The sequence below is a fragment of the Trichosurus vulpecula genome, chromosome 9 (assembly GCF_011100635.1).
Source record: "Trichosurus vulpecula isolate mTriVul1 chromosome 9, mTriVul1.pri, whole genome shotgun sequence".
Classification (NCBI taxonomy): Eukaryota; Metazoa; Chordata; class Mammalia; order Diprotodontia; family Phalangeridae; genus Trichosurus; species Trichosurus vulpecula.
In genome coordinates, this window is record NC_050581.1 from 130,958,699 (window position 1) to 131,207,342 (window position 248,644).

The 248,644-nt window shown below is 38.0% G+C and overlaps 1 protein-coding gene and 1 pseudogene across 1 annotated transcript; one reads left to right on the plus strand and one right to left on the minus strand.

Moving 5' to 3' along the window:
• The first annotated feature begins 16,493 nt into the window (after nucleotides 1-16,493).
• Nucleotides 16,494-215,131, plus strand: VWC2 (von Willebrand factor C domain containing 2). The gene is made up of 3 exons (XM_036739168.1): nucleotides 16,494-17,207; nucleotides 60,774-60,903; nucleotides 214,932-215,131. Exons 1-3 carry the CDS (start codon nucleotides 16,494-16,496, stop codon nucleotides 215,081-215,083), a joined length of 996 nt encoding a protein of 331 aa, XP_036595063.1. The 3' UTR covers nucleotides 215,084-215,131.
• On the minus strand, nucleotides 121,580-122,472 carry LOC118831731 (annotated as a pseudogene).
• Nucleotides 215,132-248,644: the final 33,513 nt, after the last annotated feature.

The following is a 248,644-nucleotide window of genomic DNA, read 5'->3' on the forward strand; positions in this document are numbered from 1 at the left end:
ACTGATGAGATCATGGATCCATCAAAGTTTATTCTTATTTAAGCTTTCAGATCATAAGTAGAAAATAGTCATGTTCACCTTTTCATTAGCTACATTGAGCTATTACTATTTTAAAGATTTGTAATATCAATGGCATTTTGATAATCAATATTGTATTATATCTATTAGTAGTGTTCTAGATAGCCTTTTATTGAGCCATGCCTTATGTAATTGATACATCCAACTTCATATTTCAAAGTAGCCTCAATAGCCATGTAACTTAATCCCCTTTATAACACACTCAACAACTAGCTTTCCAGCCTCTCTGTAGAGCTATCCAGATAGGGAACTATCTACCTCCCAAGGCAACCCATTCCACTTATGAGTAGGTTCAATTCTTAGGAAGTTTTTCCTGAAATCATACTTAAATTTCTCTCTTTGAAATTTTTAGTCTTTGCTCCATATTTTGTCCTCTGGGCACAAGCAGAAGAACTATAATCATTCTTCCATATGATACGCTTTACTTGATGAAAGCTATCATTCACCACCCAACCTCACCCCCTGAGCATTTTCTAGGTAAACATTCACTGAATAATCATATGGCAAAGAATCAAAGATGCTTTATAATCCTGGTTACTTTTCTTTTGAATGTTCTTGAAATTACCAATATCCTTCATATATTGGGTTGCACAAACCTAAATATGGTCTAATCAGGGCTGAGCTCAGTGGGATTATGACCTGCTTATTCCTGAAATCTATGTGTCTCAAGATCACATTGAATTTTTGGTCTTCTACATCATAATAGTAAACGCATATTAAAAATTAGACCCCACTAAACGCCCAGATCAGAGTAGTTTTCTTCAAAACATATAACAACAGTTTATAATCTCTTAGCTGGCCTTTGTGAGTTCTGTGATAAGTTTTACTATAACAGAATGGCCACTTCTTCCAGGGCAAAAAATTTCTGATCAGTAACATTAGAAGCAACACATTTTTCTCTACATTAGCAAGAGCAGAAAGACAACATAGCTAAGTGCTCTATCAGTCGGAAAAATTTTTTGGCATATCTGACTAGTTTGAAAGTTTATTCTTTTCAGTTTTATAACCTTGGTATAACATTAACAACTTTCTAAAGATGCATTTACATTCATTTCATTTGCAGAATATCTACTTGTTCTGGGTTCAAGGAGTTAATTTCAGATGCTAGAGAAGTGTTGGGTTTCACATGCTTTCTAATGGATGGTTACATGACAAATATTACCACTACAAGACTAAAAAGTAAAAGCTGAGCCCAATATTCACTAACATACAGTGGCTGTGTGTCCTGCAGTAAGTCACTTAACCTTTCAGTTGCCCAAGCAACTATCTAAGTCATAGCCTTAGAACTCTTAGATCCTCTTAAATTATAAGAAAAAAATACTGATTGTCTTTGGTAGAAAGAAGTTCCGCCCCCCCCCCCAGGATTTCCCTATGCCAATGAAATCACAGGTCTAGATGTTCATAAAGGATGGAAGGGCAGCAAGTCTCAAATCATACTGCCAAGAATTCCATGCTCTTGTGGAACACCCTGCTGAAGATGAACAACTGATAAAGATCATTGCTGCCAAAGAGCACTGTTGCTGAAAATTTACTGCTGTTAAAATTCACTGCTGTATTTTTTCCCTAGATGTGGGACCAGATGAAATATGAAGACTTATCACAGGCCTGGGAGGAAACATCAGAGGCAGTTTCATAGCAGAACATTTCTTCATCACCTAGAGACCCAGCCAGCTTCCAAAAAACTCTACTTGCTGCTTGTAAGTTATGTTTTGGGTTCTGCTCTCCCTTTCTTAGCCATCTGGTGGTAATTCACTCCTGTCATCATCCACTTGGAGAGCCTTTGCTGCTTAACTGTGGTGAATGAGCAGGGAGAAACTGATCACCTCTCCACCTACCAAAATTAATTCCTTGAACTCAGAACAAGTAGGTGTTTTCTGCAAATGAAATTAGCATAAGATTATCTTCAGAAAGTTGTTAATGTTATCTCAAGTATACTCAATTGAAAAGACAAGAAAACTTTCAAGCAAGTCAAATATGCCAAGTAACTGCCCAACTGACAACCTCACCAAAAACATCATTTAAGTTGACTCTGATTAGTCCTATTGCTAGAAGTAGGTCAGAGCTAAGGCATAGCCATGGGGCGCTGTAGAGAATCGAAGAGTTACTGTTCCCTGGACTTGTTCCTTTTCTGTAAGTAAAAGAAAAGATATGTTTCTAAAAATGTCCATAGGACAACTATTTTGAGTGTTTCCTTTCCATAAAATAGTGGACTTGTTAATCACCTAGAAATACATCCTATTGTCTTGTCATGTTCTCTTTAGAAAGTACAGAAGAAATATTGCTGAATATGAAACATATTTCTTATATCTCAATCGTTTGTCCAGATGGGATGCAATGCACAAAGCTTCACTGCTACTACATTAATCACCATGATATGGCCCTTTTTTTCTACAAGGAATGGCAACGATGTCAGAGCAAAATCCATCATTTAAGGGCATTTCCTCATAAATCGGAATAAATATAGAGATTGCATTCTGCAGACAAATGTTTTGGCTAAAGTGCAAACTTGAGTTGTCATTTTGCTGAAACACTTCAATAGCAAGAGAATGCAAAGATGCCCTTATTACTTTTATTGCTGCTGCTGATGTGAGCAAAACAGTTGCTTCTCCTGCACTGGAGCTTATTTCCTCATCTTTCCATATTCAATTTCTTACACAGATCATTTGTTTTCACATCTCTTCTTTTGGTCTCATTCTTTCTTCATAGTGTATGATTTGATTGCAAGCATATATGTCCACGGGGCAAAAAGCATTTGACAATCTTTTGGTTGGAGTGGGTTATGTGTTAGGCTGAGAATGAGAACAAGCGAGGTTGGTTGCCTATGGAGTTGTCTATGTTACTCATCCTGGAGTGGCAAGTGAGATATAAAAAGGTAAGCTATAAAGTTGATCCCATTCATATGTAGACAATCACAGCTACCTAACCTGAGAACTGGGCAGGGAAATGGGCATGGAGGAATGTCCTCTATAGGAATAGCAGTGGTAATGATGAAGGAACATTGACTGTAGGCACGTATAACCCAACAAATAACCCAATGAAGCTGCTTTGTGATATTTACGGAAGCATGATTTTGGTATTCTTTCTATTCAAATATTATAGAATTTATAATTGGAAGGGATTTCAAAACTAGTGATCTTTCCTCCTATGGCATATTATCTATGAGTCTCACCCCAGAAAAATTTAAGCAGGTTAAGTTCACTATTGGTGTCCTCCTAGATTCCTTTTCCAAAACATGTTCTTACCTCTAGGTTTCAAACACATTGTCTTCATCCTACTATTAGCTCTTTCTCTAGGCCTTCCTTACTCTGATGCCTCCCTTTATTTTCAAAGGATGCAAAATTGACTCTCCTTCTCTCCACCTGGCCATCAAAATTCCCATTCCCTCCAGCCAGCTGTTACTTGTTCTTTCTGGCTAGGTGTAAGGAGGAAAGAAACCTATTTGAGTTCATTCATAATCCCTCCCAGGATTTTAATTTCAAAAGAAAAGCCTTGTTAATCCAAATGCCTTTCAATTTGGTAGAATTTCAAACAGCAAGAGGGAAATATTAGAGGAAGGTGGCTTGCAGCAATTTGTCCAGAGAAGTGGAAAAGACCCATATATGCCAGCTGCCTAAAGCACTCAGTAATGGGTTTTTCATCTCTGCATGGAGAGGTGGTGCTACAACTCCTTTTTGCCAAAGAAGCCAGTTTGAACTTGGAGAACAGGACCCAGCCAGAAGGCCAAAGTGCTCATGATGGGTTGGGTAGGGTCATTTGCAGGTGGTGTTGACTGCAATCCAAGACTATGCCAACTACTGAAGGGACAGAGGTACTAAAAGTAACCAGAATTGTTTGGAAATTGCTAAGTTGTAGATTTATTAATAACCCATTATAAGACAGGTCACAATCATGGAGAGTAAACAAGGCCATGGTCCATAGACCAGGTCAAAAATCAAGCAAGCAGCAGAAGTGGGAAGGTACTACCTTAGTTCATCTGAAGTGCTGAGCTCACATCACCGGTGGTGACAGTGTTGTGACTAAGCGCTTTAATCAGTACAACGGGAAATTGTACTGATGACATGATTCCTCAATTGTGGATGCTTCACACTCCCCAGGTTCCCCAGAACCATTGTAAAGTTTAGGTACCATCTGCACACCAGACTACAGCAGCCAAGGAAAGGGCAAGCAATGACAACTAAAGTCAGAGACATGCGAGAAAAGGCCACGAACCAGGTGCATGAAAGAAAATCTTCCCCATTTTTATGGGTAAAAACTCACTTTGCTAAAAACAAAACAAAAAAATCAAAACACTTGCATAGTGACAGCAAAAAAAGAACCTGAAATCAATCAGCAAGCAGCTAGTTGGGTCAGCTACCCCACTATCCTGCCACTCTTTCGACCAGGATACCTTAGCTTTCTTTCATTCCAGAAATTCAAACACAGGGAAGGAGCAGAATATGGATGAGGAAAAATTCAGCAGAGAAGATAGAAGTTGAGGTAATGTACAGGGAATGACCATGATCTCAGCAAGGTAGGAGGTTTTGCTATTTGCTGAGACTAAAAATGAGGGAATGGGGATTTGGGGAGAGGAGGAAAAGTTTGGAACAGCTGGTGTGGAAAATATGATAGAAACTCAACTGGAAACCAACAAATGCATTATTGAGCAGCATTGAGGGCACAGGTGAGCTTAGGCAGCATAATTTGTAAGGCAACTAATCAGGTGGTAATGGAACTTTTTCTATAGCAATTCCTGGCCACCATTGGGACTACTTAGGACTAGGATTGGTGAATCAAGTATAATGGAGGGTCAAGAGGGTAAGTATTGCCTGGGGTACAAGAAAGAGCATAGTTGAAATGCCCAGGAAGAAAAATTAGTGAAAACAGAAAGGACATGAGTAACAAGAAAAATAGGGAGGAGCCAAGGGATTGAAAGTCAGAATTAGGGTGGAGAACAGCTGTTAGAGGAAAAACAAAGTTGTATAGGTAGAAGAACATAGGAGATTTTGCTTGGAGAGGAAAAGTTCAGATCGTGGATGTTGAGCAATTCACAGTATTGTCAAGGTCCAAAGTGTGACTAGGCTGGTGGGCCTTGAAGGAGAGTAGAGATAAGAGTCATTGGAATTGACTTAGTAAAGGAATTATGAGCCTATAACATCTTTGATGTTGTCATTGAAGTCCCCAAGGCAGAAGCAGGTACTGAAGACATTAAAGAAAATTGAGAAGTCACCTGAAAGTGGGTATATAACAGGATAGAGTATAAACAAATGACTTGTCCAACTTAAGAGAAGCAGCCATCAGTACAGCTCAGGTTTGCAAAGCCCATTCCTTTCCACAACCTTGTGAGAATTAGCTCTTTTGCAGATGAACTAAGAAACTAAGGCTTTTAACATTTTAAGTGGCTTGCCCTTTGCCCCATCACCAAGGCATCTAGGCAGTACAGTAGATAGAGGCCTGGGAGTGGAGTCTGGAATATCCAAGTTCAAATCTGGCTTCCCACACTTACTAGGTAGGTGACAATGGCCAAGACATTAAACCTTTGTCTGCCTTAGTTTCTTTATCTGTAAAATAGGGATAATAATAGTACCTATTTACCAGGCTTATTGCGAGGATCAAATGAGATAATATTTGTACAGCATTTAGCTCAGTCACTGGCACATAGTAAGTACTTAAGAAATGTTTGTTTCCTTCCTTCCCATCATACTCTGGGGTCAAGTCTTATTCCTCTTTGTATTTATCCTATGTGGTCTAGTTCAAGGCAGCTTGGTTTAGTGGAAAGACCAGAAGATTTGGATTTTTATGTGATTTTCTGTCTATACAAGCCTGGAGGTAGAGTTTGAGGTAGGATTCCAACCCATACCTTCTGACATCAAGTCCACCACTCAATCCCACCTCACCGTGATGCTCCCTTTGAGGGCTGATGGTGCAATAGTGATTTTTACATAATAATAGAAAGACAAGAATGGATCACTTCCCACTATTTGCCACCTGTGTCTGGAGGAATGGGAGGAGCATTCTTTTTTGGAAAGGGTAGCATCCATTGGAATCCAGGTCTCAAGGCAAGGAGGTAGGAAGGGTGGCAGGCTTTAGGAAAGGGGGGATTTCATTTATTTGTTTTTTTAATAATAATGTCTTTGGTCAATACAATAGTTTACAAAGCACTTGCATATATCAATTTCCCAATCCTGATCAAAAGGCAGATCAGGTACGGTTATTTCCACCTTACTGAGTTGCCCAAAGTTAGATGGCTATCAGATGTCAGGGATTTGAAATGAGAGTTTCCTACTTGGAACCATTCCAGCATCCTTTTTCATTTAAGCACACTGACCTACTAGAAGGGACCAATAGAGAGGCGGGTAAGCTGAAGTAAGTTTAAAGATGGGAGTAAGACATATCTGGATAGAGTATGGGATGAAGTAACAAAGAGGAGAAAACACTAATTGTGGATTGTTGTCATCTGTCCTTCATTCTTGAAGAGTACCATGACATCAGGGAGGTGACGCCATGACATGCAAGTGAATTCTATTTAAGTGAGGGAGGGTATGCAAAGTCACCAGCCTCACTTTCTCCTCTGGAGCCATCTGGGTCCAGTGGCCAGACACGAATCAAGACATCTGGAGGCAGCTCCCAATTGTGAATAACAATAATGATGAAGAAAGCAGGAAGGTAGCAGCTAGGTGGTGCAGTAGACAGAATACTAGACTCAAAGTTAGGAAGACCTGAGTTTAAAACTCTACTGAGATACTTACTGGCTGTGTGATATTGGGCAAGTCATTTGATGTCTATCTGCCTCAGTTTTCACATCTATAAAAGGGGGATAACAGTAACACCTACCTCTCAGGTTTATCGTGAAGATAAAATGATATATTCATAAAATGCTTTGCAAACTTTAAAGCACTATAAAAATGCTACCTATTATTATCTCCAAAAATATTTTAAAACAATTTTAATAATTTCTCTCCCCAAAGTTATCATTCAGTCTCCCAGCTAGGAAACTGAGAGCTGGACTGGAGTTGTATGCTATTGATAGTGGGGGAATAGGATGAGGAGAAAGAATTGTACTGAGTAATCTAAATTATATCACTGGAGTCATAGGTAGAACCACCAGTACTAAGGGCCCAACTGAACTGTTGTTTAGATGGTGTGGGCAGGGGTAGACAGATGATCCAGGTGTTCTTACTGCTTACAGCAGTTTGGGAATGGCAGAGAGTTCACTGACAGAATGGGCAGCAGAAAAACTTGTCACATTGCCATCTGCTATTAGTTTCCCATCATACTATAGATCAGAGCTACAGTCTTCACCGTTAGCATCAAAGCTGAGTGTGGCTTCTAGACAATTATTTATAGATTCGCTGTCATGTGGGCACTTGTCACCTTATATCAGCACAGCTGGTTCAAGGTGCTCTTGGGACTCCTGGAAGGACAAGTCTCCAGGGGCCTAGGCATACATACCTTCAGGTGCCTTTCAAGGCTTATCAGCATCTTGGAAGCTGATAGCAGGGACCAAATTGTTTTCCTCTTTTGTTCCACTCTGAATGAGGTAGTGCAAAAAACAAAAACACATCAGCGTTGAGACAGAGGACCTGAGTTCAAATTTCATTTCTACTACTTCTTACCTACTTGATCTTGGCATGTAACTTCTCCAAAACTTCAGTGTCCTCATATAAATTTATGGCATTGGTTGCAATGATTTTTCTAAGCTCTCTTCTAGTTCTAGATCCTATAAGTCGCTTCCTTTTCTATAGGCCTCAGTTTCCTAATCTGAAAAAGAATATTTTGCACAACTCAACTTCTCCTTTGATCTGGCAATGGAAATGTGCTCATTGATACTATTAAATAAATATTTACCAGAGGGATAACTGTAAGAGATAAGACAATTGCCCCCCAAGTCTACATTGCACAAATGTGTGATCATGTTTCCTTCTTCTTCTTCCCCCTTTGCCTTACTATACACTTTACTCAGTATGTTTGCTTAATGTGTGTGCTCCATATGATTTTAATAAATCTCTGCTGGGGATATCTGTTAGCTTTCCAATTCTTCTGCCTGCATCCATTTGAATTCATGTGATCGTAGATGTAGAGCTTCATGGGACTTCAGAGGTCATTGAGTCCAACCTCCTAATTTATAGACGAAGAAACCAAGGCCCAGGGAAATTAAATGACTTGCCCAACATCACAAAGGTAGAAACCATTGGGGGTGAGATTTGAACCTGGGTTTAGTGAAAGTTCCTCATTTTACAAATGGGGGAACTGAGGCTCAGCAAAGTTTAGAGACACCCAAATTCATGTAGATAGTAAGTAACAAAGCCAGAATTTGAACTCAAGTCTTCTAACTTTAGAGACCTTCCACTGTACCAGCCTGCCTCCTGTAACATAAGAGCTTAATGAAGACTTTGGATGACAGTGACCAAGGAATATCTTCTGTATTAGTCATCCAAAACTTTAAGCACAAGTTCCCACAGGCAAAGAAAAAAAGCATAAAGTAATTAGAACACAAACTAGACCCAGAATTTCCAATCTCAGACTTTCAACATTATGAGATAGGGGCCCAGGGGGAATTCAAAAGTTCTCCTAAAATACTGAAATCAAAATTCTCTTTAATTTCAAAAATATATATGACAAATTCTCTTTGAAAGCTTGTATTATAAAGCAGACTAAGATTGCTAAGCTAAGATAGGTCATCACTGTGCTTAAGTATAGCAAGCAGTTAGCCCAATCATTTGCATGGGAAAGGGCAACTGGATAAAGAATGTTTATTGCCCATATTATGCCATATATTTGGATGGACAATTTATAAAACTTGCCTGTCACTATGTATATCTGGGGCAGACAGTACAAATGTTACTGTTTGTCCTTTATTCTGGAAGAGGACCATGACATCAGGGAGGTGATACAAGTGAATTAGATTTAATTGAGGGAGGGTTGTGCAAAGTCACCAGCTGCACTTTCCCTTCTGGAGCTATCTGGCTCCAGTGGCCAGATAAGGATCAGGACAACTAGAGATGGCTCAAGATGCAGGGGGGACCTGGGCTAAGGTCTTTAACAGGTCTAGGTTTGATTGAGGCAGGGCCAATTCAGTGATTAAGGTTTATTTTAAAAAAATGAGGGAAAGAATGGCCTCATTAAAAAAAATCGATCTGGGAGGGGAAGCCCCTCAAGTTTTCTGGCCAAAACAGAAACAACTGTTATTTACATTCATTCTGAGCTAATTAGGGCCCAAAGAGTGACCAAGTCTGGGATCAGAGTGATTTGGGGTTAAGGCTGGTCTTTAAGAGAAAAAAAAACAAACAGAAAAAAAGTTTCAGAGATTTAAGTTTACATTCCCTTTGGGCAGAGCACCAGCAGGCAAGGGTGTGATGAAGAGAGAGGAAAGGAAAGAAAGAAGGGAAAGAAAAAGAAAGAAAGGAAGGAAGGACAGAAAAAGAAAGAAAGAAAGAAAGGAAGGAAGGAAGGAAGGAAGGAAGGAAGGAAGGAAGGAAGGAAGGAAGGAAGGAAGAAAGAAAGGAAGGAAGGAAGGAAGGAAGGAAGAAATAAAGAAGGAAAGTCTTGTTTCTTAACTGGAAGTTTGGTCCCTAGAGGATAGCTCCTTCTCTACTCACAGAGACTGCTGTTTGTCCTTTTTTCTAGAAGAGGACCATGACATCAGGGAGATGATGCCATGACATACAAATGAATTGGATTTAAGTGAGGGGGCAGCTGTGCAAAGTCACCAGCCTCACTTTCTCCTCCAGAACCATCTGGGTCTAGTGGCCAGATAAGGATCAGCACAACTTGGAGATGGCCCAGGATGCAGTGGGGGACCTTGGCCTTTTTAATAGGATTGATCAAGATGTGGGAGGTAAGCTGTATTGCTTTCAGGAAACTGTAAAGCTCCTTCAATAACATCAAACTTTCCCTAGAAACAAGGGACCATTTTTAAAAATATCATTCTACCAGTGTTACTACATGGCGATGGCACATAGAATATGACAGTCCCTGAAGAACTGAAAATGACAGTCTCACAGAGAGCAGTAGAGAAGCATGTAGGGAATGTGAGCAGATACTAACCAACATAAAATCCATGAAGAACTCTGAAGAAAGGTGCAAAGGATGTCATGAGATGTATGACAGGAAGAGAAGATGAGCTGGTCAAGTGGTGAGGTTGAGGGATAGCAGAACGGTAGCCAGTCTTCCACTGGTATCCTCATAAAGTCAAGAGAAATTTAAGAAGGCCTCTGGCACTCTGGGAGGACCCCAAAGGGTGAATTCATGAATAAGAGTTGAACAGCTTGGGCAGCCATGGGCAGGTTTTAATCTTCGTTGTTGGATGAAATATCCAAACAGATTGCGTCACAGATCCTTTTGAGAATCTGAATAGTAGTCAGTCACATAGTGACCAGAATGGTTCCTAGAAGTCTCACTGGCTCACAACGTCTTTCACCAGCTTTGCAAACCTTAAAGTGCCATAGAAATGCTAGCTATTATCATTAGGCATTTTCTTTTGCATTCATCCATTCATCCACCAAAGAGACATTTAAGTATCTACTATGTGCAGAGCACTAGATAGGGAGATACAAACCTTAGCCTCTGCCTTCATGGAGCTTAGAGTCTAGAAGAGAGATCAAACTCAGACCCACATTATCATCATCATTACCATCATCATCACCATCATCATCATTATTATTATTATTAATATTATTATTATTATTACACACTGTTTAGGTTCAAGAACATTGGCTATTATGGACTTTCAAATTTATCTTTATTCAAAAGTGATCAAATTCTTTCTAATCTGAGGACAGGTCCATGAAAAAAAAAGGGAAATTAGATATGAGTTGGGGGAGGGTCTAATTTTGGAACATAAAGAACTTCCTGGGAGGCCCAGGGTAAAGGAATCACAGAATTACTTTTAATAACCAGGAACTGTCAAAGAGATATTGGATTCCAGGTAGAAGTATCTTTGTGTTGGGTTCTAGGCATGGAGTGGGGTCCAATGGGATGGGGATAGAGAGTAAGTAGGATAAATATGATGCTGAAACATTCCCTGGATTCCAGGAATTTTCATTTCCTTACTTAAAGATCTCAACTCTTTGAGGCAAATAAGCTTTCTCTTGTTTCTTCCTTCCTGTATGCCCAGGATCTAGGTTAAGGCCTTGTTCATAGTAGGTAGGCACTTAATAAATAAATGCTTATCAAATTGAATGAGTAGAAAAGATGGAAAGACCTAGTCAGGAAAGGGGAGTCAAAGACCACCTAAGGGAGACTGCTATTGATTTGCAATTTTGCCTAGAGCTGTCCCTGGGCCTAACCTTCTACCTGAATTTCAATGAATGAATTTATGCTTCAGGTAACAATCTGGCTAACAGATTTTTTTATACAAAGAAATCATGTAGCAATAAACTATATTGTGGAATTTGTAATATAGATGTGCTATATACTACTAGCATGCTTAGAAGAAAGCTTAGTTGTCATAAGAAGAAAGAAAATAATAAATAAGGTGTCACAATGACAAAGATATTGGAAATGACTTCCTATTCAATCCCACTAAAGAAGGCAAAAATCACGTATTTTTCCTAAATTTCTCAGATAATTGTGGCTGCATTAGTGTAGTGTTTATTTCCTGAGGCAGAAATATTTCTGAGATTTTTCCCTGGAGTTTTTCTTATTCTTTTCCTCCCCAATGTCTTCTTTTTCCTTTCATGCCACCTCCAGTTGAATATCCCTCAGAATAAAGCATGCAGTTGAACATTTGGTAGCATAATTAGTTCCTTATCTTTTTAATTCCTCACTTGCCAGCTATGATACTGACCCATATACATGACTATCCACTGTGACCACTGGGTGGATACAGCTAAGTATTATTTATTGTATTATTATGAGATACAATCAATAAAGGGACATCATTTCCATTCCCCTAATTAGAAAATTTACAAATTTTTTCTACTGAAAATATAGCCATAATGATAACTTAAGTGAGTTAGTATGCATAAAGTGGTTTGTAATGCTGAAGTGCTCATCATGATAGGGAGGCATTGTGGGGCAATGGAAAAAGCAGAAGACCAGAATGTGAAGGCCCAGGCTGAGCCATGAGTAGGATGCTTAGGAGCTGTCCAACCAAGAGTTAGCTTTTTCTTGTTTTCCTCATTAGTAAAATAGAGATGGCAAAACTTTTACCATTTACCTTTCAGAGGTACTGTGATGAGAACATTTTATAAAAACCTATAGAAAAGTTAGTTTTTACTACATAGTTCTTTTTTGTTTTGTAGCATGCTTTTCTCACAGCAATTCTGTGAAATAGGTTGGAGGATTCTTCTATCTCCATTTCACCAATGAGGGAAACTGCAGCTCACAAAGGTGAATTGACTTGTCCAGGATCACACAGCGTGGAAGCAGCCAGGTCAGGAGTTGAACTGAGTTACTAAGGCTCATGGCCTCAAAATCTCTTTATAGCCCTTTGCCCCTTATATTTTACATACGATGTTTTGTGTTTATATCATATGAATACTAAGGTGAGCAGAAGTTTTCTGTAATCAAAACCAACTACCCTCCTGTAACTAAGCTCAACAAGTGTGGTTATTAACCACCTACCATGCTAGGCACAGAGAATGCAAAGGAACACAATGAAATAATCCCTGCTCTCGGGGAATTTATATTCTACTGAAACAAAGGAAAAGCTAACATTTATATAATACTCCAGTATTTGAAAAGCATATTACAAATATAAACTCATTTGATAGAATAGCATATTTTTCCTGTTTTACAGATGAGAAAACTGAGAGTTACAAAGCTTATGCGATTTGCTCATGGTCATACAACTGCTAGGTTGATTCAAACCCAGGGCTTTTCTGGTTGCCACAGCACCCTTGTCCTCAACCCTCCTCTTCCTCCACCCCTCCCACCCTCACCCACCCATACCCACTGGGCAGTGTACTCCAGTGACTCAGCAAAGGCAGCAAAGCAGAAAGTAGTGCTGAAAAGGAGACTTGAAGATCCTGTAAATAGGAGTTCATAATATTCTACCCTATCATGAAGAAATCAAAAGGCTGAGACCTGAACACATTTCTCAGGGAACTTCTTTTAGTCTGCAAGAATTTCTCACTCTATTCATCTTAATGGAATTCACCTGTATAAAATGGTGTGGATGGCATGAGGAAGCCACAGCAATAAGGGAAAACTAGCCCTGCTTGTAATAATTTAATTTTTATGTGTGTATGTGCTAAATTGTTTATGCATGGTTGCTTCTTTCTAAGTTATGGAAGGCATGTGGCAATCTGATTGAATGTACAACAGGTTCCAAAAACATCTCCCAAACACATTAATGTCAGCAAACAAACTACCCTGCCTACCAAAGTTAACAACAATAAATTACTCTATTACAAGGAATGCTGTGCACAGCTTCCCACAATACAATGTCAGTGCATATAATTTGCTTTCTATGAAGTTCTAGACTTCTCCTGTGGCTCTATAGGAAAGGAGGGCTTGGGGTTGGGGGGAGGGGAAAAGTGCATGTATAGAAATAAAAATTTAGCCTCCAAACCTATCCCCCACAAGCTTATCTAAGAAATTCATAGGAACTTACAGATGGATGTAATTTTGTCTGTCTTTACCAGCTAAACTGTGATGGGAGTGTTAGTGGAAAGGGAAAAGAAGGGGGAAATGAAAAAGAAAACATGAGACAAAATTAAGAGGAAAGAAAGAGTAGAGGAAAAGTGATTGACAAAAGGAGACAAAATACAAGCCCCGGCAGGGATGGGGGCCTGGGGTGGGAGGGAGGGCTGAGGAGCAAGAAGAGAAATGGACGAACAGATAGATGGAGCAACAGGAGAGATGAGACAGGTGAGTTAAAGAGACAGGATAAAAGTAGGAAAGGCAGAGGTTAAAATGAAAACAGAAAATGAGGGTTGGTGAAGGGCAGGCAGAAAGGAGTCATACACGTACATACCGAGAAGGGGTGATGAACGACCAAAGGAGAATGGAAAGAACTCGTGAGGGAAGACAGAACAGGGATAAGGAGAACAGCTGGAGCGCGCGCATGTGAGGGGGAAGTAGCGACCAGTGTGGTGCAGCCAGATGTGTGGCTGCAGCCCCAGCTCCTGGGGAGAGAGGAGCGCTGGTTGCAGAAGGACTTCAGCTCCCCCTCTGGCCTCTCACTCTGATTTGGCAAGCCCGGCTGGTAGCGTTTGCTCGCCGAGTGGCTGGACTTAGCATCTCAGAGCCCCAGGTTCTGAAGCCATCCCAGAACCTGCCCGCATCCTGCACCAGGAAGAGCCTCCTAGGGGAGGGAGACAAGACCACCGCCCAGAGGGAGGGGCGCCTACCGCCCCACCAGACAAGAATGGGGCAGACTGAGAAGGACCCCTTGTTTTGCGTTTAGCGTTGAAGACTCCGGGGACTCTTTCTATTTGGGGGGGGGGGGTGTCTACTACGAGTTTTGGCCAGGATGAAAAGCAAATAGAAAGGGAAAGGGAAAAGCCTCCAGAGATAATGCTTTAGCCCAACGGATGCTCCAAGGGCTGAGGGGTGGATGTGCTCCCAGTGTGTTTGCTCTGCAGGTCCCTGGGGCGGCTGGTCCCCTCTCTGGCCGGAGTATGGGAGCCGAAGCTCGGTGGAAGCTGCTGCGACTTCATCCCAGGAGCCAGCGGCGATAAAGAGATCTAGCCAGAGCTCGGAGCCCATGTATGTACGCATGTAAGAATGCATGTATGTATGTGTATATGCATGCAAGTATATCCTCCCTTGGCGGGAGGACAGGGGGTGGATACAAGCACAGGGAAAATTTCTCTGAGTTACCATTACATTGCACTCGCTGCCTTGGCAATGCGTCCACAGCCCTCCCCCCGCAGCCTGTGAGGAAACTTTGTAAATAAGGGTGGCTTCTCCCCGGATAGACAAGCTTGTGGGGTGGAAAGGGCAGGGATATCATGGTGTGCCTGGAAAGTGAAGGGTGAGCCAGAGCTGCCTGGCACATCTCAGGGCAGGCGCTCTGAGCTGAATGGGTTAACCAGGTGGGCACTGGTTTCTTTCCCATATCCCTTGCCAAAGAGCCCCATTTCGTCTCACTGTCCATCAAAAGTCAAAAACTTTTACAAGCCCAGTATGAAGTGTGGGGAAGACCACAGTTGTATCGTTGTCTTTGCTCTCCCTTCTCCCCTTACTTTTATTTTGTTTGTATGCCCTCCTCCCCCTTTCCTCAGAAAGGTGGGTCTAGCGATGCCTCATTAGGTGTTTTCTCTCACCACCACCACCCCCCCCATCACCTAACCTTATCTTGCAAGAGATAGTAGAAAATGATTTGATTGCCATCATCTCCCTCCAAGCTGATGAGCCTACAGAGCCAGGTATAAAGGAAGGGAAGGGTTCAGCTACAGAGGTGGGTCCTTTTAGTATTCTTGGCCTGGGCTTTTCTGACACATGAAATAGAGGTCCAGGGACTTCTTCCCAGGGTGCTGCACATTATGGAGGCCTAGTGAGTTCACTCCTCACCCATTCCACCCCACCCATTCCACCCCACCCCCAAATCCCACAACTACAACCTGCAACCTTGTTTATTTATTATTAAGTTATTGTATTTATCAAATTACTGGAAGAGGTTCTGCTTTACGTCAGCCCCTAATATAAGATTTGATTTCTCTGATTTACTCCATACCTAAGTGTCTGTGGCTTTAAATCAACAACTACTGCACAGTACTCTAAAACAGATCATTTTTGTTGTGGAGGACTGACAAGTGACGGTGGTACTACTGATTTGTCTTTAATGTCCATCTCACTAGCAACCTCAAATTACTTTTGGTCAGCTTTAGAAATTCACTTGGGAAAGGGTTAGGGACCTGGATTACCTTTGCAACCATACATTTTACAAGTAAAAGAAGACTCTTCTTGGATTGCAAGAGAGATTAATGGAATCTATCCTACACACAGGCCAAAAAGGAGAGAGAGGGAGAGAGGGAGAGAGGAAGAGAGGGAGAGGGGGGGAGGGAGAAGGAGGGGGGAAAGAAAAGGAGAGGGAGAGGGAGATGGAGAGAGAGAGAGAGAGAGAGAGAGAGAGAGAGAGAGAGAGAGAGAGAGAGAGAGAGAGAGAGAGAGAAGGGGAGAGAAACATCTATTGGCTGTTTACTCTGGACTTTGTTAGGATTTAAAGAGCCACACTTGATTGCAGGAACATTTATTTTGAAAAGCATTACAAGATGGGCTGTACATTCTGCAATAAGCCAGTGTCTCCTTTACTTATTTATTTTTTGTCCATGATTGTCCTAATATTTAAAGTAATTAACTATATAGGCAACAGCTTGGCCTTAAAGAGCCTCTGCCAACCTTTGAATGCAGAGTGAAACATCGCAGGCTGAAGTGTTTCTAATTGTTTTCTTCCCAGGGACTGTGGATTTACATAGTGATTCCCTTTGATGTTGAATGCAGAAGCTCTCCCTCCCTCCCCCCCATTCCCCTTTGGGATGCAGTAGGTGATGCCCAGTTCTACTGCAATGGCAATTGGAGCCCTCTCAAGTTCCCTCCTGGTAACATGCTGTCTAATGGTTGCCCTCTGTAGCCCGACCATACCTCTGGAAAAACTGGCCAAGACTCAGGACAAACAGGAGATTAAAACCAATCAAGAGAAGAGAGACCACGCAGCCCGGGACACTCAGAGCCAGACAGGCCCAGGGAAAATGAATGAAATCACTAGGAATGGGCGGGAGGAGGGCAGCTCCAGGGATGGGAAGAGCAAAGGAAGCCGGAATTATTCCAACAAGGAGTCTTGGAGCAAACAGAAACAGTTTTGGAATAGCCAAGGGATGAGCAGTAAGTCTGGGAATTTGCAAGCCCAAGAACCAGGGGATAGTGTTCAGGAAGAAGCCCTGGCTGCAGAAGATGCATCTCTCCCTGAAGCCCTGGCTACCCCTGAACCCCCTGAGGAGTATGCCTATCCAGACTACAGAGGGAAGGGCTGTGTGGATGAGAGTGGCTTTGTTTATGCTATCGGAGAGAAGTTTACTCCTGGCCCTTCAGCCTGCCCTTGCCTTTGCACTGAGGAGGGACCGCTGTGCATTCAGCCTGAGTGCCCAAGACTCCACCCTCGCTGCATCCATGTAGATACCAGCCAGTGTTGTCCTCAGTGCAAAGAGAGGAAGAACTATTGTGAGTTCCGGGGAAAGACGTACCAAACTCTAGAAGAGTTCATGGTAAGAATTAAAAATCAGTCGCACTCTTGCTGAATGATTTTTTGAATTCTTGGATAGATTTTAAAAACCTCACCCCCTCCCCCTTTTAATACAAGATGCTCTTAACCTAGTGTCTGAGTATGGTAGAAACTATTGACAAGATTTTAAAAAAAAACATTTTATAGCTATTGCCATCTTTTAAAATTATCTGTTTAATATGTATTAATTCCTTTGCTAGGAAATGTCTTAATCATAATTGGCGTTGAATTGTAAGACATAAACATTTGGGTAGAGTTACTATTAGAATTTCTACCTTAATCTACTGCTTTTCATTTAAAATTATTGCTGTTTAAATGCATTACCCCTTTCTAACATAAGGTAATTTACAGTGCTATTTGGGACACTTTCTTCAGCTAATAGCTAATTATGGGACAAAATCCACAAAAATAAAATCTATCCCCCATTGTGGGTTTAGGCTAGAAAAGCAGCATTTACAGGATGATAATTATGGCTCAAATATATACAGATCTTTAGGGTTTGCAAAGTACTTTACATATGGAATCTCATTTGATCCTCCAAACAACTCTGTAAGGTTAGTGCTTTTCATTATCCCTAATTTGCCAATAAGGAGACTGAGACTTAAAGGGGTTAAGTGACTTGCCCATGGTAACTTAGCTAGTAACTATCTGAGGCAGCATTTGAACCCGGATCTTTCTGATTCCACCACCAGGACATTGCCCAATCAGCCAGGCTGCCCCAGAGATTAAAAAGAAATAAAACAAACAAAATTGATTGGCTTCTAGTTAGAGAGCTGGTGTCAATAACCATTTGCCAGAGTGATTTGAGTGATTCAGAATAATTATTTTTAGATGGGCTTAAAAAAAAGACAAGGATACTTGAAAGATATTTTTTGCCTAATTTGATATATTATGTTATTATCTATATTGAAGATAAGCAGGAGGTGTGTTATGTAGTCTGAACTGCTGCCTGGGAAATTGGATTGTGCTAAATTATGTGCACATTTAGTTCTTGGGGAAAATCGACAAGTCCTCTGTACTGACTACCCGGTTGACCGGTATGTGGATGAGTATTACTCTTTATTTCCCATGGCCTGGATAATGCACATTAGCAGGTAACCTACTTTTCTACTTTCTTAGCACCAGTGGCAATGGAGGAAACAAAATTCTAGGAACCTAAAGGTAGGCACAGGCAATAACACTGACTCGACCTGGCTTAATGGCTGGTGCTTATTGTAGAATGGCTCTGCTGGTGGGGGATAGAGTGCTCCTGGAGAGTCAGCAGCACCACAGACCAGCCAGAACAAGACCTTAGTGAAAGATTCTGGTTATGCACGTCACAGATGCACAGGGTAGCTAGATACTACAAAAACCCTTGGCTATGATACTTAGAAGAAAAAATAGACTACCTAGAACATAAGTGTTTGGGAATACCTAGGTTGTACAATGGACAGAGCTTTGGACCTGGGATCAAGAAGAACTGAGTTCAAATCCGACCTCAGATACTTACCAGCTTTGTGATCTAGTACAAGTCACTTAACCCTGTTTGCCTCAGTTTCCTCATCTGTAAAATGAGCTGGAGAAGGAAATGTTAAACCACTCTAGTATCTTTACCAAGAAAACCCCAAATGGGGTCACAAAGAATCAGATGACTGAAATGCCTGACCAACTTAAGTGTGCCTACTACAGGCATCTATGTGGGCATATTATACAAAAGATCTTGATCCTTAGGTTTGCCCAAGAAATGTTGCATTACTGGGCCAAATAGTATTTTTAATAAGCAGAAATACCTTCGTCTCTCTAATCTTTGTGAAAGTTCATAAATAGTTATGGTGAAAAAAGGTATTTGATAAAAAAATATTTGTAAAGCCCTTAGCACAATGATTGGCTCATAGTAATGGTTGAAGGCTGGGTGGCCAAGTGGATAGAGTGTCCTGCCCGGAAGCAGGAAGACCTGAGTTCAAATGTGACCTCAGACACTTACTAGCTGTGTGGCCCCTAGGCAAGTCATTTAACCCTGTTTACCTCAGTTTCCTCATCTGTAAAATGAGGTAGAGAAGAAATGGCAAACCACTCTAGTATCTTTGCCAAGAAACCCCTAAATGGGGTCACGAAGAGTCAGACACAATTGAAAAAGACTAAATAACAACAACATACAAATGTTAGTGATAATAAAGCTGAGCACATTACATTATTTCGTTTGATCCTCCACAAAGTGCAGGAAGTAGGTGCTATTATTATCCCCATTTTACAGATGGGGATATTGAGGCAGGGGTTAAGTGATGTACCCAAGGTCCTATAGCTATTAAGCATCTGAGGCTGAATTTGAATTCAGGTCTTCTTGAGTCCAGGCCCATTGCACAATGCACTTAAAATTATTTCAGGAGTATTAATAATAATTGGCAATGTTGAGATAGTGCTTTAAAGCTTGCAAAGGGATGCATTGCATGTCATTGGAGCTTTGCAACGGCCCTATGAGGTGGACGTTGCTGGTAGTGTCCTCATTTTACAGATGAAGAAACCGAGGTTCAGTGAGGTCACACAGCTAATGTCAGAAGCAGGATTTGAAGACTCCAAGACCATCACTCTATGTAATGTCACATTTTTATAGTCATTTTTATCTACCATTCTCTATAATAATTCCATAAATTAAGGCAGTTACCTTATCTGAAGAAATGGCTGAGTAACAAAGCTGTTAGGTACTCTGTCTAAGTAAATAACAACAGAAAGTGGAAAGATGAATGGCTAGCTTGGTGTTGCTAATCCATTGTTGAGCTCAAGGAACCATGATTAAGGCCTTTGGCATATATATTATTGAATGAAAGGGTACAACTTTCAAATTTATTTTCTTTGTCTGAAAATTGGTGGAACATACTTTTTTTCCCAACCACTAACTGTAAAGGAATGCGTACATATCCTTACATATATATATATATATATATATATATATATATATATATATACACACATGTATACATATAAATATATAGAAAGAACATCTCTGTACTCTCCCCTCCCAGACTATATACATGCGTGTTTATTTACATTTATATGTGTGTGGAAAGAACATCTCTATACTCTCTACTCCCAGACTGTATACATGTATATACATATGTGTATATGTTTATTTACATTTATATATGTGTAGGGAGGGAGAGAAGGAGAGGGAGAGGGGGAGAGGGAGAGAGGGGGAGGGAGAAAGAGGATGAGGGAGAGGGGGAGAGAGAGAGAGAGAGAGAGAGAGAGAGAGAGAGAGAGAGAGAGAGAGAGAGAATATCAAAGTGGGAGACAGGTTAAAGAGCTTGCGAGTGGCAGTGGGAACAGAAATTTAGATAACAGGTAAATATATTGTAAAGGCAATGGAAGACACAAGCAAGAAGAAAGTTAAAGGTGGCAGTATGGTTCTGTATATGAGGGAATGCCAATGACAAAATGATGGCTATCAGAAGGAAAAGCAAGTTTGGGGAAAGGAGAACAAATTCATTTTTGGATGTGTTTTGTGTAAGAAGGTAGTGGAACATTCTGGTAGATTTCTCAGTAAGCAATTAGAAATGTAGGTTTGCAACGGAAAGAAACAGGATCATAGATTTATAGTGAGGAAGGAGCTTAGCTCTCATAAAGCCCAAACCCTGCCCATTTTAGAGATGAGGAAACTGAGAACCAGAAAGGTTAAATGACTTGTCCAGGGTCACATAGGTAGTAAGTATCGGAAGGAGGATTTGAACCCAAGGTCTTCCGGACCCCTAATCCATCATTCTGTCCACTAAACCAGGCTGCCTACTACATGAATATTATACTTCTCTTTGGATTCTAGTATTACAATCCATTTCTACTGTCAACAACCTCAGATTTATATATCACTCTTTTGAATTTACACATTTTTCTTTATACCTTCCATAGGATGAGACTTGTATTATTGTACAGAATTATATATTATATATGTGTTTGCATATATACATGTCTGTATGTATATAAATACCTTGAATACCACGTGTGTTTATGTGTATACGTGCATACATGCATGGTATTTAAGGTACCTGGTTTTTAAAGCTTTCCAGAATATGGCCCCCATCTATTTTTGTGACCTAATCTTACATTGTACCCTTTCACACACTTTATGTTTAACCAAACTCTATTACTGATTCTTCCCTATATTTGATTATCCATTTCTACCCTCCAGGCATTTGCTTGAAATGGACTCCCTTTTCATCTTTGCTTCTCAGAATCCTTCTTTTCCTTCAAGGCTCATTTCACATGAGCACAGCTTAGCTCACCTCCCTATGAAACCTTCCCTGTTATCTCCAGTTTTTAGTGCTTACTCTCTCCTCAAATTACTTTCTGTTTACTTCTCTTCGTATCTTTGGTATCCCCTCATGAAATGTGATTTCCTCAATGTCAGGGTCTGTTGCAGTTTAGTCTTTATAGTGCCAGCTCTCTAGGGATAGAGCCTGCATCTGTGATTTCAGTAGGTTGGAGAACCCCAAGTGAGGAAATTCCTTCTACTAATGCCGGTCAACAGCTGATCTGAAACTTACAGTCTTACAGAGTTGCCTCTAAGGTTAATTGATGTTTCCAGGCTCATGCAACCAGTATGTGTCAGAAGCAGGACTTAAACCCTGGTCCTTCTGACTTTAAAGGTTTTTTTCTATCCACTCTGCTCACATCACTTCTCACAACATGGTAGCTAGTATCAAAATATTCATTTAGTTAAATTGAAATATTTCAGATTGCCTTCATGCTAATATTCCTTGTGTACAGTTTTCATTTCAGAACCCTTTAAGAGGTTGGAACTGCCTAGCAAATAAAACCCAAATTTTTAATTTGGCATTCAAGGCCCAACCTACCTTTCAAGTCTAATTTCAATCTAATTGCCTTCATATATTCAACTCCAGTCAAAGTGAGTACTTGCTACTATTCATATACATCCATGCTTTTTTGTTTCTCTGCCTTTGCTTGTGCTATTCTCTCTGTCTGAAATAGCCTTCCCCCACTCTACTCTTCATTTTAACCTATTGGTCAAGATTCAGTTCAAATGCTACCTTTTCCATGAAGCTTTCCTTGATTCCACTGATTGGCAATTGTTCTTCCCTTAAATTTTCTTTGGTTTGTACCTTGGCATTTATCATAATCCCTTTTGCAGTTTGGTTTTCTGTATCTGCATTGCCTCCAACACAGTTACCATCCAACTTCTACTATAAACCCTCTGAGGCAAAGATTATTATCTTACTCATCATGGTATCTACCCAGGATGAGCATTTAGTATGCTGTCCCGTGCATAGTAGGTATTCAACTGAAGTCAGGGAGGCATTAAACAATATTTTCTGACTCTACAGGGAATACATGATGACTTAAGATATACTCAAATCTGTTGAATGAGAGCCTTTGAATGGGAATTTCATATGAAAATTCCTTGGGCCTCTGGAAATAAAGATACCACATGTAAATGAAAGCATACATATATTAGAACTTTGCTAAGAATCCTCTTTGCTATGGAATTTAGAAAGCAGTTCTACCTTGGACCATATCCAAATGGAGTCTGCTATTTAAAAATTAAAAGAAGTTCATTAAAAGATGATTCTTTATTATATAGAACCTAGTTACACTATTTTAGTAAGAGTTCACAATGCTTTAATGAATGGGAGGAATTTTTTTTAATTTATTTTTATTTTTAGTTTACAACACTCAGTTCCACAAGTTTTTGAGTTCCAAATTTTCTCCCTCTCCCTCTCCTCCCCTCCCCCCCAAAATCATGTAATCCAATATATGTTCTACATATACCTTCACATTAAACTTATTTTCACAATAGTCAAGATGTAAAGAACAATTATAACCAATGGAATGAGCCATGACAAAGAAGCAACAAAACCAAAAAAGAAAAAAAGAGAGAGCAAATAGTTTGCCTCAATCTGCATTCAGACTCTATTGTTCTTTCTCTGGACGTGGATAGCTTTTTTCATCATGAGTCTTTTGAAGCTGTCTTAGAACCTTGCATCGCTGAGAGGAGGAAGTTCTTAAGACATGGGTTGAACAATATAATCTCTAACTTCTCTTCCAACTCTTTGATTCTGTAAGCCATATTTTTAAATGAGTGGCTTGTAACTCCAAAAGGTTGAGTCTTTAAGGGTTAAATTTAAACCATGCACTTTGGTGCAGAATCAAAACCATTTCTCAGGTTATATAAGTAAGCAGTGAGCTGCAAATAAGGTAACCTTTCATATATTTTGTGGGTTAATAAAAATATGCTCTCTTAATAATATGCCAAACCCTGCCATTTTCAGTGCATTTTCATTGATGCATCAATCACAGTGAATCAATCATCTTGAATTTTGGAATGATGACATCAAGTTGTTTGGGTCTTCTACCATGGCTGAAGGTCATTGGATCAGCTTGGAGATTTGTACAAACAACCGAAAATAAAAATAACAGCTGAAATTTATGGTAATACACTTTAATGTTTAGAACCTTGAAAAGTAGGGTTCTTACTTCATTGCTTTTAAGAGCTGAGATGTGTTGGGAAAGGTGACTTTTCCATGAATGCAGTAGGAGCCTCTTCTTTGTCATAGAAGACTGTCTTTGTGAATAACTATACCCAAAAAGTCTTTCACCCTATGACTGGTACACTAATGAGGCTTTTGAAATTTAGCTAAGCTAGTGTTTCAACAGTAAACATACAGTCTACCACCAGCCCACACTTAAGCCAAAAGGATAGCTAGGGTCTCCCAGAGCTTACACATAAAGGTGGGACAGATCAAGGTAACATTCACATCACGATTAGACATCAAAGACTTATGTGATGGGTATTATAAACACCACGTATATTATTGTCCTCGTTTTATACTTGAGTAAACCATAGTAAGGCTGATGATTCTTTATATTTCCACCCTGCTTTGAGCCCAGGCTTTTGCTACTCAGCAGTTATCCAGGAATGAGAAAATGTCCTGGCTGTAATATTTGGAAGCTTAAAGTTTGGTCTTACTTAAGCCAAATACTTTGCATAGACTCCACATGCTCAGTGAACCTAAGGCCTATGATTCTTGCAGCTAAGCATAACTCATCTAATTGTAGGCTGCTAAGCCAGGTGCTGGTCTTTTATTGATCCAGGGATGTTGAGGAGCAGGCAAGTATGTTTAAAGGAATTATAGTAATACCCTGTGGTGGAGGTTCATCTCTTCTCAGCTCCTTGAGAGGGAAGTTACCCATTTCCACCTCCAGAAAGTAAGCTTCATGGAAGGGGTAATGAAAGGTGTGAGAGAAGAAAAGAACTCAATACGAAGGAGTGAGAATGGCAATATATTCAAATATGATAAAAATTATAACACTATAAGGGACACACACTACTGTAAATGTAATATTTATACTAATAGGACTGTATTTTAGGTCTGGTATAGCACCCTCTCTGGGAACCATCTCCAACCACCACTACCACTAAGTTAGGACCTCAAGAGGTAGCTGACTACCACCCTTCTTAAAATTCTAGGAGTAACCCTAAAGGTATAAAGGTTTCTAATGCTCTTGCTCAGGAGCCCACACTAATGTTCTTCTGATAATTTAAACAGATAACATCACCCCAATATCAATTAACCTAATTACATTAATTAGCATTTATAGAAGGCTATTTACTAAGAGGTTATAGCAAGGACTAAACTATAACATTCCCCCAAATGGGGAGGTACACTCTCCTGCATTCAGTCTCTGGAAAATGTATACACAAACTTAAGATGGCTTCTATAAAATATTCTCCTCTCAACCCAAGGGGTGGTAATTTATTTTTCTCCTTTGTGGATGTCATACCAAATACAATGCTGGATGTGACAATGCCTAAAGATGAGTTACTCCTGTATTCAGCTGGATTTGCTCTTTTGATGGACTGAATCAAGCAGGTTACTCCTTAGGGCTGAAACATGGTCTCCTCACCAAGTTTGGCTACTGTACTAGAGCTTTGGGTTTCCTGCTGTCAGTAGGATCACAATTGTTTTTTTCAAAGGTTACCTGAGCTTTCCTATCTCAGGATATCACGCACCTAATATTGAGAAAGGAAAAACACAGGAATAAAAGCACCATGGGAGATTAAGAAAAGGTAGCCCAAGTTGCTGCTCCTTCCCCCAACTAAAGGGTTACAGCAGTTCTTTCTTCTTGAAAGCCATAAGGGAAGAAAATGAGCATTGCTCAAAGCTTATGTATGTACACTTAATTCTAGCTTTAAAAGCTTTTTTATCATCCCTGGTTTCCTTTAGATCCCAATGAAGATCCCACCTTCTATTGGATATCTTTCCTAACCCCTCTTAACTCCAGTGCTTACCTTTGTTAATTATCTCCTCTTTATCATGTGTGTGTGTGTGTGTGTGTGTGTGTGTGTGTGTGTGTGTATAGCTTGCTTTGCATATAGTTTGTTTTCATGTTGTCTTCACTATTAAACTGTAAGCCCTTGAGGGCAGGAACTGTCTTTTGCCTCCTTTTGTATGCCTAGCACTTAGCAGCACCTGGCACATAGTGGACACTTAATAAATGTTTATCGATTGATTGATTGATTTATAATCACCAAGCAGTAAGCTGACAAGAAGCAGTCAAAGGATATCTGAACCTATTCTGAAATGGGAAGAAAGGCCCCTTTATTATGTATTCCCTAGAAGCAGACTAGTCAGGTCTCCACATGGGTTGGAACCAGCAAGGGCATATTATTCATGTTCTAGCACCTGGCCATTATTGGCCAATCTCTCATTACAGCTATATAATCTATATTCATTGTTCATGTCATTAGCACAGATAATTAAGAGAGGATTGTAAATGATCCTTTTTCGTTTAACCAGACTTATAAGGTCATCAGTGTTGGGAGCTCCTGGTGAGGAATTTTTCTTTACAAATGTGGATTTTTACCTTTGCTGCAATTTACAGTGTTAAAGATTTGTCTGAGGCACTGAGAAGTCATGTGATTTGCCCAGGATTACTCAGCCAGTATGTGCCAAAGGCAGGAGTTGAATCCAGATCATACTGACTTTCAGGCCCCCTCTCTCTCCAGTACACCAAACTGCCCCTTTTATTTAGTTATGCCTTTTTAATTCCTTAATCTTTAAAAATTATTCTTCAGAGTTGTTGAATTTAAAAGCAAATCTGGCCCTTGGCAACTATGTCTTGTCTATACAGACTATACCACATTATGATCCAAATTCATTATAGAGGGATGTTTATCAGCATTTCTAAATGAAAATCTGCTCTTATAATTTGCTTAGTTAAATCTATCCCTCAGCTATCTATTATCTGGTTTGTATTAATCCTTTATAAACTCTCTCATCTCCTCAGATTTTATTAATGAAGAAATCCTTATGAGAACATTGGAATAAATGTTCTGTGCAATTAGAAATAAAATGATAGACTTTTAGAGCTGGAAGGGGCTTTAGAGACAATTTAATCCAACCCCCTTATGGCTCAAATAAAGAAACTATGATCCAGAGAAGTGAAGGAATTTGCCCGAGGTCACACAGCTAGTCGAAGGCTGAATAGATATTAATCCTCTTCCTGCCCAGGCCAGTGCTCTTTTAACTACAAGATGTTATAATTATAATAATAAGAAAATACTTAGAAACAAGAATGTATGATTTATTCATGCATCCCTACCTAATGGTGTTCATATTTTCCTGGCTGACATAACTTGACTGAAAACAACCAAATAACTGAAAAAGAATTAAGGGATGAAGATCTAAGGGACGCTGGAATGCCTGGGTCCTGGATAAAAGTGTTGTTTGGTGGCTTTCTCATTGATACTTTTTGTTTTGAAGCTAATAAAATGGCAACTTTAGAAAACAATGTCAAGGCTTGCAAGTTACCTTGGTGGAGAGAGATTTGTGCTTGCCCTAGGGTGGGGCAGCCCTGCTTAGTTGGCTGCTTGCTTGCATACGTCTGCGCTGCATTTGATTTACTAGTCTGACCAAATTTGCACCATAACATTTTAGTCTTTCAGGAAATTCCTCCTGTTATGTAATGTGTTGACTTTTAAAATACTATCACTGCATACAAATGAGGTCAGTCCTGTATGTGGCAGAGTATGTGCCCAGAAACTTGAGGTCATGTCAGGAAAACATGTTGTGAGCCACAACCTAGCGGTGATCAGTGTGTGTTTACTACACCTTTGGCTCAGATGATCCGAAGCATTAAATTTGCGTGTCCTTCAAAATATGATTGCATTGAGCTCAATAGCAATGAGAGTGGATATGGTTGGCAGTAAGAGGTGAAATTCACTGGAGCTCTGCTTAGGTGTGTGGGATAAGATTAGATCTAAAACTGGGAGCCAGCTCAAAGGGCACCTAGTACAACACTCTTCTTTTAGAAATAAGGAAACTGAAGCCTGGGGAGGTTAAGTGGCTTTCCCAACATCACACAGGTAATCACTGAGGGGTTGGAGATTTGAACGCGGGTCATCTCAGTTTAGAGTCAATGTCCTTCCACTTCAGCACTCTGCCTCTGCTAAAAAATGGGGGACTTAGTTGTCAGGGTATGGAATCCTATGCCCTGCTAGTTGAGAAGGGCAAGTTCCCAAGTTGGCATGCATGGAGGATCCTGGAATTATGATTACCCAAGGGTGGGAAGGGTTGGTCTAGTGTATTAGTTCCCAAGGTGTCTTATAGACACAGCTTGGAATAATCCTAAGTATGGAAGAGCTTTCTCTCATCTCCCCCTCCCATAGTAACCACATGCTGGTTGCTGTTTTTGTTTGTTTGTTTTCCCCAATGGATTGTCTATTTCAAGTGTATAACCAATAGGTCTATGACACACAGGGGTACATGCCTTTGAGAAGAAAGGACAATTTCTAGGGCAGGTGTTTGAGGAGAAGAGAGGATCCATCCCTAATACAGGTGTTCTGAACCCAGGATGAAGTTTTTAATCACTCTTCTATGTGTTACATAGAGTGCCCATTCTTTAGTTTGCATTCCTGACCCTCTGACTTGAAACGCTTCCTTTTCCTTATCGGCACCATTTAGGTCTGGCCAAGGTTGAGTTCCAGCCAGCTGGATTTCTTTCTTCGTTCTATTTCTGTCAGTCGCTGGGGTACAGCCAGGACACAGCTTACACTTTCTCAGAGTCTGAGGGAAGGGATGATGTCAGCCACACACTGATAGCTCTGTGACTTCACTTTATAGCCTCAGGTTCTCTTAAAATCATAGGATTTTAAAAAGAGAGATTTTTGCATACATCCATTTGGGGAATTGCTTTGAGCCTTTACTATAGTTAGGGTGAGTTGTAAGTGTAAGAATGAAATCTGTCTTGCCACTCTCCTGAAGCTTTCTCTTCAGTCTTCTCCCAATCATCATGTCCTGCCCATGTCTGGCTTCTTAGTTGGCCAAGGCTCCTGTCTGTGGTGTGCCTGCCCTTCCCCACTGCCAAGCACCACCCCTACGCTCCAGGTCTTTTTCCTGTTGCTCTTTTCACTTCTAACTAAAACACATATATCTCTGGTCAAGTTTATGTAAATGGACATTCTGCTTTTTAAAGGGAGAGATAGCTGATCTGATGAACTAATGCCTGTTAAATATTTAAGTATTGCCTCTAAAACTTGCAGATTGTATAATCATGGACAAGTCCCTTAACGTCTCTCTGCCTCAGTTTCCTCACCTTTAAAATGGAGATAACAATACCTACTATGAGGAGAAAACAAAATAATGCACTATAAAATGTTTTATAATCCTTAGAGTTCTATATAAGTGTCAGCTGATATAAGATGTTTCCATTTGAAAGGAGCCTTCTGGGCATTAACAGAAAGAACCTACTAAGACTAGAGTTTGAAAATTAGAAGGGACCTTAGAAATTGAAAACTTTTATTTTATATATAAGGAAAATGAATCACAGAGAGGTCACATGACTTTTCTAAAATCCCATGACCAGAAAGTAACAGCATCAGGCTATGAACCCAGGTCTTCTGACTTCAGATCCAAGACTCTTCTTCTATTTGTGGGAATTTAATGCACGTTGGCAGTAGATGTAGATTTGTTAGCATTCAGGAGTCTGAGACCCTTCTAATCATCCCAACTGGCATAGTCCTGCCTCTACAAGTTCCATCCAGGTCCCATGATTAGGTTAGCAATATTTTGTCTTGGAGAATGTCAAGGGTAGATGGATAAAAATCCACAACAGATTCAGTGTGTGTGGTACCTTTGTCCATAAGACTGTGCAGATCATGCAGAGAGCCATTATAGCCTAGGGGCATAAGCTGTGTTCGAATTTCTTCTACAATTACTCAGACTTGCACTGACAAGATGCTTCACCTCTTTGCTCCATCAAAGTAAACAGTAGGATCCTGCCTCTGAATTGAAGGGAAGAATAGTGAATAGGATATAACAGTCCAGTCTTCAAGGTCCAGGGACAGCTTCATCTCTTATATTTGTGGAGAAATATACACATACTCTTATGTTTGTTTGAGCTCTGCATTTTATTTTTTTAACCCAAGTTTGAGGCTCAATTCAAGTGAACACTGGCTGTCCTTGGTCCTGAAGAATTCAGTGGCAATGTAGAACATAGAATTGTCTAATTGGAACTTCAGCCTCTTGGAACCACAAGTTTCCTTCAAAGAGAAATTCAGTTACCACTGGCTGCAAGTGCTGGGATTGCCTTTCCCCCCAGATATTAGCACTCTCTTCCTCTTGAAATTGTTTTGTATTATTGCGGACAAATTTCATATTACTGTTCAGTTGTTGCAATCATGTCCAATTTTTTGTGACTCCATTTGGGGTTTCCTTGGCAAATATACTGGCCTGGTTTGCCATTTCCTTCTCCAACTCATCTTACAGATGAAGAAATTGAGGCAAATAGGGTTAAGTGACTTGCCCAGGGTCACACAGCTAATAAGTGGCTGAGGTCAGATTTGAACTCTTGAGGATGAGTCTTTCTGACTCCAGGCCTAGCACATTCTATCTACTAAGCCACCTAGTTGCCCTCAAAAAAAAAAACAAACTTCATACTCATATGCAGGTGGAATCTCTTCATTAAAATATAAGATCCTCAATGGTAGGGACTAATTTGCTTTTGTCTTTGTATCCCCAGCACCTTGCATAGGGCTTTAAGTGTAAGTGAATAATTATACAAGGGAGGAAATTGAAGCTGAGAGAGGGTGACTTGACTAAAGTCACATTTTTCTCTCCTCCCACACACTTTTTCCACTTTAAAATTATTATTAATATTTCTTTTTAAAGCTTGCATTTATGTCTAAATGTTGAAAGCATTGCAAACTTTGAATCAGAAGATGTGAATCCAAATGTTGTTTCTGTCACTACCTATCTGATGTTGGGCAAATCATTTAACGAGTCTGAACCTGAGTTTCCTCATCTGTAACATAAGATAGTTGGATGGTCTTTAAAATCCTTTCCAGCTCTGAATCTACGATCCTTCCATTTTCTCTATCCACTGATTCAACTCTTGTAACAAAGAATAAAGAAAAAAAAAGTATTTCAGCAAAATTAGCCAACACATCTCTTGATTTTGAAAGAAATATAATGTTTTATAGTCATAGACTTTTATACTCGTACACTTCACCTTTGAAAAGAAGAGTGGAGGTGTATTTTCTTCTCTCCTCTTTAGATTCAGCCTATATCATAATAACTCAGCATTTGGTTTCTTTTTTTTATCATCCTTTACATTTCTGTAAATGTAAATGACATACAGCCATTGTGTATATTATTTTCCTGTTTCTCCTTAAATTACTCTGTACCAGTTTATATATCTTCTCTTGTTTCTCTGAATTCCTTATACTCATTGTTTCTTATGTCATAGCAATATTCTTATATTCATTTAGCATGATTTGTTGTCATTTCTTGATCTATAGGCATCTACTTTTTTCCAGTTCTTTGCAACCAAGTTCAGACAAACTTCTACATAGTGACAGACATGGGTCAAGAGCCTAGGTGTCTTGACTGTTGGTCCAGGGTGTTCATTCAAGTCCTCTATACTACTTCACGTGTCTTAAATTCTGTCAGAAAAATTATTAAGAGTTTGTGAACAGACCCAGGAATTCACAAGAGTGCTAGCTGCCAATGATGATTTGCCCATAGGCATGGTTCAGCATTTTGACTACTTGGCACCTAACCCACTCTGAAGGAAGCTTTCATACAACACAAGTCTCTGTGGCTAAATTATGACTTTATATCTAGCATTCCAGTTTTTGCCAGCTGTTTTGAAGTTTTCTAGTTTTCTAGTCTCCAAGTGAATTAAATAAAACATTACTTGTGTGTATGTATGCATGTGTGTGTACACATACACACACACACACACACACACACACACACACATGTCCTTGTCCCAGGCCCCTGAGTAGAACTAAGGATGCAAGATCATGAAGTGGGTGTAGTTTGTCTTTTAACACCTCCAACATCCACTTTCTGATTTCCTCTCACCTTTCTGTTCCCCTCACCTGCTCCTTCCCTCTCCTCAGTAGTATGTGTTCTTTTCTCTCATCCCCTGTCAAAATGTGGTCTTAAAAAAGATCTGGGCTGACCCATTTTGTGGTTTAGGGTGAATTTAAATTAATGTTTTAAATCTCCCAGGGGTGTTTATATTTAAGGCTTATCTCTGAGTGTAGAATGAAAAGCTTCTACTCTGTTAAAAGCATTTCAAGCATCAGTGGGCAGGTAGTACAGGTAAATTCTGGTCAGATAATCCAGAATCCAACCCAGCGATCTTGTCTATTCTGCATCCAGGTAAAGGGACTCTGGGTCCTAGAAGACACTGAATTCAATTTGCTCCTCTGTTAGTGTTTCTTCAGTTGTCTTTACTTCTGAAAGAACAGGTGGATGTGTTCTGATCCTGTCAGTCATTTCTCTGAAGTACAGAAAGGCCTCCACAGTAAATGGATGTTTGTGTGAGCATGTCAAGTCATTTTGCTGTTGCTGAACACTCCCAAGGGCTTGACTGCTTCAGCCCAGAAGATGATAGCCCCCCTGGCTTTTACCTGATCTGTTCAGACTCTTCATTCCTCCTGAGCAGTTCATCACTTGTCAATATTGTCAGCAATTTTCTCTTTAAAATTGACTCTACAAGCGAGGACAATTTTTTTTCTTTTAAAATGACGACATGAGTTACACGTGAAGCGGTGGGAGAAGGCAGGGCAGGTTTTGAAGGCCCAGATGACTAAATGGCTGGCTAGTTTTAAATCGTAGGCTTATTTTAAGTAATGTGCTTTATAAAACCCAAAGTGTTATATGTTTTGTTTTGTTGTGTTGTTATGTAAGCCATGTGCTTTTTGTTTGTTTTTAGCTTTTAGAAAAAGCTGTTTTGACCTTTAAGAAAAAAAAGAGTTGTATTGTTGATGTATGGCAAATAGTTGCTTTTAATTTGTTTTCCTTAAAAGGAATCACTGTGTTTCTAAGCTCTCAGATTGTCTTCATGCAGGCAAATAGCCTATGAGGCAGAAAGACTTCTAGTGGTGAAACTGAAGAAATCCTTTTGGGTCAGTGGATGCTCTTCATCGCCACCAAGTGGTCAAAGTGAAAATAGATCTAGGTGACAGGAAATATAATTTATGCATCGTTTATAATTGTTATTATCATTCATAATCTCCTGCAATTCTATAACATAAAGTAATGTCTATGCACTTGCCCCTTTTTTCCTTGCTTCCTTATATTCCTTCAATCCTCTTGGACACTCTTATCTTGGGGTCAAACTAATGTAAAAATGTTTTTCTGGGCACAGTCGATTTTTTTTTAATATCCTGCCTGTGTGTGCAGAGCCTTATATACAAACACTGCTGTCTTATCTCTCCTTTGAGCCTGATGCTGCCTTTTCCCCAGAGGCAAGGAGGATTAAGGTGCTGGGACTCATACAAAAGCCTTCTGACTGGTCCATTTGCCTCCAGTTAACTCCATCAGAGGATTTAACAATCAGGGCTAATAGTTTGAATCTTGGTTCTTCCACTTACTACCTGTGTGACCACGGACAAATTACTTAACCTTGCCGAATCTCAGTTCCTCAGACATGAAAATTAGAGATTTCAGACTAGATAAGCCCAAAGATCTCTTCCAACTCCGAATCTATAGTTGTATAGTCTTATGATCTTGGACAGACCCAAGATCACTATCAGCAAATTTTAAAACATACTACTAACCTTTTTAAAAAATAATAGATTAGTGACATTCTCAAGAATGAAGGCTATAATGACAAAACAGCAACAATAACACTATCAAAGCCAACCTAAATAATACCATCAAAGCCCAGCTAGCGTCTATGTCAGGAACTGGGTCAGGAGGGAGCAAATGCGAAGTTGAAGGAATGCCAACCAGAGTATGGTGGGGACTCTATAAATGTGTAAAAGGAATTCAATGCTATAGGGGGTGTGAAGGCCTATCAGGGATCCTGGAATGCTGGCGAACCAAGTTCTGATAATACCACCGGTCAGATTAGCACAGTAACCCATGTGATAAAATTGTGCCTGTGAAGCAAAGAAACAGATAGGATGGCAAAGGTCTACAGGCTGGCCCTACAAAGTCACCATTATTGTCACTTTGACAAGGAGGACAATAGAATGAGTGGTGCCCCTTCGTGTTCTGGTACCAAAGGAGGGCAGGGTATATCAGAACAAATCAGAAATACCACTGTAGCATACAGTGACTTAGGGTTCATTCTCCCTACTCCAAATCAACTGGCAGGTCAGGTCCTAAAAGCAAGGATGCTTCTCATCCCTCAAGTTTATGGGGGTAACCTTAGGGAATTATGAAGTCTTTCTATTATTCTAAAGCTTCCATCTGCTATGTTTCCTCCAAAATCATTTCCAGTTAACATTTCCCAATATCATCTAACCAGTGATATTGCCTCTGTATCAATGGACCAGTTTCCACATGCCCCCCCAATATCAAGTGCCTGTGAATTTCTGCCAAATAGCAATAAACTAATTAACATCTATTAGCTTTTGTAAAGAGATATTTACTGCAAAGATATAGCTAGAACCAAAGTACAAAAACATCTCCCCAAACTTCAGGGGATGTCCCCAAAACTGTTTTTTCCCTGCCCCTTACACCTTGATGCCTGGGAAGAATAGACACAAAGTTAAAGTGAAGATGTAGATGGTGGATGTTTGCTTTCAGGACACAATGCCTTTGCTGCTGGTTTGATTCATTGTTGATCTTGGTTACACAGATTATTCCTTGAGGTTGTCCTCACTGGGCTCTGCTGCTGCTACTACCAGCAGACCCTTCGATGGATCCCAATTGCTCAACTGCTGATGACTCTTCTAATTTTTGGATGCTTACAAGGCGATAACTGAGTCCATTCCATCTCGAATATCCATTCCCCAGTCAAGAAAAAATAAACACAACAAGAACAAAAGAAACAGCAGGGCTACATGTTCACAGACAGGCGAAAAGTTCCTGATGCCCTTTCCCTACCTCTTAGAGACCCAGAGCATTTTTTTTTATTTGAAAGCTGTAAGGGGAAAAGAGCTTTTATTATTATAAATAATAAATAATAGAGTATAAATATAATATAATGTAAAATATATTATATAAAATAAAAATATTAAAAATATAAAAATACAAATAAATAAATTACATTATTACAAGAGACATAAACATGTCTTTTAAATGCATATTCACTTCTGGGTCAGCAGCCTATTAAATGGATTTTCATCACAGCACAGTAAGGCAACAGAAAACACAGAATACTTGCATGTGCTTTGAATCAGGGACAAGACCCCTCTAATACATGGAATTACAAATACACAGAATCAGAATTTCTAAGTGGCTACTTGGATATGCAGCAGGCTGAGAAAGAACACTGATCATGACCCAAAGACTGTGCCTTCATTGGGAAACTAGGTGACACAGTGGATAGAAAATTGAGTCTAAAATCAAGCAGACCTAAATTGAAATCCTCACTCACATACTTACTAGCCATGAGACCTTGGACAAGTCACTTACTCTCTGCCTGCCTCAGTTTCACGAACTGTAAAATGGGGGTAACAGTAGTATCTACTTCTCAAGGTTCTGAGAATAAAATGAGATAATATTTTTAGAGTGCTTTGCAGGCATTAAAATGGTGGTTGTTATTATTTTTTTTACCAATACCCTATCTCTTGGAAATGGCTTTGTTGCCAATGGCACAGACCACTGAAAAAAGCCTGAAAACCATGAGTGATCATGAAATGGACTGAAGCTAGTAGTGCATTTATTGTGCACCAATACTAAAGCAGAGGAAAATTAGAAACATCCTATAGAATCCATTGTGGCCAAATGCTGTGTTTTGTTTGTTTTTTTGTTTTGTTTTGCCAATGTTATCCTCAGTTCCAAATTATACTACAATGTACTGCAGGGCAGTTATAAGAAATAAATTAATTCCTAGGCCCAGATTATATAAAATAAGAGTAAAAACTGAGGCATTATTAAAATCTAAAGAGACATGAAAAGCTGAATTACTTGAAGGTATTACAAATTCATACTTTATACAATCTCCATAAGTGCTGCCTAATAATGAATGTAAGGCAAAAATAATGGTGATGTTTCTAGCAAGTGTGGAAAGGAGATGGGCATACTTAGAATGGAATTTTAGAAATCCCTTTTTGAGTTTGATAGGATAAATCAGGCTAAGAAACTAACTATACCAAACCAAAGTAATTCAAAAAAGCTCATTTCAGGTTTTACAACCATTATGAATTGCATGTGTTCTCCCACAATATTTGTTTTAAAATTATATAAAAGCATTTCAGGACACAACAGTGGTTGTTGTAGCTATTGCTATGGTAAGAACCAAAGGAGGAAAGTTGAAGCTATGTAAGAATAGTCTTAGAGACAAGAATCAAATACTAACATGGCAGAAATTACTTGAGAAAACTATAAACTTTTGGAAAGACCCTGGAAGATTACTTCAACATCTAACTGATTCACATAGTAGAACCAATTAATCCACAAGTATTTCTTAAGCAATAACTATGTGACAGGCAGTGTGCCAAGCATTAGGGATATAAAATAAAAACAAAACCAGTTTGTGTCCTCAAGAAATTTGCATTCTAATGAAAGCCCAAATACTATATTCTTTCTTAAAAGCAACAACAACAACAGAAAGAAACAGATGGAATGTGAGTATGTGTGAAGCATAACAGATAAACAAAGAATACATATCAGAAATTCTTCATGCCCTTAATCAACAATAGAAAGTAAAAATAAAAAGAGAAAGGGAACATAAGAAGAAACAAAGCAAAGAACTAAGCAAGCAAAGCAAAGGACAAAATAAATAATTGATGCAAAATCAATCGAAAATTATACTATAGCATATGCAAGCTTGAAAAGCAAAGAACTTATAGAGAAGATAGAGATAGACAGAAGAGGACAGAGATAGAGACAGAGACAAAGAGATTGAGACAGAGATTGAAACAAAAAGCTTGTGCACATTAAATCAATGAATGACAGGATGGTTATTGCAAGGGAGGGGACTGAAACTAGCTATTCTGTAAAACTGGAAAGCATTGGGTCCAGATAAGATCCACAGTCATTGTCTCAGACATGCCATTACATTCAGTAGTGCATGAACTACTAGCAAAGTGCCAGCTTTTGCTTAAACCTGTCTTTCTTAATAAAGCATCACATATTTATTTTTAAATATTTCTGTTCAGAACTTAACTATCATCAACAAATAATTCATTAATCCAAGAACAAGACCAAAGATTGTATAAAAATGTGAATTTCTATTAATGTATGATTTAGTAGTATTTTAATACTACTAATAAGTTTGATCCTAATGAGGGAAAGGATCCATATAGACATGAATATTTAAATATTCATTAAATTCATAAAAATTCATTAAATATTAAATATTTAAAACACTACTTTTTCCTAGCAAAGAACTAGAAATAAAATAGGTGTCTGCCAATTGGGTGAACAAATTGTTATATGTGACTGAATACAATGTAATATTATGTACGTATACATATATACATTCACATATATGGATACACATAAATACACATATATAAGCATATATACATTTGTAAGACATTTATATAAATATTTTTGCACTATATGTGCATGTGTCTACACACACACACACATACACGCACACACAGTGTACCAAATGATGGAAACACAAATGACGCTTCAAATTTAGGTCCATTGAAACTTATGTGTTCCCTAAAAATCTATTAATATAAAAAACCCATAAAATATTGACCAAGGAATGAAAAGTGTTTTTCAAAATGTCCCAGGGAGTTAAAGAACAAATAATTAATGATTTAACGATTAATAAACATACTACTCCCAAAACACCATCACATTTGTACTGATAATATAACTAGCAATTGTGTAGTGCTTTAAGGTTTTGAATGTGCTTTACACATATTATCTCATTTGCCCCTCACAACAATCCTGAAAAGTTGGTACTGTTATGATTCTTATTTTATAGATGAGGAAATTGAGAGGTTAAGTGGCTTACCCAGGGTCACGCAGCTGTAAAGTATCTGAGGCTGGATTTTAACTCAGACCTTTCTAATTCTTAATCCAGCACTTTATGTACTATTCCACCTAGCTACCTCTTAACTGAGTATCCCAAACCTTTTGACTAAATTCCACATTCATGAATTCACTGTGTTTTGCAAATACTCAAAAAAGATGGAAACATAGAAAGAATGCTAGAGGATCTGATGTCCACATGGCAATTTCTCCCTTTGAAATATTCTACCAAAACAACAGTGTTGAGAGCAATTATTATAAAATGGAGCATCTTCCAGGGAGACAATTTAAGACCTCTTTGATTAGACCTAGCATCAAATCCATTATCACAATTCCTGAAGAGGACTGACTATTGATTTCAAGTCAAAGAGGGATTCATACCCAAACATCTTGGTAATCACCTGATATGCATGGATAACATCAAGCGATGTCAGCCCACTGGAAACCACATTAAACAGCTCCTTCTTCTTGTAGAATCTAACTCCAAAGAGATTAAAATGTCATTTGAACTCAATAAGTGTAAAATTCTTAATGTGCCCCAAGGAAGAATAGATTCTTGAATCTTTGAGCTTTATTCTAGAGCTCAAATTAAATCGATAGGTGAAAGCTGTACTGGTCCTCTCTGAGCAAGTTACCCTGAGCATAAGTAAGGCTGTCAAGGAGAAATCTGAGGCTGAGTATGCTAAGAATCCCAAAGTCAAAGCTTAATGGGACAGCCAGATTTAGAGAAATTTATACCTATATGATAGGAGTTTTCACATATACCTTTTCCACAGTAAAATGAAGGACAGTGGTCTCTAGAAAGTGTCCAAACAAAATCCTACTTCCTTGAGAACTGAACAAATAAACTGCAAAGGAACTGGCATAATATCATAGATAAAATTCTTGCCCCTACAGACATAATATTGACTATAAAAATGACAACTTTTGAGGGGTTAAGGAAACCCAGGATTCGTCCTGAAGCATCGATAGAAAGCTCAACATTCCCCCCTTTAAAAGGAAGAACAGTGACAGGTGTTCTCAGACACATGATGAACAAGATAAAACTATACAGAATAATTTTGGAACAAACAGACTTAACTTCACAGAACAATAGCAAAGATGTGAGGATTGGCCTATTGCTAGGCTCTAGCTGACAGAAGTGACACCATGTTTATCCATTGATTGACTCACCTCTATATCAGAAAGTTTCTATGTATCCAACAACTGACTTGGTCAACTACATTTAGGATTAGGAATGCAAGGTTAACACACTATCAGTTTAGCAAACTTCATCTAATCCAGGTATAAAGTTAGCAAACATTTCTAATCCCCAGTTTTAGTTTAGAATTTCATTAACTGGTTGACCAGATCTAAAGCAACCTTCATGATAAACTCTTAATTTTCCTATGATGATACTACATGGTAGACATATGCATTTCTTATTATAACTCTTGCATCTCTTAGGACATCACTTCATTTGACTCATCACTATTTATTGAGTGAATACTCACTTAGCACTCTTCTAGGCATTGTAGGGGACCCAAATATGTAAGAGATACTCCAAGCCCTTTAGAAACTTGAAGGTTAAGGATTTATTTTACACGAAACAAAACATATATGAGAGTTTGAAGGGTAGAACAGGAAATTAGTGTTATAAGAGTTAAAAAGAGAGAGAGATCATTTTGGCCTAGCGTGGCAGATGGAAGGCTACATGGAGAACAACGGACTCAATCTGGGCTGATGAAAATAAGTAGGTTTGGAGAGTTGGAGAGGAATGGTGAATGTAGTCTCAGTTTCAATATTTGATGCATATTTTTAGGTTAAATCGATAGAAATCCTTGTGAAATGGGAAACTGTTGGGTTTAATGTGGGTGTGGATTCTGGAAGACTACTCTAATGGAGTACAAGCTCTAACAGGTCCCATGAACATAAAAAGATGTTGAATATTGGCCTAGTAACACAGTAAACATGGTCTACATGGTTTACTCTCCACTTAAGAGTAGAGAGAGGTTCATTATCAGAAGGTAAACTTTCAGCAAAGATTTGTTAGTCACAATGACTCATTTATGGGGCAGAACTGTCACTATGATAAATTGATTGATGCTTCTCTCTAGGCCACTGAAATTTAGAGGGTTCTGATAGCACTTACTCTCCTCTAGCAGCTAGAAACACCTGAGTTTACCACCTAATTAGCAAAAATAATTGATTACAATGGGAAGGTCCCAGATGAGATGTTTCTCTTTAGCAATCCTGCCACAGGTGAGCTTTTTATGAACTGTCGTTATCCTCTTTTCCTCTCTACTTAGGGGCAGTTTCCTCAGTGATAGCTGTGTGGGATCCCAGACTCCTCAATAAATCACTAAGCATTTATTAAGTGCCTACTATGTGCTAGGCAATTATCTCACAGAAGAATGTCCTGGAGTCTCTCCCACCTTCATCTCAAACTGAATTTGTCTTAAACAGTACAAGTATTAAATGGGGCAGGTTTCAGATGGCTTACCCTGAGTGAGTTTTGTGAAACTTGCCCCAGACACAGAAATTGCTTATGTCTCAGAATACAGGTAAGAGACCTTGAAAAAGAAAGAGATAGTAGAAAGTCACAATGAGTTAGAAGTGTAGTTAGAAAATTTTGTACCAGATTTTATAGATATACACATTTCTCTACTATGTATAAATCAAACACATCCATGAAAGTAACATGTCTAATATGATCTTTCACTATAGTAAGTAGTATAAAAGGAAGTATTCCAATTATGTGGGGAAAGAGTATAAGATTTTCTTAATCCCTGATTTTCCCTTTTTCCAACTAGGGAGCCCTTGGCCCTAGAATAGCTCCCCAGATGCCAATTACCTGTAAATGGGTTATTATGCGATTTTCATGGCATCCACTTAGCATAGTTTGCTTGGAAAAGCTCCTTAGTAGTATAATGATGCCTTCTCTACCAAAAAGAGAGAGAGAGTTCATAGTGAGAAGAACAAGCGAGATGCTCCGACAATTCTATTCACTGCCCAAGTAACCTTTGCAATGCACTATTGTGATCATGTTTCTCCTGTACTCAGAAACATGCATTGGCTCTCTAAACATTACTGTGTCGAGAAAGTTTAAACACTTGGTCCTAGCATTCACACAGTTCTCTGTAAATCTGGTTCTATCTTACCTGTCTAAATTTCACTCTTAACCACTCCCATTCAAGGACTTGAATCATTTAGATTATTCTCTTTACCTTGTTCCATTTCTGCCCTCTCCTCCTGTGTTCATTTGATCTTCAATGCTGGCAATGGACTCCCCCATTACTGTGTGTTAAGGGCCTACCCTTCCTTCAAGGCACAACTCACACGCCACCCCCTCTATCAATAGTTCCTCAATCCCCTAAACCACCACCACCACCACCACCGCCACCATCATCATCATCATTACCATCATCATCATCATCATTTTCAACATTTATTTAGCTAAGTTTGTAAAACACTTTATAAAATATGTCATTTTATCCTCACAATAACCCTGGGAAAGTAGGTACTATTATTACCCAGATGAGAGAACTAAGGCCCAGAGAGCTTAAAAGGCTTGCTCAGGATCACATGGAATCTGAGGCCAAATTTGAACTCAGGTCTTCCTGATTTCAAGTCTAGGCTCTATCCACCGCACCACCTAGCTGCCTCAAATATAATTAAAATTGTCTCTCTTCAGTTTCTCATAGCGCTGGCTCTCCTTTGTTTCTATCACATTCCACCACCTGTCATTTTTCTTTGTATTCCTCCAATAGACTGTAAGTTCCTTGAGAGCATGAACTATGCCATGTTTCAGATTCATATTCCTATTAGCTGGATGCTGAATAATCATTAGTTACATACATTGTAAAAAATAATAACAATATATCCTTCCACTTATGTCTTACTTTTTAAAAAAAATCTCACCTAATCCTCTGAAGTCAGAGCTGAGTGATCATAGTTTTCAAATGGAAAGCCGGGATTCTCCTAAGTCTGTCAAAGGGTCACCCATTTGCAAAGCTTTGTTCAAAGTACAATTTCTTTTCTTGAAGTCAGGACTGCTTCAGAAAATCCTGTGCATGTGTGGTAATTATCAGTAATATCAACCAATTTTACAGCTCAGCAAAATAAGCTGAAATGATGCTGGGCCATAGCTCCACTGGGCAGGGCAGAGTGGGTACAGTAACCTGAGTTTTGGCACTATGCCTGTGTTTTATTGAGGTGAAAGGGGCAAGAAGTGAGAGAAAAAGAATTTTACTCCCCACTTCAAAAGGCCGGGTAAGGAAGCCAAGGGCATCACTTTTCAGCTTGATTGTTACATTAGCCTTGGTAAGAGAAGCTGGGATCAAAATCCTGGCCTTTTTGATTTACCCACAATCCTCATTCTGGTTATCAAAGTCCAAAAAGAGTTGGCTTTATGCATAAGGTATTTGAGTTCATCAGGAGCTTTTCCTCCCTGCCTATTCCCTCTGCCAGACTCCTCCCCCTACTTCTTCTTCTTTTTTAAAGCAATAGGTCCTTTCTTTTTTTAGTTGGGGAAATTTAAGGGAAAAAATAAAACTGGAGACACCCAGGGAATTCATAGAGGAAGGCCAAGGTAGCAACAGAAGGCCACTTTGGAAGCATCTACCTCCTCATGTGGTGCCATTCACCAACCCCCAAACCTGGGACTGACCTGTCCAAGCAGGCTAAGAGAGGGCAGGGAACATACAACCAAATATGTGGTCAGGCAGGATATTTGCCCTCAGGATATGTCAGGGGGACACATCGACAGTTATGTTGCAAATGATTTCTCCCCAGGACTTATTGAATCGTACTTCCATTTCTCATGACTTAAAGATATTCTGGGAGCTTATTTGTCATGACCCATTTTGCAGAGATACTCTTTGCAAATTGACAAAGCATACCTGCCCAAGTGTGGAAATAATTTATGGGAATGGCAATTAGGTTACACAAATTCTCTGACCCGTATATACTATAGATGTTTCTTGCTCCCTTAAAAAATATATAATATATATGTACATATACATACACATATATATGTTTGAGGGTTTTTTAATTCTTAATTTCTTAAATTTTTAACTTTTAATCCTAATAATGAGTATATTGTCTGATCACTGGTCTTTGTTTTTAAGAGGCAACATATTGTAGTGGAAAGAGACCTTGGTTTGAGATCAGGTAGAAGGTCTGGCTTTGAGTCTTGGCTTTGCTTTTGAGTAGCCATGTGAACTTGGGCAAGACTCTCACTTCACCTTGGTAAGCTTTTATCTATAAATGTCATATTAATATCCCAACTATCAACCTCACAGGGCTATTGGTATGAAAATACTTTTCAAATTTTAAAGTGCTATAGAAATGTCAGCTGTTATCATTAACAATTGTTAATGAGCAAGTCTTTATTTACAGCTTAATACATGTTAGGCACTATGTTGAGTAATACAGAGATAAACTTAAAAGAAAAGCAAAAACAGGACCTGCCCCCAATAAGCTTATATTCCAACATATACCTAGGTAGATATATACAAGATATGCAGAAAGAAAAAGAAAGAGAGGAAGAGGGAGAGAGAGGGAGAGAGAGATAACCTTACAAGAGTTAGCAGTAGCCACTTGGGTAACCAGGAAAGATCTTTTGAGGAAGACGACACTGATTTTGAAAGAAGTCATAGATTCTAATAAAAAAAAAAGGATGTGGGAATGAAGAGCATTCCAGGCATGAGAGCCATCCAGCACAAAGTCATAGAGGTAGGACATGGACCACCATGTGGGAGGAACAGCAGGTAGGCTGGTCTGCCTGGATCATAGAGTGAATGGAAGGAAATAAAATGTCAGAAGCCTGGGAAGGAGCCAGGTTGTGTGAAACATTTCAAATGCCAAACAGTATTTCTATAAAGATAACAGGGAGCCTCTGGAGTTTAATGATTGAGGGGATGTGGGGTAGGTTATATGACCAAGCCTATGCTTTAGGAAAATTGCCTTGAGAGCTGTGTGGAAGTGAAATTAGATTGGGGTTGTTGTTTGTCCTTTGTTCTCAAAGAGGACCATGAGAGGTAGCTAAGTGACCCAGTGAATAGAGCACCAGTCCTGGTGTCAGGAGGACCTCAGTTCAAATCCAGCCTCAGACATTTCACAGTTACTAGCTATGTGACCCTGGGCAAGTCACTTACCCCCAATTGCCTTGCCTTCCTCCATCCAAAAAAAAAAAAAGAGGACCATGACACCGGGGAGGTGATGCCATGACTTGCAAGTGAGTTGGATTTAAGTGAGGGAGGGCTATACAAAGTCACCAGCCTCACTTTCTCCTTCAGAGCCATCTGGGTCCAGTAGCAATATATCCACCAGGACGACTGGAGATGATCCCCAATTAGATTGGGGAGAGACCTGAGGGAGGGAGAACAATTAGGAGGCTATTCAGGACAGAGGCCATAAGAACTTGAACTAGGGTTGGGAACATGTGAATGGAGATAAGGGGATATAGAGGAGAGATACTGTAAAATTAGAAATGACAAGACTTGGCAACTGATAGACTATGTGGGATGAGTGAGAGTGAGGAGATAAAATATATTAAGGTTTTGAACCTGAGTGTGTGGAAGAATGGGGGTGCCCTTGACAGTGATAGGAAAGGTTGGACCATGCAATCCTTATTTACATAAAACCATATTATATTCCCTGTGGAGAAACGGTAGACAGGTATATGTGAAGGAGAGAGTGTGGGGGAGTGGGGAGGGAAGGAGATAGTGAGTGGCTAGGAAAGGTAAGGGGCTCCTTTCTCACCAAGATTCAAATAGAAAAGCACAAGTTAAAACTGAAAGAAGACTTAGAGAACTTCCAGACAAACCCTCTCATTTCGCAGATGAGGAAGTAGTGGCCAAATAGGGGATTTGACTTGCCCAAGGTCATATAGCAAGTTAGTAAGCAAAGCCAACTTTTAAGCCATAGCCCAGGCCCTATGACTAAGATTTCTCTCACTTCAATCAATCAGCAAACATTTATTAAGTACCTACTATGTGCCAGGCACTGCACTAAGCGCTTGCCTCACATCTTTTCTCCCCACTTCTGAAGTCTCTTCAGGGCTTTGTTTATAACTGCAGTCTTTAAACTGTACTGGCTTTATAACTGGACGGACAATTTGGAAGGTCTGCCAAAGAAGCATTCAGAATGGTAGCTCGCAAAGGGTAATCTCAGGGACTTGAGAGTGAAGGTTTCTTCTTCTTCTAGAATCCATAATTGGATCACTATGACTACCCCTTCCACCGATGCCATTTGTAATCCCTCCAATTCTTAGTAGGCAGCCTTCAAAAATTGCTATAAGTGTAAATAAAGGCACCAGGTAGCCCAGGGACTAGAACCGTAGACTTGGGGTCAGGAAGAATCGAGTTCAAATTCGGCCTTTCACTAGCTATGTGACTCCAGGCAAGTCAAGGGCAAGCTTAAACTCTCTGTCCTTCAATATCATCTGTAAAATGGGGATAATGAGAGCAGTTACCTCCTAGGGTTGTGAAGAGGATAAAATGAGCTAATATTTGTAAAGTGCTTTACAAACCTCAAAGCACCATAGAAATTCTTACTGTTGTTAATAATATTAAATACTTTAATCTTTTCCAGGCTGGCTGAACCAGACAGGGCTTGTGTTGCCCTGATAAAGCTTTAGAGAACCCAAGCTCCCCTTCTAATCAGAGAGAATGCCTTGAATGGAAGACAGGTGCTTCTATATTTCATCAGAAGTAATCCCTAACTGGCTTTAGCTGCTGGTAACTAGAGATTTGTATTGAGAAAGGGAAGGTATTTTTTTTCTTCTTTTATTCTTCCTCCTTTGAAAGAATGGAATATTAGTCCTTTTGATTAGGAAAAAAAAGGCAGGCATGTGGGCTCATGCTGTCGGCATGGAGATGCAGTCATGTCCCTGCATTGTCTCCTTTGGGACATGGGGGATTTAGACAAAATGACAGGTTATCCCAGCTGATGAGCAGGCTGTCCTCCCTAAAGGGATAAAGGCAGCCTAGGTGGATATTCAGTCTCTTCAGTGCATTCACACATGCCACCCATCCCTCAGGCCTGGAAAACACTCCACTCCCTCCTCCTCTCCACTTCCCAAAATGCTTTTCTTCCTTCGAGACTCAGCTCGGGGACCATCTCCTCCATGAAGCCCTCCCTGATCCCCTCAGTTGCTAGTCTTCTCTTCTTCCTCAAATGACCCTATATTGTACGTATTTGTGTACATAGGATGTCTGCCAAACAGAAAGTCAGCTCTGAAAGCTTCTTAAAGCACCGAATCTGACTTTGTCAACATCTCCCAATCCATCTCCCACCAAACTATGAAGCTGGGTGGTACAGTGGATAGAGGGGGCTTGGCCCCTAAGTTCAGTTCTGGCCTCAGACCTTACCAGTGCGACTTGTAACTACATCGCTTAATCTGTCTGCCTCACTCTCCTCGTCTGTAAAACGAAACCCTGCTCAATAAACTTCACTCTCTCCTTATCACCTCCAGGATCAAACATTAAACCCTCTGTTTGGCTTTTAAAATCCTTCATAACATGGCTCTTTCCTCACTTTCTTGTCTTCTCACACTTCACTCCGTTCTGCATGTTTTATGATCCAGAAACATTGGCTTTGTTGTTCCTCGTACCTGAAACTTCATCTCCTGATGCCTGGCCCTCCCCCTGAACTTCCCTCATTTCCTCAGGGCTCCCTCCTCATCTCTGCCTTATGGCTTCCCTGGCTCCCTGCAAGACTTAGCTGGGATCCTACCTACTGGAAGAGGCCTTTCCTTGGCTTTCATGCCCATTCTCCCTTACTCCTCACCAGTGACTTCCCTCTGAGATTGCCTCCCAGTTACACTAGTTGTCTCCCCCATCAGCATGTGAGCTGCTTGAGGGGAGGAGCCATGGTTTTATCTTGTTTTGTATCCCCTGAATGTAGTGACTGACACAGTGCCTCATAAAGGCTTGTCAATAATGATGATGTCTTGTTTTTGTATTTGTACCCCGTGCACCAAAGCACAGCGCATAAATATAGTTTCTTGAATTAAACTGCATTGAATCAAGTAAGCTGCCAGGCAATCAGTCCCTTCTCTATACTGCTACCATCTTCTGAAGGCCCCGTCAGATACATGAGAAGCAACTTACCTAATTAGGAGCCTCGTTTTATTGAAGAGTTAATTAAAATTTTTGCAAGTTGAATCTACATCCACAAGCACCCTATGTAGGGATAAGACAGGTCATTTTTTAAGTCTAAAAAAAGGACCACTTAAAAATTGTTTTCAAGCAGTTAACATGGAACATTTTAATACAGTTGAACCAGAAACCTAAAGAAGTTATTTGCTTTCAGGCAAGGCCCTTCTATTTTTTCCATACATGTAAAATTTGGAGGAAGAATTTTCTTTTTTTGTGTTTTACCTGTTGGCAAAAGCAGAGTGTGTGATTTTCTCTCCTGAGGGTAGGGATAGTGTGCTTATTTGCAGATAGATAGCCTATTTGCAAATAGCCTCCCCTAAAACTGGTGATATATACTGGTTTGGTTTCCAATGATGATCTTGCCAATATTTTCCCCCTGGGCCAATGTTGCTTAGATTTTAAAATGGCCCCATACCCTATATTTCTTATGGTAGCTAAGAAGTATGCTCAAGCCCTAAAATTCCTGTAGGTTGATGATATGTATTTAAAATGTGTATCACATGAAGAAATGTACCTCTCTTTTTTCTTTTGGAGAAGTGGTGGGGGACATAGATAGAGTGCACTGCAAATGCTATTAGACTCTGTCGATGCATTGGTTAGGTTAGCTGGATTACTCTCCTTCCCTCTTCTTTCTTTTTCATTTTTTGTTTATTATGAAGAATGGTTCACTGGGGGGAAGGGACGGATATTCAAAAAAGAAAGTCATGTGAAAATAAAAGCTATCAGTAAAAAGTGTATAAAATATAGATCCCAAATTCTGAGGGCTTGAAGGGACCTCAAATAGCATTGAGTTCAATCTGTACCTTACTAAGAACCTCTAATAATGCCATTGTCAGCTAGCCTCTGCATAAAGACCTGGGGGTGGGAAGGGCTGATAGATAGTCTATATTCCATTTTTGAATAGGTCTAATTTTCAGTAAGTTTTTTCTTACATTAAGCATAAATCCTTCTCTGAAATTTCCACCTATGGATTTTGGTTTTTCTTTCTGGGACTAAGGAAAACAAATATTTTTAAGCAATTTTTTGATTTGAGTTCCAAATTGTATCTTCCCTCCCTCCTGCTCTATGACAGTAAACAATGTGGTATAGATTACAAATGTGCAATCATGCAAAACATTTCCATATTATTTTGTGCAAGAAGACAAGGAAGGAAGGAAGAAGGGAAGGAAGGAAGAAAGGAAGGAAGGAAGCAAGGAAGGAAGGAAGGAAGGAAGAAAGGAAGAGAAGGAAGGAAGGAAGGAAGGAAGGAAGGAAGGAAGGAAGGAAGGAAGGAAGGAAGGAAGGAAGGAAGAAAGGAGAAAGAAAAGAAGATGCTTAAGTCTGTGTTCAGACAATATCAGTTCTTTCTCTGGAGGCAGTTAGCATTTTTCATCATGAATCTTTTGGGGCTGTCTTTTATCATTGTATTGCTGAGAATAGCTAAATCATTCACAAGTCTTCATCTTACTGTGTACAGTGTTCTTCTGGTTCTGCTCACTTCACTTTGTATCAGTTCATGTAAGTGTTTCCAGGTTTTTCTGAAATCATCCTGCTTGTCATTTCTTGTAGCCCAACAATATTCCATTACAATCACCTACCACAACTTGTTCAGCTATTCCCCTATTGATGGGCATCCCTTCGATTTCCAATTTTTAGATACCACAAAATAAGAGAGGCTATAAATATTTTTGTACAAATAGGTGCTTTCCGCTTTTTAAAAAAAAAATTCTCTTTGGGATATAGACCTAGCGGTAGTTTTGCTGGATCAAAATGGTATGCATAGTTTTATAGTCCTTTGGGTATAGTTCCAAATTGCTCTCTAGAAAAGATGGATCGGTTCACAACTCTACCAACAGTGCATTAGTGTCCTAGTTTTCCCACATCCCCTCCAACATTTGTCATTTTTCTTTTCTGTCATATTAGCCAATCAGATAGGTATGAGGTGATACCTCAAAGTTGTTTTAATTTGCATTTCTCTAATCAATAGTGATTTTGAGCATTTTTTATACTAGAAATAGCTTTGATTTCTTTGTCTGAAAACTACCTGTTCATGTCCTTTGACTATTTATCAATTGGGGAATGACTTGTATTCTTATAAAAATGATTCAATTTTCTATATATTTGAAAAACAAGGCCTTTATTAGAGATACTTGCTACAAAAATTTTTTTCACATCTTTCTGCTTTCCATCTTATTTTAGTTGCATTTGATTTTGTTTGTGCAAAACCTTTTAAATTTTATATAATCAAAACCATCCATTTTAACTTTCATAATGCTCTCTATATCTTGGTTCATCCTAAATATTTTCCTTATCCATAGATCTGACAGGTAAACTATTTCACGCTCTTATAATTTGCTTATAGTATGACTCTTCATGTGCAGTTTATGCCATATTAAGAAAAACTATTTGAATACTCTTCTGGAATGGAATTCCAGAATTCTGAAGTGGAAAAGAATACTACTTTAAAAGGAAGTCAGCATCACTAAGAACCAGCAGGACTTCAGCAATAGGTCATACTTTACTAACTTTATTTCCTTTTTTATAGGCTTACTGGACAAGTAGATCAGGGAAATAGCTGAAATTTTGTTTACCTTTTTCAAAGTTTTGTTAATATCTTTTATTTTATACATTATAGTAATTTTCTGATGTACAATTTGCTCCATGCTCTAGCATACAGGCCTCTCATAACAAAGAAAAATAATTAACGATAGATAATGAATGTAGCAACCACCTCTTTCCACATAGGGATCTTTCAACATCCATATCCCACTTTATACTATAATGTCTTCATAGAGGAGGGTGTATGCTACCATCCATTCTTTGGAATCAGTATTTTTAGCTCAGATTTTAAGAAAACATTTGACAGCATCTTTCATGCTATGTTTGAAGACAAGATGGGAAGATGGAGACTAGGTGATAATGAAATTATAAGTGGATTTATAAATAGTGAGTTGAATGGTTGAACCCAAAGAGTAGCTATTGATGGTTCAATGTCAGTGGAAGAAGTCTCCAGTGCAGTGCCCCAAGGTTCTGTGATTGGCCCTGTGCTGTTTAACATTGATATCAACGACTGCAATAAAAATATGGTTGGCTTACTTATGAAATTTTCAAAATAATACAAAACTGAGAGAGTGTTTTAACCTAGTGAATAACAGTTGAGATTTAAAATGGTTCTTACAGTCTAAAACATTTATCCAAATCCAGTAAGAATAAATTTAATAAGGATAAATGAAGAAGTTTTATACAGATTCAAAAAGTCAACTTCAAGAACAAGATAAGAGTCAGAGAGTGGTCAGATAGCAGTTGGAAATGAAAAAGGCCTGGGGGTTTCATCAGACTGCTAACTCAAATGTATATGTTTGTACTGTGATATGGGGTGGGAACAGGGAAGCTAATACAGTGTTATGCTACTTTAAGAGAAATAATGTAAGGAATTTATAGTCTTGATATATTCTGCCCTAGCCAGATCACATCAAGAGTACTCTCTTCAATTCTGGGTGTAACATTTTTGAGAGGGATATTGTTTAACCAAAGAAGTGAAGAGGAAGCCAAGTAGGATGATAAAAGATCTAGAGATGATATGTGGTAGAGTAATATCCTATCCCCTTCCCTCCATGAAAGTTAGGTAGTTTCTCCTTAAAAGGCATTGAAACTATCCTTGAGACGCTATTGGTTTAGGGGATTAAAACTTAGACTGTTGTCATCACTTCATGGTCTTTTGAGTGCAAAAAAGTCATGAGGAGCTCTAGTGCCTGACTGGTTAATCAATCAATTAGCTGGCATTTAGTGAATATACACTCTGTGTCCAGGGCACACAGGCTAAGCAGTAGCCTGCTACCACTATTTATTATAGTGTTGATGAACTTTATAATCATTTCACATGTATGAGACTGTGCTACTATTTTCATCATTTTTGTGTTGTTTTTTTTTTAATGTGTCACTGGCAAAGTGTCCCTGACCTCATTTTTCCCATAAGCCTGTGGCTTCTATTGCATAATTTTGCACAGCACTGGTGAGGTTTAAGGACTCGTATGTCACACTAAAGCAGAACTAAGGGTAGTGCCAGATGTCAGAGGCCCTTGAATGCCAGGTTAAGCATTTCAAATATTATTTGGTGGGTTGTGAGAAATTATTGGTCAACCCCATACATTAGGAAGATTAATAGGATGACAGATGAAATATTTACATTCAGTTTGATTCAACATTTATTTAATACCTACAGTGGTTTAAGGACTCTGCTAAAAACTGTTATACAGAGTCAAGAACGAAATAGTTCTTATCCTAATTTTCTACTGAGAGGATACATTATATAAAAGATAAGTAAACACAAATTGATTTGATCAGTGAACATTAACCATTAGGATCAAGAAAGGTTTCATAGAACAATCCAATATTGAAGTAAGATAAGGGTATTGAGAGCCAGAGGTGAAGAGAAAGTACATTTCAGGGATCAGAGAAATCACAAAGAAAGTATGAAGACTGGAGATGGAATGTCAAGTTCAGAGAATACAGCCAGTTGTAGATTTTGGCTGGAAAATGAAACATAAAAGGGGGTGATATGAGAAGGGGTAGGAAAGATAGGTTGGAGCCTTCTATTGAGTGACTTAAGATGCTCAGTGAAGGAAAAGCCTAAAAGCAATAGGAGGGAGTCACTGAAGGTCTTTGAGCAGAGTGTGGATGTGGTCACTAATGGGAAGAACCATTTATGAAACTACTGCAATCCTTCCAGCAGATGCATAGGTATGTCTGCATGTGTGCCCCAATGGAAAGGGTATACCATGTGTGCCTTAAGGGCACTAACCTTTACCAGTAGGGTGTGGAATGAAACCCAGTACAAGCTCCATGGGCCATGGAGATTGAGAAATCAATTAGTTGAATGGTAGTGGCCATGGAAAGTTTGGAAAAATGCTAAGGATGTTGTAAAGCTAGAATTAATGACTTGCCAAGTCATTGCATATGAGGAAGAAGAAAGTTAAAGACAATATGATTTCAAACATGAGTGAATACCATTAAAAGAAAATATAGAAATCTGAAAGAAGAAGAAATTTATGGAGGAAATATAATAAATTTAATTTTGGTTGTGTTGAGTTTGGCAGCAGGTGGCCAGTGGATAATATGCTAGACTTGGAGCTAAGATGTCCTGAGTTCAAATCCTGCCTCGGGTATTTAATAACCATGTAGTTCTGGGCAAGTCACTTAACCTTACTCTGTCTCGATTACTTCATCTGTTAAATGGCAATAATGATAGCATCTACCTCCTCAGGTTGGCATGAGGTACATGTGTAAAGTGTATTTAAAAACACCTTAAGACACCGTAGAAAAGTATTATTATTATTACTGCTAGAATTTGATGAGTTGGTGAAACATTCTGTTGGAAATAAGCAGTGGGAAGTTGAAAATGCAGGTGTGTAATTTGGAAGAAATTTGGAAAATCTTTATGATATGATATATGAGTCCAGCATGACCATTTTCTTAACTATAGATCAAGGCTCCTTCTTCATGGGACCAAAACAACCAGCTAGTCTATTCAAAAGAAAAGTTTGTCTTAGGAGATGATTGTAGATAACACATTAAATTCAATTTTCCTTTTTCTTCATCATTTTTCTCATTTTTTTCTTGTTTAACTTAATCTGCAACTCTTAGGAACATAGATGGTAATGGGAAGATAGGGTGAAGAAGTGAAACCTCAGGCGCTGTCTACCATACTAGCAGTTCTCCAGATGTGGTCCAAGGACCCTGGGTTTCCCAAGACTCTTTAAGGCATGCGCAAGGTCAAAACTATTCTCATAATAATTTGAAGATGTTTTCATTTCTATTGTAGTAAATATTAATAGATCTAATCCACATAAATGAAGGGGAGGGTGTCCTAAATATTTAAGAGCGTAAAGGGGCCTTGACTTTTCCTCATCTCCCCAGTTGTGTTCTCTCTTCTCTTGAAATCCTTTATATTTGCTTAATATTTATGTCCATAGTACATCAAACCTAGTAGAAAGCAAGTTCCAAGAAGGCAGGAACTGTTTAATTTTTGTCTTCATATTTCTAAGAGTTAGTATCATGCTTGGTGCAGTCAACCTTAATTAAATTGAATTCATATTGGATTTAGTTGGATCTACAGATAGACAAAGAAATGTGGTCAAAGTAAATTCAAGGAACTAGGATGTTGCTGGGTATCTGGGCCAAATCTTTGGTTTAGAGCCAGGTGATGACAATGATGAGGAAGAGGAGGAGGAAGAGAAGGAGGAAGATAAGGGTAATTAATATTCATGTAGCAATTTACAGTTTACAGAGATTCTCCCTTATAACCATGTGAGCTAGGTAGGAAAAGTATTTTTTCCCATTTTGCAACTGAGGGAACTAGCACTATAAATTATTAAGTGAGTTGTCTGTGGCCACATAAATATTAATCATCAAAGGTGGGATATGAACCCAGGTCTCCTGACTATCAGAGTTAAGAGTGGCAGGCAAGGCTTGAAGAATCTGAGTGGTATACAACAGTCATAGTAGGTCCAGAGTCCTTGGAAATAAAACCTTAGCAACCTGTTTCAGAACCACAAGCAAGAAAGCTGGGCAATGAGCATCAGGGACCCATGCAAAGTTTGTGGGCTATGGTGGTGCCTAGGGAGTGGATTAGAGTGAATTAGATGTTGGAGCATACTCTAGGGGAGCATTTCCATTAGCCTTTGCCCTGAGAAGATGGGCCATTGGGAATGCTTCTTTAGGGTATACTGGTGCCTGACCCACACTGTATATATGCCTCTGTTCTGGGCACCAGTTTCAGGTTCCAAAAGCAAGTAGTACCTTGATACCAGATTCTTATCTCATATTTAAATCTTTTATAAAACACCTCTTAAATCAAGAACTAATCCTGGTGTGACCTACCTATATCCTACAAGATGGTGTGTTGCTCAAGTCCAGATGAGATAAAGAGCAAAGGAAGGGAACTAGAGGAAGAGGAGGTGGTGGAGGAGGAGGAAAAGGAAGAGGAAGAGAAGGAAGAGGAAGAAAGGTGGGGGGAATTGGGGGAAGGAGACTGGAAGGAGAGATACTGGAGGGAAGGAGATGGGGGAGGAGAACTAAAAAGCTTTATAAAGGCAGATCCTGACTCATTCTTTGTCCAATAAAAAAAATGCTTTAGGGAATCATGAACAATTTTCCAAGTGCATCCTAGCCATGGGAACATTTTAAAAATTCTTGGGCTATAATAACTGCAAAAGTGCTTTTGCAAACATTTTACAAGAGTCACAAAACCATGTGATAGGCTCTTGCCGGAAGAAAAGCTTGCAGCTGGAACATAAGTGGAATCCAGGAAGTGTATGGACATGTGTAAATGTCTCCTGATTCCACAAACTCTCCAAGAGTCACTTAAGGAGTTCACATAAGTGTTTTGAGTTTAGAAACATTTACTAGTCAGGAAAAAAAATATTTAAGTGAAATGATGGTTTTAACGCTGTATGTGGCTAAATAAAACACTTGGCTGTGTGTGTGTGTATGTGTGTAATATATGATATATATAAGTATGACCTTATTATATTTTGCTTTTTGTATTCTATTACATATTTCAAAACTTACCTCTTTCTTTGATAATTGGGATAGTAATCTTTTTGCCGTTTTGTCCCTTTTCCCCTCACAACTTAATTTTGTATTAATTTTTACCTGTCAATAAGTTCCCTTGCAAACACTAAAAAAGTATTTCTCTCCCACTAGCCTATGTTTTTTGGGAGGAAGAACTATACTTTCTGTTCCTTTGTAAATTCCCTATGTTGGTGTCACTGAAATTGGATTGAGTTAGTCAGGTATTGGCTAGAGGCTGGAGTGTTCTATCTTATAACTTATGTCTACAGTAAAACTAATTATGACCAGATGGTTTCACTGTTTTCTTACTGAGTTCAAATCAGCAAGTAAATTGTGTTGAGGCCTATGTAATGTTATATATATATTAGGAATATAATATATTGCATTGGGAAAAAAAATCCTCTGTTTAAAACATCTAATGAATTAATCACTTGCATGGTATAAGAATGGCATTTGTGAAAGGAATATACACTGTTGCAAAATTTAAATAAAACTACCCAAAATATGTGGTGTTTTCATTATAGCAACAATCTTTATTGCTTGTCTAATCCAGCCTTTTTTTCTGTAATTCTACTCTTTCACTCTCATTACATGGAAGTCTGTGTACTGGTCTTCCAAGGCTTCTATTTTTAATCTGCTGGGTCCAGGCACTCTTGCCATAGTTTGAGTGACTCATGGCCAAAAAACAAATGTCATACCCTAGGTGCCAAGCAAATTTGTCTCATTAGCAAAGGTTCAAATATAGTGGTCTGTGCATATATTAACCAGACAGATTATCACTAAATGGCCAAATTACCGATAGTCTTATAGGTTTAAATAGTTTTTGTTTGTTTTACCCAGAGACCCCTTCTCCGCTGCCCCATCCCTTTCCCTGCCCTAGTTTGTATTGATGGTGAATTTTGGTGGTTAACTGTTTCATGATTAGAACCAAATGACTGATTCGTGAAGACCAAGGCCTGATAACACCTTTGTCTATTCAGTTAGGCCGATGATAACTAGTCAATTGAAACTGACAGACTGGGAAGCCTCATCCTAGCTCTTCCACTTTGTTTCTTGTCTAGCACCATATCTACCACAAAAGGTACTTGATTGAGAGATTCTATGAGATTCTCTGGATTTTATCTTAAAACATAGGGGAAATAAAAAACAATGTAAGGGTGTAGAAATACATAGAAAAACATAATCAGTTAGTTTCACAGCTCTTTGAGTTAGTACTGTTGATATTTTAACCCCCCTTTTACAAATGAGGTGGCAGAGGTTCAAGTTGAGGTGACTTCTCACACAGTTAGAACCTGAGATGAGATTCAGACCCAGATCTTACTAGATTTCAGGGCAAGTGCTCTTTCTATTCATTCCATGTTTATGACTTTGATAGAATCCTAGCAAAACAAAACTGTTGGTATCTCTTTCTTTTACCAGTTTGAAAATTTGAATCATTATTTAAAACCATTCCATATCTCTATCTGTTCTGAAACCATGAATTATCTGTTTTGTTTCTTAGCCTTGGTTCATTTTGATAAACATTTAGGAGGTTCTTATTTGTGCCAGGCACTGTATTAGGATCTGGGGATATAAGGACAAAAATGGAAGTCCCTGCACTGAGGTTGCTTAAATTCTACTTAGGGGATACAACACATCAGGGTGTAACGTTAAGCAGGGTGGGACTATTTTTACTGTTTTCTCTTTTAGAATGCTAAAGTAATCAATTGCCTTTGATTAAGTCTTGCTAGGTGCTAAGCCCCAGGTCCACACCCTTTTGCTGATTAGGTTTAAAGCCTTGGGGCCCTAAGAAGGGTATGTAAACTCAGAGGTTAGCATTTTGTTTGGGGCTCACTCACTGGAAGAATGTTGGTGTGGAGACTCTGGCTAGCCATTAAGGAGCCCCCATGCCTGCCTTTGGAAAACCCAGATTTTGGTGCTTCTCTGGTAACTATGTATATTATGATTTGGTTAGACAGAAATGTTGATCTATTTATATTGTCTCTGTTTATAATTTGTTTGTATTTGCTCTGAAGTTCAGGGTACTGGCTTTTCCCCCTGAACTAAGTGAATGATATATGTATGTTTGATTAAAGTGAGATTGTTAACCCCTTAAAGTTGCTTTCCTTAGAAAAGCAAAGCAAAGAATCTGTGCTAGCAGCCCTTCTGTGTGCTGGTGTTATTGGTCTTACACAGCCACAGTAGGTGCTAGCAACATTGTTGTTACATAGGGAGAACACAAAAGGCTTCCCATAGGACACAGGACCTAAATTGAGCCTTAAAGGAAGCTTAGGCTTTTCAGGGGAAGAGGTAGCATTTCAGACATGCAAAACCACCAAAAAAAAAATAGAAATAAGGGACAGACATTCAGTTGAAGTTGAGTTCAGCGTCTTGCTTCCCAGCCAATTTGGCTGGGAAAATAGTGTGTAAAATGGATTAATGTGAAGTTTTTGGGAATACACCTAGGAGTCAGATTGTGGCTTTTGAATGTTATGTTGAGTAGTTTGTGCTTTTATCTTAGAGGCAACGGGGAACCTTTGAAAATTTTTGACCACGGTGGTAACACAGCCTGAGGTGTCTTATAAATATTAATATTCATTAGCTCTGTAAATGGATGGATTAGAGAGATAAGAAACTAAAAACAGAAAGAAGAGTCTGGTAGCTATTCTCAGAAAACAGAGGTTATTACTATTTTCATGATAGCCCAGTTTGTAGGAGTGGAATCTGAGACCTTCAGATGTTAAGATATTTCTGGTCACAAGGCATGTAGATCTGATTTTATATGAGTGTCTGATACAACATCTCAGAAGGTTCTGTGGACCATGGATGTCCCCTGTATATTCATTTCCCTTGCCCTCACAGTCAAAAAACAATCTCCTTACCTAAGGCAATAATAATGAATCAATAAGCCAGCAGCAACGGAAGCTCTGTACTTCGGCCAATTTATTTCATACCTATAACCTCTCCTGAATCTCTTTCCTTTGCTCAGCGTCTTGAGATATTTTGCCTTTATAGCCATGAGGTAGCAACTTGAACTGGAAGCTACTCTTTCTGTTTGGAGATTCAGTGTGATGTAATGAAATGGATGCTCTTTTTGTAGTTAGGGGATACAAGTTCAAATATGTTTCTGACACTAGCCAGTTGTGTGAACATGGGAGATTCATTAATTCATTTGGCCTCTCTGATCTTCAGGTTTTCCCTCCTTCTGGAAAATAGGGTCATAATACTTAGTAAACTACTTAAAGATTTCTCCTGAGGAATATGCTTTGCAAACCTTGAAGTACTCTATAAATGAGAGCTTTTATTTACTCTTCTCTACCTACCTACCTACCCAATCAGTGGTGCTTGCTGCTTAATAGGAGATATGTCATGCAATTAGGACTGGGCATGGTAACACAGAATCTGTTCTTGAAGAGACCTAAGCAGCCATCTCAGACTTAAAAATACTTAAAAACAAACAAAAAAACAAAAACTCTACAGCATGCCTGGGAAGTGATCATTGAACCTTTGATCTTCAGTAAGTGGAAAGCCACCGCTTCTTGAAGGAAGTCCATTCTACTTGGTTAGCTCAACTTGTTAGGAAATCTTCTTTCCTTTTATAAATTGCTTATAAAATTATGAACTGACTTGAATCTTAAATCAAGCCTAAATTTTCCTTTCTGCAACTTCAGTCCCACCCTTTGGAGCCAAGTAGAACAAGACTGACCCATAAGACAGCCCTTTAGATTTTTGAAGATAGGTATTATGTCCTCCTAAACCTTCTCTAGCCCAAATATACCCATTTCCTTCAACCAGTCCTGTCTTTCTTCAAGATGCAGCTCAAGCATTACCTTCTTTATGAAGCTTTTCCTGGTTCCCCTCTCCCCACCTGCTAGTGCCCTTACTCTCAAACAAATTTATATTTAACCACTTTGCATATGTTTGTATTTGTTTGCATCGTGTTTATATTTCATATATTGACATACATACACGTTATCTCCTCCTTTAGCTGACATCCTAAAGGAGAAGACAAAAAGCATTTACATCCATGTAAAATGTCTGACACAGAGTAGATGCTTAATAGCTATTTGTTAATTGATTGATTAATTTCAAGACCTTTCACCACCCTGGTTGCACTCCTCTGGATTTCTACAGTTTGCCGATATCCCCTACAAAATGGGACTCTCAGAATGAAATAGAAGACTCCAGGTGGGATCTGACTAGACTGAGAACAGCAAGATTATTGTTTCCCTAGTACTACATCTCAGTGTAGCCTAAGAGCTCATTAGTTTTATTGGGTGTTCTATAACACTATCAACTCATATTGATTTTACAGTCCACTAACCACTCCCCACCCCTAGATCTTTTTTCTTTTTCAGTGCTGTCTAGTCATGTCCTTCCCGTCTTATACTTGCAAAGTTGAGTTTTGAACCTATCACTATATTTACCTATTACATTTCATTTTATTAGATTGAGCTCATTTTTTAAAAGCTTTACTCTTCTTATTCAATGTATTAATTATCTCTCCCACCTTTGTACAAGGAGGGGGAAAGAATTTATATAGCACCGACTATGTGTCAGGTACTGTGCTAGGCACTTTACAAATATTATCTTATTTGATTCTCACAACGACTCGGCAAGATAGGTGCAGTTATTTTCCTCATTTCATGGCTAAGAATACTGAGGCAGATAGAGGTTAACTGACTAGTCTGGGGTCACACAGCTAGGAAGTGCCTGAGGCTGGATTTGAATTCATCTTCCCAATGTTAGGTCCATTGTAGTTCAATCTACTGTGCCACCAATTCCCTTTGTAATATCTTTGAACTTGATAAGTGAGCCATCTATACCTTTACTATATCATTGATTTTTTTTTTCTTATAACGTTAAAGAACACAGTAAGAAGCACAGATCACTAGATCATTCCTTCTTTGCTGACAGTGACTAATTAATTGATGACTCTTTGGTTCTAGCCCTGCGGTCAGTTTGTAATCTACTGAAATCTAGCATCCTCCATTTTATATATCTCCATCTTGTTTATAAGAGTAGCATGAAAGACTTTGTCAGACGTCTTGCTAAAATCTTAGTAAATCGTATTCCCACGTTCCCTTGATCTAATAGGCAAATAACCCTATTAAAAAGGAAAATCTGGGTAGCCTGGTGTTATCTGTTATTGATGAATAGATGCTAGCTACTTGTGGTCACTGCTTCAGTTTCTAAATGTTCACTAACCATCTCTTTAAAAACATTTCTAGAATTTTACTAGAAATTAAATTCAATCTCCCTCTTCTGTAGTTTGCATACTCTATGAAGAGATAATGCAGTGTAGTGGAGAGTATGTCGAACTTGGCTTTAAGAGGGGCATGAGTTCAAATCAGTACTATCGTCAGTAGTTATTATCTCTGTTGTTGTTATAGGTCAGTTGTTCAGTTGAATCCAACTCTCTGTGATCCCATGAACTGCACTGCCCATGGGGTTTTCTTGGCAAAGATTTTGTTGTTGTTCAGTTTTTTTAGGTGGGTCTGACTCATTGTGACCCCATTTAGGGTTTCCTTGGCAAAGACATTGGAGTGGTTTGCCATTTTCTTCTCCAGCTCATTTTCTAGATAGGAAACTGAGGCAAAGAGGGTTAAATGACTTGCCCAGGGTCACACATCTAGCGTCTGAAGCCAGATTTGAACCAGGAAGAGTAGTCTTCTTGACTCCAAGCCAGGTGTTGTATCCACTGTGTCACCTAGCTGCCCCCTTGGTAAAGATACCACCTTCTCTGTTGGCTTGAGGGAAAAAGAGGTTAAGGGACTTGCCCAGGACCACACAGCTAGTAAGTGTCTGAGATCAAATTTGAACACAGGTCTTCCTGATGCCAGGCCCAGCACTCTATCCACTGAGCCACCTAGCTGCTCCTTATTAGCCACGTGTTGGTGTTGTTCATTTGTTTTAGTCATGTCTGACTGTAACCCCATTTGGGGTTTTCTTGGCAAAGATACTAAGTAGTTTGTCATTTTCTTCTCCAGTTAATTTTACAGATGAGAAAATTGAGGCAAACAGGGTTAAGCGACTTGCCCAGGGTCACACAGCAAGTAAGTGACTGAATTAAGATTTGAACTCAGGTCTTCCTGACTCCAGGCCTGGCACTGTGTCCACTGTGCCACCTCACTGCCCCATGCCCTGTAGTCATGATCAAATTTAAGTTTTTTAAGCCTTACTTTTCTCATCTGCACAAATAATACCAACTGTTATACTCACCTCATAAAGGAGTTGTAAGGAGAAAATGAGGCTAAATGTACTTTGTAAACCTTAAAATGCAATCAAAAATCCAGCTATTATTAATTTTGTTATGGTTGTTGTTACTAGGACTCCAGCATCAAGTCTACAATAGCCCTGGTTTTTTCTGGAGATTAGCCATTTCATTGAACCAGCAACAAGTCTGCAGAAAACATGGGGTGTAGGCTCATTCAGACCCAAACAGCATTTGTTGAAGGAGTAACCTGGATGAATGGGGTTGTGTTTCAGGTCTCTCCCTGTGAGAAATGCCACTGTGAAGCCAACGGTGAAGTGCTTTGCACGGTGTCGGCTTGTCCTCAGACTGAATGTGTGGACCCTGTGTATGAGCCAGATCAGTGTTGTCCCATCTGCAAAAATGGTAAGTGTGACAATGATTTACAAATTCTGTTTCAGTGGACTAGTGTGGCATCTACATGTGTACATGCACACAGCCTTTTTAGAAGAAAGATCTTTTCTTCTTCACCACTCTGATGATATCTCACGGGTGACAAAACCTTATTCTGTAAATTGGAACAGGATTCCCATAGTCAAGGTTCACTTCACTTCTTACTGTGTTCTACCTTCAGATCTGTTCCTGCAGACCAATCCTTCTCCTTCTGAGACAAATCAAACACACCACTTGATCTCATTTACTTTTCATTACCAAATGAATTAAACTTGGGATATAATTGAATATTTTTCATAACCAAATTATTCCAGATTGGAGCTTCTTTTTCCCACTGAGACATCAGGGTAGAACAAAGGGCTTTTCCACTCTGCTAAAAAAGAAATGACGGCATATTCTCAATCTTAGTGTATAAGGGAAAAGTAATTATGGTCCTAAATCTCAGCTGACATTACTTTTGAATGAGAACTGAAGCCCTCTTTGTTAGGCTTTGTGACCAGGTAACTAGAGACATTCTGATTTCTCCATAGGAAAGCACAAAACTGCATGTAATAAATAGACTGATCAACAGCTTCTCCCCCTCCCCCCAATGAAAATACAATAATAAATAGTGCTATGATTATGGAATTGTCATTAGAATTTGTCATCACTCTTTCACTGTAGACTTTCCATGCTAATCATGACATAATCTGCATCCCTTTTTACATAAGTAGGCAGTCTGATCAGATCTGTGACATCAGAGGATAATGTCTGATTCTTTCACTGTACTTCCTATGTATACTGTACAGATAAGGTGTGAGTGACTTGACCACTCTACAAGATGAAGATGGAGAGGACTGTTGCAAGTATAAATGCGAGACGGGAGTGGGAAGAGCTCAGAATTTACAGTCTAAATGACATGATTACAAATCCTGTCATTCCTACATTCATGAGTGACCTCTTTGGGCCTTATTTTCTTCATTTCTAAAATGAGGAAATTTGAACAGATGATCACTAAGGTTTCTCCTAGCTCTAAGTCTATGACCTGAGAAACAAAACAATAGCAGGGGAGAGAAGATTGTGAAATACATTAGACTAGGGAGAATTCTCATTTCAGTGTATACAGAAGCTGAGGAGGATTATTATTTTTCCAATATGCAGTGGCCTCAAGGACATGAGCTATGTTTTCTATTTAAATTTTAATTTTTTTTAATACTTCACAGTGCTTACTAAGCATGGTTCTGGGCACAGCTTAAGTGCTCATTACTTCTTGACTGAAGTGGAGGGATCAAGTAAGCTCTTGAGTTGTATATTGACACACTTGGTGTGAAAACTCCACGTCTCTTGGCAAGTCCATTAGAATTTTCCCTCTTGTAATACTCATTATGCACACTCTTTCTGTAACAGATCAGTCTCATCATATTTGCTCCTTGGTGTGTTAATCATCAGGCAGAAGAAGCTAACTAAAAGCCTTCCCTCTGAATCAAGTTTATTAAGCAAGTATTCATTTTTTAGTATTCTGTTTTCAAAGGTGATTTGAAAGTATATGGAGGAAATAAATGTTCCCTGCACCAAACCAGTGACGTTTTTGGACTTTGACACCAATGAATTGCTCTTCCAATTCAATTCAGTTCAATTCAGCATTCGTTAAGCACCCACTATGTTTGGCTGAGTTGATCCTTTTTTTAGTTAGCAATTATCCCCTGGAAATGTTAAATACCCACAGATGTTCCTTGGATTTGTCTCTATACCTGTGAGCCCCAGAGCCTGACCCACCTGCTGCTTCCTGGGTATTGTTACCACCAACCTTTAATACACATACATATGTATGTATGTATGTATATGTGTGTATTTATATATGTATATATATACAAATATAGATAGTATGCATATGTATATATATTTTTTTTCAAAGCTTAGCCTATGAAAGAGGCCACAGCTTTATAAATATTTATCCACCTTGTTTGAAGTAAACGAAATCATTTAAGTTCTCTAAGGTTGTTGGGTTTTTTAAATTTGGGATTTGGGAATTTTTTTGTCTTCTTTTGTTTTACTGTTAGTTAACAGAAAAGAGTTTAAACGACAAAGGAAGAAATTACAAATGCCCTGTTCTGCCCAGAGATAAACTGATGCAGCCTAATGATCAAGCAGGCAGAGTCTGGGAGAGTCATTTTTCTCCTGGACAGAAGGATAGATCTGAATAGAAAGTCCAGCAAATATGAGCTTAATGTCCAGGCCCAGTCACTAACAAAGTTTCTTCAAAACACTGAATTCTAAGGAGTTGAAAGGTAGGTGGGGAACCATGGCACGAATGGAGATTCAAGTAGAAAGGTCAGTACCAGTTATGATTCAGTCTGCTTCTTCAAAGGTTTATTATCAGCATAGTTGTTTAAATGGTTCCTGTTTGATTTCAAGACCTGCATCTTCTCCTGTGATGTCATCAGGTTCACAGGTTTGGCTAGTGTGTTTCTTTCTGACTCATTCATTTTTGTAACCAGTAGACCCTACCAACAAAATTACAAAGAAGCGTTTAAAAGAACCCTTGTCTTCATTGAAATTTAAATGGAGTAAGGCATTAATTTTCTTAGCTCATCTTTTCCTTTAGTGACTTACGTCTGTCTTCTTATCTATGGAATCAGTTCTGGCTCAATCCTGTTGTTTTTTAAAAAGTTATTTTGCAGAATATCACAAGATTTCAGAAATCTCATCAAGGTAGCCACAAAGCAGGACTTTACAAGACTGATGGAAAAGCAAACCTCTGCTTCTCACTAGAGAGGAGGGGCACCATGGGTGCAGAATGAGACATACTTTTTCTGACATATCTAGGACATTGTTTTCTTTTGCCTTACTATTTTTTTCATTATAAGATAGTGTTCTTTGGGTGCAGAAATGGGCTACTGGAAAGTAACAGTGGTGTATTTAAAAAACGGAGGGCCATCAACAAAACATTTTTAAAAAGAAAGCTGCTACTAAAAATATTCTTTTTCCATAGATTAGTAAACATCACAGAAACCTTTCAATAAAAATTACATAACCCAATAATACTAAATATTAAGCAAACTGGCTGTTTCACTATTAAACTATGTAAATTCCTGATATCTTATTTAGTATTTCAAATGCAGAATTAGAGTGTGTTAGAACTGGAAAGAACATTAGAGATCATCTGGTCCAACTTCATCAAGTTATAGATGTGGAAAATGAAGACTTGAATGGCCAAGGGATTTCCCCAAGGTTAATCCCTCTGTTCTAATCAAACTGCCCAGCTAGCTTACCATGTGCATGACATTGCATCTCCCAATACCTGACTCAAGTAAATCCTCATGCCTGGGATGCCCTCTTTTCCCACTTTTTCCATGTAAAATCCCTAACTTTTTTCAAAGCACATCATGGAGCCATTGCTTGTATGAGGCTTTTTGTGATTCCCCCTCAATTATTAACAATTTTCTTTGCTTTTACCTAATATATACATATTTATAGCTTCTAAATCAAGTGGAATTATCTTGGGAGCAGGGCCTGTTTTAGTTTTTGTATCCTTCTTGCCTAGTGTTTTATGCCTTGCACATAGTAGGTTTTTAATAAACATGTTGAATTGAAATGGAAGAGCCAAGACTTGAACCCTGACCTTATGACTCCAAATCTAGGATTCTCTGTAATATTCTCTTAACTTTGACAAAGGGAATATCATTTGGGAGTTTCTGTTATGAAATCCAGTTGATAAAGATTAGATTTGCCTTCATCGATGGATGCTCTGTTGTTAATTGACTGGGTCTTAATAAATGATTTATAATACTCAAATCCTCTTCTGATCCCAAAGGAAATAAAATATCAACATTTCAGTTAGGAAAAAAAATACTATTAATGATCCATAAATTTATTTCAGGCCAAGAATAGTTACTATCTAAGAAACAGCAAATCCAACCTATATTTTTTCATGCCTGTATAATTTATATGAATTTTATATATGTAAATATATAAAATATTATTACATTATATGTTATACATGACATAGATAATATATATTATATATAATGAATTATATAATTCATGTCTATATTTATTAACTTGGGTGAGTCTGAACCTTGAAGATTTTTTAACTAGTGACTTTCATGAACTGACCCCCTGCTCCGTAAATCCTCTGACTTTCTGTACTTAATATCTACTTCTCACAATAGAGGGAAGAGTTATAGTTTAGTTGCTACTTGCCAAGCCAGTTGCTTGCATGAAGCATCATCAAAGTGGCAAAAGTATGGAGTTAAAACTGCCTTGAATATAAATAAATGATCACAAATCAAATAAAACTTAATATATTCACTTTGTTGACTTGTATAGATCAATCACTGTGGGGGTTTTTTCATAAGGTGGAGCTGTATAGAGGTATTTTTCTATGATACAAGCAGTCTGTGTTATATTAACTTTCACGAGTACAGGCTTTCTCAGGTGATAGACAGACTTCAAAGGCTGAGAGATTCTGTATGGTTATAGTCAGTCCCACAGGCCTGGATGCTAATCTGAACATTAAATGGGTTAGAAGGCTCCAGGGTCTAGCTGGGAGAGGAGACAAAACAATAAAAATAGTGAAAGTGGATTAAGTTGTAATGTATCAGTAGATCAAAAAGTGAGCTTTATTATCAGGGAAGACAGCATCTTACTGCCATTTTCTGCTTCAAAGATCATCTGGGTTAGCATCCCCACCCTGTACAAGTCACTTGACCTCTCTGGGTTTCAGTTTCCTCATTTGTAAAATGAGTAGTTTGTACCAAATGATCTACAAGTACTCTTCCTGGTCTACAATTCCACAGTTCTACACTTGAACTCTCTCTACCTTTTTTTGTTGTTCAGATGTTTCGGTCATGTCCAACTCTTCCTGACCTCATTTGGGGTTTTCTTGGGAAAGATACTGGAGTGCTTTGTCATTTCTTTCTTTTTACCTTAATTTCCTCATTTGTAGAGTAGGAACAATAGAAAAAGATGGGAAAATCATGATTATCAAGAAGATTGGCAATTCTAGATGGATGGATGAATGAGTGACTGAATGAATAAGTGAATGAACAGGTTGTATTGTTAAATAAAATATTTGAAGAATATAAAATCAGAAAAAAACCATATCAAAATAGACAGTCTAGTATCATTCTAGTGATGATTTCTAAAGTATCAAAAGAGGGCTATTTGCTGACTAACTGCATGTGCAACCAACCACTAAGAAATTCTCTGGAATTTTTATTTTTAGGAAAATATTCCTAAGAAATATCCAAATACTGCAACTTTGACAGTTGCTATGTCTATGTCTGTCATGTGAACATCAAAGGGGCTTATGTTTACATTCCTGATCCACCACAGGAGTCACAATACAAGTGTAACTGAGGCTTTAGTGCTCTGAGGAATATAAAATTTAGAAACGGCTCTGGGTCATTTCTTGAAGATGAACCAGATATCACAGAACATAACAGAGAATGTGGTAAAGAAGCAGGCACATGTTTGGAAACAATCAGAACTACTTTTCTTGAACATGTTGATGGAGGAATGAAAGAATCTGAAAAAAAAAATGTCTTATGCAGTAATATTATTGCTACAAGATCAGTGCACTAAATGTTTACATGATATATAGCTGTAGACCAAGATCCCAGAATTGTGTCCTTGCAGTCTTAGTTTTTTCAGGAACCTGTGACATAACTGAGCACACCCAAGTATTTTGTGCAGTATAACCTGTCTTGACTTCCACTACCATCTGGCCTTGGTGACTCTGTCTGTGGATATTTTGACATTTTGGAAAAGACTAGCTCAAAATATTTCCAAAACAATTTTCTTTGATTCCTGAAATAGGTCATTATCCATCAGTCCAGCCAGCCAGCCCGCCATCTAGCCATTCATTCATTCAGTGCATTTTATATTGAATGCCTACTCTGTAAGACAAAGGGCATTTTGCTTGGAACTGATGATTGTTAATACCGTATGCAATAATTAATGCAGAAGACCATAATTTTAAAAATTGCAAGAAGCATGGCTTTAAAATGTAGAGGTCCCTAAAAATAATGCAGACAGGTTAAAGAACAGGTTAAAATGTAGAATCAAATTTGGAAGAGAAAAGTGAGGAGATGAAGGCAAAAGAGAATATCTTATACACTGTTTTGAAGTGTGCATTATTTAGAAAGAATATATAGTAAGAGAAATAAAATGTAGCAAAAATGAATTTCAGCTTTTATACTAATAGGTGAATTAACTGTTTTGATAATTATGGAGTCACATGGGACTCTTGCAGAGGATAAGTAGCCAAGGATACTTCTTGGTCTTCAGCCAGCTTAGCGTGTTCCCCTTTCTTCTCTCTTGTGAGCCCAAGCCCATCTCCCCCTCTTCTTGAATTCCTCTTATCTAATTCTCCTTGTGGAAAGGACATAGGCTTCTAAATTCCTCTACTGTGCTGAGTTTAATGTAAGCATGCTTTGTAAACGTTTTTCTTTTTTATCATCGCCGTTGTCATTTCTTCTTATTATCAACCAAAAAAGTTTAAAATGCCAAAGAAAAGGGAAAAATTGTAGAGAAATTATAGATAAAAATGTGTAACATGTCGGGTTGGGCTAGTCAATCTCTAAGTTCCCTTCCATCTGCAATCCCAAGTCTTAAGAGGTAACTGGGGTCTTCAATGACATTTAAATGGAGCAAGGCCTAATCTAGAGGCAGGTAGGTGGTACAGTGGATAGAATACTGGACTTGGACTCAGGAAGACCTGAGTTCAAATTTGGCCTTAGATACTTACTAGCTGTATGACCCTGCACATGTCACTTAACATCTGTCTGCCTCAGTTTCCTCACCTATAAAATAGGAATAGCAATAATACCTATCTCCCAGGTTGTTATAAAAGATAAAATGAGATAATATTTGTAAAGTGTTTTGCAAACCTTAAAGTGCTCTATAAATGCTAGCTTTTATTATCTCATATGACTATTTTGACAGAGATTTATAAAAGATATTTGTAAGAAGCTTAGCACAGTACCTGGAACATAGTAGAGGCTTAATGTACATGTATTTCTTATCCTCTCTTTTTTCCTACCTCCTCCTCCAATTAATCTTTCTTAATTCCTCTCCTTTATGGACTCATTTTTTTTGGCCTGGGAAGAGGTCTATAACTAGGAATGAGAATATCATGCATGATGAAAAGCAGTTAGACCAGTTTTGTTGGATCATAGAATATATGAACGAGAGGAACATACGATAAGTTTGGAAAGGTAAGCTGGAAGCAGATAGCAATGAGCTTTAAATGCCAAATGGTGTAATTTGGATTTTATCCTAGAAGTAACAGGGAATCACTGGATATTTTTGAGCATGGGAGTGACATGGTCAGATTTGTGCTTCAGGAAAGTCACATTCACAGCCATATAGGAGATGAGTTGGAGAAGGGAGGGACTTTAGGAAAGAAGGTCAATTACAATGTCATTGTAGTTATCTAGGTGAGATGTGATGAGGGTCTAAACTAGTGTGGCACCCAGAGGAGGGGTAGGATACAGATAAACGTGAGTGATATTGGGGAAGTAGAATTAATAAGACTTTAACCCTGATCAGATTTGGGTGGGGGTAGGGGAAAAGAGTGGGAAGCTGAGGATGATTCCAAGGTCACTCTCCTAGGTAACTAGAAGGTTGGCGGTACCAACAACAGAAGCTTGGAAGAGTGATAGGTTTTAGGGGAAAATAATTATTTCTGTTTTGAACATATGGAGGTTGATCTGGCTATGGGACACCCAGTTGAAAATGTCCTATAGGAAGTTGGCCGGAGCTCAGGAGAAAGACAAAACCGACTCCATAGTTTGGGAAGTTACAAAGAGATAATAAATGAATCCATGAAAGCTGATGAAAGATAGAGAGACAAGAGAAGATTGCACATTACAGAGTCTTGTGGTATGCCCATAGTCTGGGGAGCAGGACATGGATGATAATGTCACTAAATGCCTCATAGTGGATTAATATGAGCTGGCATGATACAGGACTATCTCTCTATCATGTCCTGAATATGTTCCTCAGGAGTATAGTTCTTTTTTCCAGGATATAATTGTTTTCAATTGTTTGAAAGGCTATCAAAGAAGAAGGTTTCCTATGGCTAGCTCTAGATGGCAAATCAAGGGCCATATGGTGGAAGGTATCACAAGTGACTATACAAATTACCAAGTCAAGGAATTCTTAACCATATTTGTATCTTAACCATATATCTGTCCCTTTGGCAGTCTGGTGATTGCTATAATTCTGTTCCCAGAATAAAGTTTTTAAGTGCATAAAATAAAATACATAGGATCACAAAGAAAACCCATTATATAGAAATATAGTTATCAAGATATATTTTTCAAAAAAAAAATGAGGTTCACCAAAACACTGGTGAGGAGGGACAGCATGAAAGGAGACAGAGAGAAAAGTATAAATTGGGTAAAAATAGGATGGAGGGAAATATACAGTTTGTAATCATAACTGTGAATGTGAATGGGATGAACTCTTCCACAAAACATAAGAGGATATCAGAGTGGATTAAAAACCAGAATTGTACAATATGTTATTTAGAAGAAACACATTTGAAGCAGAGAGACACACACAGAGTAAAGGTAAAAGGCTGGAGCAGAATATAGCAATGTAGCAATCCTGATCTCAGACAAAGCAAAAGCAAAAATAGATCTAATTAAAAGAGAAAAGGAAGGAAATCATACCATATCTTACTAAAAGGTATCATAGACAATGAAATAATAAAAATGCTGAATGTTGGGCAGCTAGGTGGTGCAATGAGTAGAGCACCAGCCCTGGAGTCAGGAGGTCCTGAGTTCAAATGTGGCCTCAGATACTTGAAACATGTACTAGCTGTGTGACCTTGGGCAAGTCACTTAACCCCAATTGCCCTGCCCCCCCCAAAAAACCAAAAAAATATACTAAATGTATATGCCCCAAATTCTATTCACCTCCTTAACTTCTTTCTTATTTATTTTGTGGTTAGGTTTATCTAGTTCTGAGAGGGGGATGTTGAGGTCCCCCACTAGCATAGTTTTACTATCTTTTTTTTTCCTTTAACTTACTTAATTTCTACTCTAAGAATGTGGGACAACTTGGTGAAGTGAGCAGAACATTGTATGCAGTAACAGCAATATTGTGTGGTGATCAACTATGACTGTCTTAGCTCTTCTCAGCAATGCAATCATCCAAGACAATTCCAAAAGATTCATGACAGAAAATGCTATCCCCATCCAGAGTGAAAACTATGGAGTCTGAATGCAGATCGAAGCATACTATTTACACTTTTTGTGGCTTTTCCCTTTCGTCCTGTTTCTTCTTTCACAACACAACTAATGTGGAAATATGTTTACATGATTGCGCACATATAACCTATATCAGATTCCTTGCCATCTTGGGGAGGAGGGAGGAGAGGAAGGAAGGGAGAAAAAAATTGGAACTCAAAATCATATAAAAATGAATGTTGAAAACTATCTTTACATATAATTGGAAAAAATAAAATACTATTTACAAAAAAAAAAATTTCACCAACCCTATGATCTAGTCAAACAATCTCATTGTACATGTGAGAACACTAAGGTTCAGATATTTGTACAGTCACACAAGTAGTCAATAATGGAATCAGGATTTGAATCCAGTTCCTATAGCTCCAAAATCAGTTCTTTCTCCTGCCCTAATTAGCATCAGAAAGACAGACTGACCCAATATGAAATAGTACTTTCTAACGATAAGGGCAGTCTGAAGTGGCAATGTACCTTCCTTATTAAAGAATGACTTCCCCATTGCTGAAAATGTTAAGCCAGAGATTTGATGACCATCTGCCAGGAATATTCTCATGATAATTCTTTAGGTGAATGAGAAATTTGATTAGATGACTTCTAAAATCACTTCCAACAAAGAAGATATCATTCTGTAAGAGAGATCAAACTAGTCAAGAGATGAAAATTAGAGATAATGAAGAGATTTAAAAGCATTTGCATTTAAGTTAGAGCTGAGTCCACGAAATTAAATGAGAGAATTTTAAGATTTCCTCTTTTTTTTAACCTTTCTTTCTCTTCCTTACTAGCCACAAAAGGAGAACCAAGGGCTAAGTGCCCTCACTAGTCCTAATTTTCTTATCAAGAATCTAAAAGTATTTCTCTTTATCCTTGCCTAACAGCATCTCAAGTACCAATTATTAAATTAACTATTCTACACTGAATGAGTTTGGTGATTGGAGAACAGCGCAGTTTGATGTGGGAATACAAAAACAACAGGACTTAAAATCTTGACTTTTTCTTTGGGGAAGTTACTCCCTGTCCTTTAAAAATATGTGTGTCAAACCATACATAAATAATATTTCATCCTCTTACTTTACGGTCCTAGTGATCTCATGATTTTGTTTTGTTTTTGGTGATTGTTGTTTTCCCTTTAGCCTTCTATCCAAATTTGTTCTCATTGTTAGTTTATTTCTTCCAGTTTTAGCTGGTTTCATAGAATACCAAGAGCAGTGGTCAATGAACTTTACACACACACACGTACACAGAGACATATATGTGTATATATAGAGACACACACATATGTACCCATATGTAATATGCATTTCAATAGAAACATTTTCCTTTGTAATCTTAAATACCTATTTTATGCATTAAGAACATTACTAAGGGGTGCATAGAATTCATCAGAGTGTCATAGGGGCCCGTTACATAAAAATGGTTAAGAATCTTAGAGTTTGAAGGCTGAATGATCAGTGGTGGTAGGTCAGATCTCACCCAACCACAAGGAGGATTTTTAGAAGGGGAAGAGGGGGCGTTGGGAGAGAGGTAGTTCTCTTCAAGTCCCTTTTGACTCACTGAGACAACTTGGTTGTCAAGACCCTCTTGGTCTCAAAAGTAAAGAATCTTAGAGATAGAAAGTACCTCAGAGGTCTTGGAGTCCACTCCCTATCCCAGTAATAGTGTCCACATTTTCAACAAATAGCCACCCAGCTTATCCTTGAGCAAAAACATCTAGCAACAAAGAACTCCCCTCCCCTTCAAATTAGTCTTTTTTGTATAATCAACAAATAAGCATTTCAGAATGTTTATTATATGCCAAGCACTATTATAAATACTGATAGAAATAAAAGCAGTCCTCACCCTTCTGGCGCTCACCTATTAACATTTTCTCAATATGTTGCTAGGAAATACTTCTGTTTAAGTAAGATCTGTCTCTCTATGACTTTTGCCCATTGTTCTTACTTCTCTCTGAGGCCAAGAAGGACATTTCCCATCTTTCTTCAAAATGAAAACTTCAAAAATTTTAATTCAGTTATGTCCCATCTAAGCCTCCCCTTCCTCAGGCTACAAATCAGCAATTCCTTCAACCATACATGTATGGTTTTAAGTCTCTTGCCATCTTGGTTACCCTTCTATAGACATGCTGTAGCCTGACAATCACCCTCCAGAAATGTGATGGTTTGAACTGGACACAAATCTCCAACTGTCATTTCACCAGGGAAGACTATTTAGCCAGAGCATATGACCTCCTTCATAGTGTATAATATGTGTCTTAAAGATGTTGCAGAGTTGGCATTCTGGAGAATTTCAGACCCAGTAATGCTATTATTTTGAGGCTGAAATATGGTCATAGATATTGTGCTATATAATATGTCTTGAACAACAAAAATCATCACTCATGTTGCAGAAAGACAAATTTTGGGCTTGAGATAGGGGAAAAAATTCCCAATAAGTACAGCCACACAAGAGCAGAATGAGCAGTCTTAGTCACTGGTGGGTTCTCCTTCACTACGGTTCTTTGAGCGGAAACTAAATAACCACTTGTTAGACATGCTATAGTGGGGAGTCTTTTTTCCAGTATGGTTTGACGTAAATAACCGCAAGAGACCCTTCCAAATCTGAAATTCTGTGAGTCTGCGAAATGTTGTTGAAAGCCCTAGCCACCAAGAAAAATCTGAGTTGTTATTTATAGCCTGACAAAAGGCCAGAAGATCACGTTATTGAGGATGAAAAACATCATAATTCAGAGAATGCTGTGATTATAGATATCAATTGTGAATCTTGATTAAGAAAGCCAAATGCCTAGCTTTGAGTTCCTGTATCCGTATTCTTATCTGCTCTTTGAATAATGGCGCTTTCTCATGACTGTTCAATGTGGCACTCCTATTCCAGAATAAAGAGATAGGCAGATGTCACAGAAACCACATACTAATGAAAAACACTAGGTTCTTCCTTCAGGGGTTTCTGTGAATTAGCCTCAAGATGGGCTTTTAATGAGCTTTTATGTAACATTTACCTATGCAGTCTAGCAGTAACTTGAAACCGTGATAGGGAGAAGAAGGTCTTTCTAAGGTAGTCTACCTACTGTATGTGATGAATGATCAGCATAATGAAAGGATAGAAGAGATAATTACAATGAAGACCAAGTACGAAATTAATCATGTTATTTGCTCCTTATGCTTGATAGATACTGTACTACCCCAGACAGAAAGTTAATTTTTTACCTGAGATAGCAGCTCACCAGCCTGATAGAGCCCTAATGAACTGATTTTATAGCACCTGAGCAACACTGTCACTTGGGAATGACTTCGGTAATTTCAATAGGGTCAAAGGTTCAACTTAGCTGGGTATCTGGACATGAAGGAAAAAATGATTTTAATAGATTAAGATAAAAATAATTTGAATGTCTGTTGATTTAGCTCTTGTGTATATTTTAAAATTAATGTATGTGTGCCTATTGTGGAATACAGTCTAATAGAGGTGGGGAACCCTCTCCATTCTTTTTCTTAGTAGAACTGGAGAAAAGTTGGTCTAGTTCAAGAGATAAGCCTATATTTGAAATTCGTTGTGACATTTACCATCATTTAATAAAATATGTTGGTAAGGCAGCATGGCAGAGTGGACAGTAGTTGCTGGACTCAAAGCCAGAAATGCTTGAGTACAAATCCTGCCTCCAACATATGCAGCCTGTGTGACCCTGGTTTCTCAGCACTCTCTAGGCAACTCTCCAAGACTACTAAGTTTCAGAGAAAGTACCTACTGACATTAGTAGAGAAGTTTTCTTTACAGGGGAATATCCTCACCACTGCAAGTGAAATCACAGGTCCCATCCCTGTACCTCAGTTTATACATGAAAGCCCTTAGAGGCTATTTCCCTACACTTATTTATGTCAGTAGTTTAAAGAAACTGCCACCAGGTGGATGGTGAGTCACAGCAAATCACAGATTCACTTTTTACTTAATGCTTTTTGAGAAAATAAGAGAATTCTTTCTTTATTTTTTTCCCCAAAACAGCTAAGCATAACATTGGCTGGAATCACTATTTTTAAATAGCATAATCAGAGAAAGATTTAAAGAAATACAAATCCCTTGTTACAACTGGGCACTGCATTCATTCCCTTCTATTAGTTCCAAATCTCTGATTTTCTCCAAATCTCAAGTAGCTATAACTCACTGGGATACTTTCATGGCTTTTGCCCAAAGCTCATCCTCAGCTCCAAGATCCTCAGATAAGTTCCAGGAAGAAGGCCTTGCAGCATCTACTTACCATAATTAAAGTGTTGTTCTTGTCATTCATTCTCTCTGGCTTCTTTCCTCTTCTCTCACTCAATGCAGCCCTTGGGCTTGTCCTCTACTTGACAGGAGTCTCATTTCACTTGGAGTTAAAGACCCGAACCCCACCCCTTTTTTTCTTTTCCACAATGAATCCCAGAAAAGACCTGAAGCAACTTCATCTACATCCCTGGTCAGTTCATTGAAAAACAGGGATGCTGGGTTTTTTCCTCTTGCAGAAGAAAAGAAAATATCATAACCACCCATTTGGCTTCAACATCATAGGCTCTTCTCTATTTGTAAAAAGTTTCCAAGGTGCTTTAGTAACCCATTTAAGCTACTTTCTGTCCAAGGCAGGTATCAAGAATCGTTTATATTAGTTTTTTTTTCTCAGGGTATTTTGTAGGTTTCCAATGTCATCGTGATCTTGGATGAGTCACTTTCTTTTCAGACTCTTTTCTTTATCTGTAAAATGAGATAGTTGGACTACATCAGAAATTTCTTAACCTAAGCACCTTCCCTCTCACCTCTCTCTCTCTCTCCCTTTCTCCCTTCCTCCCTCTCCCTCCCCCCTCATAAATCTATGCATGTATATATAACATATATATACAGCTATACATTTATATTTTTATTTACATCTTTATAATTTTATTTAAATATAATTGCTTTCCTTTGTAATCTTATGTATTTTATTTTATGCATTTAAAAACATTGTTCTGAATAGGATTTATTATTGTATTCCATTATTTTACTATATTATTTATTTTATTTTATATTATCTTCATAATTATATTATTCAGAATAATAATGTAATACTGTTTTGCCATAAAATGTGTTTTTTCCAGTGATATCTGGGAAAACTTGTATGAACTGATTCAAAATGAAGTGAGCAGAACAAGGAGAAAGATTTATATAAAAACATTGTAACAACAAATAACTTTGAAAGACTTCAGACTTCTGACCAATACAATGACCAACCATAATTCCATAGGCCCCTTGATGAAACACTAACCACATCTTGGGTTTCAGAATGAGACATACAATTTTTGGATGTGGAAAGTGCAAGGATTTGTTTTGCCTGACTATGAGGATAATCGAGCATGCTATAAGACTTTTCTTTTTCTTTTTTTCCCAATGGTAGTAGAAAAGTGGAAGACAGAGAAAATCCATTTTTGTTCATTGAAAAAAACATAGTTTAGTTTAAAAATGAAATTATAAAAAAATTGTGAGAAGGATGCATGGGTTTTATCATACTTTCAAGGGGACCCATAATACAAAAAAAAGCTAAGAATTCCCATAATAGATGATCCCAAAGTTCTCTTTCAGATATAAATCCTATGATCTTATGACTATGATAAGATGGCCATCATATTCTTCTTTATGCACTAAACATTTTGTTTGCTCTTTGGTGTTGCTGAAATCATCTCACTAATCCTCATTAAACTAATGAGGGACAAGGGAGCAGAGATTATTTACTCTTATTTATACAAGCAAAGGAAGGTTAAATGACTTGCCCCAAACTACAATGTAAGACATTTACCATGCTACCCCTTAGACACTTCCCTGAGTAATATTAATGTCAAGTTCCCCATCATCTATTCTGGTTTGATTAGCAGTGGATAGCTCTCAGCTCTAGGAGTTCCTTTGAATTCATATTCTGCCAAAATGAACAGAAAGACCAAGTGGAAAGAGTCCCATTTAATAAATCCAGAGACAGAATTAGATTTCATTAAATCTCAGATACTGGAAATTTTCTTGGTGGAAATGAGGATAACTTAAAACTTTGTTTTTGTCTGGTAACAATAGGTTGAGGTCCAATACCTCTTTCCTTTTCTTTTCTTTTATTACATTGAAATTCTAAATAAATAAAGAAACTGGCTGCATGTTAGGTTGATGACTAGAGTTTTTAACAGCTCACTATTGTGAAGCATTTCTATAACACTGGAACACTTGAGCATTCATTTTCTTCCTTTTATTCACAAGCAGAACAACACATGAGGGGACCCAGGTTGTTGAGAAGTAGACTGGGAACAATAGTAGTCAAAATATGAACTAAAGTAGGCTGAGCTAATATAATAAAAATGACAATTCTACCTAAATTAATTTACTTATTCAGTGTCATACCAGTCAAACTATCAAAAAATAGGTTATGAGCTAAAAAAAATATAACAAAATTCATCTGGAAGAACAAAAGGCCCAGAATATCAAGGGAATGAATGAAAAGAAATGCAAAGGAAAGTGGCCTAGCTATACCAGATCTTAAATTGTATTATAAAACAGCAATCATCAAAACTACTTGATACTAAGAAATAGAGTGGTGGATCAGTGGAATAGGTTAGGTATACAAGACATAGTAGTCAATGACTATAGTAATCTACTGTTTGATAAACCCAAAGACTCCAGTTTCTGGCATAAGAACTCAGTATTTAACAAACACTGCTGGGAAAACTAGAAAATAGTTATGACAGAAACTAGGCATAGATCAACATCTTACAATATACACTAAGATAAAGTCAGAATGGGCACATGATTTAGATATAAAGGCTAATAGCAAACTAGGAGAGTAAGGACTAGTTTACCTGTCAGATTTATGGAGAATGGAAGAATTTATGACCAAATAAGAGATACAGAACATTATGAAATGCAAAATGGATAATTTTTATTACATTAAATTGAAAAGTTTTTGCACAAACAAAGCTAATGCAACCAAGATTAGAAGGGAAGCAAAAAGCTGAGAAACAATATTTACAACCAGTTTCTCTGATAAAAGGCCTCATTTCTCAAATATATAGAGAACTGAGTCAAATTTATAAGAATACAAGCCATTCCCCAATTGATAAATGGTCAAAGGATAGGAACAGGCACTTTTCAGATGAAATTAAAACAATCTATATTCATATGAAAAAATGCTCTAAATCACTATTGATCAGAGAAACGTAAATCAAAACAACTCTGAGGTACCACATCACACCTATCAGATGGCTAATATAACGAAAAAGGAAAATGATAAATGTTGGAGAAGATGTGGGAAAATTGGGACACTAAAGCACCATTTGGGGAGTTTTGAACTGATCCAGCCATTCTGGAAAACAATTTGGAACTGTGCCCAAAGGGCTATAAAACTGTGCATACCCTTTGACCCAGCAATACCACTTCTAGGTCTGTATCCCAAAGAGATCATACAAATGGGAAAAGACCCATGTGTACAAAAATATTTATAGCAGCTCTTTTCGTGGTGGCTAAGTATTAGAAATTAAGGGAATGCCCATCAGTTGGGGAATGGTTGAACAAGTTGTGACATATGAATGTAATAGAATACTAATGTGCTATAAGGAATGATGAACAGACAGACTTCAGTAAAACCTTGAAAGACTTATATGAACTGATGCTGAGTGAAGTGAGCAGAACCAGGAGAACATTATACACAGTAACAGCAACATTGTGTGAGGACTAACTTTGATAGACTTAGCTCTTTTCAGCAATTCAAGGATTTAAGATAACTCCGTAAGACTCATGATGGAAAATGCTATCTACATCCAGAGAAAGAACTATGGAGTCTGAATGCAGATCAAAGCATACTATTTGTTCTGGGGTTTTTTGTTTCTTAATTCTCATGGTTCCTCCCATTGGTTCTAATTCTTGTTTACAACATGACTAATGTGAAAAATATGTCTAATATGAATGTATAAGTAGAGCCTATATCAGATTGTATGCTGTCTTGGGGAGGGGGAAGATGAGAGAAGGGGAGAAAATTTAGAACTCAGAATCCTATGGAAGTGAATTCCAAAACTAAAAATTAATTAATTAATTTTTTTTTTTAAATATGAACCAAAGTCAGAAGGTTAAAACCACAATACTCCATGCTTAGGGCCAATCAAGGTCTAACATAGCCAAGGTCCCAAGAAGCCAAAATTACACTCATGTGCAGTCAACCTATCAATCAACCAATCAAGAAGCCTTTGTTAAGCAAACAATGTAAAGAAGGACTATACTAGGCCCAAGGGTTACAAGGACAAAAAACGAAATAGTCCCTACCCTGAAGGAGCTTATATTTAATCAAGTGAGATAATGTATACTTATAAAAATACATATGAAGTAATTGGCTGGGAAGGGAGGTGTGGAAGAGTACAGGTTCTAGCAATTAGGGGGATCAAGAAGAACCATATTTATCAGGTGCAGCTGAACTTTGAAGGAGACTAGTGATTCTAAGAGGTAGAGATGAGGTGAGCAGGGAGTATACCATAGCATGCAATAGCACAAAGATGGACAATGGAGTGCCCTAGGTAAAGGAAGCAAGAAAGCCCACGTGGATGAACTGTTGAGTTAATGGTGGAAAGTTATGTCTAAATCTGGAAAGGTAGAATGGAGGTTTGAAGGGCTTTAAATGCCAAACAGAGATTTTATATTTGATTCTAGAAACCTCCACACACCCACCTCCGTCCCAGCCAACATGCCAAGGGCAATTGAATACATGGATGTCATGCATAACTCCCCTAATGACCATGTGCCTTAGGGGCCACATGTCAAGAGAGCTGTAGAAACTTGCCCACATCAGGGAAGATTGTGGAGGAGCCCAAAGATGGTCTTCCCAAACTCCAGGTGTTTACTTGGGTCTGACTCTTTCTCTACAAATGAACAATAATCCACAAAGGTGCATGGGAGTGGCCAATTATGCTACTACTGGCAGTAGACTACTCTCATTTTCCTCCCTAAACCTTATCACCCAACACTCTCATATGCCCACAGTGGCTGTGTAACAGCTTTTCTGGGAGCGCTTTATCTTCCCTGCTATATTGTTTATGGCTCCTAGCATCCTTTCTGCTGCTAAACATGATGCTAACACTCAGTGCTGCTGTATTTTCACTCATCCCTGTGCCTGTCTGCATTTCTCAACTAGAACGTATCTGAGGTCATTCTAGAATGTACTAATGATCTAGAAAATGAAATAATGCTAGCAAAGAGTCAGCATGGCTTTATCAAGAAGAAGCCATGCCAGACTGATATTATTTCTTTCTTTAAAAAAAAAACATGGTTACTAGGCTGATTGATCAGGGCAAGAGAAGAAGGAAACAATCATTTAAGCCTCTTTTACGTGCTAGGGCTAGGCCATAATGTGCTAAGCACGTTACCAACAACCCTAGGAGTTAGATTCCATTACTATCACTATTTTACAAATGAGGAAACTGAGCCTGGCAGAGGTTAGGTGATTTGTTCAAGGTCAAACAGCTAGAAAGGATCTCAGGTCGGTTTTGAACTCTGGCCTTCCGGACTCCTAGCCTAGCATTGTACATATTGTACCACCTAACTGCCTTTAGGCTGTAATATGTTTTACCTACTTATGAACAAAGCCTGTACAGAGTTTTTCATGGTTTTCTGGTGGAAAAGTTAGAGAATCGTGGGCTAGCAGCCAAATATAAGAAGGTGATAATCCTGCCCTGTCGAGGCCGCATTCTGGAGTATTGTTGTGTGCCATCCTGGAGAGTGTCAAAATGGGTTCAACTGGAAGATGAAGAGTCTCTCGTATGTTCCATATGAAGATCTGTGGAAAGATCTAGAAATTTTAGAGTATAGAAAAGAAGACTATTTGGGTGGGATGAGGTATATATTATAGCCTTTTTTCTTTGGAAGCAATCAGATCACGGTCACACAGCTAGTAAGTGTGTGAGGCTGGTTTGAACTCAGAGGCAGATGGTCTATCCTCTGTGCTACCTGGCTGCCCTGAGAGCTGCCTTAAGAGACTGGCTGACCTGTGTTTGTTGAAGACCTAGTCCTTGGAGGTGCTGTGGGTAAACAAGTCCTGGTGTCATTGACATTTGCCAACTGTAGTCTAAGGACCTAAGATATGAACACAGATCCATTCAGCTAATTGCTTCCCCTCCCCTGGTTGCAAAATCACAGGCCCTTTTACCACTTCTTCAAACTGCTTGTAACTGTGTGTGTGTCTGTCTGTTGTCTGCCCTCCTCTTCTGATTGGTGCCTCCCTCCCCAGGACCATCATTTTGGGAAGCATTCGAATCAAGCTTCATCTCATTTATGCCTGGATTCTCTCTCAACTCTGTCCGATTCACCATTCCTATTCATTACCTTTCCTCTATCCTTCTTTTCAGTTGTCTTCTCCATTAGAATCTAAGCTCTCTGTTGACAACACTTTTCTTACTTGCTTATATTTGTAACCCATGTGCTTAGCAAAGTGCCCGGCAAATAGTAAGAGTTTAGTAAGTACTTCGATCTACATATCTATCTATACATTTAGATCTGTGTAACAGTAGTAGAAAACTAGGTGGAACAATGGTAGAGTGCTGTGCCTGGAGTCAGGAAGACATGAGTTCAAATTTGACCTCAGACACCTGTTACCTGTGTGACCTTGGGCAAGGCACATAGTAGGTGATTAATAATGTTTATTGATTTATGAAGATGAAGTGATAAATGCTTTACAATTAACAGTTTCTGTTACATAGTGCTATATAAGTGTAACAATGCTACTTGCCGCTACTGTGGAGAGAGATGGTTCAAGATCTTTTCCTGAGCCAGTGAGGGTAGTTGAAGGTCATTTTCTATATTTAGTATACCTGGTTCATGACAGAAGATAAAACTCCAAAATAGATGAGTTTTGTTACCATGAAGTGACATAGGATCTTGAGCTTGCTGCAGGGTAAACATAACTTTTAAGAAGAGACTGGTTGTTTTGGTAAAAGAGCATTTTTTTCCTCAGTTATCTATTTCAAAGAACAAATTACTTGACTTGGTCTCTTCCCTCCAAGCATAGGGAGATTTTAATCTTTATACCTTTGGGCTTGATTACTTTCATGCACATGATGGGAAAACAAACAAAAAAAACCCTAAAAAATAAATGCGGAAGGGTGGCTGCCTGTATCAGTAAGGCAAGATTCATGACCTCAAAGACAACCACGAACATGCCTGTATAGTTTGGAATCACAACGTATAAGAGATTCTCTAGGTAGAAGGCAGCGGAAGCATAACATTTATTTAGACACCAGAGGATCAGATCCCATAACCAATAACCCCAACTCAACCTGGCAGGAATTATACTCCAAAGCCACTAAGTCCACCTCAACGTAGCAACAAGGAAATTATAACACAGTATACAGCAAGGAACCAAGTTATCCTATAACCTTCCCTTCTGCTAGGGCCTCTCTCAAAACACTCACAAATCCCAACTGCCTGCGTTCTCTCTCCCCCCAGTTCTCTGGTCTCCACTCTGTGCTCTGCACTCTCTCTGGAGCTCTGTAGACTCTGAGTTCCTGCTCCTTCTCCTTGGGCTGAATTCCAACTTCTGACTTCTGTAGCTCACTAGTCCCCAAGCTCTCTGCAGATTCTGAGTTCCGTGGCTACCTTCTGGGTATATATACTTTTTTTTTAGGGCTGGAGCACTTCATGCCCAATCAGTGAAAGAGTGTAGACCTGGGGCTTAGCACCTAGAAAGTAAAGGGTGTAGGCCTGCCTACAAACAAACCTCTAATTAAGCTTCCCTTAATTGGCCCCACCTGAGACCTATTGAATAGGTGGAGTAAAGATCTTTAATCGCTGATTGGCATCACACTGCCTTAAAGCTAGTGAGTATACTCAGCAATGACAATTCATTTTAGATGTCTTTATCGATTCTGAGAAAAAAGGAGAAGAGGTTAGGGGTGGAAGAGAGGAAACTCAAAATGTGGCCCACAAGCATAGAGGAATTCTGTTGTGCTTTAAGAAATTTCCCATTAGAAGAACACAAAGATATATGGAGTGAATCACATGAAGAAATACAGAGTAGGCAAAGAATGAGAGCTGTAATACCTAGAGTGACTACCAGCATACAAGCAAGCCATCAGCGAGCATTTGGGAGCCTACTAAAATAATAACATCGACACAAATGGGAACGACACATTTCAAAGGCATGTGGAAGGGGACACAGATGAAATAGGACATTCTTTTTTTACCGTTTTGTTAAAATTGATGCCACTTTCTTTAAAAGTTCAAATTTTGAAGATGTACCTTTGCTTTTATATAATGGCTAGTTTTTATTTTTCATAATATGTGTGAATGTTATTTACAGTGCCCTTTCTCTTCAACTGGAACATCTAGGTGATACAGAGGACAGAGTGCTGGGCCTGGATTCAGGAAGACTCATCTTCTCAAGTTCGAATCTGGCCTCAGACACTTAGTAGTTGTGTCACCCTGGGCAAGTCACTTAACTCTGCTTGCCTCAGTTTCCTCATCTGTAAAATGAGCTGGCGAAGGAAATGGCAAACCACCCCAGTATCTTTGCCAAGAAGACCCCAGATAGGGTCACAAAGAATCAGACATGACTGAAACAACTGTGAACAACAACAATGCTCCTCAAATGGCATCGTACTTCGCTATCAGTGTTTTTTGTTTTATTCTGTTTTGTTTTTTTCCTGTAGATTATAACTTCCTTGAGGACTATTTGTCTTTCATATCTTCAGAGACTATACAGCCTAGCATGTCATGGGCTATTTAAATATATGCTTTTGTTACATCAAATTGAATTGCTGTATCTGAAAATGGAAAAGAAGGGAGTTGCAAGAAGGGCAGGGCCTTGAAGGCACCTCTGCCTTCGTGGCAGACTGAATCCAAAAGCTTTGTCCAAATTCTCATCCTGTCTTCAGTTTACTGCTTTTCCAACCTTTTTTTTCTTATAGTTGAGTTGAAATGACTTACCAAGTCCTATTGTGTGATGCTGATATTGCAATCATTGATCCAGCTTTCTGGTGACAGGTAATTTTTCTTTCAAGGCCTCAGATCAACAAGACAATAGACAAAACATTTCCTTTATTTGGAACCTTAAAGAAATGAATAATTCTAGGTAACTAAGTTTTCCAGATAAACTCAAAGAATCTTAAGGACATTGTAAGAATCTTGTCACACAATGAAGGAAGCTCCTTGACAGGTGGTCATTAAGCCCTAGTTTGAGCACTTCCAGAGACAAGGAGCTCACTACCTGAGGAGACAGCTAATTCCATTGTCAGAAAGCTCTGGTTGTTTTTCTACTGAGCAGAATTCAATGTTCCTTTTTATAAATTCCACCTATCAGTCAAAGCTCCACTTTGTAAAGGCATAGAGAGTTAAGTTGAATCCTTTTTCCACATGACAGTCCCACACATATTTGAATATAGCTATCCTAATTCATCTAGATCTTATCTTTTGTAGACTAAGCTTTTTTATTTCCTTCAACTCTTCTTCATACGACATGGTTTTGGATTCTTTACTTTAAAAAAGACAAGCACCTTAAAACACTGATGTTTAAAAAAAAGATGAAAAGACTATATTTCAAATACCCCTGCCTTCATAAGCAGAGTATTTGTAACATAATTTATTCTTTTCTTAATGATTCATCATGGTTATGAGCATCCGTGATTTTGAGTGATGTTCTTGAAGGCTAAGAGTATCTCTAGTTTTGTTTTTTTTTAACCCTTGCACTAAAGGAACCCTGGCTGCTATGCCTTTTGCTCCTAATTTTTATCATCTTTGCTCCCCTCCCTGTCAGGTGTCTCTTTTCACTGCTGTGAGCATGCACGCCAGTAGCAATCTCTCTAACCTGTTTCTACTTTGCCACGTCTAGTCCACTGTGTGGACTTGGAAATCAGGTGTCTCACCTTCTTCAAATTGTTTCACAAATAATGACAAATTGTCTCTGACTTAAGAGTCTAATAGGTTTCATGAGAATGAAGTACTAGATTGTTAGGGTATGGTTTTTTTTTGTTTTTTTTTTAACACTTTTTGTTTTTTAACTTTTTTAACATTTGTTAAGATTTTTAACTTTTTAAAACATTTTTAAAACGTTTTTGTCTGCTTAGCAACTCATTTTTATTTGTTTGTTTTCTTGTTCTTAGGCATATCCATATTGGGGACATTTCCTAAACATACTGTGTTATTATTTGTTTATCTATCAGCATGTCACTGCGAATAGAGTGCTAGACTTAGAACCAAGAAGACTTGGGTTCAAATCCTAACTCAGATACTTACTATTGGTGTAGACCACAGACAAGTCACTTAATCTTTCAGTGTCTCTACTTCCTCATCTGTAAAATGGGAATAAGAATAATACTTCTCAGGGTACTGTCAAGTGAAGTCAATTAATAATTATTAATTGCCTACTATGCATCAACCATCTTGCTAAATGATGCGAGGATCAAATGCTATGTAAAGTGTTTTGTAAACCATGAAGTGCTATTAAAAGTAAGGTCTTAATAAGTTAAGTTTTTAATAGATTAAATTTAAGTAAAGATACAGAGATAGAAAGAATCTTAGAGATAATATAACTTAATCCACTTTACAAATGGAGAAACTGAGGTCCAAAGAGCAGAACTGTCCTACTCAATGCCTCACAGAAGTAGCAGATCAGGGAAGTGAACCCAGGTCCTCTGTCTCTAAATCTTGTGGTGGCAGTGGTGATGCTGGTGGTACTGGTGCTGGTGCTGGTGGTGGTGATGGTGGTGGTAATGTTGTTGGGTGTTTTTTTTTCTGTTTTTGCTCTTGTTTGTATTTTTTCTCTTACAAAAAAGCCATTTCATTTCAGGGTTTACAAAGAACTTCAACCAAGTGGAGCAAAGACCTTTTGGTAAAAACAACATTATGCTTAGATACATGTGCTGTACATAAAAAGATTTAAATGGACCTCTAAACTTGTAGGGGATTTTTTTGTGCTGTTATTCTATTTTGTTTGTTGCTGGAACACTCTGTTTCTCAACTTCAAGCATTTTTGCTGGCTATCTCTCATATGTGAACCTCTCTCCCTGTTCATCTTCACCTTCTACCTTCCCTGGCTTCCTTCAGTTCTCACTTAATATCCCACAGTCTGCAAGTAGCCTCTCTTGATTCACTTTAATGCCAGTGCCTTTGTTATGAGTATATTTCCAGTTTATGCTGTTTATATCTTGTTTGTGCATAATAACTTTTATATCATTTCCCCTATTATCTTTTAAGCTCTTTGAGAGTAGAGACTGCCTTTTGCCTTTAATGATATCCTCAGTGTTTATCACAGCGCCAGGCACACAATAGGTGCTTAATAAATGCTAGTTGACTGATAGACTCCTTTAACCTGCATTCTGCTGTTGAGAGAGTGCCTGCATGGTTAGTACCTAATTGATGATGTCCATCCCCAAAATTTCTTTTCCAAAAATCCATGGAAACCCTACAGAGCCACTGTATGTTTACAATACATTATACCTAGTTGCAGCAGGTTTACTGACATGCCAGAGGCCAGACTAATGGTCCAGCTGTGTTCAGAATTCTAGGACCTTTGTCTTCCAGCCATGCTCCATCCCCAACAGTCGGTGGTTAAAAATGGCTTGATACCCAACAAATGGTCTGGGATATATCCCATATGGGTCCCCAGCAAATCAGAAATTAACATTCTGTATAAGGTATTAAGGCTATCTATCCAGATATAGAGATGTGTTTTTTTATAATGCCTACACTATCAATAGCAAAATCAGTAGTGTTAAGCTGAATTGTACCCAAACCCTTTCTTGTAAAGTATGGAAGGGAAATTCTCTCCAGCCATTGTTGGTACTGGAAAGACTAATGGCAGAGTGAAGACCATACTTCTCTCCATTTCGCCTGCCAAGGAGCTTTTCAGTGAATATTCTATGCACAGAGTTTCTGCCAATGCTTAGCATGAATGTAAAATGTGCTTCTGTAGCAATCCAGGGGCAATTCTACTCTTCTATCAGCAGCAAAATCGAGACCCTTCATTTCCCTTTCAGGAATATAAACTTCAGTTATAAAAGAGTCCATTACACCAGGAAGGAACCATAAACCTCTAATTCTGTGAATTACATCTCATCTTCCCTAAAACAAATGCCATCACTTAAGCAGAGTTGCAGTTTTGCGATCCTATCAGCTGTGAATAGCATTCCTCTTCGATAATATATTTGCTGAACCATATATTGAAAGGACGTCATTTAACAATGGCCAGAGTATTAATTCAAGAAAGAGAAACCACAAAATGCTTGTTTTCTAATATAGGCCTCTACAAGTCTTATAATAGCAGTACTTCTATGTGGCTTAAAATGCAGTCTCATATCCCCTCTTATCCATTTTATTCTAATTTAGTATTCATTCAACAAACCAATCCTGTCCAATCCAACAAGCATTTATTAAGTCCTTTTTGTATGCAGGGCACTACATTAGGAATACCTGGGGAGATAATGGCACAACCAAAAATCCTACTGTCGTCAAGGAACATATTGTCTGTTGGGGGACAGGGCCGGGGGTGGGGGGGAGTTGCAACATGTCAGCAAATGAGTATGTGCATGATAATTTGAGCAAGAGACAGAGAACATTAACAACTAAGGGGTTCAGAAGAGGCTTCCTATGGGTGATGGCATATGTGCTGAGCCTAGAAGGGAACTATAGCTTTTTAAAAGGCAGAGGGGAGGAATGAGTACTTCCAAAACACGGGGAACAGCTTGCGCAGAGGCAGAAACGTAAAGGATGAAGGGAAAAGTTTGGGAAAGACAAAGTAGGGAAGTCTACCTGGAACATGATGTGCACAAAAGAAAATAATATGCATTAAGCCTGGAAAGGTACCTGAAACTGTGTTGGGAAGGCCATTTTGTGTCAGTTGAGGAGTTTACATTTTATCCTAGAGGTGCTGGAGAGCTGCTGAAGTTTCTTGAACAGTGGAGTAACATGCTTAAACTTGTGCTGTAGGAAGACTATTTTGGCCAACATTACCTGTTTACCCTGTGCAATGTGCCATTCTGAACATGGAGGAAATTAAGCCATGGGTTCTGCTTCCTCATAATCTTAGTTTGTTTTTGTTTTTTTGTTGTTGTCTTTTTAAAGGAGAACTATGAAATATACTAAAGTACAAGAGTCATTGAGAAAGAAGAATGGATCAAAAGTAGGTCATAACCTTATGAGAAGTCAGAAAATCATTTTACATTAGGAATAGCTCATATGAAGAAACTAGCATTGTTTAGCCTAAAGAACCATCATATGATTCAAATTAATCCAATAATTGAATCAATTTCCCTACGTAGATCAAGAAGTATGCTCATGCCAAAAGTAATCTTCCTAAAGCACAGAATCCAACCGTGTGACTCTCCTGCTTAAAACTTTCAATGGCTCCCCATTACTTCTACAAATTCTTTAGCCTAGTGTTTCACGTTCTCTGTGGTTTGGCTCCAGCCTGTATTTTCCATATAAATCCATGTTATTCCCTTTCACTCATTCTACAGTCCAGCTAGACTTGACTGCTACTTGTTACTTGAATTCAGCATTCCATCTACCATTTCCTTGTATTAGCTCAAATCATCCCTGATGCCTGGTATGCATTCCCTCCTCATCTCTACCACTTAGAAACTGCAACTTTCTTCAAGACATGACTCAGGGATCATCTTCTCTGTAAAGCCTTCGCAGATCTCCCCAGTTCTTTGTGCTCTTTTCCACTTCAAATTAATTTGTTGACTTTTTTGTTTATACATTCTGTCTCTAAGTGAAATGTAAACTCCTTTGGGGCAAGAATTGTTTTATATTTGCTTTTACTTTGGATATCAGTGCTTAGCACACAGAAGATGCTTATTAAATTTTGTATTGAATTTGAATAGGGGAGGAATGTGGAAGATAGGACAGCACTTTTCTCAAATATTTGAAGAACTATCACATAGTAGAAAGATCAGACTTGTTTTGGTTCTGATTACTTCATTTTGCATCAGTTCATGTGAGTCTTTCTTTGCTTTTCTGACTTCATCATATTCATCATTTCTTATAGCATGTAATATTCTATTACATTCATATACCACAATTTGTTTAGCTGTTCCCCAGTCAATTCCCATCCATTTTAGTTTCCATCTCTTTGCTGGGACACAAAAAGGGCTGCTATAAATATCTTGGTCTATATAGAGTCTTTGTTATCATTATTTTCTTGGCTTATATACTTTGTTGTGGAATCTCTGAGTCAAAAGGAATTAACATTTTACCTGATTCATTTGCATAATTTCAAGTTGTTTTTCAGAATACATGTACAAATTCATAGCCCCAGCAACAATTCATTAATGTGTCTCTTTCTTTCCACAACACCTCCAACATTGACTATTCCCATCTTTCATCATCTTTGCCAATTTGCCAGAAGGTACGGTAAAACCTTTAGGGTTGCTTTGCTTTGTGTTTCTCTTGTTATTAGTGAGTTGGAGCATTGTTTCTTAAGATTGATCATAGTTTGTTACTCTTATTTTGAGAACTACTTGTTTATATCTTTTGAGCACTTATCTGTGTCCAAGCTTAATGCTTTAGACTTATTTTGTATTGATCAGGAGGCCAGGAATAGGACAAATGGATACAGGTTGGCTCTTGATAAAAGGCAGGACATTCTAATAATTAGACCTGCATGACAAGGAAGCAGGCTTCCTTATGAAGTTATGAACCTCTGGTAACTGGAAGCTTTCAAATAGAAACAGGATGAATTCCTTATTTCCTCGGAGGGCTATGGTACTACAGATTTGTGCAGGGGGTGGGAGGTTGGACTAAGTAATTTTTAAGATCCTCCCCAATTCTAAAACTATCATATCTGTGTCTTAGAAATAACACTGCAGAGTTCCACTTTTGATTCATATAAAGGCACATTTTTCTCCTATGCACCTAGCTAGTTTTCCTGCCTTAATCTTATTAGTAAATCACTCCATAAATTAGCAAGAATAAATTTCCCTAGGCTTTAAACCTTGAAGAACAAGTTAAAAGAGTTTCAAATCATTTTTCTTCAAAGGGAAAAATAAATGTGGTGGTTGGGGAGTCATTGTGAGTGCACGGAATGAGCATCTTGATGAGAAACAAAAGGCTTGGATTCTAAACCAGGTCCTGGCCCTAACTCTGTGATCTTGGGCCAATCATTTAACATCCTTATGCCTTAGTGATCTCATCTGTAAAATATAGAATAATGCTTGCCTTTCCTTATGGAGCTTTTAGGAGAATAAAATGAAGAAATAGGAGAGACTATGCCTTGAAAATTTTTTAAAAAGCCACATAAAAGGAAAGGAAATACCTTAGGGAATAAAATATTTTTGTGACAATAGATTGCATTGTTGGAAACGGAGGAACAAGGGTTTCCTCTCTCGATAAAAGGCCCCAATGCTGGGCTCACACATGGACCAGGGTTGAGTCCCAGGGGCACCTCTAAAGAGAGGGATCAGTTCATTTCATGTTGTCTAAGGCTCTTTAATTCTACCAGCCCCGAACTCCAGATGAAATAACTGAAAGCCTTATGCTTGATTCATGTCTGTAGTCTCCTCAAAAGGGATTAAAAAGTACCCAGTGTACAATATAGGTCAAGTATTGCACAACTATTTATTTCCTCCATATAAAGGTAACTCTTAAAACACAAAACACTCATAAGAGTGCATTGACAAAGAGTTAAAACATGAAATTAGCTTATAACTCTTATTATATTACCTCAAAGAGATTAGTCCTTAAAACATGAAACATTTTGTGGGACTGCTAAAGAGCCACTTTACCTTCCCTTCAGCTCTTCCCTGTCCAAATAATTCCTTTAAATTCCATGTCTACTGGCAAACCAGGCTAGAACTTAGGTTGACAGTCCTACTAATGGGCATCTTCTCTGAGGAGGATGTGGTTGCAGCAAGTTCCTCCTTCTGATATTTAGCTCTAATTGAAGGACCCAGAATCTCCTGACCTCTCAAACAGGTTAAACATCCATTTCAGGATTTCTTTTCAGTCACAAATGCTTGGGGTGGGGGGGGGATTGAGGGAGGGACAGAAAAACAAAGCAGAAGAGAGAGCCTGGGACCTAAGGTGTGGACTTGGCTCTCCTGGCCAACACATGTGCCCATTGCCATGTGCAAACACACACCAGATCTACTGAGAGAGGAGCCCCTCTGTCTGTCCCCCATCAGAAGTTCCAGAGAGATTTCTACACCACAGGTTCAGGAAGAGAGAGGAAGAACAGAAATCTCTTTTTCAAGTCTTTTGAATGGGCAGCTCTTTCTGGCCAAAAGAATCTTCTTTTGATGTATCCCCTTCCCACTGGGAGCTGTCACAGGAACCATGCAATTGACACATCCATCCCAAAGTGCCAACTGCTTTGGCACCAATCTAAAGCATACAATCCAACTGAAGTGTTCCAAGGGTGCCTGGGACACCTTTAGAGTCGGTGCAATGGGATGTACTTTAACCAGAACAAGTAACCCCAGATTACCCTATTGCATGTGAATTTTAAAAGACATAATGGCAAAAAATGATATTTTATACTGTTTGTACTAATTTTATAGGAATATTTTAAGTGTTATTTTTCTAAAAACTCCAAAATTCATTAATTCCCAATGAATGGAAATTAACTATATAGCCACGCTTTTGTTCATGATACTCTTTAATAAGTTAACAAACATTATGTGTCTGTTTTCAGTGTACTGTGCTGAACACTAGGAATATAAAAAACAAAGCAAAATAATCCATGGCCTCAAGGAGCTTACATTTTACTAAGAGTGTAGTACAGATTTTTTTGGAACTTCAAAGTTCAGCTGCCAACACTGAACATGAGAATTCAGAAAGGATATAGAAGAAAAACTGGAAAAATAAAATAAATACAGGGGCAGTGTGGCATTGGAGTAGTGGGAAGCCTATTGGAGTAGGATTCAGGAGACCTAGGCTTAGGTCTTAACTCTGCTGTTAACTGTGTGGCCCTGGGCTAGTTTAACTTTATTAGGCCTCTATTAGGAAATCATCTACAAAATGAGGAAACAGGAATAGATGATCTTCAAATTCTGTGATGCTCAGGCAATTCTTTTTCTCTTCCCACTGTTACTTTCCACTCTCATGTGAGAAATACACATACAAGCATTTGTTTAGCACCTACTATGTGCCAGGCACTGAGCTAAGTACTGGAGATACAGAAAAAGACACAGACTCTTGAAGTGCTCACAGTTTAATAAGGGACACAACATGCAAACAACTATGCACAAACAAGTTATGCACAAGATAAATTAGAGATAATCAGCTTGGCATGAAGGGGGAGTAGGAGAGATTCCTCTGGGAAGACGAGGTTTTAGCTGGGACATAAAGGACAACTGAATTGCAGGTTGTAAATTACTCATGTCCTGGGCTGCCTTGCTGCCCTACAGTGGTCATCTAGATGAATCAAATTGTCCAGGTAGAGGTATTTACAGATCCATCAGTATTAGTATTCATAGAGGCTAGTCATCTCCTGTCTACCCTGCTACAGGCTAAACTTTAAAAAAAAAAATCTAAAATCCTCTCCTTATATGCCATCATCACATATAAGATAATAATTCAAAGTTTATTTTGATTGCCTTAGGGAAATTGCAAAGTTCTTTTAAGACTCTCAAGCATCTTTCTCCAACAATGGCCCATCTCTTTAATGTCAGTGTTGTTCCAGCAATATATGACTGCAGGATATAAGACACTAACTCTCTAAGGAATTGAAGTTGAAAATCACCCAAAGGGCGATGGAGAGATGCATGGTGGGTATAAGCTGGCTGCAATCTATCACTAAGCAAGAGAAGCTGTATAAAAGATGTCATCAATGGAATAAATTAGAACACAGGAATATGGGCTGGTGCTCTATTCATCATGATGTCAAGAGAATCCAAGGAAGGCCCCCTTTGGAAAACTTACGAGAGAACAAAAAACAAAAAGTGGCTTGAAATGAGTTGTGAACTGCATCATTGGTAGAAATATCCATCTCAATGAAATTATAGGCCCACTAGAACAGGGGTGGGGAACCTTCAGCCTAAGACCCCAGGTTGCAATCTAGGTCCTCAAGTGCAGCCCTTTACCTAAGTCCAAACTTCACAGAACAAATCCCCTTAATAAAAAGATTTGTTCTGCAAAACTTGGACTCAGTCAAAAGGCCATACCCAAGTACCAAGAAGGCCACATATGGCCTCAAGGGCACAAGTTCCCCACCCCTGCATTAGAATATTAAAATATCTGCAATTACAATTAGTGGCTGTATTTGGCTAAAGGAAACAAAAGGAGTCTCTATCAGATCTTTGATACATGCTGCTCATTTACTCAGTGTTAGAGGTCATGTCTTCCAAGTGGGGATGTGAAGGTAAAAGCAAAGTATCGTATACGGTGGGGCTTTGCTATACAGATATCCTGCTACTGCATTTAATGCCCTGCCTGACACATAGTAAATGCTTTATAAATGCTTGTGAATTGACTCTTAATATATGCAATTACTATTTTTTTTTGCCAACCCACCCACACTGAAATCAAATGCCCCGTGTTTTCCCCTTACTTCTGATGACACATTTTGCCTAGTTCCCCATAATGACCCAATCTACCCTTTCTCCAGATGATGAGTCCTAATCACAGCACCTTGAGTAGAGAGAACACCTTGGCAGAAGGAAGTATCTCCAGAAACCAAGATGAAATTATTTGATTTTGGACTTGGCAATGTTGAAAAAAATAGAACATTAAAACATTACAGGTCTTGTTGAGAATACTTATTTCCTGATTCTCTGCAAAGTCCTAAAATTAATTAGTCAAAAGGAACAGGGGTAAGATTTGGGTGATCTGTGAATTTCTCCTCACCTGCCCCTTTCTTCAATGACATTAAGAATTCACCTAATAAGTTTCCTTCAAGTTCTCATAGATAGTTGGGTGATTGTGATACTGTGGAATAGTGAACAGAGAGATAGCCTCAGAAGCAAGGGAAAACTTGGGTTCAATTCCCAGTTCTGACACATGTTGTCTCAGTGACCTTGGGCAAGTCACTTCATCTTTTAGTTCTCTAGACAATTCTCTAAGATTCTAAGTTAAAAGATTATTTTAGATCTCCACCACTGGAGGAAGTTTCTACTTCCTGGAACTAGAAATTCCCTATATCAATGAAATCACAGGTCTGGACCCCTATCCCCCAAATTAAAAAAAAATTGGTTAATCAGTATATGGTTAATTATCAGTTAATTCATATATGGCCCCAATGCTTTCATATAAGGACACACTGAGAGAACATAATATTAAATTTGAAATATAAGACTACTGCTGTGACATGAACATCCTTTACTAGAGAATGTAGACTACCCAGAACATAGCCCTGGAAGTTCAATCCTGTTGCTACTCAGTAGGGTTTTTTGGTTCACTTGGTTTTGTTTTTAACTGAGGGGATACCATAAGGGAATAAGCAGTGAGAATTAGATCTGGAATCCTGCCCTCCAAAACATTTGATTCCTCTTCCTGCCCCCTTCTATTGGTGACTGTGTACAGTCATGATCAAGGTACCTATAGCATAACCTGACCTCTATCATACATTACCCCCCTTCCCATCATCTGAGGTCCAGCCATACTGGCCTTCTTGCTGTTCCTCATAGACAATCTTCTGCTTTCTCAGTTGGTGTCTCCCTTACCTAGAATGATTAGCTTTCTTGCTTCTTCTTAAGATCCCTTATTTCCTTCAATATGAAGCTGTCTTCAATATGTCAAGCACTGTCTTCAATATGAAGCTCTTTCTGGTCCAACCACCTTCTAGTTCCTCCTCTCACCTCCCCAAAATTACCTTTTATTTATTTTCTATGTACTTTTGTATACTTAATGTCTCTTCCAGTAGAAAGTAGATCCTTAAGTGAAGAAACATATTGAGCTTTGTTTTTCTAGTACTTAGAAGAATGCCCATAACATGCTTAGTAAGTACTTATCAGCTGATGGACTGATTGTTCCCTTCAGTTGGCATAAGCATAGAACATTGGAAGAGTTTTAGAAACAGGGAGAATCAAGATGATGGATATGAGGATTCTTGTTTTGCTTGGCTTTTTTGCCAGAGAAGATGAATTTTGCACTAAAAAATAAAGATAGTCAAGTTAGATAAAGATTTCATTTTGATTCTCTCTGTTCAACACATAAGAGTGGGGGTGCAGAGCCAAGATGGGGGCTGGAAAGCAGGGACATGCATGAGCTCCCCCACCCCAGGTGCCTCCAAAAAACCTATAAAAATGGCACTGAACAAATTCTAGAGCTGCAGAACCAAGGGAATAGCAGAGGGAAGTAGGGCTCCAGCCCAGGACAGCCTGGATGGTCACTGGGTAAGGTCTATCCCACAGACCTGGGAGTGGAGGGAAGCAGAGCCCAGCGTGGGCTGGGCCTGGACCAACCAGACCGGGAGCCAGGTGGAACAGTCCCTAGCGCCCTGAATCAGTGAGCTGTGGCAGTTACCAGACTTCTCAACCCATAAACACCAAAGACAACAGAGAAGGTTAGTAGGGAAAGCTGCGGGGACAGAGTGAAAGTAGTTTTCTGTTTGGCCAATGCCCCGGAGGCAGCACAGGTGGTGCAGCTCTGAAGACAGAACTACAGCTGTAGTTGCTTCGGGCCCCAGACCCACCTGGTGGGGGGAATTAAGTGGCAGTTCAGAGCAGGAGTGCAGAGCCTGCTTAATATCTGAGTCCAGTCCAGGTTGGCAGTTCTTGGGGGAGGAGAAGCACTGGTGTGGCAGAGCTTGCTGTGTAGAAATAGCTTTGAAAACAACAGCACAATCCCTCAAGCTTGGGACAAAGTACTCTTTACTCTACAAGTAGTCATGCCCTGACGAAAAACTCAAGGGTCAAGTAAGTTGGCTGAGAACATGGCCAGGCAGTGAAAATGGACTCAGATTCAGACTCAGACTTTGGAATCTTTCTTTGGTGACAAAGAAAACTAAAACATACAGCCAGAAGAAGTCAACAAAGTCAAAGAGCCTACATCAAAAGCCTCCAAGGAAAACATGAACTGGCCTCAGGCCATGGAAAAGCTCAAAAACGATTTGGAAAAGCAAGTTAGAGAAGTAGAGGAAAAATTGGGAAGAGAAATGAGAGAGATGTGAGAAAACCATGAAAAACAAGTCAATGACTTGCTAAAGGAGACCCCAAAAAATACTGAAGAAAATAACACATTACAAATAGACTAACTCAAATGCCAAAAGAGCTCCAAAAAGCAAATGAGGAGAAGAATGCATTGAAAGGCAGAATTAGCCAAATGGAAAAGGAGGTCCAAAAGACTACTGAAGAAAATACTACCTTGAAAATTAGATTGGAGCAAGTAGAGGCTAGTGATTTTATGAGAAACCAAGAAATTATAAAACAGAACCAAAGGAATAAAAAAACAGAAGACAATGTGAAATATCTCATTGGAAAAACCACTGACCTGGAAAATAGATCCAGGAGAGATAATTTAAAAATGATTGGACTACCTGAAAGCCATGATCAAAAAAAGAGCCAAGGTATCATCTTTCAAGAAATTATCAAGGAGAACTGCCCTGACATTCTAGAGCTAGAGGGTAAAATAGAAATTGAAAGAATCCACCAATCGCCTCTTGAAAAAGATCCCAAAAAGAAAACTCCTAGGAATATTGTTGCCAAATTCCAGAGCTCCCAGATCAAGGAGAAAATACTGCAAGCAGCCAGAAAGAAACAATTTGAGTATTGTGGAAACACAATCAGGATAACACAAGATCTAGCAGCTTCTACATTAAGAGATCAAAGGGCTTGGAATATGATATTCTGGAGGTCAATGGAGCTAGGATTAAAGCAAAATATCACCTACCCAGCAAAACTGAGTATCATGCTCCAAGGCAAAATATGGATTTTCAATAAAACAGAGGACTTTCAAGCTTTCTCAGTGAAAAGACCAGAGCTGAATAGAAAATTTGACTTTAAAACACAAGAATCAACAGAAGCATGAAAAGGTAATCAAGAAAGAGAAATCATAACGGACTTAATAAAGTTGAACTGTTTTGTTTACATTCCGACATGGAAAGATGACATGTATAATTCATGAGACCTCAGTATTAGGGTAGCTGAGAGGAATATACACACACACATATATGTGTGTGTGTATATATATATATGTGTGTGTGTGTGTGTGTGTGTGTGTGTGCATATATGCATATATATATATGACAGAGGGCACGGGGTGAGCTAAATATGAAGGGATGATATCTAAAAAATCAAATCAAATCAAATTAAGGGATAAGAGAGGAATATATTGAGAGAGGGAGAAAGGGAGAGATAGAATGGGGTAAATTATCTCACATAAAAGTGGCAAGAAAAAGCAGTTCTGTTGGGAGGGAAGAGGGGGCAGGTGAGGGGGAATGAGGGTATCTTGCTCTCATTGGATTTGACCTGAGGAAGGAATAACATACACACTCAATTGGGTATCTTACCCCACAGGAAAGAAGGAGGAAGGAGATAAAAAGGGGGGACAATGGAAGGGAGGGCAGATAGGGGGAAGAGGTAATCAAAAGCAAACACTTTTGAAAAGGGACAGGGTCAAGGGAGAAAACTGGATAAAGGGGGATAGGATACAAAGGAGCAAAATATAGTTAGTCTTTCACAACATGAGTATTGTGGAAAGGTTTTGCATGATACACATGTGGCCTATGTTGAATTGCTTGCCTTCTTAGGGAGGATGGGTGGGGAGGGAAGAGGGGAGAGAACTTGGAACTCAAAGTTTTAAAAGCAGATGTTCAAAAAAAAGTTTTTGCATGCAACTAGGAAGTAAAATATACAGGCAATGGGGCATAAAAATCTATCTTGCCCTACAAGAAAGTAAGGGAAAAGGGGATGGGGGAAAGTGGGGTGACAGAAGAAAGGGTCGATTGGGGAATGGGGCAATCAGAATACATGCCATCTTGGAGTGGGTGGAGGGTAGAAATGGGTAGAAAATTTGTAATTCAAACTCTTGTGAAAATTAATGCTGAAAACTAAAAATATTAAATAAATAAATAACAAAACAATCTTAAAAAAACACATAAGAGCACCCATCTGGGGCTCTTCTTAGGTAAATGGGAAACAAAGGTCCATAGTTAGTGATTTGCCCTGTGGTGCCAACACCCGATGATATTGGCAGTAACACATAGCACCTTCATTGTACAGCTACACTAAAAAATGTGATAGTGTGCATGTGCATGTGGGTGTGTGTTTGTTTAGTGCATTGCATATTAATTCAGTAGCTAATTTAATATATACAGAAAGTTCAAATGTTCAGCATCAAACTATTTTTAGAGAAAACTAAATGCATCAAGCCAATATTGAGGAGAGATGCCATCTTTCAGGATGAATGGCCTTGGGAATGGGGTAGAAAGCTCAATATATAAAAATTCAGTAAGTAGAAGGGTCAGAACTATTTGCATATGTAAACTATGAACTTTGATTTTGGATTCGGTTAATCTGTGGATTATTACTCTACTGAGATTGAATTTTTTGCGTGTGGGGAGGTTTCTGTATGCAGGAAAAATATCTTGAACCCACATCATGGAAATGCAGAGAGATCATCACCTGTTAATTTATGAAGTCCAAGGGCTTGAACCAGTTTAACAAAAGCAGCCATTTTAATTCATTAGCACACTATTGATTCTTTCTTCTTGGGCCAAGGACACAGCTAATAAGAATTATTTTAATAATTGATATAACACATTGTCCTTTGCAAGCATTTGCAATTGTCTATAAATTAGTTGTCACCTAATTTCCTTGAGAGAGGACAACATGGTAATCCTCATTTACAAATGAAAATCTTAGATACAGAAAAATAACTTTACCTAGATAACACTCTAAAAAGGACTGCTAGTATTTAGACCCATGTGCTCAGGTTCTGAGATAGTGTTAACCCCATTCTTTGTGCAGTTCTTGAAACAGGATGTAGAATCAGGAGAAGCAGATGCTATGGGAACCTTGGTGCAGCCCTAGTAGTCTGGTTAACAATGTTTGATCATCCCCAAAGAGCACTTTGGTCCATTCTGAAGAAATGGAGGGTAGAGTAAAGAAAGGGCTATGTGTGTGTGTGTGTGTGTGTGTGTGAGAGAGAGAGAGAGAGAGAGAGAGAGAGAGAGAGAGAGAGAGAGAGAGAGAGAGACAGGTCATTTTTCCAATGATAGGGAGGAATTAAAATTGTAGAATCTCAGAGTAGGAAGAGACATTAGAAATCATTCAAGTCATGCTCCTGTAAGGGCCCCTTTTTCTTGAGGCAAATTAATTTCTTCCTTATCTTCCTGTGTTTGGGAATCATTTTTTTTTCTTGTGTGAGGGAAGGGTTGAGTAAGAGGCAACATGAGAGGAGCCAGCCTTGGAATCAGGAAGACCTGGGTTATGTGACCATTGGCTATGTGATCATAGGCAAGTCATTTAAAATCTCAGTTTCCCAAGACAAGTCTCTCAGAGTATGAGCTACAGATTAGTTGCTGAACTACCACAGTAGAGGAAGTTTCCATACTAGGAATGAAATCAAAGAACCAGATCTCCTCTCCACCAAAAAAAAAAACCCTCCCCCCACAAAAAGGGGCAACTCTTGAATGATATGAGACTAAAACCAGCCTTTTCATATCAGAGGCTCTAGGCAGCTCAGCATTCTTCCCAAGTTTCTCTCTTCATTTTTTTCAATAAAAATAGCCTTATTCACTGCAGTTCTTAGGAAACCAGGAAATTTGGACGAATTGTAACTGATGTCATCAAATCTACATGAATGTCATTGAAGATACTTCTGGTGGTCTAGCTAGTGCCTCCATTAATACCTGTCACTGAGAAAACTCAGCTGGGGGTGATAGAAACACCCAGAATGACACTGCTTGAAGCCACAGATACCAGAGGAGCACTGACTGAAGCCCTGCATTCATTACCATTAATATAGAGTGAAAATAATGAAGATGCTAAGCCTTCTCCCTCTAGGTTCTGGGAGAAATTAAAAGCCTCGAGGAAGCATTCACTCATTAAGACTTCATGGACAGGGTAATAAAGATATTTGTTTTAAAGCATTTCATTTCTGTCCCATCTAGTCTTAGTGTCTTTGAATAGAATGTATAATTTTCTTCAGAAAAATGATTGCAAGAAGTTGCAAAGTTCAGTGCCAACAGAGAGTCCTTTATCTGCTGCCAAAACACTCCATTACAAATTTTTCATTTAAAGCAAAATGGTAGCCCATCTGACAAAAATCTGGTTTCCCTTTTGTCTCCATTCAGTGCACACAGGTTTGTGTACATATAAAGTGAATGAAGAGGGAAGAACACATTGTCTTAAATTGACATTGCCTTTTTTCCCCAACATTAAAGGACAATACCAAACAGTCACTTCTCATTACTATTTGTATTAAATAGATTGAGGTGAAAGGGGCCCAGACTAATAAGACAAAATTTGTCCCAAATTCAAGTTGGGAAGAGCAAACTTGCAAGTATGTGATGGGTTAGACCTGTCAGTAGATCCATGTGGTAACGTAGATGGAAATTACACCAAAAGACAAATGGACTCAGATGAAATCTAAGGAACAGTCTTGACTCTAGAGAATGCATATTCCTCTCCTTGGTAGAGTGGTGTGGAGCATCACACACGATGTCAGATGTAGCAGCTGTCTTATTGGTCTTGTTTAGCTAGCTTTTCTTTGTCATGATGTGGAGGGAAAAGACAGAATATTTCAGGAAACAATTGTCATGTAAAAACAATATCAGTAGACATTTAGGAAGTAGAAAAGTTTTAGGTGACCACAGCTTGAATGAACAGCTTTTTTTTTTAGGAAAGATAAGCAGGGTGGTGTGGTGAGGGTAGAGCAAGCCTTGAAGCCAGGTAGACAAAGGGTTCAAGTCTAGCCCCTGACATATACTAATTGTGTGACTCTAGCTAAGTCATCTTATTTTTCAGTGTTCTCTGCAGACAGGCTACAAAATATGGACTGGGGTCCCCATAGTCTGCAAGACACTTTCAGGGGATCTGTGAGGCCAAAACTATTTTCATAATAATACTAAGACATTTTAGTTTCCAATACAATCAATATAAATAGACATGGTTGTTAGTTGTTGTCCTCTGTTCTTGAAGAAGACCAAAATGGCATCACTATTTTGGGGTTAAGGTACAGTGTGCTGACTGTGGCTGATCAGACCAATATAAGCTTGGAAGGTTCTACCACAGGTGGGTTATAAATAGTCCATATGAACATTTGGAGTGGAGATAACTCTCAATTTGCACATCTCATGTTTCCTTTGAGCTACTGCAATTCTGCTTTGCTCATAGAGTACAGAACCTTCTTTGATGAAGGCATGCCATGCTGGGAAGTCCTATGCCAGTGTCTCACAATCAATTCCCAAGTTGTTTGGAGAGAACTGGAGAGTGTCTTGTATCACTTTTTCTGACTTCCATATACATGCTTGCCTTGGGTAAGTTCTCCATAAAAAAAAAATAGTCTTTTAAGCAAACATACATTTGGCATTCTAATATAGCCAGCACATTGGAGTTGCACTCTCTGCAGGAGAGTTCAACTCTTGATAGATATAACCCATAAAACAAAAGTTCTTTTTGTTTCTTGAGGTGGGCTGGAGAGGGCTTTTCCTTAATAATATTAAGGAGTGTAAAGGAGTCCTAAGACCAATAAATTTTGAAAGCTTAGATACTAAGCATTTTTCTAAGACTACAAGTAACTTTCCAGGAGAAAAAAAACAACTAGTAAATATTAAAATTTAAACTATTTACATTAACTTAATCATATTTTACCTACTTATAATTACTGTGAATGTACTAGCTTGGGTTCTGCATTTTTCATTTAATGTTGTTCTGTTTATATAAAATACTGCATTTCTGTAGTGTATTAAGGCTCACAGAGCGTTTTTCTCTCTATGATCCTGTGAAGTAGATAGTGTTGATACTTTTATCTCCATTATACAGATGAAGCTCAGGGGTTAAGTTGCCCAGGTGCATACAGCTATAGGGTGTCAGAGAGATTTCAGCCTAGATCTTTCCTGATTCCCAATCTTGTGCTCTTTCTATTGACATTCCTCACTTCAATGGTTTATATAATATCCCATTGTATGAAATGTCATCACAAGAAAGTTATTGTGAGGATCAGATGAGATGATATGTGTAAAGTGCTTTACAACCCTTAAAGTGCTCCGTAAATGCTAGCTATGTCATTAGGCAATTAGGTGATTCAGTGGTTATGGGTGGGGGAACCTGTGGCCTTGAGGCCACATATGGCCCTCTAGGTCCTAAAGTGTGGCCCTTTGACTAAATCCAAACTTCACAGAACAAATTGGTTCTCAAGTGAGGCCCTTTGACTGAATTCAAACTTCACTGTGAAGTTTAGATTCAGTCAAAGGGCCACACTGGAAGACCAAGAGGGCCACATGTGGTCTAGAGGCCATTTCCTTCTCCAGCTCATTTTAAGATGAGAAAACTGAGGCAAACAGGGTTAAGTGACTTGCCCGAGGTCAGACAGCTTCAAATCCCAGCTATATGACCCTTAGCAAGTCATGTAGCCTTCATTTGCTTCAATTTCTTCATCTGTGAAACGGGGACAAAAACATATAAATATGTTTTCAAGCTCAATTCACATTCAAGCTGAATAAACTGCATGTGCCTCCCAGGATTATTCTGAGGATCGAATAACATATGTATAGGGCTGTTTAGATCTTAAAGCTTTATATAAATTGTCTGTTGCCATTATTCAGTCATATCCAACTCTTTGTGACCCCATATAGGATTTTCATGGCAAAGATACTGGAGTGGTTTGTCATTTCCTTCTCCATTCAATTAAGGCAAAGTATAAGCGGTTTACCTAGAATCACATACCTAAAGTGTGTCTGAGGCCAGATTTGAACTCAGGTGCAGGTCAGCACTCTATCCACTGAGCCATTCCACTACTACATTTATTACATTATGTAAATGATAGCTATTCTTATTCTTACGGTCACAGACACAAATAAATCCATCAGCAAGCATTATTTATGCACTTACTACATGCCAGGCACTGAGCTGGGTACTGGGCATACAAAAATAAAAATGACACAGTACCTGCCTTCGCAAAGCGTATATTATATTAGGGAAACTGTCTATTCAGAGAGTGAAGAGCTGCCATCAGCATTAATGGAAGGGACCTTAAAGTTTCGAAGTAAACAAAGGTAATACAGCATACTTAGTGATTCCCTGCCTATTGCACATTCAGATGATTTCCAATTTTTCGCTATTAAGGAACATTTTCTTATAAATGACTTTTTTTTCTTTTAGGTTATTTCCTTGGGGTATAGTTGCAAAAGTGGAATTACTGGGTCAAAGGGTATGAATAGCTTTGTAGTTCTTGTTATATATTGCTGAAGTGCTCTCCAGAGAATATGAACCAATTTACAGGGCGATGTGCAGTGTATAAATGTGCCTGTTCCTTCAGTAACCTGCAGAACCTGGATTTGATCATTTGTATTCATTTTTGCTACTTTAATAGGTGTATAATAGTGCCTTAGAGTGGTTTTAATTGCATTTTGCCATGTGATGATTTACTGTCTATATTTCCTTGTGTGTAAATTGTTCATCTCTTTGCCCATTTATCAGTTGAAGCCTGGGCACTGACTTTCCACAATCTGTATCCGTTATTTATGCATTTTGAATAGAGTATTTTTACTGGCTAAAAGTGTCCCCTACCTCTTACATTTCTTGTGATTTTTTAAATGATATTATGTAGAAAAATTAATTGATCCACATTAAGGGTACTTTTCCACCTTCCTCAACGGCTTTGGCTTAAAATCTCCTTCACCATCCCCCTCCTCTGTTGCTATCCTCTGGTGCAGAACTTTATGACAATGCAACTGAGCATTGTCCAGAGTTGCTGAGGTCTTGAGGTGGGGGGAGCAAGGTTTTCTCCTCAGCACATCTCCAGCCTGACATACCCCAGCATCTGGTTCTTCATCAGCCTTGTCCTATATGGTGTCAGCCCCTGAGGATTCTTTCTCCTTCTCCTGGTCTGCCTTTGCTATCATTGTGCCTTTCTCCCTCTGACTCTGTTCTTCGGTTTAGTCTAGGACAGACAGACTCTGTAGGATAGTTATCGCTAAAATTCTGATGATGCATCTCTATCACTAAAAAAAAAAATGAACTAATATTTCCAACATGTGTATGTTTAGGGTTGTTTATTCATTTCAATCATGTCTGACTCTTCATGACCCCATTTGGGGGTTTCTTGGCAAAGATACTGAAATGGTTTGCCATTTCCTTCTCCAGCTCATTTTACAGAGGAGGAACTGAAATAAACAGGTATAAGTGATTTGCTCAGGGTCACACACCTAGTAAGTGTCTCAGATCAGATTTGAATTCAGATCTTTCTGACTCCAGTCCCGTCACTTTATCTGCTGCACTAACTACCTGCCACATGTGGATATGTACTTTTTATAAATTACATACATGAATTTGGAGAAGGAAACCACTCCAGCATTTTTGCCAAGAAAACCCCAAATGGGGTCACAAAAAATTCAACATGACTGAAAGACAACTGAACAACATACGTGACTTACTATGCTATTATAAAACTTTTGAAAAATAGAATATTTTTTTTAAAAATATAAAATAATATTTGGACCTGGTGATAATAGAGAACTACCAGAGTTTACTAAGCAGTGGAATGATATGGTTAGACTTATACTTTAAGAAAATTACTTTGGTAGCTGTGTGGTCATTAGATTGGAGAGGAGAGAGAATCTGTGCAAAGAGAAGGTGATTAGAAGGCTATTGCAATAGTCCAGGTGAGCAGTGAGGACAGCTTGAACCAGTCTGGTCACTTTGAGAATAGACAGAAGGAAACAGATGCAAGAGGTGATATAGGGAAAGAAACAATCATATTAGCAACAGATTGGATATGTAGGGTAAGAGCAAGAAGTCAAGGATGTATACCCCCTTTTTTCTTTCTTCCCTCTAAAAATCCCTCCCTTGGCAGGGTATAGAAGGGTGTTTAGATTTATGGGAATGGGAGGATAGGGGAAGCATCCTTGCAGGGGGGTTGGCAAGTAATAAAAGGGCAAGGTAGTGGGTAGAAGTAAAGTAGAGGAGTCAGGGGGGATAGGAAACAAGAAATATGCATAAACATAAAAACAAAGATAAGGAGTAAAGTATGTTTGGGAAAGTATATGTCTCTCTCTCTCTCTAAATATATATATATATATATATATATATATATATATATATATACATAATTATAGAGAAACACATCTAAACTTTATTGTAGCCTTCTGGGGAGTGGGGGGATGGGGAAAAAGAACAAAGTAAAAGTGCACAGCAGAGAACAAAAGAAAACTCACAAGGAAGCAAAGAAAAGATGAACAATTCTCAACACAATGTGTATTATTTATCATACAGGCTTTCTTGAAATGAAAATTTATTGTTACATATTTTGGATCCTGTCTTACATTCCGCTATGCATACGACATGCTTTTTTTTCTTACTGTATATTTAAGTTTCAATATTTAAGTTTAGGATGTGTTTTGTTTCTTTTCTCTATTCTGTATTTGTGTTCTGGCACTTGAGTCTAAAAATTTTTTAAAATATAAAAAAAAGTCAAGGATGAACAAATGAATGGATGGATGGATGAAAAACCATTTGTTAAGGCCTACTATGTGTGAACCATTGTGCTAGGTAATGAGGATCCAAATAGAAAAATAAGATGGTCCCCATCCTCAAGAAACTCATTCCAGTATGTGGATGAAGTAGTAAAGCTTTCATATCATTTCGATTAATAAAATCATGTCTATTTCTGATGTTAAACCACTTGACGTTGGAGGAGAGAATTTTCTTGAGTCTTCAGTACTTAGAGCTACTGAGAAGACTAGGGCTGCAGGAAGTTGCTAGGTTGTATCTCCACAAGCTTTGCTAACCTAGACTTTTGCTGGGGGTGAATAGGGGGAAAGGTAGGCAGCCTGGAAGAAGAATCAGAAATCTGGGGGATGGGGATGAGAGTTGCTGCTATTCCCAAGGCCCTTCTGCTTACCTTCCAGTCTGAATCAGTCAATGGTTGGTAGTCAGTATTGGTGGTATTAGGGATAGTAAGTCTCTCCTTCACAAGGATTGCTCCTCTAAATGATAGCTGCAAAGGCCAAACTAGAAGCAGGGCTCGTGGTCTGTGGAGCATTGTCATTCCTGAGGCTCTTGGCCTCAGAGTTCTTAGATGTCTCTACCAGGGACTGAGGGAAAGTGAGTAATCAAGGTGATTTGACCAGCCATTGAGAGTAATAGGGAAATTTGGAAGAATGTTGGGTTTGTGGAGAAAAATAATGTAATGAAGTTTGTGACTTCATGATGACTCATCAGTTATCCTACCCACAACAAAAATGGAGGAGATGGGTCTCTTACACATAGGTTACTGCCATAGAGTGCAGAACCCAGAATACATCTGCTATAGCCACTAAATGATAGAATGGAGCAAAGTGGGGCATGCTGGGGAAAGGTGGGAGGGAAAAACTTTTCAAATGGACCCTACACAGTTGCTATAGTGTGGTGTCCAGCTGAGAAAAGAGTAGGTTGGGAGCTTGCAGATCACAGGGTGGAGGCAAAGAAGATAAAGATAGATATGGTTGTATTGGATGGAAGATCTGGGACTGACTTTTGTGGGAAGGTGGAATGAGACCCACTTTCCCATCCTCTGAAGAGTTGATTACCCCAGTCCCTTGGGATCAGGCCATTGTCGCAAACTTGAAGACCACTACAGTACTGGAAAAGCTGGTGTGATTTCACCCAGAGGGTTTGGGCTATCTTCTCGTGTCCCTATTTGAATACGGTATCAGAATTCCTAATTACAGCCTTGTCCTTAAACACATCAGTAACAGGCTGACTTCATAATTTTGTAGTTCCATGCAGATGACCTCATACATTACTTTTCTAAGAGCAGAATTTTATTCTCAGGTCCATGAATTCTCTAAGATACAATCTCCTATCCTTCCATCTCTCCCATTTCCTCACTCACATTAAATGTATTCTTTGCCCTCATTGAAACCTCCTGTTTTTCAACCCCCACAATCTGTCTCTTCAACCGTGGCATCCCTTGCTTTCCTTTCCAGTCTTGACTCCATACTCAGCCACTTCATTAATTCCTTGATTCCTTGCTGCTATCCTAAAATCTTTGGCACCTTTGACCTTCTGCCACACCACTGTGGCTATTCTTGCCTTCATCAAACTGAACTTTATTCTATCTGGACCATTCTGTTTCAGCTTCCTGGGTGCTAGATGCCACTGGAGAAAGTATTGAATGAGCATAGCATTGTGAATATTGTAATACAATGCCTAGCATATGGTAAGTGCTTAATAAATGCTTCCTTGTTTTTTTCATTTATTCATGGACTTAGAGTCAGGAAATCTTGGGTTCAAATCCTGACTCTGATATTTACTACCCATGTGACCTAGGGGAATGTAACTTGATCTCTGTAAGAGAAGGAACAAGCATTTATTAAGCACCTACTGTTTGCCAGGCACTGAGCTAAGTTCTTTACAAATATTTCATTTGATCCTCCAAATTCTGTGAAATAGATGCCATTTTTACCCCAACCTTACAGTTGAAGAGACTGAGGCAAACAGTGATTAAGTCACACAGCTAGTCAGCGTCTGAGGCCAGATTTGAACTCCAGGCCCAATGGTCTATTCACTTTGCCACCTCGCTGAACCTCAGTTTCCTCATCAGCAAAATGGGGCTAATAATACCTGTAATTCCTACCTCACAGGGTTGTTGTCAGGCTCAAATGAGGTAATTTATATAATAAAGTGCTTTGCAAACTTTAGATCACTTTATAAATTTCAAATACAATATATGATGATGATTTCACTGACTAAAGCATTTATGGCACATAACCTTGGCTGAGCCCTCATTGGTGCTTGACAATCTTTGTCCTAATTATTGACTTTCTATCAGTTTTCTTCTATAGAAACTATTCTAAGCCTTTTCTCTTCTTCCCAAGCCCTTAAGCCCAACTTGCCTGGGCACTTCCTTCACTGAGAAGATAGTCAGATAAAACCACCTTCAACTCCTCTCTTCCACAATTTAAAACATCTTAGTGTTCTCACAACTTTCTGTTCCTGCTTCTTGTCAGGGCTAATGTCTCTACCTGTGCCCTTGATCTGATGCCCCCTCCTGCTTTTTTATTGCAATAACTAGACACATTCATGAATTTTCACTCCCTCACCATTGCCTCCTCATCTGACATCAAATATGCTGTTCAAATTGCCTAATCCAGGAGTGGGGAACCTTTGGCCTTGAGGCCACTAGGTCCTTGAGTGTGGTCTTTTGCCTGAGTCCAAGTTTTATAGAACAAATCCTAAAGGATTTGTTCTGTGAAGTTTGGATTCAGTCAAAGGGCGGCACTTGAGGACCTAGAGGGCCATACGTGGCCTCCAGGCTGCAGGTTCCCCACCCCTGGCCTAATCCTAAAAACTCTTTCCTTTGACCCTTTTATGCTATCTCTCTCCCTTTCTCTCACTCCCAAAATTCTTGATCCTAGTATATTTTTTAAAAGCTTTCAGTTCATAACCACCTACTCACTCCTCATCTCCTTGAAATCTGTCTTCTATCCCTAAAATTGTGCTGGAATTTATCACTCAGCAGTCACTAGTAACCTTCTTATTTACAAATCCAATCACCTTCTCTCATTCCTCATCTTCCTTGACCTGTCAACAGTATTTCATGGTATTGACCACCCCTTCCTTATTGATACTCTACCTACCCTTGGCTTTTTTTTCTGTCAGTGTTCCTTTTTTTCTTTTTGTGAAATTCATATTTTCATTGACATCTTCTGTTTGTATATCAACTTCATTTCAATAAAAAAAATAAAAAAAAACCCCACCTACCTCCTGTCCTCTACAGAAGCATACTTTGTAGCAAAGAATAAAAAGGGAGAGAAGAAACATTTGGCAAAGCTAACCAACATGTCAGCCAAATCAGACCATAGCATATCATATGATATCAATTGATATTTATTATATATCAATCAATATTTATTAAGTGCTAGCTATGTGCCAGACATTGTGCTAAGCTTTCTCTCTGTCTCTGTCTCTCTGTCTCTCTCTGTTTCTCTCTCTCTGTCTTTCTCTCTCTCTCTTTGTCTCTCTCTCTCTCCCTCTCTCTCTCTCTCTCTCTCTCTCTCTCTCTCTCTCTTTCTCTCTCTCTCTCTCTCTCTCTCTCTCTCTCTCTCTGCTTCTCTCTATGTCTGTTTCTCTTTCAAAATATGTGATGATGATTTCATCCATGAAGTATTTATGTTGCATAACCTTAGCTGGGTTATAGAACTTAGCTAAGTACATAGCTAGTAAATGTCAGAGTGTGTGCATGGGTATGGGTGCAAATGTATATACACATACATATATACATATATATAGGTATATGTGTATATACACACTAGGGGACTTCCATAGTCCCCTCAGCTCTGCAAAGAAGGGAGAAAGATAACTTTTCTTATCTTTTTTTTCAAGACCAAGATTGACTATTAAAATGACAAAGTTTTTAGTTATTGCTGCTGTTGTTATTCTTAATATTTACATTATTATAGTTATTGTGGAAATTGGTTTTTTTCTGATTTGGCTTACTTCACATTGAATCAGTTCATAAGTCTTCCAATTCATGTAACTTCTTTTCAGTATTCTTTATATTAATCTTGGATTGCTATAATAATCAATTATGTCCCTTTACTACATTTTAGCTTTTTCCCACATTGATAGATTTCTAATTTGTTTCCATTTCTTTGCTACCACAAAAAGCAGTGCTATAAATATTTTAGTGTATTGGACTTTGCTTTCTCTGTTTGACGTCCTGGGGTATATGCCAAGCTGTGAAACTCTGGATCAAAGAGTATGGACATTTTAGTCAATTTCTTAGCATAATTCCAAATTCCTTTCCAGAAAGGTTGGATAAGTTCACAGCTCCACCAATAATGTATTAATATGAGCGTCTTCCCAAAGTTCCTCTAGCGTTGACTATGTATGTCTTTGCTAATTTACTGGATGTGAAGTGAAATCTCAGAGTTGTCTTAATTTCCATTTCTCTCATGACTAAAGAGTAAGAGCAGTCTTTCATATGGTTATTAATAATTTGTAATTCTTTTGAGAACTCTTTGTTCATATTCTTTGATTATATCCATTGGAAAATTGCTCTTGATCTTACCTATTTTTGTTAATTCTCTAAACATGTTTGGATATTGATTTTGTTCACATGAGTTTTTTCCTAAATTTTCATGTAAGAAAAATTATCCATTTTATCATTTGTGAACTCTATTCTTTATTTGGTTAAGAATTCTTTTCCCAGTCATAGCTATGAAAAATATTTCCAACCATTTTCCCCATCTTTAAATGACTTTTTGATATTTGGAAATTATAGGGTGTAAGATAGTGGCCTAATTTCTTAAAAAACTCTTTACTAGCTTTTTTCCAATGGTTCTTATCAATCATTTTTAAAAATGTGTTGATAATTATTTCAATATGATGCGTTTCCTTTGCAATCCTGTATATTTTATTTTATTCACTTAAATATAATCTGAGAAGGCAAACATAACTATGGCAGCCAAGCAGATGTTTTTACTCAGATGTATACATAATAATGTTGACTTTGCCATAGAGGATAATGCAGTGAAAGAGAAAGAGGAATACACCCAGAGAAGCAGCAAATGACTGGGTGAAACCCCTCCTCTAGGGGTCTTTTGGGGAATTACTGATGTGTACAGTAGAGATCAGGAGCAGAAAAGCCTTGGTTGGACAAGTTCTCTAGGTGATCACTCTTCTAGAGATATCTAGAGACTGCCAGAAGCTGATGGGTAGAGGCAGAAAACCTTCTGGGGGAGAGAGAGGCTGCAGCAGCTAAGTGGCTAGTCAGCTAGTTAGTTCTCTAAGCACTAAACTCGGACTCCAAGTGAGAATATGTTATTATGCCCAGGATCATTATTACACATGAGCCTCCATCTATATATGGAATCCCATCATATTTACATGGGAGAAGTTCTTTCTTTCTCTCTCTCTCTCTCTCTCTCTCTCTCTCTCTCTCTCTCTCTCTCTCTCTCTCTCTCTCTCTTTCTCCCCCCCCTCTCTCTTTCTCTCTCTCATACATATATATCTATATATCTATTTTTACATTGCCGCCCCTTCAAGATTATGTCCTTGGCCCTGGAAGCAGTTGACCTTAGGCTTTATTTACCAGTGTCCAGGACTCCTCTGATAATGGTGACCTGCTCAGCTATCTTTTTCAACTTGCTCAGAAAGGTCATTAAAGATTTCATATGTCGAGATGTTATAGGGGACCTTGTGCTCTCAGGAGTTCTACTCCTTTCCTGGTAAAATTCCATGTCTGGGATCCCTCTCTTAAATGATATTTTCTGTAAATCTGTTTGTTTTCCTCTAAGTCCATCTATTCAAAAGTCTCTTGGTTTTATATTTTGAGGAATTTGGAGAAGTCTGGTGAGAGCCTACTAGTCTGTTTCTGACTGTAGGAATTAAGGAAGGACCAGAGAACTGCCCTGATTTAGTCACAGTACTAAGGGTCACAATCTCAGATAGAAATTGTTTCCAGACTATGTTATCTATGCTCTTGTCTGAGAAAGCAGCACAGAATCCTCCCATGCTTCCATTTTCAAAAGATGACACTCACTCAAGGACAGTACACTCTTAAAGGCCTTCCTTCATTTTTCCCATTATGGTTTTATGATTTTCTTTCAACAAACCTCTTGTGTCCTGAATTAGGTTAATACCCAGATAATTCACATTTTGTCATTGTAAATGTAATCTTTGTGTTCCTTGTATTTTCTAGCTGTGTGTCACTAATAGGAGTAAAATTGAATTTTGTGAATTTATCTTATATCCTACAATTTCCCTGAATTTATCTATTATCTCTAATAATTTTTTATTGATATCATTATTTTTGTAAGTATGCAAACATTATTTGCCAAAGCGATACTTTTATTTCTTATTTTTCTACAATCTTTTCTGTGATGCCTTTTCCTCTTTAATAACTATTACAACAGTTTCCCGTATTGTATTGAATGGGATAGTAGCATGGAACATTTTTTTCGTTAAAAAAATAACCAAGGATTATCCATATATACAACAGGATTTTAGTTTTAATATGTATTTTGAATCATGTAAAGAAAGTATATTGCAATTAGACATGCATTTGTTTTGTTAGAAGTTTAATCACGCATAATGATTTTATCAAACATTCTTCCTGGCATCAGTTTCCATATACGTATTCATATTAATTGAGCTAATGTTGGGTACAGAGAAACATGGCAGTTGCAGGTAGAGCTGCCCTTGGAATTAGGAAAGCCTGGTTTCAAGTCCTACTTCTGACACTTACTGGCTGTGTGACCCTGGGCAAGGCACTTAACCTCTCAGTGGCCCCAGGCAACTCTCTGAGATTATAAATTTCAAAGCAGATGCTAGTTTGAATTGGTAGAGGGAATTTCCTCATCGAGTTTCCTGTACCAATAAAGTCACAGGTCTTACCTAAAAATAAAGTTTTGACACATTTAGCTAATTTTTTCCAAGCATCTACTATTTGTATGTGTGTTTGCATTTTGTTTTTCCATTTTTCTTATTCCTGCATTTAGTTTGTTATTGCTATTTTCTTTCTACTTTGCAAAGATCTCCATGGACCATTATTATACTATTACCTTCCCACCCTCCACTCCTGCCATTGAAACCTGATCCCAACCTGATGCTGATCACCCTATCTGTCCCTCTGCCTGAGGTAACCAAAGCCCTGCTCCACTCCAGTGTTTGGGACCACCAACCCTTTCCCCACAGTCCTTGGTTGGGGGACATGGCAGCTCATTCACCCAAAATAAGTAAGGAGTCACCAATTACAACCTTAATGGCAAGATTTCCAATTAGCTGTTAACCTCTGGGCCTTCCTTTCTGCCATGTCTCTGTCCCTTGAACCACCAGACATTTGACATTCGACTTGCCATGGTACCCTAAGTGCTTCTGGGATTTTTCATGTACCTACCTGGTCACTGCATCCTAAAGACTATTGGGCCTTTCCATCTGCCCTACATTAATTTGTCCTGAATATACCCTCTTCCCTAATTAGAATGAGAGCTTGACTGTCTTGCTTTTCTGTTTAGATCTCCAGCACTTAGCATAATGCCTGATACATGGTAATGCCTAATAAATGCTTCTCCATTCCTTTACTTTGCACCTGCCACAAGAGTTGTGGCACATTGAGTAAAATGGGAAGGTAGAGCTTGGGCCCTTGCCTTCAGCTCAAAAAGGCAACCAGCTTGAGCCAGTAAGCTGAGGCAAATATAGGCCCTGGAGTCCCTGTTCTTTGATCATGAAACATATACATACATATATATAAATATATTATGCATATAATATAACACATTACAATATCTTTTATATGTGTGTGTATATCATATAATATATATATATATTTTATATATATACATCTATATGTATATATGTGTATGTGTGTGTGTGTGTGTATATATATATATATATATATAATGTGTGAATGTATTTGGCCTGTGGCTTCAAATTTAGCCTAACCTTTACAGATATTTAATAAGGGTATCACTGTATCTCAATATATGATCTACCTTTGTGAATTAACCATATATATTTGGGAAAAGTGTATATTTTTTCAGCCAGAATTGTAACTGTCAATTTGCCAATGGAGGGTAAGAGTACCCCAGGATGCCAAAAAGTTTGTGCTGGTGCCTTTAAATTTCCTGCTCTGTGAAAAAGCCCTCCTTACCTTCATTAAAGTTATAGCCCTGCATTGTTTCCTCTATATTAATTCATTCTACTTTCTGCACCTCTGTTGTTGTTCTTGTTGGGTTATTTCAGTCCTGTCTTACTCTCCATGACCCCATTTGGGATTTTCTTGGCAAAGATGCTGGAGTGGTTTGCTATTGCCTTCTCCAGCTCATTATATAGATGAGGAAACTGAGGATAGATTTGAACTCAGGTCCTTCTGACTCCAGGGTTAGTGCTCTATCCACTTCACCACCTAGCTGCCCTTGTTCAACTCTATACTTTCTTTATTGACTCTTTGGCCATTTAATCTTTTCCACATTCTGATAGTTGGATCTTATGGTCTCCAAATTATAATTTCATCTATTTCCTACATTTTGTCCAATCTTTCCTGTTTGTGTCTCATTGGCACATTGTTTGGACCACAGAGATTAAATATTATTCAGTATTCACTGCTTAATGCCCTTTTTACTATTTTATATTAAACTTGTTTATGCTACTGAATTTGATTTTCTACAAATCATTCATTTATGATATGATGATAGCAACCCCTGCGTTCCTTATTTTCACATGACTAACCTTAAATGGTCTCTCCATGTTTAATCTCTTTATGTTGTTATGTTTTAAATGTGCTCCTTGTAGTTAAAGGATTATTTGAGGATTATTATTTTTTAATCTTTCCCAGAATCCTTTTTTATCAGCGATTTCAACCTACTCACATTTAAAATTCTAATTGATACCCTTGTGCTATATTCTCCATTCCCTGTATATGGATCATTGATATTCTTTGCTTTTTCTCCTTTTTTCTACTTTTAGAGTAGAATTTCAACTGTTTCTTTTTATAGCAGATTAGAAAGGTGCATCATCCAGCTTGCCCATTTCTTTTTTATTTTTTGCAAGGCAATCAGGGGTTAAGTGACTTGCCCAGGGACACACAGCTGGTAAGTGTCAAATGTCTGAGGTCACATTTGAATTCAGGTCCTCCTGACTCCAGGGCTGGTGCTCCATCTACTGCACTGCCTAGCTGCCCTCAGCTTACCTATTATTTAAACTTTTCCATCATATTATTACAACTGTTTTCAGTGTGTCTTGTATTTCTTGATATGATTATTTATTTTATTCTTCCTTTTCAGGCTCTTCTAGCCTAATTCACTTCTGCACACATTTTGTAGTTAGGTATAGCTGATCTGGAACTCTCTATACAATTCTCTGCCTCCAATTTGTAGTTCTAATAATTCTTTTTAATATTTGGGTTGATTATTCTTTATATCATTAACTGTGGACTTTATTATTGCCTTAAAAATCCATTCTTTTAGGTCTATCTGGGTTTGTTTGTTGTTTTTTAAATGCTTTCTCTAGTTCATGTTCTTTTAGACTTCAGGTATTTTGGGTAGTGATCCATGCAGTTGAGGACCTATATCGACAAATGGCTTCAGATGCTCTCACCTTTGAAATATTCTTCAGGCTTCAGAGAGTAGCTTGGCACAGGCACTCTTGCTGGGAAATTTCCATTTATTTTCATTCTTTGTAGAGTTTTTGTTTGTTAGTTTCCCCCAAGCCCATCCCTCTTCCAAAGTCTGAGAGGCAGGTGCAATGCCCTTCTTATCTTGGGATCTTTAAATACACTCTCTCCTCTTCCTCTTGCCAAATTTTAAAATCTCATATCCTTGTCTTCAGAGTTTGAAAACTTAATGAGTGGGTGGGTGTCTGGGAATCGTTCTTGGAGGACTGCTCTTGAAATCCCCTGTTGCTTTGTTGCTGTAGATTGCCTTTCCTTTCAGTTCAGGAAATTGTCTCTAATTACTTACTTCCCTGATTATAGCTTCAATATTACTGGCCTTTTGTCTCCATTTCCTTCCCATTTTCCATTTTACAGATGAGCAAATGGAGGCTCCCAGAAGTGGGGTGACTTGCCAAAGGTCATACAACTGGTATTACAGCAAGAAGCCTTGTCTCACTGCCGGTGATTAATCACTCACTTATGTTAAATGGGAAGCAGTGACAGTGTAGGAGAGAAATGCACTAAGCCTCCTCTATTTCCTCTGATATCACTATTATTGGCAAGTTGAATGCTTTTCTTCTATGTTAGTTCCTCATGTGCAATTACCATTTGCTTCTGAATTTTACCTGTGATTTCAGTTCTTGATGCCGGTGTATCCTAAGCATCCTTTATTCTTTTTACTGATGTGCTCTTTACAGCCTCTGGTGATTTTTATTTCCGTACAGTTTCAGAATTTTAGCATCCGTTCACACATTTTGCTGTCTTTTACAAACTTTAAAAATAGTAAGTGAAGATTTATTTGCACTGGTGGTGAATCCGTCACTGGAGTTCCCTCAGTTACTTTGGGCATCATCTTTGGGTTCCGGTTAGTTTGCCCCTTCCTTTAGATGTTAATAAGTCCCTTCATCTTAGAGCTCTTCCTTTGACATGGCTTCTATTCCAATCTGTTCAATTTAACGAGCATGCATTAAAGCAACTGCTATGTTGCTTAGTTCCAGGCATAGTTTTAGGTACTGAGGATACAAAGGCCAAAAATCATCATCTTCGTCATCGTCGTCATCATCATCATCATCATCATCATCATCATCATCATCACCATCATCATCACCACCTCCACCCTCAAAGGGTTTAGCTTCTACTGGAGAATTGTAACATGTATGTAAATAAGCCGATGCAAAAGTAATTACCAAACAGGCAAACTTGGGGGCGGAGAAGGAGCAAGAAAGCCTTTGTGTGTAGATGACAACTGAGTTGAGCCTTTAATGGTGCTAATTGGATTCCAAGGGGCAGAAGTATGGAGAGAGAGTATTCCAGTATTGGAAATAGCTTGGGCAAATGCTTGAAGGCCAGAAATGGAATGCCATACACAGGTCACAACAGGGAACCCACATTAGTTAATATAAAGAGCGGGTAGGGGCATGGGAAGATGGACTAAAGCCAGTCTATGAAGGGCTTTAAATGCCAAATAGAGGACTTTGTATTTTATTAGAAAATAGAATATTCCTTTACACAAAGACTTCAGGAAAACATAATATTTGTGGAAGGTTGATTTTCTCCCCCTGCCACAGTATCTCTAATCACTGTCAATGGAGCTGGTTGATTGTCCTGGACACATAAAGCCATGAGGAGGCACCTATATATTTACTCCTTTGCATGATCACTCCTAGACCCTTCCTTCTACCCCACTGATAGCCAGGTAGTGCAGTACAGAGAGTACTAAACCTGGAGTGAGGAAGACCTGAGTTCAGATCCAACCTCGGATACTTATTAGCTGCATGACTCTTGGCAGGTCACTTAATCCCTCTGTCTGCCTTAGTTTCCTGAGCTGTAAAATGGGGACCATAATACTACCTACCTCCAAAGGTTGTTCTACCTTGAGGTTATTCTCCCTTCATTCTCAATGAGTTCTGTATGTGGTTTTTAGTTTTGCCCTCCACTCTAACTTCACCTTCATTATTCCTATTTTTAATAGTCACATTAATAATATTGACACATCGCTCTCTGAGGTATAGACAACACATTATATACATGATGGGAGGAAGCCTAGCACAGTGGGAGTTGAATACGGAGTCAGGGAACATGGCTTCCCATTCAGGCTCTGCCATTTTTAACATTTGTGTGGCCTTAGGCAAGTCACTAATCCTCTCCAGATCTCAGTTCCTTACCTGGAAAATAATGTAAAATAACTAGATGGCTTCTGAGATCCCTTGCAGCTCTCAGTCTATGATTTTATCATCTCATTTGAGTCTTACAATAGCCCAGTAAGGTAGAAACTTTATGCATTTTTTGCTCTATTTATAGGTGTGGAATCTTAGATTTTCAAAAAGTTGTGATTCACTCATAGTAACACAGCATCAAAGCTGAGGTTTGAATCAGGTTTTCCTTCCCCCAGATCCAGCCCTCTATCACATTGCCCCCGATCTTCCAGTTTACCAACTTTCTTGATGCCTGTGATCTCCGTAACTACTTACCTGAGCCACCCCAGTCACACTGTAGACCCCACCACCACCCAAAACTGTTCCAATTTCAAGATATTGAATTGTGAAATTCTCTTCTCCAATCACAATCTCCTGTCCTCCCACCTTTCCAGCTGTCTCACTCCTATATTAGTCTTTGTCCTCGCTTTAGACTCCATACCCTCAGTCCTTTTCTCAGTTCATCTTCTCAATTCTGGCCTTTACTCTCCTACTTTCATAGCATTGACCTAGTTGACCAGATTAAGATGGTGCTGACCTATATGTACCTTTGAATCCATTTCCTTTTATCTTACTGATATTTACCTTCTCCTGATATGTAACCCTGAGGCACCATCTGCCTTTTCTTCTACTCCCCAGCTGCTGAATACGTTAGAAGGAAGGAGGGGGGCCACCATATTTTTCCTTCTACAAATTCATATCCTCAAACCTCAACTTCTCTTCTCTCCTTAAGACCTAAGTATCCCCTGACTCTCCCTCTCTTAATAGATAATTGAATGATAGAGATAGATAGGCTAGACAGATAGGCCAGATAAATAGACTGAATGTAAAAAGATCAGACAGATAAACAGAAAGAAAGAAAGATAGACAGACAGACAGACAGATAGATAGATAGAGATAGGTGTAGATAGACAGTGAACATTTATTAAGTGCTTACTATGTATCAAAAACTTGCTAAATGCTGGGGATTAAATATAAGCAAGCAAATATAATGAGAGTCTGGTGCATGTGCAGACCACATCAGCTTCTTCAGATGATGCAACCTATTCTCATAGAGGACTCTAGGGAAATTGCTTCCAGGAAAATCATGAGACCATGTAATCAAAATACCTTGGAGAGGCTATGGAGCATGTTTAGACATTCTGTTACAGATTCTGGTTGACTAACCAAATGGTGGAAAGGAAGCTCTTTGATCTGTTTCAGAAAAGTCTGTCAGCATCAGCCCATAGCCTTTTGGCCTCTGCACTTTTGAAGGAGCTCAGAGACTCCTTCCCTCTGGGCAACCAATAAACAGAATGGAGTCAAAACCTTTTTGAATTTGAAAGGTCTGAAGGACACCTTAGCATTTTAGCATTCCAGAATTTGAGTTTGCAGTCAACATAGTATTAAAACACATAGGAACAAGGAATGACCTAGCCCTGTGGTAGCTGAGACAAGGATTCATCCAGTAGAAATGTCCCACATGGAAGTGAATTCGCTAAGACAAGTGCTATATGAACTGAGCTAAATTTTGAGTCTATTCTCCGTCTCCTTCCTCCCCACCAAGGTGATATAGAGGAGAGAATACCCCAGAAGTATTGGGGAAAATATTTGGACTTCAATCTTATTATATATTCTAAGTCAATAACCCTTTATAAAAGCTAATTGATGTTAAATGATTAAATGGAATTGGGTCCTGGTCACTGGTCCCTGACAATGAAAGGAACATGACCACTGGGGCATTGAGCTGATGCAAAATAAAGAAGAGATGCTTCAACCCCTCCCAGTTATTCCCTGGGACTCCGAGGGGCAGATGTAGCAGACACAGAAGTGGCTCTGGGAGTGTTGGGTCAGAGCCCCACACAACCATAGTCCCTGCCCTCAGGGAGCTTATATTATAATGGAGAAAGATAACACTGGAAAATGTAAGGAAGATTATGAATGATGGCTACAATGCAGGTAAGCATGGTGTTGTATTGGTAATTAAGGTGGGACTTTTTTACTGTTTTCTCTTTTAGAAATGCTAAATTAATCAAATGCCTTTGATTAAGCCTTACTAGTTGCAAAGCCCCAGGCCCACACCCTTTTGTTTATTAGGTGTGAATCCTTCTGGCCCTGACATGGGTATATAAGATCCAAGGTTGGCCTTTGACTTTTGGGGACTCTCAGTCACTAGAAGAGTGGCGTGGGACTCTGGGCAGCCATTTTAAGAGCCCCCGGCTTGTCAAGCCAGATGTTGATGCCTTCCTGGTAACTATGAATTGTGATTTAGTCTGTTTATATTGTGTATGTTTGTAATTTGTATTTGCTCTGAAGTTCAGGTTGCTAGCTTTTCCTCCTCAACTAAGTGAATGATATTTGTATGTTGGATTAAAGCAAGATTGTTAACCCTTTAACATTATTTTCATTGGTAAAGCAGATCAAAGAACCTGTGTTAGTGGCCTTCTGTGTGCTGGTTGTTGTTGGTTTTACACAGCCACAGTAGCTGCTAGCAGATCGTTGTTACAGGAGTGGAGTGATTTGGAGGCCAGGTTTGAGACAAGGTGAGGCAAAAGTTCATTCATCAGAGCCTTACTTCCCAGGAGCAGAAACTAAGGTTTCAACTAGATGAGCTCATAAGTCTTTTTCAATTCAAAGGATCTATGATTCTGTGAAATCTTATATAAAAACAATGAAGTGTAACTTCTATTATTCAAACATGAGAAGATCAAATTCAACCTCCCACACGATAAAATTTCATTTTATAATATATCTGATATGAAAATATCTAGACTGTTTCAATACTTCCAGTACGGAATTGTGTGGGTACCACCCAAGATTAGAAATTTTATTTTTAAATAACTGTTAAGAAGCTGAAACTTACATTGTAGACAATTAATAAAAGTTTGTTAACTTGACTGCCTTTAAGCACTGGGCCCAATTCTGCACTCCACAACTGGACAACATGAGTCTAACTCTGTTCTGTATTATAGCCTTCTAAATAAAATTGCTGTTATGTTTACACTGCCTCTGCTCCAGACTAAGTATCTCCAGTTTCTTCATGAGACATAGTTATTGACCCTTCATCATCCTGGCCACCCTCTTTTTGGGGTCATTAAGAGATGACTGCCTTAAAATGTGGTAGCCAGAAAGTAATTTAGAATTATGTGAATAGAGCCAAACCCCCATACCCATTGATCCAAAGACTGAACTGCTTGGAATATAGAGCACTGTGCCTGGAATCAAGAGGATATGAACTGAAATCTGGCCTCAAATACTTACTAGCTGTGTGACTCTGGGCAAGTCACTTAACTACTGTTTGCCTCAGTTTTCTCAACTATGAAATGACGATAATAATAACAGCTCCTGCCTCACAGGGTTGTTGTAAGGATTAAATGAGAAAATATTTGGTTGAGTTTTTTTTTTTTAAGTTTAGCACAGAGCCTGGCACATAGTAGATTCTACACAAAAACTTATTCCCTTTCACTTCCCTTTTCTGTATCCCATAGAGGTCAATACTAAGAAGGCCCTATATATACCAAAACATTTATAATTACACTTCTATTACACTTTTCATAGTAGCCAAGAATTATAAACAAAGTAGATGTCAATTAATTAAGGAAAGGCTAAGAAAAAGTTGATGTATATGACTGAAATGGGACACTACAGTACTACATGAAATAATACAGTGAATACAGAGAAGTGAGGGAAAACTTATGTGAATAGATGCAAGAAGTAAACAGAACATTAACACAATGATGATGACAGTGTAAATGGAAAGAACAGCCACCAAAAAACAAGTGAAATTGAATGCCGTGAAATTATTATGACCAACTCTGGCCCCAAAGAGAGAATATGAGGAGATATGAGAATCTCTCCTCCATCTATGTAGAGGTTGGGGGTCTGTGGGTGTTGGACACTACAGACATTATCAGACTTTTTTTTGATGCATTGGCTAGTTTTGCTGAACATTTTTTTAAGCTTTGTTATAAACATTGGCTCCCTACATTGGGAAACATAGGCACAAAAACCAAACACTGAAAAACATGCTTGTTAAAAGGAAAAAACAGAGTACCTCAAAAGAAAGATAATACTCTAAACATGGTCTGAATATTAATACTGTGAACATGATCTGAATATGTAGAGTATCATGGACCTGTTGCCTTCATCTAGGGACAAAGAAAACATACTTCTGTTTTTGGAGCCTAAGATTACATTCATTTACTGGCTTAATAGTGACTTTGTACATATCTAAAGCCCTTAGATGTTATTCATACAAACTCCTGTTAATATAGATCTTCCATATCCTGCAACTGTGCAACTGATTTTTTAAAAACTCTATGAAGGTTGATTCCTCTTAATTTTCATCTTGTTTGTATCTATTTATCATTCTTATGTGCCAATACCTTTTTGAATATGGATTATATTCCAATACTGACTCTTTTTTATCAGTTATTTGTTGTTTATTCAGTATTTAGGGTTAGTGTAACACTTGAGGAATTGGTTGCATCATTGTACATATACAGATCTTTTTATATAATATGGAAATTTACAACTATTGATTTATGTATGTATGTATACATACATATATATATATATATACATATATACATATATATATACATATATGTATGTATAGTCTCTCTGGAAAGGTGATACATGGTGCCATGCTGTAGAGCCCTAATGAAGGGGAGCACAAAAGTAATTAATGCATCAATAAAGAATTACTACTGTGTGGTAATTTGTATCCAGGAGTGTTATCTTCTGGACCTATGAGAACCTCTAGCACCTACATACAAGGCAGGTAGTTTATATACCTGTCGGGTATATAAACCTGCTTGACACCAACTACTGAGACTATACAAGTCATATCCAGCATCATATGCAAACAACAGGATTTAACAAATAGTAGTCACACTGTACTATCCCCCATTTCTAACTTTAGGAAGAGACTAGAGTGTGTTCATGGGTTTTACATTTTTGGTGTTCAATCAGTCACTAATCAGAGGAAAGATCTGACCTGTTTGAAAAGCACGTCATACAGAGCCCCTTAACCACCGTCATGTTCTCTCTTGATGGCAGCTACTTCTGGATTCCCCAAAGAGTATCTGTGCCCTTCTTTAAACGGCTCTCCTCCTCCAGATTCAGGTTTACCTTCACCACATCTGAAATGCCATTCTGCCCCGAGACACATGGGACACTAAGGAAGATATCCTCCTTAATGCCATACACGGTGGAAATTGGACGCACTCTCCTAAGATTCTTCATAATGCTTTCTGCCAGATCTGACACAGACAAGCCAATGGCCCAGGAAGTGTAGCCCTTCAGCTTGATCACTTCATAAACACTTTCAACCAACTGTTTATGAACATCTTTCCAATTCTCTGAATCAGCATGAGTTCCCAAAGAAGGATGAAGATTCTTCAGAGACACACCAGCAACATTCACACCATTCCACACAGGAACACTGGAGTCTCCATGTTCCCCAAGGACCCATCCATGACAACCTGAAGAATGGACACCAAGTCTCTCCCCCATTAGGTAATGGAAACGGGCAGAATCCAGATTGCAACCGCTTCCAATAACACAATTTTTAGGAAAGCCACTTAGCTTCCAGGCCACATATGTCAAAATATCCACTAGATTGGAAACAATAAGCAGCTTGCAATTAGGGCTGTATTTAACAATATTGGGAATGATGAATTTAAAGATATTCACATTATCCTGGACCAAATTAAAATGACTTTCTCTTTCCTGTTGATGTGCCCCAGCCGTAACAATGACCAGTTTTGAGTTTGCAGTCACACTGTAATCTTTGCCAGAAACAATCTTTGGCGTTTTGAGGAAAAGGCTGCCATGTTGGAGATCCATCATCTCTCGCTCTAGTTTGTCTTCTATTACATAAACTACGGCAAGTTCATCAGCAAATCCTTTGTTAAGATACTGATAGCACATGCCATGCCAACTGCACCACCTGCACCAACCCCAACAACAGTGATCTTGTTCTAGGGAACCTGTTCTTTCCTTTAGGACATTCAAAATCAGCTGATCCTTGACAGTAGTTGCTATTTTGGGGGACAGCTGTGGAGTTTGCTGGTCAGGCTGCAAAAGTTCTGAGTTAGATGTGAGACTGCTGTTCCCAGACTCATGCCTCCAATACTGATTCTTGCTCACTTCCATTAGATGTACATCTGATAAGCGTATCTTCTATGTCATTTTCCAGATCACTACCAAAAATGCTGAACCAAGGCTAAGAATTACCATTTTTTTTTGGATAGAGTTAGTAAACTGGAGATGAAATCGGCTTAATTACTGTAATTTGTTATGCAATCCTCCATTCACTCCATGAGATAGTCATGAGAAACTCTGTCAAAGCTTTGCTGAGAATAAGGTTTACTATCTTCCTATCATTCCCCTAATCAACTAGGTTGGTCATTCTGCTTAAAAAGGAAATTACCCAACAGTTATTCTTCACTTTTTTATATGACTATCCCACCTTCTCTTGTCATCATTCATTTCCCCAGTAATGAATTTTGTGCTACTTGTTGCAGGCATTCATCATTGTCAGTTTGCTGCAACCTACTTGCATCCACTATACATTTTTTCCACTGCTTTTTAGGTCACCTATAATTTTATTTCTTCAATGAAAGAAATAAATCCATCAACAAGCATTCATTAAGTACTTACTATGAGTCAAAAACTGGTACTAAGCATTTGGGATGCAAAGAAAAAAGCAAAACTAGTCTTTAGGGTCAAGGATCTTATTTTCTGTTGAAGGAAACAATGTATGCATAAATCACCACATACCAGAGAAATAGGGAGTCTATAGAAACAGAAGCCACTAGCATCTGGGGGATAGTTATGTGTTGTTCTAAGACCAATAGCTACTTAGCCTTACCTGAAAAACACTGGCATCACCCCCCAAAACAAGAATGGCTTGGATTATTGAAATTCTCTCAAATTTTCTGATGCAATATAGCAGATATCTTCCTCCTATTTGATTCTAGAATTTTGCTGGGATTAGTCTCAATCCTACATGCTGAGATTTCCTGCATGCATCTTTTTCTGAGCTATAAAAAGGTACAATTTTTTTTAAGACTCATGAAAAACAAAGTACATCAATAAAACATTAAAATTTGAAAAAAAAACTTTTAAAAATTTAATTAGGCATCATGTTTGTCCATTTGCAGCCATCTGACACCTCTCCTCTTCTCCATGATGCTCTAATGCCAATTGACAGTGTTTCAAAGATCTCATCTTCATATTTTTTCATTACCTTGGGATGTCATTAAAATGAGACAATTATAACACCTGCACCTCTCCCTCTTCCCCCCCCCCTCTCTCTCTCTCTTTCTCTCTCTCTCTCTCTCTCTCTCTCTCCACATATATATACACATGCATATACATATATACCTAGATAGATGCATATATCTCTCTATATATGTACATATATGCAACAAATTTTGTGTATATATAATTACATACATGCATATATACACTTACACACGTGTGTGTGTGTGTGTACATAATTTTAAGGTTCAAAAAGTGCTTTATATGCATTATCTCATTAAATTTCCACAATAGCCCTATAAGTTTCAGGGGTGAGGAACCTGCAGCCTAGAAAGCCACATGCGATCTCGAGGCTGCAGGTTCCCCAATCCTGAAGTTAGCACAAGTATTATTCCCATTTTACAGATGAAGAAATTAGGGCTAAGAGATTGTGACTTGCAAATGATCAAAAGGCTGGTAAGTTTTGAAAGAGGGATTTGGACCCATCTTTCTGACTCCCAAGTCCAACATTCTTTCTCGTATCCTCTACTTCTCTAATGTATCTGAACCACATAGATGAAAGCACGTGGTGTGTTGTGAAGTCCTACAAAATGCAGTATAATATTATTATTAATTTTTGTTTAAACCAGACCTGTAATTTCATTAACATAGGACATTAATGGTGAAGAAAAGTCTTCCATGAATGCAGATCAGTACCTGGTCTGGAATTTATAGTCTCAGAAAGTTGACTAGGGAATTATAGTCTTAGAGAGTCAGCAGAAAGATTGCTAGTTTAAGTTGCCCAGAGTCACATAGCCAGTGGGACTTAAATCTCTATCTTTTCAGACTCAAGGCCAGTTCTCTGTGCATATGCCACAATGTCTTTGCCATTAATGACTCATTAGTATAAATAAGAATTTGCCGGGACCCAGTGTAACTTACAGTAACAACAATACTAATATTTGTATAGTTCTTTAAGGATCACAAAGCACTTTCCTTTTATTGTCTTATTTGATCTTCAGAACTACGCAAGTTAGGTGCTATTACTTCTTTATTTAACCTATGAGTACATAGAGGTGAAGCTACACCATTACCAAGTGCTTGATGCAGGAATCAAACTCAAGTCTTGTTGATGCCAGGCCCAGCACTCTATCTACTATGCCATCAAGCCACCTCTATAGCATCTAGTTACACTAATATCTTCTCACCTAAGTCAGATTCTATTTCCCTTTCAAATATCTTAGTCATATCATTTCCAATTTGAAAATCATTGTCTTACCCAGAATTCAGCAGTAGCAAAATGATAGCTGTTAACTTCTGCTTACATATCTTTGGGATAAGTTTGGTTTTGCAACTTCAGGCCCTTTCAGAAAGCATTGTTCCATCTGAACATTGTTGGTGTCTAATCCCCTGCTTAATGGCTAACAAAGGGCCATTCGATGAGGATAAAGAATAATACAGTTCTGGCTTCAATGGGTAAAGTGTAAAGACCAACCAAGAGAAGAAAAACAATTTTTCCCATGTATTATTTGGGTATATTTTCCCTTTCTCTTTTGAGTTCTGCCACAGCAGGGGAAGCAAGCATTGTGCTAATTTTGAATGATAGTATGGCAACTCAACCTGTCCTTTTAGTCTAAAAACAGTGCAAGCACTTAGAAGGCTTAAGAGACCTTTTCAATGATGAAGGTAGGGGGCCAGTTGTACTTCTACTAGCATATATACCTGACCAGACTTCTTTTACTTTGATGACCTTGAATATTTTATCTTATAAATCATAATTATAAGAAAATATTCATCTGATATTCAGTTTGGCTCTGGAAAAGAGCCTTGTTATATCTATGTGACCAAGTCATTTAACCTCTTTTGGTTCTAGGAACTCAATTAATCAATTAACAAGTATTTGCTAAGGACCTACTATATACCATGTTCTATGCTAGGTCCTAGAGATATAAATACCAAAAAAAAAAAAATGAAACCATCCCTGTTTGCTGGGAACTAATATTCTAATGGAATAGATACTGGGGCACAGGGGACCAGGCATACACTTTGTCCTCTTTTCAAAAATATATTATTTAATTTAAACATTTTTTATTTTGATTTTCAAATTTCTATCTTTCTCCCCTAGTCCACTGCACCCACTGAGAAGGCAAGCAACATGATATCAAAAATACATGTGAAATCATATAAACATATTTCCATATCAGCCCATGTTGAAGGAAGGAAGGAAGGAAGGAAGGAAAGAAAGAAAAAGAAAGAAAGAAAGAGAAAAAAAAGAAGAAAGAAAGAAAGACAGCAAGGAAGTGTAAAAAAAATTATACTTCAATTTGCATACAGAGTCCATCAGTTTTCTCTCTAAAGGTGAATAGCATTTTTTTCATCATGAGTCCTTTGGAATTGTCTTGGATCATGGTCTTGATCAGAGTAGCTAAGTCTTTCACAGTTGATCATCCTTACAATATTGCAGTTACTGTGTGTAATGATCTCCTGGTTCTGCTCTCTTCATTCTCTATCAGTTTATAAAGGTCATCCCAGATTTTTCTGAAACCCTCCAGCTCATCATTTCTTATAGCACAATAGTATTCCATTAGGATCACATGCCACAATGTGTTCAGCTATTCCCCAACTGATGAGCGTCCCCTATATTTCCAGTTTTGTTGTTGTCGTTGTTAAATCGTTTCAGTTGTGTCCTACTCTTTGTGACCCCATTTGGGGTTTTCTTGGCAAAGACACTGGAGTGACTTGCCATATCCTTCTCCAGCTTGTCTTACAGGTGAGGAAATTGAGGTAAACAGGGTTAAGTGACTTGCCAGGGTTTGCACAGCTAGGAATTATCTGAGGCTGAATTTGAATTCAGGTATTCCTGACTCCAGTCACCTAACTGCCCTGTTCTTTGCCACTTCAGCAAGAGCTGCTATAAATATTTTTGGGCCCTTTTCCTTTTTCTTGAGCCTCTTTGGGATACAGACCTGATAGTGGTATTGCTGGGTCAAGGGGTATGCACGGTTTTACGGCCCTTTGGGCATAGTTCCAAATTGTTCTCTAGAATGCTTGGACCAATGCACAATTCCACAGTGTCCCTGTTTAGTGTCCCTGTTTTTCCATATCCCCTCCAGCACTTGTCATTTTCCTTTTCTGTCGTATTACCCAGTCTACCCATACTACCTCAGGAATGTTTTAATTTGTATTTCTTTAATCAATAGTGATTTAGAGCATTTTTCATATGAATATAGATAGCTTTGATTTCTTCTTCTGAAAACTGCCTATTTATATCCTTTGACCATTTATCAATTAGGAATTAGCTCTTTTTTTTATAAATTTGATTCAGTTCCATATATATTTGAAAAATGAGGCCTTTATCAGTGAAACAAGCTGTAAAAATTCTTTTCCTGTTTTCTGCTTTCCTTCTAATTTTAGCTGCATTGGTTTTGTTTGTGCAAAACCATTTTTAATTTCATGTAATCAAAATTATCCATGATACTTTCCACAGTCATCTCTATTTCTTGTTTGGTCATAAACTCTTCCCTTATCCATAGATCTAGTAGGTGATATTTTCCATGCTCCCCTAATTTGCTTGTGAAAACATCCTTTATGTCAAAATCATGTACCTCATCTTGACCTTATCTTGGCATATAGTGTGAGACATTGATCTGTGTCAAGTTTCTGCCAAACTGCTTTCTAGTTTTCCTAGCAATTTTTGTCAAGTAGTGAGTTATTTTGCTAAAAGTTTGGAGCTTTGGGTTTACCAAACAATAGATTACATAGTCATTTACAACTATGTATTATATACTTAATCTATCCTCTCTAGATTCTTCTGGTGGGCATAGGTTCTGGCCCCTTCACTCTTGTTATAATAGTGCTGGATTTTCTCATGATAAGAGTTGTTGCTTTAGAAGTTTAGATAGGAGCAAAGGGACAGATGAAACAACATAGGTGCCTAAGTGAGGTGTTCCATGTAAATCTCTCTTAGATGTGTAGATTTTAGCATTTTTTAATGGTGGGGATATGAATTTAAATGAAAGATTTTCTTTTATCTAGACCACCAAGGGAATAATCTCTGGCTTTAAGAGTATTACTGACATCTTTTTTAAAAATCTAAAGGGCTAAGCCAGCCTTTGAAATTTTTGGTAACTTTGTGATCTTACTGATAAAATAGTGTGAGAAAAACCTGAATGAATTATTCATGTGTCCTTTCAGCAGACTTTCTCACCTCCAACAAGCATTCCATACTGCCCCCTTTATATTAGAAACATGAAAGACTCTGTAATACAAGAATGAAGGCATTTTAGAGCTAGAAAGGCCTGTGGAGGGCATGTGATCTAACAGACTTGCTTTACAAATAAGGGAACTAAGGCCTAGAGAGATGCAAAGATGCCCACGCATGCTCCTTCCTCGCCTCCTCTTGGGTTCTGTGATTCTAATTAAATTTCAATTTAAATATTGTGGCCTATGGGAGACTTTTTCTGGTCCCCCAGTTGTTGATTATTCTTCCCCCCAACCAATTTTTTTTAAAATTGCTTTGTATGTATTTGATATTTATTTAACTGTGTAAGTGTTGATTCCCCCACCCACCACCCCCACGCATGTACATACACATACCCAACAATAGAATATAAGCTCATTGAGGGCAGGCACTATGTTCATGTCATTTTTGCATCCCCAACAATTAGAATATAGCTTGTGCTTAATAAATGCTTATTTAAGTTTTGAATTCATTCAAGTGACTGTTAGAGTACCAAGCCAGTCAGTATTAGAGCAAGGTCTCCTGGCTGCTAATCCCATGACATTTACCCATGTCTTACAAAAGAACATTAAACATGGAAAGAAAAGTACAAGTCAGAAGAGAAAAATCCACTGTTTTAGGTAAACCCTAAAAGGGATCCCAAATACATTCTCGAACATAATTAAGTGTTCTATGTTGTGTTCATGCCATATATTCAACTATGAGATATATTTATCATTGAGTTTCATTTCCTACTAAGATGACCTGAAAAGGCCTGGATCCATGGAAGGACAATATCCTAGAGCTGAAAGGAATCAAGAGATTGAAAAACTGAGAGGCTGAGAGGTAGGAAGTGAGTAATATGTGTTGAGTAACTGGGGTGGAGGGCCCCAAAGGGAGGAGTACCTACCACTACTCTTTCTGCTGTCAGATCTACTGGCGAGGGAATGAAAGAGGGAAACAAGCATCTATTGAGTGCTTACGTGCTAAATACTAAAGATATGGAAACATCCAAAAAAGAAAAACTACCCTCAAGGAGCTTATATTCTAATGGGGGAAGACAACACACAAAAAGGAGCTGAAATAGGAGATGAGAGTGAAAGTACCCAACATGGGGGCATGATTTTGAAGTTCAGAAAGTCAAGAATGGGGACCAGAGGAAAATGAAGACAGGCCACCCTGAACCCTTCCACAAAATGGAGGATCCAGGAAGAACTCACCAATGGGACAGGGTTGGGTAGGGGTGGGGATGGGCTCTGCAGAGGGATATTAGGGATATTCCAGGGTTAGCAGGCCACAGAGGTTGTAGGCTGTTTTTTAGCAAGGAGGTCCCAAGCACTAAAAGAAAGTCTAGAATGAGCCAGTAGTAGAGGGGATATGGTTTTGTAGTCCAGAAAGTCGAGAACAGGGATGGGAGAAGAATGTGAAGGGAGTTGAAGATTGTGTTGCCATTTCTGCCATGGTATTCACAGATGCCAGATAATGGAAAATGAAGTGGTATAAGAGTGGTTTGGTGAATTCAAAGAGAAACCATCATTCAGTGGTATACTTCATAGAATGCATTATTTTGCATCCAGAGAGTTAGGAGAAGATGCACGTTGCGTGAGTGACCCAGGAGGTTGGGAGGCACAGGTAGGTGGCACAGTATTTGGACTTATTCTAATCAGTATATTTGGGTTCCGATATCTATTATGACTATTATAGGCTGTGAAATGGCAAATCACTTACCCTCTGTTGGCTTCAATTTCCTCATATGTAAAATGAGAAGAATAATATCTATAGGATTCACTTCACTGAGTTGTAAGAAAAGTTCTCAATAATTCTTAAAATCCTTCATCAAAGTGCCACCCAGTGGAGGGCAACCAGGATGAAGAAGGACCTCAAAATACTCTCTAAGAGAATGAGTTAAAGGAATTGATGATGTTTAGCCTGAAGAAGGAAAGACTAGAGTCAAGGGGAGGGGCAAGATAATGGCTCTCTTAAGGGACTGCAATGAAGAGCTAACATGTGACAGAGATTGGATTTTTTCTTACTGGCTCCAGAGAGTAGAACTAGAAACAATGGGTAGAAGTTACAAATGGGCAGATTTAATTTTGATGTAAGGTCAAACTAGCTGTCCCAAAGTGAACTGAAATGTTTTGGGAGGAAACAGTTCCCCTTAAAGTGACCCTCAAGCAAAGACTGGAGGACTCAATAATATGTGGTAGAATGGATTCTTGTAGGGTACAAATTAAACTCGATGGGCTCTGAGGTCCTGGGGTAGTTACTTTTGCTGCTCTGGTATCCTAAGGTAGCTGATGTAAGAACTAAGGCGGCCAGGAGGAATGAGAGCTGTGGTCAGATCCAGTCCAGTACTACCTGTCTGAATTGAACTGGATGAGCTTACGTTCAGTTTCCTGTCCCAAGAGAAGGGGAATTGGCAATTCAGGCAATCTAACAGGAGGAATCTTAGAAGTCATACAGTTTAGGCCTTAATTGAAACATAAAATTTTAGTAATTCTCGAACCATTTTCTTGAAGGTAACTTCTCTCTTAGTGATATATAAATAGCAGAATATCCATGTCAGAAAGTGGGAAGTGATGGTTACTTTGCCTTTTTTCAAAAATGAGAATGACACAAGAGACTATTGCATTGGGAGACGCATTCATCCCACAAATGGTTGTTTGAAAACCAACTATGTCATAGGCATTGATTGCATTTGGAATTGGCCACTGCAGCAGATGAATACGTCTACTCCTTGATAACAAAAGAAAGGATCATTCCTTAGCCTCGCCCTTGATCCCTTCCAGGGGATAACAACTCTCATTTGAGAATCAAATGACTTACAGAAAGATTTAGCAAAATGCTTTTATTTGTCCTTCCTATACTCCTGCCCAGTTAAGTCAGTATTCTTCCTCTGAAACAGTATCAGTATGGTTATTATTAAATTAGCACATGTTACCCAAATATAGAGATTAGTAATTTCAGCATAGAATACGCCTTCTTAGTGAGAGCATAGCGGTATGATGCTATGAAAACACCTGGCTGGCCTCTTAAGACCTTATTTATAGCTGGGTTTCTTTCCCTGGGGCCCACGGATCCGCAAGTGGTTCTGTGAAGAGTTTTCAGGGGACAGTGAAGTTGTATAAGTGAAAACTATGTTTTTATTTCAATGTAATTGTTTTCCTTCATAATCCTGTGTATTTTCTTTTGTGTATTTAGAAATATTATTCAGAGAGGTGGTCCACGTTTCACCAGACTGCCAGACCTCTCAATACCTGACATTGGATTTGTAACCTATTAGAAGCCTTTTAGCTCTAAATCTATGTTGCTATGACTAGGTGCCCTCTAATAGCCTTCCCAGTTCTACATTTATGTTAATATTAAGTTTATTGCACCAGTAGATGTTGACTTACTTTAAATAATGTTAGTAGGACCCTTAACCTCACTGATTTCATTTCCTCATATTGTAAAATAAGAGAGTTGGAGTACATGGCCTCTAAGATCTGTTCCTATGCAAAAATCTAGGATCCTCTGATCCTCAGTTTCCCTATATGTAAATGAGGAATTTCATTAATTCAACAACTATTTATAAGGTGTCTGGTAAGTGTTAAACAATGTGCCATTGATAGGGAAAATGGAAAGGTGAAAGCCATTCTTAGATCTCTAAGGTCCTTTCCAGTGCTATGAATTGTGCATTGTGAGTATTTATTGAATGCCTCCATTCAGATGAGCACAGTGCTATGCACCGCAGCTCTAATGTGGAGAGAAAAGAGAAATACAGGTAATATAGTTAAACAATGGTATAAGACAGCTGATAATTAAGAATTAAAATGTAAACAATTTTAGGAAAGGGAGAAATAAATGTGTTTTGCTGTAGTTGTAGAAGACATTGTAAAGGCAGTAGGCCTTGCTGGGCCTTGAAGGAGGGATGATGGACGTAGGTGGGATGGTAGGTCTCCTAGTCACAAATAATCAAATTTAAGCTGCTCTATAATCGGGGAGGATCTACATGCAGTATGCCATGCAAGGTCGAATGAGTTATCAAGGCCGTGGAAGCAGGTTCAAGGTCGGTATGATACAGATCATTGTACATGAGCACTCTGAGCATGCCTGAAGCCTAATTCAATCCCTAGGGAGCTCTGTGGGAAACCCTTCATCAAACTGTTCAATTACATGGGGAGTGAATCTGGGAAATAGGTAGTTTTGCTATACTAAAAATGCAGTGCTAGTTTACATAATCTCAGAATAAAATGAAATAAAATTAAACTGCAATAGATAAACAATCCACATAGCACAGGGAGAAGGATTTGGGTTCAAATCTCAGTTCTGTTGAACTCAAATTATATAGGCCTTAATTTCCTCATAAGTAAAATAGGAAGGTTATCCTAGATGGCCTTTATAGGTTCCTTCTAAACTGAAAATCTATGAGCCTATGCTTTGGTTGCCATTTCTGAATGTGTATTGATACCCACTGAGTCACGGTGGAAGAATGACAGTCTAGAAGTTGTAAAAGAGTAAATTGTCTAGTTTAAATAAAGGTCTTTTCAAATTGACTTAATCTAGATGTTGTCACATTTCTCTAGTAATCTTGAAGTGGAATGGCTTGACCCACTTCACTTTCTAGCTTAAAGTAATCAAGTCAAACTAAGATAGAGTTACCCCTACAGACTCACTGATGGTATTTGCTTCTCTAAAGACAGTCTGGTAAAATGTTCCTTATAAATAGTTAATTCAACACAATTCAAAGGTCCACAAACTTCACTAAGATTACTTATATCTGGTCTCAAAGATACTAATGTTAAATCTCAGGGACTTTTGTTAAACCAATTTTACAATTGAATTAGCTGTTCAAAAGTGAAGAAACAAAAACTCTCTCTTTGAGTGCTTTGATCGATTCCTTAGCTTTTTGTATGGCAGGAATCTGGCCGAGGTGATAATTCATTGTTTTGACTTTTGCCAATAAAACCTAAGTAATTGTCCCCCAAAGTATTTGGCTAAACATACCATTCAACTCTCCTTTCTCCTTAAATACCTTTCCCCCTAACCCCCCCTCCAAAATCAATGGATCTACTGAGTATCACATCCCCTACCATCCTTCTGCCTTCAATAATTTTAGGAAAGTTCCTTTACCACTAGGGTCACTAAAATACTGGAATAAGATCATAGGATTTTAGGTCTGGAAGGCCAATTGGAGGTAATATAAAAAGTTCACGCTTCTCCACCTGATAATGCAGAAATGAAGCCCAGAGAAAAGAAGTGACCTACCCAAGGCCACACAGCTGGTGAATTGGCCAGGGAAGTCAGGACTCAAACTCACATCTTCTGACTCCAGAGCATTATTGGTGACAATATGCTACACTAATTGGTGGCAATTATATCCTTAGAGGGCTTGAAAAAGAAAGCAACCAGAGTGGTGTAGCAATTCCCACCTATAAAGAAAGGCAAGGGATTCAGGGGTAGAGAACCTATGGCCTTGAGGCCACATGTTACCCTCCAGGTCCTCGAGTGTGGCCCTTTGATTGAATCCAAACTTCACAGAACACATCTCCATAAAAGGAGACCACAGGTTTCCCACCCCTGGTAGACTTCAGATCTTTGGATCTTTGGAAAGCCCTTATTGCTTTAGGATTCTCCCATTAATGAAGGAATTCATGAAGGTCTGAGCATTTCAGTTTTTCAGTTGTTTTTCAGTCATGCTCGACTCTTCTAGAGCATAGGAATGGATAACTATGTAGTTCTAATTTAAGTAATCCAAGTATATCTCCTTTCTCAGTTTATCATTTCCTAAGTAAAAGACTGGTAGGCATGTGGTGACTTGATAAGGCATTTTGATGAAGTATATTGTAAAAATTGTTCAGTTGAAACTTAAATACATACATTCATATATATGTATATATACACACATACACATGCATACATACATGTATATTTATATTAAATTATTTATCAAATATATATTGTGTATATATTTAAGGAAATAAGGTAGACACACAAATCTTAGATTAAATTGTGATCTCCTTGAGAGTAGGAACTGTCTTTTGCCTCTTTATTTATCCCTCATGCTTAATTAGCACAGTGTACATAGTAGATACTTGATAAATGTTTATTGACTGACTGATAAAGTGACATGCCCATTTCCACAGTCCATTTCCAGTGGACAAATGATCTGCCAACTCTGTTTTTGTTTAGGACATTACTGATGATAGCAACCAAAAGCCTTTTTGTTGTGTTTCTGTGATGTGTTCATTAACAACCACAAAAAGTTGAAAGTGACATTAGAGGTCATCTAGTCCTTAACCAAAATTTCAAAATCAATCATTTGTTCAACTCTTAGCTTATTTAATATTTTATTGAGTGCCTAACAAAACATTGGGTTGAACCCAATAGAAGATACCAAAAAGAATGAAGAATGGTTTCTATCCCCAAGCAATTTAGAGTTTCCTTGAGGAGATTAAGTAGATAGAGTTTACCTTTGGCTTTCTCTAACCCGTCTCCTGTGCTAGGTCTTTCTATTGTCTTGTGCTCCAAATTTGTCTTTTCCTTCCTCCCTGAAAATTCCTATTCCTCTAGGTGTAATTCCTCTTGCCTAGGCTCTTTATCTCTGGAATTAGAAATGATTTTTCTTTCCTTGGACCTTGTATAGCTCCTTGTAGCTCTTGTAAGTTAATGAATGAAAGAGCATTTATTAAGCACTTACTGGGCAAAGCACTGTGCTAATTCCCTGTGTACAGGGAATTTGTTGTTCAGTCATTTCAGTCATGTATGACTCTTTATTACACCATTTGGGGTTTTCTTAGCAAAGATACTGGAGTGGTTTGCCATTTCCTTCTCTAGCTCATTTTACAGATGAGGAAACTGAGGCAAACAGGGTTAAGTCTCACTTGCCCAGTGTCACACAGCTAGTGTTTGAGGCTGGATTTGAACTCAGGAAAATGATTCTTCCTGACTCCAGGACAACAAATGGTGTTGTTGTTCTTTGTTCTCAAGAGGACCAAAATGACATCATTGTGCTAGAGTCAAGCGACAGTGTGTCTGACTGGCTGATCAGACAAATAAGAGTTCAGAATGCTCTACCACAAGACAGGCACAAATAGTCCATGTGAACATTTGGGGTGGATTCTCTAAATTTGCACATCTCCTGTTTCTTTCGAGCTACTTCAATTCTACTTTGCTCATAGAGCACAGCACCTTCTCTGATGAGGGCATGCAATCCTAGGTGGTCCTATACCAGTGTCTCCCATGTCACACAATCAGTTCCAAAGTTCTTAAGAGAGACTTTGATTCTTCTGACTGCCATGTGAACTCTTGCCCTGTGTGAGTTCTCCATAAAAGTCTTTTTGGCAAGTATACATTTGGCATTAGAACAACTACCCAGCCCATCCAGAGTTCCCTCTCAAAGCACTGTTCTAAGTACAGGGAATACAAACAGAAAAGCAAGACAATCTCAGTTCTTAAGGAACTTGCATACTAATAGGAGAGATAACATATCTAGGAAGTTTCAACTGCAAATCAGATGGAAAGGCCTAATGGTCCTTAGGGTCCAGCAACAAAGCAGATGGTAATTAATCTTCTTTAGTGTCATTTCCAATGACAAAAACATAGCTATTTTTGGTGTCAAATCATTTGACACATAGTCAAGGATCTGGGTGCTTTTACAGTCTGTTTTTCATTATAACTGTTGCTCAGTTCTAGTAAAGTCAATGCATATTTGTGTGTGTGTGTCATAAGCCTCTTGATTGTAAGCCTGCTTAAGAAATGTACTTTATCTCATGTTTTTTTGTGGCTCCTCCAAAATCAAGCATGAAGCTTTACAAATAGTAATTACTTAAATGGTTGTTTAATTAATGAAGCAATGAATGTTGTTGGGTGTCACACCTCTCTTCAATGCTAACTTTTACATTGCTTTTTGTGTGCAATCTGTCATAGGTAATTGTTGTAAATTATCACATCCACCAGGTATCCGCTATCCTTTAGGTGTCTGACTCCTGAGAATATGGTGATCTGTGACTCACAGTCAAATAGCATCACTGGAAGACTACTGATTTTAAATTTTGGTGTTTTTTTTTGGGGGGGGGGTTAGGTTTTTTTTTTTGTTTTTTGCTTTTGTTTTTGTTTTTGTCTCAAGACAGAGCTTTGGGTCACTAAAAGCCCTGCACAATTTCCCAAATGTAGACAGCCTCCTATCTACTAACTTATGCAGTTCCAGGCCCCATTCATTACCCATTTGCATATCCACCTCAGGTATACGGAAATATAAATGAACTCTTTGGACATTTATCCAACTGTCTGGACAATAGGCATTCTTCTACATTTTTACTTTGTGGATTGTTAGATAGAATCCTTTCCGGTGATTATGGATCTCACTTGGAGATTCTGCAGTTTGGGGATCTTGATATAGTCAGCAGTGTCATCTTCAAAAATAACATTTAAAGACCTCATAATCAATAGGGCATTCCCCCCACCCCCACCTATCCCTACAAACACGTTTTGCAATTGGTTCTCCCTATCTTCTTGCTCAGGCTAAAAGTGCAGCGGCTACTCACAGGCCCAATCCTACTAGTGATGGACATGGTAGCTTTGACCTACTTCATTTCTGACGTGAGTTGGTTCACTCATCCTTAAGAAGGCTGATTTCTCACCTTCCTTGCTAACCAAGAGTTCCCCATGTTAGTGTCAGATTTAGTACAGACGCCTGATCAATTTTAACCCACTGCAGCTATGACCTTCCAAGCTCAAGTTATCCATCAGCTTCAGCCTCCCCAGTATCAGAGATTGCACCACCATGCTTAGCTCAGGAATCCTTTTCACTTTGGACTCTATGCTATGCACTCTTCATAACAAACAACAAATAGTTTTGGTGAGTATAGCCCTTCCTGATTTTTGCCTTTCTTGATGTTCATAGTCAAGAGTTTGCAAAGTTGTTCTAGCTGCTGTGTCTTTCAAGGGATCACCATGGTGTATCAACCTGAACAGTTCCATCATTGGTACAACTTCAGAAAGAGTAAAATGTAAGAAGTAAAGAATAAAAAAGTAAAATGTAAAAAGTAAAAGAGCAAAATGAAAGATTTCAAAGAAAGACTAGTTCACATTATGAGACAAAGTTTTATAGGTAGGGCACCTTCCTGGCACTCAAATCATACAACATAAGCTTATCTAAGTATCCTTATGACCTAATTTCAAGTTTCCTTGGGGGTTAAATATAGAAAAGGAAGGAGAACTTTAATCAGTAGGTCTCTGTTCTTTCTGCTGGTAGACCTGGGTGTCCTAGATTGAGAGAGTAATTCTGAAAGGAGCTAAGACAGATCATGGAAAGAAAAGGGAAGACTAGAAACAGTATCACCTACACAAATCATGTTTCCAATATGCATCATTTTAGTTAAATCAATCCCTTTGTTGAATTAAATGTTTTGCCCATCTTCTTGTTCTTTCTTATTTTCTTTCCCTAATTCTAAGTTTGTTTTTATTGTGATAGCCCAGGTTTTCAAAGCAGGCAACATAAAAGTTATCTTGATGGCACATTCATAATAACAAGATTATTGGTCTTGGCATGGCTCTTAAGACACTGACACAAATTAGCAGTGATTTTTCCCCCTTAGATCCTGTTAGACAATGGAAAAATCAAATCCTTAGAATGGATAGTGTGGTGGAGCTATAAAATGAATACTAGATGAGGAGTCCAGAAACTTGGGCTCCAATCCATCATTGGCACTTATTAGCTTATGACCATGGGCAAGTCAAGACCTTTACAATTTCAGTTTTCTCATTTGTAAAATAAGGATATAATAACCACCTCATCAACACATCCAGGTAAGAATGAAATGAAATAAAAGATATGAAAGGAATTTATATTCTTTTAAGTGCTATGTACATATGAAGCATTGTTGCCAGTTATTATTATAATAAGATCCCATATGACCACCCAAGGAAATTATTTTTTTTACTGTTATTATAAGGCAAAGTATTTGGCCTCTCTGATCTGCAAACTCAACTTGATAATGGAAGAAATAGTAGTTTTTGTTGCAAGGGTAGCTTTTTAACAAAAATTTCTGCCTTACACTACATTCCACACAATATCCTTTGCACATGCTGGCCTCTTCTCTTTTTCTTGTAGTACAATGACCTTCCTTAAAATTCCCTATCTCCTGCTCTTTTCCTGTTAAATTCCTGCACTACAAATTTCATCAAAATCTAGCTCAATTCTCATTTCCTCCATAAGGCCAAAGAAAACTTCCTACTTTTTTCTCTGAAAAAATATGTAATCTTCAGTCCTAAAGAAAAAGTCATCCCCAAATAGACAGGAGCCTATCACAAATGAAATTCTGAATCATGCACATTGTAGACACTTATTACATGTTTATTGACAGTCTGAAATAAACACACAAAATTCCGATGAAGAAACTGAGAAATTGTCCAAAGACATCAATGTAGATGCATAAAGAACTCATAGACAGATGGAGATTTTTAAGTTGGCTAGTAGAGAATGTGGAAAAAAAAGGCAATGAGCTAATAACGTATATGTAAAAATGGCATGGACCTTTAAGAATATGTTAAGAGTGACATAAATAAGAAGAAGAAGAGGCTGGTAGTAAAGGTTAAGAAAAAGACCTTTTTAGCAATATTGTTATAAAGAGGAAGAAAGTGGATGGAATCATGATAGTCGAATTAAGGGAGAAGATAGAAATACCCAATTACTTAACTCATTGTAACCCTGTTACCTCTTTGGACTAGGAAGAATAAAACAAAAATAATTAATAGGGAGATGAAACCAAAGAAAAGTGCAAGGATTATAAGAGACACTTAATTGTCCCAATGAATTCAAATCATTGCCCCAGGTGAACCATAGACTAAGGTGCTGAAAGAACTGGCTTATGTGATTGCTGATTGCTTCTCTGTCTGATTTTTGAAAGATCATATACCAGCTGCCTCTGTGGTAGCAAAGAACTGGAAACTGCAAGGATGCCCATTAATTGGAGAATGTGAACAAGGTGTAGTATATGATTGTGATGGAATACTACTGTGCTAGAAGAAATGATGAGCTTGATCTTAGAAAAGCATGGATAGACTTACATGAAATAATGAAGACCAGAATGAGCAGAACTAAATGAATGATAATTGCAGTAACAACAATTTTGTTTTAAGAACAACTTTGACTGTTTCACAGGTAACAGCCAGGAGGCACTGGAGTTTTTTGGCTCTAGCCTCTAACAGGTTCACTCTTGATCTGGTCTGACAGGAAGGACAGGAAGACAGCTTCAGAAAGGTTAATAATCTTACTTTATTCTAGTCTAGTCTTCTCAATGGCTTGCTGATACTGGGAGCACCAGATCCTACAGCATTCCTTAATCACCTTTCTCAAAGGGGCCAACAAGAAGGTAAGGCAACTATCCCTAGGTCTCAAATGGGGTCAATCAAGACAGGCACAACTCGTGCACTCCCCTAAATCCCTTCAAATCTCAATGGAAGCCAGTAGAGGCAAGTACATGAATTGCTCTATGTATTGCCCAAATCCCAAATGAGTTCCCCCATGGGTTCCCCTATTTGATTCCCCTATGGATTTCCCACTCACTGACCAGTGCCCACTTGCTTTCTAGGGCAACAGACAAAGAAAGTATCTTGCCAAAATTAGGCTCATAGGTTGACTTTAATAATACTATCATTCTGCACAAGCCTAATAAATATCACATTATGTAACCCCTATATCTTATGGTATAGCCTCAGTAGGATTGCTTATTACTAAGATTCTAGGAATTACTATCTAGGATGCTTGGGGCTATTCTGGGACTTATCTAACACCTAGAAACTACACATTGCGGTGGCCTTGGATCCTTGAAATGAAACTAAAAGGAGGCAGAGCCAAGATGGCACCCAGAAAGCAAGGACGTGCATGAGCTCCCCCCCAGGTCCCTCCAAACACCTATAAAAAATGGCTCTGAACATATTTTAGAACTTTAGAACCCGCAAAATAGCAGAGGGAAGCAGGGCTCCAGCCCAGGACAGCCTGGATGGTCGCTGGGTAAGGTCTATCCCACGGAGCTGGGAGCGGAGCAGAACAGAGGCCAACATGAGCTGTGCCTGGACCAACCAGACCGGGAGCCAGGTAGAGCAGGCCCTAGCGCCCTGAATCAGTGAGCTGTGGCAGTTACCAGACATCTCAACCCACAAACACCAAAGACAACAGAGAAGATTAGTGGGAAAAGCTGCTGGGACAGAGTGAAAAGAGTTTGCGGTTCAGCCACCGCCCCGGGGTCAGTGGAGGTGGTGGAGCTCTGAGGACTATAACTGCTGTTGCTTCGGGCCCCAGGCCCATCTGGTGGGAGGAATTAAGTGGCAGATCTGAGCTGGAGTGCAGAGCCAGCTTAGATCTGAGTCCAGTCCAGGTTGGTGGTTCTTGGGGGAGGAGTAGCGCTGGTGTGGCAGAGCTTTCTGTGTAGAAATAGCTCTGAAAACAACAGTACAGCCCTTCAAGCTTGGGATAAATTACTCTCTACTCTACAAGGAGTCATACCCCAATGAAAAACTCAAGGGTCAAGTAAGTTGACTGGGAACACGGCCAGGCAGTGGAAGCAGACTCAGATTCAGTCTCAGATTTTGGAATCTTTCTTTGGTGACAAAGAAGACCAAAACATACAGCCAGAAGAAGTCAACAAAGTCAAAGACCCTACATCAAAAGCCTCCAAGAAAAACATGAACTGGTCTCAGGCCATGGAAGAGCTCAAAAAGGATTTGGAAAAGCAAGTTAGAGAAGTAGAGGAAAAATTGGGAAAAGAAATGAGAATGATGTGAGAAAACCATGAGAAACAAGTCAATGACTTGCTAAAGGAGACCCAGAAAAATACCGAAGAAAATAACACCTTAAAAAATAGACTAACTCAAATGTCAAAGGAGCTCCAAAAAGCCAATGAGGAGAAGAATGCCTTGAAAGGCAGAATTAGCCAAATGGAAAAGGAGGTCCAAAAGATCACTGAAGAAAATAACACCTTAAAAATTAGACTGGAGCAAGTGGAAGCTAATGACTTTATGAGAAATCAAGATATTATAGAACAGAACCAAAGGAATGAAAAAATGGAAGACAATGTGAAATATCTCATTGGAAAAACCACTGACCTAGAAAATAGATCCAGGAGAGACAATTTAAAAATTATCGGACTACCTGAAAGTCATGATCAAAAAAAGAGTCTAGACATCATCTTTCAAGAAATTATCAAGGAGAGCTGCCCTGGTATTCTAGAGCCAGAGGGTAAAATAGAAATTGAAAGAATCCACCAATTGACTCCTGAAAAAGATCCCATAAAGAAAACTCCTAGGAATATTGTTGCCAAATTCCAGAGCTCCCAGATCAAGGAGAAAATACCACAAGCAGCCAGAAAGAAACAATTTGAGTATTGGGGAAACACAATTGGGATAATACAAGATCTAGCAGCTTCTACATTAAGGGATCAAAGGGCTTAGAATATGATATTCCAGAGGTCAATGGAGCTAGGATTAAAACCAAGAATCACCTACTCAGCAAAACTGAGTATCATGCTCCCAGGCAAAAGACCAGAGCTGAACAGAAAATTTGACTTTCAAACACAAGAATCGAGAGAAGCATGAAAAGGTAAACAAGAAAGAGAAATCATAAGAGACTTACTAAAGTTGAACTGTTTTGTTTATATTCCTACATGGAAAGATGATGTGTATGATTCATGAGACCTCAGTATTAGGGTAGCTGAAGGGAATATACATACATACATACATACACAGGGTGAGTTGAATATGAAGGGATGATATCTAAAAAAATAAAATCAAATTAAGGGATGAGAGAGGAATATATTGAGAGAGGGAGAAAGGGAGAGATAGAATGGGGTAAATTATCTTGCATAAAAGTGGCAAGCAAAAGCAGTTCGATGGAAGAGAAGAGGGGGCAGGTTAGGGGGAATGATTGAATCTTGCTCTCATCGGATTTCACCTGAGGAGGGAATAACATACACACTCAATTGGGTGTCTTACCCCACAGGAAAGAAGGAGGAAGGAGATAAAAACGGGGGGACGATAGAAGAGAGGGCAAATGGGGGAGAAGGCAATCAAAAACAAACACTTTCAAAAAGAGACAGAATCAAGGGAGAAAATGGTATAAAGGGGGATAGGATAGGATGGGAAGGAGCAAAACATAGTTGGTCTTTCACAACATGAGTATTGTGGAAGGGTTTTACATAATAATACACATGTGGCCTATGCTGAATTGCTTGCCTTCTTAGGGAGGGTGAGTGGGGAGAGAAGAGGGGAGAGAATTTGGAACTCAATGTTTCAAAAATAGATGTTCAAAAAAAACCCGTTTTTTGTATGCAACCAGGAAATAAGATATACAGGCAATGGGGCATAGAAATCTATCTTGCCCTACAAGAATGTAAGGGAAAAAGGGATGGGGGGGAGTGGGGCGACAGAAAGGAGGGCTGACTGGGGAACAGAATATATGCCATCTTGGAGTGGGGTGGAGGGTAGAAATGGGGAGAAAATTTGTAAGTCAAACTCTTGTGAAAACAAATGCTGAAAACTAAAAATATTTTTTAAAAACCCCTAAATAAACACATAGGAAATCCAATATTCATTTCAAACAAACAAAAAAAAAGAAATGAAACTAAAAGGATAACAAAATCCTCCTTACATACAGTGACTAAGTCATTTTGACTATTATAAATGCCCAAATTAACTATAAAGGACATAGGAAGAAAGATGCTATCTGCATCCAGAGAAAGAACTGACAAATAGAAGTATGTATGGAATGATTTTACATGAATATACATATTTGTGTCTAATGGCAGCCATGTCTAGGGCATGGAAGGAAGGAAGAAAAAAAAGACAAAAAAGTTACATGGAACTTTATTATATATTTAAAAGGAATGGCAAGTTGTACATAATAGATTTGCAGTTTCATGTACAATCATCTTTTTTGTATTCTATTGTTATGGAAATGCTTGTTTTATTTCTTAAGATCAGAATAGAAAAAAAATTTAAAAGAGAAAGATCACAGAGGCTGGGAGAAGCACTATAGGTCTAGAGATGAGCAAGTACTGCCTATATTTTCCCAAAAAGAAAAGAAATTGGTTTCTTCAAATTATAGGGTAGTGGGATTGATTTCCATTGTTGGAAAAATTCAAGAACCTATTATTAAAGGGATGATTTGTGAGAATGTATGAAAAGATGTAGTGATCACTAAAAGCCAAAATGGTTTCATCAAGAAAAGATCATTCCAGGCCATTCTCATATGCTTTTTGGAAGATGACTAGACTTATATATCAGGATAATGCTATTAACTTAGTAGATCTAGATTGCAGCAAATCATTTGACAAGGCCTCAGAGATGGTCTTTGTGGAGAAGATTTAGAGAGATGACTTATCAGAGGTTCCCAAACTTATTTGGCCTACCACTCCTTTTTTAAAAAAAATTACTCAGTGCCCCACCCCCAATCTACTTCATTTAACCCTTTAACAGTATTTTTTGGAAATTTGCATCATTTCAAAAAAATACCACCAACACCACCACCACTCCCCCCAATCCCTGATCGATTATTCCAGCACCCCCCAAGGGGTGGTGTGGCCCACTTTGGGAAGCTATAGCCTAGATGAAAATATATTTATGTAGATTCAGAACTAGTTGAATAACTGAACCCAAAATCATTAATGGATTGATGTCATCTTGGAAGGAAGTAACATGGCTTATTAGATAGAGTTCCAGGGGAGACCTAGCTCCAGATTTTGCCTCTGACCCTTATAGAACCTATGTAATCCTAAGTAATTCCTTCCATGATACCTGTGCCTCAGATCACTCCTTAAGGTTTATTTACTAAGACATAAGCTGTCTACTTGGTGAAAGGAGTTCTCACAATAGAATTCTACCCACACTGATAAAATCTTAGATCCCTTGCATTTTTGTACATCATCTTGAAGAAAGAGCTCTACTGGAGTGCTCCAGGGATTAATGCAATCCAACATTATTTTCAGCCTGGATGAAGACCTACATGGTAGGTTTAGCAAATACACAGATAATACAAATCTAGGAGGGATAGTTAAGAAAGTAAAGAACCCATGCTTTGAATCATCATAGATTGTTGGTAGATTACTATTGCCTCATGTTGGCTGAAATTATTTCAGAGATTTCTCTTCATTGTGACTGTAAGAAGGAGCCAAAATGCAATTTTCAAAAAGTAATTCATTGCAGAAGTCATTTTTGCTAAAGGTAGGATACAAGACAAAATGAATTTATTTTTAAAAAATAGCAAATACATTAAAACCATTTCCCGCATTTCCCAAGTTAAAGAAAAAGCTGAATGACCAAAAGGAATACAAACAAGGACATGTTCTGTTACCTTGAAGCCTTTTCTCTGACTTGACTGAGGTCCCTGAAGAGTGCTTATTTCAATGTGACTAATAAGCAGTGTTCATTGAAATTAGCTATTATTTAGACTTTAAAGGTCATTTAGAGCTAGAAGGGACCCAAGAGATCATCTTTTCTAATATATTACTTTAAATATGAGGAAACTGAGGGGCAAAGAATTTAAGCTATTTGCATAGTCAACAGTAGAGCTAGGATTTGAAATCAGGTTCTTTAACATTCATATTAATTGTCTTCAGGTAGTTAAAGGGCTGTCACCAGGAAGAGGGATTTGATTTGTTTTGTTTAGCAATAAAAGACAGAGCAAAGAATATCAAATAAAAGTTGCAAAAAGAAAAATTTAGTCTTTCTATCAGGAAAAAACATGAAAAATTAAAGCTATTCAAGAAAGGAAGGAACTGCTGTGGGAAGTAGTGGATTCTCTCTCATTGCAGGTATACAAGCAAAGGCTTGTGTTGACAATGATGATCAGATATGCTTACATACAGGCTTTTTGTCAGGCATGGGTTGACCTAGGTAGCTTATGGCCCCTTCTAACTCTGAAATTTGGTTAATGTATGATTGTGTTCATTTCCATCATAGTACTCTGCTGTTTGTGAGAACTGAGTATCTTTGGAAAGCATGAAAAATTAGAATACAGGGCTATCTTTAACTTTGCTTCCATGTAAGGGTAGAGAGGGGGTGTCCATTGAAACAGTAAATCATCCCACCCCATGCAATAAAGTAAGTAACAAAAATATTCTAGCCCTAATGCTTCTGTCATTTGAGAGCACCTGTTGAATCAATGTACCCTTCAGTCAAGGGCATTGAGCTAAATGCAAACAACTGAGATCATCAAATAGTCAAAGAGTAGAATGCTTCTAGCAATGGGATGAAATGAAATGATGCAAACCAGAAAGTGTGTTGGCATTTCCTGAAGACACAGCTGCTCTTTGTGGATTTTGGATTTAGAAAAAAAAAAGTAAGCCAGTTCAGAATCTAACAGAGAATTAGGCCACTAGTTCTAGCCAAGCCTCTGAGACTGAATTACTTGGAGGTCAGGAGGAAAAGAGCTGCTCTCTCCTCCCTTCCCTTGACCATTGCATGACCTGTTATGGTAATTAAGGTAGGACTTTTTTTTACTGTTTTCCCTTTTGGAATGCTGAGGTAAGCAAGTCCCTTTGAATCTTGCCTTTCAAATGTAATGGCAAGCAAAGTGGACTTTTTGTTGTCTTTTGTTTGAGTGCTTCTTAGCACTTAGGAATCTTTGATTGAATCAGGAGTCTTTGATGACCTGCTTACATCAGAGGAAAGCCTAGTTCACATGAGTTTGAGTCTCATGTTTGTGACACCCTTTGACTCTGAGACATGTATATAAGAGCTGAGGTTGGTGTTCTGTCTTTGGGGGCACACTCATTGAAAGACCATATGCTGGCAGCCCTTCTGTGTGCTGGTGTTATCAATCTTTCACCCCCACAGCAGCTGCTAGCAACATTGTTGTTACATGACCTTAGAAACTTTAGGAGCTTGGAGGATTTTGACTGCGAATCGTAGCAATGGGCCTAGAACAGTGGTTGGTGGCAGTGTCTGCATTAGGAGCCAACGACAAAATAGCATAGTAAGGAAATGCATCTTTAGGACTCTACAAGGAACCCAGCACAAAGGTATGCCATACTTATGGGAAACTTCATGAAGACTACACAAAAGGAAAAAAAAGGACTTTTAGTAAGTAGGACTTCTATTACCTTGTTTGCCAGATCATGTGTTCTAAAAGCTCGAACCCACTTTCCAATGGACTTTGTAGGTAATTTTGAAAACACGTGCCCCTAGTTTGGAAGTGAGATTTTGTATAACTTTTCTTACTATAATTCCACTCATAGTAAATACCGTTTTTAAAAACTATTTTATTCTGACTGGCTAACTGATATCAACTGTTAATCATCGGTAAGTGCACTGGTGGGGGCTCATGAGCTATAGTATTAGAAAAAACAACCTCAACCTCTCAAGGTTCACAGAATCCTAAAGGAAGAAGTAGCAGCCACACTTTGGGTACCTAATCCTTCAAAGCAAGTAGTAAGTAGCTGGTAAAGTTAACCCAAGAACATGTGCTACAATCAGTCTTTTGGATGTCATTGCTATGGGGAAAAAATGTAGCAGTGAAAATACTAGTCTTTTGCCTTTTGCTCTTTATGATCCTAAGGAAATACAACTTTTAAACAGGTCGCTCTACAATATTTATGCTCTGGGAGAATCCTCATACGATAACATCCTGATAATAAACAATAAAGTCAAGAGTCCTGATGATTCTTTGTCCTTAAAGTAAATTTCCAATAAGATAGAGAATGTGTGAAAAATTAATTGAGAAGCCAACCAGTCACTGACTTGAAAAGTCACTGAGCACAATTTTTTAGCTTTTAATGCCTACCTTGTTTAGTTGTCATGTCTTTAAAGAGATTCTTTAAAAACCTTAATTTTCTAATTCATTTATCTACCAGTGCCAGCACTTTCCAACCAAAGTCAGTTACAAGAGCTCTAATGATAATAACCCAATTATTTTCAAGACTTTGTTGTAAACATATCCCATGGAGATCTGAAGTGTTTTAAATGAAAGATTCCAGCTTTTAAATTCAGTAAAAGCCACTGTAAGTAATGTAAGTACTATAAAATTCCATTGACCAGACAGTCACACTTTAATCATACTTTATTCTGGCTTTAACAAGATGAGTTAATTAAATTTCTGGAATCTGGGAATAATTGCTGTCTTATTTTTGCATTCTGCTGACAACTATCAAATTTAAATCCCTACAAAACACTATTGTTAAAGTACATTTTGTCATTTAAAAAATCATTTCCTGCTCATTGTTATTAGCATGTACCCTTCAAAATCGATGGAGGGTTTGGTGCTTCAAATTTGAACAGACTAGGTTTTTTATGCTCAGAAAGGCTACTAACAGATGAGGATTTTTTGTTTATTAAAAAGCCTGAAAGCATATAATTAAGAGAAAAATATTCTTAAGTGACATAATTTATCAATCTCAAAGTCTGAAGGAGGTTCCAGCATCATCTGGACCAACTCCTAATAACAAGTCAAAAAGCACTTATTTAAACATTTACAATATGCCAAGCATTGTGCTAAATGCTGAGAGCAGAAATATAAGCCGATTCCTGCCCTTAAGGAGCTTGCATTCTCCCAGGGGAAAGCAATACATAGAATGAAGTTGAAAAATTGGTGGTAGGGGAGAAGGTAACTGTGTGAGGGCATATTGGAGAAAGAAGTCAGGAGGGTCAGGAGCAGAGCCTAGGAAGGAATGAAACAGTGAGCAAGGCTCACGTAGTCATTTCCTTTATATGGAGGTTCTGGGAGGAGCTGACAGAGGAAAGGACTACAGGAGAAGAGGGTTCTTTCAGGGTAAGAAGGCTATTGGGGAATGGTGGCAGAGGTAAAGGTTGCTGAGTATGATAGGTTGCCCATACCTACCTATTCCCTACCGTGGTTGCTGGTATGATAGAGAATAAAGTCTGGAGACTCAAGGGAGTGAAAAATGGAGGCGAATGAAGGAGTGGATCCAAATTATTATAATCCCCTCTATAATTGAGAGCTAGTTAGTTGTTGTTGTAGTTGTAGTTGTTGGTGTTGTCCTGTCATGTCAGACTCTACCTGAGCCCATAGACTTACCTTAGCCCAGTTCCCTCATTTTGTGAATAAGGAAACTGAGGCTCTGAAAGGTTAAATGATTTATTTGCATAAGGTCAAACACCAATTGGGGTGTAATTTAAACCCAGGTTTTCTGATCCCTTAAATATAGAGCTCTTTTATTTATACCATACTTTAATTTCTACTAATTTTTGCTCCCCTAATTAAAGAATATTCATTGTGGATCAATGAAATAAGCTTTGCTTTATTGTCTTTCAGCACACTGATAACACTATTGCATAGCTGCTTCATTTTCATTTTGGTTTTATCCCACAACTTAGGGTAAAAACTTCTCCCAGACTTCTGAGTTTTCAGATGCAGAGCAGGACCTGTTTTAGTTCTCGCCAAGGAAGAGAAAACTGAAAAATACACTCTTAGATAACTTTGTGGAAAGGGAAATATTAAGAATTTTTATTTGCTTTTCTACCATTTAGCCAAGACGCTATGCCCTGATTTAAGTCAAAGAAGAAAAATGGCTGCATTTGGAGATCTTCAATGTATACTTTCTTCAAAAATATGGAGAAGGGGGTCTGTGCCATCTATTTTGAGTGAATGAGCTACATATCTGTGGATATGGATGCTTTTTGCACAAAATCTCAACTCTTGTAACACACTAATATGGACACAAGTGAATAAAAAGCATGCCAGTTTCTGAAAATGCAGTTGAATAAATATGATCTTAATGACAAGAAGTATGTGTCTTCTTGCCCACTGGGTCTCATGTTCTTCATTCTTTGCCAATTATTGTCAAGATTACTGAAACCAGAGGAGGCTAATTCTCCATTTTGTATTTTGTCTTGTTGTGTGAATGATGTTGATTGTAGCAGAGAAAGTGAAACCCATTAAGTCTTCTTATCCCTAGGCTGACATAGAGGTGGGTTGGTACATAGCAGCAGTAAGAGCTTTAGATTTGGAGTTTGAAGGCCTTGGTTCAAAGCCTATCTCTTCTACTTATGAGTTATGTGACTTTGGGAAAATCATTTTACTTTCCTAGACCATATCTTACTTACTTAAAAAAGTAAGGGGGTTGTATTGCATGATCACCAAGGTCTCTTCTATCTCTAAAATCCTGTGAAACTCATTTTCCAACTCTTCAGTTTGTCACACTTTATGACAATTTATTTCTCAGCAAAAAAAAAAAAAAAAGATCAATTTTTCCCTTGTTTCCATTCTGTGTTAGTCGTATAAGATTAATTGGGGATAAGGGAAATAGACAATGACTGTAAAGTTCTGGGATCCTTGAGCTACTATGCAAGCAATATGCTAAATAGAAGAGAGCTTTGGTATTTTTAGCTGAAAGTCATTACATAAGGACTTAGAGGAAGGGGTGAAACATTGGGCTCAAGGGAAAGATAGCAATAAAATGAATCTATATCCCGTGTTCTATAAAATGAGAAGCCAAAGAAAAATGAGGAGATGCCAGCCAGGTCTTATGATCATGGCTCAAACAGCAGGAGTCATGCATATTGTCATGCCCACAGTTGAGCAGGGGCTGCCAGCTAGATTCTAGGACTGCGAGAGTCAGGCACAGAGTCTGTGGATGTATGCAGTGAATCTATGCGGTGAATCAACCTGCTCTGTATTTCTTTTCCTTCTCTTTTTTGGATAAGAGGAAAAAGTGGTATCTATGCTTCTTTGTTCCAAGGCTTATCTCCATCACAATTGGTGGGGACAGGGTCAACTCATCCATAATTCTTTCCTTCTTAAAAAAAAAACTGATCTTATATAATAAGTTCAGTTCTATGCCTGCGTGGATCTCACAGAGTATATTAGCATATACATACAGATAATTCTATAGCACGGGGTGATATGGAATGAACATTTTTATGAAGTTTGGGCATATTATAGGAAAAAAAAGAGTTTTACATTACAGTTTTGTGTCAGTTTGCAAATTTACCTGCATTTATGGAGAGTCTCCTGTGCAGGTAAACTTGCATTTATAATTGCATCATTACACTATAAGCTCCCTAAGTATAAGACTTGTCTTGCTTGCTTGTATTTGTATTCCATGTATTTAGCAAAGTGTACAGCATGCAGTAAGTGCTTAATAAGTACTTCTATCTTTATAATTATAGATCTACCAGTAGTAGGAAACAAGGTGGAACAGTAGATAGAGTGACCTGGAGTCAAGAAGACCAGAGTTCAAATGCGACCCTAGACAGTGATTAGCTATGTGACCCTGGGCAAGTTACTTAACTTCTGCCTCAGTTTCTTCATCTGTAAAATGGAGATTATAACAGCACCTACCTCCAGGTTTATTATGAAGATCAGCCTTGGATCACTCCCACCCCTCATTGCCTTTGCTCCTATACATGTGCTACCAAATAAAGGTGGAAAAAATTATGGGATCTTTCTGACTGGGTCCACTCCAACATTTGTCAATTTCCTTTTTGTCACCTTTACCAATCTAATGGATGTGAAGTAGAATTTTATCTGCTTTAATTTGTATTTCTTTAATTATTAGTGATTTGAAGCATTGTATATGGTTACTAATAACTTGAAATTGGTTATTTAAAATTGCCTGTTCTTATTATTTGTTGTTGTTGTTGAATCATTCTGTTGTGTCCAACACTTTGTGACCCTCTCTACCATAATGCGACAGACATGTCTAGTCTCCATTATCTCCAGTAGTCTATCCATGCTCTTGTTCCTTACTTCTGTGACATTATCTATCCATCTCATCCTCTGCTGCCCCCTTCTCCTTTTGTCTCCAATCTTTCCCAATATCAGGGTCTTTTCCAATGAGTCCTGTATATCTCATTATGTGGCCAAAATATTTAAGCTTCAGACATTCCAATGGATAGTCAGAATTAATTTCTTAAGATATTGACTGATTTGATCTCCTTGCTGTCCAAGGGACTCTCAAAAGTCTTCTCCAGTACCACAGTTCAAAAGCACCAATTTTGCAGCACTCAGTTTTCCTTATGGTCCAATACTCATAGCCACACATTACTACTGGAAAAACCATAGCTTTGTTAGCAAGATGATGTCTCTGCTTTTTAGTATGCTGTCTAGATTTTCCATAGCTTTCCTTCCAAGGAGCAAACATTGTTTAATTTCATGGCTGTAGTCATCACTGTCTGCAGTGATCTTTGATCCCAAGAATATAAAATCTGACACTGCTTCACACAGCTAGGAAGTATCTGAGACCACATTTGAACTCAGGAAGATGAGTCTTCCTGACTCCAGGTCCAGGTCCAATACACTATCCTCTGTGCCACCTAGCTGCTGGCTGCCCCTTTCATATTGTTTGACTATTTATCTATTAGAAAGGGGCTTTTATTCTTATGTGTATATATATATATATATATATATATGTATATATATATATATATATATATATGTGTGTGTGTGTGTGTGTGTGTGTGTGTATGTATGTGTGTGTATATATATATCTTGGATATGAGAGATTTATTACAGAAACTAGCTATGATAATTTTTTCACACTTACCTATTTCCCTTGTAATTTTGAATACATTTGTTCTGTTTCTGCGAAATCTTTTAAAATTTTATGTAATCAAAATTGTCCATTTTATTCTCTGTGATCCTTTCTGTCCTTGTTTGGCAATGACCCAACCCCCACTTCGGGAATATCTGGTGTAGACTTATCTAGGGATACTGAGAAATTCACTAATTTGCCCAGGGTCACACAGCCAGTATCTTTCAGAGTTAGGAATTGAACACAGATTTTTTTGGCTCCAATGCCAGCTCTCTATTCCAGCTCACTATGCCATAGTTGCTTCTCTTATTTAGGTGGCGATTAGAAATTATTGAAGTGTAGTTAAGACAACAGATTATTAGTACCTACATGATTTACTGGGTTATTTTTAAGTCTTGTGACTTATATCTATGTATTTTTTACAGTGAATGTTTACCTAATTTGTGCTATGATTTTCATAAACTATGTAGTATGTTTATTAAAAGGATTCATTCAAATTAATGAATTTAATATTTAAAACCATAAAGTACCATATAAATGTTAATTGTCATTATCTTGTTCTCATCGTTTTGGATGGGATTCAAATAGAAACAGGTCTGAGAAAATCACTATCCTGCTTTTATTCTTTTATACTTAATGTCCTATGGAATGTTACATAGGTGAATAAAATCACTGCTTTTTGGCTGAATTAAAGTAATAGGATCCTCTACAGGTTTATGACAAGGGAATATGGGGTGAGAGGGAAAATCAAAGGGAAAGGAAATAAGCATTTATTAAGTGCCTATGTGCCAGGTAATGACTAAGTACCTTACAAATATCTCATTTGATAAAACAACATCAGCATCCAATAAGACAACAGGAATGATATATACTTTATCCTCTTCCCATATAATTTTCATATCCTTTGCTGAGGAAACTTTGAGAGTTTTTCACTCTGTATGGCTTGTAGATGATGAATATTATGCTTGAAGACATCTATTAAATCGTTACTCTTAAGTAATTTTAAATATCACTGTTATATCCAGGCAATTGCGGATGACAGTTTAGTTTGGAATAATGGTTCGGTTTCAATAGTTTGTTTATTTAGTTCTCCAGGATATTATGTGGTTTATATTTGTAGCATAGGAACTTGTCATCTCACACTCCATGAAAAGCAGTGAACTTCTGCTGTATAATTTCTAGCCATCAATTCATGACATATTATTTATTGGGAGCTTTTTATTTTACATCCTAAAGTGACTTGTTGCATATTTTCCTCCAGTCTCCTTGCATAATATATATTGTTCACTAAATTCAGGCTCCTTAAGAATAACCTTTTTGTAATTTCTGGCAGAAACTACTTGTTCCTGAATTGCTGTGGTAAACTCCTCCATTGCTAAAAAACAAACTTGTATGACTCAGTCATTTGTTTGACACTTCCTTGTTAATGTGTTGTTAGTTTCTTTCATATGTCACACACGGGAGGGCTTTTGATTCCATTCTTAGATCCCAGCCATTTCATAGCCTGCATCTGGAGCTAAACTTTTTTTTTATTGTATTCAACAAATCCAATTGTGTGTACCTGTCAATCTTTACTATTGCTTAGTGATGTTGGTTTGTCCCAAAAATTAGTGTTGTCATGTCAAGCAGCATTTATTGAGTACCTACTAAGAGTCAGGCACTGTGCTAAGCACTGGTGATAAAAATAGCAACAAAAGGGAAAGCCAGTCCCTGCCCTCAAGGAGCATACATTCTAACCTGACAAGACACCATGTAAAAAGAAGCTTAAAAGCGAGGGGCAGGGTATGAAGTCCAAAGAGACAGGAGTTGGGTTAACAGAGGAATGAGGAGTTGAAAGTGGTTGGCCTAGGGGCCCTTTCTTAAAATGGATATTCTGAGAGGAAAGGACCAGTCAGCAGAAGGGGGCCACAGGGTCTTCTAGGATGAGAAGCTGATGTAGTATGGTGGCAAAGGCAGCTCCTAAGGTGAGAAGGCTGCTGGGAAATAGTAAAAGAGATATCAAGAGAGACAGGTGTGAGGCCCAGAGGAGAATGAAGTTGTTGGTTTTGTTGATGATGTTGTCATTAGGCATATTGCCCTAATCCCAGGGAATGTACAAAGATGAATAAGACATAGTCCTCTGCCATCAAGAAGCTTAAAATCTAGAAAATAACTACAGACTGTGTGACCCACATTCTCTCTCTTCTCCCTCAGTTATTCATTTCTGAGGAGCACCTACCTACTGGGCTTCTTCTTGTAGATGGACGTCATTGTCCTTATGACAGCTAACGGAATAATGGCCATAATGATCAAAAGAAAACAAGCTGTTCCTTCAAGGTTTGTTTTGTAAATCTAACCCTAGTGAGTAACAGAAAATGATATGCAAGTATCTCTATTTTGTTGACCATTCATTCTAGCTCATCTGAAATCATTCTTAGCTTAATTAAAAATCTGAAATGAAAGAAATCAGGGCAAGATCATCATTCTCTTATTCAACAAGAGAGGCATTGTAGTGTAGTAGATAGAATGGAATCAGAGAGATGACTTCAAACCTCTTATACAAATAGTTGTGTACTCTGGGCAAATCATTAAACCTCTCTCGGCCTTAATCAGGACTCTAAGACTGTAATTATAGATAGCTTATATAATTTGTATTGGTCTAAGGATTTTCTACACCAATGAAATCCCAGGATCTTGATTTATTGACTCAGCAACATAAAAGTCATGCCCCTTTGTTTGTTTTGAGGAGAATGAATACTAGTATGAATAAAAAAAATAACAGTTCCTTAGATTTGTATGGCACTTTTTGCTTTACAAAGTACTTTCATATAAGTTCCTTCATTTGATAGGTTTGATGAACATGGAATGGTAATGAGTATGGCAGTCATAGGACCAACATTATAGGATTTAAAAATGGATGTCTTAGAAGTGTGGTTAATAAATAGATGGCTAATAATTCAAAAGTCTGTTGAATCGTAAAATCTAAGGATTGGTGCTGAAAAAGGCATTGGAGTCCGGAAGGGCTACCTTCTAAGACTGAAGCTGACCAGAATGTGCAGATAACAGATAAGATTATCCATTTATAGAAGACTGTTCATATTTCTGGATGATTTTACTAAGATCACTATTACCAGGAACCAGTCACTCTACAACATGATATAGAATTCGAGTTAAGGAAAGTAATGTGGGTATTAATAAACTCAAACATAGGAGTTCTGTGGTTAGCATCAAGACTTCTTAGAAAAGGAAAATAGAGTAAAAATACATTAGGATATTATCAGGACTATCCAAGGGATAGAGTAACCTGAACAACAGACACTTATGTTCTGATCTCGGTAGAGAAAATATGAGTAATTAAGGTTCAACACTTTAATTTAAAAAGAAAAACTTTTAAATATATGTCACGTTTGAAAGGTCATCATATATATTGAAAATTATATTTGCCTTTGAGCTTAGACCTGAGTTTGTGCCCTTCATCACTGCATCATAGCTATGCAAATGTAGATAAGTCACTTTAACTTCTCTGATCTTCAGTTTCCTCATCTTTAAACTGGGAACAGCAAAGCTACAGTTATTAATTTAAGTAAATACTTAAATTTCTCATTACATCTCTGGCATCTAGGATCGTGCCTTTGTCAAAGTTGTCACTTAGATGCTTACTGAAAGGCCATCTGACTAGCTCCCTCCTTCTTTAGTTAAACCTGACTGAGTCAACGACAGTCCTGATGGTTTTGATTGGTCTTGAGCAGAGGTGTGCTGGAGTCAGCCCTAACTGGCTTTTGAAAGTGTTCATAATGCAGATAAAATTTAAAAGTATGTGTACATACTTTTTTTTTCCTAAAGAAATACCAGCATACGTCTGTATTGTTGTCGTTCAGTCATTTCCAACTCTTCGTAACCGTGTTTGGGGTTTTCTTGGCAAAGGCACTGGAATGGTTTGCCATTTCCTTCTCCAGATCATTTTACAAATGAAGAAACTGAGGCAAACAGGGCTAAGTGACTTGCCCAGGGTCTAATAGCTAGTAAGTGTCTGAGACTAGATTTGAACTCAGGAAAATGAATCTCCTTAACTCCAGGCCCAGCACTTCATGTACTACACCACCTCTGCCCCTTTATATTGCACTATAAACGTTGCTTGGGGGCATCTGTAAATGAGCTGGAGAAGGAAATGGCAAAACACTCCAGTATTTTTGCCAAGAAAACCCCAGATAGGGTCAGGAAGAGTCAGACATGACTGAAAAATGACTAAACAACAACAACATAAACATGGCTTGAACTCAACAGGAGTGCAGTGCAAGGGTCAGGGAAAAAAGTCATCACCAGATGGGAAGCCTGGGGACCCTAGGCTAACGATGACTACAATAATAATAACTGTCATTTACATGGTATTTTAAGATTTGCAAAGTGCGTTCCATCCATGATCTCACTTAAGCCTCACAACATCCCGCCTGCTCCTAAGTGATGGCCTGTACTTGGTCAAGTTCTGTCGAGCCAAACCAGCGTGTCCAACAATGGACTGTTTTCTGCCATAGCAACCTCAAAATCTATAGAACAATTCCTCAGCCGGAGGAAATTCATGGAAACAAACAGACCTGTTGGTAGGCATCATAAGCATGGATGTGTGACTTTCTCTGAATCTACAGTTTTCATTTCTTTATTTCTTATTTCCAAATTTTTGAAATAATTAGATGTGACATGACTACTATATAAAAATACTCTGACATTTAGAACTGGTTGACATCACATACTCTTTTCTAGCAAAAGAAATAAAAATATGAGTGACCCATATTATTGAAGAGATAACAAACCATGTGGTGAAGAAAATTGGATGGGTGGAAGGAACAGGGTAGAGCAGTGGTGTCAAATTCAAACTGAAACAGAGGGCACTAAACCATGCACAAGGATCTCTGCAGGCTGCATATTAATAATTTTTAAATAAATTTCTAGGTTTTATTGAATTTTTATTTATTTTGTTAAATATTTCCCAATTACATTTTAATCTCATTTAGGTCACCCTTGGGTGTGTTTTAGGTTATATATTTGACACCTGTGGTGTAAATGAAGGGACTGCATACATATTTTGTTTTTACTCATCTGTATACATGTTGTATGCACCAGTAGAGTGTAAGCTCTTTCAGGCCAAGGGCTGTTTTTTTTAATATTCTGATCACCTGGCACATAGTCAGTGATTAATAAATGCTTATTGGGTTGGATTGGGCCCTTGGGATTATAAATATAACCAGAAACTTCACTAATAAACAGACTTTTTCTGATAATAATTCTCCTATATCTTTTCTCTCTTCAAGCTTTCTAAGGCGCCCTTTTCCCCTCTTTCTCTTATTTGAAGACCTTGCCTCCTGCTGTACTATAATCATAGAAGCCTTTCATTATCAACTTCTTCTGCTCACATATCACCTTTAAACCTGTCTCCATTATCCCCAATTTTCTTTTTTTTATTCAGCACATGCCAAAGAGGTGATCCTATATTCTCCAAATATGACCCCTTTATCTTTGTCCTTGATCTCATCCCTGCTGCACCTTCCTGAAGCTTGCTCATTCCATTACCTCTACATCTCCCCCAGTAAACACACACACACACACACACACACACACACACACACACACTATATCCTCATTATTTCCATATCTATTAGATTTTGCCTTGTTGCATTTAAGCATGTGCTTCAATTCTTTTTTTTATGCTTTAAAAAAAAAACTTTATGTGACTCTTCTATCCCATAAAGCTGTGATCCTGTGTGGTTTGTGGGGGGTAACTTAATCTGCCTAGGTTCCAGTTTCATCATATGTAAAAATGAAGGGTGTAGTAACTAAATGGTCTCTGAAACACCTTCCAGGCTGAAGTCCTACTTCATAGGATAATAGATTTAGACCTGGAAGGGACCGTAGAAGCCATATCACCCTCTCATTTTGCAAATGCGGAAGCAGGCCAAAAAAAGTAAAATGACTTGTCCATGATCACACAGCCTACAAATAGAAGAACTGGGCTTCAGTTTCAGGTACTCTGACTTCAGGTGCCATGTTCTTTCCAGCATACCATAGCATTTTAGATATAGTAAAGCATTTTGGTTATAGCCTGGGATGAATGCAAAAACCTAAGAGACCTTTGGTTCCCAGTGGTTCCCTTAGTTCCCTGGGCATGGAGTTTCTGGGTAATCAACTTTTAAATTAGGCTAGCTAATAATCAATAAATTGATGGTCAATGGTTTCTCTCAGAACACCAAAGACAAAACCATGGAGAGGCTAAAAACTTTAAAAACTTTTGTAGAAGGGAAAGCCCCCTGACAACCGAAAACCAACCCTGATTGGTGGACACAATGAGGAGGTGTCATTAGCTCCTCCTGTTGAGAACTGGCTTGATCATGGGTCTTGGCCTCCTCCAGCAATCTAGACAGAGGAATCCATCTCCACTCAGACCATTCTGGTTGGTTTTCTCCTTCATGAACTAGGACACCCTAAATTCTAATGGAAGGGTACAAAGACAGGGGTTGTTCTCCTTGGGACAAGAATTCACCCAGACTGGATTCTGTTTATACTCTAAATAGAAGTTCTTTTGATAATAGAAATGAGTATTCTAGGAAAAGCTGGAAAGGTTTCCATTCTTGGATCTGCTTCTGACTTTACAGAATTTGCCATAATGCCTTAGTTGCCTCTCTTCCTCGAACTTCCCTTGGCTGGTACCATCTCACCATGAAATACTTCTCTATTAGGCCAGCCCTCTTCTTCTTTCCAGGGGCCTCCATTTTGGAGAGGGTCCCAGGACAGTCAGCCTTCATCTCCTGGCTCTGCTTATTACTTTCTGGACTTCAAACCCTCCCCCCCCCCCTTACCCATCCTCCTCACTTCTTGGTTCCCTTCTGTGTGTTGTTTTTCCTCATAAGAATATAAACCCTTGAGGGACTAGACTATCTCTTAACTTGTATTTGTATCTCTACCACTAAGAGTAGTGCTTGGTGCATAAGAAATGCTTGCTGCCTTCCCTTGTTACTTACACCCAAGCCAAAGCAGCCTAAGAACTCTTGGGCTTTGCCATCTCCCCTATAGCTAACACCCTTAGGCCTTTACAACCTTGGTAGAGCTCAACTTTTTCATATGTTGTCTCCACCAATTAGAGTGTGAGGTTCTTAAACTTTTTTTAATATCCACAATGCTTGGCATATTTGAAAATACATAAGAAACGCTTCCCAAAATTCATCCATTGGCAGGTAGATGACACAGTGGATAAAGTGCCAAGCCTGGAGTCAGGAAGACTTAAATCTGGCCTCTGACACTAGCTATGTGACCTTGGGCAAGTCACTTAACCCTGTTTGTCTCAGTTTCCTCATATGTAAAATGAGCTGGAGAAGGAAATGACAAATCACTCCAGTATTTTTGCCAAGAAAACCCCAGATGGGGTCACGAAGAGTCAGACATGACTAAAAAGGTGAACACCACCACCGAATTCTTCCATTCACCTTTCTTTACCATAAGGGAAAACTTGGGACAAAAACGTTCTAGAGTAAGTATTTTAAAAATAAACATTTTGTAAACAAGTACAAGAAGGCCAATAGTATCATTGGTCACATACATTGAGAAGGCAGCATGATAGAGAGCATCAAGTCCTCTGTTGGCACACAGGAGGTGGACCTGGCTTTGATATTAATTAGCTCTGTGACCTGGAAAAACTTAACTTTCTGGACCTATTTCCACATTTATAAAATCAAACTGTTAGACCAAATGATTTCTTCCCTCCATAAATGTCCTTTGTGTTATAAAAATGTGGCTCTGGTAACGTTGCTTCATCTCTCTGAACCTCAGTTTCCAATTTTGTAAAACGAAGCTACGAATCTGTGCACTGCCTACCTCACAGTGTGGGTGGTTGTGAAAATCCAGTGAGAGAATATTGCAGTAAGGCCTTTGAAATAATATTATACTGCCTGTGTTTGATCTGCCACTTCCCCTTCTATTTCAATCCATCTTGGTTATTATTTTCTTGATTCACTAGAGAATAATTGTTGCAGTACTGCAATGGAACAAGAGCTGGCTGGCTCTTTATGCAGTCCTCCAGGTATTGAAAAGCAGTCTTTTCATGGTGTGACTCTGCCATCCAATGAAACAGTAAACTTTGGGGAATCACTATTACTCTCACTATTATCACAAAATCCTTTGGTTGTCTTTTCTCTCTAGTAGGACTGGCATCCTTACAGAGATATGATATGTTTTAACAATGGCAGTCTTTTAAAAGCTACTCAGCAGCAACACCAACAAGCTTTGAAACAAGGAGGAAGGAGTCCCCTCACTGCAGTAGTATGGTAGAAAAAGCATTGAGTCTGAAGTTCAAAGGATTTCCATTCAGTTCTGCCTCTAATGCTTACTACTCTGTGACCTTGGGCAATTTACTCAGTTTCCTCATGAGTAAAATGAAGAGATTGGGGTAAATGGCCTTTGTGGTCCCTTCCAGGTCGAGATCAATGATCCTATAATTTGTCTGTTCCAAATCAGTTGCTATATCAATGGGAGTTTGCTGTCCTCTCCACTGAAGCTCCAGCTACAAAGGTGACAGTTTTTACATTGTTTTAAATGTTTCTTACTTCATCTTGGTTTGTTTTGTATGGGGCTATGATTTCACTTCAGTAGGGAACTCCCAGCATAGAAATTCCTTATACTAATACAAATCACTAATTCCCCTAGAGCCTATAGTCATGGATAGTTGCTTGAGACACTAAGAATTTAAGTGATTTTTTCCATAGTCACACGGCTAGTATGTGTCAGGAGTAGAATTTGAGTCCTGACTCCAAGTTTTCTATAAAGTTGCTTCTGTTAGTCTTGCTAAGAAACTTTTATTCATCCATCCATCCATCATCCATCCATCCACCCATTCATTCATTCATTGTTCCTCCATGAATATTTATGTCTTATTTCTGCTAACACAAACTTATTGCCATGCTATGTATTCATAAGTGTGATATGATTGTTGTGATAAGGCAATTTGACAGGAAGAAGAAGGAATTGCCTAATCACTGGCAGCTTGGCAATTTCTAACTATAGAAGGTAAAATATTATGATATGAATAAGTATGTGGTTTACTGTGGAAGAATAACAAACTCTTTGATAGATGCCACAAGATAGTCTGTGTTCTAAATTCAAGCTATAACTGATTTGTTGTACATTGGGATGGTTCTGTGTCATTAGAATTCATTGCTGTAGGTGAATCTTAGCTGCTCTGGCAAAAAGGATTATGGGCTATACTGTACATACTGGTGACCTCTACTCCAGATAAATTCCATTACAAGTCTAAGGCAACTCATCATCAAGGTGCTTACTGTCTAATTGTGAAGGTAAGACAAAAACATGTGAAATATTGCATAAGCGTGGAAAGAAAAAAGACCTTGAATTCTCTTGATGGAAATTGTCCATATTCTTACTGAATGTGGAAGTAAGTTTTTCTATCATTAGACTGCAATGATAAGACAGTGGGATTCCAATCCCCTAGAAGTGCCTGAGTACCAAGTTATCAAAGAGAATCTGGGAAGTGCTCACTCATGGAGCTCAAGGCATGTCAGTTTTGCACAGACCAAAGGCTAGCACTGTCCTTTAGACAGGAAATAGGAATTTAGCATTTCTTGTCTTTTGGCAAGAAATTTGGCACTTATATTCTTCCTGGTTGATTTTATTTTAAATCTATTTGTCTTATTTCCCCCATTTAAGTTGGAAACTATTTTTGAGGACAAGTGGTGTGTTTTATACCTCTATTGTATCCCTTATAGCATCTATCATAGTCTCTTTCAGACAGTAGATGCTCTATAAACGTTTACTTATCAGCTAGTATCATAATGCAATTAACAAAAAGAGGGAACTCGGGAGTGGGACTGGTTTGGGAAGGTTTAAAAAAATTAAAATTCCATTTTAGACATGTTGAGTATCTTGTGGCCAGATGCGGATATCAAATAAGCTCAGGGAAGACATTGAAGATGTAGTCATAATATCATCTACATGGAGATTAAAGCATTACAAATGAGATTTTTAAAGCATTAAAAATAAGAAAGGAAAAATCCCCCCCCCCCCAAAAAAAAGAGTTTAGAGGGAAGGAAGAGGATTACCATGAAGGAGTGAACCGTCACAGATCTGCTATAAACCGCTGATTTCCAACTAGTGAGGAGGCAGAAAGGAAAAGAGGAACCAATAAAGGGACAGAGGGAAAGACTATCTTCCTTTCCTTAGATTCCAAGGGAGGAAAGAGTTTCAAACTAAGGAAAAAAATGTCAAATGTAGCCAGAAGAATCTTTGGAGTTGATAAGAAGAAACTATGGACAATCTTTGACAGCAGTTTCTTTGAAGCAGATGAGGGCAGAGACCAGATTGGAATGGGAAAAAAAAAGAAATGCATGATATAAACATGGAAGGTATACATACTATATATATATATATGTGTGTGTGTGTGTGTGTGTGTGTGTGTGTGTGTGTGTGTATACATATATGCATGTATATTATACATATATACACATATATATTTACATATGTATATATATATGTGTATGTGTATATATGTGTATATATATATATATACATACACACACACATACACACACACACACACTTGGTTGAGATGCTTGGCAGTTAATAGGAAGAAAAATTGTGTATGGCATTGGAGTGCTACCAGATTTTCACCATTTAGTAAGAAGTATTCCTAGATGCATATCCCCAGCAAACTTCTACCCTAATAATAGATTATTATATGATGTTTGGCCATAACATTGTAGTGACATTATGTCAGATTCACATAAGCTTCACATGATAATAACAACAACATTAAAAGTGTCTTTGTAATGCATGTTCATTCAATCATCTGATAGTCTTACCTCCTGGCATATGACTAATTAGGAAGCCCTGGGACAGCAGTAGCATCCGTGGTTCAGTAAACTGAATGGGGGTTGGGAGTGTGGGAGGGCACAGGACCATACTATTAACACCAAGTCAGCACCTTTAAAAAGTGGTCCCTGGAAACAGCATTTTAGTGAAGTCAATTGCAGCCCGAACTCAGTTAACTCTGTCCTTTGACCCTGCTTTATTTAGTACTATTGTCATTGGCTTTTTGCTTTGCACCTGAATCCTCACTTAGCTTAAATATGCCTTCAGAGGTTCGTAACCTATGGACCCAGGAAATGTATATAATATTCCATAACCAATGGTAAAAAAGCCACCATAAAACCTTAGACTTATTCTAACATATAGGCCTCAAATGAGTCCCTCTTCAGGGTTTTAATTAATCCCAGACCAATAGGTAGTAGTGACCTATTGGTCCTGAAGATGCCAGTGTTGTGTTTCTAAAGCATCAGTGCTTCAGCCGATCTGTGATCCTAGTACTGGAGATATTCTGGTCAATGAGAGCTCACAACCCATCATCCATTCATGTAGTGTTTCCTGAACACCACTTGCCAAATCATTTATGCTCCTGGCTCCGATGGGGACATTCAGTGGTTAACACAACTCTGAAATGGTGCCCAGGTGTTTGGCAACACCATCAATGGCTTTCTGACCAGAGTGCTCTGAAGAAATAGTATCACAGCCACAGTTGAAGCCAGAAACCTGAAATGGTGCAGTCCATGCAAATGGAACAAAGTTAGTCATGAATATGGAGAAGGAAGCTTGCCAGCATCATTTCAGTGAGCCTCACTGTTGCAGATGGTGGGTAGCAGACCAAGTACGAACCAATCACCATGCTCGGCCAATACAGAGCCCTTAGCCAAGAGTATCTATGAGCCTCTTAGGACATTTCTTCCAGCTGTTGGAGGTCAGTAAGCCTGATAAGAGTATAATTCCCACTAATTGACTAAATGGTTAAGAGCTTTCACGACAGGATTAGCCAGATGCTTTCTTCATCCTAAGACAGTTGCTTCATAGCATATGGCAGTTTATAATGTGGAGAACCAGGCTGGAAAGCAAAGGAAACTGTGAGATGGTGTCTTATCAGACTCAGAGGGGAAACTTGAAGCCTCCAAGTTTATAGATGTGAAGAACCACAAATGGAGCTTGAATCTAGAATCAGAGAATACTGGCATTGGGAGTAGCCTTGGTGATACCTGGTCCAGGCCTTTCATTGGACAGATGAGAAAACCAAGGCCCACAGACATGAAGCTATGAATTTTTCAAGGTCACATAGCTAGTTAGTGGCAGCGCCAGAGTTAGAATCCATATCTCCTTACTTTTACACCAGGGATCTGACCATTAAGCTATACTGTCTTCCATTTAGACTAGATTTAATAAGCTATCATCACCTTCTTATTCTGTAAGAATCTCTAATGCTTCAAGGGTATGTGAACTTCCACTATTAGAGACTCAAAAGAGTCATTTCAAAAGGTAAAGTTCAGTTATCTATTAAGCAGTTAAATTGCAATATCCTGGAAGGAGATGTTATCCCCATTATGCAAAACCATATTAGAAATCTAGACTTCTCTCTCCTCCCCTGGAGAGACCAGAATCACTGGGTAAGACTACTTCAAAGATCTCAGCATACAGATTTTATTGAAATTGGGTGTTAAGTAATGGTGCCAAAGAATCATAGTTCATGACATTAAAACAAGTTAGCTAATACCTCTTCATAATATCCATTAAAAAGTTTTCAGATAATTGTTTAAAGAACTCCATGGAAGTCATTGTGCTGTGGAGGTGACCTTGGGTTCTCAAAGACTATACCAGTTACTTTCTGTCAAATCTAAAACTAGCATAATTCTCCCCCCAAGAAGTACATATCCATTGTCAAAAGCAAGCCTAAGTACCACTCAGCAACAGAGGTGATGATATTTTTTTTTCATCCATTGCAATTCATGAAGACCATTAAGGCATAGAGACAGAGTGGTTGACCACGCAGAGGGTGTACCTTTACCAGTGAAATCACAGGTCTCTCAAAGTAATTATTAAAAGTATGGTATCTACAGAAGAGGAAGAAAAAGTCTTTTCTCTAATTAATCTATTTTTATTTAAATTGCCTATTCCCTCTACAAGCACCCATGGTTATGGAAGCATAGTTTTTGTTACTCTTTCTTTAGCAAACTGTGCTGCCAACTGTGGCATATATACATATATGTTCATATATACATAAGATAAATAAGTTTCTATGTGCACATAGAAACAGATGCAAAGACATATAGACATGAATGAAAAGCAGTTTGGTGTCATGGATCAACAACCAACCTTGGACTGTGGAAGAGCTGGGTTCAAGTCCTGCCCCATGCAACTAATACTGTATGTGTGTGTGTGTGTGTGTGTGTGTGTGTGTGTGTGTGTAGATAGATAGATAAATGTATGTGTGTGTGTGTGTGTGTATTCACTTCCAAATTCTTTCTCTCCTAACTCTCAGTTTCCAACTCACTGAGAAGGCTAGAAAGACAAAACTCATTACAAAAATGTACAATCAAGCAAAACAAATTCTTGTATTAGCCATGTCTGAGACTGAATTGCATACAAGTTGCCAATCTGCATAGGTGGAGGGAAGTTCTTTATCCTAATGAAATCATGGGAGAGAGAAGACAGGAATGGGAAGGGGGGGAAGAAAGGAAGGAGGGAAACAAAGAGAGGGAGGCAGGGGAGGAAAGTAAAATAAACAAACTGGTGACAAGGAACATATAAGGCTTTAACAGCTTTGCTCTGAATACATTTACATGCCATGGATGTGGCACTGTAACAATTCCACAGTGAACCAATATCTCCTTAACTATTTTTTGTAAACTTAAATTCAACCTTTTTCTAACTCAGTTTCAGTTTTAAAATAGCTGGTGAAAAATAAAGACTTTTGTTCATCCAGGATTTTATATTTGCCACTCAGCTGACAAGGTAGTCTTAGAGCACAAGATGAAGGACAACACTTCAGTTTAGCTAGAATGTGCTTCTAGGGACCAGAATTTGGCAATTTTTTAAGAGGCAATAATACAAAGCTCTGAGCAAAGTAGGTCCCCTGCAGTGGTTGAACAATTTAAAGGCTCTCCTCCTTCCAGGGGGCATTTTTGGGGGCACTTATCAAAAGAGACAATGTGTGGGAAGCCAAAGTCTGTACAAATCTAAGGTACTATGATGAGGTAAGCTATCACTTAGGGGATGGTTAATTCTTTGGACCAACTCTCTGAACATGGTAGATGAAATCACAATTCTAGGGGATTTTTTGGTGGCTTTATTGTGATTTTACCCCATATCTGGCTAATAATAAAACTTAAATGTGACTGATACATCTATATTTTTCCTTGTAAGATCTTATTTTAGGGGTACAGCTTACATTCAGAGGTGGTTTATAATCAAACCAAATAGAGCATATTCACTTCCTTCTGTTTGTCAGGGTAGTGGCTTTCCCAAATTCTTCTCCCCTTTTTTTGTCCTCCTCCTCTCTCCCCTCCCTCCTCCTGTATTTCCAAAGCCCAACAGAACTGAAAGTAATGCATAATGTGTATGTAGTTTAAGAATGGGGAGGGCCAGGAAGAGAGGAATGGAAATTTACAGTGTTATTTTTTTCCTATCTGGAACCCAGTTACTCAGTAGGATTATGGGTTTAATTTCAATCAAATTCATGTAAATCTCTACTGAAATAGACTCAATTTCATCCATGCTTTTAATTTTTTAAAATCAAAGTTGCAGTCTTCTTGTTTGACACCTCAAAACAAGATTTTCACAACTAAAACATGGATATAGATTTCATTCTTCATAGAATCTCAGAGTCGAAACGGACCTCGCAGGCTATCTAGTCTAATCCAAAGCTACACATTTATACAATACAAAGCCAAAATTGACTTCAGAATTTTTTAAGTGAATTTTTCACTCACAGAGGAATACTGAATTGTGACTTGGTTATTTTAGTTACCAAGATTCAATGGAGAAAGCTAGGTGGCACAGTGGATAGTGCACTGGACCTAGAGTCAAGAAGACCTGAGTTCAAAATTGGCCTTAGATATACTGTGTGACCCTGGGAAAGTCATTTAACTGTGGTCTGCCTCAGTTTCCCAAACTGAAAAACTGTAATAATAATAATAAACACCTACCTCTCAGGGTTGTTGTGAGAATCAAATGAAATATTTGTAAGAGCACTGATGATCCCATGGATTGTAGAAGAAATATATGACCTAAAATAATCTATAACTGGAACTAGTAACGCATAGATTGGAAAGAGAGAAAGAAAGAAAGAAAGAAAGAAAGAAAGAAAGAAAGAAAGAAAGCAGGAAAGGAAGGAAAGAAGGGAAGGAAGGAAGGAAGAAAGGAAGGAAGGAAGGAAGAACACTATGTTCTAGGCATTTAATAAGTGCTTGTTTCCCTTGTATTCCTCTGTATATTATTTTATGAACTTAAAAATATTGCTATGAATAAAGGTCCACAGGTTTCACCAGAGTGGTGTATGACAAACGAACAGACAAAAAAGATTAAGAACCCCTTTATTTAAATGGTACTTGAAACTACATTCACAGATAAACTCCCAAATAATAATAGTTGACATGTTTGGGAGTTCTTTACCTAGATCTTATTTGATCCTTACAACAACCATAAGAGGTAGGTGCTACTGTTATCCTCATTTTTACAGATTAAGAAACTGAGCCCTAAGAGACATTAAATGACTGGCCCTGGGTCACATAGCTAGCAAGTGTCTGAGGCAGGATTAGGTCTTAGTCTGGTGGTCTCTCTACTGCCACTAGCTCACAAATTAGGAAGTGGTGTGGTGGGAGATACAGCTTATGCAGCCTTGGGTGATGCCCACAGCTACTGCCCAGATGTCTTTAATTTCGGTCAAGTTCATGTAAATCCATATTGAAAAGGATTTTATTTCCTTCATTCTATTGTGTTTTTTCTTTTTAAACAGAAGTTCGTTCTTATTGTTTGATATAACCTTAATACAAGTTCTTCATAACTAAAACATGGATGTAGATTTCATTCTGTACAGATCTCAAGATAGGAAGGAACCTCATGGGCCATTCAGTCTAACTCAAAAATACATGACTATACAATTGAAAGCTAAGATTTACTTTAGTATTTTTAAGTGAATTTTGCACCTACATCAGAATACTGACTTGGTTATTTTTGTTACCGAAGCTAACTGAGAGACACTTAGGAAGTCACAGACACTGGAAATGGAATCCACTTTTAGTTGAGCATATTGAAGAATAGATATTGGAGGGATATTTTTGCCAGTATACATACACTTTTGTACATTTCCATCTTATTCTGAAGTAGCAGGATTTCCTCTTCTATGCATGTTACAATAATAGATTTGTCCAATAGGGATTTTAATGGATGAATGGATGAAATTTTGCATTTCTAAGGAAGAGTAAAGGCATGACTGTGATCCCAAACCAATGAGAGATAACAGGGCTGTTTGTCTGTCATCTTTAGCTACTGTCAAAAGGTCTGTCACTCCTTAAGAAACAAATACTCAGGAACTAAACATCTGCTTGAATTAAATCTTCCAGATTTACTGAGCACTACCCCGGTGGGGGGTGGGGGCGAGGGTAGGTGGTCTTCTCTCCCGTTGTTGTCGCCAGCCCTGGAGTCAGGAAGACCTGAGTTCAAATCTGGCCTCAGACACTTGACACATGTACTAGCTGTGTGATCTTGGGCAAGTCACTTAACGCCAATTGCCCTGCCTTCCCCCCTCCAAAAAACAAACAAAGAAACAGATTTACCGAGCATTGATGATCCCATGGACTATAGAAGAAATATATAACCTAAAATAATCTATAACCGGAACTAGTAATGTGTAGATAGATTGGATAGATAGATAGATAGATGGACAGACAGATAGATGATAGAGATAGATGGTGATGATGATGATGATAGATAGATAGATAGATAGACAGATAGATGATAGAGATAGATGGTGATGATGATGATGATGATAGATAGATGGACAGACAGACAGACAGATAGATGATAGATAGAAAGAAAGAATTTAGAGTTCATTTAGGGATGTTGCATTTGATCATCACAACAAACCAGTGAGGTAGATTCAAGGATTATCCTCATTTTTTTAGATAAAGAAACAGGCTCAGTGAAGCTAAGTTACTTAGTAAAGGTGAGCCCACGACCTTTTGTGAACTATTTCCAAAATTTAAAGGTTTTTAGAAATTAAATTGAAATTATATGAGTATATACAACTTAAAAAAGAAAGAAATTATCTCAGATACTAAATGGACTAGATACAAAACTGAGGAATAGCACTTTGCACCATCACTAAGAGTTGAAAATTGTGTCTTCTTAAATTTGAAAATTGTACCTCTGTCTTACTATTTTACTTGAAATTCTGAGACTTCACTGTAACACCTGTGACTTTAATGACAACAAAAAATAAATACCTGTTTGCCTTGGACAGTGGGATTTTTCTGGTATAAAAATGTGCATTTATAGGTCTTTTTTATTATGTCAACAAACTATTCTATGCTGTAAGTGTTTTGACTGTGTTCCCTAACCCTAGTCCTGATAAAACTAGATGTTGTAATTTGTAATTATTGATACCAAATGTACCCCATCCCATCACTACTCTATGTACTTTCTGGACTTCTTGATTTTTCCCATTGGTAATTTTCGTATTCCTTTCTTTCAATTTAATTTTTTAAAAATTTTGTTGATGTAGTTTGTTTTTAGTTTTTTTTTTAATTTAATATATTTAGTTTTCAGCATTGATTTTCATAAGAGTCTGAATTACAAATTTTCTCCCCATTTCTACCCTCCCACCCACTCCAAGATGGCTTATATTCTGGTTGCCCTGTTCCCCAGTCAGCCTTCCCTTCTGTCACCCCACTCCCCTCCCATCCCTTTTTCCCTTCCTTTCTTGTAGGGCAAGATAAATTTCTACGCCCCATTGCCTGTGTATCTTATTTTCTAGTTGCATGCAAAAACTTTTTTTTTTGTTTTTGAACACCTGTTTTTAAAACTTTGAGTTCCAAATTCTCTCCCCTCTTCCCTTCCCACCCACCCTCCCTAAGAAGTCAAGCAATTCAACATAGGCCACATGTGTATCATTATGTATAACCCTTCCACAATACTCATGTTGTGAAAGACTCACTATATTTTGCTCCTTCCTAACCTATCCCCCTTTATTGAATTTTCTCCTTTGACCCTGTCCCCTTTCAAAAGTGTCTGTTTTTGATTACCTCCACCCCATCTGCCCTCCCTTCTATCATCCACCCTTTTTTTATCTTCTTTCTCCTTTTTTCCTGTGGGGTAAGATACCCAATTGAGTATGTATGGTATCCCCTCCTCAGGCCAGATCTGATGAGAAAAGATTCACTCATTCCCCCTCACCTGACTTCTCTTCTCTTCCTACAGAACTGCTTTTTCTTGCCACTTTTATGTGAGATAATTTACCCCATTCTATCTCTCCCTATCTCCCTCTCTCAATATATTCCTCTCTCATCCCTTAATTTTATTTTATTTCTTTTAGATATCTTCCCTTCATCTTCAACTCACCCTGTGCCTGCTCTCTCTCTCTCTCTCTCTCTCTCTCTCTCTCTCTCTATATATATATATATATATATATATATATATATGTATGTATGTATATACACACATACATATATACATACATTCACACTCACATATACCTATATATACATAAACATACACGTGTATATATATATATATATATATACATATATATATATGTATATTCCCTTCAGCTACCCTAATACTGAGGTCTCATGATTCATACACATCATCTTTCCATGTAGGAATGTAAACAAAACAGTTCAACTTTAGTAAGTCCCTTGCAATTTCTTTTTCTTGTTCTTTTTCTTGATTACCTTTTCATGCTTCTCTTGATTCTTGTGTTTGAAAGTCACATTTTCTATTCAGCTCTGGTCTTTTTACTGAGAAAGCTTAAAAGTCCTCTATTTTATTGAAAATCCATATTTTGCCTTGGAGTATAATACTCAGTTTTGCTGGGTAGGTGATTCTTGGTTTTAATCCTAGCTCCATTGACCTCCGGAATATCGTATTCCAAGTCCTTCGATCTCTTAATGTAGAAGCTGCTAGATCTTGTATTATTCTGATTGTTTTTCCACAATACTCAAATTGTTTCTTTCTGGCTGCTTGTAGTATTTTCTCCTTGACCTGGGAGCTCTGGAATTTGGCAACAATATTCCTGGGAGTTTTCTTTGGGGGATCTTTTTCAAGAGGCAATCGGTGGATTCTTTCAATTTTTATTTTACCCTCTGGCTCTAGAATATCAGGGCACTTTTCCTTGATAATTTCTTGAAAGATGATGTCTAGGCTCTTTTTTTTGATCATGGATTTCAGGTAGTCCAATAATTTTTAAATTATCTCTCCTGCATCTATTTTCCAGGTCAGTGGTTTTTCCAATGAGATATTTCACATTGTCTTCCATTTTTTCATTCCTTTGGTTCTGTTTTATAATATCTTGATTTCTCAAAAAGTCACTAGATTCCATTTGCTCCAATATAATTTTTAAGGTAGTAATTTCTTCAGTGGTCATTTGAACCTCCTTTTCCATTTGGTTAATTCTGCCTTTCAAGGCATTCTTCTCTTCATTGGCTTTTTGGAGCTCTTTTGCCATTTGAGTTAGTCTATTTTTTAAGCTGTTATTTCCTTCAGTATTTTTTTGGATCTCCTTTAGCAAGTCATTGACTTGTTTTTCATGGTTTTCTCATATCACCCTCATTTCTCTTCCCAATTTTTCCTCTACTTCTCTTACTTGCTTTTCCAAATCCTTTTTGAGTTCTTCCATGGCCTGAGACCAATTCATATTTTTCTTGGAGGCTTTTGATGTAGGCTCTTTGACTTTGTTGACTTCTTCTGGCTATATGTTTTGGTCTTCTTTGTCACCAAAAAAAGATTCCAAAGTCTGAGTCTGAATCTGAGACTGTTTTCGCTTCCTGTTCATGTTCCCAGCCAACTACTTGACCCTTGAGCTTTTTGTAGGGGTATGACTGCTTGTAGAATAGAGAGTACTTTGTACCAAGCTTGAGGGGCTGTGCTGCTGCTTTCAGAGCCACTTCTACACAGCAAGTATGCCACACCAGCACTCCTTCTCCCCCAAGAACCGCCAACTAGGATTGCGGCCCAGATCTAGGCAGGGCAAAGCAGTCTTTGCACTCCTGCTCTAATCTGTTGCTTAATTCCTCCCACCAGGTAGACCTGGGGCTGGACACAACTGCAGCTGTAGCTCTGGAAGCAGCCTCAGAGCTGCACCACCTCTGCCACCCCTGGGGAGGTGGCCAACTGCCAACTCCTTTCACTCTATCCCAACAGCTTTTCCCACTAACCTTCTCTGTTATCTTCAGTGTTCGTGGGTTGAGAAGTCTGGTAACTGCCACATCTCACTGATTCAGGGCACTACACCTGTTCCACCTGGCTCCCAGTCTGGTTGGTCCTGGCATGGCCCACGCTGGGCTCTGCTCTGCTGTGCTTCCAGCTCCATGCAATAGATCCTTCCCAGCGACCATCCAGGTTGTCCTGGGCTGGAGCCCTGCTTCCGTTTGCTATTTTGTGGGTTCTGCAGCTCTAGAATTTGTTCAGAGCCATTTTTAATAGGTGTTTGGAGAGACCTGTGGGGGAGCTTAAGCAAGTCCCTGCTTTCCGGCCACCATCTTGGCTCCGCCCCAGTACATACCCTTTTACCCAGTTATATCACCACTAGTCTAGTGCACCTACTACCCACATCATGGTGGCAACCAGAACATATGTTATCATGAGTTAGCATTTGGAATGACTTTTGGTACAGACATAATGTTATAAATACTTAAGTAGAATTGAACTAGTGCTATAAATCACCAACAGCTATGGGTATTCAAATGACTTTGGAAGCCTGGAGTATGTTGCAGCTGGGGATCAGTGGTAAGAACTAAGTACCATGCACAGCACTGTTATCATCAGAAAACTGTGCCATTAACCCCAAGTAACTGACAAAGATAAAAATTTGAAATATCCACTTGTAGTTAAGGGAATAACTGTGGTATGTAGAATGAAATACCAGAAAGAATGAGAATTCGGAGGCTAAAAGAAATCAGTGCTAAAAGATGTTAGAGAGTTTACAAAATTTAAATAAAAACAAGCTGTTTGATTTAATTAGGCATGGTTATTGAGTAATTTATTGATAGTTTTTAGAAGCAAATTTTCAGTTGGTTTAGGAGGTCATTTTGTGGTAGTGAGTTGGAGCAAAAGTGGGGAATGAAGGTAACCAATAAAAATAGCATTTTCACAGAAGAAAAAATGGGATGGTTGCCTCTAGGGTTAACCTTTTCAGAATACTAAGAGTTTGTATTTATATGATCTTTTATAATTCACAATGTGTTTTCCTCACAATAACCCTGTGAGGTAAGGATGCAAATAGTATTTCCCATATTTTACAGGTGAGGAAACTGAGGTTCGAAAAATTTAAGGGACTTGCATGTCATCAGCCAACTAGTAAGTGTCAAGGCAGGAATTTGAGCCCAGATCTACCTATCTAGAGTCCTTTCCACTAAACTGTACTGCCTCTCAGATATATACAGGGTGTCCCAAAAATCTGCTTGCAAAAATTCCCAAGATTCCCAAAAATATTATTTTATAGTCCAAGCCTCTTGGACATCCTCTTTTGACAGGAGAAATTTTAAATTTAACACTAGAAAATTTAGAAATAGGGTACTTAATCTAATTTGTGTCATGGACTCCTTTGACAATCTGGTGGAATCTACAGACCTCTTCTCAGAAAATGTTTTTAAATGCATTTTAAAAAATGCATAGAGAGATTGGGGGGTGGAACCAAGATGGCACTGTGAAAGGAAGGAACTACCAGAGCTCTCTCAGAAATTCTGTCAGATATGTCTAAAAAAGTGAATCTGAGCAGATTTGAGAGACTTAGAAGCCACTAGTAGACTGAGAAGGGCGGGAGCACCAGGCAGGTGGAATGGCATCAGACTAAACCAACCAGGAACAGCAGAGGAATCCAGCCAGCACACTGGTCAGGGAGATCTCTGGGTGAGCAAAATGCCAGAGCAGGAACAGGCCCAGGGCAGAAGTACCAGCTACAGCTGTGATCAAGCCCCAGGCCTCTCAACCCTGGACAGGAGTCTGTTGGAGTGCAGAGCCTGTGGCCACAGGAGCTGCTAACCCAGAGGCCTCTAACCCACTGTCTAAAGGTTTGAAACTCACCCTCTCGAACTTCTGGGAGCCATGATGGCCAGGTAAAATGGCTCTCCTCCCTCCCTTGAATTAACCCAGAGAATAAGACCTCAGGTAAAACAGAGGAGCCAGAAGCAGGGCTTCAGTAGTGAGAGAAGTTGGGGAGAGGGCCCTTCTTGTGTTGGTGGAAGGAGACTAGTGCAGGAAGAGAGCTGTCCCAGCAGCCCTCACTTCAGCAGAACAATGAGAGTAACTGAGCCCCAGGGGGTGGAGCTAACTAATGTCAATGCCAGGACCCCAGACGTGGCTTTGCATAGCCAGAGGAAGTGGCAGACGCCAGCACAGACAACAGCTGAGACCACCTGTGCTGTAGAGCAGTCCTGGGGAAGAGGAGACTTCCAGCAGCCAGACCACCCCTCCCCTACACCTCGCGAAACCCGAGGCCATAGAACATAAAGCCAGCGAGCAGACCCAGAGATTCCAACACAAGAAATGTGAGACAGAGCCGCCTGAGCCTCAGAAACAGAAAAACACCATGAAAGACATGCTAAACAGCCAAAGACAATTGATTCATATTATGGAGATAGGGAAGATCAAAATACCAATTCAGAAGAGGACAGCATGGACACTATACCAACATCTGAAACCTCAAAAAGGAAAGTGAACTGGTCTCCAGATGAAAAAGCATCCCTGGAAGAATTCAAGGAGGACTTTAAAAACCAAATTAAGGAGGTAAAAGAAAAAAATGGAAAAAAAATTCACTGAGGAAAACAAATGTTTAAAAAGTAAAATCAGTGAAATGGTTAAAGAGAATCAGAATATAAAAGGAGAAAATGTCTCTTTGAAAAATAAAATCACCCAAAGGGAAAAGGAGATAGAGAAGATAAAGGAAGAAAACAAAACATTAAAAAATAGAATTGGGAAAGTAGAAGCTAATGACTCTATGAGACATCAAGAATCAGTCAAACAAAATCTAAAGAATTAAAAAATAGAAGAAAATGTGAAATATCTGATTGGAAAAAACAACTTACCTGGAAAATAGATCCAGGAAAGACAATATAAGAATTGTTGGTCTACCTGAAAGCTATGACAAAAAAAAGAGCTTGGACAGTATCTTACATGAAATCCTTAAGGAAAATTGCCCAGAGGTCCTAGAACCAGAGGGTAAAATTTTCATCGAAAGAATCCACTGATCATCCCCTGAAAGAGATCCCAAATTGAAAACTCCAAGAAATATTATAACCAAATTCCAGACCTACCAGGTCAAGGAAAAAATGCTGCAAGCAGCTTGAAAGAAACAATTCAAATATCATGAAACTACAGTCGGATCATCCAGGATCGTTCAGCTTCTACATTAAAAGACAGGAGAAATCAGAATATGATATTCTGAAAGGCAAAGGAGCTTGGACTACAACAAAGGATCAACTACCCAGCAAAACTGAGAATTATTTTCCAGGCAAGGAGATGGACAATCAATGAAATAAGGAAATTGCAGACCTTCCTGATGAAAAGGCCAGAGCTCAATGGAAAATTTGATCTCCAAATACAAAACTCAAGCAAGACATTAAAAAGGTAAATGGGGGGAAAAGCAATTTGCAACTACACCCAAAGGGCTATAAAAAAGTTCATACCCTTTGACCCAGCAATACCATTTCTAGGGCTGTATCCCAAAGAGATCACACAAGTGGGAGAAGAACCATATGTACAAAAATATTTATAGCAGCTCTTTTTGTAATAGCAAAGAATTAGAAATCAAGGGGATGCCCATCAATTGGGGAATGGCTGAACAAGTTGTGGTATATGAATGTAATGGAATGCTATTGTGCTATAAGAAATGGGGAAGATACGGACTTCATAATAACCTAGAAAACCTACATGATATAACGCTGAGCGAGTGGAGCAGACCTAGGAGAACATTACACACAACCACAGATATATTGATTCTGTGATGACTAACCTTGATAGACTTCGCTCTTCTCAGCAATACAAGGTTCACAGACAACTCCAAAGGACTCATGATGGAGAGAGCTATCTACATCTAGAGAAAGAACTATGGAGTCGGAATGCAAATTGGGGCAAACTATTTGCTCTCCTTTTTTTTTTCTCTCTCTTTTTTTTTTTTGGTTTTGTTTCTTCTTTCTCATAGTTCATTCCATTGGTCATAATTCTTCTTTACAACTTGACTATTGTGTAAGTAAGTTTAATGTGAACTTATATGTAGAAGATATATCAGATTCCATGCCATCTTGGGGAGGGAGAAGGAAGGGGAGGGGGAAGAAAATCTGGAAGTCAAAATCATGTAGAACTGAGTGTCGTAAACTAAAAATAAAAAATCTTAATTAAAAATAAATAAATAAATACACAGTCACTCAAAAAAAAAACCCAAAAAGCAAAAAATTAATAAAAATGAGCAGATTCCTAATTCTTAAAACAAATGCATAGGGTTAGTAAGGAAACCAAGTATATGGAAATAGTTATCAAAAAAAATTAAGTTCTTTAACTCTAGGTTAAGAAGCTGTAGTATTAATGTGATCAAAGATCTTTCCCACCTATTCAGTAGGCCTCAGGTGGCCTAGGTGGGAAAGTTTGATTATATCTTTGTTTATAAGTATTTCTAAAGCCCCTACTTACTAGGTGCTAAGCTAGAGTGGTTGTGAAGCCCTCAGGACCCTAAGGAGAGTTGCTAGGACCAGAGGCAATTATATGTGCACTGAGTTCTAGTCAATCATGAATTCAGCCAATCAGAGACCTGAATTCTAACCAATCAGATGCCTGCTAGGACTGTATAAAAGGAGAGCCCAGAACTGAGGAAGAGCAGAGTTAGGATTCATGAGTGACTGTTTACAGGCAGGCCCTAGCAGGGTGCAGAAGGTTACTTGGTTCCTTGCTATAATACTGTGTTATAATTTCCTTGTTACTACATTGAGGCAGGCTTACTGGTTTTGGAATATAACTGCTACTATATCAAATTGGGGGTATTGGTTCTTGGAGTTGATCCTCTGGAGTCTAAATAAATGTTATACTTCCTCTGCCTTCTACATAGAGAGTTTTTCATACTTCGCGATTCTGAACCATTCAGGCATGTTCATGGTCATCCTTGAAGTCATGAATCTTGCCTTACTGATACAGAAGCCTTGATTTAGAGCTCACTGTGACAAAATGTGACAATACTTATTATTACCTAAATTCAGCGTTTCATCTCCTGCCTCTCCATTCCTTTGTAGAGGCAGTCTGTTCTGCCTGGAATGTACTCCACCCTCCTCTCCACTTCATAGAATCCCCAGTTTCCTTCAAGGCTTAAGCCATCTCTTATAGGAAGCCTTTTCTGATATCACTCCCCCACTTCCCTGTTCTTAGTGCTCTCTCCTTCATCAAATTAACATGAGTATGTTTATATTTTAATATATTGGCATGTTGTATTCCCACTTCCTCCAAATTGAACGTAAGCTGAGGGTAGTGACTGTTTTTTGTCTTTATAGCAGTGTATGGTATCTTGCATATAATAGGTGCTTAATAAAATGTGTAGGGGATTGGACTGGATTTGTCCTACTTATTGGACCCTGAGCCATGAAGTATCTACTCTTCCCTATTGGGTGAGTTCAAGTGATATTAGGTAATACTTCATCCAGAACAGGTCTTCAAATATTTAAAGGCCAGTAAGTGCGCAGCACTCACTTATCCTTATCACTTCTGTTGGACAGATCTTTTTACTGAGTCCCAGCAAGGTATCATTATATCTCCTGCAGATGCTGCTGTAAGTCTAATGAGGATCCCCTAGTAAGTATAGTTTTCATTTATTCCTCTAATTCATCCTTGGTTCTTTGATCCTTATAGAATGAGACTAAGCCCCAAGTCAAGCATGTTCTAACTGTAAGACCAAGTATCAAAGTAATCATAATATATTTGTGAATTGATACAAAATACAAATATCAACAAGTATGCATCATTCTAAACTTCTGATTGGCTTAAAAATATTCATTGGTTTAAACACATAAGGGAGGCTCATTGAGCCTTTCTTTATGATCTTAGGAGAGAGTCAAACAGCGCCATGCACTTTGGTTAAGAATATTTTATGTAGATGTCATAGGTAATTTGGAGCTCCAATTAAATGCTTATTTGGAGAAGTAAGTGATTGAGCATTAACTGTTGAAAACAGGCCATGGAAGAAAAATTAACAAGGAGATAAAAGGAATGTTTTTACTGTTGCTTTCAGTAAGGCTTGACATTTTATACTATTTTAAGATTCCTCCTTTTTCTGACAGTCAGTATCTGCATTCAATCATTACCTGTCAACACAGTTTTATTTGGTATGAATAAATATGGCATAATGAGTTAGAAAATGGTCCTCTTAATTATAGTTGTAGAGTGGTTTTATTTGCTCAGGTTTCATATCTAAAGAATATGACACAACATGCCAAGATGACTTAAAATATAAAATCTAAATTTAACAGTAAGATCATTTAGAGGTGATCAGAGTACAGTGGTTTTGTCCAATTTCCTTTGATAATTTTAGTTCATGTAACATTAGCCAGAGATTCAGATGCCTTGTTATCATGCTTGGTAAGCATAATACTCTAAGACAACTTTGTTGGCTATTTCAATAGAAGATTCCTCAAAGAATCAAAAAATATGCTTATACTTGGAGTTGAGTAGAATACCTATAATTAATTCTTAATATTTATGACAGAGAGGCGTGTTGTTTTCCCAAGGCATGTGTCTGGGATGTGAAAGAGAGCTTCCTGAGAACTGTTAAACCAGAAAAGTACCACCTGATCAGGGTGATTCAAATAAGGGCAAATGGGGTCCCCAAAGAATTTCAAAGCCTTAGACAAGGTAAAGACTTTACAGGGGCACAGGCAGTGCTTTTTATCACCACTGCGAAATGAAAATCAGGGGTACAAAAGAGGAAGGCAGATTTGGGAAATAAAAAGCTGGATTAACAGATGATACATGAGAACAGGATTTGGATTTTTGGTGAGCTTGCCCAGACCTGGACCTACCATGCCAGAGCCCAGTCATCTCCAAGACATGCTGCTACACATATGTTCTCCTTCTCTACTCCCACCAGTTTTTACAACTCTAGCTCTGAGAATAACAATCAATTCAATACTACCATTCCTCAAAACGATGCGTTCATCAATTGCCCTAAGACTCCAATCACTGTTCCCTGTGACTTCATTGCCCAGTGCGCCCAGTGCGCCCAGTGCTTTCCTTCTTCTATTGTTGCCTTCTCCTATTATACTGCAGATTTCTTGATGGAAGGGACTACTTTTCTGTATTTGTATCATCAGCACTAAGCATAGTGCCTGGCACATAGTAAGCACTTAATAAATTGTTATCATTCATTCATTTTTGAATCATTGCTTAAAGTATAAGAGTGAACTCTTGGCAAGCGATGGATTACACTTAGCAAAGGTCAACAAAAACATATTTCCATGGAACATGATGAATCCAATTCAAAAGATTTGAAATTGAAAACTGAAGGAAGAGAAAACTTCCCACATAAGTCTGCTAAGCCAGATACCTCAGAAAGTAACAGACACTGCATGGGAAACAATAATTAATAGATATAACTCCAGAAAAGAACTAGCAATAAAACCCCAGATATTTGTATATAAATGCACAAAATGTAGATATCAAATATGGTGAAGGACAACACCATCCTCCCCAGTCCCTCAGGCTCACAACCTAGAAGTCATCCTGAATTCTTTGTTATCTCTCACTTTCCATATTCAAGCTGTTGTCAAGGCCTGCAGATTTCACCTTTGCAACATCTCTCAAATATGACCCTTCTCTCCTCTGACACTGGCACCACTCTAGTCCAAGCCCTTATCACTTCACGCCTGGATTATTGCAATAGTCTTCTGGTGAATCTTACTGCTTCAAGTCTTTCTCCATTCTAATCCATCCTTTATTCAATCACTGAAGTGATTTTCCTAAAGCATAAGTGTGATTAGGTGGTGCCTCTGCTCCAACTCAGTAAATACTGGTGGCCTTCTGTTGTCTCCCAGATCAAATACAAAATTCTAAGTCATTCAAAACCCTTCATAATGTAGTGTAATAGTAATTAAGGTGGGACATTTTGCTTTTCTTCTCTTAAGTACCATTAATGATTCTGGCCATTGTTTGAATGGGGCAGATAAAGTGGGATCTTTTTGTCTTGGAGTATTTCTCAGCACTGAGACAATTGGGAGTCATTGATTTGTATATGATGTGATCCTGGGGATGCAGAACTTTCCCAGACCTAGCCTGGGTGAGTTGAGAGCCCTCAGGGCCCCAAACTGGGTATAACTGAGGAGAGCTTGGCATTTGATTTTTGGGGTACGCTCACGGAAGGGGTGTTGAGATTCTGGGCAAGCTGCAAACCCTGTTTTGCAAGCCAGATGTTGGCACTGGTAACTATGTATTGTGATTTGAATCAGATAAGGTCTGCCTGTTCATGTTTATAATTTCTGTTTGTATTTTCCTTGAAGTTCAGGGGGCTGATCTTTTCCCCCTGAACTGTGAATGATATTTGTATGTTTGATTAAACTGAGATTGTTAACCCCTTAGAGTTACTTTCCTCAGTAAAGCAGATCAAAGAATCTGTGTTGGCAGCTTTCTGGGTGCTGGTTGTTGGTGGATCTTACACCCCGACAGCAGCTGCTAGCCGGATTGTTGAAACACATGGTGTAGGCTCCCTCCTCTCTTTCCAATCTTAAACTTTATTCCCCAACATATACTCTTTAATCCAGTGGTGCTGGCCTCCTGGCTGTTCCATGAACAAGACACTCCATCTCTCAGCTCCAGGCATCTTCTGTCCCCCTTTCCTATAATACTCTCCCTCCTCTGTTCTGTCTACTGATCTCCCTGGCTTCCTTAAGTCCCAACTAAAATCCTACTTTTTGCAGGAAGCCTTTCTAATCCCTCTTACTTCCTGCGATTTCCTTCTTTTAGTTATTTCCTATTTATCCTATATGTAGCTCGCTTTGTATATATTTGTTTGCATGTTGTTTCCTCTGTTAGATTCTAAGCTCCTTGAGAGCAGATACTGTCTTTTACCTCTTTTGTATCCCCAGTGCTTAGCACATTACCTGGCACATAGTAGGTGCTTGATAAATGTTTGAAAAGTCTAATTCAACTTGACTGATATTACTGAGACTCAGTACAATTGGCTTTAAATCTCTAACAAGGCTAGACAGCGGAAGAGTTCCATAGATGTGTGATTTCACTAATGCTGGTATTGCTTCCATTAGTGCAAATGACAATCCACCCATACCTTTCCATCCTGTGCAATTCTGGTCCTTATTCTTCCTTTGAGCTTCCCTGGAGCACCACCCGCAATATTTTGGGAACCTTCCTCTAGGTTTTACATTTTGTGGGTACGACTGGAGCATTCTGGATATTCATTTTTTCCCTTAATCTTGCTATGTCCTTTTTTTCCAATCATACATTTCCTCAAAGATGTCCTGTCTGCCAATTCTTGAGCATAAATCATCTTTGGAAACAGGTTTCAGTTCATTTGCATCGACTATGTGTCTCCCTAGTGCCCTCTGGATTACGTATAACTTTAATTCCTTGGAGATTATGGAGTTCCATAATTTACAGCCATAGAGCATCATGTGATATTAAAAAGGTGATTCTTGGTGCTGAGAAAGCTTGGGATCATTAACAACATTGCATCATTTCCCAAAGCAATTCACCCCACTCTTTTCTGCCTATTCAATTCTGGTCCCAATTCATTGGCAGCAGGATCTCTGCTAGTGTGTACTGACTCAGTGGAGTCACCATTCAACTGCATGTCATAATCTGGACAGGAGACGTTTTTTCCTATGTGTTATTAGGCTGATTTTTTTTTGAATGATTAGGTATTTAATTGGGAGGGCCCTGCAGTGTTATGGGGCTTGATGCAACAAACACATCATCATCTGCAAATGGAAACATTTGAAGGGGCTTACTATCTAAAAGGAATCACCCTTCCATTTGGAGTTTGCATAATATATCCTCCATGACAATGGTAAACACCTTTGGTAAGTCTGAATCTCTTTTTTATGTATTGGTTGATGATGATCATAACGATAATAATTATGATGATGATGATGATGAAATGATGATTTTGATGATAGAAGTTATATAGCATCTACTATGTTCCAGGCACTATATTGAATGCTTTACAAATATCTCACTTTCTTTTCATAAGAAACCTGGGAGGGAGTGATAATATTATCCCCTTTTCATGGTTGAGGGAACTGAGGCAAAAGGTTAAATGACTTGCCTAAGGTCATAAGTGTCTGAGGCTCGATTTGAACTCAGGTTTTCCTGACATCAGGCCCACCACTCTTGTCTACTTGGCCATTAGAGGCTTGTGGTCAATAAATAGTGTCTTTCTGGTTGCATTTTGCAAAAAAAATCTTATATAATCTTAATATGTCAATAAAACGCTCCTTGTTGAGCACCTAATTGAGCAAGTCTGCATTTTCTTCTACTAAATCAATTTCGTGGCTCTTGCATTCTCTTCACCATTTAGTAAGATGTGTGACTATAAATATGTAGGCTGTTGTTGAAAATCATTTTTGAAAGCTTGTTTTCTTATCATATCAAGCATACCCTCTAGATCATTCTCAAACATTTTCCAAAGGTAAGAAATTAGGAGTATGAGTCATTATTCATCCTCTCAATCATCTTTTTGGGGTATTAGGAACATCCATTATGTTTACCCTTCTTCTGATCTTTTGTATTCTTTCTTTCTTTCTCTTTCTGCTTTTTTTCCCCAAAATTGGGACATTTGCTCTTCTTCGGTTCTGTGGTATCTCTCCTGTACTTCATGATCTTTCAAAGGTCACTAATAGTGGCTCAGGAATTACATTTGCCAATTCTGTTAGTACCTGAATGAGCTTGGCAACCTGAATTCATCAAAGGCAGCTAATGCATCAAAGGAAGTTGTTGGGGTTTTTTTTATAACCTCTATAATTATCTTGGGTAATTAATTCCTTATTAGCCATTTTTCTTCTATGCTTTCCAGACCAAAGCTCATTCTCCTTTATAAGGAAAATAGAAACAAGATGAGTTGAGCAGCTCTACCTTCTCCTTGTCCCATCTGCCCTTCAAAATAATCCTATCCTTATCTTTTCTTCTATTTCAATGATGATTTTTTCCCTTAAAATTATGTCTTCAATATTTCAAAAATTATTTTAAAATTAAGATCTGCTTTTTCTCCCTTCTATTCTGCCCCTCCCCAATTGAGAAAGCAAGAGAAACAAAGCTTCTCACAAACCTGTCTAGTCAAGCAAAACAAATTCCTTCATTAGTTGTATCTATCTATATGTATGTATGTATGTATGTATGTATGTGTATGCATGTATATGTGTATATATGTGTGTATGTATACATATATATATATATATATATGGATATGCTTTGAGGCTATTAACTCTCTATCAAGAGGTGGATAACATGTTTCATCATGATTTCTCTGGAATCCTGGCTGGTCATTGGGATATTGATGTTGATTTGAACCATTACTCTAACAAAGTGGTCAGAGTAAATAGAAATAATTTGATTCTTTTATAATTTGGCATTTCTTTTCCATTTAGATATAGTTAATTTTACTTTTGGTGATGCTTGGTACTCACCATGTCCAGTGTCTTTTGACTTTTAAAGAAAAAAAATCATGATACAGAAATAGGGGGCTTCCAAGTAGTCTATACATTTTTCTCTCCTTTTTCTCAAATCTGAGATATTTACCAACATTTTTGGTTTATACCACTTTCTCCCTATGCTCACTTCCTCCCTGAAGTCTGTATGTCTAGCTGTCTCTCTCATATATACATATATACACATTTGTGTGTGTATAAATACATACATATATGTGTATATATGTGCATATATGTATGTATACAGAGAGAGACATTAGAGGTAGGGGGAGTGGATCTTGGAAAGTTCATGAAAAAGCTTGTTCTTTGCTCTAAAACAGATGTTAGCAGAGAAGTCACAATTTCCTCCATGATGACCTTTTCACTTGTGCTCATCATAAGTACTTGGTGGCAGCATGATTAAGTGTCCCCTTAAATTATATTTCTTGTTTGCCTTTTGCCACACAATGAAACTGATTCCATCAACTCTTTTATTTATTTCTCTAAAGAAAACCTATAATTCATCCTTCCTTGGACAGAAATTTCTTTTGTCTTCTTGTTTCATTTATTATGAGAATATTCAGGTTAATGTAGTTCAGCTTTTCCAATAGTATTCAATCCAGTCCAACTCAACAAGCATTTATTCAGTGCCTACTGTGTACAAAGCACTATGCTAGGTGCTGGGGCAAAAACAAAATGAAAAATACTCCCTTCAAGGGACTACCATTCAACTATGGGGAGACTAAATATAAACAGTTAAGTATACACATGATAATTGAAGGAGGAAGGATGAGAGCAGTGACATCTAGGGGAATCAGGAAAGGCTTCCTGTAGGAGGTAGAACCTTGAATGTACCTCAGGATTCTGGGGGAAGGGGGGGAGAGTATTATATACGAGGGACAGCCTGTGTTAAGATATAAAGACAGAAGATAGAATAACGAGTGTGGCTAAGAGCAAGTATGCCAGTTGGACAGGAACATATGGCACATAAGAGGGAGTAGTGCTTTCAACAGAAACAAGACCATCAAATTTAATATTTAGAAGAGCAGTCGTAACTTTGGAGAGGGCAATTTTACTTGTACAGTGAAGTGGAAGCCAGATCAGAAAAGATTGGGAAGTGAATGGGAAGAGAAGAAGAATAAATAAGTGTAGATCGTTTTTTCTCATATTTTAGCTATGAAAGAGGGTGAAGAATATAGGCAGTAGGGAAGGAGAAAAATGGGAGGGGGCAGAGGGAATAGAGAAAATGAGAGGAGATAGAAATGATGGGTTTGTGTCAACAAATAGAGTAGAAGACTTGGGGAGGAGAAGGGTTACCTCTTCATCAGAAACTGGACAAAGGAGAGAAAGGGGATTTTGAGGTGTACCTCAAAGAAGAGAAGGGAGCTCATGATGGATGGCCTTTTTTCTCATAGTGAAGGAGAAAGGAAAAAGCAAAATCACCCTGTCTTATGAGGGTCTAATCCCAGCCCACACTGGCTATCAGATGAATCCCTAACCTCTAGGTGAATTCTTTTTTCAAAATAATCAAGAGCCAACATCAGAGGACCAATGTCCTTTGTAAAATGTGGTCACTAACGCTGATTATCCTTTTAGGAACTTTCCCAAAAGCTCCCACTCATGACTACAAAGGTCCCAGAGATGTTGCACTCTTCCTTTTATAATCTGTATTTCTCCTGAAAATCAAGATGACCAGCTTTTCTTTATGATTTGACCGGTTATTGTGGTTGTTCAGTTGTGTCTGATTCTCCATGACCCCATCTGGGATTTTCTTGGCAAAGATGCTGGAGTGGTTTGCCATTTCCATCTCCAGCTCATTTTACAGATGAAAAACCAAGGCCCAGGTCACACAGCCAGTAAGCATCTGAGGCCGAATTTGAACTCATGAAGATGAGTCTTCCTGATTCCAAGCCCAGTGCTCTATCCACTGCACCATCTAGCTGCCCCTGGTACATAGTTTCAGTCAGAATCTCACCTGATGGTGTCCCTGAAGCAATTTGGGCCCAGTGTCCCACCAGATGCCTGTCACTTGGAGAATTTCTCCTTCCCTTAGAAATGGGCAGAATGTCTTGAGCTGCATCACATTTTCTTATGTCTGATTTCTTTTTACCTAGAACTCTGTTTTTCAAAACTGGGATTAAGGTCCAGTAATTGCAAGGGTAATCACAGGAGCAGTCTTCTTCAGAAACATTATTTATCATTTGGGGCATCACACATCCTGCATTCAGAAGTGCCACTGTCATTAACACACCCTATTCCTGATCCACAAATGCCCATTGGTGGCAAAAAAAAGAGCAGAAAAAAAAAGGGAAGAACTCATCCTGTTACATAGGCCTACAAACAAAATGAGATGAGGGTTCAAGGAACTGTCCAGTGTCTGATGAAGGCCATTCATAATTTGATTCTAAAGGGCTGTAGTCTTCTTTCATGCATGAAAGGGGCAGAGTTCACTCCAGCTAAACAGGCCTTATATTACTTCAGAGCATATTGGAGCTCCCCATATTGTCTACATGAGGTCTCTGAATTGATATGAGAAACAAATCCTCTGGAATTAGATAAGCTAAAATGTCAAAACTGAAAACCAGAACTAAAAGACATGAATTGCAATACAATTGCAAATACAAAATATTGCAAATAGAAAATAGGTTAAATTAAGCTCCTTTCAAATACCTCCAAATATGTATTAGCAGTAGAAGAAAGGTATAATTGAAGTCTATTTAGCTTAGCATTTTTTATTATAATGCAGCTCTATCTGCAGTGTTTAAAGAAGTGTCTTTCCTTTAGAAATGCTGGTGAAAAAAGACGACTAATTTTTAAATATTTGACTTGTGTAATTGAACTCAATTCTAAACTTCTGGTTTTCACATGAGAGGAAAAAAACTAAATATGCTAGTCACCAAAGCATTTTGATGGAATGCTAGCATTTCTCATTTGGGTTTTCTGTCTTGAGTGGGGTATGAGTGAGCAAATGACAGACAACCTATTGCTTTTTCTTAGAGGTAGCCAGGTGGTACAGCAGTTAGTGTAGTAGATCTGGAGGCTGGCCTCAAACACTTACTAACTGTGCGACCTTTACTGAGTCACTTAACCTTTGTCCACCTCAGTTTCAACTTTAAAATGAAAATAATAATAGCCCCCACCTTCAGGTTTGTGAGCTAAAATGAAATATTTGTTAAAAACTTTACAAATCTTTACATGCTATTAATGCTGTTATCTTTCAAGTAAATTTAATGATTTTCCTTATGTTTATGATACATAACTGAAGTTACTAGATATCAAGTGTATGAATGTTGAGCACACTCATGCCTTAAGGATGAATTTCCTTGCTTTAAAAAAAAACCTAATAATAAACAGAAATTTTATTATTTTGCCCTCTAAATATCTTATAGAATCAATTTGAGTTAATTAAAGGAATAACATTTTCACTTTTGGAGATACCATTTCATCACAGTGTGGTATACACTCTTTCCACCAAGTTGATACTTTATCAATGTTTGTGTAGTGTCTTGAGAGCCATTTGTATTTCCATATGGTTTTCATGTAGCCTAAGAGAAAGTAAAAACAGATTTGAGATAAACACTAAGTGCCATCTGTTTTCTTCACAGGGGCACCCAGATTTAGTTTTGCATTCCAATTTATTTTATGCAGAAAAAATCTATACTGTATAAATATTTAAGAATAGGTTTATAATAACTTCTACAAAATATGAGAACAAACTATTTCACCAAGACATCTGTTCTCTGTTCATATTATCTTGAAGGAAGGGGAGAAGAGAGCAGGTGGCCTCCTTTTCCTGTCACATGGATGATAGCTGGGAATTTACATCCCTATAGAATAGTAAGTTTCTCAGTATCTTTTTTTCAATCATATAGTGGTGGGAGGGGTTTAAAATGGGTTCTATAGGAAGAGAAAGACTGAAAGAGAAGAAGACTAGGTCTCAAAGTTACCATATAACAATTCAAAGGTTAATTTGATAATTTGATTGCCTTAGGGAAGGTGTAAAGTTATTTAAATGACCACACACTTTTCCCTGAAACAAAAGCCCATTTTAAAATACCAATATTCTTCAAGTGAAGCTGTATTCAAGTTGAAAGTCACCCAAAGGGCAATGGAGAGGCTCATGGTAGTCATGAGTAGGCTGTATGTAACACAATAGGAGTGAAGAATTATGAAGGAGATATGGAGTAAGGGTCATCATCAGAGAAATGTATGATTGAAAAAGATGAGATCATCCCATGTCAGGAATGAAGGAAAAAAAAAAAACAATAGTGAGCCTGTATATTTCACCGGTATCCCTGTGACATGAAGAGAACTCAAGAGATCCTCCTTGCATAGCAAATGCCTTCCCCCATCATGAAAATAAGGGAGGATATTATCAGGAGTCATATAGAATGGGCAGCCATAGTTAAGACAATTGTAATCTGTGTTGTTAAAGGAATTTATATCTCCATCTCTGACACATACTTACTGTGTCACCCAGGGCAAGCAAGTTCCACTTCTCTAGGCAACTCTCCCAGACTTTAAACTGCAGAGAAAGTGCCAACCTTCATTGCTAGAGGGAGTTTCATCACCTGGAAGGAATTTCTCTATTGTAATAAATGAATAGGTCCAGCCTCCATCCTTGTGGTATGAGTGTTCTTGTATTCACAAGAACAAGGATCATGTCATTTTTTCATCTTGACACTGAGCTTTAATGTGCAGGAAAATTTCATCACAATTAAAGCTGTTCACAGGTGGTGGCACTGTGTTCCCCTATCTCTGTGGGCCTTCGGGAGGAGGCTGGGAGATCATGGTGTAAAGGGGATTTCTTCTCAGATATATGTTGACCGAATGAACTCTGAGTTCCTTTCCAAATGCAATCATATTATGCTGCTTTGTTCTCCCTGCCAACCTAGATGTCCTTACTGTCACTCACTGCGTCTCTACAAGGCATCCAATTACTGGTCAGAGTATAAAGGCCTGCAAAAGAGGCAACTGTTTATCAACCTGGGTCACTGTCTGACATATCAGGGTGAGTCAGTTGTTTGCAGAGTAAGCTGTATATTTGGCAGGTGTAAGATTTTCTTAAAGCTGTGGCCCTAGGGAATCCTTATTAACTGCCTGTTATTTCCTGTTCACTTACCCATCTTTGAAAGGTTTACAGAGACATGGAATGTTAGAGCTGAAAGAAACTCCAAAGATCATCTCTAGAAGAGATGTTCTTAAATCATTGACTCCTTTAGCAATCTAGTGAAACCTGTGTGCCTCTTCTCAGAATAATGTTTTTAAAGACATAAAATAAAATACACAGGATTACGATGGCAACCAACTATTTGAAATATTGTCAGAATTTTTTTTTAAACAAGTTCTCAGATTCCAAGTTAAGACCCCTTGATCTATTCTAATTCCTTCATTTAACAGATGAGGAAACTAAGGCCCAGAGAAATGAGGCATTTGCTTTCAGTTCCATGGCTATGAAAGTGGCAAAGCCTGGTTTTGAACCCAGGGCTTCTGATGCCAAGTTTAGGGTTCTTTGCATTAAACTAAGGAGTCTTTATTTTACATGGATTTTAAAAAAAAGTGATGAAGGAATCATTGATGGGACAAGTTTTTAAAAGTCTAGTGTAAGGGGGAGACTGAGTTTCTGAGCCTGAGGGATTGAGAAAATGATGGTGCCATTCATAGAAAGAAGAAATTCAGAAGAAACAGGTTTTAAAGATAAAGGTTATTTTTGTTTTAGACATGCTGAGTATGAGGTGCTTGGGGCACATAAAGATAGAATACCCCATCAGTTGTTAAAAATATGGGACTAAAACTTGAGAGAAAGCCTTGGGATATATGTATTCTGATCTCCAAGGAGCCATAGTTTCATAGGAGGCATAGAGAAGAGCAATCTAAATTAAGGAGTTTGCCACCAAATGTTGGATGACCAGTAAAAATTGAAAACCAGCTGAAAACAGAACATCATGAACTGCTCAATAAAAACTGTTTAGAGTTTTTGTGAATATGTAAAAAGTCTATGATTTTGTCAGCCTGGGAAACTCCCAATTTAGGAACCTCCTCCACTAATGCAGATTGCAACCTGTCTAGAATTTAGTAGATTAGTACTGGGAATTCCATCTAGCATAAAGAGAGATGAAATGAATTTCCAGGGGTCACACATCTACTAAGTGTCCATGGTGGGATTTGAAGCTGGGTCTTCCTGACTACAAGATGAGCACTCTAAGCAGTAGGCCCAAAGTGTCAGACACATAGCCCATGAGTCATATGTGACCCACAACACTCCTGAGTACAGCCCAAACCAGATTAAAATATAGTTCCTCTCTGATTTTGATGTGTTTCTGTATTGCTAAAAAAAATAAATATATAAACGTGTTTTTTTAAGTCAATATGCATCCCTTAAGTATCCTTATATATGGTTTAGTGGTTGGTCCCTGTTTCTGTTTGAATTTGACACCACTGCAGTAGGCCATGCTCCATTTCATCTTGTTTTCTCTTTGTTCTCCCAATAAAATGACTTTACCCTTTCATGTCTATGAGGTAATTCAAAACAAACTTCACTCAGCATGGTGATTAATAGTGCAGTGAATAATATTTTTTAAAATAACTTTTAAATCCTCTTTGGGTTGAAAAATAAAAGTGTATAAAGTTAAAAATCATTGCACAGGGAAATAGAATTTATGTATTTTCTAGCCAGTCAGAGTCCCTAATTAATGCAGTTGCTAAAAGCATCCCTGGACAAAGAAGAGATAATAATCATTCTAGTGTCAGGAGGTTCGGTGACACTCTGGTCTGCCTCTTAGGTCATTTTGTTACCCCTCATGGCAGTTTTTCCATAAGCATCAGTCACAATTAAAATAATCATTCCCGACCTCTGTGACTTTCACAGTAAGAAACATAATAGGTCAATGGGATTTTCTACGGACCAAACTCAAGCTGTTGTAAAGGCAGTGAGAGAATAGAAATAGATTTTTATATCACTCGTGGCTTCCACATTGCAACAAATGTACAAAAACAATAAAATCTGTTTTACCTGATAGACTAATTTATTATTCAATACCAAATCCAAATATTCCTACGGCAATTGGTGGTAGAGATATTTGAAAGCGTAGGAAGATCATTCAAAGCCAGTAACATATGGAGAGACCTGAAGAACCAATGTTCTGACATCCTAATAGCTGCTTTTGTCAAGAGGCTAAAATAGACTGAGTCCAACGCCTAAATGGTAGCTGAAATGAGATTAACTGCAATGACCAGTCTTCCTACTAGAAAACAGATGATGAAATAAACTTCCCCCAATTGGTAAAGATGTGGGGGACTACTGATATAGCATATTGCACATGACTCATATACTCTGATGTAAGTTGATTTGGCTTAGCTGCTTTTTTTTGTTCAAAGGTTGGTTTCAGGTGGAGTGATATATTAAAAGATGATTTGAAGGGCCTCATGTTTATGCCATGTGAGAATTATATGAATATAATAAATGAATGAATAAAAGGCTTGTGGAGGGGCATGAGACAGGGAGCAGGCATGACCAGTATCTTCAAATAGCTAGAACATAGTATTAAAAAAGGTCTTAATAAAACTTAAAATATGTAAAATTAAATAGACTAAGACCACTTCGTACCTGATCAATCAGGTTAGAGGTACACCATTATCAGTCAGGATTTCAGATACTGGGATGCAAAAGAGTTCAAAGCAAAGGGAAGTTTAAAAAGGACAAAGGAGAGAAACAAAAGGAAGCCTGACTAGGCCACTAACTAGCTATGTGATCTTGTGTGTGTCATTTAATCATTTAATGAGTGTTTCATAAACCTCAAATACTCTAAAAATCTAATAGCATTTATTATAACCTCTTTGACCTTCAGTTTTCTTATCAATAAAATTAAAGAACTAGACTATATTATCTTTAAGCTCTAAGAAATTGTATTTTTTTCAGTCCAAAATATTATGTTCTCTTTCCATGTTAGTCAAGGGTTTCTGCATCTAATATCCATCCTTTACTGCTAGAAGGGCAGGATAAGGAAAAAGGAAAAGGAAGGATTGCTCTATTGCTGTCCCATTTGGCAAGGGCATTTTTGGAACACATCACTTGTGAATACTGAAGGTATTTTAATAATTCAAGTAGTTGAATAATCTCTGGCCAAGAATCCATCATTCCTATATTTTAGGCTACCATCCAGAAATACAAATCCCATTGTCAGACGTCATCTTCTTGACCTGATGATCACTTCCAAAATCTGCCTTTCTCTTTCCCAAGCCCTTTCTATTTTTGATCAGTTTTGTTGTTGTTGTTGTTATTTAGTTGTTCCAATTGCTTCTGCCTCTTTGTGACCCCCTTTGAGGCATTTTCTTGGCAAAGATACAGGAAAGGTTTGCCAATTCCTTCTTCATGTCACTTTACAGATAAGTAAACTGAGGCAAGCAGGGTTAAGTGACTTACCCAGAACCACATGGCTAGTAAGTATCTGAGGTCACATTTGAACTCAGGACATCCTAACTCCAGGCCTGGAATTCTATCCACTGTGCCACCAAGAGCAATGAAAACCTGGGCCCCTGTTTTGCCTAGGACTTTGTAATCTTTATCAACACTTTCTAGATTCCTTTGGTTGGTATCTTTGGTCCCTAGAAACATCAACAAGAGGTCATTCACCACTAGGTCCTGAATATATGCCCCAGGAAGACATGGTCTTTGTATTCGTCAACTGGATGTTAGCAGGATGTCCACTTTTTTTCAGGATCAGGGCTAGAGGGGCTTTAGAGGTCATCTGGCTCAACTAGTATTTGAATAAGAATCTCTTCTATGACATAATTGAAGTGTGGTCTTCAAGCTTTTGATAGAAAACCTTCAGTGAAGGGCAGAATAAGTACCTTCTGAAGTAACCTATTCCACTTTATGTTATCTCTAATTGTAAAGAAAGATTTTCCCTACATGGAACCAAAATTTGCCTCTTTGTGACTTCTACCCATTGCTTTGTGCTCTTCCCTTTGGGGCTAATCAAAACAAGTCTATTCCCTCCTCCATGTGCCAGTCCTTTAATTACTTGGAGATCAGTATCATGACCACCACCTCCTCACTCCTGATGTAATTTTTTTCTCCATGCTAGTCATCCACAGTTTTCTCAAATGATTCTCAGGTAGCATGATCTTTAGATCCTTCGTTCTGATGGCCCTGTTGTTGTTCTCCACCTTTTCAATGATCCTTCCAAAATGTTCTTCCTAAAGCTGAACCCAGTGTTTTACATTTGATCCAACCAGGGCAAAGTAAAAGAGGATTCTCATCCTCCTTATCCTAGGATCTATGAGACTCTTGAAACTATGACATTGATTTGGATCCTGATTTGAGTTTGGGAACCTAAGTTCTACAATGCATTGCCTCCCCACCACACGCATGTGCACACCCATACAGTCAAAGCAAATCTGTTGAGCTCTGAACTGGAACATTCTAATGATTACAATAGCATCTCACATTCATCTCATGTTTTAATGGTTTACAAAGCACTTTGCACATAGCCCTATGAAGTGAGTAGTGCAAGGATCTTTATGACGTGGTAAATCTGGAATGAGCCTTCTCTTCTTTTGACCCTACTGAATGACTGCTCATGTGATGGCACCTTTGGATCCACACCCTCCTTCCTTTGAGTGCAAACAGCTGCTTCCTCCTCAGAGGGTTCTCTAGTATTCACTATTCTGTCTCCTTCCCTTTCCCTTCTGTAGCACATTCTTTCAACCTCCAGCCTCAACTCAATATTCCCCTCTCTGCTTCTTCAGATACTAGGAAACATAATTTTAAAGGAACAAGTCATTCTCCTCAGTAGGAAAGAGACATAGGCAGCAAGGTGGTACAGTAGATAGAGCACTGGCTTGAAGGCAGGAAGACCTGAAGGTAGATCCTACTTCAGAAACTTACTAGCTATGACATCCTGGACAAGTCACTTAACCTCAGCTCCTTTCAAAATAAAAAAGTATCCTTTGTGACAAATAATCATAGTTGAACAAAACAAATTCACATATTGGTTGTATACATTCTCATTTTGCATGGACAGTCCAATAATGGTTTCTTTGAGGAACAAAGAACCTTTTTAAATATACCTTAACATTTGCTTCTTAAGTAGAAGGGAAACTATTGAACTGCTTAATATGTTCACATTGATTATAAATTATAAAAATATATTTGGAGGTGAGAACTGCAATAATAATAATGAACATGAAATGGCAAGAATCTCAAAAATAAAAGGCCATTTTAACTTGTTCATCGGCATTTAACTGACTGCATGATACTTTTACAATTACTTATGTATCTGTCAGCTTAGCATTAGCTGATTGATGTGCTTTAATTAAAAATAAAACATTTACAATGAAATGTTAGCAATCATACTAATAATCATCATTTTAAGACACAGTTATAAAACTTAGGATGAGTGCCTAATGGCAAAGCAATATTTAACCTACTATTGACAATAGCTCTCAGCATCATCCTACTCTAAAGTCCCATCATGGCAAAAGGAGAGGAACACAAGTTCTTCAGTCACCACTAAGCTGAAAATAGTTCAAGGAAGGATCCTCCAGATGTCATGACAAACTTACTAAGTGCTAAGAGGCTGATAACCATTTCTGGCCATAGCAATTTATGACAACCAAGACAGGGAAAGGGTACGATCTAGATCAGTGGAGAGAATGCCTACGACAAAGAGTTCATCTGTCTTTTGAGATTTTGAAGTGAGGACCAGAAGAAAACCAGAGGACCTTAGAAAGCACTGTATGCAACCCAAACCTGGACAGAAATTCCCCGTATCACTTTTCTTACAAGTGGTCATCCAGGCTGTGTATGAAGACCTCCAGTGATGAGTAACACTATTTTTAAGGCAACCTATTTCAACTTTAGATAGCTCTTATTGTAAGAAGATGTTACTAATATGAAGTTGAAAGCTGTCACCGTAAACCAACACATTTCTACCAATTCTGATCTGTAGTTTCATCAATGTAGAACGAAGTAGGACTAAAAGTTCCCCTTTCTGGATCCTATACTTCTATTAACGCAGCCAAAATTGGTTTAGCTTTTCTAGCTGCAATGTCCCGCTAATGACATGCTTGAGCTTTAAGATGTTAACTTGACCTGATAGCTAAGTCTGTATTTGCTACATTATACCTTTACAATTGATTTTTTGAACCCAAGCAGAATTTTACATTTCTCACTATCATATTTCATCTTATTAAATTTGGCTAATTGCTCTATTTTGTTGAGATCTTTTTATGGATCCTGATTCGACCATCCAATGCATTAGCTATCTCTCCTAGCTTTGTGTTATCAGCAGTCAATAGATATTTTATCCATCCTTTCATTCAAGTCATAAATAAAATGTTTAATAGAAAGGGGCCAAGAACAGAGCCCTTAGGTATTACACTAGAGATTCTCTTCTAGGTTCATCTTGGTCCATATATTATCATTTTCGAAGTATGGTCATTCATTTCCAGGTACACCTGAATGTATTATTATTTGTCTCACATCTGTATCTTGTCTATGAAATATGGTAAGAAAATCATATCCTGTTCATCTATGAAGATATGGTAAGAGAAGTAAATATGTGAATGAATGAATAAATGCTCTGCTGAATTCCAGTTATATTATATCTAAGGCATTGCCTTGATTTAGTAGTCTAGTAACCCCATCAGAAAAGGAAATGAAATTGGTCTGGCATAGCTTAGTCTTAACGAACCCATACTGGCTCAGTGTTATCACTATTTCCATTGCAAAGTGCTTATAAACCATCCATCATTTCTTTTTCAGCAATGCTTTGAGAAATAGAATTCATGCTCATCAGCCCATGTTTTGGTGAATCCGCCTTCTCCTAAGTCAATATTTATTCACCTCTAATCCTAAAATACTTCTGTTCTCCCTTTTTCATGGATTTTCAAGTTCTTTCAATACCCTGGGATGTAAATTATCCAGAGCTGTTAATTTGAACTTTTTATTAAGGAAGGACAGGAATCCCTGTTAACCATCCAGTCTGCAATATATTTCCTGCCAGCAAAACTAAAACTAAACTAGGAGTCTGTCTCCTTTAAATCTTTTATTATTATCCCAAACATTGATCTAAATCTTTGATATTCCTTTCCCAGTTGAATAGCCTTTTTATTGTCCTTGGCACAGTAGGTAGGGTGCTGAAACTGGTGTTAGGAAGACCTGAATTCAAATGTGACCTTAGAAACTTACTAGATGCATGACCCTGGGAAAGTCACTCAAACTCTCTCTGCCTCAATTTCCTCAACTGTAAAATGGGGATAATACTAACCTCACAGAGTTGTGGAGAATAAAACAAAGTAATATTTATAAAGCACTTTACAAACCTTAAAAGCATATTATTATTATTATTATAAATCTAATTCTTAATTTTAGGGTTTTTGACATTATTCTTACAGCAGCTTGCTCCTTAAAAAACAAAAAAACCTCAATTACCCGTCCTTGCTTCAATCATCTGTATATGACTTCTAAAAATATTAAGATGGTAAATTAGCTGCTCTTTGAACCACAAAGTCTCTTCAGGGAGTTTTCCTTTTTCTTCTTCACCGTAAATTTGTTTTCGAGAGCACCTCATCTCCCATGATCTAACTTCCCCTGCAGCATCTGAAATCATGGTATCTTACCTTGACTTTCTTTAAATATTTGAAATCTTTTCTCCCAAATCTTGAGGGGAGTTGGGGGAGGGGGAGCTAAAGGGAGAACAGGGAGGAGGGAATGTAAGATATGTTTAACTTTCTCTACCTCTGCCAGGAACTCAAAGGTCATTACCTTCAAAATCTTTGGTTTGGGGGTTTATTTGTTTGTTTGGGCATTTCTACTTTAATAACCAGCCCCTCTTCATTGATCTGAAGATAATAAATTATTCTTTCTCATGTCATATTAATTCTTGCACATCCCATGAGTTCGTTATAACAAAAACTAGAGCTTTACAGAGTCTATAAGCACTATTTGTCTATCAAAATCTTGTGCTATTTCACAGAATCAGAGAATCTGAGAGTTGAAGGTGACTTTAGTGGCAATCTAGTCTAACCCATACACAAAATGACTAAGACATACCTGGAGAAGTCATCATCCAGCTTTTGCTTGAACACCTTCAACCAGGAGAAACTGAGTACCATTTGAAGCTGCCTGTTCCACTTTGAAAATGGCTCTAGTCATTAGGAAGTTTAGGGTTTGCTTGGTTTTTTATGGTTTTGTTTGGTTTGTTTTTTCTGACTTCAACCTAAATTTCACTTCCAATTTCTACCCATAGCTCCTGGTTCTGGAGGGTTCTAGGACCCTCCGCTACATGAAAGCCTTTCAAATATTTGGACGGTTATCTTGTACCCCTTGAGTCTTCCTGTTCTCTAGACTAAAGATGCCAAGATGACAGTGACTCAAATCTTCCACCCTTTTCTAAACACTCTAGCTTATCAATGTCTTTCTTCCAGAGAGGCACTCAGAAGGTGAGCACTATAGTCTAGAGGAGGTCTGAGGGGAATGGGGTACACTGGAACTACTGCCTTACTATTCCTGGAGGCTCTGTCTTTCTCAGTAAAATCCCAAGATTGTATTAGCTTCTTTGGGTGCCAAATCACACTGCTGCTTTATATAGGGTTTACAATCCACTAAAACCCCCAGATCTTTTTCAGAGCAACTGGCATCTAACTATGCCTCTTCTACTTTGTTCCTGTGAAGGTGACATTTTGTACCCATATTTTAGACTTTACATTTATCCCTGTTTATTTCTTCTTATTAGCTCCAGCTTATTTCTCTCTTGTCTGTCAAAGTCCTTTGTGATCCTGATAGTCATCTAGTGTGCTAGCCATTCCACTCAGTACTGTGTCATCTGCAAATCTTATGAGCATGTCATCTTTATTTCTATCCAAGTAATTCATAAAAAATGTTAAATATCACTGAGTCAAATACTCCTGGGGTACTCTACTGGAGACTACTTTACATGTTGACAGTGAATTGTTAATAGTCTTCTTCGAATCTGGCCATCCAACCAATTCCATTTGTATTACTCGGTCATCCCTATATCTCCACCTTTTCAACAAGAATAATTTGAGATACTTCCAAGAAGTTTTGTAATTACCAGTGTTGTATTTGCTTGTACTGCCTGGGACCAGTGGGGAGAAGGAGTTATCCCTTCCATGGGCCTTCTATAATAAACTGAGTCTTCTCAATTCAATGTGCTTATTACTAAGAGCATCATCTCATCTCCCACCCCACCATTAACCTGGACTGTTTCTGGATCCCTTCACTTTTAGAGGTCTAATTTTTGCCTTATCTTACAGAACCTCAGGCTTTCCAAGCCACTATGCAGCCTGTGCAATGGTATTATACTCCAAGTGTAATCTCCCACTCTTTTCCAGATCCCTTTTCTGTGTTGTTTTTCCCTACTAGCATGGAAGCTCCTTGAGGTCAGAGACTGTCTTGTTTGCTTGTATTTGTATCATAAGTGCTTAGTACAGTGCCTAGCACTTAATAGTCACTAAATAAATGATTTCTTAACCCATGACATGGGCTATACCTAAGTTTTATTTTTTGATTTCTCTGGAGCAAACTCTAGTTTAGAAGCATCATGAAACAAAAAAGAAAATGATCTCTTGGGGGTCACTCACTAGGAATGACTGCTATTCACAATGTAAACCATAATCCAGAGACTCTCAGCACTCTTGGGTTCATATGAACACACATTTATTAAGTACCTACTACATTTCAGGTACTGTGTTAGGCACACAGTGGGGATATTTTAAAAAAAAAACAGTCCCTACTGCAGGGAAACTGAACAAGGTACCAAGAACAACGAGAGCAGTTTTGGCCTGAATAATGCCCAAGAATAAAATGGTATAGCAGAAAAGACTCTAACACTGTAACTGGTAGAATTAATCTTGAACCCTAGCATTGGCTCCTACTACCTGAGTAAAAGGTACAGGCTATTTTTAGAAATCTGTTTTCATTACAAGAATGTTGCTCATACACACAAACTATGTTTTTCACTTCCAATTTTTTAAATGGAGCTAAAAGAAAAAAACCTTGCCATAGGACAAATCACTTCCCATTTCCTCTTACAAATCACATGGAAAATACTCAGTTTCCTCATTTTCAAAAGGAATGGTTGGGCTTTCTGATCTCTTCCAGCTCTGGCATTCTATGACCTTAGAAGTATTTAAATTCATGTTTCATAGGAACAAGACTGAATAATAGGTAACACAAAGTTAGATTGGAGTGTTCTATGCCTGAAAATCTTTTCTGAGCCAGATGGGGTATACTTTCATGATCTCTACTGAACGTTAGTGAAAACCATTTTTTTCCAACAGTTAAAACATATTGTTCCTCAGGGCTTTCAAATATCCTGCACCTTCTCAAATGACATCTTCCAAACTGAACATTCATGAAATATTATAGTTGGAAGGAACCTTGAGGAGCCTCTTGTCAAACCATCTAATTTTCAGACTAGGAAATTTTACATAGCAGGTTTATATAAGCAGCTATCTGGGGAAGTACCAGGGATTGAGAAAGTAGGTAAATGGGAGGAAGTAACATGAGAATTTTCCTGGTAAATACAAGGATCAGTATTACTAAATACAGATAAATGTGCGTCCTTTCCTTTGCTTAATATCTGTATGAAATATATAAGATAGAAGAAAAAAAATTACTTTTCCAAAATACCCTTCATTCAACTGAATTCAAATCAATGGAGCATCTTAACTACCTACTATTTATATATAGTTATATATAACTATATCTCTGTATCTCTATACATGTATGTGTGTATGTGTGTGTGATACACATGTAGTATCTATGCTGCTACATATACACTCACATACGTATGTATGTGCTATGTGTGGGTATATACATACATATATATGTATGTACGTATTTGGATCAAGCCACATTATTTGTATCTTCTGAACATTTATGATGTAATAATGGAAGTTCATAATAGTGACCCAGAGGTTCTAAAAGATTATGAGTTGACTTCTGAATCACTGTTAAATTTAGTACTAAATAAACTTAACTAAAGTTTCACTGTTTAAAAATTGGTAATTGATATATGGTATGTGTATTTGTGTATATAATGTATATATGTATGCAGCTAGGTGGCACACTAGTGTCAGGAAGATAAATCTTCCTGAATCCAAATCCAGCCTCAGACACTTACTAGCTGTGTGACCCTGGGCAAGTCACTTAACCCTGTTTGCCTCAGTTCCTCATATTTAAAATGAGCTGGAGAAGGAAGTGGCAAACACTCCAGTATCTGAGCCAGGGAAACCCCAAAATGGGGTCACTAGGAGTCAGGCCTGACCGAAAAACCAACAACAAAAGAGTATGAGAATGCATGCACACACGCACATACACACACACACACACACACCTATTGAGAGATAGACAGAGAGTGTACGTCTCTGTGGGCCGTATATGTTGCTTAACTGGAAGATCAATTGCTGGATAATGAAGAAGCTATCGTAGTGGAAGAGGCACTAGCCTTGGTCTTGGACTTGGATCCTGGAGACAGGTAACCTGGGTTACAATACTAGTTCTGATGCTTTCTAGCTTTGTGACCACCACCAAGTCAAACAATCACAAGCATTACTGAGTGACATGACCTTTCTAAACCTCCATTTCCTTCTCCTTAAAATCAGATAGTCTGCTCAATCTTTGCATGCTGTGTACACGGCATTTCAGTCTCATAAGATGGTACTCATGAGAGAGTAACTACTACAACATGGCATGTACATGGAACCCAAAGTATAGTGCTAAATCTTATAGTCTCTTAAAAAGCTTAATTTTAGCCCATCAAGCTAACCTGATTTATTAATTTCAAAGAATTGATGGTATTTTCCTATAAGTCTCAGGCTGTACTACATTTTACTATGTAAAATTAAAAGCAATGTGTGTTTTTGTAAAGAAAGATACATTGTTGTTGTTAGGGAGGAGTATAGAATGGAAATATCCTTCTTTGTGGCTGCCAGTATTACCAGGAATTCTTTTCATAAAGTGAGAAGCTTAGATAGTCTTTCTTGATAATTGGAAATCAGCTGTTTTCTGCTGTAGATAACAAATTTACATTTTAATTAAATCCCTTTGCATTTATCTATATTGGGACATATAGTAATCATAATTTACTGGAAGCTTTTTGTGGTATCCATTCAAAATGGGACTCATAAAATACCTTACAAAGGCAATATATTTGATTAACAAAATTATCACTAAGTATTTGAAGGAGTAATAAAAACCATCCAGAACCAGCTAATTCTAATTCAAAGCTGTCCAAAATAATTTCCTGAGCAGACTAAAGTAATTTTTGGAGATAAAAAGCTTATTTGGGAAAAATCATTATAAATTTATAGGCATGCATATTCTATTTATATAGGCACATATTTTATACATATGTGTTTGTATACTTATATGTGTTAAGTTTGTTTATGTATGTTTGTATGTATGTATGTTATGTATGTTTACATCGCATATATGCCTTTAATATGTATTGAACATGTCTATTACATGCATATAATATGCATACACTCACTTATTATTGAAACACAAAGTATCTCCTTGATCAGCATTAATACCTGGAATCCATAAGAAGCTACTGTCAATTAAGTTTTAGAAATGTGATTCTATAATTAAAGGGGAAGAAATTATGAAGGAAGTAGGGCTTTGTTAAAAATATTTCTTTCACATTTGGAAAGCACATAATGGAAACTGATAACATACTTCTACATCTTGTTAGACAGGAAACTCTATTCTATCTTCATTTACACCTATGGCACACTGAGGGATGTTGCACCCCAAATAATCAATGTCTTAAGCCTTAGGTTAATTCACTGCTGGTTTAACTGAGTTATAATAACTAAGTAACCTAGCATGTATTTTTTCTTTTCCCTTCTGAATGCATACACAATTAATTTACAGTATGGATGATTTCAAAATGTGACTAGTCAAAATGCATGCAAAAGTAAGCTTTTCAAGCATATGTCTTGAAAAATATTTTCTCCTTTTGTGTAATTTAGATTTGGTCTCTCCCTCTATCCCCTCAGTAGTATTTAAAAGTAATTTATTTTCATTCTTGCAACTTCAGCTTTTATCTCTTCCTGTCAGATGAACTGGTTAATTGGAACTGGTTCACAATATTCAATTCAACTCAACAAACATTTGTTAAAGAAGCCTTTTTTTAACTTGTAAGGCATGATGAAACACAGTTAAGACCTAGACACTGCCCTCAAGGAGCTTGCAGTGTGGTAGGAAAGATGACAGAGCCTGGGAATAGCTATAATGCAAACTAGTTCTTGTGACACTGACATTACATTCCAGTAGCTTCATTTGTACTTGCATAACAGACAATATTCGGATTCTGTGATGAAAAAGAGCTATTGATCTTTTAGTTAAAATTCATCGGGGTGACATTTGTAAAAGGACCCAAGAAGAAGGGTTAGGAAAGAAAGGTTTATTTTTGAGAGATGACCAAAATAATTGCCAATAGAAAAAAAAACATCAAGGGCAGAAAGAAAAATAATTTTATATAATATCCTTCAATAATGCATAAAGAAATTAAGGAACTTATCAATTCTATATTGTTTGATAATATTTTGAATCTGTATTTATGCAAAAAATTCCAACATATTTCAGAGTAGTGTAAAAGAGTTATTCAAAATGCTATTAAACAAAAGCACTCTATTCTGTTATGGTTCTTGATGCACTAATGCTTCATTTTTAGGAGTTGTTAGGGAATGACGCATTCTGAATAACAATTTTCCAGATTACTCAAGGTCAGCCCCATTGAATATGTTGAAGACGGGTTTTTAAAATTATTAGATTAGATTAGATTATTGCACACTTCCCTGCCTTAGTAAGTACAGTAGACAATACAGTTGCACTTTTCGCATCTACTGCCTATAGAGATACGAAGTTGAATCTGCATGCTCTGGGATATGCCCTGGAATTTACCATCTTGACTAAGTCCCTCAAAGTTTGCTTTCCTGTCATTTCCACAATAAAAGTGGAATGAAGAATATGTGCCTATATGACATTTTCAACAAGCAAAATGGACAGACTTTTATAGGAATGATTGGCTTAAAAGCCAAAATATTCCTGTAAATTTTTATCTTGCTCACTGCCTTCATCATTATCTTAACTTTTCAGTAATATTTAAAATATTCTTTTACTTCAGTAATGATTTCAGCATCTTTGCCAATCTCAATTCATTCTTTGGCTCTTTTGCATCAACTTCCTGCTCTGGAAATCATTATGTCACTTTTTTTTTCCTTTTTATCTTTTTTAAATTTTATTTTAGACTTAAAAACCAGAACGTAAATACATAATAAAGAAAAGAAAAAAATATCATAAACTTAAATATTGGAACTTAAATACAAAGTAAGAAAAGAAAAAAGCATGTCATGTGCACAGCAGAACATAAGAGAGGATTCAAAATATTTAACAATAAATTTTCATTTCAAGAAAGCCTATATGAAAAATACTATACATTGTGTTGAGAGCTGTTCCTCTTTTCTTTGCTGCCTTGTAAGTTTTCTTTTCTTCTCTGGTTGTGCTTTTTACTTTGTTGTTTTTTCACCCTTCTCCTCTTCCCCCCCGAAGGCTACAATTAAGTATGGATATATTACTATTTAAATATATATATACACACACACATACCTGTACACATATATAGATATACATATATACATACATATACAAACATATACTTTTCTTAACAAATTCTACTCCTGAAACTTGTTTTTATGTTTGTGCATATCTCTTGTTTCCTATCCCTCCTGACACCTCTACTTCACTTCTACCTGCTACTTTGCCCTCCTATTATTTAGCCTACCCCCCTCTAAGGATCCTTCCCCTATCCTCCCATTTCCATAAATCTAAACACCCTTCTGTAGCCCCCTATAATCTATTCCCTCACCCTCCCCTCTAGAGATCCCTCCCCTATCCTCTCCCCCCTCTTTCATCCCCTTGCCATTTTATTTCTTCTGAATTTAGAAGACTTTTATATTCTTCCAGATATATGTGTATTGTTCCCTCTTAAACCCATTCCCAATGAAAGTAGGTTACCACAACTGCTAGCCCTCCTCCCCCATCTACTTCCTCTACATTGATTCTTCCTCTTGTACCTCATTTGTATAAAATAATCACTCTTTTCAGCTGTTCCTAAATGGTTTTACTTTTTAAAGTCATATCATGCTCTCAGGTCGACTCCAATCTTTCCTATAAACTCCCTAGTTATAAATGACAATCTTAGACATGTATACATTTTACATATATAAAAAGTAAACAGTCTAATTAAATCTCTTGTAATCAGTCTTTGGTATGTACTTTATGTTTCTCCTGGCTCTTGTATAACAAATCTTCCATTAAGTTCAGGTTTTGTTTTTTTGTTTGTTTGTTTTTAAGAAAGTCTTAAAAGTTTGACAGTTGATCAAATGTCCATTTTTTTTCTCAGTCAGGATTATGCTTAACTTTTCTGGGCATGATATTTTTGGCCAGAATCCCAGTTCTTTTGCTCTTCAATATATAGTGTTCCTAGACCTGTGTTTCTTTAATGTCTCCACTGCTAAGTTTTGTATGATTCTAATTGTGGCACCATCATATTTAAATTGATTTTTTTCATGTTGCTTTTAATATTTTATCCTTGAGCTGGGGGTTTCAGAATTTGACTATAATATTCTTATGAGTTTTTTTACAGGATCTCTTTCAAGTGGTATTCAATGGATTTTTTTTCTATTTCTACTTTTCCCCTTTGTTCTAAGGAAAAAATTTTCTTTAATTATTTCCTGTATTATTGTATCAAGATTCTTTTATTGATCATAACTTTCAGGTCATCCAATTGTTCTTATGTTTTCTCTTCTTGATTTGTTCTCCAGATTAGTTATTTTTCTTATAAGATGTTTCATTTTTTCTTCTATTTTTTCATTCTTCATATTTTTAATTATTTCTTGATCTCTTATAACTTTACTGGCTTCATCTTGCCCAATTCTAATTTTCAAGGTGTCATTTTCTTCCTTAAGATTCTGGATCTCCTTTTCTAATTGGTTGACTTTCTTTTCATAATCTTCTTATTTTTTCTTGGATTATTCTCTTTTTTTTTTTAGTTTTTCCTCCCTCTCTCTCATTTGATTTTTAAAGTCTTTTTCCATTTCTTCTATGAATTCTTTTTGGGCAGGTGACCATTTGACGTTACTCTTTGGGGTAGAAGAGGATTTTGTTGCTTCAATATCTTCCTCTGAAGATGAACTCCGGTCTTCTTTATTCCCATAATAACTTTTTATGGTTAGATTCTTTCTCCTTTCTTACCTAGTATTTAACTACTGAATGCATGTTGCCTCAAACAAACTGAGACCTGGGAAAACCTAGCTTAAAAAGGCCAAGGTCTCCCAATGCATCCAAGGCCATTGCCAGTCCTGACCTGTCTTGCCACTGGACTCAGATAACTCTGATGGAGAGAGTGAGGCTGATGACTTTGCACAGGTCTGCCCCACTCAAATCCATTTCACTTGCAAGTCAAGACTTCACCCTCCTGATGTCATTGGTCCTCTTCAAGAATGAAGAAATGGCTGTCCACCAAGCCTGGAATGAATTCACTCCTCCCCTCCACTTAGAATCCTCATCTTCCTTCAAGACTCAGCTCAAACCCCACATTCTACAGGAGCCCTATCCCCGTCTCCCCAGCTACTAGATCCTTCCCTCCTAAGGTTGTCTTTCATTTAATATGTATGCGCCTTGTTATGTACCTTTTCATGTAAATGTTATCTCTCATATTTGAATGTAGGATTATCTTGGATAAAAACTTTTCAAGTTGATTGAATGACTGATAGAGTCAGGAAGACCTAGTTTCAAATCTGCCTTCTGACACAGACTACCTAAGTGACCCTGGGCAACATTCTTAAACTTCTCAGTGCCCTGCTTTAGACAATTAGTTGCACAGAAAGTGCCAGTGTACATTGGTTAAGGGAGTTGCCTCATTGAGAGTTCTATATAACAATGAAATTTCAGATCCCAATTAAAAAATTGAACAAAACAGGCTTTGCAAATCCCTACCACACCAGGCACCAGGGTTTACAAGGCAAATGAAAAACAGTGTCTTGTCCTAAAGAAGCTTACATTGTACATGGAGAAATACAACATGTCAACCAATAAGTCTATATGTGCTAAGTTGAGGAAAGGACCACTTGACAGTGAAGAGAATAAAGAATTAGGAAAATCTTTCTATATGTATTGGACGGGTGTTTCTGTGATATGAAGTAAAAGGATGTTTGTCAAAAATTCTCTGTAGCTACAAAGCCCTAGGAGGTTGTGCAACTGTTATTTCAATATACTTCCAAAGATAGAAATTTTGTGATTGTGAATTCTCCTTTTGCTAATAATAGCAGCTCACTTTTCTAGAGGTTTCAACTTTACAAAGCACATTGCTCACAACACTGGGAAGCAGTGTCAATATTACCATTTGGCAGATGAGCACATCAAGGCCAGAGAAGTTGGAACTCATCCAGGATCACACAGCTAAAATTCAAACCCAGAACTGTCTTGGTTCCAAATTCAACATTCTTTCCACTTATACCATACTGATTCTTAGGCAGTACAGTCTCCAAGACCTCCAAATCTTAGGCAAAGCTTGCTATAACCAAGAAAGTCCATTACCTGGTGGCCAACTTTATGATGAGCCTCCCTGAACCTATCTGGGCTAGCCTTTGAACAAAAGTCCCTTGCCAGATCCATACCTGAAGCCTTTGGAACTTGATAAGGTTAGTCAGAACTTGTATTCCACTGGCATAGCATCAAAGCCAAGGTCGTCTCCATACCACAGTGAGGTTTCAGAGCAGTGCTTTTCTACAATAAGTATTATCTTCATTACTAGAGTAGTCACTGTTCTTGTTGATACCACTTTTGTTAATTTCTGGTTTTACTTTGATGCTGAATATTCGAGACTACTGAGGACAGAATGACAGAATCATAGAACCCCATTGCCATAAAGGACTATAAATTTCCCCTAGTTCCCAGACAGTCAGTTCTTGGGCAGAAAATCCTGCTACACTATCCTCTACAACTAGACAACCAACTTATAATTGATAACCAATCCTGGAAGACAACAATCCTATTGTCTAAGAATTCCCTTCTCCAAGCTAAATACATTTGCTTCCTTCAAATTATTTTCCTAACCTCTGATTTCTAGACCTCTCTCACCCTTCTACTTGCTTTGATCCAGAAGTGACCCATCTTATCAATGTCCATCCTGAAATATACTGCCTAGAACCTAATAGAATCTTCCCTCTTTAATAAATGTGTAGGTCCTACCTTTAATCTCATTCCCATTTATTTTGATAAACTAAACCATCTGAATGTGTACTAATTCATCTAAATGATAATAATTATTATTTATTTTAATTAAATTTATATAGCTTTTTAAAGTTTGCAGAACATTTTACAGGTGTTACCTCACTTGATCACAGCTCTTTAAGGTAGGGGTTATTGGTATTCCTATTTTTAAAAAATGGAAACCTGGGGGGCAGAGCCAAGATGGCGGCTGGTAAGCAGGGAATAGCGTGAGCTCTGTACCGACTCCCTCCAAAAACCTATAAAAAATGGCTCTGAACCAATTCTAGAACGGCAGAACCCACAGAACAGCAGAGGGAAGCAGGGCGCCAGCCCAGGACAGCCTGGATGGTCTCTGGGTGAGGTCTATCCCACACGGAGCTGGGAGCTGGGAGCTGGGAATGGAGTGGAGCAGAGCCCAGCCTGAGCGGCGTGGACCAAGACCAGCAACCGGACAGAGCATACCCTAGCACCCTGAATCAGTGAGCTTCAGCAGTTACGAGACTTCTCAACCCACAAACACCAAAGACTGCAGAGAAGGTTAGTGGGAAAAGCTGTGGGAGTGGAAGGAGTTCGTGGTTCGGCTTCCAGCCCCGGGGGCAGCGGAGGTGGGGCAGCTACGGCTGTTGCTGCTTCCAGCTCCAGGCCCACCTGGTGGGAGGAATTAATTGGCGGATCAGAGCAGGGGTGCACAGCCTGCCAAAGATCTAAGCCCAGTCCAGGTTGGGGGTTCTTGGGGAAGGAGCAGTGCTGGTGTGACAGAGCTGGCACCTCCCCCCCAAACGTGGAACATAGAACTCTCTAGTCTACAAGCAGTCATACCCCACTGAAAAACTCAAAGGTCAAGTTAGTTGGCTGGGAATATGGCCAGGCAGCGAAAACGCACTGAGATTCAGTCTCAGACTTTGTATTCTTTCTTTGCTGACAAAGAAGACCAAAACATACAGACAGAAGAAATTAATAAAGTCAAAGAGCCTACAGCAGAAACCTCCAAGAAAAACATGAACTGGTCCCAGGCCACTGAAGAGCTCAAAAAGGATTTGGAAAAGCAAGTTAGAGAAGTAGAGGGAAAATTGGGAAGAGAAATGAGAAGGATGTGAGAAAACCATGAAAAACAAGTCAATGACTTGCTAAAGGAGACCCAAAAAAATACTGAAAAATACACTGAAGAAAACAACACCTTAAAAAACAGACTAACTCAAATGGCAAAAGAGCTCCAAAAAGCCAATGAGGAGAAGAATGCCTTGAAAGGCAGAATTAGCCAAATGGAAAAGGAGGTCCAAAAGACCACTGAAGAAAATACTACTTTAAAAATTAGATTGGAGCAAGTGGAAGCTAGTGATTTTATGAGAAATCAAGATATTATAAAACAGAACCAAAGGAATGAAAAAATGGAAGACAATGTCAAATATCTCATTGGAAAAACCACAGACCTGGAAAATAGATCCAGGAGAGATAATTTAAAAATTATTGGACTACCTGAAAGCCATGATCAAAAAAAGAGCCTAGATATCATCTTTCAAGAAATTATCAAGGAGAACTGCCTTGATATTCTAGAGCCACAGGGCAAAATAGAAATTGAAAGAATCCATCGATCGCCTCCTCAAATAGATCCCAAAAAGAAATCTCCCAGGAATATTGTCGCCAAATTCCAGAGCTCCAAGATCAAAGAGAAAATACTGCAAGCAGCCAGAAAGAAACAATTTGAGTATTGTGGAAACCCAATCAGAATAACCCAAGATCTGGCAGCCTCTACATTAAGAGATCAAAGGGCTTGGAATACGATATTCTGGAGGTCAATGGAGCTAGGATTAAAACCAAGAATCACCTACCCAGCAAAATTGAGTATCATGCTCCAAGGCAAAATATGGACTTTCAATAAAATAGAGGACTTTCAAGCTTTCTCAGTGAAAAGACCAGAACTGAATAGAAAATTTGACTTTCAAACACAAGAATCAAGAGAAGCATGAAAAGGTAAACAAGAAAGAGAAATCCCAAGGGACTTACTGAAATTGAACTGTTTTGTTGACATTCCTACATGGAAAGATGATGTGTATGATTCATGAGACCTCAGTATTAGTGTAGCTGAAGGGAATATGCATACATATATGTTTATGTATATATATATATGGCTGAATGTGTATGTATGTATATATCTATGTGTGTGTATATATATATATATGGAGAGAGAGAGAGAGAGAGAGAGAGAGAGAGAGAGAGAGGACACAGGGTGAGTTGAAGATGAAGGGAAGATATCTAAAAGAAATAAAATCAAATTAAGGGATGAGAGAGGAACATACTGAGAGAGGGAGATAAGGAGAGATAGAATGGGGTGGATTATCTCGCATAAAGGAGGCAAGAGCAAGCAGTTCTGTGGGAGGAGGGGAGAGGGCGGATGAGGGGGGAAATGAGTGAACATTGCTCTCATCAGATTTGGCCTAAGGAGGGAATACCATACATACCCAATTGGGAATCTTACCCCACAGGAAGTAAGAGGGAAGAAGATAAAAATAAATGGGGGGATGACGGAGGGGAGGGCTGATGGGGGTGGAGGTAGTCAAAAACAAACACTTTTGAAAGGGGACAGGGTCAAGGGAGAAAATTCAATAAAGGGGGATGGGTTGGGAAGGAGCAAAATATAGTTAGTCTTTCACAACATGAGTATTGTGGAAGGGTTATACATAATGATACACATGTGGCCTATGTTGAATTGCTTGACTTCTTAGGGAGGGTGGGTGGGAAGGGAAGAGGGGAGAGAATTTGAAACTCAAAGTTTTAAAAACAGATGTTCAAAAATAACAAAAATGTTTTTGCATGCAACTAGAAAATAAGATACACAGACAATGGGGTGTAGAAATTTATCTTGCCCTACAAGAAAGGAAGGGAAAAGGGGATGGGAGGGGAGTGGGGTTACAGAGGGGAGCGCTGACTGGGCAACAGGGCAACCAGAATATACTCCATCTTGGAGTGGGTGGGAGGGTAGAAATGGGGAGAAAATTTGTAATTCAAACTATTGTGAAAATCAATGCTGAAAACTAAATATGTTAAATAAATTTTAAAAAATTTAAAAAAATCCCCCCCCCCAAAAAATGGAAACCTGCAAGTACTCTAAATAGGACTTTCTAGAACCAACGGCTACATGAACAAGTAGGACTAATGTCTGCTGTTGCTGCTTTTTCAAGTTTATCATATTGCAACTCAATGGTGCTTTTCCCCCTTGAATAAATATACATTTTGCTTTTTGCCTAAGTTTACTAATACAAATTATTCTCTACAATGAAATGAAAACATTCAATACTATAGGGATAAAAGTTTTTCTTTTTGAATTCATGATAATTGTGTTCTTTGAATACTTGATAATTTAGAACAACATAATAAAAATAATTTACATCTATTTAACAGACATTAAGGATTGAAACATCATTTTTTTTGCATTCCCTTAATAGATATGTGAAAACAGAAATCTTATCTTTTGCATTTGTAATAGGTTATATTTAATAGAATTCACCTCCCAGGGTTGTTGTGAGGATCAAATGAGACAATTTTGTAAAGTACTTAGCACAGTGCTTGGCACACAGAAGGAACTTAATAAATGCTTATTACCTTCCCTTGTTCTCCCTTCCCTTCTATACTTCCTATGCAAACAAATCTAATGCCAGAAATGGAAGGGACCATCTACCTCCACTGGCCAGCATGGTAGAGAGCTAGATATCTTCCCCTCTCCTGTTCCAGCCCACCCACAGTAGGCCAAAAGATGGATTAACACCATCTGCTGCCACTGAGAGTAGTCACAGACTTTCTCCTTCCCTATTAACCATCACTGCCCCTACTTCCCAGCAGGCATAGGATTAAAATAATAATTCAAAAGTAATAATAATAATAAGCCCTGTACCAATGCCTCATCATGACATAGAGGTGACTCAGGGTTTTCAAATTTATGCCAGTGGAAACCGATCTGTAGCACATCCTAGGAAGTTGAAAAGTTTTTGAGCATAAAGGCCTAATGAGGAATTGTATGTCTGATACATACAATCCTATTGTTTAAGGAAGCATTCCCTTCTCCAGACAAAATATACCTGGTTCCTTCCAACTACTCTTCTATGCTTTGCTTTCCAGTCCTCATACCCTCCTTCTTGCTCCCTCTGGAAATAAATGTCCTGGTTTTTTCCTGTCCATCCTCAAATATATTGCCAAGAATCACATAGAATCCTTCCTCCTTCATTAAAATGTAGGTCCTGCCTTGAACCGCCTTCCCATCTGCTCCAATAAACTAAGTCATCTGAACTGATGCTAATGCATCCACATAATGACAATTATTAAGCATTAATGATTATATTTACATTACAATATAATTACAATTAGTACAATATGATTAGCATCAGTAATGTTGGAAATAATTTTATATAGTTCTGTAATTGTGCTTAATTATAACAACTATTATTATTGTAGTGTCATGATTTAATATTAATTATTATTATTATAGCTAGTATTTATATAGCTCTTTAAAATTGCCAAAACACTTTACATATGTTATCTCACTTGACCTTACAATGATTTATTAGTTAGAAAAGTTCATTATGTTTTGTCATCAGGCAGTGAATGTTTTAGATATACCAATTCCCAAAGACTATCTGCCATCAGTGACTGCAAAGATGAACACTTTGATCCTTGAATTCATGATGTGACATCATACTACTTTGTGTTTCCTTAGTATATTAAAGTTGACAAAGATTTTTCACATATATTATTGAATTTGATCTCTGGCTAGTATATTTGGGTTTATGGTAAACCCAATTTAGTGTAACCTTTATGCTATCAAACCTCACAATTACAGGATAGGAAGGAGCAAAATATAGTTAGTCTTTCACAACATGAGTATTGTGGAAGGGTTTTGCACAATGACACACACGTAGCCTATGTTGAATTGCTTGCCTTCTTAGGGAAGATGGGTGGGGAGCGAAAAGGGGAGAGAATTTGGAACTCAAAGTTTTAAAAGAATATGTTCAAAAAAAAAGTTTTTGCATGCAACTAGGAAATAAGATATATAAGCAATGGGACATAGAACTCTATCTTGACCTACAAGAAAGTAAGGGAAAAGGGGATAGGGGGAGTGGGGTGACAGAAGGGAGGGCTGACTGGGGAACAGGGCAATCAGAATATATGCCATCTTGGAGTTCAGGGAGGTTAGAAATGGGAAGAAAATTCGTAATTCAAACTCTTGTGAAAATTAATGATGAAAACTAAAAATATTAAATAAATAAATAATGATTTAAACTCAAAAATATACATACATACATATGTGTGTGTGTGTGTGTGTGTGTGTGTGTGTGTGTGTGTATGTATTTACTCTAGTTTTCTCTATACATTTAGACTCTTTGACATAGAAAACTACAGTCCAACAAATTATTTAGTAATTCTACATGGAGACACTTGGGGCAAGTGGAAGCATAATAAAAATGAATTTGTTATTACAGTTGCCAATAGGGAAATCACTGGTTGAGGTATCAGTGCTTTGGTTATATAAAATGAAATGCTATGCCTCTATCTACCTCTCTCATTATAAGAATATATGATATACAATTTTTAAGTCTTATTGAAGAAATCATACTGAGAAGAGTGGCATCATCTTTGCGGCAGACACAACAGATTTTCCTTCTTTAAAGTTTTATCTGGAAGTAGAGGAGTTACTTAGCTTTACTTCTAGTGGCACAAAACAAAAGGAGCCAAGGTTCAAAGGCAAGATGAACCATGACATGTACAGAAGCCAATGATAAGACCTATCTGACTGAAGCAAAAGATATTGCCCCTTCTATGCTAGACTATTAATTCAGGTTGAGCTTTCCTTTCTCTTTGATTCTAACTTCTTTGATTTTTTTTGACTCCTCTTCCATGAGCCAACTCTTAAAATAATATATTAATGTGTTTTAATTCATAAATGAAAGCTGAACAGAAAGGTTTATCTGAGACAAGTTTAAAATAGCAAATTAGGATTAAAGGATCAATAATCTAGATCTGGGAGGGACCTCAGAGATCATTGAGATCAACCTCCTCATTTTACAGATGAGGAAATAGAGACCTAGGAACATAAATGACTGCATTAAACAGATAGTAGATTACTACAGATAGTAAATATTGGAAGCAGGTTTTAAATCAAGATCTGTGTGATGGCAAGCAAACCAGAATGTAGATTACTACAGATAGTAAATATTGGAAGCAGGTTTTAAATCAAGATCTGTGTGATGGCAAGCAAACCAGGACTTTTTACTGTTTTTTCTTCTGGAGTGCTTCCCAGCACTAAGGCAATCAAGTGCCTTTGAGTGAGTATTGCCTTTGTTTGTAGGAAGGCCCAAACCCTTTTGCTAATTAGGTCACAAGAAGTATGAAGTTCTCCAGAGGTGTGAAGTTCTCTGACCCTGAAGAAGTATATATGTACTCTGAGGTTAGCATGTTGTTTGAGGGCTCACTCACTGGAAAAGCATAGCATGATTTGACCAGATGAAACTCTGGGTAGCTGTTGGAGCCCCCTGGCTTTGAAAAACTGAGATGTTGGTGCTTTTCTCTGTGGTGACTATGTATGTAATGTCTTGGTCAGATAGCTAGAAGCCTGTCTGTTGATTTGTGTTATTTTGCTCTATTTATATAATTTCTGCTTATAATTTCTGTTTATGTTTTCTCTGAAGTGCAGGATGCTGACTTTTTCCCCTGAACTAAGTGAATGATATACCTATGTTTAACTAAAGTAAGATTGTTAACCCCTTAGTTGCTTTCCTTAGAAAAGCAGATCAAAGAACCTGTGCTAGTAGTCCACCTTGTGTGCTTGTGTTATTGGCCTTACACAGCCACAGTAGCTGCAAGTAGCACTGTTGTTACAAACTGATAAATCAATAAAAAAAAATTAGGAAGCACCTAAGATAAGCCAAGTACTGGTCAATGCTTGGGATCCAAATACACAGAAGGAAATAATCCCTACACTAACTTCACAGCCAGGTATTCTTCCTATTGTATCATATTGTCTCTACAATTCTTAGGCTTGATTTTTTTTTAATGAACATTTTGCATAATTCGAAGTAGTCCAAAAAAGTAGAATACTTTATTACACGTTTTAAAAAGGGGATCAAAACAACATAAGACAAACAGTGTCCCTGGTTTTGCTATTTGGAAGTACTGTACGATGTAGACTCCTGAAATTTAGCCTTCCACTCTTCCCTCTCTAGTCTTAGTTCTCAGAACTTATCCACTGCACACCATCAAATTTTATGTTTATGTGTATTAGGCCCACATTTGAACTTCCAGGTCTGTCCTGTATTCTAGCCCTATACTTTCAACTATCTATAGGATATCTCTATGAAGGGCAAAGCCATTTTGTCCAATATTTATCTTGGCATCTACCTTTCATCTCCTAGCCATCCCACTCCTTTCAGCGTTAGCATCATTCTACTAATCTCCTAGCCCAGACATCATATAATCACCTTTTTTCCTTCATTCCATCTCCTAAATAATCCATCCCCAAGTTCTTCCTTCAAGATCACTCTTCAATTTACTCTCTGCTCTTCATGATAGACTAGATCTATTGTCTATTCATACTTACCACACTGTGAAAGCCTCTTAGCTTTAGATTTCTTTGCCTTCAACTCTACCTCCCATCCCCAATCCATCTTCCATATTGCTGCCAGATAAGTTTCTTTAAACAGCATGCCCATTGTGTCATTTCCCAACTTCCTGTTACCTCATATCCAGACATATCTGTGCTACGTGTCACTGTACTAATGAAGAAGGCACTTGGAGAACTGAACAGCAAGCAATGTGTACTAGACATGAATACAAGCAAATGTAGAAAATTTGGCCCCACCATACCTATCCAACTTATTTTTTTCATGGTTCCCCCATAAATATCCTCCAGTTCAGTCAGATTGGAGATTTTAATCATATGCTGATTAGCATGATTAGTTCATGCTAATTGACATACTTTAATGATTATAATTAATTACATTCTATTAATTAGTTGTAGTAATAATAATTTGTTATTATGGCTAGCATATGTCAAGGTCAGTTTTGCCTCTTGTAAGGAAATTATCTACCAGCAACTATTACGTATCCCCATCTTCATTTTAGGGCCTGTATCTGGTCCATTATTCCAATAAGAGGTCATACAGTTTCAGAATGAAGACCTCTAAAGACCTTTTAATGGGTTTAAGTCCCACTTTGGCCACTTGGTTTGGACAAGTCATTTCAACACTGGTCTTCATTTTCCTCATCTGAAAAATGAAGGGTTTTCACTAGATAACTGGCAAAAAATCCATTATAATTATAACTTTCTGTGACTCTGGAATTATTGTTAAAAAAACTTTCCCCATGTTTCCATGGTGTACAGACTCCCTCTGCCTACAGTGAAACAGTTTAGGGTTTATGTTCTCTACTGAATCCTCCAGAAGGAATAGTAGATATTACTTATAAATTCATGTACTGCATGGCTATAACCTATAATTGCTTTGCTGTATTTCAGGCCCAAACTGTTTTGCAGAAACCACTGTCATCCCTGCTGGAAGAGAAGTAAAGACAGATGAGTGCACTATATGTCACTGTACTTACGAAGAAGGCACTTGGAGAATTGAACGGCAAGCAATGTGTACTAGACATGAATGCAAGCAAATGTAGAAAATCTACAAATCCAAGTACTCTAATGTTTTGTTTTGTTTTGTTTTTTTACAAAAAAAAAATTCACTTCAGATGAGCCTGGGAAATATGAATAAAAATGAGAAGATTTTTGATGAGAAATAATGGAAAAACACTGGTATTTTGGTTTTCATAGTAACATAATTACTGCAGATCAAAGGAATGAAGATATTTAAAAGGAAAAAAAAACTTTTGACATAAAATTCCTGTCTAAATAAATGTGCTATTTTCACAGTGAGTACACTAAAGTACCCTATTAAATATTAATGTATTTCTATAATCCCATTAGAGAGCTTATATTAAATGTTTTCTATAGATACAGATTAAAAAGCAGTATTGTCAACTGTCCCTACTGTGCATCTGCATACCTATTTCTGTTCTGATTTGATCAAATGGGCACCTTTGCTACAGATAACACAAGAACACATGTGGTGATTTGGGAACCAGAAAATAACAAGTTAGCAGGATTTTGAATTACTTGGTTGCAAACCTATTCTAATATAAGCAATCACATTCTTTGTTTTAACATTCATATTTCTAATGTTTATCTTCTAAAGAGCAATTTTCAGTCACATACATGAAACATTTCCCTCTTAAAATACTTTGCTGCTTTTAACATTTTTCTTTCCCTATCTTTTGAGAGATTGAGATACAGAAATTACAAAATGCTATTCAAGTTCAGGGCATCTGATAAAGCTTTACAGTCTCAAAGCTCTTAAAGGGACTTGTCTTAATCTTGAGAATACATTTTATTTTCAAGCATAACCAGATTTTCTATTAACCTAAAAGTGTCAACCAAGATAATGGGGGGGGACGGAGACAGATGGGGAGGGCTAGAATTTTTTTTTTACTCTTTTATAATGGTAAAACATGCAGAACCACAGGGAGGAAATCAACAGTCTTTAATTAAATGCCACAAACATTTATTAAGCACCTACTATATGCTAGGCCCCATGCTAGGTGCAGCTATATAAAACAAAAATTAAACTGTCCTTGCCTCCAAGGACTTTACATTCTTTTAATACTTAAATTAAATCACACATATGAATATAAAAATGAGAAAATTTTATTGAATAAAAGAAAAATAATAGTCCTTCCTCACATGGTTTATAGTTTAGTTGAATGCAAAATATGGCCTAACATGTTTTGTTGCAGATATTAAAAATAAGGAGAATTAGAGCATACTTCCGAAATACTTAGAAACTAATATAACTTATAATACATATTAATCTTGTCCATCAATAAGCAGTACAAAGCTGTTCAACTGTTCCCTTAGCCAATTATGGTAAACTCAATAAAAACAGATGTAAAACAGGTACATGCTATAACTTACAGTTGAATACAAGTACCAGTTCTAATTCACTTCCATAATACTCCCTAAGGAGGAAAGAGCCAATGTACCAATTCATTCCGAAGCAAGAAAAATTTATTAAGTGCCTCCTATGTTAAAGGCACTATGATAAGTGCAGAGACACAAAGAAAAAACAAATAGCCCCTGCCTTTGTGGAGTTTACATTCCCCTGAAACAAATGGGTGACCAACATATCTATGTAGACCCATGCTCACCATACGGAGGTTTGGGAATAGATGACCTCTAAAGTCTTTTCCAGCTCGGCGATTCTATAAGATTTGGAATATGATTGCAAAGGAGATCATGGCATAAGGATAAAGAGGATCAGATGGGAACGAGTTTTCATAACCTTACATCATTTTTTCAAGAGCATGTATTTGCTGGAATAGAAACTCTCCTGGCGAATTTTCAAGTAGGATTAAAGCTGATTTGGTCAGAAGGTGTTAAAATTTAAACCTAATTTATGCTCACACCAGACTCCTGCAGGGACTAATTCCAGGAGATAAAGTGGAATAGATCTGATCAAACCATAGAAGAACCTTCCCTTCCTCTAGAGTTTAGGTACAGATTTTCTTCTCTCTTTTTTTCCCCTTGAATATCCTTAAACTGCAGAGCTCTCTTTATAGATACCCAGGAGCTACATGTAAATCAGAATCGAAAGTAGGGCTTGGATTAAAGTTTGAGAAAACTTGCCTTAATGTACAATAGTATTGTTCACGTTTCTACAGCTGAAGCTTCTGTTATTTTTTGATGGTTAATTCTTGATATTAGATTGAATATTTCTATATAAAATAAATACACATGCAAACATAGGCAGTATATACCCATATTGCTCAATAATTTTTTAAAAGCTATAGTTGCTTATTCAACAGTGAAATTTATTCATTTCTCCAAATATATTACACTTATCAAACACATTCAGAAACTAGAAGGTTAGATTGGTTCTTATTTGGATTTGAAGCTACCTGCCTCCACAAACCGACTTAGACAAACTCTTGATCAAGGCTGAGGTGTAGGATTTCTAGACTTCAGAGAAAAAAAAACCAGATTCTGATTTCTTGAAGAGTTCTTCAGATCTCAAAAAAAAAAACCTTCTAAAAGCTCTAGTTTTGAATAAAAAATCTTAAATTCCAAATGGCTCTACAGATAAGTGCCTTTTGAATAATATCTGAAGTTAAATTCAATGAATTTCTTTCATTTTGATCAAAATGAAAAGATTTGAAAAATTTAAACAATTTCTTTGAATGATTAATTGCCTTTTTGATCCATATCCAACAAGAATGCCATAATCGGATGAAAATTTGCAAGTTTTGAAATTTGACTTACTCATGAGCACAAGAGCTTTCAGTGCTGAATTTTTAAAATTTTCATCAGAGTTTACACCTTTATTTCTCAGAGATCCTGGGAAGAGTGATAGTTTGCTATTTTATCATCATCAATTTGAAAAGCATTTATCAAGTACTTACTATGTCCAAGGCACTGGTGCTCTTTTATATAAAGCTTTAAAAAAAGGCTTAAGACTGCACCAATATGAACATTTTGTACAGACTCAATACTGTGTAGATGGACCACATTCTCCTAATGTTTCCAAGTATCCCAAGAAGTTCCTTAAGCCAAGATTTCACACTGAGCTCTGAACCACCTGAGAATCCCTAATCTCTACAAGTCATGATCACTTTTCATGCAACATTAAAACAACTGGTAAATTCACTAATCCGTCAAATCTGAGAGTTGACATGTAGACCAAACAGCTATTAAAATAAGGTTTTCACTTTTTAATTAATTGTTAAAGTTTTAGCATCATGCAGACATAGTACAAGTCTAATGATAACTGAACTCAAATTCCAATGTCATTACTTCTGCCATGATTCATTTAAATAAGAGCATGGATAAAATTAATCTGGCCTTAGTTCAGTTTGGATAAATTGAAATGATGTGTGTGTTAGGAGGGGAAGCAGCTGGGTGATTTGTCAGATGCAACCTGTATACCTCTAATAAATGGTGTGTGTTACTTTTACTAATATCATGGAGTTACAAAATATCAGAGCCAGAAGGAACTACATAAATCATCATTTTTTTACCTATGAAAAAACAAGCTCACAGAAGGAAAATGGCTTTTCTAAGGTCATGTGTTGGCAGCAGGGCGGGAAGGAGAACAAGAAGGCTTTGCAACTTTATGATCTGATCTATCAATACACACACACATATATAAATAAAACTCTTTTCTCAATTGGCAATAATCTATAACACCTGTTTCCTAAAATTGGCATAGATAACCAAGTTCCTGTAGATTACAAGTGAAGTAGTAGAGATATAGATAGATGATGGATGAACAGATAGTAGAAAGATAAATAATAGCTAACGAGCTATACATGCATAAACATATACCCACCACATTGATGGACAAATTTCCATGGCTGAAGTTCTCCACAAAAAAGAACGCCGCCCCCTCTCAGAACAGACTCTTTATATCTCTCTCCATATACAAGCTAGATATTATTATTATTATATATGCATGTATAGAAAGAGAAAAGGAGAGGTATTTTCCACAGGCAGTCTAGATAGAAAATTTAGTCTTGAGTGGAGAATGGGAGAGAGATAAGTCCTGGTATAGAAATTATGTATATATAATATATAATGTGATATGTACATTATATATTATACAATTCACTGTGTATTAGTTATAGGATAGATAATTTGTTACATAATATATAATTCAGTATATTATAATTTTATGATAATCAGCATATAATAATTATATCATATATAATTCAGTATACATTCATACACACACCCCAAAAAAAGAGAGGGAGGGAGAGAGGAAAGGGGAGAGACAGAGGGACAGAGAGAAACAGAGAGAGACAGAGAGAGAGACGGAGAGAGATTGAGTGAAAGAACCTATTATTCTTGGGCAGGTCCAGGAGAGTGTCTTGCCAATATGGATGCTACTACCAACAATGCAGATTAGCAAATCATCTGAAATTTCACATTTTAGTGAGCTGCATGAGAATACTGAGAGATTAAGTGACCTACTCCCAGTAATACAGGTAGAACATGTCAGAGGCAGAACTTGAAAACAGGTCTTCCTGGCTTCAAAGCCAGCTTTCTTTCCACTCAGATAGAGGAATAGATACCAGATGTGTGATTTCACTTATAAGGGAACTCTTAGATCAGTAAACAGTCTCTACCAATGCAAGTCATCACCTCTGCCCTATATAGGCTTAGAGAGTTGCCTAAAGCACTTAAGGCTTAATTGACTTGCCTTGCCCAGGGTCACACGGCACTTCTATGCATATGAATATATACTTACATATGTATATGTTTGTATGAAATTAGCGAAATTTCTTTATTTACAAATATATCCATTAATTTCAAATGAAATTATTGAAAACCACCTGATCTATGCCCTGATAGCCATTTCATCTACAATGAAGCCATCTAGGAAATGTCTATGAGAAGAACAGATGCAGATGACATCATTAAAATACTTACAGTGGTGTCTTTTATTTTCAGTTGTATCTCAAACATAGAAAATCTGAGATACAAATCCCCCGAGAACCTATATTTTAATAGTATTAGCCTATTGGTATGTAAACTAAGACAACCTGTGCTACAATTGCTGATAATTTCCTGAACATGCACGTGAAGAATCTGGGGTTTATTTTGTTTTTGTTAATATAAGCTTCTAATGTTAAAAAAAAAGGCTTTATGTGGTGACAAATATAGCTGGGATTTACCAGTGATATTAGCACAATGTTCACTGTATTCTCTCCACTTTGCCATTATGCTCCCCCTCCCCTGCAAAAAAAATTCTAGCCCAATTTGAACAAATACAATTCATACCCCAGATAGTTTGACTAAATTAATTTTGCTTTACTACTGCCACAAATTTTATTTTTTTTCTACATGTTTTACCATAAACATGTTAGTAAATATTGTCAACCTGAAAGTTTGGTTAAAGGAGGCAAACAAACTAGGTGATATGTAAATTCATATTGTTTATTCCCTTAAAGCTAGCAGCATACATACATGTATGGAGCCAAACAAAATCTGACTGACTGAACAAAAGAATGAGAAGGCTTAAATCCATTTCAGGACAGCCCCAACTCAGCATGTCTGTGTCACTCAAAATGTATGATCTCCATGTATGTTTAATCACAGTATAAGAAAGGAATTTCTTAATTGGATAGGTTATAAATATAATAAGATAAGAGAGTTCACAAAGTGTCAATTGAAATTACAACCCAGGATCTCTGTGTTTAGTTTACCATTAACATGCCATAACACAGAATATGTCTATAAAATATTAAGATAAGAAAAAGGTCCCATTATTCAAGATAGTGTTTCAGGTTAAGGGTCTCATACTTAATGACCATGAACAGAGGAAAGAATATTTTTAAGTCAGCCCTATTTGGGCTTGTTGACATAAGAAGAGTTATTCACTGAGTTTACTCAGAGAACAAACAACTTGTTAGGTCCAAACTTTTCCTCTGGTTGATTAGTTCAGGCTCTGGCCCTTATTGGAGTTACTAAACTGATATTAAATGATTATCAAAATCTAATGAATTAATCATGAAATCAATGGATATAAAGTCCTATACTTAGGTTCCAGAAAAGACAACTGTACAAGCTTGAGTCTAGAAGCTATACCTCTTTCTACAAGAGTTTTGTGGAAAAGATTCAGAGATCATAATGAACTGAAAGTTAAATATGAGTTAGTAGTATGATATGGTATCAAAAAAGCCAACCCTGTGAGTTAGGCTGCATTGATTGAAGCAGAAACAATTATGCCAAACAAGGACCATAATAAGCAAACTGTACTCTGGCCTGGTCAGACCACATCTGGTTTGCTGTGTTTAATTCTAGACACTGCATTTTAAGAAGGATATCTGTAAACTGAATCGTATGAAGAGGAGGGTAACCAGAATGCTGAAGAACTGGAAATACCATCCTATGAGGATTGAAGGACCTGGGGATATTTAGCCTCAAAAAACTTAAAGAGAAAACAATAGATGTCTTCAAGCATAGAAGGGTTTCATGTGCAAACAAGATTATAATTTTCTGTTTGGTCCCAGAGGACAGAAGTAGATGTAGTGAGTGGAAGCTGGAAAAAGGTAGATTTGACATAATAGGAAGAAATCCTAATAGCATTATTCAAAATTGGAATGGGCCACTGCCTCACAAAGTAGTGAATTCTCCATTAATGGATGTCTTCAAGTGGATCCTAGATGACAACTGGCTATGGATTCGAGGCTGAGGAAGGTGAGGTTCCTGTTCGGGTACCTAAAAAGAACTAGATGACTTCTGAGCGCTCTACCAAATCAGAGAATCTGTAAACAAGTTAATGAACTGAAAAGTTTCAAAGAACAGTGTTTCGCATTGACTGTTTTGAACTGTGTTAAAATTTTATGGTTTTCTAAATTTCACCACTGTGTCAATATGATAGTCCTTTTTGAATCAAAAATACCACCTGCTGTTAAACTTCTGCACAAAAAATAGACATGAAATCCAAACACATAGCTTTTTAACGAATGAAGCCCACAGTATATTCAGCTGTACAGACTCTTAACACTGAGAAGTGTTCATCCAAGGCTTCAATAAAATTAAGAAAATTAACAAAATGGAAATGTCCTGAAAACATTTCACAAATAGCCAGTTTTATGAACTGTAAAAAGTCTACTGTTTAATTCACTCCTGTTTTAAGTTCAAAGGAGAAAAACACAATTGTATAGCTGAAAAATTATGTGGGCACCAATAATCTAGAGTCATCAATGTACTTTTCAAATACAGAATCCTGTCTTGAACATTTAATGTATATAATTAAGACTGACAACATGCCATTAGCTGGAAGCTGTTCTTATTATTACAGATCACCTTCTTCCATGTATTTAATTTTTCCAGAAACTGTAAACATCTCTCACTTTTTAAGTCATAATATTTAAACACTTGCTGGACTTCAAATTTTAAGCAGAACTATTTCAGAATAAATATTTTCAAGATTTCTATTAACCCACTTTCATTATTTGTGACACATAAACCTGGGATCACTTTGTTATTTGTTTGATTGTGCTAATTAATCTATACCTCAAGTCATAAACCTTAAAGACAATTTTTTTTAAAAATGTAGGGGGTTACTCTCTCAGGATTCCGTACAAAACTGTTCTATATAATTCCAGTTTCTCTGTATGGTTAAAAGTTTCAAAAGATATCTACTGCACATTACTTACATGGTTCTGCAGAGTGAAGTTTCCTTTGTGAATCTGGTAAATCAACTAAACGTTAAGTTTTTTGTTTTGTCTTATTTTGCAAGGCTGGGAGTAATTAGGTACAAATGTAATAATATATTTTTGAAGCTATTTTCCCATACCCATTGGAGATATGTAGGCAGCAACTAAGCAGGCATCGGGGTATAGAAACAAAAGTCTGGAACCAACAAGGAGGCTTATTAATTGGTCAAATGTTACTAATTAATTTGGTCCAGAACTCCCATTAGGAGGAATCCCAAATCTTCTAGCAGATAGTCTAGTGCAAAATACGCTACTCTTGGGCAAAACAGAATGAGATCTGCCATGTATGCTGTTACATAGACTCAAGGCTAAAAATCATGTGGCCAACCTAGGCACAGATAACTTTAGCTAGAAAACAATTTAATAATTTAGGGTATCAATCCCACTATAAGAAATATTTTTATTTTAGGTACACATTCAATTCTCTGCAACCTTATTTTTGATATATCTTTATGCTATTCATTCTCTTGTAAATAAGACCTAAAATGTACAACCTTATAGTCTAAAGTGTGTGGCAAAAAGGGTAAGAAAGGCTGCTAGAAATGGACATTAAAACACTGTGGCAGTGGCAGTAAGAAAAGAAGGGGAAAGGGTAGTCAGTGAACAGGTACAGATTATCTCTGAACCACTCAGGCTCAGGGAACAATGTTAGGAGGTTTGGTGGCCTTTGCTGGAGATTAGAGATAGGGAAGTTTTAGAAGGAAGAAAACCTCTAAGGTAAGGGCAGAGGTCTTATGAGAAGTTGCTGAGTCTAAGAAGCTGTTGTCATTAATGTGGACATTGGGACATCAGGTTTTGGAGCAGCCTGCTGAGTCATCCAGATGATCCATATTAACATTCTGAAAAACCTTTAAAAAAAACTTTTTAGACTTTTCTAAATCACAATTCCCCAACTATTAGATTACAATCTTTTTTTTTTTTTTGCCTTTGTATTTTAGCACTTTGCACAGTGACTTGGTGCAGGGATCTAACTCTGCCCTCAAGGGATTTACTTTCCACTACAGCATGTGACATGGATTCCTTTGGTAGTCTAATGATGCCTATGGACCTCCTTTTCAAATTAATGGGTTTTGTTGTCATCGTTTGGTCTTTTCAGTCATGTCCAACTCTTCATGACCTTTTTTGGCAGTTTTCTTGGCAGAGATACTGGCATGGCTTGCCATTCCCTTCTCTAGCTCATTTTATAGATGAGGAAACTGAGGTAAATGGGGTGACTGGTTAAGAGTCACATAGTGAGTGTCCAAGGCCAGATTTTAACTTGGTTGATTCCAGGTCCAGCATTCTATCCACAGCACCACCTGATGTTTTTAAATAATAGTAATCTGACCTGTGCACTAGAAAGAACAGTCTGACAGCTGAGTAGAAGATGAACCTGCAGTGGCTAGAGACTTGTGGCAAACTAAGACAGTAGACCAGGCATAAGGTAATGAGGCCCAGAACCAAAGTAGTGGCAGTGTGAAAGGAGAGAAGGGAATCTATATGAGAAATGCGACAAAGGTAATACCAGCAGGCTAGTAGACTGGATCTGGGAGGTGAGAGAGAAGGAGGAGTTGAAGATGACATCTAGGTTGAGAGCATGGATGAGTGGGAAGCTGGTGGTACCCTCAACAGTAACAGGAAGTTTAGAAAAAGGGAGGATCTAGTAGAAACATAAGTTCAGTTTTAGATATGTTGAGTTTAAGATGTCTATGGGAATCCAGTTTGAGATGTCTAATAGGTAGTTAGAAATTTGAGAACAAAGTTCAGCAAAGAGGTTTGGGTTAGATAAGTAGGTTTGATAATCATCAGTGTAGAAACTATAATTGAATCCATGGGAACTGATGAGATCACCAAGGGAAACGGTATATTGTGGGAGAAAAGAAAAGGGCCCAGGACAAATCATTGTCCATGATTAGCAAGTGTGATCTACATGAAGATCTAGCAAAGGAGACTGAGGAATGGTCAGAAAGATAGGAGAGCCAGGGAGAAATCAGTGTCATGAAAATTTAGAGAGAAGAAAGTATTAAAGGAGCAGCTAGGTGGTGCAGTGAGTAGAGCATTGGCCCTGGAGTCAGGAGGACCTGAGTTCAAATCTGTCCTCAGACACCTGACACACTTACTAGCTGTGTGACCTTGCCCTCCCTTCCCCCCTCCAAAAAAATATTAAGTGGGGGGTGATGGACAGTGCCGAAGGATATAGTAAAGAGGGAAGAGCCTGGAGGCAAGAAGACCCATTAAGAAACTATTCCAATAATCTAAGTAAGAAGTGATGAGGGACTGAACTAATGTAGACACTGTGTGAGTGGATTAAAAAGGAACCAAGGTGAGAGATGTTGGGTAAGTGGAGAAGGCAAGTCAAGTCAATAAGCATTTATTGAACACCTATCATGTTCCAGGAACAGTGAAGAATGGCAAATTAGAGATCTCTCAAGGACATCACAGCCTAACTGGTAGGACTTTGTAGCTGATTGGATCTAGGGTACTATATGAAGAAAGAAAAGGAGAGACTGATACAGGCAACCACTGGGTGTGGAAATTCCCTTTAAGAGTGGAGGTTGATACTTTCTCTGCATTTCAGTCTTACAAAATTACTTTGATTACATAGTTATTATGTTTCAAAAATGAGACTTGAACCCAGATTTTCTTGGATCTGGTGCCAACTCTATTCTCAATGTAACACTGCCTCTCAGAAAGAGAAAATAAAAGCTAATATTTACACATTTGTACAAATGTATATGGTACTTTAAGGTTTTCAAAATACTTTACAAATTTATTTGAAAAGTTGTGGATGACTTGGTGGTTGAAAAAAAAACCCTAAAAGAATTAGTATGATGGTGGTAACTTCAAAAGAAATATGGAAGTTTAGAGAAGGGATAGGTTGGGGGAGGGAGGAGAGGAGTAATGTTTTGTACCGTGTGTCTTGTCTGTCCTAGCTACATGTTGAACATTGATACCAGATAGTAGCTGGATCTTCGACAACAGGAAGAACCCAGATGAAGCAATTTGAAAAAGATGCCCTCCTCAAGAATGCACACATAGAAAGAAGTTGCCCAGTTCTTTAGGATTTAACCTTTTATGTAGGAATTTAAACATGTCCATGTTTGGGAGAAAAGATGCACATGATTCAATTACTATAATAAATAATATTTTCCCCTAGGATTCAGTCTAATGCTTTTGTAGCATGGAGGTAACCCTGGCCATGACCCTGGATCAAAGTGTGTGCCATAGGAACATAAGCTCTGATAAGTCCTATAAAAGTGTAAAGGATTTGATTATGGGCTATAATAGACTGCATGTCAGTCGCCTGAGGACGAGTCTGCTAAACTTGGAAAGACTCATCACAGGATCATTAGCTACAGAAACTGATGAACCCATGTATCTACTAAGCTGTGGGAAGAGTGGCAATCTGCATCGAAGGCCCTGAAACTAGAGGGAAAAGGCATTAGTAGGCTCATGCAACTAAGGATTCAAAACCACCAGAGATATTCAGTCTCCAAGAGCTAGAGATAATAGAAAATCTACTTAGCTTGGTACTTAGAGCTATCCCCAAATGACCCAGAACCTCCTGACCTCAGAGCTGTGATACATGGTCCACATGAGGGGTATCTTCTGGATACGTCTCATTCTCTACCATCTTGGAAGGAAGTGATGGGGCTAGTGATACACATGGATTTGGTCCTGCCCACAAGATCTAATCACCAGATATTTATTGGCCTAGATTCTAGACCCAAGTTTTGTGCCACCCCCGTTCCCAGATCACCAGTATTTGAAATAAAACAGCTATGGACCATGCCCCTGCACTGACACCATGCTCAGTAATTACAGGACCTGTAAAGTGGGATCCCTGATCAACTCATTCTTCCTTGTCCTATCACTACCAACATCTTAACCCCTACTCTCCTAATTTCTATGGCTGCGAGTTGGCATCTGAGCTGAAAAGACTTTTCTCCCTTCTAAGTCTCTCACCACTATCCCCAACCAATCCAGATCAACCCTTACATTGTACAGTGTCTATAATTAGCATTCTTTTCTTCTACTATGCACAATAGAAACTTTCCTCTATTATTAACAAACTCCCTTTCATTCTAAATCTCTTCATGTCACATTCTTCATCGTGTTGTGTTCCTGGAGTATTCTCCAGGAGAGACAGCATCCCTGGTCAGCATCCCATGTTCTCTCATACTAACAGCTGGCATTTGTGATCCTCACTACTATTTTCAGACCTACTATGAAAGGTCACTGCATTCCTCTTTATCATCATGTCCATATTTATGTTGTGGTAACCTTTCAGGCTCCACGTCACTTTCCCCCTTCTCAAAGAGTTTTGCATCTGGTACATAGACTCCCTTTATACCACCGCTACAGTTACGCTCATACTTGAGGACTTTTGTATACTTGTTGATGTCTTCTTGAATACCCTGGCCTCCAAGTTCATCAATCTCAACTCCTATGACATGACCTATATCTTCAGTCATCCATGGAGTGGTAATAGCTTAGATCTGGCCATCATGCATAACTCTGCCACTTTCAGTATCTTGAGATCTGTGTGAGCTTTCAGCTCTTCTGAAATTCACCATTCCCTAATTATAGTCTCCCTTTATTCTGCATCATTCCTTCTAAACCTATTCTTTGTCCTCATCAAAACTTCATGACACTCCATTCAATCTTTTCTCTGGTCTCACTTTCTTATTTTCACATTTCTGATACATTCTTTATTTGACCAATTAGGTACACATTTTACTTCCTCAAATTTCTTTCCCCTCTTTCTGGGCAATTAATAATCAATGTATTAATTAGGCTAGCCATCAATAAATTGATGGTCATTGGTTTCTCTCTGTAACCAAAAATGTCAAAGGAGACCCTGAAATGCCTTAAATCCTTTTTGAAAGGAACTTCCATGACAAGTGAAAATCAACCCTGATTGCTGGACATTTAGTGAGGGGGGTGGGATAAAAGTCTTCAGCTCCTGCTAAGAATGTAGCTTGACAGTGAGTCTCAGCAGCCTCAAGGTATCTGGGCAAGGGAAGCCATTTCCATCTGGATTTTTCCAAATGGACTTTTCTTTCATGAGCTGAGTTGGCCTACTCTCTAATGGAGGGAATCAAGGACAAAGGCAAAGGTTTGCCCAGACTGGATTCTGTTTATACTCTAAACAGAAATTAGGTCTCCCAGTTGGGTAGGGTCCTGCCCGGCAAACTAAGGAACGTGTGCCTTGAGGGCTAGGAGAATCTCATCAGTCAGCCATGCCCTTCATAGGCTAACTTTTTCAGGAGTTGGGCCTTAACAGAAATAATAAGAAAAGGGTGGATCACAAATTAACAATTAGTTATTAATGTGATAGTCTAATATTAATTTCTCTTAGCACCATTCATGTTTTCTCAATCCTCAGCCCTGGGTAACTTGCCCCCCCCCCCCCAGTTTCTGTCTTATTCTTTTCTACCCCTGTGCTATTAAACAATACTGTAAGAAATCAGGTGACCTGTATAGTCTTAATGCTTGTTGACTTGTTAACTAGATAATACTTAGATAACAAATATTTGTAATCAAATTTTACCTCTCTAGTACCTCTCATAGTGTTCCCCTTCTCTCCACTCACAAGACCACTACCCTAGTTCAGGCCTCATAAGCTTTAACCTGGATTATTGTAATAGGCTCCTAATCAGTCCTCCTGTTTCCTAAAGCCTTTTCTGTCTACCCCTACCCTCCTCCATGTTAGTGCTGTCTCTTTTTAAATTATTTTGAAAAATATTTACTTTTTGGTGTGATTGGAATTAGAGTTCAAGAGGGAAGAGACCTCTAATCAGGGTATATTCCCTCATTTTATCCCAAAAGAAATGGAGGCCTAGAAAGAGATCACTTTGAATTTTTTGTTTTACCTTTGGCATTTAGCAAAATGCCTTGCAAATATTTGTTGAATCTGGTTGAAAACAGTGGAAATAGTATCCACCCACACCAATAAAAGCGTCAGTTCTATAAGATAAGCAATACAATATGGTCAAAAACTACCATCTCTCTTATTTATGCTATGATAATTTTTTTTAAAATATGTGTTGGTCACTTCCCAATTATAATTATCATAACTAACATTCTTATGTTTCTTTTCATTATCACTGGGTTTTTCTTGTTAGTTGCCATATAAATTATATTGTTGTCACTTAGAGTACATTCTATCTAAATGTGGAAAATGGACAAGAGCCTCACGTTGCCTCATTCTCACAGACAAAGTAAAGAGGGCAGTTATTAATTGAATTGAAGAAAAGCCACAGTCAATAAAGATAATAAAGCCAAAAAATCTGGTGAGTTGATTTTTTTTTCCCAAATGTATTAAAAACTGTGTTCCTAAAAGCTTTACAACAGTTAAATTAAAAAAGAAATAGGAAGATCATATATTCCAGTCAATATTTGAATAGTTTATACTACCACAGTCTGTAGAGGCATAACAAAATGGAAATACATTATAGCTATCCCCTGATAAAGGAGAGCTAGAGAATCTCGTAAGTGTAGCATTCAGGTGGGATGGAATAGAAATAATAAAAATTGCCAAGAAACCATATATTTATTTGCTGCAGTGATAATAGCAGTGATAGCTTCAGTAGGAGTGGTGATAGAATGGCTAGGAACTCAGGAGTTTGGTCCAGCCTCAGCAAATAGTGACAGTCCAGCATAAAGTCACTGACACCTGTCTGAATGTCTGTCTATCTGTCTCTCTCTCTGCTTCTACCAGGGGACCTCATAGAATTAGAAAAGTTTCAACTACTCCAAGACCCGTTTACAAATTAGAAGTTAGAAGCCTAGAAAGATACTGTGACTTATCTATTATCCGTTAGTGACAGAATCAGAAATAGAATTAATCAGTATGTATTAAGCACCTACTATGTGCCAGTCATTTGTGCTAGGAATACCAAGGATGCAAATATAAAGAACAAACAATCCTGACTCCTGGCCAGTATTCTTCCTGCTATATCGCATTGCCTCCTGGATTCCCATATAAAACAGGAATTAGAGAGGAAAAAGATTTTTATATATGAAACTTCCCAAGTCCACCTGATGAAACACATTCAGCCTGCCAATGATGCTTATGCGATTTATTCTGTTCATAATAATAATTATTATGATTATGTTATAAATAGGAATGAGGAAACAAGAATCACTGAACTGGTATTCACTATGTAGATGAGAAATCAACTTTTTTTTAAAAGAAAAATCATTCATTCTCCAAAGCAGATGTATAATTCTATAACTTTGAGGGAAGTTACAGCAAAATAGGACAAAGAGAAGATCATCCCAACTGGTAAACCTGATAAGATGTAGAAGGGATTTGTGTTTCACCTGAGGACTGGACTAGATGACCCTCTGAGGTCTTTTTAAATTCTATGTTCAATGATTCTACAACAAAATGCAGAAATGAGTATATCTGCAACATAGCTTCAATGGAGATACAGTGGTGTAGTGGAGAGAACTCGTAAGTGCAACCCAAATGTGCTTAGTAAATACTTGTTAATCTGTTAATATTAGATAACACATATTTGTAATCAAATCTGACCTCTCTAATATCTCTCACATCATTCCTCTTCTCTGTACTCACAAGGCCAGTACCTAGTTTATGCTTTCATTAAATTTAACCTGGATTACTACAATAAACTCCTAATTAAGTTTCCTGTTTCCCAAAGCCTTCCATGACCAGCCCCATACTCCTCCAGGTTAATACTCTCTCTAAATTATTTTGTATTTACTTATTTGTGTAACTGGGATCAGAGCTGGAGTGGGAAGGGACCTCTGAAGTCATTAGGTTAAATTCCCTCATTTTATACCCATAAATTTTACATATGTATGTGTGTGTGTGTGTGTGTGTGTGTGTGTGTGTGTACATATAATTTCTTTAATGGAGATGAGCCAAAATCCCAAGGGTTGAGTCTTAGCTAAGCTGAAACTTGCAGAAGCTATGTCTATAGCAAGTTACATTTCTGAGGTGCAGATCTTCAAATATATAGTGGAGATGATAATTTATATTACCTACCTCATGAGTGGTTCTGTGGATCAAATAAGATAATGTCTACCAAGCATTTTGTAAACCATAAAGAGCTATGCAAATCTGAGATATTGTAATGGATTCTACCAGAATACCTTATCTGTGGATGCATGCAAAAATAGCCAATATAGAAAAACCCTAGGGAAGAGCTTCAAGGTTACACAGGGTGATAAGGAAAGGCATTATAATTCAATAGGGCCACTGACAACTCATCTTTTAGTTAGTCTGCTTAATTCTGTTACTGCCATCATGGCTGAAATACTGGAAATAGATCTTCCCTGTACTCGTCTTTTTCATGCTGCATCAGGAAATTGGAATTATGAAGAAAACATTAAAATATTAGAATAGCATATGAAAGTAAATTCAGCAGGAATGTACTGTTTCATTAACTCAGGCATAGGAGGAAAAATGCATCAGGAGGAAATTTGCAATTGAGTCAATAAAGAACCCAAAGTAGCACATTAAAAGGTTTTAAAATATTAAGAAATATGACCATAAGTGGACTTAATAAATTAGATTATGAATCAGAGAGGCCTTTTAGAAGAAATCTGACAAGATGACAAAATATAGAGGCAGTCATTAATAAGGAAAAGCCTTCTGAGCTAACAAATTTAATGGGAAAATTATTTATACTATACTAGTGAGAGAACTTCTGTCTGTAAAATGCAAACATATTGTACATATATTCAAAGCTATAACTACATTTGTAAAAAAAAATAAAGGGTGTGTGTGTGAGAGAGAGAGATTAAGGGATTAATAAATTCACTTATTTCTATAATATCTCTTGTGTCTATCCTTTCTTATTCAGCCACATAGCTAAGACCATAATTCAAGCCTTCTTCAACTCTTACCTGGATGATCGCAATAACCTCACACTGGCTCGCCTGATTCAAATCTTGTCACTATGTAATTCACAATCCACAATTTGCCAAGGTGATATTATTCCTGAAGCCCAAGTCTGACCATGTTACTCTCCTGCTCAATAAACCTCCACAGTTCTCTGTTCTCTAGGATCAAACACAAACTCCTCAGCTGGGCATTCATAACCCTTCACAACTAGTCCCTAACCTACTTTCTCCAGTTTAGCATATATTATTTCCCTTCAGCCAAACAGGCCTTGTTCACATACAATATTCTACCTCTTGGCTAGTTCCTGCTTACTAATTGAATCATATATAAAATCAAATACATATAAAACCTACACATACAATATATCCATAGATAAACATATATATATATATATATATACATACATGTATATGTCTATATATGTGTGTATATATGTGTATATATTTGTATGTATGTGTGTATATACACATTTGTAAAGTCAATATTTACTATTTTTGTGCAACATATTAGCCACTGGTAAGTCAAACTAATATTATGTAGTGTAGATCTGATTGGCTATTTATAGCAAACATGTATTCATTTGTGTACACTGCTCCAAACCACTTCAACACTTGTATGTATACACGAACGGTATTAGTTTTGCAATTGTTCCTTGCTTCATGGAAACCAGGAATAACTCAGATCTGACCACCTGTAAACCTGTTGTGTAAAGGTAGATTTATTAATCACTATTTAAAATATTCCCATATCCTTATTTTGAAATGGAAGTTCCTTTTAAAAGAAACTATTTTACAGAACCTGCTACTATTCAATTATCTATATGCGCTCTCTTTGTATATGTATATATACACATATATGCATACATACATACATGTATTGTAGCAAATGAAACTCCCAAGAGACAGAACTTACAGGTAATTAATAATTAATTAATTAGGCCAGCCAATAATCAATAAATTGATGGTCAGTGGTTTTTCTTGGTAACCAAAGATGCCAAGCGAGATTCTGAAACACCTTAATCAGTTGTGTACCTTCTGACAGGGCATTCCCCTGACAAGTGAAACTCAACCCTGATTGGTAGACATTTAATGAAGAGATGGGCTAAAAGTCTTCAGCTCCTCCTGCTGAGAACATGGTCTGACCATGAGACTTAGTAGCCTCATGTACCTGGGCTTAGGAAACCATTTCCATCTGGACCTCTCTGGCTAGTTTTCTCCTTCATGATCTGGGTAGCACTAAACTCTAATGGAGGAAATCTAGCTCAGGCTGGCTTTTGTTTACAGAATAAACAAAAGTCTGGGTCTCTGCCCACGTAGATGTCTTGGGTCTAGGAAAAGATTACCTTACTCAGTTACACACTTCTAAAAGTGCCTGAACTTTTCAGAAGTGGGGTCTTAACAAAAATAGGAGGAAAAAGATGGATCACAAGTAATTAGTTATTAATATGAGTATAATTATAATTTCATTATTATATACTTACAAATATATACATATATTATTTGGGGAGGGGGGTATTCAGCAACAGAGAGCATCATGGCATAGGGAAGGAATACCGGACTTGGAGACCTAGGCTTTCTATCTTGTTTCTTCCAGTAAGCTGTGTGACTGTGCAAATCACTTCTTTACTCCAATTTGCATGTAAAATAAGGAGGCTGGACGAGATGATTACTAAAATTCCTTCAAGTCAAACCTTCTATGAATCAACACGGCATACTGCTCAAAGATACAAATACTAGTCTACTTAAGACTAAGTTTGCAAAATATAGGGGATTGATGAGAAGAAATTAGACAAAAATTAGAAGTTAGATAAAAAATTGTTTTGTGCTGAACCATTCTAGAAATGGTCACTTATATTTTTCAATTAAGTATTTTTATTTACCAGACAAGTTATATTTGGTAGGATTTTTTGAAAGATAATTTTTAATATAATTTTTATGTTTTTAAATTTTTAACATTTATTTTTTAAATTTTGAGTTCCATATCCTCTCCCTCTTAGTCTCTCCTTCACCCATTGAGAAGGCAAGCAATTCTCTTAATTTTTAAAAGAAAAGAAAATGGACACTGAACAGGAAAATGTGCCCAATTAATCTTACTGTAATTCTTTAGTCTATTAAAATAAAAATGAGCTGTTAACTTTTAAATATTTTCTTGCTTTTAAAATAAAAAAAGCTGATATTCTATGTATCCCAAAGTAACATATATGATGTATCCCTAGCTGTTCTTTAGTCTTTCCTTTTCTTCCTTTCTTTTTTCTACTAGGCTTTGGATTTCCAGAAATCTAGTACTGCTGAGTTATGTATCTAAGTAGCCTTGCTGTTAGGACAAGAAGAAACTGTCCTAAATTCAAGTTTCTTCTTTTTTTAGTGGAAACTGAAACAAAGATGCAGAAAAACAGCTTCATCCCAAACTCAGTAGGGAAGAAGGGCTAAATAAGTATTCTTTCCAAATGAGAACTGGACTCACTGCCCTCTAAACTCCATTCTGGCTCTGAGGTTCTATGATATACTGCCTTCTGAGAATGAAGATTAGAGATTACATAACTTTATTTCATATATTCCACCAAGCTCTAAAAATGTTACAGAGAATGTGGGGCATATCTGGTTATTGTTGTTTTTAAAAGGAAATTCCCAGAATAGGTACAACTCCATGTTACAAAAATACCATTCAATTGCATACCACAACAAAGAAGAAGGAAGCAAGGACATAAATGTACATAGGCTAAAATTAATTTTATTCAGACAGCACCTCTTAGGGAATGATTCCCTATGTTAGATGCATTAATATGTGCATTGACTTCTTCAAACAACTTGTGTCCATTAGTATTACTGCTAAATGAGTATTAACTACTGGTAACTCCAATAACCCAATTCCTCTTCAAAGGGGAAAGTAAATTTATAGTTTGGGAAATTTTTAAAAAATGATGTTCAATTCTGCTTACATTTAATGTACCAATAGTGAGTGTGGCCTCTTCTTCTAATACACCTTGCATCTATTTGGTCTCACTGAAACCCAGCATCCCCCAGACAATACTGCATCTCTGGCTATCATCTCCAGTGCTGGCTACACCTTTGTTCATACTCACAGACCCCGATTCTGGAAGAAGAGCTGGAATATTCTTTGCTCCTCACAACCACTTCCAGACTTTTAATTTGCTTCCATCATTCAATCTCTTTTGCTTTGAAATTCACTCTATTAATTATTTTACCCTATTTGGAGCACTATGGATATTGCCTATGGGTCCCCAGGATCATTATTCCTCCTTTCTCTGACTGCTTCTCTTCCCCAACTCTTGTCCTATACAAGAGGACTTCAACACTCAAGCTAATGCTCACTCAAAATTACTTCAATTTCAATAGATCCTGTACCCTACTCCTCCATTCAACCTTAGCCACACACAGAAGTGTCACAACTAGAGTCTTGCCATTATCCATAAGTGTTCCATTTGCTTGATCAAAAACTCTGATGTTCTTCTCTGATTATCGCTATTGTCATCATCATCGCCAACTAACCCAATCTACCATTTTCCTCTAATGCTTTTAAAAATGCTCAAGTCCAAATACTCAAATATATAGCAACTGACAAAGATCAAGTAGTAAATTACAAATCAATATTAATCTGCACCATTTGAGAACATGCACGTTAATAAAATTATGGATTCCTGAATACCGAATTAAGTATTACAATCTAGTGGGCCAATCTTAATCTAAGAATAGTATTTTCAGCATTTATATTTGGGACCAGAATGAATGGTAGAACAAACTATACTTATTTTGGTTTGGAGGAAGGAGGCACTGAGGTCACCTGTCACTCATTCATTTCTTAGTGGAAAAAGTTTTAACATGTTCAACTTATAGTATTATCCTAAAGTAAAAAATTACTATGCAAAAACAAGGAAAATGGATTACTAAAACAAATTATGTTTCCTTACCTAGCACAGTGCTACTTAATAAATGGCTTGAGGACAATTAAGGGAATGTGAGTGTTCACTAGGTTATCTGAGCACTATTTCCTTTGGCATTAATGTTTATAATATGACACTGCTGTTTGTTTGAGTTATGCTGTTACTTAATATAATTTGATAGCTTACCAAAAATAATGTTGCTTTTCTAATTAATTTGAATCACCATTTTACTCTGGAATAAAGGAATGGATTCAGTCTAGTGATTTATAATGATCCCCCATTTTCCACCAGGATGATCAAGAAAACAAAAAACATTTGGGATCCATTGACCTGTTTTCTGTTGTCCAGTAAAACAAAGTGCTTTTACTTGCTATCTCAAGAATGTTCCAAAGCAAGAGACACAAGTGACATTTCTCCACATTTTTAAGGTTAAATCCCACAGGAATATATACACAAACTTGAGGGGAAATGCCAAAATGATTGATTTATTGAAGCAGAAATTTAGAATAGCTTTTAGACAGATTCTGCAAGGCTTTTCATTGCTCATCACACATCAGTCATTCTAGTACATTAAAGATATAAAGTTTTTTCTCTACCTGAGGATTGAAATAATGCATTTTGTAAATTTTTTCCCAACTTCTTTCAGAGTATTATAGTTAAAACTATTCCTCAGAAAAACTATTTGTTGGTATTTTATTACCATACCTAGAAAATGAGCTTCTGCCAAAAAGAACTGGAATGGTTTGCTAATTGCAATAAGGTTGGTATCTAATGCGTATTACACTAGAACTGACCACTGATTGTCAATACGGGACAAATTCAGTTCTATTCAACAAACCTTCATCCTGAACCTTTTATTTGGAATGCAAAAACCAAAAAGAGTTCCAATCCTCAACAAATTTATACTTTACTGGTGAAAATAACATATACATGAATATGTAAAGGCAAAGTATTATATGATAATTGAGGAAGAGTACTACTAATAAACTGATGGAAAACAAGAAATCCCTTGCATAAGGGATGCCACCTGAACTGTGCTATGATGGAAGCTAAGAATTCTAGAAGGCAGAGAAAAGGTGGCAGTGCATGGGGGCAGGGAGTCACTTAACACAGAGGATATAGATGTAATGTAATTACACATGATAGCTAGCTAAACAGAAAGAAGAACTGCTCAATTCCTATTTGTTTCTGCTTTCTCTTAAATTATATTAATCTATGATAACGATCTTCAGATTAAAAAGTATAGATAATATTTATGAGAAAAAAAATCCAAGATAAATATAGTAGGAAACGATCTGTTGCCCAAAATGATTCAAGATATCTACCTTGAACAAACTGCCTCCCAGCATACTAAAGGAATTTATAGATGTGACTAATGAATCCACTGTCACTTCTCTGAGGAATCTTGGAAATGAGCTACAAGACTGGACAAAAACATGGATAAAATAAAAATCACAAACTAAGTCAGGGATTTTGACTGCAGTGTGGTAATGAAGAAAAAATGCTGGATTTAGGGCTAGAGGGCCTGGTTCCAAATACTGACTATACTACTGTAACTCTGCCCTTACTCTCCCATATCCTAGCTTACTACATCTCCCCATAAGGATTCTAGGGGTACCTCTGAGGAATGGGGTATTTTTTCTCCAATGCTATTGGCTCAGTCTACATTTTAATATGGTCCTCACACTGTTAGCTAGCAGTAAGTGGTGCCTTAGTTCCATTTTAACCAACTAACATCAATTAGCTTTTACAAGGGAATATTTACTTACAAGATATTATAACATAATGAACAACTTCAGCCAAGTTGTAGGATATAAAATAAAGCCACATGGACCACCCACATTTCTACATATTACCAATAAAGTCCACCAGAAAGAGATAAAAAGAGAAATTCCATTTAAAATAACAGCAGAAAATATAAAATACTTGAAAGTCTACCTGTCAAGACAAACCCAGGCACTTTATGAACACAATTACTAAACATTTTTCACACAAAGTCAGTCTAAACAATTGGAGAAACACTAATTACTCATGGACAGGCAATGCCAATATAATAAAAATGACAATTCCACCTAAATTAATTTACTTATTCAGTGATATACCAATCAAACTACCAGAAAAATATTTTATAGAGCTAGAAAAAACAATAACAAAAAAATTCATCCAGAAGAACACGAGATCAAGAAAAACAAGGGAATCAATGGGGAAAAAAAGTGAAGGAGGGCAGCCTAGCAGTTACAAACCTCAAACTATATTACAAAGCAGTAATCATCAAAACAATCTTGTTAAAAGATAGAGTGATAATCACTGGAATAGATTGGGTACACAATACACAGTATGTAATAACCGTAGTAATCTAATGTTTGACAAATCCAGAGATCCAAGGTTTTGTGACAACAAGTCACTGTTTGACAAAAATTACTGGGAAAACTGGAAAGCAATTTGGCAGAAACTTAGGTATAGACAACATCCCACACCATAAATTGAGATAAAGTCAAAATTAGTATATATTTTAGACATAAAGGGTGATACCAAAAACAAATTAGGAAATATTTTACCTGCCAGATTTATGGATAAGGGAACAATTTATAATCAAAGAAGAAGATAGAGAACATTAAAGGATATAATGGATAATTTTGATTGCATAAAATTAAAAAGGTTTTGCACAAACAAAACCAATACAGTCAAGATTAGAAAGGAAGCAGGAAACTGGGGGGAAGTTTTTACAATAAATTTCTCTGATAAAGTCCTCATTTCTCAAATATATAGAGAATGTAGCCAAATTTGTAAGAATACAAGTCATTCCCCAAATGATAAATGGTCAAAGGATATGAACAGGCAGTTTTCAGATGAAGAAATCAGAGCCATCTATAGTCATATGAAAAAATGCTCTGAATCACTATTGGAGAAATGAAAATTAAAACAACTCTGAGGTACCCCTTTACATTTATTAGACTGGCTAATATGACAGAAAAGATGAATGTTGGAGAGGATGTAGGAAAACTGGGACATTAATGCATTGTTGATTGAGTTGTGAACTGATCCAACCATTCTGGAGAGCAATTTGGAACTATGACCAAAGGGCTATAAAACTGTGTAGACCCTTTGATCCAACAGTACCACTACTAAGTCTGTGTCCCAAAGAGAATAAAAAAGAAAAAGACCTATATGTACAAAAATATTTATAGCACCTTTTTCTGTGGTGGCAAAGAATTGGATATTGAGGGGATGCCCATCAATTGGGGAATGACTGAATAAGTTGTTGCATATGGTTGAGATGGAATACTATTGTGTGAGAAGAAATCATATGGTAGAAAAACCTAGGCTTAAATGAACTTATCCAAGTGAAGTGAGCAGAATCAGGAGAACATTGTATACAGCAACAGCAATATTGTATGACGATTAACTGAGAAAGACTTAGCTATTCTCAGCAATACAAAGGTCGAAAGTAATCCCACAGGACTTATAATGAAAAATGCTATCAGCCTCTGGGGAAAGAACTGATGGGAGTCTGAATATAGATCAAAGCATACTATTTTTTACTTTATTTTTTTCTTGGTGGTTTTTTTTGGTCTGTGTTTTCTTTCACAAACATGACTAATATGAAAATATGTTTTATATGACTACACATGTATAACCTATATCAAATTGCCTGCCTTCTCAGGGAGGGTACAGGAAAGGGAGGAAAGGAGAAAATTTGGAACTCAATTTATTTTAAAAAAAATGAATGTCAAAATTTTTTACATGTAATTTGAAAAAAAAATCAAAGATGCTGTACTTCAGGAAAATAAGAAAACTTCCCAGAACTTTTAAAATACAGACAACAAATCAAGGAATGCAGCAGTTAAATTTTTCCAATTTCAATAACAAACATTAAATTTTACAAACAGCCAGAACAAAAAACTTCAACTATCAAAGAAGTAATTTTTACACAAGAACAATCACATGAAATTAAGATAAAAGAATTCAATAGGACAGTTTATAAAGCAAAAGGGCTTAAACTCCACCTCAAAATAATTTTCCTGACAAAATTAAATACTATATTCCTCCCTAGGTTCACAGATCTGAGTCCCCACAAAGACTTCCAGAACCCAGAGTGATCTAGAATCAGAAATGGATAACCCAAGATAAATGTGGTAAGAGATTATGGTAAGGGCAATGAATGCCCTGTGCCTTAATGACCATTAATGAAAGATGGGTATTTCATAACAGAAAAGCACTTGAGAAGTTCTGCCAATGCAGAATACTGGTAAGTAGACTATATATTTTTTTAAATTTAATATATTTAGTTTTCAGCATTGATTTTCACAAGAGTTTGAATTACAAATTTTCTCCCCATTTCTACCCTCCCACCCACTCCAAGATGGTGTATATTCTGGTTACCCTGTTCCCCAGTCAGCCCTCAATTCTGTCACCCCACTCCCCTCCCATACCCTTTTCCCTTCCTTTCTTGTAGGGCAAGATAAATTTCTACACACCATTGCCTGTGTATCTTATTTTCTAGTTGCATGCAAAAACTCTTTTTTTCATTTTTGAACATCTGTTTTTAAAAATTTGAGTTCCAAATTCACTCCCCTCTTCCCTTCCCACCCACCCTCCCTAAGAAGTCATGCAATTCAACATAGGGCACATGCATATCATTATGTATAACCCTTCCACAATACTCATGTTGTGAAAGACTAACTATATTTTGCTCCTTCCTAACCTATCCCCCTTTATCCAATTTTCTCCCTTGACCCTGTCCCTTTTCGAAAGTGTTTGTTTTTGATTACCTCCTCCCCCATCTGCCCTCCCTTCTATCATCCGCCCTCTTTTTTATCTTCTTCCTCCTTCTTTCCTGTGGGGTAAGATACCCAATTGAGTGTGTATGGTATTCCCTCCTCAGGCCAAATCCTATGAGAGCAAGATTCACTCGTTCCCCCTCACCTGCCTTCTCTTCTCTTCCTACAGAACTGCTTTTTCTTGCCACTTTTATGCTGGATAATTTACCCCATTCTATCTCTCCCTTTCTCCTTCTCTCAATATATTCCTCTCTCATCCCTTAATTTGATTTTATTTCTTTTAGATATCATCCCTTCATCTTTAACTCACCCTGTGCCCTCTCTCTCTCTCTCTCTCTCTCTCTCTCTCTCTCTCTATATATATATATATATATATATATATATATATATGTATGTATGTATATATATACATACACACATATATATACATGTGTGTGTGTGTGTGTGTGTGTGTGTGTGTGTGTGTGTATGCATATTCCCTTCAGCTACCCTAATACTGAGGTCTCATGAATCATACACATCATCTTTCCATGTAGGAATGTAAACAAAACAGTTCAACTTTAGTAAGTCCCTTGCGATTTTTTTCTTGTTCTTTTTCTTGATCACCTTTTCATGCTTCTCTTGATTCTTGTGTTTGAAAGTCAAATTTTCTATTCAGCTCCAGTCTTTTCCCTGAGAAAACTTGAAAGTCTTCTATTTTATTGAAAATCCATATTTTGCCTTGGAGCATGATACTCAGTTTTCCTGGGTAGGTGATTCTTGGTTTTAATCCTATCTCCATTGACCTCCAGAATATCGTATTCCAAGCCCTTCGATCTCTTAATGTAGAAGCTGCTACATGTTGGGTTATTCTGATTGTGTTTCCACAATACTCAAATTGTTTCTTTCTGGCTGCTTGCAGTATTTTCTCCTTGACCTGGGAGCTCTGGAATTTGGCGACAATATTCCTAGGAGATTTCTTTTTGGGATCTATTTGAGGAGGCAATCAATGGATTCTTTCAATTTCTATTTTGCCCTGTGGCTCTAGAATATCAGGGCAGTTCTCCTTGATAATTTCTTGAAAGATAATATCTAGGCTCTTTTTTTGATCATGGCTTTCAGGTAGTTCAATAATTTTTAAATTATCTCTCCTGGATCTATTCTCCAGGTCAGTGGTTTTTCTAATGAGATATTTGACATTGTCTTCTATTTTTTCATTCCTTTGGTTCTGTTTTATAATATCTTGATTTCTCATAAAGTCACTAGCTTCCACTTACTCCACTCTCATTTTTAAAGTAGTATTTTCTTCAGTGGTCTTTTGGACCTCCTTTTCCATTTGGGCAATTCTGCCTTTCAAGCCATTCTTCTCCTCATTAGCTTTTTGGCGCTCTTTTGCCATTTGAGTTACTCTATTTTTCAAGGTGTTGTTTTCTTCAGTATATTTTTCAGTATTTTTTTGGGGTCTCCTTTAGCAAGTCATTGACTTGTTTTTCATGGTTTTCTCGCATGATTCTCATTTCTCTTCCCAATTTTTCCTCTACTTCTCTAACTTGCTTTTCCAAATCCTTTTTGAGCTCTTCCATGGCCTGAGACCAGTTCATGTTTTTCTTGGAGGCTTTTGATGCAGGCTCTTTGACTTTGTTGACATCTTCTGGCTGTATGTTTTGGTCTTCTTTGTCACCAAAGATAGATTCCAAAGTCTGAGATTGAATCTGAGTGCTTTTTCGCTGCCTGGCCATGTTCCCAGCCAACTTACTTGACCCTTGAGTTTTTCAGAGGGGTATGACTGCTTGTAGAGTAAGGAGTACTATGTTCCAAGCTTGGGGGGATGCACTGTTGATTTCAGAACTATTACAGCCAGCTCTGCCACACCAGCACTCTTCCTTCCCCAAGAACCCCCAACCAGGACTGGACTTAGATCTTCAGCAGGCTCTGCACTCCTGTTCTGATCTGACACTTCATTCCTCCCACCAGGTGGGCTTGGGGCCAGAAGCAACTGCAGGTGTAGTCCTGTAGCTGCCCCACCTCTGTTGCCCCCAGGGCAGTGGCTGAACCACAAACTCTATCATCCTGTCCCCAGCAGCTTTTCCCACTAACCTTCTCTGTTGTCTTTGGTGTTTGTGGGTTGAGAAGTCTGGTAACTGCTGCAGCTCACTGACTCAGGGCGCTAGGGCTTGTTCCGCCTGGCTCCTGGTCTGGTTGGTCTGCGCAGCCCATGCTGGACTCTGCTCTGCTCCACTCCATTCCCAGCTCTGTGCAGGAAAGACCTCACCCAGCAACCATCCAGGCTGTCCTGGGCTGGAGCCCTGCTTCCCTCTGCTATTTTGTGGGTTCTGCAGTTCTAGAATTGGTTCAGAGCCATTTTGATAGGTTTTTGGAGGGACTTGGAGGGGAGCTCACGCTAGTCCCTGCTTTCCAGCTGCCATCTTGGCCCCGCCCCCCACATAAGTAGAATATTTAACTTGCAAATACTCCAACAAGAGAACCACAAGAAAATTAATTAAGTATAATTATCAAGAAAAGTGAATGAAATTTAGCTAATGGAAATTAGAGAGCCACATTGAATTTCTAAACTAAAAGAGAAAGACAACAAAGAGACAGAGAGAGGAAAGGGAGAGAAAGGAGGAGGAAAATAGATGAAGAGAGGAGAGGAGAAGGTAGGACAGGGGAGTAGAGAGGAAGGGAATGGAAGGGAGGAGAGGAGAGATATGAGATTAGGTGAGAAGAGGAGATAAGAGGGACTGGGGGTAACAGTAGTGAGCAGTGGCCATGTGATACCAACATGCAGAAATGTCTGGCAGAGAATACACATCTCTAATCTAGCTTATGTAACCCTAGTAGACACTATTTGTCACTGCATACCACACAAGACCAATGGAGAAAAGACCTAGTATGAACAGTATTATTACAACATCAGAAAGTTACAGTAGCCTTGTAGCCTCAAATGTATGAGTTGCCACTCCAGCATGCACCCTGTTCATACATGTTTCTTACATGTGCTCTCCTCCACATATATATCTCCACATACCTACTTGTTCCAATGATGACATGTTTTCATGGGAGAGTTATATTTTAGGTTTATAAGGAGAAATGCTTTGCTGATACTTTTCTTGTTATTCAATTTCATGAAATAATTTGCTTTAAACTGCATGTGCTTCCTGGCCTACAAGCTAAGTTACACTCATCAGTGGAAACTTGTGAGCTTTGATTCTAAATGGATTCAGATTCGTAAGAGTATCTTCAACCTGGAGTAGCCTTGTTTGGGGAAGCACCTATGCAAGTTGGTGGTTCCTCCAGGTGTTAATACATCTAAGATTCCTCAAAAGACATAACATCAGAAATAACTTCGTTCAGCATTACTTTGATTATAACTGTCAAGTGAGGCATAAACTAGGGAGCTGTATTCTTATTAAAGGTGTTTGCCACCATCATGAAGGATGCGTAGTACAGAGTTCAATAGAAAGAGGGATTCCCCACAGATGGCAGGGCATCCAAATATTCCTATTTACAGATGACATTTATTGACTGTGTTAAGTCCTAATACAGAGATGCCTCATCTAGCAAACCTCTTATCTCCTGGGCAAGCAGAGAAATTTGGTAACCAAAAGCAATACCAATTTAAAATATAAAATATTTAGCAAAATCTTAGGGAAGAAGATAGCAGTAGATAAGTAGCATAATAATAATTATAATATGTAAGTATAATAATTTTAAGATTATTTTCACCATTTGTTACTCAACTGAATCAAGAGCTCAAGCATCTGAGTAAGAGAAGAAAAGAAAGAAGGTGAGTGTCCCAATCCAACCTGGTGCCAATAAGTCTGCGTTGCTACACAAGCACCAAGCCAAATACATTTGATTTCTTACCTAAAGGGTGAAGGGAATGATTTACAGTTGACGCCGGGTTCCTAATCCCTTCAGGAAGTGCCTCAAGTTTTCTGGAAATTCTGGAGGAACTAGGTTTTCCTCCTGAGTTATAAAGCTTGATTTTCTTTTCCTTTTCTTTTCACTGTCTTTGGGTTGCAGGGAGTCAAATGAAAATACCAAGACAAGCCCTTTATCACTACTAGGCAAGCAGTAACCTCTAGCAGACTTCTAAAATGCCCTTTGCTTTTTGAATCTACATAACTATTTTAGAAAGAATTATGGCTCCAGCCTATGTATTTGAGACAGTATGAGATTGTCTGTGTCATGTGGACTATTCTGAAACTTTGTACAAACAAAGTACTAGGGAAGGTACTTGAAATGGTAAGGCATAAGCCATCTCACGTCCCCAGAGAAGTTTCCTGGATCAAGGATATGAACAATGACTTCAAATTATACACTGGTCCATTTGTTAGGAACAAAGACTGGCCTGGGGTGTCAGGGGGAGGATTCCTTGAAGCATGCACAAATATTGCCTGCTTGGTTTCAGCCCAAGCAACAATGTGGAAGCTTGGAGTGAGTGCCTTAGGGGCTGGTATAATATGCTGCTGAGCTGGAAGAACTCCTGACTCAGAGGTTGCTGAGCCAGAACTGAGTAGATTTCCAAAGGCGTGGCTAGCCCTTTGGTCTTTTTTCCTTCCCGACTGTGAGGAGGGAAGACTAATTTAAATGTGGTTCCAAGAATAAGGTGGGGAGAGGGTGATACTCTGTCTTCTACAATTAGTTATAGTAACTGAACACATGGAGATTCATCTCTTTGTGTTATTATTTATTCTCAGTATTCTGAGATGAATACCCAGGTGACCTTGTGACTACCAGAGAACCAGAGGTCCCATCAGAGGCTAGAGCTGAACTGTAGCAGTAGTAGTAGCTACCAGAATGACAGTGGCTGACAGAGGTGGAAGTGGCTACAGATGGACATGGAAAGACAGCCACTAGAGAAGGTAGCACCATCAAGGAGTGTGACCCCTTGTGACTGACTCTAGAGGTGGAGGTTTTGGTGCCAAGAGAGATGCACATAAAGAAAACTGCATGAGGAGTACATAGGGGAAGAAAAGGACCCAGGGACAGACAGTATTGCTTTGCCACATGGGTTCTCTCTATGTGTGCCTCACTACCATTTTACTTTAAATATGAGCCCACTCTCCTCATGAACCTTGTTTTGGTGGGGGAATATATTCGAGCTTTCTAAGGGAATATTTTATACCAACTGTTCTAACTCTAAAACACACCTCACAAATACATTTTTCTGAAAGTTAATTATGTGTGGATAATTGTTAATAACTATGAGAAAAGAAGCTTAAGAGCAATAACCCTAGAAACCCATCCCCTTAAAGTAATCGAACTAAAACCATTAAAGTAGGTAGTACTATTTATGCCTCTGGAGACCCAATACACCAGTACCAGAACAAGTTGAGGGACTGGCCCCTGATGGGTATGCTGCGTGATATTTAATATTAATAAAAATTTACTTTAAAAACAAACAAGTGGGCTACTGGTAAACATCTGGATATACATTTCTCCAAGTAAATCAAATACGACTCTCAATGCAACAGCAACAGATCAGCCAGCCTTCACAAAACTGAAATATCAAATATCAGGATTCTTACACATCAGCTTTCAGGTTCATTCTGCAGTTTTCAAGCTAGCCCTACCAGACTCTTTTAAGACTCAGTCAGTCAATAAACATTTATTAAGCACTTATTATGTGTTGGGGTACAAAGAAAGGCAAATGATAGTCCCTGCTCTCAGGAAGCTTATAATCTATTGCAAGAAGACAATACATAAAAAGTGGGGGCAGAGAGATGGATATATGATGAACATTTGCAGTCAGATTGGAGATGAGGTGTCAGAACTGGGCCCCCTCCTTAACAGAATATCTGGGAAGAACTCCGATATCTACCCTCCACCTCACCAATCAGAGAGAAGGAAGGAGTCCCAGGGTCAAGGAGGACTCAAAGAACAATGAGTTACTGGAGACAATAGTAAGGTACAGAAAATCAGCTAGTTGGTAGACGACCCCTAGAGTCTTCACAAAATCACAGAATGCCAGTGTTGCAAGGGACCTCAGAAGTTAGCTAGCCAAAAGTTTTTGCTTAAAGACCTTCATTGAGGGGAAATTCAACTCCTAACACCATCCATTCCAGTTCTGGATAGATCAAAATGCTAGGTAGTGTTTCTTCCCATCAAATTGCTACTCATTGCTCCTAATTCTGTTCTTTTCCATGTTTCAAAGCACAAAGCCATACCTGTAATGTTTTCTCACTTGTAATACTGACCCTTCAACATCAGCAACATTTTAGCAATGCAATGAGTAATATAAGTAATGTATCTTAGATTCAAAGATATAGGGATGGATTTACTCTTTTACCACCAAGTATGGATAAAGACAAGTCGGTCACTCCTGAGTGGGGGATAATTCTTGTGAAGACTTCACAGAGAGAAAATATAAAAATTACTTTTTTATTTCTGGAATAAGCAGGGGCAATGAGAAGATGGAATGGACTCAGGGTTTGACCTTGTAGGAATGGGATTACCTAACTCTCAGGAATTCAGGGCTTGGGATGGTTACCAAATAAGAACAAAAGAACCTGAACTGATTGTTCATTCCCTGCTCCTGGAAAGCTCCCCCCCCTTTTCCTCATTCCTCCTCTTTACCTTATGTGATTTGGGTTGGCTGTGTTTGATTCCCTGGTTCTTTGCCTAGCTTTTCGTGCCTGCCTCCCAGCCAATGGAGAGGCGGGATAGTGGTGGGCAGGAATTCTTTTGTGATAGGATATATGTTGGTGCTTTGCCTTTGTGATCTGCCTCCCTCCACTAATTGGTCCTAGTGGAGGTGACGCCCAAATCTCGTGAGATTTGTAAATTAAAAGTAATTCCTTTTCTGTCCCTACCTGAGAAACCTCTGTGAATTATTGGGGTACTCGGGTGGTCTAGCCACCCCACACACTCCTGAAAACTTGTCTAGTAATTTATATGCTAGTCAAAGTTTGTGCCCACTATCAAATAAACTCAAGTAAATCTGAGTAGTGAAAGGGGGTAAGGATATCTCTGTCCAATCATTGAGGATGGAATTAATCAGGAATAACCTGTTCCCTGGCCGCAGACATTTGACTCAACAAAGTGTTCTCAGTTTCCTCCATGGCAAGCTATGTTTGGGTATTGTCTCCTGTTTTGACCAGAACCCAGAAGTGCTTCTGCACTAATGGTCTTTACTGGTGCTTATCAATATCACCTTTAACCTGTTCTCTATTGCTTTCCACTGTTTCTCCCCTCCCCATGGGGCTACTGATTGCTGAAAGCCTGGAATTTACCTGAATGTTTGACAATCTCTTCAATTTGACATTTCCTGGTTTCTCACTGTTTATTCAGCCTTATCTCCTCCTTTTATCTCTTTCTGCTACGAGTGTCCTCCTGATTCTTGTCTGCCTACCTGACATATGAGTCATTGCAGGCCCAGACCCTTAATACTTCATGACTGCCCTGATTCCACCTTCCCTTCCCAATCTTATTTCCTGCCCAGTATGATCTCTGACATCACCTGAGCTATTTGCTTTCTCTAACTCCTCACTTAATATGACCCAACTGGCCAGCTCCAGCTGGGCAACCCAGTTCTTCTCCTTCTCCTTCTCCCTCTCCATCCTCCCTTTACCTGAGGGTGTTCTCCCCAAAGGAGCGCAAATTCTGATGGCTGAAAGCTATCTAGTTAACTTGAGGTTTACTGGCTAGAAAATTCACTCTGGATCTCATGGATTGGACAATAGGGCCCTGCCCAAGCACCACTTAATGGTTATTTTTTGGGCCCTCTAGGCTCAGAGTGTAAACAGTAACTGTCTCTCTTTTGGCCAGCAACCCTGAGGGTCTTCACCTCCCAGTTTGATTTTTTTTATTAAAGGGGCCATTCCGTGACTCACTTCTTAAAGAGGCCTAACCTTGAAAGACCTTAGCTTAATAGGGCCAAGGTCTCCCACTGCATCCTGGGCCATCTCTAGTCATACTGATCAACATCTGGACACTGGACTCAGATGCCTCTGGAGGAGAAAATGAGGCTGGTGACTTTGCACAGCCCTCCCTCACTCAAATCAAAGTCAATTGCAAGTCATATCATCTTCTCCCTGATGTCATGGTCCTCTTCGAGAATGAAGGACAAACCACACAACCACATAATACTACAGACCTGCTGCCACCTACATGCTGGTATGACACGGTTAAATGGTTTTTATACAAATAGTTTCTTAAGAGCAAACTTAACATGTTTAGAGAAATTAAATACATCAGAGGCACAACTAACCATACTATTCAACTATGAAACTATGATAATTTATAGGGATTACATTGGTACTAAGAATAGAGTAACTCAATACATCTGATTCTTAACAGCTGCTCCTCAAAAAAATGAGTTTTATATATTGAAGAAGGACTTATCACTCAACCAAGCAGAGTACCATTTAGTCCATAACTGC

What these genes read in the sequence shown, in the direction of transcription:
- VWC2 (XM_036739168.1), top strand. Translation starts at nt 16,494, where the DNA reads ATGCCCAGTTCTACTGCAATGGCAATTGGAGCCCTCTCAAGTTCCCTC. An exon ending in AAACTCTAGAAGAGTTCATG is followed by an intron (nt 17,208 to 60,773) that starts GTAAGAATTAAA and finishes GTTGTGTTTCAG; the next exon opens with GTCTCTCCCTGTGAGAAATG. An exon ending in TTGTCCCATCTGCAAAAATG is followed by an intron (nt 60,904 to 214,931) that starts GTAAGTGTGACA and finishes GCTGTATTTCAG; the next exon opens with GCCCAAACTGTTTTGCAGAA.